The sequence below is a fragment of the Cyrtonyx montezumae genome, unplaced genomic scaffold (genome assembly GCF_038088225.1).
Source record: "Cyrtonyx montezumae isolate F1298 unplaced genomic scaffold, pur_monq_1.0 scaffold_10, whole genome shotgun sequence".
Taxonomy (NCBI): Eukaryota; Metazoa; Chordata; class Aves; order Galliformes; family Odontophoridae; genus Cyrtonyx; species Cyrtonyx montezumae.
In genome coordinates, this window is record NW_027071826.1 from 32,821,761 (window position 1) to 33,052,482 (window position 230,722).

The 230,722-nt window shown below is 38.0% G+C and overlaps 5 protein-coding genes and 1 long non-coding RNA gene across 6 annotated transcripts; 3 read left to right on the forward strand and 3 right to left on the reverse strand.

The window, feature by feature from the left end:
* Window positions 1–3,820: 3,820 nt before the first annotated feature.
* Window positions 3,821–9,259, reverse strand: LOC136060910 (photoreceptor outer segment membrane glycoprotein 2). Its single transcript, XM_065755712.1, has 3 exons — window positions 8,647–9,259; window positions 5,502–5,748; window positions 3,821–4,087 (listed from the first exon to the last, which is right to left on the reverse strand). Exons 1-3 carry the CDS (start codon window positions 9,225–9,227, stop codon window positions 3,821–3,823), a joined length of 1,095 nt encoding a protein of 364 aa, XP_065611784.1. The 5' UTR covers window positions 9,228–9,259.
* A 10,961-nt stretch (window positions 9,260–20,220) lies between these two features.
* TTBK2 (tau tubulin kinase 2) lies at window positions 20,221–94,401 on the forward strand. The gene is made up of 16 exons (XM_065754734.1): window positions 20,221–20,269; window positions 41,035–41,194; window positions 45,650–45,797; window positions 49,876–49,949; window positions 51,036–51,176; window positions 54,687–54,791; window positions 68,680–68,745; window positions 69,249–69,341; window positions 70,215–70,340; window positions 73,380–73,537; window positions 74,660–74,876; window positions 75,473–75,684; window positions 76,943–77,546; window positions 80,674–80,922; window positions 91,404–92,650; window positions 93,630–94,401. Exons 2-16 carry the CDS (start codon window positions 41,126–41,128, stop codon window positions 94,096–94,098), a joined length of 3,978 nt encoding a protein of 1,325 aa, XP_065610806.1. The 5' UTR covers window positions 20,221–20,269; window positions 41,035–41,125; the 3' UTR covers window positions 94,099–94,401.
* A 10,708-nt stretch (window positions 94,402–105,109) lies between these two features.
* LOC136060911 (myb-related transcription factor, partner of profilin-like) lies at window positions 105,110–107,346 on the reverse strand. The gene is made up of 2 exons (XM_065755713.1): window positions 106,730–107,346; window positions 105,110–106,095 (listed from the first exon to the last, which is right to left on the reverse strand). The coding sequence occupies exons 1-2, from the start codon at window positions 107,199–107,201 to the stop codon at window positions 105,437–105,439; spliced, it is 1,131 nt and encodes a 376-aa protein (XP_065611785.1). The 5' UTR covers window positions 107,202–107,346; the 3' UTR covers window positions 105,110–105,436.
* Window positions 107,347–107,494: 148 nt separating this feature from the next.
* On the forward strand, window positions 107,495–134,511 carry CDAN1 (codanin 1). Its single transcript, XM_065754762.1, has 28 exons — window positions 107,495–107,584; window positions 109,271–109,971; window positions 111,272–111,496; window positions 113,165–113,358; window positions 113,779–113,898; window positions 114,799–114,877; window positions 115,260–115,380; window positions 116,380–116,489; window positions 117,141–117,230; window positions 118,248–118,323; window positions 119,338–119,546; window positions 120,269–120,383; window positions 121,170–121,313; window positions 121,925–122,091; window positions 122,644–122,725; window positions 123,353–123,442; window positions 124,513–124,567; window positions 125,562–125,695; window positions 126,375–126,478; window positions 127,836–127,985; window positions 128,431–128,494; window positions 128,981–129,059; window positions 130,018–130,175; window positions 130,331–130,438; window positions 130,828–130,891; window positions 132,004–132,206; window positions 132,870–132,977; window positions 133,498–134,511. The coding sequence occupies exons 1-28, from the start codon at window positions 107,504–107,506 to the stop codon at window positions 133,621–133,623; spliced, it is 3,957 nt and encodes a 1,318-aa protein (XP_065610834.1). The 5' UTR covers window positions 107,495–107,503; the 3' UTR covers window positions 133,624–134,511.
* A 2,178-nt stretch (window positions 134,512–136,689) lies between these two features.
* LOC136060338 (uncharacterized) lies at window positions 136,690–139,619 on the forward strand. Its single transcript, XR_010623349.1, has 4 exons — window positions 136,690–136,778; window positions 137,371–137,435; window positions 138,419–138,570; window positions 139,534–139,619. It is a non-coding gene; the product is annotated as an uncharacterized LOC136060338 (long non-coding RNA).
* Window positions 138,460–230,387, reverse strand: STARD9 (StAR related lipid transfer domain containing 9). Its single transcript, XM_065754764.1, has 34 exons — window positions 230,304–230,387; window positions 219,243–219,312; window positions 216,978–217,094; window positions 190,087–190,203; window positions 188,597–188,629; window positions 188,434–188,495; window positions 187,761–187,873; window positions 182,554–182,623; window positions 180,554–180,626; window positions 179,607–179,674; window positions 178,922–179,019; window positions 178,528–178,728; window positions 178,016–178,113; window positions 177,472–177,549; window positions 176,546–176,620; window positions 175,745–175,924; window positions 172,176–172,227; window positions 171,504–171,641; window positions 170,511–170,593; window positions 169,430–169,533; window positions 167,163–167,210; window positions 161,152–161,342; window positions 157,633–158,116; window positions 146,036–156,889; window positions 145,021–145,218; window positions 144,134–144,317; window positions 142,801–142,947; window positions 142,100–142,205; window positions 141,390–141,532; window positions 140,790–140,854; window positions 140,497–140,702; window positions 140,012–140,091; window positions 139,484–139,642; window positions 138,460–138,561 (listed from the first exon to the last, which is right to left on the reverse strand). Exons 1-34 carry the CDS (start codon window positions 230,348–230,350, stop codon window positions 138,460–138,462), a joined length of 14,844 nt encoding a protein of 4,947 aa, XP_065610836.1. The 5' UTR covers window positions 230,351–230,387.
* Window positions 230,388–230,722: the final 335 nt, after the last annotated feature.

Consider the following 230,722-nt stretch of genomic DNA (forward strand, 5'->3'; position numbering starts at 1 on the left):
CAAACTACAGAACATCTCCTTTCTCTTTGCAGTACCTGAAATGTAATACTAACTTCTTTAGGTAAAGGTAGTTTAGGTGCATTCTAGGACTTGGAGAGAAGCCATTCTGATGCACCTTAGAGTTTCTGTTTGAAGGTCTTGCAAAACATAACTGTAGCAGCTTGAGAAATAATCTTCCCGAGATATAAAAATGCTCCAGGTTTCCTTCATCCATTTTTTCATTCTATGAGTTGTGTGGTAATTAGAAGTGGCAAAATCAATGTTGATTTTCCCAGTTCAGATATACACAGAAGTTCATTGAGCATTTTTGTTTACCCAGTCGGATTCTGCATAATGGTGTGACTCCAGGCAGTTTACGTAAAGGAATTTTCCAGCTTCGAAGGAAATACAAATGAAATCCTTTATGTGCAGTATTCATATATAATTCATTATATATATATCAATGTAAATCAAGTGTCTTTTGTGGTAGTCAGAGAGCATTAAAGGAAGAGCATCACAACGGCAGTTTCTGCAGGAGCTTTCACAGTGCCTTCAGCAGGAATTGAACATTAAAATGTCTCAGTTATTTCATGGAGAGCTCCATAAGAAGGCAGTTTTATATAGAGGTGAGTTCCTTACTCTGGAAGTTGCTGGAGTTTGTTACACAAATGTATTATTAATTCTGACTGGATTAAGCATTAATAACAAATAGGATAAGAAGTGTCCCACAAATCGTATTTATTTCTGTATCTGAGCAGATGCTACAGCTTATAGGCTTGGCTTGCTAATGCCATCTTTGTCTTTATAAGTTACAGAGAATTAAAGACAGTCTGTGCTGCTACCTGAGTTTGCTTTCTTGATACAGTGGCTGTAATATTTAATACTCCAGGAGTCTCAAGTGATGGTTACAGCTGCTATAAAGGAGGTTCAGTATTTGGAGTGTTCCTTCCCTGTCTAAGCAAAGTAATAAATGCAAAGCAAAGAGAACGCTTAATTTAAAAGAATCAGTAATCAGAGTATTGCTAGGGTTTTTAAACTGGTACATAACATTTGTCCTCAGTACTGTGAAATCTGTTGTTCTTTCACAATAAATCTGTACTGGTGGAGGCTAAATGCCTATGTGGGATGGAAATAAGCAATCAAATCAACAAAGTAATTACTGGTAGTAGTCAAGACAGCAACTGTTCCCTATGTATGATGATAACTCAGTTAATTTCACAAGTTTTCACATCCACAGCCATTTCTGCATCTTGTCAGCAGTCAAAAATATAGATTAAAACTGATTTTTAAAATATTCTGTTGAAAAATGTTTAATTTGCAGTTTATGACTGCCTTTCTCCTTAATACGTCTGAGTACCAAAATTTTCTATGTTCATTCTTTTCCAGTGTTATATTGTTTAATCTTATGCTTATAGTAAGGCTCAGGAAACTGTTGTGCCTGAGTGTTCTGTAGACAACGAGCTGCTTCCTTTGGGATTGTATTTCCCAGATTCACTGAAATTTGTTCTGTCTCGTAGCCTAAAAAATGGACATACTTCCTTTGAGTCCAGTGAGACATAAAAGCTGGAAATTTTTCAATCTAACAAATAAAGCTCTTTTAAATGTTGTCATTATCACACTGAAAGATAGAAAAGATAGGGAGCCAGGATTGTGCCCAAGGGCATTAGGTAGACAACAACACAATAAGCTGTAATTCAGAAATGTATTGTTAGCTCTCAGCGTGGTTTGAAGGAATGATACACCAGTTTATGCCTTGATATTTTTTTGGATAGCTTTGTGAAAATGTTACCTAAATGCTCAGACTGTCAAAAAAGCAAGCAAAGACAGGAGATCTTAGGAAAATGAGAGAGAGCCTGTTTAATTCTTAACATCCTCAGTGCTACACATAAAATGTCCTTCATTTAAAAATAACGAATAGAGAAGAGTAACAAACTGTCAAAGATGAGCAAAAATTTCCATAGGCAAAAATATTATAAATAGCAGCTTCTTCAACTTGGAAAGATGGGACAAAGATATTTTAACAGAGGATAGTAAAATCAGGAATGGCATGAAAAGAATAAATAAAGGATGCTATCACCTGCATCTCACAGCAAGAATTGAAAGATACATGGTGAGGTCAGGGAGTCAGAAAGCAAAGCACTTTTTCAAGAAATCCAGAACTGAATTGTGAGAAATTAAATTTGTAAGCATTTTGGATATGAAAAACACGTAAATGGTCTTTGAAAAAACAAAGAACAAAAAAAACAAAAACAAACAAAAAAACTACTATACAAATTCATAGGAAAAAGAAGTCCATAGAGAGTTATTTAAACATGTTGTTACATACACAATCTTCACAATCTGAAGTTTCCTGGAAGTTAGGAGGCTTTGACAGGGAAAAAGTATTTTCTAGTGGTCTTGCTTCTTCTGTACCTTTTGAAAAAATCTCAGCTATTGTTACCACTACAGACAGACCCTTCTATCAATTTTTATTTTTAACATATGTGGCCTAAAATTTTAAGTAGCAATGCAATCGTGTGGAATTAGAATCATACATTGGCCTACTTAACATATAGACTTTTCTATCACACAATTTAATGTATAATTCTTGCTTATGTTAGTGTTATAAATAACAAATTGGACAGGTAAAGTAATTTTGCTCTTTAATTTTGTACAATTTCAAAAGCAGAATAGTTCTGCTTTGAGTATCACAGTGATGGGACTGTTCCTTTTTGTTGACTATATACAAAGAATGCATGAATTGTCCAAAGGTATGTTCAAATAATGCATTATTCACAAGTTATCAAGTAACATATTTTGGTTTTTGTATCCTTTGTTCTGTAGATGTATGTTTCACTACTTAAAATCATTATTACCAATGAATTAATCTTAGGCATCCTGTAACTGCAAGTACAGAAAGGCTTTCATGCCATACGTTGACATACAAACTTCATGAGCACTGTACTAGGAATGTGATGGGGGACATGACAATCTTGGTCTTTGGTTGCAAACAGTCCCTTGTTTTCCAGGCTGTGGTTCTGTGTAACTACTTTTGAAACTGTGATCGTTTTTAACATCTTGAACCATCAATATTTGTTTTATGGGAAGTATTTATTTTTACACATGTGCTACCACATGCTACTTGGAATTTTAATATCCTGCATAAGCTATAAATTAGTGTTCTTGAGCAGAGAACTTCTTTTAATAGCACTCATTAACTTTCAGGGCAGCTGGCTTTCTCTAAGTAAGTCTTCATATTGTTAAAAAAGCAAGTCAAAGACACTATGCAAACCAACTTTTGTTGCCTTCAACTTGATTTCAATTTCACTTAGCTAATAAGGTATTTTAGAGGAGCAATAATATACTTTCATTTGGCTTAAAATTTCACCTGTCCTATCTTGGACTTTAGCACAGTTTTCTGTTTTTGTGGTCATTGTCTTTTTAATAACCTTTTTATCCAGAGTAGCTATTTATTCTGAAGTTTCTCTGCAGTTGGGATTTCTGAAGATGTGACAGAAATCACAGACTAGACTGATTCTACCTAGAACATACTGATTTCCAAGCTGTTAGCCCTGTTATGTATAATCATTCTCATATATTCTGACCACGACAGAAATGTGTAAGCAGGGGAGACAAAGTGGGAAAAATTCAAGAGACTGTTTTGTGCATGTATGAAAATCAAGAATTTTGAAAGAATGAGTAAATACATCCCACCAAAGAAGCATCAATATTGTGTTTCTGTGACCAGTCTATTTTTTGTTCTGTTATCATATTACTTTTTTTCCCCAACAGTGAAAATCCAGTATCTAAGATTGTTGTATGTCAGAATCACTCTTGAGCCATCATTTTGCTGAAGACTTGTCTAGTTAGCAGCAGGGATAGATTTTGCTGTAACATTGCTTTTGCCACAGTTTGTGTTTTGAACATTAATGTTGGGGTCATTCATGCCTGAGACAGTGGAGATCTGGTTGGCTTTGCCAAGGTTCTTGATAATGTTGATGTTATATTTGGCAGTTTCCACAAAACTGTTTTCTAATAACCAACCATCTGATTCACCCTGCAGATCTCCTCCCAGCAGAACGTTCTTCATTGCAGTTTGTAGGTACCGGACACCAATAAGTACAGAGAGCTGTAAGAAAAGGTTAGTGCTTAAATAGATCTTAGTTTACAGTCTAGATCGTACCACTAAATCAGCTTTCTGACTTGATTGTTTACCGACCTAATATTTAGTAAAATAAGTACATTCTTATCCCAGTGATGTATCTAAGCAATCTCCCAATTAATTGTCTTCAAATTAAAGATACCAAGGATAATTTTTTTTGCTATTTTTTTCTCCCACTCTTGAGGGTAGCATTTCTGCTTCATGTGACTAGTGTATAAATACCTGGAATTACCTCAGAATGTTGTAGCTTCAGACTACAGCTAATCAGTGTGAGATGGATGATCAATTAATGGAGGCATCAATTACTTGAAAAGAAAATAATCCTTGTCTGTTAACTTTTTGACAGTTTTTCTTCACTGACAGTCTTTAAATTGGTGCTTCATCAAAGTCGTTTAATTCATTATGGTAGGCCATACGTATCCTACATCCCAATGCACTAAAAATGAGAAATGGTGGTCTACAGTAGAGGATCAAGTGTGAGTTTAGGAAAAAACACTTTGATATTTACGCTGGAATCAGGATCAGTGTGCCTAGCTTGTGTGTCACCATTGGAGTGAGCAGCTTTTTCATGAGTTGACGAAGGTCTGCTGTTTCTGGCATCACCACACAGTCTAGCACTGCCTGAGGTCTGTTGTGTTGAATTATTTTAATAGTGTTCACATTTATGCAATACAGTAATAATCAGAAAAATCAAACTAGTATTAAAAAGTGAAGAAGCCCATGTCATTGTGATCTTTGGCATGAAGGCCACAATGTTCAGACAACTTTCTTTCGAGGCACTAATAGAAAGACTGCATCTTTGCAGATATATATACTTGCTGATGAAGTGCTTATTTTGACTGCATAATAAGCAGTCTAATATACACCTAAAATGTATTCCATGTTTATGCGGTAAAGCTATGCAATCTAGAAGGGAGGTTTCAAGATATTAATCTTTGCTGTAAATAGAATTCATATATTCACCATTGGTCTGCCTCACATTTTTGGTACTGTTTCTTAAAACTACCTTGAAACTACCTCATGTCTTCCACCTAATTTCCTTGTAATTGTGTTACTGCATGTTACCCTGCATCTAATCCTGTAAATGCTTCAGGGAAGTGAACGGGACCTGGTCTGTTAAAGAAGCTCTGTAAATATTTAAATATGAATTACATTCATTGTTTCTAGCAGTGCTTATTTTCAGAGTTTTGCTTCCATTCTGGGAACTTTGCAAAAGCTGTGTGCTAAAGTTCCACATTGTTATTGAAGTGCATGCTTATGGACTTGTTATAGATATTGAGGTGCTTCTTATGCTTCTCATACATATACAGCTTATTTATTCCCCATCCTAGAGAGCAGGAAGTCTGATATACCAGACACAGATCGTTTTTATGAGGCTTACCTCAAACAACCAGATAAGCAATGTTGCAATACCAATAGATCTCATAATAGCTGTGTAGTAGTCCAGCAAGGCCTCTCTGCACCCCTTCACCCAGATATTGAGCTCCTCTGTCAGGAAATCATAATTGTAGTGGGCACTGTTGTTTGTCAGCTGGTACTGGATACAAGGTCGTGGGGAACTTGGGTTGCAGCAGCTGAAGGGTACTCCATCCACTAAGAACTTCCCATCAACATTACTCTTGAAACGGCTGCAACAGGATAGAAAGTTTGCATCACAAATCTGGTATCAGCAGCAGGATGCATCCATAATTTCTCTAGAAGGCCATAATTTGTCTGTTGCAAGGTGGGAGTCTCTTCACTGTAACGAAAGGGAAATATGCTCTCATTTCCAGTTGGAAATGTTGCTCATTACAGGAAAACTGAATTTTTCATTTGCAGTACCTTTCAGGATGGTATCTGCATAGTTTCCAACATGGTTCTTGGTATTGTGTGTAAGACATACATGGATATGATAACTTTCTAGATCTTTGCACTGAGAATATTGAAGGTTATTTTAGAGTTTATCCTTATTTGTTTATAAACCCTACTTTCTGTTTCCACTATAGATTTTCTAAATGAAAGAGAAGGAAGGCATTGCAAGAAGCTGTTCAGGTGAACATAAGCATCAGAACATTATGGTTCAGCATTTTGAATCTAAGTGTATCTTTCAAAAGAAACATAAGCTGAAAGGTGGCTGTGTTTGTGGCTGTGCTGGCGTGGCAGAATAATTGTTTTTGTTTTATTGTTTTGGGCCTGCTGTCCCATTTTGTTTTTATTTTCTGTTAAAAACATTTTCCTCCAATGTATTTCCAAATATGTAAGGAAGATCGTTTGCTCTTTTCCACTGAGAAGAAAGTTTAGGCATAATTCTTCCTTTTTAAGATCTAGCTCTTCTCTTTGTGGACAGCGAGCTAAAGGTAACAATAGGAGGAAAACTAATGTGAAAGAACACAAACAGTCCACTGAAAACAGAGTTTAGCGTGCAAACAGTGCAACTGATATAGGCAAAATGACATAGAGAAATAAGGAGAGGAGCCACAGAGGCACAGAAAGGAAGGCCAAAATGTGGGAGGATAAAAGAAACAGTACAGAGGATGAAGAGAAGGGCAGATTGATTGTGAAATTGAGGCTTTTACCTGGACAAGCCTCATGCTCTGAATATTTCAGTGATGTAAACCAAAACAACAGGGCAGCATCTGAAATGGTTGAAATACAATCACTTAAACTAGCTCTTAAGCTTCTCTTTTGATCTCAAGCATCTTAGTTTTGCTTCCTGCCATATATGCAATAGGGAGGAAACTTGTTTCTGCTGCGGACAGTAACAGTTTCCAGACTTAGGTTATGTTCCCCTTGCCATTGTATTTTCTCTGCTTGTAGCAAACTGAAGGAAGTTCTATCTGGATATTGCTAGAAGGAATATTGCTCAGTAACAAAAGCTGAGGAAGTAAGATGTTAACTATTTATTGTTGCATTTCAAAATTGCTATGACGCTATGAAGCAAAACTTGCTTATGAGACTACATAATGATTATTTTTGCCTAACCAAAGCAATGATAGGATCGTACTGCTGTAACCTGCTTCATCCTTGTACTGTGCCTACAGATTGACTGTGTTTCTTGTGATGTTGTGGAGTTGGTAATGAAGTAATAAAAAGGATTATGATGGAAGGTGAAAAGTTCAGTTCTGTAGAGATTCTTAAGTATGTCAATTCTCAACTGCTTTGCCTCTTAATCTACCAAGTACTAATTGACATACACTACAAGATATAGCTAAGAAGAGTATTTGATTCCTTCTCTATCCTTTCTGAATTTCACAAGCTGGACTTCGGTCCTAGTTGATTTCTTACCAAATGTTTCACTACAAGGTTTTGAAAATCAAAATGTGATTTGCTTATACAGCACCAACTTTGATTCTAGCTATTGAGATGAGAGTTTCTAATTTATATGCAGTAGAAGTTCTGCACTGTATTTGTCTTCATGCATTGTCTTCTTTTTACAAGGTGTTAGAAATAATGGACCATATTTCCAAAATTTTAGCAGAGCACAGGCAACTTTGCAGATGAAAACTGAGTTTAGTTAAGCCAGAACAAATCATTAATCTTAGTACGTGGCTCACAGAAATGTAGTATGTTTTACCTTTATCCTTACAATAGGATACTACTCTTAAGTTCCTGCAGACCATCTTTGTTGTCTTATGACTTTTCAGAGTAGAACAAGGATTTAAAACATCTGGTGAATCAGTTTGCTTTATGTCACTAATGCTCTCCAACATCTTCCCGTAGAACATTTGTTCTAAAACTTGTTATTTCCTTAGCCAACTGTCTAATGCATGCTGATGCCCTTGTTTCAGAGGTCCTGTCTTTTCATATATTTGCACCTCTGTTTGTACGCTTTGTTATAAGGCCAACTTCAAGTTACAGCTTCTGTTGAAAGAAGGCCAGTGATCTTATTTTATCTGGCTATAATTTTGAGGAAGGTAATTTGCCACATTAAAAAAGGAAAGTGCATCACTGTGCATTGCTTAGTATCCCTAGAAAGTTATCAAAAATGAAATTATGCATACAGTTAACATATTTTAAGAATAAGATTGTCAGTCTACAGTTTTTTGATTGAGACAGTGATCCAGCAGAGGTTATCTACTTGGCCCTGTGAAGTGTGTGCTAGAAACTCAGAATGATCAAATATAAGCAGAAAAATCTTTTTGACCTGATCACTTTCATATTCATGTTTTTGGGGGAAATGTGGTCTTGAAGTGGTGTTGTTGCTATATTTACTGGATGTTATTACATTAAAGTACCAGAGTGTACTACAGAACTTTAATGTAATAATACACCAGAGTGTAAATATGCCTGTATTACATTATATCTTGTCATAGAACTATTAGTGATTATTCAGATGGATCTTTGAGACAAACAGTCTAGCCACAAGTTGTCATGTAAGGAGGAAAAACTGTGAGCATTTTGGGCAGAAAAAAAGTCTTACTGTGTTCTCCTTAATGTCAGTATGTCTCAAGATCTTTTGACACTATTGTTGCTGATCAATTCTAATACTTCTAGAAGGAGGAAGGAGTTTTTTCTCTAATTTTTCATTAGAACTAGTAAATACTTACTCCATAACTTCCTTAGAAGCCATGTTCAGGTAACGAGCAGATACCCACTGAACTTCAAACCAGTCTCTAAAGCCATTGTTTCCACAGCATTGGAATCCAATTTGTAACATATCCACTGTTTTTTTTAAGAAGCATCTTCCAGGTATGTCTGTGTCCTTATAGAACTTAATAGCATCCCTCAGTCCCAAATAGAGAGATTCTTCCAGCTCGTTCCTCATGGTATAGCACATGAGAGCACCCAACAGGATGCAGAAGGTGAAGCAGAATGTGCATATGATGTATGGGAGCATAATTAGTTTCCATCGTGAGAACTTGTTGGCATCTGAGCAGTCATAGCAGATTTTGCCACCCAGAAAGTTGACAACGCATGCTATGACTCCTACAGAGATCAGCATGTTGGGGACAGAGTTAATGTCCCCTTTTGCCATCACTTCATTGCGCTTCTTGATCTCTATTTTCAGAAAGAGGCCAAGACTGAAGAGGATGATCCCGCTCACTACAGAAACCCAGTTGAGGATCCACAGGATCTGAGCCAGTTTGTCCCTCTTAGTTTTGGTGAATTTTACTTTGAGGACAGCCATAGTCAGATCAGCGTTAGGAAAAGAAGCGTGGGTCAAGGAAAGCCTGTAAGCTGCTTAGAAGCATGTATCCAAGGCATGCAGTAGAAATCTGAAGGAGAGAGAAAGAGATTAATGTCTGTTTGACTGGCTATTTATAGAGCTTACCAAGATTTTCCTGTACTGCCTCACGCATTCTGAGACTTGCCAAGGGACTGCCCCAGGTCTTGTTTAAGTTTCATGCAATATGAATTTCTTAGAAAATTAGGCTAGAGCTATTAAAACCAGGTGAGCATTAGAACCAATGAATGCTGTGTTCTTATGGATGTTCATCTCGAACGGTTTTCTGTGCAGAATTTCTGATGTCGAGAAGTGAGCTGATCTGCTGTCTTTTCCTTCAGAAGCCTGATGGCACCTTCTGGTTCTACTCATTCCTGTTGTTTTCTTGATGATTCTAGGAATTTATAATTCTTAGATTAGTGTGTCGTGGCCATATATAGTTTTAAAAACTGATGAGCAGGAAAAGCAAGCATATATATATATATATATATATGACCATCTTCTGCACTTTATTTCCACTTGATCTGATGTGAAAGCATTACCATTTTTATGTGAAGTAATATTTATCACCTCATGAAAAAGAGCAAAGCATCTTTACAACTCCAAAAGAAATCAGCAATTTGAGATGCTCAAATTCTTTCTCAACCTAATTGTTAGTCCGTCCTTTTTGAATGTTCTTATTCAAAACCAAAAGTAATTAGCATAATATTATGGTTAGAAGAGGGCTATTCTGTCTCTAGGAAATCAGCATTTACTGCATTAGTAATGTAGATCTTTCCCTGTTTTGAGAGCTGTGACTATTGGGCCTTACTTCAACGCTCCCACCATCTGTAAATTTTGCTTTTTTAATCCTGTATGTTCCAGTCAAAATCCTGAAGTTTGTTAATGGTTGCACTTTCTGCAGCAACTGTGACTTCTTCACTTTCATTTGGAACAATTTCCATTCTCTTGTCTAAAGACTCCAGAGTCTGCGGATGTCAAAGGGAGTTTATCAGCTCATTTTTGATACACCTGCTATATTATTTGAGATATTGTCTTGATCACCCTTCCTTAACATGTGTGAGAACTTCTTTCCTCCTCACAAAACCTGCTCTCAGTGTGGTTATGTACTAATTCAGTAATTTTCATTAGTGATTTTATATTAGACAAAAATGTGTTTATAGGATTGTAGATTTAGTTCTGCTATTACAGTGGCATTTATGAACAGTAAAACATATCCTATAAATTGAGGAAAGAAGGAGGAAGTTATAAGCAGCTTTATTCATGCATGTTTGCTTTTAAGCTTTTAGGCTCTACTACTTAAATTAAAACAGCATGAAAACCACCTGCAAACAAATGTTCCAGAAGTAGTGCCTAACACTGCCCACCAATGGATCCACAGCTGCAATGAAGCTTAACATTGGGAAAGTAGATTGCTGCAGAGTGCAGTTAAGAGGTAACGATACCCTGGTGCCTTAATCTGTGTGTGTTGGAATGAATCAGTTCCGTTTGTACAGGTCAGGAATTCAGGTTCTTCCATTCATATTAGGATGTGATTTGAATATTGAAGCATCTGAATGGCTATATCTAAATTATTCATGTTGCATTTATTTTTGCTGCATTTGGAGAGGAAATTACTTTCCTTTAAAACTATTCTTTTGCACAATACACAGAATACTCTGCAAAATAGTATTTTTCCTTATTGGCCTTATTTCCAAAGAAGTTTATGCCATCAGCACTTCTTGACTTTAAAAACGGGCATCTAATTTAATGATTGTTAAGGCTTGATTATCAATTATTGTAATATGATCACAATCAATATTTGACAACAATTATTTTGATTATCATGGTGAAACACTGATTTTTTTTATAAGCATCTCTGTACAAAGAAGTCCAGAGTATTCATGAAATAATAATACCTTTTTCACCCTATTCTTCCATGGTATACTTCAGCCCTCTTTCAAAAGGATCATGCTCTGCTGGAACAGAATTAAGCCCCCACGGGAATTCAGCTGACAGCACGTCTGCTAAGCCTGCAGACAGTAGCTTTAACTGCTTCACCAGTTAAGCAGTTCACGACTTAAACTTAAATAGCTGTAAATGGCTGCTGCCAATAGTCTTTTCTTCTGATGCTCAGAGCTCTGAGCTTCAAGGTTCTTTGAAATTTTAATTGCAAGACCAGAATGCATAGAGTATTACTGTTCATCTAACAGAGGTACTTGCACCATAGTTCTCCAGCAGTAGAAAATGTCCCTAAAACAAGCTATTTCATGTGTGCCATACTGCCAGAGGGAAGCAGAGGAATGACTAGTCGGTGTAGTGAAGCGACCACTTGGTTGCTGTCACTGTTAGAGCTGGGACTGCACAAAGTATCTTCAGTGCTGTGCTTCTCAGGAAGCTCTGAATGAATTGAGTATGGGACAGAGTAATAACTTACCTCATTTGTCCCCAGCAAATTAGTCTTTGGGAGCACTGGGCTTAGAAGATCAGGTGTACCCAGCTTCTTGAGCTATTTTTTTTTAAGGACACTAATAATTTATTGCATTTATTTCAGGTAATATTGAAGACTCTCTTCCCATTATAACAAATTCTGTAAATATGCTGTAATGTCTTATATAAACGATATATATTCAGCACTGCCGCGTATTAGTTTTCCTGAGTGCTGTGAAGAAATTTCTTCCAGCTGGAAGAATAGAAGCACAGTTTTGAACTAAAAGTGTCACTGGCTTATCCTGCTTCACATGTATGTTCTTATCTGAGTTATATTTGCAAGTGTGACTACTGCAGAGCCATGCATGCTCCTAGTAGATCAGTGGAACTAACCAGCCTGTCCAAGTTTTTGGAAGCACACCTCAGTATTCTATATGAGCCACTCCAGATTTATAAAGTATGTATATACTTTATAACAGGGTTTATAACAGGGTTATTTTTCCCGCCTTGCAGTAGAAAAGAAGGCTGGACTTTATTCCGTAAAGGGAGAAACGTGTCTTTCAATGGCAGAAGATCAATAAATGTGAAGATCTTTCCCACATCACCAATACTGTTCTTCAGCTTTTCCAACTATGAACACAGAGGTTCCTTCAGCATAGCATAGCTGTTTGCCTTCCAGGTGTCACTTAACCTGTTCCTTTGATATCAAATTCCCTCAGCTACATACAACAAGACACATTACAGCTTTTAAGTAAATGTCATAAGCAATTTATTGGATGCAAATTGTCCCCAAGAATTTGGATTGTAATTTTGTCATTAAAAAAAACCTACATCTTAACTCGCTGCCTTCAATAAAATCAGCCCTTTTAGCCAGATGCATGTTGATATCTTATTGTAACTTATTGTAAAAGAAACATCTCACCTGCTTCAGAGGACTGAGTACGATCTCAAAACTGGCACCTTGCTGAGTTTAGGGGAGAAAATATCTGGATCAGGCATCCTGAGGAAGAGTGCAGTACTGATTTCCCGATGTCTGGGTAGTTCTTTCTTTATGCTGAGACATCAGCGGAGACGGTGAAATAGACTTCAACTCTCTTGCCCATGCTAATCTCCCTTGCATCTCTAATCGTATTTCAAGGTTCTTATGCCAGCAGGCTCAATCCTGCAAAACTTAACTGATTAACTGAGCTGGAACTGAGACTTCAGTGATTGGTTGAGTTTGTGATGTTTTTTATTCCTCATGGGTTTGGGCTAATAAGAAACAGATTTCTTCAGTATCTGCAGATGTCTTTGTTAGTTCTTAATTTGTTTCTAACAATAAATATGAATCTGAGAGAATAATAAAGCTGTGTGGTTCTGTGGAAATCTTAGGCGGTCACCATTTGCATTAATTATAATATGCCTTATCCATTATTCCGTATGTTGTTGCTTTGTATGGAATTTGTCACCTCTCACTGTATATTGGCTGATTGTGAAACAAATTCAAGTAACCAGGAACAGCTGGATCATTGTGTATGACTCATGGTAGATTCTGGTTTTGGAAACTTTGCAGATTTACAGAGCTATCCATCTGTTCAATGGACTTAGCTGAGTTGAACTGGCTGCAGAAGTAGCAACAAGCTGAGTTTGCAGCAATGTTTGATCAGGTTAGTGGTGATGTTAGTACCAAAATGGAGTCACTAAGCAGGTCCTGTTTTGTTCTATAGGGTTTATAATACCTCAGCACAGTGGTTCAGAGAGCACAAGTGACTACAAGGGACTGCACCAGGGACTGTAAGGAATATGAATGTTCTCAGAAGCATAAGCTGTTCTTTCTCAGCTAATGATGAGAAAATAAATGTGATTGTAACACTATTCTGGGAATGAGCCTGGGAATTCTGGGATTATACCTTGCTTACAATCTGTTGTTTTTCTAAGGTTAGATACCCCTCATGTGCTTCAATATTGTGCTTATTATCAGGGGAAGATGGAAGATGAGTTATCAGTGCAACTTGGTTTCTTTTTTAAATCTTGAGTAAAGCGGAGATTACTGTACCTAACTATGATGCTATAAGGAAAAGCCTTTTAGGTTGCTTGCTAGGAGCCATGATTTTATGTTACAGCATTGAACAGGAAGGATAACCGTTGCCAGTTCCTCCATGAGGTGAAAAATACAAGGACATGTCTCAATAGGATAAAGACAAACAGCAAGGTTGTCTTTTTTTATTTATCTTTCTGATACAATCAAACTCATAACTAATGTTTATGCTGAGTTTGTCCTATGCACGTGGATTGTTTATACTTAAGGTTTACTGTACTTCTGCAGACTGTAAGGATTATATTACATCTGTTCAACTGTGTACCTATGTGGGTCATATTCAAGACATTCCCTGTGGACATCACAAGTACACAAATGTATATATTTGCTTGGGATTTTTGAGCTACTGCTCTGATTGGGATATGGCATATTAGGAATAGCCCGAAGCTATTTTTTCTCTGCCCAGACAACATTTACCTGCTTTAGAAAAAGTCACATCCGTGGACTTGCAGACTTAAGTTATCCCTGAGTGTTAGAAATGGCATTATTGCCTAAGACACCTACTAGTAGAAAACTGAATCTGACCTCTTGCTTTGCAGTATGAGACCGGATTCTCACATGCATGGAAAAAAAAACGAACAGAAGGTGGCAGTGCTGCTGTATGTAGTTTTTTTTTTCCTACAATACAAAGCAAGTATCTCTCTAGCTCAAATGGAATTGAGATTAGAGGTCACTCAGCCAGCTAATGGAAGCTCTGGAGTGTATCATTTTAATAAATAACTTCAATCTGATCTTCATGAAATTAGACATCAATGCTAGCTGTACTTTTTGTTCTGTCTCACTGGAAATTGTTTCAGCTGCAAAGTTAGATTCAAAATTATTCAGAAATGAGTTGTTTTATACTCATCTATAACTAAGTGTGATGTGCTGCTTTATTACAGACCTACTGGAAGACCTGAACACCAAGACCGTAATGACTGAGCAGCATTTTCTAACCAACCACGAGTGTTTGTACCTGAGGGTCTGTCAATCGTCATCCTGTAGGAGGCATGTTTTCCTTCTGCACCACTAGCAGTGAAGATTGCTGTGCTGTGGCTTCAGATCTGGAAGAGGTGTAAATGTATTGTGTTTATCCAGTCTTTTTAGTATTATTCATGTGTAAGCCTGTAAGGGCAGCTATGTTATGAGTTAGACTGATTAAATATCTAGTAGTGGTGTTGCATGCTGCAGAATTATACTTTGTAACCTATTTTCTAAAATTAATGTTTGTATTTGGGTGACTTTAGTTCTTTAAATGGTATTTCATGATAAAGAGATTGTGGGATAATGGATTAAAACTACGTTTGACACAAACAGATATTATACAAGTTTTCCTCAACATGTCAGTGCTTCAGAGGGAGAACTCATGTTCAGGAGGTTCTCACCAACGTATGTTAATGTGAAGAGGACATGAAAAAAGAAATTTAGACTATCTGGGGTTTTTTAGGCTTTTGCAAAGTAAATGAATAGATACTGTTAGATACTGATAGATATAAGTTACTGGGCAAATAAAAACAATTGGATCCTTCCAGAATATTCATCTCTCAGTTACATTAATGAACTTTTAGGAAGTATCACAGTATTTAGATGCACCCATGACTGTAGCAGTTAGACAATGGGATCTAAATTACATAACAACAGTTGAAAATCTTATGGAATGGCAGAGATGTCAGAACTCATGGCAAGAGGGGATAAGGATAGATGGCAATTTGAAATAACCCAGTTTGTACACTGGAATGCCACAAAGCCTATTGCAAACACAGTCAAATTTTATCGTATTTTAACTCATTTCATTGCCTGGAAAGTTTCACAGATGAAATGAATCAGAAAAGAAATACTATAATTTTAATTTTCAGATGTTTGAAGTTCACACCAATATGGATGCAGAAGCCAATTTCAGGCAAATGGGAACTTATAGCAGGCTTGCATGAACTGCATTGCATTTTAATTGCTAGTCTTTGGTGCTCCTGCATATGTCAGGAAATGCCATATAGGTATCTCTGAAGCTGGCTCTGATTTCAGTCTATTGTAGCCGTGCTGACCATAACCTCTGAGTCATCCTCTTCAGACTCACTGTGAGTCATTACAAACGGAAAATTAAGACACTGAAGTAGTGTATTCAGCTTATGTCTATGGTAAAGCCAGAAAGTGAACCTGTATTTTAGGTTGGTAGCCTAAAACTTCTTCCGTGTCGGCTATAACTGTTTTTAAAGACCAGCATTTTTACTGCTTTATTCACAGTAAGGCCATACAGCAATTTTGTTTTTTACCTTCATTCCCTAGGTAGTGTAGCAAGCCTGCCCTCAGGAAGCTTTTTGCAAGATTAAATTATACGCACATTATGAGGACTCAAAATTCCCTTTACATACTGAGGTAAAATTTCCTTTTTCTATTCCATAATTCCACAGCATCAGTACTTTTGGTGAACTACAGTACCAATTACCCCCCTTTGTTTCCTAGCAAAATACTCAGATGTATAGTTTTAAGTTTTTCTTCAAATGGACCCTCCTGTACTAACCACAAAGCCTCCCTGTTCTCACTTTGTTATAAAACTGATGCTGATGTCATTTCTCACTCTCTAGACAGTATTTGAACTAAACAATATTACTCAGGACAAATGGTTGGGTGTTTGGTATTTTTTTAAAAAAGCTTTGGTGGAGAGATGTTTATAAAAAAAAGAATAAAGTTTCTGCAGCCGTCGAATAGGAAAAAAACAGGAACGGGACACTGCTGCTCTTTATTCTTCTGAAGAACAGCCAAGATCCCTCTGTCCCTTCAGTGGTGACTTAATGCTTTATTAACAGTCTGTGTATAGAAATCACACTCTATGGGAAAAAAAGACAGTAGGCACTCAGTTTTCCTACCAGCTAAAGAAAATTGCTCTATTTTTGTTTGCTTTGCATAGTGACTACTCAATTATAAAGAAATTTTGTCAGGTATGCCTTTGGAATCGGAAATAATTTGACAGTAATCCTCTTACCTTCTAACTTGAGTTCTGGTCTGCAGCACCTGGCTAGATCTCAAGGAGACAAAAAGATAGTTAGGTATTTTGGATTGATCTGAGAAAAAGCACAGTGTGTTTCACTGACTGACTTTGCTCTTCTGACCACCTGAGACATTTAAAGACCTTCAAAACAAATCCAGTGATATCCATTCACAGTGCTTTACAACAGTTAAATGAAGAAATCCTAACTACCTTCATTTTCCCTGTTTTGTAATTGACAGACTGTCTGCTGATATAATCATCTGGACATCTAAACCAGCAGACAGTTGTTTCTAGAACTTGTTCTTCTCCGTCCCAAAGTGAAATTCTCTCAGAAGTATCTGAAACTTTGTTGATGCAAATCATGATCTGCCCCTTCCTCTGGTTTTGACTGTTTATTATGTTGAAAATATCTCTTTTATAAATATATGATAAAAATGTTAATTTCAGCATGTTTCTTGGGAATAATGGAACTGATGTAATAGTTTTAAAGATAAGTACGTGAAGATACTCCTTACAGGCACAGACAGAGATAAAATGTATGTATGAGAATTCACCTTCCAATGAGTATGCGTAGTAGAAATAGACTCCAAGATCTGCAAGAGCTTGAAGATCCTCTTCTTTCCCCTTTTTCTTCTGTGTATGTACCAGCATACAAAAATGACTGGATGAATTCACAGCTACAATAAGAGCTAAATGTTCATCTCTGCTATGCTACTGCACTTGAGTATTTTTTGTATGAGCTTTCTTTTATATAAGGGTCTAGGACACTCATTTTTATTCTGTGCAGGCACAGAGATGGCTCTCCACTCACATCTGTTGATTCAAAGGCTGCATGACAAACTCACATACAAAAACACAATTACATCAGTACATGTGAGGTACACAGACCCTGTGGGGTCAGACTGGTGATGCACATGCCTCATCCTTTAGACTGTCTTAGAGGAAAAATAACAATCAATTCCTCTTTTTAGTCCCGCAGCATTCTAAGTTGTTGTTAAAGGGATGTTACAGAATATCAGATAGTTACCATTCAAAACCTGATACACCAAGATAATACAAGGGTGTGTTGGAAAGAATGTGGTTGGAGTTAAACTGCAAAAAGAGACACACCTTTACACTGAAATAGCCAATTAGAACTAACAATGTAAAACCTGAATAGAGGGCATAGTACACTTCTTTGCTCAAGACAGCTTTTTCTGGGTCCAATCAACACTATGCATCTAAGCTTAATTTACCAGATACCTTAATTAACCAGAGTAGCTTAATTCCATTCTAACATAGAGGGCTTATTTATTTATTACAGTGAAGATATTCTGTGAGTTTGTGCTGACAGAGGAGATGCTGCTATCCATTACATTTATCATCAACTTTGTACCAAAAATAGTAGAACTTCAAAAACCCCTTTGGTATATTTATGAAGCAGTAAATTCAATCCTTTCTGTAAAGGCCTCCTGCAATTAAGTGGAAATGGATTTTCCTTTTGAGCAGATTGTTTTAACTTATTTTTCCATGCTTGGGTTTTGTTTGAACCATGCAGGTTTTGTCTATTTAAGATTCCATGGAAAATTGAAAACAAGTGACAACAGGTTGCTAGAACTTGTAAACTAACTGATGACAAAGGGAAAAAAGGTTTTTGGTCATCTATGGCTTGCAGTGCATGTGCTGACTAATGGTATGTGAAGAAGTTGTGTGCTGATGGTATGATATTCATGACATTGTGCACGACTGTGGTTATAGTAGAACCTGTGAGTTAACTTGTGAAGTTACAAACTGATGAGGAAAATTATGCCCCTTGGATTAGCAGTGATAAACAGGTAAACAGACAAACCTGGTAGACAAATTTGTTAAAGCCTTTCCCTTCTGTTTAATTGAATTAAAAGATTTTGCTGAAGAATTGTACACTTTAGGCACCTCAGTTAACTAGGGAACAGTAAGGCATTCCTCACATATGGATGCACATTCATGAGCTCTCTCTATGATAATGTTTAGTTGCTGGGCGATGGATATGAACATGAGTACTTTCTAATGTTAATATTTCGGCTGTCAAAGCAGAGAATATATGTGCTGAACATTAACTCAATATCCAAAAAATCTGGAAACTTTTTTTTATTGAAAGTTTAGACCCAGACTTTTGCATGCAAAGAGCTGGGGCCTAGCCAAAGGCATCGGCCATGATACCATATTTGGCACACTTGTAGATGCTGTCTTGAGAATGGTAGAAAGAATATTGGGAACTGCAGTTATGTTTATTTTTATTTTTTTGCCTCTGGTGAGATATGCCCTGCAATGTAGTCATACAAAACCACACACGTATAGCCATCCCTTTACGTGTGGTATTGTTAGCTTTGAGTCTTCTGCCTGTTAGTCTTCAACTGCTGTAGCCCAGAACCAGCACCAAATGCAGTTATCATCTCAAGTGCTGGTAACATTTGCAAGGACACACATTGTGTACGTTATATGTGCATCTTAGGAATTAATTCTCATCACGGTATTCTATCCACGTGGCTACCACTGGTGGACTGCTGCTCAAGCTGGTTCTCTTTGAACGAGGCTGATTTAGCAATGGCAACAGTGGTCAGGCCTTGCTGTTAGGCTAGGGTCGCAGCCCCAGTGCAGAGGACTCACTGGCGTGCAGTAGGAGCACAAAAATCCCACTTTACTCATAAAGCAGCAGTAGCAGACGCTGCTTTCTAATCTTATTAATCTTATCTTGGCCGAACACTTCCAGTGGCCAAGCTGCACCAGAGCCTTCCCGCTATGTAGCCCGGGGTGCCAGCCCAACGGGGCGAGGCGGGCAGCTCCTGCTCGTGGGAGGGACGGGGACCTCAGCCTCGGGCACCGGCGGAGCTCGGTACTGCAGCCGGGCACGCCGCCCGAGTCCCCGTCATGCCGCTGCCCGCCGCTCCCTCAGCACAGCGGTGAGTAGCGGCGGCCCCGCCCGACGACTGCATTGCCCATAGGGCCCCGCGGCCCCGAGGCTGCGCGGGGGCGGCTAGCGGGACTCTCAACCAACCCGTGCCGCAGGTGTGCCCGCCTCAGCTGCCGTGACTGACTCTGCCGACAGACAATCGGCTTGCAGAAATCTCCGAAGCCCCCCAATCAACGCCCCGGAAGCATGGCGGTGGGCGGGTCCTGAAGCGCGGCGGACTCGGTGGCGCCGCGGCCAGGGAAGGGCGACCGCGGCGGCGCGGCGGCGCTCGGAGCGGGATTGCCGCAGGGATGGCCGCGGCGCGCGGGTTAAGGCCCGCGGGACGGGCTGCCGGTTGCCCGTAACCCCCTGAGCGGCCCTCAGCGCCGCGCGCAGCCGTTACCCCTCCCAACGGGCGGGCCGGCTCCCGCCCGGCTCCGCAGTCGCCATAGAGACCGCGCCGCACGCTATGGGGCGGAGGCTGGGCCGGGGGCCGCCGCTCTAGCCCTCCCTCCCTCCCTCCCCCCCGCCCCGCTCGGCTTCGCTGCCCGTAGGCCATCTTCACATCGGCGGGCGGCACCGGGCTCCGCGGGTACCTGCAGGGACGCTGTGCCCGAGGATCCGTCGCCGCCTCGGCCCCATTCCAGGTGAGGAGCCGCGGCGCTGCCTCGCGCCCCCCCGGGGCTGCGGAGCCGTTAGCGGCGCCGTCGGTACGTGAGTACGGCTCCGCCTGGCTAGGCCGCGGGTGTGCTCGCTAGGGTAATAGTAAACATACGGGCTGCGTAGGGGCGGCGTTGGGGGGGGGGGCAAAGTAAAGCTTTCGTGCTGCTTGTGGTCACAGTCTTTTGAGAAGCACCAGCAGTATTCATAATTAATACGGAATGGGTTGTAGAAAATGGGCTATAAAATAGCCTGTAGTAGCTCTCTTAGGTTGGGCGTGCAGAACCAGTTGAATTTCAGATGAATTATTCAGAGCTGGTATGGTGTATTGATGGGAAGGCTGAGAACCCCCAGTCGTGTTCGACTTTAAGTGCAGAATCGGTTTCCATGTTGTGGTTCTGGATGAAAAAAACACCCCCAATGAGAATTCTTAATAATTCTCCGTAGTCAGTGCCGTGCCTCAGTGTATGTCAGATGGTTTCAGCTGCTGTATCTAAGCAAACAAAAGGTGAAAGCCTGCTTTGCTGCTCGTTGAGTTTTGGAAATGTTTGGGGTGCCTCTTAAAGGTATAAACTCATGGCACAAATGTATCTACCGCTTCCATTCTGAGTTAATGTCGTAGAGTGCTTCCTTGTGATGATCCCTCTGCTTTACAGCGTGAGCTATGTTTAAACAGGATTACAACTTTCTTGTCTTTACAAATGAGAAGGGTGCTTATTGACGTTCATGTGGTCTGTAAGAAAATCTGACTGCAGCAATGCATTTCCTCATCTGTGAAAAGTTGTTTTGAAAATGAAGATACTGCAGTTATAAAAATGCAAAGGTGAAATAAATTCTCTGATGCTTTGCTCTTCTTTGATATATGTTGGATGTATTATTGTGCTCTTAAAATCCGGCGTCCTTTTATATGTTTTATTTTGGAAGTGTGAGGGGTTAAAATGAGAAGAGCAGTGTGGGAGGATGGAGCATCGAGATGCTGCTCAGGCTCGGCGTGGTCGTGGCACTACTTCTGCATGCGGCACTTTCTTTTACCTCTGACATCATAAATTCCAGAGTGTTTTTTCCCAGAGTAACTGATTGAATCAAGAAATATTTTGAGGGTGTAATAAAAAAAGTAAAGGATGAGTGATTTTTTTTCTCCAGTTAGAAACTGATTTCTAATTGACAAGCTTCTGCTGATTCTCCATGTATAGATACCTATGTAAAACACTTGGTTGGCAGGTGAATTTGTACTATATAGCATGTTAATATTACTCCTGTGCTTTCTGTTGCAGCTGAGACTCGTTTATCTGGTGAAAATGAATTGATGCTCTGTAACAGGAAACACAGTTTCTGTGTTTCTCAGTGTTTTGTGTTGCGCCTCTCTCCTGCTCTGTTAAACCCTGACACAAGCCTTTGTGTTTGGCTAGAGGGGAGGAGAAACAGCTGCCACCTTTGCGTAAGACACTGATTGTGGTCCTTCTCGGTCTCTCAGGGATGCATCAAACGCCATGCAGCCCCTGTCCTTCCTCCCTCTGCTTACCTCAAAAGGCACTCTGCTCGTGGCAGGGAAACCTGAGCTTCGGTGCATTGATCTCGTGGATCAATGTGTTGCGCCATGCACCTAAGAGAAAGGTCTGGCAGGCTAATTGCTCGGGTAGGGATGTGCACAAGTTTAAACATGCACAATTGACTAAATATGAGCTGTACGTTAAGGGGTCCAACAGATCGTGTTTTGTTTAAAAATTACTTACCATCCACTTGGTTTGTTGTCAGTGATGGGGATGAAAGAAGCTTTTTCAAATGTGTGAGCTGTTACGTTTTTCTTTAACAAGCTAACATTTAGGCTGCTTGAATGGGAATTAATACATTCATACATAACTTGAAATTATTTGGGACAGCTGTGAGAGTACAAGTAAATGAGGTAGTTCAACTTACTGCTTTTTCACACCAACAGACTGTTTTAATGGTTGTGTTATATTCTACCTGAAGTATTACTGGGATAAAAGTGGGTTTCCCTGCCTATTTTGGAAACACTGAATACTGTGTAACACTGCTGTTATCACCTATATCCTTCACAACTCCTTATTTGAAAACATCAGCCATTCTTTTACTTATCCTTCATAACTTTAGTATATTTATTGGTGTCTTTTTTTTTTTCCCAACAGTGATAGCTGTTATTTCTTATATTGACTTACACGTTGCTTATTTTGAAGCCTAAGAAAATAAGGAGAATATAATGTGACCTTGTGACCCTGTGTCTCTTTATTGTGTTGAATATCTTTTTCTCTGTTTTGAGAAGTCCTGCAGCCATGTCTTCAATCACTTACTCTTTGAATCTATTTTTCAGTTGATGGAGAAAAGTCTTTGAAAACTTTTAAGGAGTTTTTTAGAGAGAAGAGAATGATTGAATGTGGGAGGAAGGAGGGAAAGGATAGCAGAATGGGAGACTTAAGACATCTGTAGCATTTTTATCTGTTGTCGGGGCTTCGGTAAATTGGTTCATTAGTACACTGAGGCATGCTTTCTTTGTCTTGTACTTCGTGGTTGATTCTGTAATGAAAAGCATTGCTTAAATGCTTTTCAAAATGCTATTTTATGCTGTTGCTTTGTCTCTGAAGAGATTAATCAATTACTGAGAATTAAGTTATTTACACTTACGAAAAAAGTCCACGTGATAATTCTTGCTTTCAGAGAAATGTGTGTACATACATAAGTTGCTTTGCCTTGAGTATGACTGTAGCCAGAGGAGGAGGGGGCTTCCTGTTCTTCTATGGGTGAAGTTGAGGACAGAAGGCAGATTTTGCAATACACGGCCATCTTATTTATGAAGAAAGGGTAAAATACACTGAACCTGTTTTGAGAGCATTTAAAAGACGTGAAGTTGTTTTAATGTGAAGCCCCTTTCTTATTTCTGAATGTTCAAAGGAATTCATTAGCTGATGCAGAGACGAGTTATTATTGGAAGCTAAAATGGGCTTTCAAGCTGGTTTCAGTGGACTTGTCTACACTTGGAGAAGGTTTTGCCTTGTGTAGTTGGTGTGTTCATGGAGCTTGGGAACTGTCTCCAGTCAGCAGCTGCTTATTGACTCTGCTCTCTATCACATCCCAAAGAATTTTCAGACAGTGTTTGTTGCGTTTTTCATGCTGCCTCTCGGTATGTTCAAGTTGAACAACATTTCTAGCAAAAGTTATTTGATACAATGTTCTGCAGAGAAGTAGTCGAACTGGATTGCTTTGTTCGGTGTACCAGCAGGTTGTGTGTTTGTTGCAGCTGTTAAGTTTACTGCACCAGCAATGCTTCAGATGCTACTCTTGTTTAGCAGTATGGCTTCTGAGCAAATTAAGTGCATCTGTTTAGCTTCGGTGTTGACTAATTAAAAAAAAGAAACAAAAAATGAAACGAGGAGATGATCTGTAGATCTGTAAATAGAACATGCGTCTCTTCAGCATACAGTGTTCTTCTTAGAACACTGGTACCATTATTTGTTGTAAACAGCATTATGTCCAATTATTTACAATCTCAAAATGGTTTATTATTTCCCTGTTTTTCTGCTTGTCAGCATTCTACTGACAACATGCACTGCCAGACAGTTGAAGCTGTATTAAAAGAGGAATGTCTGTGCTATTCCTTGAATTTCATTGAACTCTCTGCCTTTATATGTGATGCTTTGACTTTCTGTTTCCAGTAGTCTGTAAAATCAAGGTATTATTCCTGAAAAAGAGTCGGCCTCAAAGAAACTGGCCTGTGGTACCCCCAGAGCTGAAGGAGTGGAATTGCTATTGGATCAGGATTCTGTTTCAGTATAACATTTATCTACTGTTGTGTAAAGCTCCAGGGATTATTGTGATGATCGTGATGATTTGGGTGAAATGATATTTCTACAGTTTTCAGTAAGATGGTATTTCCACTGGGGAATACTGTGGAACATTTCATCTGGATGGAGCAAACTCATGAAAGAATCATAAGACAGTTCCATGTGAAGAAAGTGTTTATTGGTCTTGTGGGAGAAATGCGCTAGCTAACCCAGACAGTTTTTGTCTTGACTAAGCAAGAACTAAGAAATTCCTAAACTAAGGAGCAAATTTGAGTCTCCCACAGTAAAGCAGATGCATATAGGATAGAAACTCCATCATTTACTGTTTGGTGCTTGACATTTATTTATAGACTTACATACATACGAACACAATTTTCATGTGTTAGCTTCTGCAGGTGAAATTGCAGATTATTGTTGAACCAAACAGTTGGCTGCTGTTTGAAAGGAGAAGAATACATCTTCTGCCTGTGCCCTTTCTAGAGCCCGTTGATCTGTGAGCTGTGCCTATACAACTCATAGACTTGACAGTGAATAATTCTAAGAAGAGAGCTGTTTATATTGCTTTTTTTTCCCTGAGATAAGTTTGTAACTTTTATTAGGTCAAACTGTTCAGTGCAGCTTCACTCTGAATAGCTAGCTGAGGGAAGCAGTCATAACCAGATCCTTTCTAGTGCAGCAGGCTAGCTGCTAGGTTGGTGGCTTCTGCCTATTGTTGACTCAGGGAGAAGGCAAGAATAGGAGGAACAGCATTTCATCTGGAAGTCTGTTATGTTCTACTTCCTTTCCTATTGATTAGGAACAGGAAACTTGGACTAGTTGTTTCATTTGGTCTGGACACTTCTTATTGTTCTTACATATTTCATTAGTTATGATCCTAGGATACTTTGTTTATTTGACTTTTCTTCCATAATAATCTTGAATGACTGCACTCTCCTTTCCTTGATGAATCAGTTTTCCCCTGACCTCCCTCTTCAAGACTTTTGGATCTGGATAGTTTTGCATGTTTGGCAGCTAGTTAAAGTCTGAGCTTGCACTTTAACTCTTCTGATGCGTAAAAAAATAATATCACGTTTCAGGTTCTCTTGGTTCATATGTTCACAATACATAAATGTACTAATTGTGCTTTTTTATTCTGTGATCTCTTGACTGTGAAAATATACTTTCCTGTCCTAGAGTTGTCTCAACATACTAAATTTACATAGGATAGTTATAATTCTCTAATGAAATATACTTAAGCTTCTGACTATTAGTATTTTCTGTGTCAGAAAGTGGGTCTGTTGTGATTGCTTACGTTTAAGCAACTTTTATTTGATAACCTAAAGGCATTGAATGTCATGGTTTTCCTACTCAATGCGTATTCTCCAATGCTTTAGTAGCTGTTTTCTGCCCTTTTTCTTGATGTGTGAACACCAAAACTGTGTGTAGTGCTCCAGCAGCAATTGTAACGCTAGCAAGTAGAGAGCTGCTATGATATCTCAAAGTATTTATTTGCCTACTCATCCGTGGTTGTCAGAGCCTTACTGCCACAGTAGATGCATCTAATTAGGAGTGACTGATTCTCTTTATCATGTCAGATGATGTTTCCATGTGTTCTTTGCTCCCTGATGTGTAATGTCCTCTTTTATCTGAGTTGGAGCACGTGCAGTTTGATTGCAGCACATTAAATGGCTGATGTAGTTTGCGCTATGCTGCTTCCTCTTCTCGGGTTCAGCTACAGACCTTGGAAATTGTTTTTCCTAAACATTTGATAAAAAAGGTGCGAAGTAAGTGATTGACTGATTCCCGCAGGGACTAATTAGAGCTGCATTAGTTCAGTTAACTTTGTTATATTGTGGGACCTGTTCTTTATCGTGGTCTACTCATTTTTCTGCTGTTTTAGTTTCTTAAAAGCAGACTTCTGTTTGGGACCCGGCTGTCGTAAAGAGGAGCCATTGCTGTATGGTCTTTAAAGGCCAAAGCTGTAACGTTATCATTCAAAATGTACTTTGGTAAGGACGTCAGTCGAATGGCAGTGTTGTCTTTCGCTTATTCCTTACGCTTCGATGATCGGCAGTACCTCGGTTTGTCCCGTAGCCGGAACCCCGCGGGTGGCGGCAGTTCCCCGCGTGGAGCTGTCCTTGGTGCTGAGCGCCGCCCCGGCCGGGCCCTGCGCCCGTCGCCCGCTCCTGGTGGTCCGAGGCCGCGCCGACCGACTCCTGCTTCCGCTCCGCGTTCTGCCCTTGGACCTCCGCAGCAAACTTTCATGCCTACGCCCTGCTGTAGGTGAGGTTTCCCCGGAAGCACTGCTTCTAGCTTTCTCACATTCATGGTCAGAAGCAGATTCCTTGCGGTTGAAATTACACTGTAGGTTTTTATGCCAACCTTGAGAAAGGGAGATAAACCCATGCAGTTCTATTAGTGCTGCTATAATGTGGAACTTGAGCAATCACAGTCCCTCAGAACGAATAGATAGTTGTATTATTTTTTGCCCTCTATACACTATAAGCAACTTTCAGCTTATTACAGACATTTTAAAATATATTTTCATCTTTTTTCCACTAACCACTGTATTTTCCCTTTCTCCCCACACCACTCTTTTCTTTTTCACCTACTTCAAACGTGATTACTAATGGCACCGTTTCCAGTGCTTACTATGCTACACATAACCTTTCCCTCCCCCAGCACTCAAATGAAACTTAGAAAAATGCACCTGAGACTTTCTTTCCTTGTGTTGCTCCCATCACCAGCTGCCTCTGCTTGACAAACTTTCAGTAGACAGATTGTCCTTTGGTCAGATTTGTCAGCTGACAACAGCTGACAAATGGATTAAATAAATGTACTTCTGCCCTGATCCCCTTCCCCTGCATATTAGCCTTGCAGGGTTTTTAATATTTAATAATGTGGTAAAAGCCTAGTTCTCCTAGCGCAAGAAGTTCTGTGTCAGCAGAAGCATCTGATTACTTACCTAGCAAATGCTGTAGAAATCTCTTCATCATTCTTCCTTGTTAATAGGCAGTGCCAGACCAAAATTAGATATATTCAGCACATATACATTCTGGGCAAAAAATGTTTTAATCCAGTGGTAAGAACGAATTAAAAACCAAACAAAAACAGCAGTCTGTCTTTATGTAGGTTTTGAATTTAATGCCTTTCCAGTGGAAATGTAGCAAAATTAAGATGACAATTTAGATTAAGTTCAGAGATTCATTATGAAATTATGTTGAGAAATAACCCACTGAAAGTGTTTAGAAAAGTGAAAATAATGTTAAGACACTTGACTATTATATCAATTCTGGCAAGAAAATTATCAACTTTACATTGTAGATTATTTGTAGATGGTGCCATATGGCTTCCACGTTTTATGGTAGTTGTTTCTGGCTGTTCATGAGAGGGTTTTTTTTATTATTATTATTTCTATTTGTTGTTGTTGTTGTTCTGTGGTGGTGTGTGGTTTCTTTGTTTTTGTTTTTTTTCTTTCTCCCCCTAAATTAAACACATTATTGGAAATGCCTTAAGTCAGCATCAAGTAGATACAAAAGTCACAGTTCTGGGGAAGCTTTTTTTTACCCTTGCTTCTCTTGATGGTCTTCAGCAGCCTAAAATTTTCTAGTAGTGTCACTTGTATAAAAATGATTGTTTATGTAACTGCTATGTGAGGTAACAAACTTTCATTCAGAAGTTGCTTTTTTTGAGTTCCAAGAGTGACTTAGTTGTACTTGGCCTTTGGTTTGTGCGAATGCATTGCATGAGTTTCATTGCTAAAAGTCTGGCCTTGACATTAAATGCATTAAATGAACTTGAGGTTAAGAGACATGTATTAATGTGTTGGTTCTCTGCATCCAACCAGCAAAATTAATCAGATGTAATGATGAGAAGCATTTCCTTATTGGAAAATCCCAGATACTGGGATGAAAAAATCCCTTGTCTAATCAATATCTTTCTTCAACCATCCATAGTCTTTTTTTTTTTTTTCACATTGAACTTTGTGTGTAACAAGTCATGTGCTAGCATAATAGGCAGAGACGATGGCCTTCTTAGGGTTGGTGTAAGATTCACTCAGTGTGAATTGTTTGGCTTCTGATGCAGAATAAAGGACTGGAAAATTTGCAAGTAATAATGAACTCATGGATAAGACAGATTTGCTGTCTTTAAGTAACTGATGTGTGGATGTCTTCTGTGATCCTCACAGCTATGGAAAAGTTCACCCATCCACGATCACCAGTATTGAATCACACTGTACTTAAAAACTCTATTGGCTCAGTTTTGTGCACGTGTAATTTTCTCAACTGACTGAGGAGCATTTATTTTCATTGGAAAGCACCATTAGGTGTGTGAGAAGTAGGCAAAACATTAGAGATAATAGTAATATCACAATTGTGTTGTTTATTTATTTAAAAGATTGCTATGCTTATATGTTTTAGCATGTTTTTTGTTTAAAAATAAATCCAATTGCAGATTCCATAAGTTTTTTGTTGCTTTAAAGATGATTCTAGATCTTCAAATTAATATATTGGGAAGAATATTAGAGTGAAGGAAAAATAAATGTACTACATAAAGCAAGGCTTTTAGGTGAGTTAGGGAGAAGGAAAGTAAATTGCTGGCAGCAGTGTTGTCCAACTAATTTAACACTGGCATTGCTTTTCTTTACTTGTAAACACAGGTCCTTTAAACTAGCACTGCCAGCTTGAAAGCACTTCCACCCAATCCTTGCCTATAGGAGGAGTTGTATAGCCACATTGTAGTTTGAATTAGGGAACTAAATCTATCTTGAAACTAATATCTTCTGTGAATCTCCAATTTTAAGAAAGTTTTAGACTATTGCTGCTGAAATTTGCAATTAGAACCTCTCTGTCACATGGTACAGCTTGCAAGAAAAACACACATTGGGAAAATTTCTAGGATGATTCTCTTTTTATTAATCTAAAAAGCTATTGTAATTCAAGTAGCAGTGCTTATCATTAGAGGATGATATCGTATGAATGATGTTAAGTGGTTTTGTTAGTGCTGCAGTTTGTAACATTTGAGTGTCTTTTACTGTAACTGCTTATTCTGTGTATAGGTAAGGATAATTTACAATTTTACTTCAAAGGATTTTAGCAAAAGCAGTATTGTAAGAGAATATCTGATTTAAAAAACAAACAAAAGAGAATATAAATGTGGTTATAGCCACATATCCTAAGGAACATTGATGAATGAATGTAACCAAAAGTGAGTTGTGTTCAATAGCCTGTGAGTGGTTTGATCTCTGCTATGTTTAAAAATGCTCCAAGCTATATTTCCTTTGATCTCTCTTTGTTCATTTTTTAATGAAAGTTAATATTTAGTAAAAGATGCATGGAAACTCACTTTTAAGAGTTATTACTCATTACTTTATAAAATACCTATTGTAATAGATTTTAGCGAATCGCAAACTTCCTCTTTGTTAAGGGTAACAAATTTTAAAAGGAGTATTGCTCTTCAGTCATAAGTGAAAAAACATGAGCAAATATGAAACGGGGCTGTTGTAGGTGCAAGTTAAGTCAACATAACTTCATTGCTGAAATTGCCCACAGCGTGATTTGATGCACCTTGATTAGAGGTAGAATTCAAGCTCATAATATTAGTTATTAGTATTTGGTTTTTAATGTGTGTGTAAGAAATCTGAATTTGAATGAGAAACGTGATGATGGAGGGCATGGGAAGTGTGTCAGCTGATGGGAGGAGTACTATAAATAGATATATTGAGATTATTATAGACTAAACTCAGTATAGAAGGGGAAGGTGAAATGATGGAACAAATTGTACTTGAAGATCCTGTATGTTTCTTGCATTACATGATTTTTTTTTTCTTTTGCTCCAAGTAATTGCCTTCTGGAAGAGCTAGAAATAAAGAGTTTACTTGAGTTGAAGCTGTTACCTTTCTGTCATGGTTCATATGGTGTCATAGCAGCTGGCATATAGTCAATAGGTTTAAGATTGGGACTTCTTTGAAGCAAAGTAACAATTTGTTATGGGCGAGTATTTAATTCAAATTGCAGCTCATCAATTCAGATAAATTGAATTTATGGAATTACAGGGAACAGAATTTCTCTGTCCTCTCCCCATCTTCCCAGACAATGTATGAATGTCTAGTTGTTTATTTTTTGATAGGAAGTACTTGTACCTTGAGTATTTTATACCATTCAAGTGAACCACAGATATGCAAAAAGCAGAGATGATCTTTGTGTTGTCCTGTTTAATCTGCATTGCTAACATTCAATTTTATTGCTTTTTGACTGTTATTTATCATTAAGTTGCCATCACTTGTAAGTGTGTATCAATATCTTATTTTTGGTTACTAATAATCATTGTATTTTTAATTAAAAGTTATGATTATTTTTTCTGGTGTACATAATTTTACGTTTATCTACACAGATCCTCAACTGCTTTTTCATTCCAAAGTTATTTGGTCACTCAACGTAATATAATATCAATATAAGATCACTCAACAGTTCTTCATAGTTGACTCTTTACTTTCTTACTTTTTTAAAAAACATAAAAAAATCAACCTCCCAGAAAACAAAACCAAAAGCCACTAAACAATGTATTGTCAGCCAACTTTTGTTATCTCAGTTTTAATTCTGCTTTCCAGGTTATCTGTGAAAATGTTGATTTGTGCTGATCGTATGCTGATCCTTGCAGAACTAGTGAGCTCTTTCCTTTGTCTGAGGTGACTAGTTAGTCCTGTTTCATGCCTTTTTAAGGTACTTGTCCTTTTATGCCATGTCTGTTTAGTTTCTAGAAGAAGACAGGTGCTTTTTAGGAATGCAAATGGACATTATTTGGATTGTGCTTACCTGTGTGATTGTTTAAAAAACTCCAAGATTTGGAATATAGCTCTTTGTTTCAACAAAACCTTGTTACCTTCTCAACTATATCCTTTTTATTCCAGTATTCAGTAGTTCTATTCGTCATTATAATATCTACTAATTTGCTGGACACAAATATTGGATTTGCAGGCCTGTGGTTTATTGGATGTCACATGTAACCCTTCTTAAAAATTGGCAATATATTTGCCATGCTGTAATCCTTGTATGCTTGTGCAGTTACAAGTGAAATCTTTTGTGTCATCATAAATAGGGAAGTGATATAACTTGAGTTTCTTTCAAACTTTGGTGCATATGATCTGACACCGGTGACGTTACTTTTCATTTTATGTATTCCCTATTCCTTTCAATTTTAGGCAAGTTTTCTGATGAGTTTCCTAAAGGGACATTTTTCTTGGGTAGTTTCTCATTTTCTTTCATTGTCAACCCTGATGCAAAGTCACTTAGTTTCTCTATTGCAGTCCTACTTTCCTACTTTCTTTGAACGTACATCTTCTACCCTGACTATTTATTGTTCCTACATATTTTCTGCTGAGCTTTACCATCTGGGGATTTTTTTAATTAGTTTTAATGTATTTTATTTATTCCTCAGTCTATTTTGCTTATACTCTTTTGCACCTCCTGCAACAATCCACTTTTTAAAATTACTTACTTTTTTTTTTCGCTTAAGAGTTCTCCTAATCTACTGCTTATGTGTGTAGGCTTGCTTTTGACTTCCTTCAAGTCTGTCCTAATTGATATTTTATGCTCTGCTCTGTGCTTCCTACTTGGTCCATGTTAGAGAGACTGCTTAGTTTGCAAGACTAAAATAAAACTAAAATGGGAGTTAAGTTCAGGCAGTCTTTGAAGTATGTGACTGTGAAGTATGTCACATGCTAAATAACAATCTTCTTGAAGGAAAATTGTGTTTAAATATCCAAGAAATCCATTCCAAAATATGAAAGCAGAGCTATTAGTGATCCAGATGGAAGATCATGAGTCAGGTTTTTATATATGATTAATTTGTGCAACAATATTTTTTTCAGTGGAACTTGAATTAAAAATGTAAATATTGATCTTAAGTGATGACTCATCAGCCTAAAAATAATAGTTCTTTGTGCTGTGCTGTACTGTGTATTCACAGATGATCTAGAAAAGGTGCAAGTAGTGAAGTGACAGTCTGATGATAAAAGGGCAGTGTGAATAGTAAAACTGTAGACAGGCATGGAAGAACTGCAGAAAGATGTTGCAACTTTGAGGTAATGATAGATGAAAATTATTGCAAAGGCATACATGGAAAAATAGTTCTGAAATGTACACAGTAATAGGCTGACGTCTCTGGAGTGAAGTCTTCCAGGCTTTCTGAAAATAGTGGATCAGTGCCTGAGAATGTCTCATAGGTCTCAAAGGCTGTGGTAGGTCTAGCAAAAGTACACAGGGAGGGGAGAAACAAATCAACGGGTAAAAGAATAAATAACTGAAGAGAGACACAAGGGGAATATTCCAGCAAGCTATTCCCTGATTAGGTCTAAAAATGGAACAGGGAACAATTGCAAACTCTACCTTCCAGTACAAAGGTTAGCAAACCTCAGACATAAGTAAGAGAAGATAAATTGAAAACAAATATGTTCTTGAAATAAACTGTAGGTTACTTGCAGTGGTGTTATGGATGCTAAAATCTTTCATGGATTCAGAAAATACACAATCAATTTAGAGCTGGAACATCGTAAGTATCATCTTTGGCTCAAAAAGAGGTTTTTTTATCCCAGCTTTTTATATCCTCTGAAAGTATCCTGGGAAAGTATGATTATATACTTTCTACATCCCTGTTTCTTCCCTCTGCATATGCTGTTGGCAGCAGTCACAGACAGGAGATTGGGACGAATGGATCTTTTATCTAACTCATCTGTCTGCTCTCATGATTAGCTGTCCATGCTATCTACTTTTCTGCTGTCTAAACTAATTTTAGGTTAAGTATCTACTACAAATTGCATTCATGTTTTTTGGATTTGTCCCAGCTTTGAGTACCTTTGCCAAAGGTCCATTTGGGTTTCTGTCTCCCATTACAAACCAGTCGTTGCTTGAAGACATGGTGAAAGCCTCCTTCAAGCCAAGTCATGTTGTTGACTCTAACACTTGTTCCGTAGAAGATCCTGGCCTGAATGATTTTCACAACCAGATTCGTGATTTTATCCTTGTTGCTACTCATCTCCTTTGTTTTCATGGACTGTCCTTTGTGATGCAGATAGTGCCTGAGCCCATGTGATCTTTGGGGACTATCCTGTGAATGAGGCACTACATGGCACTATAGAGAGTCTCCAAAGCCACTTTAGACTGAGAATATAGTGATACCATGTGCAGTTCTGCTGTCAATATGCCATTGTGTGTATATTTCAGTGACCTTAGTTCCACCTTCCTCTGGCATAGCCAAGCACCAAGCCATTTCCAACCTCTCGTGTCCTTCAGCAATGCATTTCCTCATTGAGTTCAAAGCCCTGAGATTTTGGTAGACCTGCACTGCATAGGCACACTCAGATGCCATCTTCCCAACAGCTAGGCACTTTTGGAGTAGTTTTGTGTGGTTTAGCAGTTACTGACTTGATTTCATGCATCCTTAAAAAGGAGAGCTACTCTCTTCAGGTATTTAAGGAGTTGACATTACTATGTATACACAGCCAGTACCCACTTTTTATCACAACGATGCTGCATGTTCAGAATTAAGCACTCCTAAAGTAAGGATACCAAGAAATTAGACGTGACAGATAAAAAGATAGAGATTCCTCTGTTTTCTTCTGTTCTCCTTCAATTAAACTTTACTTGATTGGATTAAATATTGAGAAATTAATGGCTTTTTGTTGCATATATCCCATTGCACCTTTCTTGAACAGTCCTTAGCAGCAGCTTTTTTTTTCCCTCTGTTAACTGTTACCTATCTGCTGCCACGAGTTGGTAAGCTATGAAAGAAGTTTTTCAGACCAGTGTTTTGTATGCCTTGCTGCCTTCTGTAGCTGTGCTTTGTTTGCCAACGCTGGGTACTTATATTTCCCAACTAAGAAAGTTGATTTAGCAGATAATAGAGGTAGATTGTATCAGTGAATAGGGCAATAGTTTTGAGCATCTTAAAAGATCAATTTCTGTAATTGCTTGGTACAAACATTAGTGCTATTGGTGGTAATGATCCCAAAAAGCTAACCAACTATTCCAACATTTCATAATGCTGGAAGCAAGAATTTTTATTTGCTGATATATTCAGACTATAAATAGGTTGATATTACATTACTATGTTGCTGTTTAAAATAATTGCTCGATTTCAAGCAGTCATTTTATCAGCATTCAAAACCACAGTGCACTATCGCTTAACTCTTTTAAAAACTTTCTAAAAATTTTACTGCCAAACTAATCACTATAATACTGTATAAAGTATTTGCAGAATTAACTTGCTTTCTGTGTGCTTAAAAACATTTTTACATCATGTCAGAGTTCAGGGAGACAGTTTCATTGAAGAAAGCTTCTATGACAAATAAAATAAATTCTTGTAGTAGAAAAAATACTGTTCCAGTTCTATTTTTGCTTTGCTGTAAGTACCGTAACACTTATAGTGAATCTAAGTCACAGGAATACAGCTTTATTTTTAACAAACGGTCCCTTTAATATTTTTAAATGAAATTTAAGGTAATAAATAATGCATGTCTTTTTTTTCCCTCAAACTCACTCTGATTTGTGAGAATACTGATAATATTGTGTCATTTGTTATGAAATTAACTTCTCCAAAGGATCAGGTTCCCACTTCTTCAATGTTAAAGGCTTTCCTTCATAGGTTGCAGTTCAGCAACTGGTTTGAGCTGAAAGCAGCACAGAAATAGTCCAGTCCCTGTGCCCCACATTTACCTTCTACTCTTTCCCTTTGTTTGACATAAGTCTTTGTGCAATTATGTGACAAAACAAATTAGTAAATTCAACTGAAAAATACCATGGCAAAAATAATCATGGCTGCATGACCTAAACTTTCTGTTTTTCTGTGTGGGAAATTGCATCCTTTATTCAGTAGAGGAGACAGGGCTTTATCGGCTTTCCCTGTCACACAGCTGTCCAGAACTTCCTGTCATTGTAAGGATCTTTTATTTTTGTTGGTCTAATCAAGCAACATAATGAAGCTTATTTCAGTGCAATTGCTTTAAAGTAAAATTTAATTTTGAAGTTGCTGCCCTTATTTTGGACTTAAAAATGGTTTGTGTGCCTAAAACTTGTATGTTTTTTTTTCTGCCTGTATCAGGCAGTTTAGTTAAAAGATAAAATGCTCACTCTTTCACTCTTTCGCCTTTTTGTTTTGGTTTTTGTTTTATAACATGTTTTGTGCTGGATTCTGTTGCATACTGGAAGTGGTGTGGGAACTTGAAATACTTATTTTTAAAAAAGTCTGTTATCTTGAAACGAAATGCTATATATGTAATTTGTCTTCAAAGTGAAGAAAATACTGCCAGTTTTGTAATAACAACATAGCTGAATACACAGAAGTTGCCAGAAGGAAATCTAGGCTATTTGGCAACAGATCACAAGACAGTTGGGAGCTTTTCACACCTGGAATCTGCAAATGGTAATGAGAGTTTTGATATCAAAAGCATGAGATAGGAAAACATAACATAGGATTGGTTGTGTATAGTTTTGTGGCTTGTTTTATTTAAAAGCACTTATTCACAACCAACACAGTTGGAAATTTAGGTCCAGGTCTTCAGTTTAGTTTTCTCATTGACCTACCTGCTGAATAATGATTTTCAGTTATGTTAAAGACCCCAACTTCTAATGAAGATATTTAGAAAATAGTTTGTAAGAGTAGAGTAGTTTTCACGTTTGAGTATTCAAATGCACACTTAAAGCATTTATATCTTGCATTCTGAACATGGTTTTAAGCCTTTCTGTGGAAATGGACTTTACTATAAATGCAATGGAATTAAGACCTTTCAAAATGTCCCTTGTTGATTCTTTGTTTTTACAGATTTGTTGAATGTTCCTTTGCTCCTTTAGGTTTTCCTCTGCTCAAAAGTAGAAAGTACAGAAGTGGAAAGCAACTTTGGAAGGCAGCCAGATAGAACTAATAACATAGAAAGTTCTTAATAGCAAAATGCTATTATTTCACAGAAGAGGCTACAGGATATATATATATATACATGTATATACACATATACATATATTCTGTGGAACAGAAGTGATCTTCTGGCTTTACTTGTTTTGTCCTGTGTCTACATTCGGCCAACATGGTACTACTTTCCCATCCTTAGGTTTAGACTTTAACATCTATAAAGGCTGGTCAGCTTAAAGGACTGATTGGCTTCAGGGCTTCAGTTTAGGGTAATCTCTGAAGAAATTCTAATATGCCCAAGCATACATGTATGTGCACATGAATTACATAACATGACAGTCTTTCTGTTCTGAGAGTCAGCTCTTAGAAATGTGACAGGTTTGGGGGGAAGTTTTGCTTTGTCCACCAGTGTGTAATATTTTACTATACTTGGTTGGGTTAAATTCAGTAATTCTTTGGATAGATGATAAGTAGCTAAAAGCAGTTTAAGTGGGTAGAAGAATTTTGAATACTGAGTGCTGTTTGTACAATATTTAATTTTGGTTATGAGCGTCAATTGTCTTTTAACTGTATTATGCTGTGGTCAGTTCCCAGAAAAAGGGAGGCTTATATTGTGGAATGAAGTCCGTGCTTATTATTCCATCTGAATTATTTCATGAACTGTTACCTGGAAATAAATCAGCCAAAGGGCTAATTTGCCTTTAATTGTGGTAATTCTGTTATCCTGCTTATTTACTCTCTTGACGTTGGCTGCCCAGGGAGGTGGCGGAGTCTCCTTCTCTGGAGACATTCAAGACCCACCTGGACGCCTACCTGTGTGACCTGGGCTAGGGAGCTGCTTTGGCAGGGGGTTGGACTCAATGATCTCTAGAGGTCCCTTCCATCCCCTACAGCTCTGTTATTTTGTGATTTTGTGACATAAACTGATCTGATAGTGAAACTGGCGGATACATAATTTCATGAGATGCACTGCCATTAAAGTGGTTGTTGCTGTTTAGGAGAGTAGTAAAGAAAAATTCATTTTGCAGAAAATGGCCTTACTAGCACTTATAGAAATGCACTGTTAAAGGATTCTTCCCTTGAATGAGTAAGGGAAAGCTTGTGCCTTCACTGTACGTCTTTAACTACTCATTTGCCTCAGTGTGACATGGAACATGCTGGAATGCTCTTAAATTGTTTACCAGCATTGTAAAGTCTTCAGCTGCTTTGCTGAAAGCGATAGCTGGCTGTATTTCAATAATATAAATGGAGCTATCTATGTTTTTATGCACTTCTTAGTCATCTCTGGCATTTAGAGTGTCTGAACAATCTGAATTTGAGTCCTCCAAAATTCAGAGACTTTTCAGTTTAAAAGAACACCACCTCCAAAGAATGCATTCATAATGTATCTGTCCAAAAAATCCTTTAAAGGTAGTCCTCTCCAAAAGCCTCTTTCCATATGAATTTTAAGAGGATTGTAGTGTAAGCTGCACATATGAGAGTGTGTCTTCTGTCAAAATATTTACCCAATGTGGTGTGTTAATAATTCTTACCAAATTTTTAGTTTCATTGAGTTAAGGTTACTAGGACACACAGCAAAGCAGTGAATATCAGTGTATAGCAGAATGTGAAGAAAAGCTTTAGAGAAACGCTGTTCTCTCAGCAGTGTCTGAGTGTAAGCATGCAGGTGTGTAGGCATCTGATACAGCTGTTACTTAGCAGAAATGTAGATTGACTTTGGACTTAAATTAGGGAAATAAGACTGTTTGCATAAGCAAACAGAAAATTCATCTTTTCTCCATATTAAGGTTTGGTATGATTGAGTGTAATTCAATGTGAGTATCTAACTGAGAGTTGCTGCCTATACCACAGGAAGAATGTGGAGCAAGGAGAGGCTCCCTCAAAGGAGGTCCAGAGAGAAGACCCGTGGGATAGGAAGGAAGGCTTAATTTAGAGGAGGTTAAAAATGATCTGATCCCTGTGTTTAGATGCTTAAATGAGGTAAAATTAGCGGGGCTGAAACTCAGTTTCCAAAAGTGTGACAAAGTCCTGTGGTAAGAAACTAAAATTAGACAGGTTAAACCTTGAAAGAAAACCAAGTCAGCTCACGGTGAGGGAAGGGACTTGACAGAACAAGTTCCCTGCCCTCCTCTATAACGCCGAGTCTGATGACCAAGTATGTGTACATATGCACCGTGGAGCACGAAGGGCTGCCTGAACAGGTAGAGGTGCTGACAAATTTCAAAATCCTGTGGTCTTGAAATCTAAGTACTTGAATACTCAGACTCCTACATTTGGGGTCTTGGAGAATACAGAAATTGCCCAAATTAACCTCCACAGGTTTGTGAAATTTGTCTTACATAAGTAAAACTGTGCTTGCTATTTTATGTGCACCAGAGTAGTGCTAGATTCTTAAGCTTCAGAAGGTGATTAGCACCTTGCCTTCAGATGCCAGGAGAGAACTTCTGCCTCCAATTCTTTAATGCGTCCTCAGTTTTTGGTGTTTTAAATAGTAGAGATGGTAATGTAGAATAAATTTTCTTGCTTTGCAGTGATATGTGATGGCAAGAGATTTGACAAGGAGTCAATATATTGGAATCAAGAAGAAGAGGCTAAGGGGAGGCCTCATGGTGACTGCTCCTCTCAAGGGGAGTGAATGGGGAGCGAAACAGCATGGAGCAGGCTGGGTATTAGGAAAAGGTTCTTCACCAGCTCCCCACAGCAGTGGGCATGGCCCCCGGTGCTGGAGTTCAAGGAGTGTTTGGACAGTGCCCTCAGACGTAGGGGTTGAACTTTGGGTGGTGATGTGTGGAGTCGGGAACTGGGCTTAGTGATCCTTGTGGGTTGCTTCCAACTCGGGATATTCTCATTCTTTATGAGTAAGATTGAGGAATTGTGAATAAACAAAGGACATTTTTGTCCTGGCTGTGCAGATGTTATATACAGTATTATGGTACTTCTAAAATAATTCTTAAAAATATGGTATGTTTCTGTTGATGTACATACGTATGGTAGCATTGCATTCTGGCTTACTTACTGATGCTGTCATAATGTGCTCAAGAATTCAGGAATCAAGAGCTCTCAGAAGCATTTATTGGAGCTGTGAGTATAAATTGGCATTTGAAATATATATTAAAAAAAGGTATCCAATCAAATACTAGATCAAGGCTCATAGCAGTACTGATACAAAACTAAAACCATTGTTGTCACATATTTAACAAAGCATTTACTTTTTCTACAGATGATGAATTTCACCTGTGCAAAAGCTTTAGCAAAATACTTGTCAAGTTTTGATCTCATTCCAGCCAGATGAATACTCTCCCCACTGCTTTTACTTTTTTTTTTCTTTTTAAATAAGTGCAAGGGGGGGAAATAAAGTAGGAAAGAAAAAGATATAGGAGTAAACACAGTACTTAGTGAAAAACACCACATAATTGAAAAGGGGTGGAAGAGTAAACAAAGATTGAAGCAAATGGAAAAATCACGGAGCATGCTATAAACATGTAATTTTAGAAGTGTTTAATATACTTTTGTCAACTAGTTACTGCTGTTTAATTTACTCTTTAGCTTACTTGGTTCTTGTCTGTGTTATGATAACTCTATCACAAAGGCCAGTAATTTTAGTCAGCGGTTCAGTAATGCAAGGAGTGTTAACTTAAATTACTACAACTTACTTTATAATTCTGACCGTATCTACAGGGGAGAATTTACCAGCAGCAGTAGAATGGAAATTGGTTTACTTCAACTTGATTAAATTCTAGGGTGGACACTTTGACTCAGAATACAAAATCTCAATTTGGTTTCCCTTCATTTGTTTGAATTAAAGCAATTCAAGCTATGTATTTGTAATAATTGTGCTTTCACAGGTATTTAATCCAATCTAACTAATTAGGTACAAATTTAAATCTTCAACTAATTCCGATTAATTTTCCTCCAGAGGTTTCTGTTTTGTTTGGTTCAAATGTAAAATTTACAATTGAAGAAAGAAAGGTGTAAATGAATTAGGAAAAATGAGTATGAAAGAGTATAAATATGGAACAAAAACACACAGCCAAATGTAATTACTGTTGTGTTAAACCCATCTTAGAGTGATTAAGTGGTAGGGGTTTTGTTAGTTTTATTTCTTGTGTTTGGTATTAAACTGAGCATTTCTACATATGAAATGACTTCCTGTGCATTTACATCAGAATGGTTGTACCAGTGTTGTTCAGTATTTGGGTGATGATCCTGGGGAAGGAGGATTTTTCAGTTTTAGCTTATGCTGTTTTGAAAATGATAGAAATAAAACTGAAACAAATAAGTTTTTAAAGAGTCTTATTGAATAAGAAAGCTTCTATCATTGTATCAGTGTAAAAAGCACAGTTCTAGAGAAGCTGGTAGCAAAGAGTTAAAGTAAGCTTTTAAATGATTAGGGTAGTTGATAGTGAAAACCATTGCATGTGGATTAATCTTCCTCCTCCCCCCCAGTATAACACATATATTGCTATACATACGTTTTTGCTTTAGAATTGATTACCAAAAGTAAATGAAAGAATTAAACTGAGATACTCAACAAAAGTTGTTTCAGGGTTTTGGTTTTTTTTTTTTTTGTTTTGTTTTGTTTTGTTTTTGGTGTTTTTATTTTCTTTTGTTATTTATTCCCTGGCATAAACCAGTGAAACTATACTTGCAGACATAATACATAGAGTGTGTGCACTGCATTATAAAACATGGGTAGTTGGTAGACTTTACAATAAATTAAAAATAAATTAAAATTCCAATCTAAGTATCTATTTTAAATTAATTTTTAGGTTAGTATCTTTTTTATATTGTTATTAAATATTACTGTTATTTAGGCCATTATCTACTGAAGTGTTAATTGTTTAGTTGATTAAAAGGTATTATTGGTAAAATAAGAGTGTTTACAATTTGCAGCAGTTTGAAACTTCCTACATGTTCTTATTAATAGATTTAAAAAAAATAAGGAACAATATACTTGGATTTCTTTGCTTGGCTGTAATTCTAACACGAGTCACTATAGGATCCAAAATCCTGGTTAACATACTATGGAGAAATGTGACTGTTTCTTTAATTCATGTTCTGCTCTTATTCTGCAGCCACTGGTTAAATGGAAGCCGCTCCTGGGATCTGGATGGTTTTTACTGACACAGACTTGGCATAGCAGCTCCGTCACATCAGGAGATTGCCATGAGTGGAGGTGGAGAGCAGCCTGACATCCTCACTGTGGGAATCTTAGTCAAAGAAAGATGGAAGGTGGTAAGTATGTCTTCCTGAAATTCTTTTTCATTTTTAAAAATACTCCTGTTGGCATATTGAATCCAGTTAGCTAGTGATTATGTCAGCCATTTTGGAAATCAATCAAGCATCCTATTGAAACTAATCAGATTATTACACTGGTTACTTCTTTTAGAATGTTCTTTCCAGACCTTGCTGCTCTTCCAATTAAAAAGAAATTTTGTTTGTTGTATTGCAGCAATGATATATCCATGTCTGATTTATGTCCCTTTGATTGTGTACCAATATTGGCTTTTTTGGTTAAATTGTTTGTTCCATTTTGGTGTTCATGTTCTTGATTTACATATGGAGAGATAAGGTGTCCATTCTAAACTATTTCTGTTGAGCAAAACAGGTTGAGTTCTTATAGTTGCTTCTCCACACACCTGATCATTTTTGGATGTTGTTACTTGTATATATATTTTTTGTGAAAAAACAAAAACAAAACCACCATCACAAAGAGAAACAAATAAAAAAATGAAAAAATGAACTGTGAACGGACACTGAGCCATTGTTTTTGCAGTATTATTGCTTTGTTTTACTCTCGTGTTTCAATATTTTGTTTTAAACTGTGAAGCTAAACACAGGAGTTGTAGATTCATCATGCATTGCAAATTCAATTAAAGAAAGTATTTTCAACTATCTTGTGCTCATACTTCATTTAAAAATGCAGGAATCTGGTGTTAACTTTGTAGTGTTGCATAAATAGAACCAGAACTACTATCCTTGGAGTATATGCATTTGTAGAATACTTTCTTTTATTGTATCTCAATGTTGCAGCGAAGTAAAAAGTGAAATTATAGTCTCTTGTCATCAGTACAAGGTAGCATTATAAATAAAAAACATAATACTCTCCACAAAACTGTCTTACTATATGCAATAGAAGATGTTTTCTTCCATTTCATGTTTTTTCCTAGCTTATTTTGTGTGATAATATATTTCAACTTGTAGCTTTTTCCAATAAAATAGATGAATGCCAGACATTGTCTGTGAGTAACTTCAATTTCTTAATTTCTGTAGCAAAACGTGAGGATTTCTTAATTACATTTAAGGTGATATTCTTTCTGAAAAAAGGGTTTCATAGTACAGGCTGCCAGTGAGAAAAACAGTATCATGCAAATTTCAGTGATTCTATAATTCTCAACACATATATTTAAATATATTTAATAATATGACATAAAATAATTATTGATGGTTTTTGCTAGTATATCAATTCCTTGTGTAGGAAGATGAGGCAGGGTAAGCCAGTGGACTTGAAGATTTTGTATGAAGGGGCCCTGACCTCTTTTAGTGCTCTCTCTGATTGTTCCTTGTGGAGTTCTCTGATATCCTGCTTTCTCTCTCCATGCTGAAGAATGGCAGCCCTGTGGCGTGGTAGCCGGAGAGTGTTTTATTGCAACCAGTTAGAACATTCTGGAAGTTATACATAGATTTGCAGCTGGTGTAGACTTGAGAATTTTTGCTTTTCGGGATCTTGGTCTTTGTAATAATAAACTCACACCTGGAGTTTTTGGACATGACTGTTTTTTAAAACCGTACTCAAATTTTATTTTGTGTAATATTCTTCATGGTGATTCTAGTTTGGGAAGAAAATATAGACAAGGTATTATAAAAGTTTTTTTCTTCTCAGTGTCACCCTAACTGTTTTAATCAGTGTTGACTCCTGCCTTTGGAGAAGAGGATGCAGAGAATCAGTTTGGGTCAAGAGATTCTGAATGTAAAGATGGGATGTGTGAAACTCATGTACGGAGTGAAAGATTGTGGGTGTGAAAGAGTGCAGCAGCATCCTTGTCAAGGTGGAAAACATTGAGCAGATGTAGCTGGATACCAATATGACTGAATTGGCAACTTCTGTCTTAACGCAAAAGCAAAACGGTTTAGAACAGAAGATGGAAAAGGTGCTGGGCTGCCCAAGAGGAAAATGGAATTTAAGAAAACCAGAGCACAGCCTGCAGTTGAAACTGGGGAGGTAAATGAGAATCAACCAGAAAGGCTTCTATGGGAATGTTGGCAGCAAAAAGAAGACCAAGAGAAGTGCAAACTCATTGCTGAATTTCGTGTGACCTAGTGACAAAGGAGGTGAAAAATTATTTTTCTGGCATCAAAGAGCAGTTCATTAGTGCCTGGAATTAATGTGTGCCATGATTATTGGGTGTATGTTAATGATTCTGGTGTACTTCATCCGAGGACAGAAATTGATTTGTTTATTAATGTGGTTGCTTGTTTGTTTATTTTAGCTCACAAGCATAAAAAAAGCCATTCCAAGGCAGTCTTGTTCAATCTGGCCATTTCTTAAAGCTGATAAATTGAAATAACATGATTAACTGCTCTAAGTCTGTAAAAGTGACAAGGGTGACTGTGTCATCTCTATCCTTTTTCACCTTTCCACCATGCATTTTCACTGCCCCCGCTGTACTTAGATGAGTGCTTGTGCTGAAAATGGAAATCTGTGTCTAGCTGTTTGAACCTAGTTCCTTAGCTCAGTGCTCAGGAAGATAGAGAGGCATTACCAGCCCAAGAAGTAGTGGCTTAATATGGCCAAATTAGTCAAGAACTACATCTCTCAGAGATACATGTACATACAGATGTACAACCCACCTGGACACCTACCTGTGGAACCTGGTCAAGGGAGCCTGCTTTGGCAGGGAGGTTGAACTAGATGATTGCTAGAGGTCCCTTCCAACCCCTACAGTTCTGTGATTCTGTGAAATGCCTTTATGTGTAGTCCCATTAAACATGCTATTGTTTCCAATGTTTATATGACATCTCTTTCCACTCTGCAGGGACTAACAGTCATTGCACAGTTATATCTAGATTCCTCGCTAATCAGTACCTTAAACAAATAATGCCTGAAGACATTGGCTTACTCAGAATTTGTGATACTCTGTACTTAAACTTGTTAATTTTTAAAAATAAGCAGGTTTAGGAGCAACAAGCTTAAGCCTATGTTGGTAGTGTGCTTGTTTTAGTGCATCAGAGAAAGTTTAGAGGCTGACCGAGAGGAGATTGAATTTGCCAATAGCTAGTGTGCTTAACAGAAAGAGGTGATCACCTCAGTTTGCAATCAGCAGATGTTGCAATAGAAGCAGATATGTAGGGGTGAGTTAGTTATGAAGTCTTAATGTAGAGTGCTGTCTATACAATACACCTTTTTATAGGTGACATTGAGAGACCAGAAGTGAAAATTGGTGGGTGGTATCTTGGTCCATGTTTTCTTGATATTAAAAATACTGAAATAAGACCTGCATATAATGGTTAAAAAACATTGAAATCATGAAATGCGTGATGAAAAACATTGAAATCATGAAATGCGTGATGAATTACGGAGTATTGTTATAATCATACAGAATAAAAATTCCATGTGATATGATTTGCAAGAAAATGAGTAGGCTATCTTTTAAGAAGCTTTTTCCTTCTGAGATACATGGCTGTCTGGATTAGGAGACATTGGATCAATTTTTAGAATTAGCAGGTTGCTGATCTCTTGATCTCTAGACTGTTTAGACAACATTTAATATACTGTAGTCATATAACCTTAGCAAATTTACATTTTCAAGTGATGTTTAGAAAGTCATTCATTTAAAGGTAAAATATATTAAAAAAAATAAATGAAAAGTAATTATATTGCTTAGGGTAAGTTCATATTCTCTCTTTTTCTCTTTTATCAGTTGAAGAATGGTAGCTACAGGGGAGATCACAACATGAAAACATTATATGAAATAGCATTCACATTTTGATACTGAAAGAAACGGGTCCTTGTCTGCTGTGAGCAGAGTGAAAACATTAATATTTGCTCTGAATGAGGCATATGCCAGGAGCATTCTTTTTACTTCCTCCTCAAACAGATGAATCTTGTAGTGGTGCCTGTTCCTTCAGTATGTCAGTTAATAAGAATGGTGTTAGTGAACTATGGGTAAATAAGTAATGTTGATATCCATATTCAAATTTTTTGTCATGTGTAAGTAATTGAACAGAATAGAAAATTCTGGCTTTTTGTAGTAACTCTGAAGTACTTTTATACCTTTAGCATTCGATGCTTGTATTTCTGAGGTGGGGGGGAGGAAAAGAAGACAGCTTATATTAAAATACCACTGTGCATTTCTTTTTTGAAGGTCTCTGGGTAGCATATGGCCATTCGAGGAAAGCATATATTCAGTCAGATTCATGCTGGGAGTTGTACTCTTACGTTGTATGAAATTGGGGAAGTTTAGTGCCGAAGGATATCAGCTGTATTAACTTGTTTTCCTAGAATCCTCTTCCAGATCTTCTGTAGTTAACCATAGATTTGTAGATATTGAATAACTCTTAACTAAAGGGTACAGTTATATAATCTAAAATCTACTACAACAGTGTTTGCAGTTTGGAAGACGGTGCAAAGAAGATGTTTTATTCTTCTCCTCCATTTGTATTCTATTTTTGTTTGTTTTTTCAATGTAGTTAAGGAAAATAGGAGGTGGAGGATTTGGAGAAATTTACGATGTGTTGGACTTGCTTACTCGGGAGAATGTGGCATTGAAGGTCGAGTCAGCTCAGCAGCCAAAGCAAGTGCTGAAAATGGAAGTAGCTGTGTTGAAGAAATTGCAAGGTATGAGTATACCCTGGATATACAGGAAGTAGCATGTCAGTTTATCTTTAAAAAAATAATACAATCACAATTTAGTTTAAGTGCTCTCCATATTCTCTCAGATTTTACTTGCCTACTGAAATTTTGCTACAATGAACTTTTTCTTTGTAACAGGATGAAAAATTAAATTGTTTGCAAAACCTGTGTTCATCTGTACCTTATTCTGGATCTGTTTGCTCTTTTGACTGTTTTTTTACTCTTATTTTTTTGTTGTTGTTCAGAAAAAGTAGTCTATTATAAAAGAGAAAACCTATCTAGTTAGTTGATAGTCTTTCATTTAGCACCAATGACAAGAATATTTCTAATTCTTTTTTTCTTGTCGATACTTGCAAAGAAATTTCTAAGCTCGAAATTGGAAGCATAATTAAGAAAAGCAGCAACAGCATACCTGAAATAGAACAGGTAACAACAACAATAAACAAAAACAAACACCCAAATCCCACAAATTTTGAATCCTTTAATTTGCAGAAAAAGTAATTAGTATCTAGAATACTTCTAGGGTTCAGTTCCTTCTCTCTTCAGGATCATGGCTTTGGATACTCACTTTTGATGTACCTTTTACTACTTTAATGTCTGAAGCTAGTAATAATAGTTAAGTATGCAGTGGTATCTCTTCACCGCTTTTCATGGTATGTGAATAAAGAGTGTTTTCTTTAAACACTTTAAAGAATTTTTTCTTTAAACAATTTATTCTGAATCTGAAAGATTACGACTAATCTATTGGTCTCTGTCAGCAGACAGATTTTTTCTGTGCTCTGAGTTCGAATAAAACAAAATCTGCATGACATATGGTGCTGCCTAATCAGCTGTAAAGGTCACATTGCTACAGAAATTGACAGCCTTTATAGATTTAAGAGGGCAAGTATGTCACGTGTGATAGTGTTGACAAACTGTTCCTGTGTTCATATCTTTTTAAAGAATTTCACCAAAGCATCTATTAATGCACAGCTGAGTAAGAAGATTCAAGGAGTCTGTATAAGCTTTTTTGAATATTAGCATTAGTCTAGAGATGCATGGAGTTCAAATTGGAGTTGTTAAATTGTTATAATACAACATTTTTAATACTCTTCTACTTCAAAGTGTGGTGAAGTTTGAGTTCAAAGGTTACAGAGGTTCTTTTTTTTTCTTAAAAACTTTTAACCTCTTTACCTTTTGGCTGAAATGGTCGTTTCCAAATATTGCTGTAGGACCTTACAGAAGTTAGAATTTTTGTATCAATCTTACTTTAAGAATTTAACTTCACAGTTTTCCTGTGGAGGACTTCAATTCTACTGAATCCTAGGAAATGCTGTCTAGATGCAAAGAACTGAGTAATGGCACACCAGAACAACAGATGCACAGAGGCAAATAATTCACATGTATAACACAAAGACCTCTTGGTTTTTGGTATTTATTTTCTCAGTAATTTTTTTTTCCAGAGAAAATAATAATTGGAAGTTTTTACATAACCGGAAAACTGATCCCGTGTGAGTGCTTTCGAAGACACTTTTTGACAAACTTTCCTCATGTGAAAGCAATCTAAATAATATTATTTATTTATTTTATTTATCTGTAATCATTGTCTTGCACAGTCTAAAAATGCAAGAAAAGAAAAAGAAAAGCCAACAAACAAGTAGAAAAGAAGCCTGTGCTTATATGATAGTAACACTGAAGGTGACCATTAGTTATTACTGTTCAGATTACACAGTACCGTGCAACTGCTGTGACTTTAGATGAGGAATGTTGATGGTAATCAGGAAAGTGGCTTTGGTAACTGATGTGACAAGAATGAACTTTATGGATATATTGAGATCTACAATTTGCAGAAAGATGTAGCTTGATATTTGTGTGTATGTATTTTTATCTGTACTTGACTGATTTTTTTTATCAAATAGGATGTTGGATTATGGTAGAGGAAAGTAATTTACATAAAATCTTGACACTTAGGAGCCATTTCCATTAACTTTTGTACCTTCACAAGTTCTCAGTGTGCAAGAGCTAAAAATCTTTTAAAGAAAGAAAAGCAAGAAAAATGGATAATGTGGAGAAGTAGAGAAAAACTTCTTTACTGCTTCCCAAAGAATATTTTTTATTAAATGCTTTGTTTCTTGTTCAGTATTTTTTCTTATTCTTATTTTTGACTTTTTTTCCTTCTGCAGATTATAGATTTAGATAAGGTAAAATTGTAGACAATTCTTTTAGGATACTTTTGTAACTACTTTCTAGTAGCAAATGTCCTGTGATATCAGCTTTTATTTAGCCAGAATTCTCTTGATGTGTGGGGCTGATTTATTTAAAAATACATATAATCTTATACGTATATTTTCTGGGGAAATTAGGAAGAAACAGGCTTTGGGAAGGAAATAGTGTAATGTGTCCCAATCCAGCCAAACACATCTTTCAGTCTTTACTGGAACTGTGCATGTTCTCATGGCTGTGATGATGCTTTAATGTGTTTCTGTACTAGAATATTATTTCACAGAAACTGTGAAACTGAAATGAGCATAGCTGTTGGCAGAAGTGCAGGGCTGTACTATTTTTTTAATTATTTTTGCTTTGAGAAATTTTAAAATTAAACAGTGTGGTCATTTGTTGCCGGAGTGAAATGAGTCATAACTTTGTAGGTATGCAGTTAAGTGAATAATGACAAACTTCAAAGAAGCTCTTTTAAGACCCTGGTCTTTCAAAACATGCTTAAGTATGTGAGTAGCTATATGACTTATCTCTTAATTGTGATGGAGGAGTATGTTGACTGATACAGCCATTTATTACAGTTCAATTACTGATACTTTCCTTGATTTATTTGGTTTTTCATGCCAGTGATACTGTCACCTAATTCTTGTTGGCAGAATACTGTTTAACTCTTTAAATACTTTTTTTTTTTAAGAAATCTGCTGTAACAGATGGTTGTTCTATTTAATCATGTTGTTAGGCCATCTGTTCACACAGTCAGATCAGAGAAGACAGATTTGTCGTATCTCACTCAGTGAGAGTGAGACTCCCTCAGTTGGTTTCTGTCTCACAACCTCACCGACTCTTATCTCACTCATTTACATCTCTGCAGCATAATTTGATGATGGGTTCCCTCTGGTGTGGTTTACAAAATTAGCCATAGTGATACAGTGCAGCTTGAGGAATGGCCGTTAGTCCTTGTACTCTGCCTAGAAATCTTTCAAAGGCCATAGCCATTTGCTGCAGCTCACTCATATTTTGTTTCTTCTCTAGTCACATGTTTACAGTTATGCATCTAGAGAAAAGGATCTCAAGGTATATCTGCAAAGATGTAATAGGTACATTAGAGGATTAGGTTATTTGAGTAATGTGTTTAGGCCCTACTTTTGCCCTTTGCCATCTCCTCAGTTTTTTAATGAAATATAGTTTCCAGAGAATTTACCACACAGTTGGAATTTAGGCTTGATTTACTTGGGCGAATCAAGTTTTGGACACATACTGGATTTTTTAGATGAGAATCTACCCATGATAAAGTGGACTAATGTGTTTCTCTGAGCATGTTCCTTCAGCATACCCACAGTAACTGTAAAGTGAGTCATAGATGTTTAAGATGTAGATTCATTAACTGGAAATGGCAGCAATGAATATACAAAACTTCATCTTAAGAAATTTGCTGTAGATCTTTCATAAAACTATGTTGTCTGTAGTACTTTCCTTTTCACTTAAATGCATGGAAAAAAGAAATAGAAGAAAAGCAATGTTATTTATAGTTTGGCACTTAACGTACTTGCAGAAATTGTAGAGAATTCTTTTCAAATCAGTTTAGAAATTATATTGATGAATCATGAGATTCTTTTTCTTTGTTTTTTTTTTCTTGTTTTTCAATAAATACATCTATCTGTTTAAATGGTGTTTGGTGGAGAGCTTCCTAAGGAGCTAGTAAGTAGGCGATTGTTCTGTCAACTGAAAAGGAAGTATTTAGAAGTTGTGACACTAAGTTCTAGGGTTTTGTCTGAGCTTTTCTTGTCACTTGCTAGAAATGTAAAGGAGAAAAAACACAGATTTTCATTATTATTGCATGATTTATTTCTTCTTATTATCCCTTCAGGAAAGGATCATGTCTGTAGATTCATTGGATGTGGAAGGAATGACAGATTTAACTATGTGGTCATGCAGCTGCAGGTAAGTGTGTCAAACAGAGTTCAAAAGTTTGCTTGTGTGTTTTGTTTTATTACCCAAACATGAAAATAGTATGAAAACAGTAAAATTTTAGAGAATGGCAAATGAAAAAAAAAGAATTTGAATTTAATAAGTAAGTAGTAGGGAGCTAACTTAAATGTAACCTCTCCTTATATCTGTACCTTTCATATACTCTTTTCAAAGAGAGAAAGTTTCCATCTTTAGAAAGGTCTGACTATTGAAAAGATGTTTTCTGTGATAATACACGTTCCTTTAAAGACTTCACTTGGAGGTTGACAAAAATATAATATATTGGTCCTTTCATTTTGTTGGCATTTTTGAATGAAAGTTAAAAAAACAAAAAACAAAAAACAGATTACTGATTAGACAACAACAGATCACTGAAAAGATAAACTCTTTGCAAGTTTATTAAAAAAAAGAAAATGAAATAGTTGATTAACATTTAAAATTGCAGTATTACTGTCCTTTGTCATCTTGGTAAATATGAATGCTGGATAAAGAAGTGAGTGGTCCTAAGTGGATGTGATGCTGGGGAAAGAATTGAGCTGTTAGTCACATTCTTGATCATTGGTTATTTTGATAGACCAATGGTTCTGTGATGTCATGGGAATATATTTACTGCATTATATTAATGTTTTTCATCTGTTTGGTTAAATCATCTAAGGTATACTCGCTAATTAAATAAATTACATACTTTTCCATTAAGAAATGAATTTAAAAAACTCTCCGTGAGTATTTTCTCTGACATTCTTTTTTCAAGTATCCTTGATGGAGAAATACATGATTTGCTTTTTAGATACTGTTTTGGTCCATGTTGTTTAGCTGTAGAAAGATACTAAAATTAATACTTTAAAAAATAAATTGTAAATTTAATATTGTAGAAATTTGGGTACATCTCATCTACTCATTAGCTGTGTTATTACTTGTTTTCATATTCAAGGATAAAGAGTACTGTATGGTCAACCCCTAGAGCTAAAGATGTGACAGGAAGACTTTGTGCTATCAGTGAATGTTGAAATTAGGTGATTGTTGGCATTTTTTTCTTTATATGTCTTTTGAATTTAACAGGGTCGAAATTTGGCAGACCTGCGTCGGAGCCAGTCTCGAGGAACATTCACAATTAGTACCACTCTGCGGCTTGGGAGGCAGATTTTGGAATCTATTGAAAGTATTCACTCTGTAGGATTCCTGCACAGGGACATAAAACCGGTGAGTCTAACCATTAAAACAAAACAGGCAAATATGTGAGCATTGGATGGCTGCAGAAATAAGAGTGTATTCTATTCTATGCGGGCTGCTCCAAAAATAATGTCATGGGCCAATATTATAAAATGGGAGTCATCAGAGGTGAACATTGGTGATACAGCAGTAGAAGTTGGACCTTCCCACCAATATTCTATTATATACGTTGCCAATATTCCATTATATACGTATTGTGTTACAGATAGCAATTGGGGACAGTCTCACAAAGTGGCATCTGACATGGAAGTGTGTGTGAAGCAAAGTGTGTAATTGAGTTCTTCCATGCAGAAAAAATTACACCCATTCATTGATGTTTGCTGAATGTTCGTGGAAACCAAACAGTGGATGTTATCACAGCGGTGCATTTCAGCAATGGTGGCAGTGACATGAAGGGCAAGTCATGTTCCGGATGGCCATGCATAGCTTTCACATCATGAAATAAAGAGAGTCTCAATCAGCTCGCTCACACAAATCACCAGATTATGACAAGAGAACTGTACAGAACTGACCATCAGCTTCAATGAATTGGAAACTGTGTTGGCAACATCGAAATATTGCAAAGTTTATGCCATATGGGTCCCATGAATGCTGACACAGGAACAGAAAGTACACTGTATTCAAGTTTGTCATGACCTATTAAACCAATATGAAGCTAAAGGTGACAATTTCTTGGATTGCATCAGTACTGATGATGCGAAGCAGCATCACCACTAGGAGCTGGAATCAAAACAGCAGGGCATGAAGTGGCAGCCTGAATTTTCTGTTGAAGAAAAAGTTGAAGTTGCAGCCCTCAGCAGATGGAATGATATGCACTGTATTTCTAGATAGGAAAGGGGTGATTCTTCTGCATTCCCTGGAGCCCAGACAAACCATCAATTCTGACCACTACATCGTGATGCTGAGTAAGCTGAAGGCTTGAACTTTCAGAGTCTGGCCAGAGAAGACAGTATTTCTCTTGAAATGTGATAATGCCAGGCTCCGTACCAGTTTGAAGATTGTGGAGCGTGTTTCCATTTCTTGCTGGACTGTCCTACCATACCCACTGCACAGTCATGATTTGGCACCTTCTGACTTGAACCTGTTCAGGCAGATGAACAGTGAACTCCAGGGGCAACCTTTTTGTAGCAACAATGATGTTATAGGAGCTGTGAAACAGTGGTTCAACTCCATTGGTGCAGATTTTTACAAGCATTGGATGTGGAGTCTAGTTCATTCATAGCTAGTGAAAAAATGTAGCTAGTGGCAATGACTGCATTGAAAAATAGCTCTTTGTAGTTAAGAATTTGCTTTATGAAGTGCTGTATCTGTTGTCATTTCCACTGACAGAAATGAGGCATTACTTTTGGAATGATCTAAAAAGGAAGAATGACAAAGAATCGAAAGCTGGATGCTTATTCATCAAAGTAGAATTTTCCTGTTAATTATTGTTGGTTTGCAGTGACAGTAACCTTGTCCTTTTTCATCACTGCCTTGAGTACTTAGCCCTCCTTGCAGTTTCCCATAGTTAACGCTTCTGACTCTTTATCTGTAGCATAATGCAAGTAAGAGTATTTAGTGTTGATCACACGTATGTCAATGCATGGTTTTGATTGATTTTTATCCTCTGTCTCTGACGTGAAGCAACTCTTATACGTAAATCTAAATACATAATTAGGTGGATTTGGGGGAGAAAAACCTGAACAGTTGATTTTACCATTGTGGCCTTGTGTTTTTCATCAAAGAGATTATCTGTGCTTGAAACTTTGCTTCAAAATTTGTATCTTGTAGTCAAGCTGTCTCCTAAAGCTTATGGTATACTTGCATACTTGCAATGCGAAGCAAGGAACAAGCATTTCACCTTTTTGGAATGTTGCAATGATGAGTCTTGCAGTGTGGATCTTATCTTCTATAACCTTTCAAGTTTGTCGAACTGAAGCTTAAACAATTTTATATGTAAAAATGATTAATCAGTCCTCTCTCCTAAGAAATAATTGTTGCATTGCTCAAAGGAGTTCCTAAATGTTCCTTTTATCTTGTTACAGTCCTTTCTGTGTATGTTTTGACTTCTGATATGTATTGGTGTCTGGTACTGTTGAGGTGGAATCAATGCATTCTTCTCCAACAAGGTTTTTCATCAATCAGCACTATTACTTTGTGCATTCCTGCAATTTCTCACTGCAAGCTCTTGGTGCTTATTGTTGATTTTTTTACTTGGTGCACATTTGTCATCTAGAACAGTTATATTTGTGAACATTAAATATTATCCAGATTGTTTGTTGTGTGTAGTGAGATATGGATCAGTAAGGGTTGTTCAGCATGTCTAGCTTGTCTCTGGCTTCCCTACCCCTTCTGTGATTTTCTATCTAGGTGAAAATTATAACGTTTTGAAAAGAACTCTTGTCCAAAGATAATTCAACTTTTCAGCTCTGACTGGTTATCCCAATAAGCAAATAATCACTTTCTGTCTTAGTTCCTTTTCTTTTCCTTGTAATGGTTACCGTTCACCCACAAAAAGTGGCCAGAAGAGTAGTACTCAGCTAGGAAGTTGCACTCTATGCTGTAGCAGTGGAATCTGATACTGAAGATTCCTGTAGAAGTATATATTGCCTATTTGCTACTTTCTGGAATCTCTGCTTAGTGTAGAAAAGCATACTTTTTCTTTTCTTTCTTTTTTTTTTTTCCTTTCAAAAAAGAATCAGATTAAGTTTTGAGTATTTGCTATTGCCTTGTGATGTTTTGCAGTATATTGTGAAAACTCAACTTGTAACAGTAACAGTGCAGTGTAACTACTCATACTTTCTTGTTTCTCTGGTCCAAACATAGATTTGAGACCTCTTTCAGGTATTATTCTTTTCAGATTTGCATGAGATGCAGTGTTCCCCAAGGCTCTGATTTTCCCAAAGTGAAATCCAGTACGAGTTCTAAAGGACTTTGGGGTACCATGAGCTCCCTTAGCACAAAAACAAAAATAGTTTTTCTAAAGTAATTTAGTGTAGCTTCCAACTCTCCAAGATGCGTGGTTTCAGTTTCGTGTTGCAGAACCATTTCACGTTTTATCTTTTAATGCATTTTGAGAGAATTTGGTGGGAGATAAGTTGTCTGAATTAGTTCAGGTCTGTTTAAAAATCATAGGCTTTATTTTATTTTTTTAATAGAGTTATTGTGGAATGCTAATCCACAGAGGCAAATAAAATTTTCGCTAAAAATGCGTGGACTCTTAAGTAATAAGGTTGGATAACCATCAATTTGGGTCATGTAATTTGCGGTTCAGATATAGCAAGCTTGAGTGTCTGATCTTCTTAAAATCCCAATGCGTTTGAAGAAAACATTAAAAGAACTGAAAATATGGAAGGAAAGATGGAGAAGAAAACATGGATTTTCTGCGTAACTGTGTTAGAACGTACATGTTTTAAAACATATATATGTGTATATAATGTGTATATGTATTTATGTATAAGATTAAAAAAAATGAATATCTGTGTTTGTTTTTCTTCCTAGTCTAACTTTGCTATGGGACGTTTTCCTAGCACCTGTAGGAAGTGTTATATGCTGGATTTTGGCTTGGCACGACAATTCACGAACTCATGTGGGGATGTTCGACCAGTAAGATTCTTTTCAAAATTATCAATTGTTGATGTGATTAAATGTAATATACCTTTTTTTTTTCTTTTCCTGAAGAAGCATATGAATTATATTGAACTGTTAACTTATATATGCTTGTCAAGTGTGATCCCGGATCAGAAATGCCAGCTGCAATTGGTTATATTAAAAGACTGACAGATAACAATGAATCATTTTTCTGATGTCTGGCTTGAAGGTTTGTGAAAACAAATCTGTATGAGAGTACTGTATCAGCAATGAATTTCACTTGGTAATGCACATTACCAGAAACAGATCTGAACAGGAAAAAAACCAAACAAACAACCAGAAGTAAACTGAATAGTCTTCTTAAACAGGACGTCTAAATAGTTGCAACAGTGATAGGGCACTATAGTTACAATATTAGCAGGACATAGCTGAGTGTAGTTGGTATTTGTCCATGTGATGCTGTCTGGAGAAAGTTGTCAAGAAGATAATTCTGATGAGGATATTATAATTTAAAGTACAGTAGAGCCTCCCTAATTCACTGGTGGGAGTCCCTTTCAAAATTTCCACATTTTAAATCAGTACCATGATATCTGGTGATGTTTAAATGAAAAGTATTGTCTTTATTGTATTAATTTCTTTTTATAGTAATGAATGCTGTACTGTTAAATGATTCATTGACTAATGAATAGTCAATATTGTGTATTGTATTTATTAACGTGAAATAGTATGAGTGATAGAATCTACTTGTACTGGATTTTCAATTTGATTTTTCCTAAGAAGTTGGGAAAGTGGCAAATTTTTTGTATGCAAATTATGAGGTGTGTGAATTCGTAAGGTAAATTAGCGAGGTTCTGCTGTACTCTATTCCTTCAGCCATAATGCTGGACATTGCAATGAAAGCAAAGAGCAGGGGAGACCAACAGAGTGGCTGCTGCTGTTGGAAAGGTGAGCTAAACAATTTAAGTAGCTTTAAATTTTTTTTCTTTTTATCAGTGTTCTTGTCTTCTGTATGTTTGTCTGCTTATGGTTTTTTTTTTAAACAGACGGTTAACTTTGAAAAGAAAGCAATTCCCAAGATTCTGTAATTTCAGTATGTGTACACAAACACACACAATGGTACTGTTTTCAGAAAACATGAGTAATAACAGAGAATGTAATACGTATGATGTTTTTTGTAACAGCACAACTCTTGCCTTTTGTTTTTCATTGCAGTGCCCTACAATGTAACTGAAGTAAGAATTTTTGGAAACTGTACTATCAGGTTTCAGTCTTTTTGGTAGCTTTGTATTTACTCAACATTTAGGAATTCTTAATGGTCATATGTCTGTTTAGCTAAAAATCATTTGCTGTAGCACTAAGACAGAATAGGATTTTAAGGTGGTTAACGTTCAAAGCAGGAAGTTTGGTAGGACTACGTTTCCCTGAAGAAATCATTGACCATCTGCACTGGCTAATGTTAGCATTTTGGTTGTTCAGTGTTTTTGGTGCTCACTATATTTTTCAGTACACTGAGGTGTCATGTAGACAATCTTTTTACAGAGTAAAGGAGCAAGCAGTTTACATCCTATTTCACTATTCTATTCTGTAGTGCTATTTGCAATAGCATGATTTTCACCTTTGATATAGATTACAAAAAATGACCTTCATTTGTTTTGCAGCAGGCAGATGACAGAGTGACAGGTTTTCAAAGGGATAAAAATAAGACTTGAAGGAGATGTATTGCACTGTTTGTACACCAAGAATATGATGGAATCTAAGAAATTAATTTTTTTAATTATTCACATCATTATTCACACATTTTTGTATCCATCTAAACCCCTTTTTCTGTAATAGTGCACAATGATCACAAAACTCAAGCTTCTGAAGTCAGTAGGCAGTGGATTTTATATGATCTGCTGCCACAGAATACACTGGTTTTTACATATCTGAAGGGTATGTAATGATTTGCATAAGGTGGCCGATTCTGTTCTTATTTATTAGCTAGATTACCTAGAGGTGCAAGCCAATGATACGTTGTTTGGGGCATTCATTCTTTCAGTCCCAAGGTTTCAATACAGCTGATGACATGGCAGAGGTTTTCCTCCAGTTTCTAAGTTTGGCAGTAAATTGCAGTAAACATAGCAGTGTCTGTTATATGAAGTGTCGCTTGTATAGTCTGTTCTAAGCTGTGAGAAACATGTATAAACAAATTGCACTTACATCAGGTTTTTTTTTTCTACAACTCTACAGTTCTTAGTATTTTGAATCCTGGCTCTTAGTCCATTTTATTTTTGTCTGCCTGGATTTTATTTTGACTGCAAATACTTTTGAGGTGGAGATGTAGGTGGGATTAGGATGAAGAGTACTAGAACTTGGGGAGTAGTCTGTGACTGTAGAGGCTTCTCAAACAAATTTTTCATGTTGAGGCAGTACTAAGGTGGAGGTATTTTGAGTAGATATAGAAAGAAATTCTAGAATGTAGGTTAATAAGGCAACATGGGATTGGTGCCAGGAACCTTTTTTGGTAACTGAAAAGATTCAGAGACTGAAAAAACACATATGGGAAGTAGAATAAGAATTGCTTGAGATGACATAGGCTGCTAAGGAAGGAGCAAACGGTGTGAAGAATAAATTACTAAAGAAATAGAAGAAATGAAAATCTGAATCAATGTAGATTAGAAATGATTAGATTAATTAGAATTTAATTGTGGGAGGCACTCTCTAATCATCAGGCAAATACATTTAACATGATGCAAATTCAGTATGTTTATGAAGGCTCATGGTCTACTTCTGTTTTAAAGTGAGGGCTAACTGCAAGTGTTCTTTGAGGTACTATTAAAATTACTATAAAGGAAACAATACAAAAGAAAAAAGAAACAGCTGTTCTTCACTCTCAAGCAGATTAAATGCTCGGTAAGAGAAAGATTAGAAATGAGTTGATGAGTTTTAATTCAAAATCTGTATATTCAACTATCAGGTACTGTCACAGATCTGAATTCTATCATCTCTCATTTATGTAGACTTTGTTTCAAATAACAGAATTATATTTGTTTTACAAAGAAGAGACTGCAACATGGAAATCTAGGATAAAAACACAATTTGAAAAATACTAATGAGAAGTAAGTATTTAGGATAAAACCTTTTCATCCCAAATATGTGTTTTTTCATCTCAGTATACACATCTTACTGACTGGCAGTGTAAAGAATTACTCAAATTAACAGGCAGTCCCTTGAGTCTGATGATTTAGACTTGTTGAAAGTGAATGAAGAAGGAAACTCCTTTTTGCCATCTGAAAGGGTGGTGAAGTATTGGAATGGGCTGCCCAGGGAAGTGGTGGAGTTGCCATCCCTGGAAGTGTACAAGAAGTGTGTATATGTGATGCTGAGGAATGTGGCTTAGTGGACAATACTGGTGATGGGTAGACAGTTGGACTAGATGATCTTAGAGGTCTTTAGCAACAATAATGATTACGTGGTTCTATTATTGTTTAGACTGTATGCTTTCTCTGAGAGTATCCGAACTAGCAGGTTAAAGGGGAGTCTGAAGAACTCTTTTACCTGCTTGTGGGTCTAAGGAAGAATTACACTGACTGCTTTCCCCAACTTCCTACTGTCCTCCCAGTGAATAGATTTTTGGTTGTTATTTAAACCAAACAAAAAGCTTCAACAGCATCCTCATTCTCATAGGTTTACTTAGCACGACCTTAATATCAAGTGTGTAAACTTTCCAGTAATTATTTAAAATACATATTAAAAAAATACATTTGTACACATTAGGGATACATTTTAGATCTGAATTTTTATTTGGAAGTTTGATTTTTAGAACTAGGAAATGTAGTACAGTTTCTCTCATAGGCTTTGCATTAAAGGACTCATAAAATTCTAATCTGAACGTTAACAGAAGCATTTAAATCCAAAGGAAATGAGTATCCTCCAGTATTTTCTGAGGAGTTACCCATGCTCTTTACTGCTACTGTGAAGCACTGAGTTAATTGACAGTAACAGAATTCTAAGATCTTTTAAAGCAGAAGATAGAGCAGTAGCTGTGCAGACTGACCCATAGAAAAAAAGCAGTGAAGGCAGCTGTGAATGCAGTTGCTTAAATCTTTTTATTTTCTAGGCAAATGGTTATGAAACTGATTACGTCAAACCATGAGCATGTTATTCTATTCAGGTGTTTATGAACAAAGCCAGTTAAATGCTGATTGCCTTTCTGTAGCACTCTCAGTTTCTGTGAATCTTCCAGCAAGTGAATTTTTATCTTGAAATTTCACTTTTGGACAACGACAGATGGTGTCCTGGAAATTACATGAAGAAACTGAATTCTAAACAAAGCGAAACAAAACCAAACAACTACAAGGAAAAAGACATACAAAAGCTCTCCGCATTCACTGCATTATTTTATAGTAAATAAGAGAATACACACGTGACCTTCTTCAAGAATAACTACTAAACTTTGCTTAGGTTGAAAGTTCAGATTGAGCTAAGACGCGCTCACCCACCTACCACCTGAAGGGTAGGCAGCACTGCAGTCAGCTGCGGGAACCTTAAAACTTATCAGGTTTCCATTTTATGTAAGGGGCAAAAAGATGCAGTGTACCTTCAGCAGACCTTGATACATTCTCTGCTTTCAGTGATACCAATTGAAGCAAGATTCAAGAACAACCAGGACATCTTTTAGAAGTACAGTATTAAATGGCAATGGGTTACGTGAAAAATACACCAAATAGTGTAAAAATGTTACTGAGAGCTGTAATTATTAAGTATATAGCAAATAATTGGCTAAAATATGTTAACTGGTTGAAAAGACCATTCTTTCAAAGCTGTCCAGGTCTACTGAATCCCAGATGCAGCAGGGTAATGGTCTGTATCATTTTGTTAAATATGCTGTTCACTGGTTGTTTCATCCTATCAAGAAGCACTTTGTTGCTGCCATTTACCTTATGCTGTCTTTTCCCACTGATGTTCTTTCAGTCTCTGACAGTACATTACACAGTGATGTGATTAGTTGAAGATGGAATGTTTTCATCTAAACAAGTAAAAATATATTTTTCTTCTTAAAATCTTCTCATAATCCTCAGTTCACTTGCCTGTCTTTAACATGTGTTGTGATTTATATTTGCTTTGAATTCCCCTTCTCCGTTTCAGTTTACCTTCAATCTGTCAGTAAAATATACTGTTTGAACATTGAAATTAGTGTAAACTTCTCTAAAATTCATCCACGTGCCTTCTCTATTCTGATAAAATTTTCAGCAATCCCTTGTTTATTTCTTAATAATTTAGTGCAGTTTCTTTTATTTTAATCTCCTCTTTTGGCTGTCATTATCGTGCAAGTAGATGTTATTGGATTTGTGTTTCGCTAACGATTGCACTACCGTTTCCTTAGGCTGCAAGTGATGAGGGTGGTAAAGAAGTGTGGTGGTAGTTGGAGGTGCTGAGCACCTGTTGAGCTTAGCAGGAGACATCCCTTGGCATGGAGCTGAAGATGTGCAGCTCCTTAGGCATGGCACCCTGGGGCTGTGCAGCACTCCTGCAGGGTTCATTTGCTTAGGCTCAACAAAGGTTCTGTTTGTTCTGTACCTGACTAATGATAGTGTTTCACAATCCTCCTTACTGTCATAGAAATATTGAGGTTGCAGGAAGGCTGATGAAAGAAATAAACCATGTTAATAAGTTCTTATCTGTGTAATACTCCTTTTCCAGCTTTTGTTATATTCTAGGGTACTCCCTTCATAAGTTGAGTGATCAACCATAATATAATGGTCTATATAATTATTTTTTTATATTATTTTTTGGAGAAGGTAGACAATAAAGGTTAGTTTTCTTCCTCTGCATCTGTGTAAAAGCTATGTATGTATGTATACTGGACACCCTTATGTTTACAATATGAGTGTCTACTGTGCATGTTTAAATTTGACATAAAAAGTTAAAGAAATTAATGTGAGGAAGGCATGAAAATAACAAAATAATTTCAGACATTGAAATGTTTGTATAACTCAAAGCAGTTCCTCTTTATCCAATTCTTTATACTCATCTGCCAAATATTTCTGTTCAATCCTCTTAATCTTGTATGCTTTTTCCTTATTTCTACTCAGATCCATGAATTAGATATCATGAAATAAGAGAGAGTAATGAAGCATATGAAGTTTCAGAAAGTACAAGGCAAAAATAGGAGAAGGGGGAAAAGGGTGGCTGAGAATGAATCCTATTTTCCTGCCTCATTCCCTCTCTGCTACAAAAGTGAAGGTAGCAGCTGCTGAAACACTGGGAGATAACCTGTGGTGTTGTGTCAGAGTTTAAAAGTTTCACCTAGGTGAGCTTTGAAGCTGGAAGTAGTTTGACTGTATTAATGTTATGCTTAGTTTGGGCTGGCTAACCTGGGAAGACTAGTGTGCTCTTCCTGGACCACAAGTTTTATCTCTCTCTGTATCATATCATACAGTGTAAGCTGCTTCCTGAAACAGTTTCTAGGAATAGCTGTTCTAATCTAAATGAATGAGGGAAGGAAGACTTGCAGAGGAGTGGGATGTAATGCGGGAAAGCTGAATTGCATCCAGTTTTAGCTTGTTATATATTTATAGAGGAGTTTAAAATCATAGAATAAGTTTGTTGGCAAGTTTCAGCTTTAGCTGGAGGAGTAGGATGGGGATTTTAACCCATGTTGGAGATCAGCTTCCTCACAGCTACTTCTCTTCGCTACTCTTCAGCACTTGTAGGGAAGGCTTAGAGCTGGGGCTACAAAACATTGGAAATAGGTAATACTTTCTTATCCATAATCAGTAACCCTTTTGCAAGGGAAATCTGTGTGCTTTTTGGACAGCATAGTGTGGTTATTTCATAATTTATTTCTTCAGTCTGTCCCTCCAGGGTACCAACATATGTTTTGAGTCCACTTGGAAATATACATACATAACTCCTAAAGCATATCTTGTCTGTTGATAGATCAGCAATATCCACGTGCTGTTGGTCATGTGACTCTGGCATCTTCATTTAGTTTTGATGTCCAATCCATGGAGACATTCAAGGGCATGTTGGATGGGATCCTAGGCAGCCTGATATAGTGGGAGGCAACCTTGCCCACGGCAGCAGGATTGGAAATAGGTGCCCTCTTAGCTTTAGATGTGGATGGGCAGCCGTGTGAAAACAAGGCTACATTTATTTATTTAAAAATAAATGTTTACTTTGATTAGTCTCTCCTAGGATTTTAAATGTGTTGTGTCTGGAGACAGGGTCTTTTGTTAAGCTCCAATAACACAAAACAATTTTTCTTTGTAAAATGTAAGAAGGATGAAAGGATTTTTAACTTGTAATTCATGTGCAGTATATATTTAGGCTGTTAGTGGGTAGATCATTTTGGGAAAAAGTGCATGGCAGAAAGATGTAAAATGAACAAGAAGTAATAAAGAAAATAAAGGAAAAATTAATATCTGTATGCTATAAGTCTTTGTTTATTGGAATAATCTTCTGAATGTGTGTTTCTACGGCAATTAGCAAAAACCAGTTAAGCTCTTGTGGCTCAAATAAAAACAAAAGAAAGAACAGTGGAGATGTGTGTGATGTAATTCAATTGCCAGATAGAACTCTGATAAGAGTGAAAAACTCTTTACTATATGTTCTTTGTTTCTAATGTAAATATTTTTATTAATAAGTAATGAAAAAGAGGCAGTGTTGGAAGAGAACACCAGTGTTATTTTCTGGAAATGTGATAGTCCCTTCCTGTTACAGTCCAGTTCTATAACGTTATGTTTTCCACATTTTGCTTTTGTAGAACAAAGAAAATGTTTAAAGAATAAGTGATATAAAAGTACAATTTTTTTCTTCACTAAATCTATATCACTTGGACTATATTACATTAATTTTTAGAAATTGATGAAGTTTGCGAGATTTCCTTCTAAGTTTTGGTCTAAGTATTTAATAGTTAAGAACTTGCTAAAAAAAATTAGCACTTTAACGAAAACTGGCTTTGTTTCAGTAAATGAAGTTCTAAGAATCTAAAATGAGATTTTTTTTTTCTTAAATCTCAGGAGAAAACTGAAGATTAGATTTTTATGTCACATTGTCCTAAATGGAAATATTGTCTAATGGTTATTTACTGGAGAGTCAAAGCAAACAGCCATTTGGATTTTTTATCATTGTTTTCTATAAGCAGGAATCTGCATGAATTGGAAGAATTGTGGCACTAGTCATTTGAAGACACGTGTCTGAATTAGAGTTTTGTGTAAGCACTGTTTACTTTTAGACTGATTGGTTTCAAAAGGAAGTCAAGCCTCATATATAACAGTGTCATACCTGCCAGTATAATGCTATTTATTCTGTTTCTCTGCTGTAACTTCCTTCAGAGACAAAGAGGAAGACTCTTACAGACACAGTCTTAAAATGTATATGTTGTATTTTTAGTATCCACTGAGCATGGTTCTTGAAAGTTTGATTGAATTAGTGTCAAAGAAGAAATGAAGGAGATCATTCAGCTGGTGTTGTGTGTGATAGTACACAGTGAAAAAGGCAGGCAGTGAGATAATGTCAAAGTTGAAAAAAATAGCACTGTGAATCAAGTTAAAGGGGGACACAAATAGAAGGAATAGATTAATTTCATGCAGTGTGATATTTTGTAACATCTATATGGAGTATTCTTGCAACAATGAAATGAAATGAGAAATATAAAAAAAACAAAACAAAACAAAAAAAAAAAAAAAACCCACCTGAACAACTAGGTATGGGAATTTCTTTGAGAGGAAGTCTTTGTGGTTTGGGTAAAAAATAAAGAGTTCACAATCTATTAACATTCTGCCTGAAGGAAAAGGTTGATGAATTGTTGAGACATGAAAAAGATTTAATTCTTATAGTGCAATGCTATACTAATACAGTACTAAGTAATTTTAGAAGCATATTGTTTTTTTCTTTCTTTTCAGTGGTGCATGGTACATGGATATCGTATCCTAGCAATCAGAACAATTTAATTTAAAAATTCAGATGTGTGGTATAACTATTCCCTATTCTAATATAGTAGTTCCTTTATTTTCCTCAGAATGGTTAAATGCTTCAGGGAAGAATAGTCTACAACTGTCAATTTCCTACTAGGATTTGGTATTATATTTGAAAAGTTATTCCTTAGATGGTGAAATCGACTATTTTCCTGTGGTTTTATGTACTACTTCCTTTATCCCCTCCAAATCTTTCTTTTTTCAGCTCTGTACTATACCCAGCCTTTCTGACCAGGATCCTTATAGTTGATGCTAGTGATTTTAGGGATAGGCACGTGCTTACTTGCCACCTAAAATACTGCTTGACCAACTAATTGTTGTCTGTTGAGATGGATGTGAGCCATTTCTATTGAATTTTAATTGCCTGTCTCTGTGTCACAATACTTACTTAGGTTTTCTAATCACCAATTTTCATTAAACTTGCAGGAACTGAAAGTCTTTGATAGCTGTCCTATTTGCTTGAAATTAAAAGCTATGTTAGTGGAAAGACATGGCTTGATCCAGTAGAATTCCTTTCCTGGTAAAAGGAGAAGCAAACCAAAATGAAAACAGTCTCTAATGTCTAATGTTTTCTGAGCTGTGAACTTCTCTGAATGATGGAAAAAAAGTTACGAATGGTTTAAAAAGAAAACAGATACTTTTTTTAAATCTACAGTAATTTCTCATCCTAAGTTTTGCAGACTTGACATAAGTCTGCTACTGGATTAAATCATCTTTATAATGTATGATATTATCATTGTAAGTACTAAACGTGATATTTACAGTTAAAAATTAGATGTATCCTGTGTGATTTTTCACTGGAATAAGTTCAGGATTGTAATAGACATATGGTAGGTTGTTACCACTTCCAGCTTCCAATTTGTCTGCTTATGAATCAGTTTTGAAAGCTTTGCTGTTTTCAGCTAGTGCATCTCAGTGCCAAAGTAAATACTCCAGATTGAAAATGCTCAGGAGCTGGTTTATGCACCATGTATTGCTGTCTTGGAGGCAGTGATGCTTTTTATACCACAGACGGTGCTAAATTTTGATTTGTCACCACATGCCTGTTAGAATACACAATAACAAAATTTAATTGTACTGCTAGATGTTAACTCAACTTGTTACCCAGCATTTACTGGAACTGGGTTGCAGTTTGGAAATCACAGCTTTTGCTTAGGTAGAGTAGAGACCAAAGAATATATTGTACTGACAGTTGGTAGGAGGTGGCTTGATAAGGAATTTTCAGTGTGTGTACTCTGCTATTAGTGGCTTATATGGTTTCTTTAGAGGGCTGGAAGTATGGCTTTGAAAAGCTGTACATAGATGGTAACTAATCATGACGTATAAGTTGTAAACGCAATTGTGTTTCAGCTATCTGATCTTTGCTTACCCAGATGATCCCTGAATGTTTCATTTTCTTTAAGCTGATGCTAATGCATGCATAGCAGTAAATTAAATTGCAAAGCTCGTATCCACGAAAAATGGGGTGATGGGAATGTGCCATTTCATATAAAGAAAGGTAAACCCTGAAATTGTATTTGCATTGGATGAACAGAAGATTCTTTACAAAAGGAAATAGAGTAGCTGCTTCTCTACCCATCTTCCTATTAGCTTTTACAGTTCAGCTTTAGAGGCAGTATTAAGAAGGTAATGTTCACTTCCTGAACTGGTTTCTCAATCTAAAAATTTAAAGGCACTTATCAGTCATTGCCTAACTGGTAAAAAGGAGACTTGTAGTGTGTCACATAAAATAAGAAGGAAGTCTTTATTGTTTCATTTTTTTTTCACGTTTATTACATAGTTTCTATGACTGTAGCATAAAACTAACTTTTACTCCATGTAATCTTTTCAACGTTATGCAAAACAATAAGCCCTGAGCATTTCTAGGGTTACCGAACTGCTTTTAGTGATTTGCTTCCTCTGTTGACCCACTGAAGAACCAGCAGATGTAGTTCTTATTGCATTTGTCCTGGGAAGGAACATGTGATACATTTGATCAAGGATGCTAGTGGAATTTACAGATGCACTGGAACATGAAATTCACCTGTCTTCACTGCAAATGCGTTTCTCGGCTACATTCTCCAAATGTTCAATGATGAAAAAAAAAAAAGAGGTCACTGGTGTTATTGTTTGTTTGTTTGTTTTCCCCTTCAACAAGGACATTTTCCTTTGCTTTGGGAGCAAGTTTCTTAAATATGGGATATGGAAGACATGACTATTAAAAGTGGTTCTACAAGAGTATCATTTTTCACATTTTGCAAATGAACTCTGGGGGAAAAGACAAATGAACATGAGTAGTAGAGGAGAGGCACTGTGTTTGAAAGATGTAGTGAATCATTCAGGAAGTTGCTGTTATTGCCTCTAATGAGTCTCTTTTTCTACATGATATGATAAGATGCATGAAGATCTCTGAAACAGTTTCAGAAGTTTTGCAGATGTTTAGAACTTTATAAATTCTCTCATGATTTGGGAGAATGTGCTTTGGGCTACCACATCCATAATTCGTGTTAATGACACAGTACACAATGGCATGCAACCATAAATTAATTAATACCACTTCTAAATGGTAGTCAACTGCCTTACTAAAAAGTATTTCAGTGTGTCTTAAAACTTAACAGTTAAATATCCTCTTAAATCAGGCTACACTTCAGGACAGTATCTCCCCAGATAGGGAAAGAGTTTAGATATTTTAGGTATCCTTGATGAAGTAAGAATTCAGAACTAATTTCACAATAAACTAATATATAGAAAGAGTGATTGTGCATTCTTTTCCTGGACAGGTGATCCTGAGGGAATAGAAAGCACTGGAATTCTCCCTCTTCCTAGGGCAAATAATTTCATAGGTATATTTAAGAATAGCAGTGAGTTCAACATTCCGAAGGAATAGAATTAGTGCACTTTCATTCAACTTTTCTCTTCAAGACAGTGCTGGAATAGGTCAGGCTCTTAATTATGGAGTCATTTAGATTCTGTACTCCTTTTCTTACTCTCCTTTTTTTTTTTTCCATAACAAACAACTATTTTTTTTTCTACTCATTAATAACATTTTATCTATTTGTATTCTAAGCATAAGAAACCTTGCTCATCCTGGTTTTAAGGAATTCCTTTAATATTTTTCATTATTCTTAGAAGAATGATAGAATTAGCTTGGTAAAAGTGAATATATTCCTGTCTTTCTAACATTCATGCCAGAGGTTGAAAACAGTATGTGCGTGGTTTAATCTTCTGAAATTTGAATTTACTTGTGGTTAACTGAATTTATAGGTGTTCTAAAGTTATATTCTCAATGCCCTTCTGAAGAAGTGCTGTTGATCAGATATTTTGGAAGTGTATTCTGATGGGCTTGGCAGTGATGCTGTATTGTTCTCATTTGGATAATTTCTGGTCCTCAAACCTATTGGGAAGGGGAGTTTTTTTTTTTTTTATAGAGGACATTATTATTATTATTATTTAATTTGTCAGTGCTACAAAACATTTAGAGCTATGCTGTTTATTACTATATGGTGTTATGAATTTCCTGCAGCTAGTGCTTTCTTTCTGGGTAATGTTCAGGGTGGATGTGGTGACTGAAGACCAATATCTCAATTGTCTATCGTTCCTGAACAGAAAGTGTATTCTAAGCATTATTGAAACTTCGTGAGAATGTGCAAAATCTAAGATAATCTAAATGTAGAGTATTGTCTGAGATTCTGGTTATATTAAAAACATCCTAGAAAATACTTTCTGCCTTAACTATCGCTAATTCAGTTCTTGTTGTATCACTATAAAAGACATTGATTATATGAACTGTTTAATCATTTTAAAACACCTTGCTGTGTAATTCTGCTGGAATTAATTGATAGGTTTACTGACAATAATGGCAGCTCTTGATATGCATGAATAATAGCTCTCAGTATTGTCTTTCATTATTAGGACAATGATTTTGTATTGTGATTATTTTTGCGTATATGTCAAGATTTTTCAACATATTGTGCAGAATTCTGTAATATTTTGAGATCCATGGCAGTTCTTAACTTTCTCACGTTCAGTGTTAGAGGAGACAAAAAGAATTACTGATTGGGAAGCAAAGAATACAAAGGAAAGCAAACTTTGCAGGTCTAGCAGTTCTCTGTAGTGTATGCAGGATGATTGATCAAGAGTGGTAGAATGGATTGCATATCTGGCTTAAACAAAGTAATAATACTATTTTTAAATTTTTTAATTGTTTTAAATATACTTTATCATTTATATAGTTCTTTCGGTAGTGTTTTACATGAAGGAGAGAAGGCTGGCAAAATAGATTCTGTGGTTATAAAACAGCAGTTGACTTAGTTGTGTCCATACAATATCTACAGTGTGAGAGAAGAAAAGCTGATATTTGGAATAATAAAAATAAGTATTTTTATTTGGTGCCAATTGTGAAACTCTTACTGTTTATTGTTCATCCTCAGCTTTCTGTGCCGTGACTGGGAGATGCACCTGTGGCTGTCTTATCTCTTGGATTTTCTCAATATTTATTGGCTTGCTGATTCAGCAAATGATTTGTAATAAGTAGCTACTTGTGCCATGTATATATTGGTGCACTTGAACAAACTGGAAGCAATTATGTTTTAGATCCTGTAAAAATTTTGGGACTTAGACGTCTACTATTTAATACCTTGAGATATTTCATTATTGGAGAACAAAAAGAGAAATATTGCTGTCATAAAGATATATATATTTTTTAAATACATGAATTAAAGAGGACATGGTGCTTCTGGAGAACAAAAACTGACATCACTGTATGATTTAAGATACTATGATGTGTTGCTTTCTGATGCCTGTGTAGATTTCCGCTGATAACTTGCAGATAACACAGCAAATTGAAATAAAACAGTCTTAAACTGATATTTGTTGTGGCTCCATATCCATTTCATAGATGTGTATTTAAGTATTCAGAGGGCTTCTTTCTGACAGAATCTTTTTAAATTGTTATTCTTTAATAGCCACGAGCTGTTGCTGGTTTTCGGGGAACGGTACGATATGCCTCAATCAATGCTCATAGAAACAGAGTGAGTATCTGAAATTGTATCATATCCATCTGGTGTAGCTGAAAGCAGAAATGCATTTGCTATTGATTTTGTTTTGTATCCTTATATAGGTACATTTATCTTGTAGAACTATATACATCTAAATTTGGGGAAATGATGATGTAATGTACAGTAATTGCGAGTAAAAAGGTTTCTGTAGAAATGGTAGTATATTAATCATTATCTTTGCTCAGTTGTATTACAAATTTTATAGATCTGAGTTCTGTAAAATAGATAACCTCTAGTTTGTTTTCTTACTATTAAACAGCTCTTCTACTGTAGAGACTTACAATATAATATTAACACACTTGTATCTGTTTCTTCTCTGGAAATGTATTTGTCTGTTTCTACTTAAAATTAAATCAATCTACTACTTCAACGACTTATTTTACAGTGTTGATTATATGAATTTTATGTGTAATAATGTAAATTCAACATTCCTTCCTATTTATAAGATGCATTAGAGTAATATTTCTTTTTTGAAGGAAATGGGTCGGCATGATGATCTTTGGTCCCTGTTTTACATGTTGGTGGAGTTTGTGGTTGGGCAACTACCTTGGAGAAAAATAAAAGATAAGGTAAACCTGGAAGGGAAAGCAAAGAGCACAAGTAAAATTTACTTCTGCATTGCAAGCAAATGCCATGATACAGATTCCACAAAGAATCACTTCTTTGTTATTTTAAGCATTAGACTTTTTCGTGTTTTCTTGTTTTACTTCTCATTCTTAATGTCGTGGTATAAAGTACTACCATGTCTTATGAACTGATTTAGTGGGAAAGTGTATTGTACTTTTAGTTTGAAAATATTTCAAAAGGCAGAAGTGTATACTTTTGGCATTTCTTATTTGCTGATGAACAAAAATTAATCCATTGATATGCAGCACTCTTTTGGCATTTATCTTAGGTGAGATATTCCAAGAAACAGTAGTATTTAATTAGCCTATTACTATTACTTCTTTCAATTTCTCCTGAAACTATTAAAACTAGTTTACTCCTGTAGTTCACATGTTAGTAGATGACAGTTTCCTGTATTGGTAGCTTCTTTTGGTTTTGATTTACTCATTTTACGCTAAGCAAGATTTACTAATCTTCTACAGTGTTCTGCAATGACCAAATAATCACCAGAAATTGGTGGGCTTCAAACAGTACAAGATATTTTAATCTTTAAAGCAGGCTCTTTAGAAGGGTTGAAATGTCTAATAATATCAGGCAGCATTCAAGCACACAGCTTTTCATATTCAATTTGAAGTTGGTGTGTTATTTTTGCGTATGTACTGGTGGCAATCTCTTATCTTGCTATCTGATTAAGAACTGCCTTCCTCAGTACTTACCAGTGTAACACACCTATCTTTCTGATTAGTATTGTTCTGAATGGCTGTAAGATGGCAGTGTGGGTGTGTTGTAGTGGAGAACAACAGTGTGCTAATGTTTTCTGTGTTATTTGCTCCTAGGAGCAAGTGGGATCCATTAAAGAGAGATATGAGCACAGACTTATGCTGAAACATCTTCCTCAAGAATTCAACATCTTTCTGGATCACATTTCTAATTTAGATTACTTTACAAAACCTGATTACCAGGTAAACATTTTTATTGTTTTGAATCCCTGGTTTTAAATGGCAGAATTTTATGCACATGCATCTTCAATTTCCTTTTGTTTCATTGTCCAGTCTTGACTGTGGCAGTCTCACTTCAGTGCCTGTCAAAATTATGGAGAAGATTATTCGGGGAGTTACTGAAAAACACCTGAAATACCATGCAGTCATTGGTTACAGCCCACATGAGCTCATGAGGGAAAAGTCCTGTTTAACCAACTTAATACTTTATGACAAGGTTACCAACCTAGGTTACCTAAGGAAGCCAGTTGATGTTATCTTTGTGGATTTCAGCAAACTTTTCTGTTTCTGACAATATTCTTCCAGTCAAACTATCCAGAGTATATCTAGAGAAGACATAATGCAGTAGGTGTACAATTGGCTGATTGGTCAAGTTCAGAGAATTGGAGTAAATGCAGTTACATCAGGTTGTTGATCAGGCACTAGTGGGCTTTGGAAAGGCTCTATATTAGGCCTATTCTCTTTAATGTTTTCATCAGTGGCTTGGATACAGGACTCGAAGGTATGCTAAGTTTGTGAACAGCACTAAACTGAGAGGAGCTATAGACTCCCTCGAGGACAGAGAGGGCCTGCAGAGCAATCTTGAAAAATTAGAGGGTTGAGCAATAACCAGCCATATTAAGTTTAAAAAGTGCAAGTGCTGGATTCTGCACCCCACCCTGGGAACTGGGCAACCCTGGGTGTATGTATAAACTTGGGGATGAGAGGCTGAAGAGCAACCCTTTTGAAAGAGATCTGGGTGTTCTGGCTGATGGAAAATTGATTGGGAGTCAACAGTGTGGCACGGCTGCAAAAAGGGCCAACTGTACCCTGGGATGCATGTGACCTAGCACTGTTCTGTTCTGCACTGGTGTGGCCTCACCTTGACCTCTGTGTGCACTTTTGGGTGCCACAATGTATGATCATAAAACTATTAGAGTGCATCCAAAGGAATCATAGAATCATAGGGGTTGTAAGGGACCTCAAGAGATCATCAAGTCCAACCCCTTGCCAAAGCAGGTTCCCTACACCAGGTCACACAGGTAGGCGTCCAGGTGGGTCTTGAATATCTCCAGAGAAGGAGATTCCACAACCCCCCTGGGCAGCCTGTGCCACTGCTCAAAGGAAGGTTACAAAGATGGTGAAGAGTTGAGAAGGAAAGGCATAAGAGGAATGGCTGAGGTCCCTTGCTTTGTGCAGCCCAGAGGAAGCTGAGGGGAGGCCTTGTGGTGGTTTACAGCTCCCCACAAAGAGTGCAGGGGTAGCACTGAGCTCTGCTCTCTGGTGACAGTAGCAGAACCTGAGGGAATGACATGGGAGCTGTGTCAGAGCAGGGTCAGGTTGGGTGTTAGGAGAAAGTTCTTCACCAGAGGGTGGTCAGGCCCTGGCACAGGCTTCCCAGGGCAGTGGTTTTAGCACTAGGCCAGCTGGAAATCCAGAAGTACATGGTTTGAATTCTAGGAGTCCTGTGTGGAGACAGGAGTTGTAATCAGTGCTCAATGTGGGTTCCCTCCACCTCAGACTTTTTTTATCTTTCTAGTGACTATGGATAATACAGTTCAGAGACTTTTTTTCCCCACCCATTTTGGAACTGTAAGGTGGTTAGGTTTCTAAAAATAATTGTCAGTTGCTTTGCTGTCAGTAATCTGTTAGGTTTGGATGCTATGCTCATATTCTAGGCTTCACTGAGTGCTCTTCAAGTTAAATTGATGAGACTGTTTTATAGTGATAAGTTTTCATAAATCTTGAGTTTAGCAGCCTTGATACATACAGATGGATCATGACATGAATCCATTCTTTCTTCCCCACGCCCCACTGAAGTGTTGCCTGAAAGATCACTAGAAAAGTCATTTTTCTTGGTTGAAGAGGGTTGCTTGCTGATATGGGCAGCCTCATATTGGTGATAAAGTGGTATGCTTTTAGTCACTCACTGTTGGCCCATGTTTTAACAAAAAAGTAAAACTCAAAAATATAACTGTTTTGTGCTACCATGTTGAAAATAGCATTTGTTTTTTCATTATATTAGAAATTATAGAAAAGATTTAAAGGAGAATGATATCTAAAATTGAGAGAGAGTGCTGAGGATACAGGAAGGAAGAATAAAGGAGACTGAATGGGACAGAGTAAATTATGGCTTTGTGCAGTTCAGTGGGATTTGGAATTGACAGAGATGGATAGCATTTTAGGAGTCCATAAGAGTAAGGATAAAATGAACACATTTTGTGCAAGAAAAATGATCCAAACATCCGATCCATTTAAAGTTAGAAAAAATAAGCGTTTTTGAATGAGGCTGAGAATTTTCAGCAGCCTTGATCAGAATAAAGAATGAAAATCAGAGGTTTAGTTTTTAGTAAGAAATAAAATATATTTTTTGTCAAAATGCTTTGAAGCAAGAGATGATGTGATACACGCACAGCCTTCCCACTAGTTGCTGGAATGAGACAAAAGTTTTCCCAAGTAGGATTGGAAGGACACCAATTGGCCTAGATGAATTTTCATAGCATAAAATCCAAGTGGAAAGATTCCCAGTGTGGCTTTTCTGTGGTTTGGATGTCAGCATTGGATAATATAAAAGATGCATGTTATTAAATGAAGGAAGTATATACATCATTATTCTTCATATATATTCTTCATTCTTCATATATACTATTGATGAATTTCGTAGCATTTAATGGTCTTGCCAAATATATTCTTTCATCCTTCTCTCTTGGAAAGCTGTGGCTCCTATTCTGCAGCAACTTAGTCATGCCTATGTGCATATTTCTGCCTTTTTTCCCTCTCTTTTCTGCTACAAACACTGGGAGGATTTGGTTGTTTTTTCTTGCTTGTTTGTTTTTAATGTAAAACATAAGTTTGCATATCTTACATTTGAAACATTGGAAAAATGATAATTATACGTTCTTGAAAAATTGTCACTCAAAGTCATGAAGGTGAAGTATGTTAAATTATTATTGGAAGATATTTCTAAATTTTTTTATTTCTATGACAAAAATGAAGCTAATTAACTTTTTCCTTCATTTTTAGCTCCTCATGTCTGTGTTTGATAACAGCATGAAAACCTTGGGGGTTATTGAAAGTGATCCTTTTGACTGGGAGAAAAGTGGAACTGATGGCTCTCTGACAACAACAACAACTTCAACCACACCTCAGTTACACACTCGTCTTACTCCAGCTGCAATTGGGTAAATATACACATTATATATGGTCACTGAAATTAATACCGATGGAATGGAAACTGTTGCTGAGTCTTAGAAGAGACAAAACTTATATCTGTATGTTTTTAGTAAATAGCTGAAATTGTCTTTATGCTGTTTTAAATAATGCTATTCTAGCTAAATAAACACCTGTATTTGTATTAGGTGTGGTTTTTAAACACACAGTAAAAAAAAAAAAAAACCCACAAAAAGCCCACAACACTGGAATGGAATTACTAGAACCTATAGAGTAACTGTTGACTGGATTATGGTTAAAACAATAGTAGTTTGAGAGGGAATTTATTACTTTCATACACATTAATTATGTGCATAGGTAAGATATTTTCAAACTTTACTGTTATCTTCATTATTCTTTGAACAGTCAAATTTGTCAAACTGTTTTTGAGCTATCAGTCCAAACATAGCTCTCCTATTATTTAAAATAGACACTGGAAGAAATAAGTAAAAAGATTAGAATATTGTAAATGGCACTTGTTAGCATTTGTCTTCCATCAGGTCATCATAGTCATTGAAGTCAGGTACTATACTTCAATTCTAGTTTGCCACATTTTACATACTACCATTTGTTAAGTGTATTTCTGTACAGTATAAAAATTAAGAAATTACTATTCTGTCAAAAATCCTGGTTTATTTATCTATCAAAGATCTTTGTTGATTTCAGGAGTACGACCAATATGAAGGACATTATAGTCTGTTCCTATCCCAGAGAGTACCAAGAGGAGAAAATTATTCTAGTTACTAAGAATTGTTATATGTAGATACTAATCAAGTGTTGAATGCCATTAAAAAATAATAAAAAAAAACCCCAAACACACACACACACACACATACACACACACACACACACACACATATATATATATATATATATATATATATATATATATATATATATAGACATTCACCAACAGAACAGTATTTATAGAGTATTTTCATCTGGTGATGGAAGTTTTATCCAGTGCTCTGTAATAGATAAGATCTCTAACTGTTTTTCTTCAGAAATTACTTTGGAAATATTCAAGAAACAGCTTTTAAATATTTTTTCACATAATTTTTCTCACTTTGCCAATATTTTTTCTGCTTTTGTAGAATTGCCAATGCCACTCCTATCCCAGGAGATTTGCTGCGAGAAAACACAGATGAAGTATTTCCTGATGAGCAGCTCAGTGATGGAGACAATGGTATTCCAGTTGGTGTCTCACCAGAGAAGCTGCCTGGGTCTCCTGGGCATCAGCGTTCTCAGGAAAAAGATGTTTGGGAAGAAATGGATGCAAACAAAAACAAAATAAAGCTAGGGATCTGTAAGGTATTTACAAATCTGTATTGTGAAAATTTACAAACAGCTTCCCGTCCTGATGGTGCACATAAAATATCATTAATAATAAAGTCATGCTAGTATGAATTACTCAGAGTGGTCTAAGAAAACAAGATTCATGATAGAGTTTACACATTTTATTAGACCAATCTGTATAATAGAAAAAGTAGACAAGCATTTAGGCTTTTTTGGTCTTCCTGGTGAATAATTTGCTGATAATTTTAAACTTGAGACTCCTTCTAGCTTATTCTGAGAAGGTAGTATTCTGAGAAGGTAGTTTACTATGAGAGCGAATAATGGCTTTGGTAACATTTCTTACTACTTCTTCGTGTTTGTGTTCTTCCAACATGATTTCACTTCTTGCTCAATGAGTGAAACCGAAGCAGATTTTCTGTATTTTGCTTTAGTAGAGTTTAGATACAGAAAATACAAAAAATGTTTTAGTATTTTTTATTATTTTTGAAGTGACAAATAAAGATTAAGCAGGATTGGTGGCATCCTTTGTATGGTATTCACCATATAGTTCTGTGCCTTCCTTTGTTTTGCTATTCCTGGTGTATTATGTTTTTACTTTACTTTTGGCCCAGGCTGCCACAGAGGAGGAGAACAGCCATGGACCTGTGAATGGAATGCTTAATGCACCAAGTCTAGGTTCTCCAGTTCGTGTCCGCTCAGAGACTACCCAGCTGGACAGAGATGTCCCACTGGTTCGAAAGCTACGTTCAATTCACAGCTTTGAACTTGAGAAGCGTCTGACATTGGAGTCAAAGCCAAACGCTGATAAATTTCTTGAAAATTGGTAAATAAATAATTTTATATTTTATATTTTATTTTTATGCCTGTCGATTTACAGCACTTTCTGAAAATCCAAAATGTATTTGCTGAGTTGTGCTTATGCAAGCTATAGCAAACAAGATTAAATATGTTCATAACATTACACGATTACTTGATGTTGCTGCTTTACTTAAAACAACAACGAAAAAATTAATGCTAGTATGGAGTTAATGTCGCTTTTTGGAAAAAATCTTTTGCTTCAGGTTGATGTTTATTAACTTTGCTTCACTGGAATGGTCCTGACATTTGACAGTCATTACTACTCATCCTAAATAAGAATGATGACGTCAATTTCACAGTGGAGCTAACATGGGACTGGTTGCTAGGCAATGAGAAGGACAGCTTACAAGAAGCTGAGATTTTGGTGATTTTGTTTTTTTTTAACGAAGTCAAGTTAGAAGTCTACTTGCATTGCAGCAGATTTTGTTATACTCAAAAATGTTGAACCAACATTAAAAAAAAAAAAAAACAACAACCCACGAAGCTGTTAAAATGGAATTTGGAGGTAGAGAAAGGAAGGCTGTATCACAGCTAATTAAATCAATTTGCCCTTATGTAGGAAAAATAAAGGAAAATAAAGGTGCACTGCAGTCTGTCTGTGAGGCTGTGGCTGAGGTGAGATACACACACTTAGAAGACAGATGAGAAGTTGACAAAATCCTTCTAATACACTATAGAGGATTAAGAATTTGAATTTGTTTGTAATTTTTATGTTAAAGCATGTAGGGAATCAATCAAAAAACAGAAACATCGCTTTTGAAAGTGTCTTCTAACTGCTGTTGGAAAATTCTGTTTATTCTTTTCTACTCAGTTTCTTTGCTGTATAGCTTAAATACAGATGGAAACCAGAATACTGAGTTGTCAATTACTCGTGACTCTTGTTTTCATTCTCTCAAGCTAGTTGCATTGATATTATGTGTGCAAATTTCTAAGACCATCCAACCATTTTTACTTTCCATCAGAATAACTTATTTAAGAAGTGGATAATAAACATCACAGTGAAATAATTGCTTTTTTTTCCCCTCTATATTTGTTTCTCTTTTCTTTGGCTTAAGTTATGGAATGGCCTCAAGTTGTGGCTCTTTCATTATAGATTTTTTTTTAAATATGACAACAATTTTTTACACCTAGTTTTCATCTACTGGAAAAATATCATATGTAGCTGATATTAATGTAGATGTCATCATTTGTAACTAATTCAGATATTAATTTTTTTTCTTCAGTTTGGAGAAGAGGCAGAAAGACTTGAATGCTGCAGCAGAGACTGCAGGTGCTGCTGTTCCACCTCTTCCTCAGAAATCGCTCATTCCTGCTCCTGTGGCTTCCCGTGTGGACCATGTTTGGCACTATGATGAAGAATATCTTCCAGACGCTTCAAAACCTGTGTCAGCTGGTTCTCCAGATCAAGTTGATGGTGTTGTTGGCAATGGCTTTGTAGCTGTCAACTTAAGCTCCTGCAGGCAGGAAGTTGATTCTAAGGAGTGGGTAATAATAGATAAGGAACAGGACTTGCAGGATTTCAGGACAAATGAAGTTTTAGGGCACAAAACGACTGGAAGTCCCTCAGATGAAGAGCCAGAGGTACTACACGTTCTAGAGGAGTCCCCTCCAGAAGAGCAGCCTAGACAAGGAGGTTGGGCAGGAAACAATGTCCATGCCAAGAATCAAACCTCAGGGGTGGAGTTTCTTCTAGCCATGGAGTGTCATCCTGCTTCTTCTGATCAGCTTTCAGATAAATTGGAACTTCTGACTGGAGCTGCTGGACAGCTCCTTGCAGCCACCCCTACAAGTCCTATGGAAGCTCAAGCAGAAGGTGCACTCACTCCGGTAAGAGAAACACTTGGTGTTTTATTAAACTTCTCTTTATTCAGAATTATGTGAGGAGATAATAAGTGAAAAAGTAGTAAATCAAATACAGTACTGTAGCATAACTCCTAGTTTTATTAGAAATGGGACAAATATTGAGGTAAGAGAGTCTCCTTTGAACTGATAACTGTGACAAATACCACAACCCCCTTGTTATGGCCTCAAAAATTTATGTATCTCACACTGTATGATTTGGCTTAGCAGATGCTTCCTAATGTATGTTGGACCATAAAACCAAACTGGGAAGCAGTACAATTACATGACTCCAATGTGAAATGCTCGAGATAATGATTCCAACAATAAAAATGCTTTGAAAGACTGCATAATTATAATAGTGAAGTTGATGCTGTGTTTATAAAACTATAACAACCTTAATTAGAATCAAATTATTTTGCTTAGTAGTTTTATCTAGATAGTTCCTTCCTGAAAATCAGTAAAAATAATCAGTACAAATAATGGGATAAAGGGTCATATTTTCCTCTTCTGCTAATTTTTTAATTACATTAAGTCTGTTACTAAGAGGTTGGATCCAAGAATGTAAGTTTGGGACCATATAACAAATGACTTAAAAGAAATGTTAGTAAAAGGGCTTAGAAATAGATGTTGAAATTTCAGTAGTGTAGTATCTTAGCATAATTTCTAAGCAAATTACTTATTTCATATGGCTTGAAACCACAGAACGTGTCAGTTGTCATAATCATCACGCTTATTAGTATATGTCCCATATGGATTTCTGCTGACCATATCACATTATCACTTAGAAGAAGGTATGGTGAATTATGTTCTTGGAGCTTATTCTGAGAGTTTGAGAATTCTAATTGTTTTGCTTTTTTTTAACCAATATGCAAATACTTACATTAATGAAAAGTTAATGAAAAGATTATTAATGAAAAGATGTTTCCGTATAGGAAGCTGAAGTTTCCTTCTCCCACCCCAATTTTATTTTCTCCTGAGGGAAAGAAAAACCTGATCTGTAGACCTTCCATTTGCAGATAAATGCTTTTGAGCTATGTGGATTTTCTGTAATTGGTGATAATATAATTAGTTATTTCACACAGCATTAACACTCCTAATAAGAATGTGAGATTGCAGCAGTTCAGGAGGGAAATCTGAGCTCAAAAAATAAGAGAAAAAAATATGTAAGTTATTGGTTTTGCGATTAGCAAGTTTTAGGATTAAAAAAAAAAAGCTACAGTGAATTATGCTGTCGTCTGTGGAAAAGCACGTATGTAAAGGTAATTTTCTTGTTATCGGTCTTGGTTTTGCAGTCATAATACAGAACAGATTACCCAGTAAATACCAGTTTGATTTGGCTCAGTCATGATCAGACAGTCACAGTGTTGGTTGAATTACTCGTAGCATGCTGGTATTTATGTGCTGACTGTATGATTTCATGTTGGCTTTATGTAGACATCGGCTTCAGCAGGATAGGCAGTACCTGATTTACAGTAACATGTGCTGGTGTTAATTTGTCAAAAGAATTTAAGTGATCTAGTCTATTGAGGAATTTATATTGGAGCAGCACTTTCTGTCCTATTGCTTTTTTCTTCTTCTTTATCTGGTTCTAAGAGTTTAATTCTGAACTTGCTGTGTTACTAAACCATGGCCTCATTAATTTGCTCTCTTTGTATTGAATTGCAACAACCTCCATATGGTGTGTGTACAAAACTGTTTGCAGCACAGGATATTCGTCAAGCAGTTATTTCAGGGAAAAAAAAAAAACCCAAAAAACCCCCAAAATAATCCAGTATTTATCAGCTAATGCCTGTTTCAACTTCAGTTCAGGTTAGACAACAGTTTACTCTGACCACATTTTCTTGGCAACCTAGTGCCAAATGTATATATGCATGGTTATAGAAGTTTTACTGTGTGAATCTGCTCATTTTTATTACTTAGAAATATTGCTGAAATTAGCATTTTATACATGCAGTTATTTTGTATCAATAAAACTGCTCTTAAACTTTCATTTATTTCAGGGCTCTTAGTTCTCTAGTATTCATACACTTTATATTGTCAGTTTCTGTTTTTATGAGACATTGGAAATAATTTCTTTTCCTTCAGCTGAAAGATAGATATTCAGAAAGGGAACTGAAGCTTGAAGATTGATACAAGTGGAAATACCTTTTCCTTGGAAACAAAAATGCTTGACGGATGCGTTCTCTTTCCAAGGAATACACGTTAGAATTACAAATATCGCAACAGGAAATGGAAAATCATGTTTGTATAACTCGGGGAAAAAAAAGTATTTTCCATATCTCCATACCATTCATGTCCAAATATAATCGGAACAAAACTTTGTAAGCCATGAACACTAATCTCATTTACAGTTACTTTGATGTGTTGCCACTTATTCAGCACAGGTAATGGCCGTGGAAGGGATCAGTTGGCTTCAGAGTTGTGCATCAAAGCTATAGATTTATTAAAATCGTCAATAATCAATTTGAAAATGTACTTTCTTTAAAATTATTACTTTTAAACACTTTGACTTCACCATTCCTGTTGTTTTCTCTCTTTTCTAAATGCTTGACTGATGTTATACAAGATGAAGGAGATGTTGATGGATTCTTCAGGCCAGCATATCCTGCAAATTCGAATCCATGTAGGGGAAATTTCATCAGAATTGCTCAGAGCTAATCTTACTGATTAATCCCATCAGCTATGGTTCTTAATATACACTGCTTTAGCCATAGTTATACAGTCATGTTTGTTAAGCATGCAGTGAATGCATATGCTATAATTATAGTTATTCTAGAAAGCAACCCTGTTGAATGGATATGCTGAGCATTTGTGAGGACCAGCCACAATCAGCTAGCTTCTCTACATGGCGTCCTTGGAGTAGACTGCATTAGTTTATTAATCTGCCCTAGGTTCTGACCGTCTGAATGACAGGAGCCAGCGGGAGAAAGGATGTTTGCTTCGGACTTGGACGTTAGATTTTCTTTAAAACTGATGCAAAGTATGATGATTAGACCCTCTGAGGGAGTTTGCAATGTGCTCTTCTAAGAAAATGCATGTATGCAGGACAGAAACAAGAATTACTACAGTATTGATTTCTGAACCTTATTTTTTCCCTACCATGTTCTCACAGCTCAACTCATCTCATATGCTGCATTCCTCCACTCCAAGAATTTCAAGTCCCATCCTCCGCACCATGAGCCCTATAGCCTATCTGTCCATCCACCTGGACCCTCTGAAAGAGGCTGGTTTACCAAGGAGTCAGTCAGCTGAGAGCCACTCCTCTTCCTCCCGCTCAACTGGTCGTAGGCAGCTTCCTGTCATTCCCTGTGGCAACAAGTTTCCCCCTGTCATTCGCATCTCAAAAGCACAACTTCAGCAGGTGAATAAGTCTTGTCTTCATAGAAGTGACTGCGTTATAGCAGTCACCTGCAAAGTTTTTTAGTTGCTCTGCTGAGTTTGGTACTCGGTGCATGTGCTAGTCATACTGCTATGCACAACATCTTAGAAAATGCTTTGGAAGTTAAGATGAAATAAGGGAATGAGAATCAATCTTATTAAGGAATTGAGTCAGAAATTCTCTTTCAAAAAAAACCATAATCCCATTTAGAAGAGTTAAAACTAGGGAGAGGAGTATTTTATTCAGTTTACTGTGATTAATAAATCTAAGAAACATTTTTTTTTTCTTTCAAAACTAAATTTAAAATCTCAGTATTTCTGCATAATAAAATTTGGACTGCTGTAAATTATTTTAATGTGAGGGAATTGGATATAGTCTAATTTCTTCTTATGGCATCAGGAATTCAGGAATTGTTCTACTGCTTAAAATATATAAAGCAAAGGTGAGATCTGATGAGTTAATACCTAATGGAAATGTCACTAGAGAAAGCAGAATCTTCAAAATGTTTTATTCCTAGTTTATTTATATTATAAAAATGAAGGCGACTTGAAATGAAATTAAAAGTTTACCATAATTTATGTATTAACAAATTTGTTAAAATTTGTTAAGTAGCATCAGCTTGCATTGACTGGTAAAGCAGTATGACATAGCATTAATGCATAAGGCTGCAACATATCATCATCATTTTACCATTAATATTTCATTTGAATTATCTTTTATGTTGTCATTTATTTCCAACTTATTTTTCAGTATAACTATATCTTTGTTGAAAGACTTATTTTTCTTCATGAAGTGTGCACAAAAGTATTGATTTTAAAAGTTAACCATCATCATTAGGTTCTTTCAAACTTCAGTAGGATCAGTGGTGAATGATAACAGAGGTGAGTGAGTATTGACTAGGGGAAAAATTTCTCCAAAGTCCAATTCATTAAAAATTAAGCTTTGGTGTTAGTTTGTATCCCAGGATATGAAATAGATAGGGATTTTTTTTTGCCTGTACTTCTTCAATTTAAATTTTTCAGTTAGAATACATTGCAATTGTAAGTATCGAGCTCCTCACAATACTCAAAGTAGGTTTTTGTACATAATCTTCTCTGGCTTCCTTAGTACCTAACAGCTGCATTATTAAAAGTGGCTCTGAGGTGGTATACTCTTGTCATGTGAAAAAGAATGGTATTGTGCCAGGTGCTGCTTACTGAGCAGTGTGAAAAAGGGAAAGAGTGAAGATTATATGCAGGATTCTCAGCCTCCTCTTTCTTTTTTACCTGGTAAGTCCATTACTGCTTTGTTCCTTTTCCTTGATTTTTGACACTCCTGGCTTTACTAAGAGCATCATTTCCAGAGTATTGTTTACTGTGGAAGCTATGAGCATGTGAATCTTTGATTTATTTCAGCAATGAAAGCCTCATGTACCTTATGGCTGACTCAAGAACTGAAATTATTTTACAGGTCCTTCACTTTTTTTTACATCGCAGTAACGTTAGTTACTTAGCAAGTTGGAAACTCCAGCAGCATGAAAGATGAATATGCATGTTAGTAAACTGAAGCTTTTATCCAATTAAATACTAAAAACTATTTCAATACTGTATTGAATATAAATGTATTTATAAATATTTGGCACTGGATGTATTTTCATGTATTTACTGCTGCTTGTCGTTTAGTTCAGCATTCATACCTAGTGAAGTGCGCAGTTTGGGGATCTTCACTGTTAAATTTAATTTCATGTACTTAAAAATAAATAGTGATGCATTTGTTCCTGAAATCAGGCAAGGAGGTTTTCTTTCCAATTTGTGGATGAATAAGGGTTCAGGAACTTTATGGCATAGTTGAGAATCATGACATTCGTGTATATTCCTCATTCACTAGTGAAGTGAGGGTTATAGGATGTAGGTCTACCTTTATTTCTTTGATAAATATAACTCTTCTCTTGCCATACATATAAGATGGAAGAGAATTTGAGTATTTTTCTTCCCCTCTCCTTAGTTACTCAACTTGAAGCATTAGAGCTGAGAAAAGACAGAATGAATTCTTTGACAGTACTGGAATCTGAAGAGTGAGGTCACAGTGCTGTTAAGCATCCTTTTCTTATATAGTGTATAAAATTGTACAGCAAATCCCTGTGAAATGTGTTATTTTTTGTAATTTTCTCAGCCAGGTAACTTCTGAACATTGCTCATTATAAGAATGCATACAGTGCTGAGCGAAAGCCATGGAATAGGAGATGGGAGCATAGTAATGATTGGCCTGAGCTGCGTATGAAAAGATGCTTAGACATTCTGCTAAAAGTAAAACTATGACTTAAGAAACGATTAAAATTGGTGGCCTTGGATTATTATTATTTTTTATCTCTATGGTTTCTCAGTTCTAATTCTTCAGTAAGAGCATGAAGACATTTTCTAGCTGTGGCAGTCTTCTATTGTATGAAATCAGACTTATTCTAGAATTCAGCCTTTAATGATTTTAGATTCCATATTTGTATGTCATTCTGGTGTTTCTTTATTTCTTTAAGTGCTTAATGAGACATGTACAAACAGGGCTAATTCTAAGTTCATGATTTTATGGTTCTTCATTTTGCTAGGGAATGGTAATTGTGTCTCTTGTGTGTAAAGCAGTTGGAATTGGTTATCACTTTCACATTTATTTTCTTGTAGGTCTTATTTTTCCCAGAAAGCTACCTTACTGCAATGTTTTAAAAACTGTTTTAGGTATTTGTTTGTATTAGCTACAAAGTGCTTTGAAATCTTCCCACAAAAAATGTTGTGGAAATGTAAGCCATCATGTAGATATTCATATCCAATTTGAGGAATAATACAGTGATCTGAGTTGGAAAATTTACTTTAATTTTTAAGCATCTCACTGGAATTCAGGGGAAGAATGATGTAAGACTTGATGACACATTCAAGGGATATTTAGAGAAAATATGTATGTCCCTTATATAGTTGTCATTTTATTTTGGATGTTGTAGCTGTATCAGCCAGGGATGCACATAAATGTAAAATATTACTGTTTTTCATGAAATAATGTTGGCAGATTTCAGAAGTCTACAATAGCAAGAGATGAATGTTTACACTGATGTCTACATTTAATAATACCTACTCACAAAGAAGCAAACAAAAAACCCAGTCTTCTCCTCTCTTGTTATCCCGTTCTTGAAAATGATTTTTAATGTGGTCATGTAGTTACCATGCACTTCAGAACTGAATTAGAGCTCAGCTAGCAAAAGTGTTACTTTTCTGTTTTACCTGTCCACTAGAAATACGATAGTAGACACACTGAAGAATTTGTTTCAAGACATACTATGTTATCAAATAGATGTGTCCTAGAATGAAAAGGAGGGAAAGGCAATTTGTTGCTCAATGAGTCTGCTTTTCAGCTTAACCGCCATTAAAGTTGTATGTAGCAAACTACAGAACTGTCATACTCTATCCTATCCTGAGATCAAATATATCAGTTCTGCATGAAGTTTAAGTAATTTCCCAAAGGTTTACCATTTGCTCTGATGTTACAGCTGTCACTGATCCTCAGTGAAAGCGCTTATGATTGGATTCAAAGGCAAGCCCAGATCCAGAATTCTGTTTTCAGTTTTTACTGTTAAGTGCTTTGAAGGCAATCAACATACGATTAATAAGGATATTGTCATTGTTTGCTTTGTCAGTCAGTTTCTTGGAGTATGTGAAATTTACATACAAAAGCACGTATTCAGAATATGAGGGAATATTAGGAAGTATTATTTCAGACAGAAAAAATGATGCCCCAAAGATGCACTCAAAACCCACAAATTACTGCTGTTCTTTTAAGCAGTTGGATTTCAAATGCATCATGATTTTCTTTGAACAGTTTTCATCTATAGACTTTCCTTCTAATGCAAATATATAAAAGTTTTGTGCTTGTTTCTGGTGTCCATGCCCATCTCTGCCATGCCTCCTGGCAGAGGCAGTTGCTTGACATGTGGAACTATAAATGCTGCCTACTGAGCTTAGTGGAACCTTCTGTCTGAAAGAGGAAAATTCTTTAGGCATCCTTTCTTTTTCTTTTTGCACCAACCTTTGATGTAAGGAAGAATGAAGAATAAGTACTTATTTGCTGAGCTGTTCTTTCAAATGAAGCTTCCCAAGCTGCAAATTAAGAAATGATCAGTGGAATAAAACAAGCAATCAGTATGAACCTGTTAATTTTTTTTTTTTCAGTGTGCTGCCTACAGAGGGCAAATCAATTTTTATTTACAGGATTCTCTTGTCCATTTCCCTTCTGCAGGTTCTCTAGCAGCAGTAGCATAAAAGTGAAGGAGAACGCAGTAAATTAGCCTTAGTAAAAACATCCACATGCACTGATATTTGCATTGGGGTATGGACAACAAAATAAGAGGAGAAGAAGAAAATAGATTAAAAAGCCTGTAACAAGTTACTTTTTTTTTTTAAACATGTATGTGTAGTGGAATCCACAGTACTTTTCAAAATTCATAACCACGTGGTTAATCTATCTGTCCTTGAAATGATCGCTTTTTGTTATATTTTTTTTAAATGCCCAGCTAATCTTACTAAAGAACGTATGTTTGGAATGAATTTTTTCCAGCATTAAAATTTCATTAGCATGGGATAGTAAAAGATAGTAAAAGTTGCTTCAGGTTGGCACTCTGCAATTTCCCAGCGTGAGCTGATCAACTCTGGTGTCTTAAGTATCAACTGTTTTTGTTAAAATCTAGTCCAAATAAAATTACAGAGGAACAAAAATCCTTTTTTAAAGTTTGTGGATTTACTAGTGGCTTAGCATTTTCTTCTAACTGGATAGGTTTTTCACATGGAAAAAGGAAAGATCTTTTTGGAAAAGGGTAATGTATAAACTGCTAAAGTCAGGACAGGTAGAAAGACATCTCTAGTATTTTAAATTACTCCTACATAATTTTTGAGAAGTGATTCAACTTCAAATAATTTGTAAAAATTCTAGTACAAGTAGATGTGTTTACTTATTTAAAGCTATAGCAGCTATAAGTAGTTTATAAGCACAGAATATATGTACTTAAAGAATTCTCAGCTTGGTAAAGGTGATGCTGCCAAATTGCCCTATCTCATTTTCTCATTTCTCATTCATGATTTTTAAAGAGAAGAAATCAGCAATGATGTAATAACAATGTAAAATGTCACTTTGAAAAGGAGCTTTCATAGTTGGTTTTTTTTTCTGAGGAAGTATTAGCCTCTGGTTTTGCTTCTGAAAATTGCAGGTATTTTCTCTATAGGGACAGGCATTAATATAGAGCTTAGCTTCAGAAAGATTCAAAAGTAGTAAAAATTTATTCTAAAGTTAGAAAAGAATACATTGTAATGTATTTCTGATAGCTTGATGCTGAAACTACGCTAGATTTGGTTAAAGGTTCTTGTATCATTATTATTAATTTGGGCCTAGTAGCTCTAAAAATATTTTAACTGCATTTTATATATCAAATATCTGCACCAGTAATTGAAAATAAATACCACATTGTATTTACAGTACTCCATTAGTAGGAGGAACCTTTCTAACTTGTAGTCTTCTACTCTTGTTTCTTAACTGAAAAAGCACAATATCCAAGTCTGCTTGGGCGTGACTTGTCTTGGTGATCTAATTAACATCCTACTGAAGATAGATATGTAGTAAAATCTCAGTTTAGAAATGCTTATTGAATTGTGTTCCTTAGTGATACATATTCACTGGCTTTGATACAGGAGTCACAGTCCTCATGAAATCTATGGTTTTGAACTTTCCACAGGAAAATACCATGAAGAAGCTGTGCTTCGTCAGTGGTTTTTAATCTCTAGATGTTTTTCACTGTGAGAAGATAACCATGATAAAGTAGGAATTTGGTTTCTGTGAAGACAAATGAAAGCATGAGGTAGAAGTGTGATATCAGTTGCCGTGTTTTTACATCTCTGAACTGAATCATAGTTAATGCAGACTGATGCTTTGTTAGAAAAAGCTTTCTCTGCAAAACTGAAAAACACTGTTATGATACTTGCTCATTTTTAATTGTAGTGTATTTAACAGGAGTATTGTATGAGAGCTATAAAATATTTATCTGGGATTGCAGCTGCTTACCAGTTCTCCAGCAATTCCAGCAGTTCTTTAAGTGAGTGAGTTTGAAGAATATTCTTTAATTGATGTAGACATTGTATAGAAGTTTGAAATTAAGTACTTGCTTTGGTCACATTATTACTAAACAAATTGACCCCGTATTACAATGACAATCGTTGTCTGAAAATAATTAAAGATAGTTCTTTCAGCGCACTCAGTGTTAGCCCTGTGGATATTTGAGTATATGGGTTTTTATTAGAATAAAAAACATCTTCCTTTACCTTAAATGGTATAGGAATAACAGAAAAGGGGACATATTTAAAGAATATTGAAATTAGGCCATGAATAATAGATTCACTTAAATAAAGACTGTACACATTGTGTACTCTCTATCCTCAAAAGATACCTATCACCTTAGCAGATATGAAAACATAGTTGTCATGTACCTTTCTAATTCTGCATCTGTGTTTCTTTCTCTTCCCTTTTCTTGCATCCTGTATGTAAGATTGGTGCAAAAGACAGCATTATAGGACAGTAGAACTAATATAAATTAAGAGCTGTGGAGAGCAGATTCATGTGTTCTTTTTCTCCAGTTTATGACCAGGGTGTGCTGTGTGTGAATTTTACCAATGGTGTAATATCTTGGGGACTGCTAGTTCATTGAAATGAATGCAGTGTTTGCAGTACTGTATATATGTCAGAAGGGATTCAGTATCAAGACTTACAGTCACCTTTGGGCTTATGCTCCATAACACCGTGAACTAGTTGTAAACTTGTCCCATCTATCTGCATGTTAGCCTGTGCGTAGGAACAGGCAATGTTGCTTAGTAAGTATGTAACTAATTTTGTTCAGCTTCTTCAATATTCAGCATTGCATCTGAGAAGAAAACTGGCTAGAACAGATTTAAAATGCTGACTCCCAGCATACTGGGATTAATCAGTTTATAACATTTTCTACCTGATTGGCACAATTACAGGTCTTTAAAAGAAGGTATGTGATACTGCAGATTACTGATAAGGACTGAGACCATATGCAAAACATGTTTTTTCTTAGGTGCAGTGCTCACACCGCATTATAATCTTTGTTCTTCAGGTTCAGTGTTGTGCAAAATTGATATGATTGGCTTCAGAAATCTTACAGGGAAAGAATGTAGTTTGTGGCAGAAGAAAATAAAGTACAACAATTACTTATGCTGGTATCATAGTTTGCTTTGCATACTAGGCCATGCATTATTTGTTTTGTAACTAGATATGTATCAGACAATCTTTAGATTTCTGTCTCCCTGAATTAAACAAAATAACCACCATTTAAATTGGTGTATGTTGCACATCTGAGGATCAGCCCTTCTCACTCTTCTTGATTTTGACTTTTGTCTTGCAAGGTTTCACGGGGAAGATGACTAGGGGATAATTAGGGTTACAGAACTATATGTTGTTGTTGTTTAAAGCTGCTTTGAGAGTTTTTATGTACAATTCTTTAAAGTCTGAGGAATAGTTGAGGCATGAAGGAGGTCTTCCATGGCTCATAATTAAATTCAGGAGTTAGAATGGAATCTCCTTATCCTGTCGTGATTGCTAAAAGATAAGGAACTTTCTGTTGCCATGGCTTACATCTCATCCCTATGTCCCCATCTCAGTGAACAAGCATCTACCCTGTCTCTGTTCTTTCTATGGATATTCTTACAACCCTACAATGTGAAAACACTAGCATTTGGTAATGCGTAACATCTATCCCTTCATATTTTCATCCAGTGAGACCTCAAATTAAATGTCAGACTTATGTAATAATCAGTGTCTTTTAAAATCCTTTGTGTTCCTTTTTGGCATTGTTCTTTTGTTTCTCTCTTGAAGCTGTACCTGAAGTTGCAAGAATGCTTGTGTGAGAGAAAAGGATTGGCACATAAGAGGGATGTCATAAGGAAAAAAGTTTCTGTGTAAATGTATTTAAGCAAAGGATAGTTTAAATGCAATTGCAGCCCTTCTGGAAAAATACCAAGAAGAGAAAGTACCTTGGAAAAGCAGATAACTAAGGCTGTTTTACTTGAAAAATTGAGAGTTCACCAGAAATCATTTTATTCTAAGGGAAACTATCCTTTTTCAGAAGACAACCCCAGTTTTTTTTATTAATACCCAATGGATATGAATCAACTACCAGTGTAGCTCATCAAGTAAAGACTTTGAAAAAGAAGCATTTAACAAGATTTCCTTGTTTTGGAAATTCCACCTGCAGCCTTGTGGAATGGCTTATTGAAACAAGATGTAGATAGAACTGAGTCTGACTTGCCTGTTTCTCTAGTTTTCTCTCTTTTCCTTTCTATTCAGAGGTCCTACTAAACCACTCCTACAGTACCTAAATTCAAATGAAAATTTAGCAGTTAGGCAACTTAATCATGGAAAACGTGTTTGTTTGTTTGTTTGTTTGTTTCAAATATGTCCTTCCTCTTTCTTTTTGTGGCCAGACAGCTTTGCATGGGTTCTCTCACAAGAAAGAATTTGCTAACTCAAAAGAGAAGTAATATATCTTTCAGAAGAGCTGGACTTGGGAATAAGAGTAGCTGAAGAGGACTGTTTTGCTGAATGAAACTTAGTAACTTCCATTTGTTTGTCAAGGTAGATCTTCGATTCAGCAAACATACAGGGACTGTATTAGATCAAATTTAAAAATTAACCAACTGGGAGACAAAAGCTAGTCTCTTGCCGCAGGTCTCAGTGTTTTTTTCATTGTGTATTTAATATATAACTTATTTCCACCCCAGTTTCAGTAAATCTCAGCTCAGTGAAGATGCTAGAGACAGATACACTTTGGAAAACAGGAGTTCAGTTATTTTTATTTCTGCTCCTTTTCTCCACATTTCCTTAAAAAAAAAAAAAAAAAAAAGCATGCTTTTTAGGTTAAGTTCCAAAACTGTATTAGGTAAATTAAAGTATATTAAGAAAACATACTACAATACAGGAATCATTTCTTTAACATAAACCATTATCTTCTCTTTGATTCATCTCTATGCCAAACTGTGATTTATTTTTTGTATTCTGTTCTTGTGAGCTGTTTATACTATAAACTGTTGTTTCACAGAGGTGAAGGTGTGTGCATACTAACAGAAAAGTTATACAGAATTATCAGGAAAATGCAAAAAAAAAAAAATCACCAATAATTTCAGTGAAGACAGTCATCCTTCTCAGATTCCCATGAGAGTGTATATCCTTCACTGTTTGTTGGCATTTCTTATTTTGGAGAGTTCTGCATTTGTGAAGTTGGAGTACACAGTATGAATTGTTGCAGGTTCTGATGGATTAGCTCAGCTTCTACTATTCAGAAGTATCAATACCCTAGCTCTTGCAAAAAATGTGTTAAGCTCAGCAGCATGTCTAGATAATTTCTACAAGAAGTTCAAGTGAAATCTGTCTTCTGTACCATAGTCTACTGGAAATAGGCTATCAGTAGTTGTCTCTTCTGCTGTCACTGAATCAGTAGTTTCAGGAGCTCCTGTCACTTCTGCGTTTCTTATTGTTGTGCAGTGACCTATCTTCAATGGAAAAGCAAAGGAGCAGATCCATCATGGTTCTGCCCATACTTGATGGGAAAGAGGGATTATGTCCCTCAGGGCGTGAAGAGACATGAACACAAGCTTCCTATTTCCTGGCCATCTGCTCCAACAATTGAGCAATATACTCACTTAATCAATTGTTTTTCATGCTGACTGAGTCAATACTATGTATAGGTTTTAGGCACACTCAGGATCAGATTAGACCCATCAGGAGATTTAGGTGTGTGAATATTTAGTTTGTGAATCTCTTAATGACCTTAGGTAAGAAGTCCTGACCTTTCTCAGTTTAAAATAATAATTTAAAAGGATGTAAGCTGATGTAAGCTTATATAGGGAAGGAAGTAGCTAAAATTTGTGCACTCAGGAATATTTATGAATTGTAGGTGTTAGAGGTACTGATGTATTTAATTAGGATAAATAGGTTTTTTTATTATTTATTTTTTGAACGAAGTGTCTGAATTCTGCCTAAATTGAAATTTAATTCAGTTCCTGTATCTGGACCTCAGTGTGTTCTTTGTCTTCTGTACTTGTCTAGAAAATATTATGGTATACTTCTTAAAGTTTCATGTTTACATACAAATTGCACTGAAAGTATTCAAACTAATGATAAACTGCTTACCTCTTAGTCTGGATCTCTTTTCCAGGATATTACTTGGTAACTGCAACATTTTCTACTGTGATTGTTTTTGTTACGTGTTTCTGTCTTGGGATGATTTATGAGTATTTAATTTTCCTAATTACCTAAATGTAATTTGTGAAGTTCAGTGATCATTTGATCATTGTGATTCATAGGAATCAACATGGAATCACAAATGTAATATAAAGAATGCTTTCTATGGTATTCCTGAATTTTTCACTTTTGCTCAAATTTTTCAGGTAACAATACCCAGGCCTTCAGTGGCATCCACACAGTCTGCATCAGAGAGCTTTCATTATGGCCACCAGCTAGAGAAAAGAGAGCGGGATGCACAGTCTATGGAACAAACAGTGGAACTTTTGTCTCCAAGGGAAATGGAAGATGCACTTCCAGTTAGTGGCAGCAGAGCAGATATGGTACTTCATATCAGCCAAGAAGCACTTGAAAGGGAAGGGCGTGTGAAAGAATGTGCCAGCGTCCTGGGCAGTGGCCAAACGGACCTACCTGAAAAACACTGTGGGAGGCAGGAAGAGAAGGAGCTTGATAAGCTTCCTGTAGAGATTGAGGAAGAACTGCTTCCAGTAGTTTCTGAGGATGCTGTTGTAATGCTGAGCAAAGAACAGAATTCTTTGCCAGGAAACTCAAAATCTGCAGATGAAGAACCTCTAACTAATACCGATGCTGCTGAAGAATCAAAGCCAAGGCCTGTTTGCTGGGTGCCAAATCAAGATGAGGTTCTGAAGTCAGCAGCACCTAAAGCACCAGAATTTTCTCCATCAAGACGTATCAACCCACGTGTTAATAGACAAGCAAGCAAAATAACACCAGTTCAGGAAAATGGTTTTCATTCTAATAAGGAAGAAGTCCACGTCCAAGACTTGAAATGCCACCAAGTGGCCCTTACTACTTTTTTGCACCAGGAGGACAAGAAGGAGAAAAATGCTCCCAGAAACGGAGAGTTATTCCACTGCATTTCAGCAAATGAGAATTCTCATCGATCTAAGAAGGACTTAGTTAAATCTCCTTTTGTATTCAGGCAGAGCCGAATCCCGGTTTTAGCACAAGAGATAGACTCTACATCAGAATCCTTTTCTCCTGTTTCAGCAAAAGAAAAGCTTCTTTTAAAAAAGGCCCATCAGACAGACTTGGTCAGACTACTTGTGGAAAAGAGACAGCTCAAATCTTTTCTTGGTGACCTCTCAAGTGCCTCTGATAAGTCACTGGAGGAAAAAATGTCTGCTGCTCCAGTACCGTTTTCTGAGGATGATGTATTATCCTCATTTTCTAAATTGACACTGGACTCTCATTTCAGCAAACAGACAGAAGATAATTCTTTATCTCCAAGCAGCCCTCAGTCCAGAAAAAGCAAGATACCCAGACCAGTGTCCTGGGCTACCGCTGATCAAGTCAATGGTTCAAGTTCAGCTCGGTTCTTTCCTCGGCCACCACCAGGAAAACCACCTACTAGGCCTGGGGTAGAAGCTAGGTAATACAGTGGGAATAGAAATTGGTTTTCAGGTTGAAAATGGACTTGAGCTAGGCTGCGGTTACTGTGCAGCATGTAATTGTTGAGAAGTTCTATCCTTATTATTGTGGGCCTTTAATTCTCTGAAAAGTCTTCCAGTATTGGAAAATGAAAGAGGAAAGGCTGCTAGTCTGCTTCACCAGTAAATCTTATACATCAACAGATGTCATCAACATTTTGACATCTGTCAATCTATAACTAAATCCTTGCACTTTTTTTTCTTCAAATGCGATAACTTACTCAGAACTGTCAATTATTCACAAACTTACAGAAATCAGTAGGACTTGTCATATGCAGCCCTTTGAACACTGGACTGTCCTTATTGTAGAAGCTTTAATTATTCCTGTTTGGAGAGTCCAGCCATCGGTATGAAGTTAATTAACTATGCTCTGATCATGGCTAAGTAAAAACAACTAGCTAACGGATGACAGAGTGAACTGTAGAAAATCTACTTTGCAGGTTCTGAATGTAGATAACCATGATCTAGTTCCTTCAGTGCCTAAATTACCAGGCTAAGGAGAATTACGGTAAGATCAGTAGTGTGAAATACTCTGAAGGAAGTTGTGGTGTGCTTTTTCATCCTTTAATTGTGTATAGGAGTGTACTGATGGTGGACAGGAATGGATACATCGCATAAAAACAGAGAGATTGTAAGCATTGCTTTTCTGTGCACATCTGCATCACTAGGAAATTTCAGTTTTCTTGTAAACTCTTAGACTGCTCTTCTAGGTGAGTTTATACAACTGTGATTATTGTGTTGATTAGAATAACATGGAGACCAAAATCTAGATCTGAACATCTCTAACTCACAAGAAAGTTCACATTTAGATGACTGTTCTGCAATGTAAACTCATCCTTAATTTCCAGTGATACTGTGTGTCTATTTGAATTTTAGTGAGTAGATTGAAATGGAAATATTTTTTCTTCATTTCTTCTTAAGGTTACGCAGATACAGAGTCCTGGGGAGTAGCAGCTCAGACTCGGATCTTATTTCTCGTCTGGCCCAAATTCTACAGAATGGATCTCAAAGACCAAGGAGTTCTACACAGTGTAAGAGTCCAGGATCTCCACATAGTCCAAAAACACCACCCAAAAGCCCTGTCAACCCCCGACGCAGTCCCAGTGCCTCCCCTAGGAGCTCTTCCTTACCGCGTACTGCTAGTTCTTCCCCATCGCGGGCTGGGAGAACCCACCATGATCAGAGGAGTTCTTCCCCACATCTTGGGAGGAGTAAATCACCTCCTAGCCATTCAGGCTCCTCATCTTCTAGAAGATCCTGCCAGCAAGAGCACTGCTACAACAAACCAAGCAAGAATGGTCTGAAAGGATCTGGTAATTCCTTATACCATTCCCCAAACACTAAGACTCCCACAGGAAAGAGCAAATCAGCCACTAAGCTTAGCAGATAGGAGCTGGGCCTTGATAGATATAAATCTGCCTCTTAAGTCTGATGCATGTTGTGTCTGTGTACTGTGTATTTAAGAAAATAATCAAAAAAAGTATATTTAAAAAAAAGTGTTGAATCTGCGCTTTTTAAGAACGTAAGCTTCATAAACTATTCATTAGAAAGCATACTTTGTAAATGAGTGGCCAGGCATTGCCTAGGAGCAGGCAGCAAGCAGATCTGGGGGGAGGAGGAGGGAGAGGCCAAGAAAAGAATGCTTAGGTAATCAAAGAAGTGCAATGTGTTTAAAGTCAAAAATATCTCCAAGGTGAGTGTTTTAAAAGAATATTTATGTTTTCATTTTACCTTACTAGAAGATTTGGCCTAATTATTTAAGGTTTGTCTCAAGAATTAATTAAGAAAACCAAAAGCATTATTCCCAAAACATCACCACCACTTGAGAGAAAAGTACTGCTCAAGCATGTCTCTGCAGTTTTAAAAAAGCACAGTTTATAAGTCAATGGTATTTCTATCTTATGAGTCTCTTCCATTTTGAGTTTCACACATTTTGAGTTGCGTAGTGCTCATCTTGTCCCCTGTCTACAACAGCACATAAGATTTGCTTATGTGAAGTATCATATCTTGCCCCTTCTTTACTCTGGTGACATCTTAAATATGAATATTAAGTGTTTCTAAGACATTTTTCTAGTGATATTCTGTAGAAATTTGTTTAGTACTGATTTGGACCTAGTAAGGTAATTCTTTTTTCCATTATCATGTACTACTTTGGGAATCATAAGGGGCTCTACCTCATTAGGTAGAGTTTGGAAGAGCATCCTCATCTAGGAGATGAGAGAAGGAAGTCTGTAGCTCACTGAATGTTGCAGATTTGCAATGAATTGCTGTGAATGTTCGAAAAGGAGTGCCTATTTTTTTCCCTAACCAAAATGCAAAATGATTCCTTGTTACTGCTGGCTTTTGTTTTGTTTGTTTTTGTTTTTCCATTAGTTATGGATCACTGAAATAACTGATCTTACAGTGAAGAATCGATTATAACCAAGACTATTTATCTATTTATTTATTTATTTATTTTTATGGAAACGTGAAAGATAAACTCCCTGAGAGGATTCAGGTGACGGAAGTACAACCAGTACCTTACAGAATCTGAATAAGAATCATTAGAGCAAAATACATATAAAGCAGTCTGAGATATTTTTGATGTTGGGTTTTTGTTATTGTTTCCAAATCATTCTTTGACAGCCAAACTTTATCTGCCAGTGAAGTCTGTAGTGTCTAATTCTGTCTTTTCTTAGTAGTTACTTAACAATATCTCGTGCTCTACAGGTTATCTGTAGAGAGCATTGTGGTACAGCACTTTTTGCTACATTCAGAAGAGAATACTGGCTGAGAATAGCCACAAGCATGAATTGGATCCTAAAAAAAGGTGCAGCCAGCTCTCCTTGGTTTTAACTGTTGTAGAGATACTGGATGTGTAGGAGACTTGTCAGTTGCTGATCTGCTTGCTGTACTCATATGCCTCTCCAGCCAGCATCTGTGCTTTTTTATTTAACCTCTGCCAAATGAATACCTTTGGATTAAAAGGGAATATTTTGTCTCTGAGCTAACACATTCTAATGCTGCATTAAAGTTTCCCTGGAGCTGCACTGAATTTCACTTGCTCTGTCAGACTATGTTGATTTTTCTTTTTCTTACTGTTTATATGTATATTGTTTCTCATACGCAATGTAGCACAGTGTGGAACCTTAATTTCATTCAGGTTTCAATCACTACAGATGAATGCAATAGGTAGGGTATACCTGCTTTTTCTGAAAAAACATTGGAAAGTCTTATTCCTTTGTATTATATTGTATAGTAGGTGCTATACCAATAATTGCATGTCCTCATGGTAAATTATATAATATAAATATTTATATATACATATATGTATATGCTTATATAAATTCACTTTCTCATTTTTTCGCTTGTAATTTATGAACCACACATAATGCAGTTCCCTCTGTTAGTTCCTGAATATTCTTGGCACTGCATCTCCTGTTTCCTGGAAAAAAAAATAATTCTAGAATGCACAATGTCTGATAATCTTTATACCTTGGAACAAGATTGAAGGACTACTGATTTCTCAACCAGCTAACGTTTTGTCTTGCAGCTTTCTGTCTTTCTTTAGAATTGTGTGTGCATTTGCATATGAAAAGGAGCAGAAACTGAAAGGTATTTTTATTTGTTACTACAAATAGGGTGTATTGATTATTCGTTTTTATTTTTTAATGTCTGCTCTTAATTGTTATTAATACTAATTATATAGGTACAGTGGCAGTCAATGAATACCTGATAGATGAATGTGACAACAACAATTCAATTCCATCTTTCCTAACTGCTTTCCTCATGGCACTAAAAAGAAAAGAAGAGAGAGGGAATATTGGTTCCTTTCTGTGATATTTCTACTCTGGATGGTATGGCAGCCTAAGGTTATTTTCCCTCCACTCTCCCTTATTTCCCATTTTGTTAAGATCCTTTGAGTTAATTCCTACATGAATCGGGTCAGTTTTAATAGGTACCAACTTTATGCACGCTCTGCTGAAATGCTGAAGTTGAGGTGTTTATATTTTCTCCCAAGTACAGCAGAATCCAGAAACAGGTAATTGCTTTACAGATGAGAAAGTATATTAACACCTAAGGACTTTTTGTGCTCTTTCCAAAAATACAGACTTGTCCATTACTGCACTTTACTGTATATGGCAAGGGGGTTAGACTAGTTGATCTTTGAAGATCCTTCAAAGGATACCTTCCAACCCTAACCATTTTATGATTCTATATAAAATAAGCCAGTGTTGTAGCCATTTACCTGTGCTTGAACTAGTTGCCAATGAAACAGTAGTAAACTATGCCAAAATAGGATAAGAGAATTAATTGATTGTGATTGATGATCCAGACTTCTTTCAGTGCCATACGAGGTAATAGGCCTCTATATCACTGAATGCTTCTTGCTGTGGATTCCACAGGAACTAGTGAGAAAATCATAAAAATACAAATGGAGGAGTGGTTATGAATAATATGACTTGAATTACCTGCTCTTCTAGAAATTTTTATTGCTTGTTGCCTTCTGCCAAAAACGTACAGACTTGCATACTAGAGAATAATGTAGCAACTGGTTAACATAGTTATGTAGTGGTCAGCTGATCAACTCATCTGTATATTTGTTACTGTAATATTTCTAGGGGATCTGTTTAATCATCATGAGCTCTGTAAGCTTCAACACGTGCATATGCAACTGACTACGTAAAGTCATCAGTGTATGTGTGTGACTCTTGTGCAGTGAGGGAATGAAGGATCTATGGACAGTATATGCGACAAATTTTCAGGAATGGGAAGATTTTTCTCCATTGTATACAACAGTTATAGTCATTTGTCTTAAGCATTCAGCAGCTTGTGCAGTAACTTTTAGCTGAAAAACAGTGTAATGCAAGGATCTGTTGCTTTGCTCTTCAGATGTCCATTTGCAGATGGCAGTGGAGCCATGGCATGTTCTGGATGTAGATGCTGCATGTGCGTTTCCTCTTCACAGTGTTTCCTGTGCTGTTTCCTGCAGCACTTTGGAGCATTTTTAGAGAAATTGAGGCAGGAAGCCTGTAAAATAGAAGAGAACTTGAAAAGATTGAACATGTCACAAAAACTTTTGTCCTGCAATTTTGCATGATACAATGAATTTGAGTGACGGCCTCAAAAATCAATATCAACAAAATTTGTTACTAATTGAAAATCCTAATTGCTAAGTAAAAAACTGTTAAAAGTAATAGGTGATGTCATGCAGTATAACAACGCTGGCAAGTCATACAATGCTAGGCACCTGCCTATTTGAGTAGGATCAGTAAGTGTAAACAATTTCATTGCTCAAAGGCAGGAGCAATATGAGGTTTTAACTGCTAGTATGCACACTTATTCAAGAGGTGCAGACCTCTGGGGAGTTGTAGCCACTGGCTTTAACTTTATAAATCTGGACATATTCTTGCCTTGAAGTTTGCGTGCTTGAGATCAAGCTTTCTATCATACCTCACTAAATAGTCTTGGTATAGAATAAAGGGTCTGGTGCTGCATATTTCAGAGATTTTTTTCATCTGAAAAAGACTTGCAAGAGCTGTACCACTTAGAATTTATAATTATTATGGCATTGATTATCTCTGGTGAAATACAGAATTTTGATTTTTCTTTTTTAATATATATAAATATACATTTGTACATGCGTGAATATACACCTTTACCTAGATACAGTATACTATGTAGAAACATATATGTTATTTGCATAATACATAAACAGTCTCAGCTATTGCATCCTGTTTACTGAAGTTCATTTACCAGAGTGAGCTGAGGTCTGTGGTGCTTTGACTTGGTCTGATCTCTGCTTTATCTGCTATAATTTTGCTATGCCCTAATGCTGGTTCTCTTCCATGTTACAAGGCCTGATCCTGCAGTCCTCTTTTGGCAAAACTCCCCTAAGTCTTTCTTATCTCAGTAACACTTACGCAATGGTTGATTGCAGTATTCAATATGTATCCTAAAATGTATTGTTTTTCCCTTTGATGCGAGTGTAGACAATGCCAGTTGTACAGTGTGGACTTCCTTGTAAACTGATTTTTTCCATAGTGAAGTAGACATTTCTGTAGAATGCTGCGAGGCAGAAATTCCACTAAGAAGGTGATTATTTCAGTGTTTTAAAAGGTCAAGTTGCAAGCCAGGAATACTTGCCTCCAATTTTTGTAAGCTTGTTAAAAACAAGAGAGGAATTGAATCTTCCAGAAAGAAACAAGAGAATACAAGGGAGCTCACTCACTAATGAATTCAATAACTAACTCATAGAATATACTGATAGTAGATTTTTTTAATTCAGGAACGATCCTGTGAGGTGGTGAGAGCCATGCCTGTCTGTTCAGTGCCAGTGAGCAAGAGGGTTGTCGGATGTCTAGGTTAACACTGTGATCCCATACAGCTCATTTTCCATATGCTTTTCTACTCTAAAGAGTTGTTAGAGAACCATCAGCTGTATAATAAATAAAAGCCTTGACAATTAACCATGATTCCATCTTTAACTGTTGAAATCTTTGGCTGCCCATTCATTTCTGCAAGTGACAGAATAGCACAGAATTATTTTCATTCAACTTTTTTAGCGAACCAAGTAGGCAGCAAACTGAAGTTTGCTGTTTTGATTTGGCTGAAATGTCCTGTTCGCAATTTGCAGTAACTGGTAACTTTGTTAAAAGGAAGCAAGGTTCAGTGTTTTGGCTGCAAGCAGTCTGTAGGCTTAGGTCCTGCTGTTCTTAGCTAATATGTGCAACCACATGGACACACACACCTCACACAAGGATACCTCAGCTATCCACTTGGAGCCAGTCTTCCTCTCCCCTACATGTAACATTTGTAAAAGAGAAATGTTATAAAATTCAGTATAGATTCTATATTGACTACCTGGATTTATCTTAAGATATTGCAAAATGCTGAAGAGTTTATTTAATCAGAGTAGCAACAAGCCTCATTTGACGGTGGTTTAAATAATCGGATTTTTAATGTTGAACTCTGAGTGTTTGTTTTTAAGGAAGAATTGAAGAGGAATTTATTACTTTAAAGTCTAATGTATTAACTTGGCAGTTGTTCCAGCCATGCAGGATGGAGCATATAGGCTGATTTTACTCTCCATTGCTGGTAACATATCTTCTCTTAACAGGAGCAGTGTGAACTTTATACTTCTGTGGGGTAATAGACATTGCTTCTCCCTAATTTCTAACTTTCTACAATGGCTGGCATTTATGTGGGCTGTCAACAGGAGTTATGTATTTTCCTTTTGGGAGATTTCTTCATTGTTGTACTCAGAAAAAAACATGTGGCTGACACAACAAATTTAGCACAGAGCGAATTGTGACCTGCAGAGCCCAGCAGGGAAGCTGAACCTGGGCTGCAGGGGATACCCACAGCTTCCAGGGGCTGACTGGTTTTCTGTATTGCTGCGATAGCGGAATTGTCTTTCAGAGAACAGGAATTTGATTGCAGTGCTCTGCAACGAGGCCTGTGTATCCTGCTCCTTCCTTACCACAGGAGAGGTCCAGCTGACTGGTTAATTAAGGTGTCAAAATCTTGGGTGAAATTCTCTGTGGTTTTGTTTCAAGTATGTCAGGATTCCCACTAATGCAATGCAAAATTTAAACGCACAAAATTGTATGTACAAATAATGAATGTGCATTTGAAGTTTCTGCTCTAAGTGTTGAGCAATGCCTTGTTTTGTAGTGAAAATGTTAGTCTGTGTTTTGCTCCTGTTTCTCCCCAGTCCACATAAATAGCTTGGATCCTTTCTGTTTTTGTGCAAGTGAAACATTAAAATAGAGCCTTGTTTTGTTTAGCTTTCTTTTCCTGCTTAGGAAATGAAGGAATATGTTGGTCTTTAAATCTTGCATTTGCAGTTACTGTATTTTAAATTGAAAAAATGCGTATTTTTAGTTAAGACTGTGACATGACTTGGTTTTTGATCCCTCCTTTTCTATAAGAATTACTGCTGTTAGTCGGCTTAGGCCAAGAGTACTGAGTCCACTGTTTCTTCTAAAAACAATGCTGCAGATGGGCCACTCATGCAGGGTTCTGATGGACCCTAACTGGCTGTGGGAATTCAGCTAGTATTGATCAATTGCAGGTGTTTGTTTCGAGATCACTTGATCTCTGTGACCTAACTTTTACATAAGGGAGATATAGTAGCAGCGGGCCAGCTTGCTCCCAAAGGTACATAGTGTTGACCAGCTTGGCCTGCATGGCTTCAGATACTTTCAAGTCCTTATCTGCATTGTGGCGGGCAGGGTCATAAAGGTTTGACACAAGGTGCAGTAAGGGATTTTGGGCCATTTCGCAGGTTTTTTTCCTTCTCTCTGGTATGACTGTACATCTGGAATGAACGTGTCTTCTGCTTTCTTAGGTTGGGGTACAGCACTTGAAATTATTCTTGAACTTCTAATTGATTTTCTGTAGAATCAAGCCAGAGCTGAGTTGCAGTGTGTATTAGAGAGGGAGAACAGGTGTCAATTTTCAAATGCTTTCCTTTGAATATCCAAACTGCTAAATTAAGGAAATCACCAGCAATGCCTTCAGACAAGTACTGACTTTTTGAAGCTGCAAACCAATGGCTGCTAACTGAAAATCTTTGGGCAATACCACAAAGCATGAAACTGGTGTGTTAGCTAAAAATACGATGTTGTCACTCCATAAGGAATTAAGTACTCAGTCTGCATCATGATTAAATTAAGTGCAAAGTGGTTCTGAGGTTGTTTGTTACCATTGGAAAAGACAAATATTGAGCCCTTCAAAATTCCCTTGCTCATTAATTGCAGTTCTCTTTCCCCTCCTTGGAAATCTTCTAAGCCATTCTTTTTCTTTTTTTTTTTGCTCAGGCACCCAAGAACATAAGAGTTGATGTGCTTATAATGGTCATTTGTACATAAAGGTGTAATTATTTATTTTCTCATTTGTACCATATCAAGGCTTTGTACAATGTTTTAAGTTTTGTTTTCAAATTATTTTGTATTTTATTTTTATAAACTGGTTATAAATAAAATATTCATTCAGCATGCAAAACTTAAATGCTTGACTGTGTTTGTATGGTGGTTTTACTGTTTAAAGCATAAAGTTGATTTTTTTCATTTTTTTCATTGCTGTACATTAGATGGAGAAAAGGTTTGACTGTTATGATAAAGCAAAAAGCAAGTGTCAGTTGGTGCTACCACAAAAGAAGTGGGATGCTCGTACTGCAAAAGTGATTAGGTCAATGCTTTTTTTATTTTATTTATTTATTTATTTGAGTTTTACTGATTTAGTACATTGTGTAACTCAAGCCTCCTCCTGAAAGACCTCCCTCTCTATTTGCTCTTGTTCTTTATCTATCCTCTCTGCATTCACCATAACAATAAATGACTGCTATGGCAGATCAGATCAATTCAGTAGTGATATGGTGGATCCCAGCCTTGTTCATGTAGCAAGCCAGCTACACTCATTTATTGATTCTTAAACAGACCAAATTGTAATTTCTTATTTAGTCAGAGGCCATCATAATAATTTTATTTGTCCAGCTGTCTGGACATAGTCACTGCAGGCTTTCACAGCCTCTTGTAAAGTCTCATTCTCTGTGCAATACAATTTAGCTGCAGATAGCAAAAACATTACTGAAGTTGTTATTGAATCTGGATGGTTTGTCTCCGTGGAGATGCAGTGCTAACCAATTGCTCTAGTTCCCTTCAAGATCCTTTCTAGTGAAACTAGATAAAAGTACAGTGTCATCACAATTAATATTTGTGGTCTACGTGCATGCTTGTTTTAGGCCTTGTATGCTGTGGAAAGTAGTACTTGCTCTTTGCACAGCAGAACAAGGTTGCTACAGAAGTCTAGAGGAACTGGAGAAAATTCCCTAGTCCTCTTTCTTGGCATTGCCACTGTTCTTCCATATATGTGAAGCAAATTAAAGGCCAGCTTTGCCATTGTTCTGTTAAGAGCAGCCAGAAATGTAGCGGTGTGCTTCTGGAGGGCGTGTGCTCATGGTGTTCCCAGTAAAGCTGCCACTTGGTAACAGAAAAGACACATAAAGAAACAAAGTCAGCTGTACTAATTGGAAGTTGAGAATAAAAAATGTACACGCTGTACTGGAGGTGAGATAGATATCTCAGTATCTTAAGTTATTAAGAATATTGCATAAATTGTTATCGTAACCAAAATGAGAGAGTGGTCTCAACCTGCCTCCACTGTATCTAGACTGTACAACTGATGGATTGAGAAAGATCCAAGGCTGGAACAAAAACACCACGGGAGATAAGTGCTGAGGTCTGCTCATCTGATTTCTGAAGCACCTTTTTTTGCTATCTTGACGACCACAGGAGACACAGTCCACTATCCCAGCTCTTGAATTCAAATCTTACCACACTTGGCTGCACCTGGACCATAGCCTTCTCTCGTTTAAACATGAAACAGCTGTGTAGTACACACAAGCTAGCTTTCCCTAGAAAGGCTGGAGTAAATGAAATTCAAGAATCAGCAATTGAATAAAGAACTGAAATACTGAAAGAATGTCGGGCAGGAAAGAACCGGCTAAGCTCAAGCAGTGTCCACAAAGACCAGGTAAACTTTATTTTCTAACAGTTTTCTAACTCAACCCGGGATATCACAACAATTTTAAGTGGCTGCTTTGTGTATGAGAACCAAACACAAATGAAGGGCGCCTGTGTCAGTTAGAGAAAACACTGCTTGACAGAGCCCATCTGTCAAGAGGAGGGGAAATACGAACACTTCTAAGAGGTTAACTCTATTCTGGTTTTGGTGCCAGCGATTTATGAGTAAGGTAGTGATGGCAGTCACCCATGCCATCTCCTTTTATAAGGGAAACCTGGGACTAAGAACCTCTCCAAGGGCGTAAGCCCTTGCATTATTCCCATGTGGTGGTTGCAATTGAATTGCACCTGGCTGAGCTTCAGGATACGATATCCTCTTTAACTGTTTCTTTTTTAGATAGTTCTCTTGCATCTCTTGAAGAATTTTGTTTCTGCTCTTCCCTCAGCAGTGCCTTGGGAGAGACTTAAAATCCAGCTGTCCTGAGTGAGATCAGACAGTCCTACACAGGTGTGAGTTGAGATCCCTTACTTTGAGGTAACTACTCAAATGGTGTGTAACTGGTGATGGGGACATTCTTTGCATTATCCCCTTATGCTTGAAGCTACTGTTAGCTCCCAGATTTATCACATTTCAATGCAAATGGCCTAATTTCCCCTAAAGAAATCAGTACTGTATTTTTGTATATTATAGTGCTTTGTCAAAGTTGACCATAAAAATGATAGACACATTGCCCAATATTTACATGTTCTTTTGCTGCTAAAAAGGGTAGTTGGGTTGCCACTCCATCTACTACTTTTGTTTGCTAAGTTCTCATGGCAGAAACACCTGTGCAGTGTCACTGAAAGACCAGTGACCATTACCCTAGGCCAGTTTATCTGTGGAATTTTACACTGGTGATAAACATGTAAGAGGAAGACCTGAATGATTTCTTAGGAGATAGGATAAAAGTGCAGGTGAGAGAGGGTTGCTGTTTTTCTTTCAGTGAGTACACAGAACAGAGCACCTCTGTTAATCTGGAATTTTGCAAAGTAAAGTGACCGTAACGTACAAGCTCTAAACACGAGTTTTCCACATACCTTAAGGATAGCTTCAGTGACAATATTTTTCTCCTGTTTAGAATTGGCAACTAACAGGTTACTTTTTGCTCAGATTCTTCTTTCTTCTTCCTTGGATGTACAGCTAAAAGAATGGCAGATTTTACTAATCTCTCTGATAGGTGAAGATGAAAGCATCTCTTTATAAAAATGCAAGAGCATTTTTCTATTCAGTCAGCCCCAATTTGTTTAACAGCAAGTCTAGATTCTGTTTCATGTAAAACAATGCAGAAACTTTTTTTTGTTGTTCTCTGTATTTCAAGTGATGTGATGCTGATTTTGGAAGGCTTGTAAAATCAGAAGGTAAAGCCTGCTTATGAGCCATGCTATGAAAAGTTATTCCTTATCAAAAGTAGGCATCACTCATCAGTTACTGTTTTTGCTCTGTGGCTCTATTTTAGTAACATGACAAGAAATAGCCTGCCCTGCTAGACCAGTAAAACAGAGTGCCTCTCAGAAAGGTGTATTTGGCAGGCTGGGAATGAACAGCAGCCAAATGGAGCAATGCTATATGAATTTGGAGCACATTCATAATCAACAGCCCAATCCTAGAACTCCTAAAATCCCTCAGGGAAGCAGGTGTGTGCGGGGCCCTTCCGGCCATACCTTCCTTGCACAGCTGAGGCTTAGAAAAACAAAACCCCAAACCAAAAGCCAACAAGCAAACAGCCTCAATGTTATAAGTATTAGAAAAAGCAACTGCTTAAAAACTCCAGCTCATTTTACCATTTGTTTAATTAAAAAAAAAAAGCAACTTGTGTTAAGACAGCTCCTGCTGGTCAGTAACCATAACGTTACTTTTTCACCCAAATCTCATGCCTTTTATTTCCCAAAAGGTCACATTAAACAAAGGATAATACAGACAAGAGTCTTAGTCAAAATAATTCTGTTTGTTTTTAAGAGAGTAAGACGAAAAAGGGAACAGCAGAAAAGCAGTAGCCAACTGCAACTGAGTTAACAAACAGAACTGGTATTTAGTGTTTAATGCCACCTCCTATAGAGAAATGTTTTCCCACTGGGAAAAATGTAAGGGGCAAGTCCACTTTGCTCCTTCAAGTCACAGGCTGGAGCAGAACAAACAACAGCACCTAACACAGTCACAGTCACTGTACATATATTCAAGTTTTACATGTCTGCAAAGCAGAAGTAGTAGCAGCCATTTGGATGTTCTTTCTTAATGGTTCTCAGGGGGGGCCTGGGGAACTCTGAAGGACCTGGTTCCTGGGATGTGGAGCTGGAACTGCAGCTGCTGCTCCTGCTGCTGCTCCCGGCCATCTGTACCTGGCCTCTGTCCTCAGCAGGGGAAACCTGGGGAGAGCCCGGGCTCAGGTACCCAGCTGTGGTCTGTGTTGAGGTGGTGGTGTATGTGGTCGGGCCAGTGTTGTTTTTCACGTAGACGTTTTTGATAGCAACAAGTGTGTGTGCCATGATGCTGAGGCTGTTACTCAGATCCTGCATGCCTTGCTGCAGGAGCCGAAGATTGTGGTTGACACTGTCAAAGCCGGACTGGATCACCTGCATCTGTGCCTGCTGAATCTGCATTAGGTCCGCTTCAGTTATTCTGATTTGGTCTGCCTGGGGCCGGCCTTTTGATTTGGCTTTTACCTTCCCTGAAGAAGCGCCACCTGATGTCCCCAGATAAGGCAGCTGCTCCTGGCTAGGTGGGACCACTGCCATGTCCTCAGAGCTTTCCTCTGGTTCTACCACTTTCACCACTATCTCTTCTTTTAGGTTCATCTTCTCAAGACCCGGTTGATGAGATGGGCCAGGATCATCGTTAAATCCTAGAGACAAGGGAAGAGGAAAAGCAGAGGAGAGTCAGTGAGGTGTGGTTTTACCCCTCAGCACACTCAGCACACTCATCAGACCTTGAACCAAGCCCCCACCACCGCAAACTTGCATTGTGCTCTCTCTGATGCTTTTAGAATGCACGTCACCTCGTTATGTGGGGAAGACAACCCTAAAAATCCATTCACTGAATAACTGTGAGTTGTTTCCCCTTACTGTCCCCACCGCCGGGGTTAAGTTGTAGGTTCCAAAAGACAAATCTCACTGCAAACTTGTTCTGTGTGCGCGGTAACCCATCACGGTGTGTCAGTAGCTTAGAGAATCGTAGTCAATAACAGTGACTGCAGGGAATCCCTGGGTATTGCAGCTGCTGGTTCAGCGCCTTAATGCCCTACCTCTCTAGAACACGAGAACGCACGCGCTCACGGCTCTTGGGGCAGCCTAGGTTTGCACGCTGACGTTTTATTTTTGCAGCTGCAAGAACAGACTCTACAAGGGCCTGTTAAAGGTAAGAAGCTTAGCTTAGCGCCTCCGCGGCGGGCGCTCCTCTCCCACGTGTTGTACTGTCGCGGGCCGCCGGCTGCAAGCAGCACCGCGCGTCAAGGCGCGAAGGCGGCGCCCCGCACTCACCCATCTCCCCCACGGCGGCACCGGGCAGCTCCAGCGTGTCGATGCCGCCCACGATGGGCACGGCCTCGGCGTGCAGCAGGGAGCCGTAGGCGCGGGGGTGCAGGGGGTGGTGGTGGCGGCGGGCGGGCGCTGCGCCGGGCGGCAGCTCGTCGGGGGCCAGCAGGAGGCCGAGGCCGAGCGCGGCGGGGCCAGGCGGCCCTCCGCCCTGCGACAGGCGACACAGTTTGCTGCGGTCGCGGCGCTTCAGGTCCCGCCAGCGCTTCTTCAGGTCCTCCACGTCGCGGGGGCAGGCGGCCACCGGGTTCACCTTGTGCCGGATCAGCTCCCACACCTTCCGCTTCTGGCCCGGGGAGGCGCGGCCCGGCCCCGCCGCGAACAGCAGCCGCTCGTGCTTCAGCACCTGCTCGATCAGCACCTCCGTCTCCGCCTCGTTGAAATTGGCCTTGCGCCGTTTGGGCGAGTCCTCGGCCATCCTCGGCCGCCGGGGCCCGGGCCGACCCGCGGGGGGCGCCGCCGCCCCTTCCCCCGGCCCGGCCCGGGGGCGCCGCCGCCGCCGTTAGGCTGGGCCCCGAGCCCCGCCGGGGAACGGAACACCGCGCATGAGAGGAAAGGACGCGCGCGGCCGGCGCAGGCGCCCCGTGCCCCGCGTGTTGACATGGGGAGGGGGGCCCGGGACCGCGCCCGCTCCGCCCCCACCCGTCGGGAATTCCCGCCGCCCCGCCCGGCCCCGCCGCGGGTTGTGCGCCTGCTCGGCGGCGGCGGCGGAGCCCGGGAATGGCGGCTGTTTTGGAGCTGCTGCTGCGCGAGGAGGTGGCGGTCGGCGCCGTGCTGCGGTGGCTGCGGCGCCCGGCTGAGGTAACGCGCGGCCGGGGCGGGTAACGCGTCCCACCGCGGGCTGAGCGGGAAAGTTAGTGCCCGCCGGCGGGCGGGGGGAGCCGAGCTCCGCCGAGCGGACCGCAGGGAGGCGGGGCCGGGGCTGAGGGACCGCTAACCGTCCGCCGGGCCCCGGGGCGAGGCGGCGGCGGAATGGCGGCGAGCGCGGCCCGGAGCTCCGTGCCCCACAACCGCGTGCCGGCTGGGGAAGTCCGGCGACGCGGGGCCGCCGGGCTTCGTAACGCACCCCGGGCCGAGCGTTGGCGTGCCTGTGGTTGTAGCAGCCTTGGTAAAACGTGGGTGCACCAGGAACGCTTATACTGAAGTGATAGCACGGAAAAGAAGATGTAAATATGAAGCGTTTTAAGCCCGAGCTCCTTAGGATATCTTTAATTATTATCAGGGCTTACTGCTGTCACCCCAAACTTGTGTGGGAAAGTGGGAGCAGCATTTCAGGTGTCCTGCACTTAACCTGTGGTTGGAGGCACCGACTGCAGTGAAGGCTATAAGCAAACAAGGAATGGTAGAGTACTTTTTGCCCTGGCTTTCGTGGGGCTGCTCCACACTGAAGCTGATAAGAAGCCGAATCTGCTGGCACCCAGATGGTTTTGTGTGTTGACCCTGAAATGCATAGAGTGTCAGCATGCCGAGTCCGCCCCATACTGAGGCTGTGCCTGTTAGGGAGCTGCTGAGCTGTCACACTTTCAAGGAAGAATTTCAGCACTGGTGTCAAGGATGGCAGGAGTCAGACTGCTCTCACTGCCTTCGTTTGGGGAGACTACTTCCAAAATAGTGTTTACTCTTCTTTCTTAAGGTGGAAATGTGAACAGTAATGAAGCAGAATATGCGTGCAGTTATTCTAAGGAGTAAGTTGTTGCCTGTTAACACTGCTTCTGCTGTTGTTGAAGTGGCGCAGGGTACCATTGAGAGGAAACTGGAATGTGTATCATGGTAGGAACAAAACACACTTTTCCTAGTGCATAAGCTATGCATGGAGCATAAAATCTTTTTGTCTAATGTTACCCTGGTAAGATCGCTTCCTGTTTAGGTTTGTAACGTGTTGTATGAGAGATTTTGTTTGTTTGTTTGTTTTGTTTGGTCTATTACTGATAAATGCCATGCGTGTTGAAGTTGTGCAGCCTCTGTTAGCTCTCTGGGGGGCCTCAAGCAAGCGGGAATATTTAATTGCAGTGATCTGATTTTTTGCGCCACAGGACTCAAAATACTTAAACACTTGTTCTCACAGCACCCCTCTGTGGATGCAGGTGGCATTTGTGGATAAGCAGGGAATGGAAAAGTTGTAGGCTTTAGTTTTTTGTGTTAGAATTAGCCCTACTTTGAAACACTGGATGTGGAGGTGCCGGTTGCTCCAAGCTCTCTCTGACCACAGCTCCAGTAAGTGTCATTGCTATTTCCAGGGGACAGCTCTGCTGGTTCCCAGCTGGAGGCCAAAGTGAGTAACTCCATTGGGAGTCTCCTGCCAAAATGAATATGTGGAAACTAGCTTTCAGTCTTGTAACTTGTGCAAAGTCACTCAAATTCCAATGGCCTGCTTTGACAAATCATGTTTTTTTTATTGTGTATTGCAATACTAAACGAGCCTAGACAAGTGAAAAGAAGGAACGAGGGAGCATCTTTACACTAATGCTTTGTTCTCTTTTCTCAAAGGAGAACCACGTCCATGACAAGCTGTTATCTCTCAGTTCACTTCAGAAAGACTTTGTGCCTTTTCTGCTGAATTTTTTAAGGGAGCAAACCAGCCAGATTCTGACTAATGGACCCTCCACTCCTGCTAAAACTCCCAATTCCAAAGCCCACAGGAACCAAAGGACAGGAGCAGAAAGGAGAGCAGGCCACGCGACTAGCAGCCGAGTGCAGCTCTTTTCCCAAAGGACTTCGGTGACCTCCTGCACCACAGACACCAGCTTTTCTCCTGCTGCTGCATCCACTGGCTCCTCTTCCTTTTCTGGGTCGAACCTCTCCAGCCCTTGCAGTGACTTCCCCAGCGTGGTGTCCGGCAGCAGCCCGAGCTTTGGGTACAGCCCCGTGCTCACCCACAGTGAGAAGCGCTCAGCTCAGAAGGCCAACCTGGGGAGCTTCCTCACTCCTGCACCAGAGGCCCTGCCAGCAAGGCGGGGCAGGAGGAAGGGCAGCAGCTCTGTCAGTGCCTCTGGCCGGCAGGTCGCTCGGGACCTGGGGCGTTCCCTGGCCGAAGAGGAAGATGGAAAGAATGAAAACACATCGTGGAGCGGAGGGAGAAGGAAGCGGAGTGAAGTGCCTCTTGTTACGGCTAGATCCCCTCCTGGCCAGCTAAATCTTAACAACCTAGAGGAGTTTCCACCCATGGGTGCTGCGTCTGGCTGGACAAAGTAAGAGCGAGTCTACCTTGCTGTCCCATGTGGATTGTGCTGCAGGTTGCTGTTCCATGGCTAGCTCGTTCTGTTGTGCATGTCCGGACGCAAAAGATGCTGTAACAAACAACATCTGGGGGCTGGCTTCTTGTTCTCCTTGGCCAGGACAGCCTTGTGACCGTTGCCATGAAGGGGAATATTGCTGTCACAGGCAGTCAGTTTCCCACCCTGTGTGCTCATCTTGGTTCCCCTTCAGCCTCGCACTTGTGTTGTACCTTCAGCTTGCTGGTGTGCAGGGTAGCTGCTGTAAAGCTGGACACGTCTTTGTCCTTCCATGTTCTAACAAGTCAGCATTATCTCAGCTCTTCGTGTTTCTTGTTTAACACAATAGCAATTACCAATCAAGTGCTGCCCTGGAAGGCTCTTCAGCTTAATTGATGAAAGGAAAAAAAGTTTTAGGATCGATGTTCTTTGAATTCTGGTAACAGGCATTAGTGTCCAGCTTCATTTGTGTCATGTGGTTATGGACAAATTAGCTAGCTAATTCTCATATTCACTTTTGTCTTCAGGAGGCTCTACTGTCCCTGGTGACACTGCCTTTGCTTTCGGGCAACTGTTTGTCTTGTGGTTGCCTCACTACTTTCTTTGATTTTTTCACTCTTCACAACTTTTATTACCAAGTGTAATGCTTTCATGTCAGCCTGTTTGCACTGTAAGCCAGGCATGGGCATCTGAAAGTGACAGTAGTTGGACAAGCAAAATTCCAGCTGAAATTTGATAGTCTCTGTGTATGGGAGATGCCTCTTCCTGAAGGTCCAGTCTAGGTAGCTTATGCAGGAAGAATGGATTCCCCTAAACTTTGAGGAGGAATGGATTCCCCTAAACTTTAACATTACTGAGGATAACATTACTGCTATACAGTGGTAGCTTGTTCATTTGTGTTTGTGTTAGAAACTATGAATTGTTTTCATGCTAAAATAATTCATCTCCTGTCTTTTTAAACCAGAATTGTTTGGAGGAGCTGCTGGGCAGCCTGTGTCACTGTTCTGTGCCATGATGGTTGATAATTACACATGTTGGCAGCAAGGGGCAGCGGGCTGTATTTTGCTATCCGTAGCTCCTTGCGTACTAACAGTACCTGCAGATAAAGTTTAGAAATTCACAGTTCTGACTTGATACCTGTTTTATTTTAGCATCAGGTTCTTCAGGATGAGTTTACTGCATATCAGTCTTGAGACTTAATTTCTTCTGTTGTTTTGGTGATTTATTTCTTCTGTTGTTCTGGTGATTTCAGCGAAATCCCTTCTTGCTCTTTCAGCAAAAGCAAGCCGTCAAGGCGAATCAACCCAACTCCTGTGAGTGCTGAACGTCCTCTTTCAAAGCCAAAGATGTGCTTCACTTCGACGCCTGTCAGCCAGTCTCCAGCTGCTCGATTTCCAGCTGGGTCAAACCTTGAGGCCTTTACCACTGCACAGGAGGGGAACCTGACTTCTGTGATAAGCAGCAGCCTTCAAGAGGAGAGGGAGATGCTGAAGAAAGAACGGTACAGTCTGAACAGGGTGTTGAAGGGCTTGTATTGATTTTTAATTCCTTTGTCTGAAGATGGTATTGATAGGAGAGTGGAAATGACCGGAAGAGCATCCAGAATAGATGCTGTTGAGGTACTGAGTGACTTTCCACTGTCTGTAAGATGATATTACTGTTAGTCTGTGATGGTAGGAGCTCTAGAAAAAAAAAGCAAAACGTGGTAATATGTAATTGCTGACATGACTGCTAGTAGCTTTTTTTTCTTGGGGAACTTCTTGGAATGTGAGTGGAATTCTTTCCCTGGCAGGCCTTGCAGTTCCCTCCAGTGGGACCAGGATAGGCTGGAGCAGAGCCACCAGGTTCTCCTGAATTACCATTTGTACAGGGCCTGTACCAGAACTGGTCAGGATTCAAACCTACCTTTGTGCACTTCTGTGAAGTGTGTATTCCCATCTGAATTCCACTTGTAGTGTTCCTGTAATTCATATAAACTAAAGTAGGTGAAATAGCAGTACGTGGGCTGGATCGGACCCACGAGGTGATCTCATCTGAGCCATCATGCTTTCAACAAAGGTTAGTGCTTGGGGCTAGGAGCTGCTGCTGTGTCCTCAGTAGCAGTGGGAAGTGAACTGCAAAGCTGAGACAGTCTCCAGCCAACTGAGTTTCTCTGAGCAATGGCAAAGGCAGAAATTTGTATTGAGGTAGATGAGAACACTGAGACAGAAATGAAACTGAGCCTGTTTTCAGAGGCTTACTGTGGCACGTTTAGGAAGTGCTTAACATGAAATAGTTTTCTTCAGCTGTAATTGATCAAGTGCTTGTGTTCATTGCAAGGCAGATGTTAGTAAATAACCCTTCTGCTTCCATTTTGGCACTCATTTGATTTTCATTGCTGCAGTTCAAGGTTAGGGCAGCAAAAAAAAGTTGTTGGTTATGGTGAAAAATGTTTGTGTCTTCCCCTTAGCCTTTTGAGTGACTTTTAAAGATTTTACTTTTGAGACAGTTTGGACATAAGTGGATGTGATGTTCATGTTATGGATATCTTGTTGGGATGTTAAGTGGCCGTGTGATATTGCTGTTAATGGCTTTTCTCTTGCTTCTCATGTGTCTTACATATGCCCTTGCATTTTGTGTGACCTTGGGCTTTTTTTAAGCAATGCCTATGTATTTAACTGAGTAATCGTTATTGATTTAGTATCTAGCAATTTAAATAAGTAGTTTGACCCTTCTATTGCTCAGTTTGCCAATACAGGATTTCATCAGTTGTTGCATTGCCTTTCCACGTTCTTACACTGGTTCTTCTCAGACATCATTAACTTGTAATATAGCTGGGAGTCTAGAGCTAAACTTTATTTTCACAGACATTGCAGTGTTAAGCTGTCAGAAATTACACATACATTAACTTTTTTTAGACAGGTTCAGTATTTTTAGTAAATTACCAGTTTAGATGAGAAAAAACAGTAATGTAAGCTGTCTGATGCCAGGCTGCATCATCAGAGTAGGAATTTGAATGCCATTCTTTAGCACTGTCATGCTAGAAGCTGGTTTAGACATTGTAAATGATGTGGTTAGTTATTGTAGGACTTCCTTCACACTGTGATGGCAGAGAAAAGGCTCTTTTCTGGTCACATGGTTGCTGCGCATCACTTAAGACATGAAGTATGTTGCTGCTCTTGAATTTCAGATGCAAGTTGCTGCACCAGGCATCTTCTCCTGCAGGGATATCTCCTGATCCTGGGACTCCTACTAAGCCCACTTACACTCGCAGTGCTAGCCTTCCTGCTGAAAGCCATCTGGTGACCTGCGCAGATCCTGCTAAGGTTTCCTGCAAGAAACAGTTGGAGTGTCTGGCACAACTCTACTCATCATGTATAGCAGGTGAAGACTGAGATGTGAGACTGACCCTTCTGTGAGCTTTGAGCTTGTACATACACTGCTAGGGGAAGGCAGATAACAAATCAAAGTTGCTGTGTATAAATAACACCTAAAAGAATAAGCTATGTCAACCCAGTTATTAAAATAGATATTACATAAAAGTTCAGGGAAGTATATGAATGTGATGTAATACTCTGACCTGTAGGAGGCTGCAGTTGCCTGGTCCTATCTGATGAGGTGAATGTGAGCAACCAGGCCCTTCCCTAGCACATCATCCCATGTTGATGTATGCTGTGACTGTGAGTGGAAAGGGAGTTCTTTACACACTTTACCATACAACAGTTATCTGTCTTTTTACCTTCATTCATTAAAACAGGTTAAAACACAATATTTATCTTTAGTATCACATTTCTTCTCTTCCAGAAAACCTGGTACCAAACATTTTCCTGGAGCTTTTTTTTGTTCTACAACTCTTAACATCTAAAGGAACTTCTGCTTCAGAGGAAGAAGAGAGTGACCTTGAAGTCAATGAAGGAAGTAAAGGTAAGCTGTAGAACTGATGAAAAGAATAACAGTCTGAAAAGAATGTTCTTCCATGAATGATAACGTCATGTAGATAAGTTGCCCTTCACCTGAACAGTTAGTATTTGGTGCCATAAAACACAGTGGGACTCATCTGAGTTGCTGACAAAGGTCATGTGTGTATGGGAAGTATTTCTTCAACGTGATAGATCCAAGTTGCTAGATCATGTTTGAATCTACTTTTCTGCTGTTGTGTGTGAGTACCTACAGCATCTTGCTAAAACAGACCTTCAGAGGGAAGGACTATCATGTTAGTATCTGTTGGTTCTTGCAACTCAAAAGTGTTAGCGACTTGCTGTGTGTTTCTTAAATTAAAGGTTGGGTCAAGATGTGGGCATGTAAGGGCAGTTAGTATAGATAAAGAATTGTTGAGTTTGATTATTTTGCAAATTCATACTTACTCTTCATACAGTCCGTAGTTTGATATAGGTATGAAAAGCAGAGAGTGGCTTTAAGATTAAACTTACCTTCAGAAAATTGTATTTGTGTAACCTTTGTTTTGCTTCTCACTGTTTCTTGGAGCTGAATTTAGGAGCACAAAACAATCAGCAACAGCAGCTGATCACTGCTTGCAGTTGGTTTACTTGTTTTATGACTCTGCCTACTGTTGGCCAGAAAGCCAAGAAGGAATCCATTTTTTTGCATGCAGCATCAAACAATTTAGTTGCTGTTAGTATTAGAAGGAAGGGGACTTAGCTGTTCAGGTGCCAAGGAATAGGAACTTCTGGAAGTTGGAATCTGGTTTAGAAGATGACTTAATTCTTTGTTCCTACTTTCCTCCAGAGCTAATTGTTGATTAGCTAATTTAGCTTATAAATTGTGGTAGGTGCTGTTGTCACGTGTTTCTTTTTTCCCCATTAGATGCATCAGAGAGACAGCACTTCCGAAGTGTGCATAATTGTGTCTATTTTGCTGTTCAAGTCTTGGATTATCAATACGAGTGAGTTGAGGTGTTTCTCTTTTCCTATGCTTGTATATGAGATGAAGCAAGTGTGCTTGGATCTTAGAGCTTTACTGACTCCAGGTATGGAGATATTAACTTTCCCTCAAAACACATTTAAATGTGGCTTAATTTTGGATGACTGTGAGTTTTCCTTGTGCTGGCCTTCAGTGTGATTTTGCAGAAAATGGGGCAGTCATGAGATGAATGCAGTAACAGTAACAGGCCCTACGGATGTCAGTGAGATTTGATCCTGGGTAACTGGGGCTTAGAACTCTTTACTTGGTGGCTTCTTAAGAAAGGCATAAACATTTCTTTGGGCCTGATCATGTTGTCATTTGTGTCTGTATGTCTGTGGGCTTTATGGATGTTGTCTTGGCAGAGTTATTTCCCATTTAGAAAAGGGGACGTTGAAGTTCTTGGCTGAAAATGAGCGGGTTGCGTCTTTTTCTCCCACCCTGCATGAGAGGCTCAAGCAGGCATATGAAAGCAGCACAGCCAAGGTAAATATGGGCAGACCTCAACTGGTCTTCATACCTTTGTGGTGATGATGTTTTATTTATGTTGGCTTTAATGCTAACTCTCATTCCTTCTACCGTGAGTCTCTTTGTCATGTCTTCTTTGGGAAGTGTCTGAAAGTTTTTCTTTTGTGTGTGTGTGTGTGTGTGTTTTCTTTCTCCTCGAGTGAGTGAATTGCATTCTCCCATGACTGTTAGCTGTGAGTCACTGCTGGCTGCCCTGATGCTGTTGACCTTAGCTGCTTACTTCAACAGAGCCAAGTTTTGCTTTTGAGAGTTGTAGCTAATCAACCTTAATCCCAGAAAAATGGCCAGCTAGTTGCAATATCATAATGTAGTTGGAGAGAAGTTAATTTGTTTCATAGCTACAGACTTGTTTGAGGCAAACAAAGCTTGTATTCTGAAAAAAATGGGTTTCTTGATCGGATCATTTGAGTCAGGGAACTGAAGCTTGATGCTTCAGGAATGCATTTATTTTCTGTTTAGTTTCATCCATCCAGTTGCATCTGCCAAAGGATGCACTTTCTGAGACTTTCTGAAACTGATCAGTTTAGCTAAAGTTATAGATAAGGATTTTTGTTACTTGAGGGTGTGTAGTTTTTGAATAGGAGAGAGAATACAGGAATTGCCAGCTCCTGTCCTCCTGCACTCTCAGGAGCTCTGTGTTGAAGATATACCTTGGCTGTTTGCAGTTCATTCTTTCCACACTGTATGAATACTAATTGCAGTCTGTTGATTACAATAAAAAATAAGTTAATGAGAAGCTTGCATTCAGAATGAGTGATTCTGCCTCTGCGGTGTAATGTCAGATTTGCAGCCGTTGCTGTTTACCAGCACTTAGCAACTGGGAAATGACTGGAGTCTGAACAACTCAACTAGTGATACATGTTTTCCCCATCATCTCTCCACTGCTTATTTTGGATGTCAGGTTGTTGGATAAATTCACTTGCATTAGCCTAATTGTTGCTCTTATGTTTTCAACAGGTGTCTCTGCTGCTGCCGTGCTCTGTGCAATCTGTTTCTTTCCAGCCAGAAACTGACAATCGCTCTAACTTTCCCAGTGACAGAGCATTTCACATATTTAAGAAACAAAGGTAAAATTCTTCTGCTGTTACCGTATGGCTCACAAGATATTAACTGCTCATAGCTGTGAACAAAAGATGTCAAGAATGTCTCATTTATGCTGCATACTGTAGATTTTCACTCTGATTAAAAAAGTCCACACTGACTAAATGTTTAATGTCTTTAGAGAAGAACAGTTTAATTCTTCAGCAGTTATTGAGGCTTCTGGTAAAAGCCAGTACAGTATGGCACTCTGTGGATTGCTTCTGTATGTGTATCTGGTATGCTTGTATTCTTCCTGCCACCTCCCTCCATGCTTGCAGCAATGGAATGAGGGGAGAATTGTCTTGGTCCCTTTTTTCTCCTTATGGGTATTATTTCATGTGACTTATTCTTTCCTGCTTCTCATTCTTTACTATGTCTGGTAAATGGCTGTTTTGATCATTCTGTCTGAGCTTGGGCATAACAAGCTTAAGTGCTTCCTGTTAAAGACATGGAAAATGGAACTATGCTGAAGTACTGCTAACATTTCTGAGTTCTGCATAAGAATCATAGTGTGTAGAGGCTCGAATTATTTAAGCTAGAGTCTCACTGGGTAGCTGAGGAGCAATTGAATGCTTAGTTGTTGCTACTTCAAATTTTGAAGAGTAGGAATTCACATCTGTAAATATCTTGGTGTACAGGGATATCTTTTATGAACTGCTGCGTGAATGGGAGGATAATCATGAAAAACCTGGCTGGGACTTTGAAAGAGTTCTGGGCAACAAGATCAGGTAGGAATCTTCTGTAACTCCATCTAGAATTGAAATGTCTAGTGCTTTAGTGTAGCTAAATTACTGGTGCAGTATACCAGACTCAGCATCCTAACTGGTCTGAGCTATGGGGGTCTGTGGTTCTTGGCAGATAGTGTCTGTACAAAGTTGCTTCTGTATTTAAAATTTTCCAACTGTCCTCTTAAAGAAACAAGGCATAAGTGTCAGTGGCCTAATGTGATTAGTCTTGATGTAACTCTTGCCCTGTTCCCAGTCACAGAAGGAGTTACTCTCACAACCAGTGTGTTGTGGTCTGAATGCATTTTTGTTCATAGTTTGTGTTTCCAAAACCCCACTGATTTTAAGCATATATGTGTTATATGTACAGAAACTTTTATCTCTTCTAATTGTCGCCGTGGGTTCTGGTGCCTTGGCTCTGAAAACGAGACTAGTTTGTCTTTTCATATAGATGGCAAATGGTTTTGTGATTTACTGTTTAAACAAAGTACAATAGAAATAGAAACCATTACGTTTTTGAAAGCAGTTGCCTTGCAAGTTTCTGTGTTAATCTTAACCTCCACCCTGCTGAAGTTACACAGAGCAGAGCAGTGCTGAGATTTAACTGAGGGGTGTTCATCTCCTTTGGGCATCAGAACTGCTGCTTTTTGCCATTTTCTTATTACATCTCTGTGAGCTCTCAGCTTACTGCACAGAGGGAAATAGGAGATGAACAAGTACTTTTTCTTCCTAAATAAAAGTATTATTGCAGGAATAAAAGAGAGTCCTTTTGTCTCTATAGCTGTATTTGCTCTGCAGACACTAAGGGAGAATCCAGGGAGAATTTTTGTTTCCATGATCAGCAGGTGGGGCTTGTGCAGCCTGCTTACCGAGAGGCTCCTTTTTTCAGTGTCCTTTGAAAACTAAAGATCACTTTCTTAAAAGCTGCTAGTTTGTGATTTTGATATAATTTGACATTAAAACACTTTTTTTTTGTACCACAAAGATCTAGTCAGCATTTTGTGAGGTCTTTCTTTGCAGGGCCATGATGGCTCACCTGTCTGCAACCTGCAACCACAGCCATTTTGCCAGGCTCTTTCAAAAGCAGCTCATCCAGGTAAGTCGCTCAGTTGTTCATTTTTTATTTTTTTTTTTCATGAAGATATGCTTCAAAAGCAATTTGATCTTTCCTCAGCCTGAAAAAGCAAGCTGTCTTGCAAATTTGGGACTTTCTTTTTGAAACTTTTTCTTTTTTGGGAGAGTCCAGTCTTCAGGAAGAGAATTTCCTGCATTTTCTGGAAATACAGATCAGTGATGAGTTACTGATCCTTACCCAGTTGTAAGGCACACCAAGCACATCAGGAGTTGTAAGAATTTATTCTTCATGGTTATTTAACCTTGACATTCTAATTTTAGAACAAGGAATTTTTAGAAACGTTAACAGTACATTTTGATGTGTATGAAATGCAGAATGCCATTCCTTAGCAGCGTTGCTGTGCTGCCTGCAGAGTCTCAGGTTCTTCTTTGTAGCAGCCCAGCAGGATCTTTTGGGTGTAGTACTGCTGTTGTAGTTTACAGATGTTCTTTCGATTAGTTTCAAGCATCGTTTGATTTCACTGTAGCTGAAGGAATGAAAAAGGAAAGGTTTCTCCTGTCTGGAGTGTAAATTTTCACTGTATTCTCTCTAAGTGGCTGGCTTATTGGTAGGTTCCTTTTGGACAGCAGAATAGGCACAGAAGAACCCACTCACATTACATGAGAGATGTGAGCTATTGGAATATTGAAAGTTCCTCATGTCCAGTCTGAATTTGAAGTGTGTGCTGTCAGGTGTCGTTCATAAAGACTGCGCAAGTGATGGGTGTTCCTCCATACATGCAGATGTTGGCTGCTAGGTGTGCCTGAGTTAGCTGTATGTAATCCATCTCTCAGAATCTATAGGCTATTTATGGCCAAGGTGGGTAGTGTGTTTTGACATGAGTTAGGGTTTTTTCTCAGGACCATGTTTGAATTATTTTTAAAACAAAATCTCACGAGGAAGGAAGAATGCATAGGGTAAGAGATGAAATGAAACAGTGTTTAGTTATGAGCTTTGTACTTCTTGTTTTTTTTTTTTTTTCTTTTTTTCTTGAAGATGTGTAAAGGTCCTATTGGTGGTGGTGTGAGCTGGGGAGACACCCCTGACCAGGATGTCCTTAATATGCTGGGTCCTGATAATCTGAGCCGTCTGAAGAGGTTGCAGGAAAGATTTGTTGTTCCTCAGAGCATCAGGGGACCTTGCCCACCCCCTTCATTCCCAGGATGCCAGCAGTTCTTCAGGGACTTCATCCTCAGTGCAGGAAGGTTGGCTGGTTACTTTTTCCATGGCATAGCTTGGGGGGTGTGGGTAACAGTGTCCCTGTCATAGCAGGGGGTGTTCAGGGGCCTTGGGGCATAGTGTAACCTAGGTAGAGCACATCAGGAGTATTTTAAGGCTGCATAACAACACGCTTAATGTCCTTAACATTAATAGATAGGTTGTGTTTGGGTCATGAACTGCATTTCTGTGCTACATTAGGCTGGATGGTAATCACTGAAGGATAGCATCTTGTCACAAGCCACCTGCATTTCCCAGTGCCAAGAAGTGCAGAGGTGTATAGCAGGGGCGCCAGGCTGTCCAAACATTTGTTGTGCAGTAGCATATGCAGCCAAGGAGTTAGAGTCTGAAGCCAGTTTCATGGTTTTCTTGAATGAGTTTTTCCCAGTCCAGAGGACAGGTGAGTTGCCACATATAGCAGATTTGAATTTAAGTTCATTTACTTCGCAGCTTCCTGCTTGGACAGATCCACATTATTATCCCTTTGCTTGGTCTTGCTAAGCAGTGCTTTGAAAGGCTCAAGATAAGAGTGGAAAAGGGGGTCAGCCAGCGTTAGTTTTATCACTTGGTTTGTTTTCTGTCAATTGCTTTGGTTGTTGTCTCATGCTTGATACAACTTGAGAGACCAGCTTGAAATGTTGTGGTGTGTTAGTTGAGGTTTTACTGCTATTTGCAGCCCAATCTGACTCATCACCATCTTTTGCTGAAGTTACCAGTTCAATCAGCACCTGGTGGATAGCCTGTGCCTGAAGATACTTGAGCTTGACGGCCTTACTCTGGTGGAGCATGAGCACAGTGATGGGGAAGCAGATATGGATGAACAGGTAAGACTGTACCTTGCAGATACATCTGGCTGGAATTTCCCTGAACTAACCCTGCACCGAAAGAACTGTTTTGATTGCGAGTTGTTCTAAGTTTCTGCTAGTGAATTTATGGGATAAGGGTTTCTTTCTTTGGTTTTGTCATAACTCCTTAATTCGTATGATGTCCAAGCACCTGCCCATTTACTCACGTGCCTCATAGAACTGCCGTAAGAGATAAGATGTGCTAGTTTGAAAAGTGATCTCCTCTTTTTAGATTATTAGTACCTTGTGTTCGATCTGTTTCATCATTGAAGCTGAGTTTGGTTGTTGCATTCAGTTCCAATGTCTCCTCTCTTGTTGCTATTCCACGTAGAATGACTCAGAATGAATTTGTGGTCCAGCCTGTTCAGATGTCCCTTTACTCACCCATACTTATCACAGGTGTCATAGCTTTTAGACTCTTAGCAAAGTAGCAGCCAAAGATTCACGAAAACCTACAGAGCAGAAGTGGTGCAAAGGAGGCAACATAAGGTCAGTTCTTGTTGTCTCCAAAGTTGTTCATATGAATGTATGACTGAGCAGCTTCTTGTTCTGGTCATCTCTCAAATTAATTTCTTCTCACTGGAAGAGAGGCAGTAGAGGCAGAGCCAATTTAGAACGTGCCTGACAAGTATTTTGGAAAGGTTTATGGAAAGCATTAATGAAGCTATGTGGCCCTTTCTACATGAAGGGAGTAGAAGTTTAGTGTGGGTAGTGGCTTTGCCAGCTCAGGGTGACGTTTCCCCAGCTTGCTTTTATTCATTTCAGGATGAAAAGAAGCGTTTCAGTGTGGTGCTGTTAAGCTTGAGACTCCTTGCCAAGTTCCTGGGGTTTCTTGTTTTCTTGCCATATCGCACTGTGGAGCAGCCAACGAGAGACCTGCAAGACACTGCAGTAGCACTAAGGAACCAAGTAAGAAACCAAACACTTGAATCTAATGTGGTCTGTTGCTTGACAGGCAGAATCCCTAATCCAAGAAGGGTATTACAAATATTTATGCCTGTTCAAAACAAGGAAATGATTGCTGAGAAGCAGTACTCTATTTTGTGCCCCATCACATATTCTGAAGCTGGAAACAGAGGAAAAGGAAAGTTTATATAACAGAGAGAAAGGGAGTCATGCACTAGTGGTGAGGTACCAGGCACTGCGTTATTTCTGCTAGTCTGGAGCTGCTGTATCAGAACTCTGACAAGTCTAGGTAAAGCTTGTCTGTATAGTATAAAATCCACCTACCAGAAATGATTTGGGTGTTTCTCACCCACCTCCTAACAGTGTGATGTAATGAATGCAAGAGGGCAGGGGTTAAACCTTGGCTCCGCCTGCACACAGTCACGCTTTTAGTGTTACAGCCTTGTATTTGAAAGTCCCAGCGAGGCCTGTTGCTTGCTGTCATTGCACGGTTTCTATCTCTGCTGGTGTGCAGAAGATTAAGTCTTAGAAAGAAATGTCGTGATGTAGAGAAGGATTTTTCTTTATCAAAGGTTAACTTCAAGCTGCTGCTTTAACTTTTCTTGTTCGTTAAGACTTTGCCTGTACTGGACATATTGAAGCTTCTGAGACAATCTGTTCAGAATCAACGTTCTGTCCTCACTATTCCTTGGATTGTGGAGTTTCTTTCTCTCGTGGATCATATTGCTCCTTTCCTTGATTACTACAGGAAGGTATTTTGTCTTTTGCTTCAGATATACAGGTAAGAGCCTGGGAAAATAAATCAGTTCAAAAAAACTCTTCTGTGAATGGTTTTGTTTGAGAATACATGCTGGTGCTAGAGTTTTTTATAAAGGTACTTTTTTATGTTCAAATCATGAGCTGCAAAAGGAAGACATCCTAAATGTGCAATATTTGTGTGTTCATTATGTAAACAACATTCTTTAAATCCTCACTCACCCATTCTACACCTGCAGCTGCAAATTTATACCTTGAATTTAAAACTCAGATCTGCAGGGTTTCCAGTGCCTAAATAATGCTCTCGTTTTCTTTGTAATGTACATGAGGAGAATTTGAAGCACATTCTACAGGCTTGCTTAACACTGGCTTCTCCAGTGTTAAACAGCATATTATTCAAATGTGTATGAACAAAAGAGTAGGATTGGTTCTCCATTCTGTAGGCAAACGAGTAGGGAATGTGTATGTGATTACAGATAGTATAATCAGAAACTTAGTGGCTTGGAACATTTTTCCTTAAAGAGAATTACAGTAATAAAATGTAACGCTGCCTCTTGTTGCTTTTTGTGCATGGCAGGCTAATGGTCCTTTCTGAAGATAAAGAGATGAGCTTCCTGAACAAGCTGCTGATCCTTGCAGTTCTGGGTTGGCTTTTTCAGGTAGTCTTTTGTGTGCACACAGATTTTCCCTGAAGAAAAGGCAGAACACAGGACCCAATAGAAACTTGAAATGAATCAAAACGCTTGAAATTACTAGGTTCTTTTTATGCTACTTTGAGATTCAGTCAATCCTCTGTATTCCAACAGAGAGTTGTTGTCCTGTAGTCAAACTGTGTAAAGTAACTTTTTTTCCCAATGTGAATTCTAATTGCTGATGAAGCAGGCTTGGTCCTTAAATCTATATCCTTGTGAGCATGTTGGCAGTCCTGTTAGAACTTGGGGCACAAACGTGGGGTGCTAGCTGGCATCCTTGAATTAATGAGGACTTTTTTGTTGGATCAAAGGATGGCATTAACTTTTAAAATTCTTTTGTACATTCAGTTGTAGGTAGATGATTTGTTAGCAGGAACTTGCAGGAAGGGTTAAAGATACATTAGGGGAGGGTAAGAAAGGTGGCATGCATACAGTGGCTAAATTAAATCTTTATTTTTATGGGGAAAAGTCTCCTTATGGCAGAGAGAATCCTTATCTTTTTTCTTTTTTATGGCTATAAGACTACTGTCTTCTCTCAGAACTGGTGTAAGTTGACTGCTATTTGGGCTGCTCCAACTGGGGTTTCTGTTTCAGGTTCCATCGGTTCCTGAAGAATTGTTTTTTGCCACGGATGTCAGGCAGGAGGGATTGGTGATGGATACTGTGACATCTGCTCAGGCTTTGGTGAGTTAGTGTAGTAGCAGGCCGTGTGAGTCTATGGATGAGGATGGACCTACTCTGGCTTCAGGAGTTTAAGATTTCATTGAGAACTTGGTTCCAGTGCAGCTGCATTGAGTGAGAATATTTATGCCAGTGTCGATCTCTAATTTGTCCCAGTTGCCAGTTTGCATTGCATTCTGGATTGTCGACTGTATGTGTTCAGAACTGTGGGGCTTTGTCATGCAGCGGTCATCTCAGCTGCAGTAATGACTCGCAGAATAGATGCCAAGTTACATGGGAGGATCATATGCACTTTTCTAGTTATCCCAGTGCAAGGTTAGCTAATGAAATTGCAGCTCTTACCATGGGTAACCACTGCTAACGGTGAACTCAACAGAAATAGTACAATAGGTCTGTCAAGGCAAGATTACTATCTTTGGTGTCACCTCTTTACCAGTTGCATGATAAAGGATGAGTAAACTGAAAATAATTTGAGCAAGCAGGGAAGTGGGTGAGCATGAGTGATGTTTTAGGTGACTGCCAAACATGCAGAACAGATGGTGTTCTGTGAAAAATCAGCAGTGTGTTTCTGAAGACATTTGGACACCTTGTTCAAATTAGAAACCTCTGTTTTGTATCATCTCTTTAGTGGCAGAGATAGCTGATGATTTTGCAGATGCACGCTGCCCGTGCTGATGGGATTGGAAGTTGCTTTTCCTCCAGTGCCTCTGTCAGAACTGTGTGATACTGGGGTGGCATTACTCCACAGTGTGGTGTTCAAGCAAGTCTGGGTGAAGACACCTGTGCAGGCTTAATGTGTAGCAGATGTTACTCTGTGATTAGGTTTCTCTTTTACAAGCAGCAGCTGTGGCAACAGTCCTTGTTTTCTAACCATCAAGATCTAGCTGGGTCAGTGATCAGAAGAAATGATTGAGATACACTTGGACTGCAAAGTCCGTAATTTTACTTTGGATTTGGACTCTAGTTTTTCTGTTGTTTTCATGGAATGGCAGTTTTGAAACCTACGTGTGACCATGTGCATAGGATTTCTTTCTTGCTGTGTTGCTTCAGTTTTCCATCCATTCTCTCACCAGGACTCTGTGCCCTTGGTGGATCAACAGTTACTTTATACCTGCTGCCCCTTTCTTGGTGAGTATTTTATTTATTTTATTTGTCCTAGCATTCTTTAGTCCTGCGAGTCCTTGGATTGTCTTTCTTACCCTCCTCACAGCTTTAGATCTCAGCTGTGTGTAAGTGAACCTTGATTAAAAATCTGTATTGGAAACACCTGCGTCTGAAAATAGTTATTTGATGACTCTAGGGGAGGGAGGCTACACAGTCAGGTCAGTTGTACAGAGCTTGAACGCAGAGGAGAAGTGGAGCTTGTCCTTCACAAACTGAAGAGAAACACAATGAGGAGTAAGTATACAACTTTTGCATCCTAGGTGTAGGCATTTGTGCTGTGAGAAGTATATTGGACTTTGAGTGTGTTTCTGTTGTTAGGTAGAGGGGAAGAATCATTTTGAGCCCTGCTGCTTTATCAGGTTGTTGTCTGAGACATCTTTTTCCTGCAATTTGATTTCTATTGATGAAATATGATGCGTAGAGAACAGAATGCCAGATGGTGGGATGGCCCTTTGCTTCTTGGGACTTGGCTGCAAGGAAAATTGTGTGATAACCCTGGTGTTCCTGCATTGTGAAAGCTTCTAGAGGTTGAAGAGCTCTTTGAGCTTTTCCCCTGTGGTTTTCTCCCAACCCCATTGGATTTCTGTTGTAATCTTGCTTGTCTTGGTTTTTTTCTTCTTTTTTGTTGTGGTGACCATGTGATTTTTGTTACAGTTTCTACTTACTGTGCTAAAAGGGTTTCATAAAAATGGCTTCTTCTGTTCCTTCTGAACATGCCTTTACATGCCAGGGAACTTTCTGGCATCCTGTTTTACCTTTGAAGTCTGCTTTACTTTGCCCTGCCAGTTAGATAGATGGAATGCCTCCCTGCTTCTGCTATTCTGAAACTCTGACTTTCATGGAAGCTGAAAGAATCTGAAAGAACCAAGTCTGATAGTGTGAATTTCTCTCTCTGAGTTTTTGATTTGTCCCCTTGCTTATGGAGATGATGACTGCTTTTGCATGTCTCTCTGCACAGGAGAGCTGCGGAAACTGCTTGCCTCTTTTGTGGCTGGTAGTGGAGTGAAAAATGGTGGCTTTATAAGGAAAATCACTCCGACAGCTGCAGAGTCCTTGGCGCCCAAGACTGCCATTACACAGCGGAAACTGCAGGTAATGAAATCTTAGGAGTCACAAATGGAAGCAGAGTAGGAGGAGTGCCCTGCATGACTGGAAAACAGTGGTATCCCAATATTAAGGAAAGAGAAGTATGGACCTAGGCAGCAAGGAATGCTGTGTTTCACAGTCAGGTATCTTTACTCTTTGTTATTCTGGTTAAATCATGTGGCTGGGAAACCACGTGGATGTTGAAACCTAGCGAATATTAAGTATTCTTAAAGTATTCTTGGAATAACTTGATGCCACACAAAATGTTGGCATCAGCTGCTTTTAGTTAGGTTGTAGCCACGCTTTCTGTAGAGTGTGAGTGCATACAGAACTAATTACCAGACATTAAAAGAGGATTCTTTGTTTCCAAAAGCAAGCCATTTGTGGTGCCTTAACCATTAGCAGGTGCTGTCAGAGCTTTCCCATTCTTTTTACTGATCATCTGCTTTTATAGCATAACCAGTGATAATGAACTTTGAGTTAAGTGGTTAGGAATAATAGGAGGAAATAAGGAATGGGTATTTTATAGAGGCACCAAATATTGCTGGAGCAGAACGCTCAAGTGCAGGCCAGTGGTGTGCCTTTTAGCACTATTAGGTGTGGTAGTTCTGTCCGCTCCTGTTATGAGGAGCGAAGGAGCTGAGTGGAGTGCTCTAATCAATCATAGTGCTTTTGTTTTGAACAGATGGAGCTGGAACAGGCTTTCTTCCACAACCAGCCTCCCTCCCTGCGGAGAACAGTTGAGTTTGTGGCAGAGAGAGTGGGATCCAACTGTGTTAAGCACATCAAGTAAGTGCTGGCGTTCTGTTCCATGACATAAGAAATAACGTAGTACTGATGAGGCAAATAGATGATCCTTTAAAGTGGTGTGTACGGAGGAGGAGAAATGGGGGAAAGAAAACTTCCCTCAGAGTATGCTGCAAAGCAGAACACCAAGTATTAGGCTATGATGTTATGTCCAGTGACATCAGATTTTCTTCCTGGGGGGGATTTGTGAAGGAATGTGAAGAGAAGGATTACATGACTGTGGGGCACTTGGGATGTGAACATGGAGTAGCATTTTGAGATTGTCTGTTTCAGAGCATTCTTGCCAATTATAGAAAAATGTAGGCTGGGAAGAGCTGGAGGATGGGGTCATCGGGTCCAGCTTTGCACTCAAAGCAGGGCCACTTATAGGATTAGGTTGGGTTGCTCGGCACCTTGTCCAGTTGAATTGTGAAAGCCTCCAGAGTGGACATTCAGCAGCCTCGTAGCACCCCGTTTCAATGCATAATTTTATGAATCTTTCTGAAAAATGTTTCCTTATTTTCGATCAGAATTTCCCTTGTTGCAGCTTATTCATCTTGCCTGTAATTCTTTTACTGTATGCTTCCTGGAAGTCTTGTTCTGCATTCTCCATGACCCTTTCCTCCCACTTCACCTTCTGTAGGCTAAATGAGCCTGGCTCCCCCAGTCTTTCTTTGTACATCATGTGCTCCAGCATCCCAGCTGTGTTAGCAGTCTCAGGTGCAGCCTCACAGTGATGAGGGGAGCTGTAATTTCCCCTTGACTTGCTGGCTACCCTGAGGCCAGTGAGAGGCCACTCTTCTTTGGTACAGTGCTGGTTTGTTCAGCCTGTCTGCTGGGAATGCTAGATCCTTTTCTGCAGAGCTGTTCCCTAGCTGATAAACCTCAGCCCTTACACCCAGTACAGATCACTACCCACTATCAGACCATTTCTTCACCTTGTCAGGGTCCTTGTGAGGGGCAGCCCTGGCTCCTAGATTGCCCTTCATAAACTCGCTGAGGATTTACTCTCTCCAGCTGTCCAACTTGAAGACATTAAGCAGTATCAATCCACGAGGAGCGCTGTTTGTACTGTGCTGCTATTGACATCTTTGCATTCCTGACCGCAACCGTTGGGAGTGTAGAAGTATTGGTGCCAGAAAAATTACCTTGTAACCATTTATTGCTATTAAAACTCAAAAGCTTTTGACTCTGGAGTCTTACTACTATTCTTTTGGGTGAGGAAGAAAGCAGCAAGTAGAGATGTCAGGACAGAGAAATGGTGTGATTAATACTGTTTATCAGAGCAGCTAGTTGTGTTTCTGCCTGAGAGAGAGGGCTGTCCTGAAATGAGGGAAATTCTTGTTTTGTATTTTTACAGAGCAACACTGGTAGCAGAGCTGGTTCAAAGGGCTGAAGTCATGTTGCAAGACAAAGTGAAGGAGGAGGATGCCAATCATGACAAGCTGCTTGAAGAGGTGTGCGCTCATCTGTATGAAGAAGGAACCCAGGCACTTACCAAAGGCAGAGAGTAAGGAGGGAAAGTTACTTAAACCTGTGCCTTCCCATCTTATTGTGGAATCTGTAATTCTAATCTGACTTGGCCTGTCTTGCTCAGGTTCTGGTAATGATATAGGCCCTGACCTCTGCTCCTCTTAGGGTGACTGTGTGCTGTGCCTCCAGCCAGTTAACACCATGTTTGTAGGGAAGAAGAAAGGAGCTGTTTGTCCCCCTGCATCCAGTTCCAAACTGGCATTTACTGCCATGGTTGTATTTCCCTTCTTTGGAAAACTGAGTGTTGCAGCTTTGGAGCTTGTAATTCTTTCTTTATCTAGTCCTTTTGGCTTGGCTTATTTCTCTGCAGACTTCCAGCTAATTTTGACTGTAGGAGGGTGTGTGAAAGTTCCTACATTAATGAACATCTGCCTGTTGTCCAGGAACTTTTTCTAATACAGAGACATGTTGTTTTCTTGCAGATTTTGCAAAAAGAAAGGTCCTGAGGCAGTAAGGGTATTATTGCCAGAAGAGACATCTGCAGCAGTATGTATTTTCACTGGGAGTCAAGGCCTATAACAAGTCTGAGTCTGGATTGTACCTTTTTTTTTTTTTCTGTTGCTGCCTCACTTACCCAGGAATTGTTTAGGACAATGGCATCTACTTATGCACTGATGTAGAGCCTGATAGCTAAGGAGAGTCACCCCTTTCTGGCTGTCCCTGGATACCTCACTAAAGTGATCTCTAGCCAATAGCTAACTGCTGTGACTAGAGTGGCGGGTAAATGACGTGTACCTTGCAAGGATAACGCTTCTGATCTTTAAAATCAACTTCACAAATAGTTGATAATCTTTATATGGGGTCGATGGGGTTTGTTTTGTTGTTCAGTGTTAACATCTTGTCTAGAGGTGGTGATGCTCTATTTAAATGCTGCATGCCCAAATTAAGCCATATCCCTCGAGTTTTTTTCTGATTTTTTGCTGACTGTTACTGTTGTGGTAGTAAGCCTCCTATCCCCTCCTCCATGTGAAGGTTTTGAGTAGTGCAGAAGACATTGCAGTGGAGCTGGCTACCGAGAAGGCCTGCGGCTGGCTTTCTGCCAACATTGCAGGTGAGCTTCCTCACTCTGAACTTCTAACCTGTACTTATACTCTTCTTCTGGGATCAAAGGGGTGGAAGCTTATTCTGGTGTCACGAAGTACTTAGGTGTAAGGGTGGAGCAGAGCAGGCAGGCAGTGTGCTCCCTTTTCCTTTTGTGGGAAGCATGCAGTTGCTCTGTCCCCAACTTGTTAAGGAGTAAGAGGAGTGATTTCTAGCTCCATGAATCTTCAGAGACTTTTCAGTCTTGGCCCTTGTATGGCTTTCAGGGTGGTAAGAGTGAATGTTACTGAAAACATCGTCCAGGCTGAGATTGTCATAGCACTTCATATGTGGGATACAGGAAGCTGCTGTCAAGCCACGTTACGCACCACACATGAAGAGAGCTTCTGAAACGCACCCTTGACTCTGTCTGTTTTCAGCAGGCTAAAGGAAACTGTGTAGCCTTTTTAATCTGTAATAGTGCTCTAGCAGCTCTTCAAAATCTCTCAAAATCCACTGTTTGAGGAGATGGTGCCAGGAATTTGGGGAAGACTATCCAGCACCATTTGCAGTAGCAGGAGATTAGTGTTTTGGATGCTGGTCAAAATTTATTTTGGTACAAAACATATGTCTTTGTTGGGCACGGTGGTTGAACTGGGATGGTCATGCTGATTCAGCTTTCTCCTTTGGCAGTGCTTCCTGGCTTAGCTGCTTTGTTCATTACAGCTACTGAAATGCTTTTGATGGAAAATGAGATGGGTTCCCAGGGGTTCCTGGTAGTAACGGGCAGCTCCTCACTTGTGTCTCTGGCCATTAATATAGTGGGAGCTCAGGGTCAGGAGGGTTTGAGAGCGTGAAGTCCTTTCCTCACTTGCAATGGCTCTCAGAATGGGAGGCAAATATGGGTAGCATTTGGAAACAGGTTTTCTACCTCTCTGGAGAGAAAAGCTGAAGTAGGTGGGGTTATATTTCCTTTTCTTCCTTTGTAGCACTGATTAAAAGAGAAGTGAAGGCAACCTTCAACAGAATGCTGAAAGTCCCAGGACTTCCCTTGCCCAATGAGGATGCTCTGGAGTTGAGAAGGGACTGCTCTCCGGGCTGTCCGCACCGTGCGCCATTTCCCTCTCAAATAATCAATGAGATAAAGGTACATGCTTCTTGGCTTGCTGTCTTTCCCTCATTCCCTTGTTATTCTTCACCTCTGTGTTTGAAAAGCACTACTCCTCTGTCATAGGGCCAAAGGTCTGTTCATGGGAAGTGCAGAATATTAGCAGCTGAATCACTGTTGTCTTTTTCATCAAGGATGTGCTCTGCATTGCTGTGGGCCCACGGGATGAAGGTGAAGTGATTGACCCTGGCTGGCTGGAGTGCTTGCTGGGAAGACTGAGTCAGACACTTAGGTGCAGAAAGGTAAAAGCTACAAAGCACCAAAAGCAGTAACAATGAAAGCGCTGGACTACTTTGAGCCATCCTCATGTCTGTTTGCCTTGTCACACAGTTGAGCTCAGACAGAGAACATTAAACTAAGTTCAAATTTGGAAAGTTGACACAGCTGCATTGCATTTGTTAGACTCTAGATGTGTGTGTTACTTACAAGTTGTCTTTGTGGACCTCTTTATCCTTTCAGGATCTTGTCTTCCGCTTTTCAGTGGTCTCCTGATTACAGCTCTGTGCTTCTTGCTGTAAACTCCGTGCTATTCTCTGATGGTTTTCTCCTCTGATATTTTTATCCCTTGTGAAGTCCTGTCTAGTCCAGTTTGCAGTATGGGGACAAAGATGCAACTCTCTGTGTTTTCCAGTTCATGTGTCCCACATCAGAACAGCAGCTGGCAAAGTGCACGGTTGAGTTGGCTTCTTTGCTGGGTAAGTCAGTCATGAAAAGCTGCTTAAGGCTCAAATGTGTGATTAACGTTCTCTTGAATCCTTGGCATCTCAGATTTTGCTATTTAGAGATCATTAATCTTTGGTTCTCTTGGTGCCATTGAGTCTGTAGGCTTTTTTTCTGTCAAATGTAGATGGTTCTTTTTTTCTTATACTTTCTGTGAAGGTTCCTAACTGTCCTTCGTATCTGGTGCCTTTATTCACATCTTCAGTAATTCTCCTGTATTTACACCTTTATTTAAATATGCTATATTTTTCAGTGTTTCTCCTCCTGAAAATTGCCTTTTTTTCCTCCTAGAAGTGAAAGTCATTCCCTTAATTAGTATTTTCATGGCTCTTTTTTGAAAGAATGAGAGTAACATGTTTGCCATGTATTGTGAGTCCTGTAAGCGTTTTCAGTCTTATTTTTTCCCCCCATTGCTCTCACCTGTTAAGGGCTGTGTTTTTCTCAGCGTGAGCTTGTTGTCCACGTGCAGATGTTTTCTTCTTGGGCACCCCATTTTTAGAAGCTTCTCAAGGAGTTTTTACACACGTCACTTTTCAATCCATGTCTGACTATTGTGAAATGTCATTCTGGAGGACAGCAATGCAGATCTGCCCCTTTCCATTAGACAGGACCAAGGAAGACCTGGTACTGTCCCTTCTGTGTATGCTTAGCTGCAGTTAAATACTGTAGGTCTTTACTTTCACTTGTGTAAACTCTGCCTACAGTCAAAGCTGCATACGGCTGTTTAATCCTTTCTAGATTTAAATGGTGTTTTGCTCTGTTACTCTCTTTTCTTTGGAGTAACACCTAGTTCCCCATCTGTTAAATGTTAGGCTGTTTCAATTTCTGTTCAGTCACCACAGACTGTATGCCAACTAACTCCTTTATCTCAGAGAAGTATAAATATATTCCCATGTAACACTCTCAGTATATTTTCAGAGCTCGCATTTTTGCATGTTTCAGACTCTACTCCCCTTAGGTTCAGTGGCTTGCCCTCAAGTGTTTTTTCTTCAGTGATTGCTTAGTTATCAGCCATGCAGGATGTGCTGATGGCTGTAGAAAGAAAATGTGCAGGTGCAGAAGTTCATCTTTCTTCCTTTTCTTACAGTTTCAGGTCGTGTTCCTCTCAGGCTTGGGATCAAACCCCCAGAGAAGAGCTCCGAGAGGCTCCGAGCGAAGAATAATCCCACTTATGACCTTCTGAAACTGCTGCTTTCTGTCTGGAAGGAGGACTTTGGGGCACCTGTTCCTGTGCAGCTGATGTTCAGCAGGAAGAACATCGGTTATCTTGCAGAAGTGAAGCAGCAAGAGGTAGGGTTTATTCACCTCTGAGGAGCTGCCAGTGACCTGCTCTATTCTGATATATTCGTGTAGGAGCTCTTTAACTTGCAGTGTGAACTGATTGCTCGTGGGTTCAAGGCTGGCAGCATCAGGCTTCATTCACAGAGGCAGAGGGAAAGAGGGCTGCATAAATGTCAGTGTCCAGTGTTTGCCTTGGGGCTGTTGGGAAGCACGGCTTAATTTGGGAAGAAGTGGTGAAACGGCCACTCGGGTCTGGGAGATAATTAGGACTGAACACTCATGACTCCACAATTGGTCACCTCTGTGTCGTCTTTCAGCTTTCATTTTTGCATACACGTGGGTGTTACCTTGCAAGATCCCCAACTAGCAAGCTGAAAATTGCCCTGCTTAGTTGGAGGCTTAAACCAGCTTATTTGGGAAGGAAGTGAATGTTTTTCAAACTGTTTGGGACACACAGGAATTAAATACTCAGAGCATTTTAGAACTGAGCGCTAGAAATTTTTAGTTTACTTTAGTTCATACATTGTATTCTACCGTAACCTTATTCAGAGCTAACTTTGTTTATTCAGTTCTGATCCAAGAAGGCAAATCTTGAACTGCATTGGGATAAGGAAGCAAACACAAAATGCACTTATTTTTGAGTTGTTGATAATCTTTTTTTCTTCTCTGCAGTGGGATTTGTTTCATTTCGTCCTTCATGGGCTTGTGGAATGTAATCTAATGCAAACCAGAGAAATAGAGAGTTGCTTGCGTAGCCTTGAAGAACTCCCTTGGCCCTCAGTAAGTAATTAGGTGTGTGTGAGCAGTGAGTGGAGCAAAAAGTAAAGCTACGGAGTAGGAAATCCCTTAGTTCGGTTTCCTGTAGAGGTGGACCTTAGCAGTGCCCTGTCTGTATTTCCTGCTTAATACAGCAAGGGGAATGTTTATCAATAACTTGTTACTGTGACTAGTGCTCAGATCTGCACCTGAGTGAATCCCAGATTATCCCATGCAGCAGAATCATTGCCAAGAACCTGAGTTGGAGACAGCTCAGTTACAATCTTCTACACTGTTTTGTGTGCGTTTGCAGTGCCCTGGCTGAGAGTGAGCAGCTGGGAAAGGGCCCAGCTGACAGCTCACCTTCAGACCTCTGCCTCCCACATCCAGGATGGGAGAGGAGGCAGAGTGTTCCAGAAGGGCAAAATGCAGGGAAGGGCCTGAGGCTGTGCTGCGAAGTAGCTCCTATTTCAGGGATGATGATGCATGCATGTTGGAGACGGATATTTGTTAATAAATGTTCTCTGGTTTGTGTCTGTTGTAGGATTTTTTAAAAGCTCTGGGCAGCGTTTCCAGTTCATTTCTATTGGAACATCGTGTAGAAGAGCCCAGGAGTAACCCCTGTGACCTGACCAGACAATCTCTAGGTACTGTGACAGCACAAAGTTAGTGGAGATGGACTCTTAAAGGATAGAAGTTGCTCATGAATCGAATTTTTACAGTTTCTGAGTGCATTGTGAGGTCCGTGCTGGGACAGTGCTGCATATGGGAGGTCTCTGTGCACTGGTGCAGCACTGGTCTTTGTTCATGGATGTGTTGCACTGGTGACTGCTGAAGGATTCACATCAGCAAATAGATCTCCAAGTCAGAAGTTCTTTAAGCACCTTGATCATGGCTCAGAGCAGCTGTTCTTTAGACTCGTTAACACTTTTGTATTTGTACAGCAGCAGACTGTGGTCAAACCAGGAGCCAAGGCGAGTGGCCAGCTTGCTCTGTGAGCAGGGGGATTGCTTCCTGGGGCCTGGCTCATCTCTGAACTTACTGTGATTTCTTGCCAGGGGAGGGAAGGGGTAAACCTGTACTGCGTGGAGATGAGCCTGTATTTATTTTTCACTGTGAGCTCAATTTCAAAGATTTGATTTTAATGTTTTTAAGACTCATTTTAGAAGTGAAAACATATTAAATATATATACACCGGAACGTGCGTAACATTATTCTTAAAGGATGTAGATGACAAAGTTTTCTTCCACCTCTTGATGGAAACAGAACTTTTTATTTCTTGGGGTTTTTAATAGAAATAAGGAAGAAAATATCTGAATATATTTTTTACTGAGGGCAGATGGCAGTATTTTTGACTTTTTTTATAGTATGTGAACACAAATGGTATGTAGCTGCTATTCTTTGTTTTTTATAATCTTTCTTGCCTTGAGTTTGAGTTTTATCAGACAGGAAATACTCCAGCAAGTAAACTACAGATGGAAGAACAGACAAGAAATGTAGTGAAGAAAAGCAGTGCCACCCTCTGGAGAGCTGGTATGAAAGGAATCATTTTTGTGGAGGGCAGCTCACGTGGATAGATCATATTCCCTTTCGCTCAGCAGGCAGCTCCTTCAGCTGGAGTTTGCGCTCAGGACTGCTGGGGGTCAGCAGAAAATTGCCTGCTCGTTAGATGTCTCAGGGCAATTTCTCTTTTCCTTTAACAGAGGAATTTTTTTCCCTTTTGTCTAGGAGTGCACCATTAGTACAGGTTTGTCAGAAAGCAAGTGTTGTGTTAAGACCACCAGCGTTTGGACAAAATGAAGCTGGTTATCTTGCTGATTAACTTAACTTACCTCTTCCTTGTAGAAGGTGGGGAAAAAACACAACCAGGACTAACCAGGTACAACTGTGTGTCATGTATTTCAGCAGAAGCCAGAGAGAAGCCACAGAGAGGAAGGTCAGACTCTAAACTCCACTGAGATTTTTCTTGATTTGATAAGGGTGCACACCATCTGTGTGTGTGTGTGTTTGTGCTTGTCTTTTAAGGAGTTTTAAGAGATGAATAAGTCAGAGGTTCCCTGAAAGTAGGTGTGCAGTGTGTCTGGTAAAAGCCAGGTAATGTAAACTGAAACAGGGAGTACAGTGTATCGTCCTGTACCTGCTCTCTGAGGCTGAGCATTATGTGATGTTTTGCTGCAGAGCTCACTTGCAGTTGCCATTTGTTATAATAAACATCATTAAATGTCCTGGTTTGTGTCCAAGCTGGTGATATAGAACCTCTTTGTACTGGGATGGAGTACAAGAAGGTGCCTTTCCACAAAGCATAGTGCAGAGTAATTTCTGTCCTGCATGCTGCTGTTCTGCCTGTACTGCAGTACCACTTCTATTTTGTTCTGTGACTGGGGGAGATAGAGGGAGGATCTGGAGTGATGAAAAAGCGCTCAATCTCTGGAACTGAATTTATTTGGGTATTCTAAAACTATTTGCATACATACTGTGGCCATAGATGTTTTCATGAACTTAACCTATCTCAGTTATCCTTCTGTAATACAACATGCTTGGAGGTGATTATTTAAAAGGTATTCAAGCCCGAGGACCAGTTTACTACTGCCACAGAGTTGGGCAGAAGTCAGTCTGTTCTTCAGTGCTGTCAGCAGGTAAGAAACAGCTCTGCTTCTGTTTTCTCATGTTGTCATGCCATTAATCTGCGTAGTTCCCGGGTGTCCCACGTTACTTACCCTTGGTGGCTTTGGGAAGCCAGGCACCTGACTGCAGCCAAACCTTGCAAAGAAGTATACAGCACTCCTAGGCGAGTAGGAGAAGTACGCCTCCTGTCCCAGGCTAACCTGTTTTGGCTTCATCCAGGTAAGCGTTCACGGAGTAGAAAAAACACCTCTTCCCATGGAAGTACAGTTCCAGACAGCGATCTTAACTGGAGCAAATACCACAGGGCATTTTTTTTTCTTGTGTAGAAAATACATTTTATTGTGGATATGAAAATAGCAATCTTGATTAAGAGCAGAGATGCAGCAGCAGGTGGTACATATGCTTGGTCTGATCATCTACTGCTCAGCAGTAGCTGACAGGAAGTTGGGTTTTTCCCAGTGTAGTTTAACAAAGTCGATGATGTCTGCTAGGTTTTATTTCTTCCTTCCCAACAAACCATTGCCATACATTAACGGGTACCAGAAAATGTTATATTTGCAAAAGAAAACATCCATATAAATAGGCTTTTTAGTATCAATTGACCATTGTATTAAAAAAAAAAGTTACATTAATACCGATAAAAATAAAAATTAGCTTTGATAGCATATAAAAATGCTTCAAAACAAGCATATATAAATAACTTAATTTGTAAACATAGAAAAAACAATCTTATGTATATATAAAAATAAACATCTGATGCACTGTACAATAAGACGTTATCCTTCATAGGCACTGGTATCATTGACACAGGAGTCCCCCTAGATGTTTTTCCTACACAAACTGCTTTAACTCTAGTGCCGTGTCCAAAACAAAAGGGGAAAAAAAGTGAAGCACTGAGCAAATCTTTAGTGGACTGCCTGAAGGCCGCTCATCTCCTGCAATCCCTGCTGCAAGCAGCACTGGTGACAGCTAGTAAATGCTGTGGTTCCTGCTCACTTTTTCTGGGGCTTTAATGTATCACCTCATTCAAGCTTTTTTGTTTTGCCTCCCCCAAAAAGGTACGCTGGGCTGCAGATCTGAACATCTGCCTTTTGGTGCAGTTGCTGAGGCTGTGGAAGATGTACAGTGCTGCAGGTGAAGCATCCCCTGAGGCAGCTTGGCAGGCTGCTAAGAAAGGCTGAGCCTCACCCCAGGAGAACGGTAATGCACCAGGGGGAACATAACCACGGCCACCTTGATATTAAGCAAAGCAAATTCATAAGAAGTGAAGCCTTTCATTACTCTTCCAGCTATAGCTGGGCAGGGAGGAGCCTTGGGCTGATATGCCTGAAAGAACTGCTATTTTCTTACATATCAATTAATTTAAAATAGCTACTGTCACTTTTTTTAAACCTTAATATATTAATGACAAGAAGTAATGTAGAAGCTGTGAGCCAAAATTACGTCTGTGCAAACATAGAGTTAAAAGTACATTTTGGCTCTTGAAACTGTGGTGGGAGGTGGCGTGAGCTTGTAGTGTGCTGGGAAAACATCTCTGACCCAAAGTGTGTATGCATGTTCCAGTAGCAGAGGCAGCTCTGGTAAGGTGGGTGCTTGAATACACGTTCCTCACTTGGCAAACGTAGTGTGCAGCAGCCCTGTGAACAACGTGGGCTTCTGTGAGCTAAGGAAAAAGTATTATAGCAGCCTTTATTGCTTAGAGAAGCTATCTAGGTGATTCTGTATATTGTGCTGCAGACTTACACGAAGTTACTCAGATATTTGAATTGGTTGTATTTGTGTTTAATTTTAGGAACCTGTGACCAAACACTTGAAGCTTGACAACACGAGGGTTGGACAAAGCTCAACAGCAGCAAGGTAACTGAGTGGGGAGATGCTCACCACTGTGAAGGCAGCTGTTTGTGTTGTGAACAGAGTGACAGTGAGAACGGAGACCAGATTGCATTTTGAGGTAAAAGCAGAGATAGGCTGATGGAAAAAGCCATTATGGAGAAGTGCTGGAGCTTATGAGCGGGATTCAAATCCTAGAAACAAGCTGACTACTCTGAACTACTTCCTATTAATAAGTTATTTAAAACTGTCAGTTTGGTTTCTCTATTTCAAAGCACCTAATTCTGCAGTGCAGTAAAACTGTGACCTGAGGTGTGGTGGTTTCCACTGTTGCTGCATAGTGTAGTGGTAATTGGAAATCCCTTATACCGTACAGACTGTAAGCAGTCAGCCAACTGGGAGAAAAATCTATCAGGTGGGATGACTTATGGATGCCACGCTGCTTTCACTTCCCTCTGAGGGGAGGTAAGTAATTTGCCATGGCAAGCTGACTTTATCTATGCTGCTAGAGGAATTCTGCGTTTGGTGTTTATCTCAAGGTGAGCAAGTGGCCTTGCATTTCTGCTCAAGAGTCTGTAGGAGGTCTCAAGCCCTGTGAGTACTGTTTCCAGACTCTGAAGCACTGAAATGCAATCACTGCCTTTTTTCTCACCACTGCTCAAACTTTCCTGAAAGGAGAAGGTCAATCTTTATAGTTTCTTGGAAATTGAAACAAAATACTACAGTTCTGGCTACTGTAAAGAGAATTCTCTTCTGTTGATAGAGACAGCGCCCACTCCTTCTGTTTGTAGAGGTTTTTTCACAGCTGTTTCCAGAAGAATAGGCTCCTCATAAAACCTGCAGGATCTCTTCTAAGCAGCATTAGCTAAAATGAATGTGGTTTTTTTTCCAAGCTATACCTTTGAACAGTTCGAAGTTAGCAGTTAGGCTCCTCAGGTGAGGTTTGATTGTGCCTGATGTAAGAGCAAACATTTTACATTACCCTTATGGATGCTTGTGTCTCCTTGCAGCCTTTCAGATGCTGCTGAACAGTCTGGTTTCTTGATGAACATTAAGTGGCAAGGAAGTGTGCAAGTCGAGCAATGAGCAGAGGCTGCCGCTTGGCGATGGAGCTCAGGAGCCGCGCTGGGATAGCTGGGGCACCCAGATCCACCTGCACGACGTAGAAGAAAGGCACGTGTTGCATGCACTGTACCCATTTTAGGGCAGACACTTTCTCCAACCTCAACTAGCTGCGTGCTGCACGTAATATAAGTAGTTTACAGCCAAATGCTGTCATGTCTGTGGTGGGTTGGATCTTTTTCTTCCCAATACTCCATGGACTTTGAAAGCTTTGCATATTTGATAGTACTTTCAGCAAGTATAACACATGCTGGTTTTGAGTTTGAGCTTAAGTATTGCTAGTCCAAAGCACAGGTGTGTAATGTGACTGAAAACACATATTGCACTTCCACTAATACATGCATGAAATGTATAGAAAATTTTAAAATGCGTTATAAAGGTATATGCTAATCATTACTATTTTAAAGTAAAGTTAGTATTTTTAAGATATATATAAGTGTGTTTTTAGGATAAGTTTAAATGACTAATTCTGTTTTTCTAGCTACCTTTTAAAGCACCTTAAACATCATGGGACTTTTTTCTGGATGTATTTAGGTACTTGGCACCACCATCCTAAAGGCCTCCTGCTTTTCAAATGACTCTGTACAGTCAATGGAGGGTCAGATTTTCTCATTCTTAACTCTAACGTCATCTTCTCTTTTGTATCTACTAAATGCCAAGAATTAATGATTTCTGTTGAAGGAAGTTAACAGTATACATTTCCATACATGTCAAAAATACAATTACTGGAGGTGGACAAGATGGAAATGCAAGTAAGATTCTCCAGTCCCTGTCACTGGAACCATGTACTGGTTCACTGTGCAAGAATGGAATGTACAAAAATTGTGAATGAACATTTACAGAAGTCTTGGTGTCCAAGGGAGCAGATTCAGGTGGTGTAAAAACTTGGGATCGTGTACAGAATCCTAATTAGACTGTTATAGAACACGATGTGCAGTAAGGAAAGGTCTTACCTGTGCCATGTAAATAACTCTGGTGATATCTCTTCCATTTACCACATCAGGTTCCAGGATCCAAGCGCTGGGCAGAATTTCCCCTCTCACCACATCTTTACAAGGGTGAGGCATGGATGCATCATACACAGACTGAATAGCCAAGACAGACAAGTTCTTCTGCATGAAAGAAAGTGCAAAGACAACAGTTTTTTGGTTTTTTTTTTATGCAAGCAGTAATGTTTTGTTTACCATGAGACATATTTCTCACTAAATAAGCTCTTGGTTGTTTTCTGATCAGAATCATGCTTGTTTGTAAGCAGAATATGCTGTAACAGTTGTTACTGCCTAATGGTGCTTGGTTCACAGCTGTCAGATGCTGTAATGGATTTAATACATAATTCATTTCTGTCAGATGAACATAGCTTTTCTTCCTATTACAGTCTTCTCTGGAGCTGTGAGCATAACCTTCCTTTCCTTCTGCTCCTGACCAGTGAGTTCAGACACGTTAGTTAAGTCCCCTCTGCTGTAGAGAAAACATGCACTTACCTCTTTGGCTTCTACAGTAATGCAGCAGAAGTCCCGGGGCTGCTGTAGGTAACACAGGGAGGTATCGGTCACTAAGTACACTGTGGAAAAAGCATCCAAAACCAACAGCAAACAAAGGGGGAATTAATTAATTAGGCTTTAACAACTTCAACTTGTCACAATTCCCCCCAGCCTTCAGATGCACAGTGAAATTTTATTTGAACTTGTTGCAGCTAAGAGCAGAGTTCTAGCTAATATAACGATGTTAATATTAAGATGATGCTGTTTTGAGATACCTCTATCTTACATTTGTGCAGCATATGGTTAATAATAGATATACTTCGAAAAAGTCTTGCAAAGTGGAAGTTCCTACACTGAATAATGAAACTGGTTATTCAGAGCTGAAGAAACAAGATGAGATGACCGTACATTTTTTCTCTGGCTGATTATCTGAGCTGAAAAGTCCATACTGCTAGTTCTGGTCAGTCATTTATGTTGGTACTCACCCAGCTGAATGTGGCTGGTTACTTTCTTGTGTATTCGAGCTGTGTTGATGGATCTGTCATACAGGTGTCTTTTGCCTGGATCTCTCACTAGTCCCCACACGTAGGCGAGAGGTCTTTCTATCACTCCTGCTCCCAAAAATCCATGCTTTGTTGCTGAAGGGAAGACTTTGTAGTAAACCAGCACCTCTTTTTCTGTACATTGGTATCTGTCAAAGACAAATGAAAGGTATTGGCACAAAAGAGGGTCAATTTCATTAAAGATCTCCCATTATAAAGACCTGCCATAAACTTACTTCCAGCCAGCTGCAGCTTGGCAGGTGTAGAGATTCCTCAGGTTATGGGAGCATGCTGCCATTACCTTGGAAAACAGTGACAAGTGTACATGTCAGTATCAGTTGTCTAAATTGTAAATTATGTTCAGCTCCTGCATGCTGTTATGCTATCTCTCTTCCACCCAGTAGGCTCTACAACAAATATTTAGTTTTATTGTGCTAATAATCCTTGGAGAGTGCTGGGAGAAAATGGCAGCAGGGGAAGCATGCATCTCCAAGTGATGTGATTCCATCTGATCTGAAATTTTGAAGTCTGCATGCTTTCCTTCTGGCCACACAGGCATACAGATGTATAAAGCCTGCACTGTACAAACCTTTAGAAGCTAGAAGCATTCAGCATTAGCACCAACTTCACTCAGACGATTTGGCTCACACTCAGCAGTCTCTCCTGTGCTCCACTGCAACAGCTCGCCTCCTGCTATTTCAAATTGCTCAGTATATCCTGCTATACCCAGCACTAAATAGCTGCTAGGAGTGCAGAAGAATAAGGCTTGTCCCACTAACAGTACAGTGTCTGAAAGAAGGTACAGGAATAAGCAAAAACTGTGCTTATTTACTCACCTCAGTGGTAGCATTGGCCAAAATGTGTTTGGATAAATCTTGGTATCCTTGTGTTGATGAGGAGCTTACTGAAATAGTTAGTCCATGAGTGAACCTACAGCTGATGCTGTCTGAAGGAATTGGTGGCTCAATTCTGCTGTCTTCTGCGTGAGAAAAAATAGTCATAGAACAGTAACAAAAAGGAAAATGATCACTGAGGTGATGCAGGAGAGTGGTTAGAGAGACTTCAACTCTCCTAATGAAGGATGGTTAGCATCCTTTGTCTAGGCGGTCCACATAGCAGTTACTTTTTGCATTACTCAAGTTTAAATGTTATTAACCACACATACATAAGCTAACAACCTAAAGAAGAATACGAAACATGAATCTGGGAATGCAAGTAACAACTTGCATGTACAGTGCTTTAGTCCTTGCAGCTTTAGCCCTGTGCTTCTTTGGTTCATTTAAAGCATTCTCCATACAGCCTCTCCAGAGATGGTACAACAATGCTACAACATCAAAAGACCAACTTAAGAGGAACTAAATCCCCAATTAATTTTTCAAGCTTTAGCTACTGGTTGACACTATTTTTTTCTGAATTCATGTAATGTAATGTCAGACAGCCTTAAATATTTATTTATGCAAATTCAAATCTGATACAATTCTAAGAAACCTCATTTGGTTTTGGGATACAACACAGAAATAAGCAGATGAACGTATGCTTAACTTACCCAGTGTAGAATCCTTCTGTAGTTGCTCTATCATAAAAACCTGACTGTTTCTAACAGCTGAACGACCTCGTGTGTCTCTTGAAAGCAGTGCACTTCCTGAAGAAACCTGGTTTAGGAAAGAGCAGAAGTGGGGACTTTTGGCTTGAATGAAGAGAAATAAATTGTTATGTTATCAAGAGGAATATCCATAACTTCTTACAAAACTGGAAGCCCGACTTTATGATAAGTTAATTTCTTTGCCTTTCAGATGGTTTTGAAACTATAGCTCAACTGGGGAAGTTGATCAGACCAAACATGACAAGCTAGCATAGGTGTACACTCCAAAAAGCAATTTAAAGTAAGTTTGTGTTTACATACACAGACTTTCAAGTCCATGTGCGCATCTCTCCTCACTGAGGAAGGCACATTGAAAATAGCAGATTCTGTCATCACAAAACCAACATCCCTTATTTCTAAAATGGGACAGTGGTATTGCTGTCAGCAGTAACACACTGGCTTTTATGTATGAATTAAAAACAAAAAAATCAGAAAAATGAAATTGTCCTTTGCAGTTACATGTCAAAGCTCCCTTCTCTCCCACGTAACCCATCTGTGTGTTAGTGACACAAACTTGTCTTGCTTGATAGCTACAACAAAATAAACACCTAAAATGAGGATTCTGTCTCTGTTACTGTTTAAGTGTTAGGGGACGTTGGTCTCACCCGTCCTTCCCAGCTGCTGAGTTTACTTGCAGTGTATGCAGCAGTATTGCTGCTGTTGTAACCCGATGTTGGACCAGAGGACAGGCTGAGGCTGGATTCTGTACATAAGGTGCTCGTACTTGCAAGAGTCTTCAGCCTTGCTTCCTCCTGTAACATCAGAGCATCACGAATTCACACAGCATATAGTCAAATCTGTAACAGCACTGACAGATGACAAAAAAAATGTGAAATCCAGTTTCTTTGAAGGAGTGCTGACAAAAGCAGCGCCTTTTTGCTTCACGCAGAAGGTATTAAATAAGCAGGCTCATTTGAAACTGTAAGATCATAGGAGCAAATCACTCTGTAAAATGCAGCAGTCTAGGAAAATCTGGATAATTGCAGCTTCTTGACACTGTTCCTTTGCTACAGGAGCCCAGGCTTTCAAATCAATTCTAGGATGTCTTAATGGGGAAAAGAAATTTTTATTAAAAATACCTCAGTATCACTTGTTGCTTTTTTACCTAATTCTTGAGCTTAACCTATTGGTCAAATTTAGTTACTAACACTGAAGATTTTACTGCCACTCAGCACCAGCCCAAAAGACAAATTACGTAAGAAAATACTGAGAAGATGATTTGTGCTTCCAAGGGTAGTTTTAATATTTGGTTTTCAACTCAGCTGAAGTTTCACAAGACAAATATGGAAGCAGGTACGGTTAAGAACCAATCACCTGGTGGAGATGCCTGAATTCTAGGTGCCTTGCCAGAGTGCAATGAAGTGACAGTTTGAGGAGTGCGAGAGAAAAGCTGCAGCTCTAACTAAACCTGCATTGTCAGGCTGTGACAAAGGTTAGTGCATGAAGGTGAGTCAGAGATCAGGCAGTACTTCCCAACAAGGTATTGTCCTTCAATACCAGACAAGCCACAACAAAGTGCAGAAATAAAAGCAAAACACAGACAGACAGGACAGTCTAACAACAGGAAAAATCAAGAAAGAAAGAAAGTCGTTTCTGTTCAAGTACATACTGAAATAAATTCATTCACTTTAACAAAACTTCCCCAAAGATTGGGTATGTTCCAAGCAGGATGGCTCTGTAAGCTTGATCCAATGTGAAAAGAGAATTTTCTTGTTCAAGAAGTGGCTCGAGGAAGATGCAGTTCAGCAGCATGAACAATCTTTCAATTATGAATCTCAGTAATACTGATCACTGAGTATTTTTTTAAACCCAAATTTGCATTTCATTATTTGTTCTTCTGTGCATTATGTCAAACAGGAAAATTACTGAGCTATGGAAATTTATTTTAAAAACGCATTGATGTGAATAATGGAAAACAATTTCCTCTGTAATGCTCACCTTCTGTAACTGAGCAAATATTTGCTCCCTTATACGTCTTTTCTCTTGCTCAGCTCTCTCCCGAAGTTTGTCCCTCGCTCGCGCAATTTCAGTTTTGGTTTCCTCTCGTGCCTTCTGATAGTCTCTGAGCATCAGTTCAATCTCGGAAGGATGCTGAATGCTTCTTCTTTTTGGTTCTTGAACTCTATAAGGATAGGTAAAGGGGGTAAAACATGCATACCTGAAATCAGGTCACCTCATGAAATGTTGTGAGAAAGTCCACTGTCAACACGGAACCAGACAATTTGCCAGAACAGCAATAAAAGGAAACCAAGTCTCCCTTTGCTCACTAAAAGCACTGTACAAGCATTACTCTTGGAAAATGATTCAGACTGAAAATGCAGTTGACCACTGAACTGAGATTACTCTAGCAATTGGTCTGGTTTCTAGGCTTTGTAAGACCTAAGGCGATGGCTTTGGCATAGCACCCCCAAAGTGTTGGGAAAATGCTGCCTCCTGCCCGAGTGCAAAGGCAGCTGAAATCATTCAGAGGATATGGTGGGAGATGAGAAAACAAAATTTTAAATGATAGAGAGTTCTGCAGAACTTCATTGATATTTAATGTGAAAAACTATTTGCCATGACTTTTAAGTTACATATGGAGCAAGAAAACAGATGGGTCTATGAGTCAAGACTGAATCTTTGGCATACATGCATAAAGCAGGTGCTGGTTATGAACTGAAATAAACTAGATGGAAGATTTTAATGAACGCTTCCTAAAGTCAGGCACACGTTTACCCCGTGACAATTAAGGATCCTGCCGTGAGTCTCAGATGTCAGTGGGAACCATTCATACACATCCATTGTGAGCACTTCATCAAGTCAAGAGTGAGGATTTGAACCCCTACCTGGTATTTTCCACTACATCTCTTCTCAGCTGTTGTAGATACTCTCGGCGCCTGCTGGGGAGATCCAGATCACGGTGACATGTATCCAGGGTCTGCAACAGACTCAAATGCTTCTGAGGACTCAAACTTCGGCTCCTTTGATATCTTTGCAGCCTTTTTTCTCTTTCCTTCCTCAGGGTCTCAATAGTCCTCATGTGTCTGTCAGGGGAGCACAAGTAGGGTGACAAAATGCACCCTGCAAAGTTTCAATTTCTGTGGCTTTTTTTTAACCTTTAAAATTTAAAGTCTTAAGTACAAGGTAGCATTGTAGTATTACAATTCTAAGAATACAGCATACACTTCCCACACAAATATCCCTTTCAGTCACACGCTGACAGATAAAGACATTGTAAAACTTTGCTTTTATACCAGTAGAAAATGCATACAAAAGTCTTGGTTAGAGCTTGTAATGGCTGAAGGGAAAAAACTGATGAAGGAGATGAACATAGCTCCTCCTAACCATTTTAGTTACAACAACTTCCCCAACAGCTCTATAATCCAATCACTAGCATTCAGAGTATAGATTTTTTTCCACAATTCATTTGGCATATCTATAGGCTGTTTTTTTAATTTTTTTTAATATTCCTATGGGAATGTTTATTCAGAGAAGCATGGGATGCATAATCAAGATGCATGGATTACTTTTACGCCACAGCAGATCTATGAAATACACTGTCACAGTTGCCAGGCAACACACATCACTCTCACAGTGACTAGAAATTGTAAGAATGAGGTGAAGCTAGATTTGAATTACACCAAATCTTACACGTGCTCCTATTTCCTTCAGGAATCCCCAAATTTTCTCTTGAATCAGTAGTTAACTATATATAAGCGTAACACTGTACCTCTTCATGTACTGTTCATTCTGTGAGACTAAGTGATTAAGTGCTCTTTAATTACGTCATATGAAGCTGTATGGGAAGTCTATTCAAAATAATACAGAATGTTTAATGCAGAACAGCTTCAAGCAATTTACCTTTCATAGAGCTGCTGCTTTACTGGAACTGCCATCAGGTCGTCTGCAGTTCCACTCTGCAGGACCCTGAGCAGCGCGTCTGTTTCACCAATGCCGTAGTTCAGCTTTGCCTCAGTCAGTTCCACAGTGAGGGGATGCTGGTGCAGATCCAGGTGCATGCCAGACATGATCTGAGCGCGCTCTCTCTGAAGTCTCTCAATCTCTCTGCTCCTGCTGCCCCAAAGCTGGGATTTCCCTTCCATTTCCACTGCTTGCTGGCTTCCAGGCTTACTTTCTGCCTGGCTGTGCAGGTCAGTTGTGCTGCCACTCAAGCTGAGGCACGAAGGCGGAGGACTGCCCTTAACACCACACCAGTTGCTAAACTTGTTGTGTATGGGTAAGTCACGAAGACTGTAGCTCCGAGGCCTGTAAGGTTTCGCTAAAGTAGTACCTTTCTTCAGAGGAATTTCAGTGTCACATTCGGTTTCAGTGACAGAATTTGCATCATCATTTTGTAAGGAAATTTGTGCGTCACTCACATCAGAGAGAAGAGAGCAACTGTTCTCATTTTTCCAGAAATCGTGAAACTGTAGAGAAGCTGCTCCTGCCAGAGGTTCTGAGGACTCATTAACATTTGCCTGACTTGAACAAGTAGCAACACGTTTAGGATTAAAAAGTAAGTCGGAATCTGGAGGGGAGTGGTTGTTAATCAGAGCAGTATCAGAATTCTCAACATAATTCTCATGTCTGATTCCCCCGAGCACAGATCTTCCTCCCCTTGTGACATACATACAACGAAGCGAACGCGCCAGCGGGCTGGGGTCTCCAACATCATCTGTTAAAAACTCCGTATGGCCAGAGACCTCTAATGTGCTGCTGGAGTGGTACAGCCGTTTTGCACAAATTGTAGTGTGTGTGCCAACAGTGAGTCTCTGCTGTTGTTCCATGGCTTTTGAACCATCTTTTCCCAAAAGCTTCTTGGCTGCTTTTTTATCTGAGAAACTTCCAGATGTATTCCTTACGCCCGTGCTGTCTCTAGAAATGCTGCACTCACTGTCTGTTTCAGTCTGTGAAAAACTGTCCACGTGAGGTTCCGTGCCGGAGTGTGGACCTGACCTTTGCTTTCTCTGACCGTGAAGGGGGCTTGAAGCATCATTGGAAGATCCCAAACGTTCCTCAATAGGGCAGAAAGTTTTACTAAAAGCATTCTGGCTTTTGGGACTAGCACTAAGAGTAAGAATAGGGGAAGAGGCCCTGTCGACCAACAGAGTATTTTTGTAGTGAAGTTTTCTTTCTGCTGGAATCTCTAGCTCACTGACACTTCTTTTATCCTGAGCATACGATGATGGAGACTGAAAGGTGCTACTAGCAGGGCTGCTAACTACAGTGCATGAAGAATTGTCTTGCCCTGAACTCACTGAAGAGGATGTGACGGATGAAACTGTGGCACTAGCAGGAGCAGTATTCTGCATGTTTAATGATGGCTTTTGAAAATCTAAGGTGGAGATGGAGGTTCTGTGTAAGAGAGGCAGGCGCATAAAGGAATCTTCCAAAATGCTGTCAAGGCTGTCATGAAAGTCAGCATTGCCCGGATTTCTCACCTCTGCTCCTTCTAGTGCTCTTTCTTCCACAGAGAATGCTTCCTGCTTCCTTTTGGGAACCTCATCTACTGTATCTGCAACAATTCCACTGAAATCACAGTTTACTGCTTTAGCTGCCCTCAATTCATTTCCTAATTTTGTCTGCACTCGTTTTTCTTCATGTTTGCTTTGAGATTCTTCTAAAGTCTCAGTTTGGGTGCCTACGTCTGCTGTAGTCTGAGTGCAACTGTCTGATCTAGTACTAGCAGCTTTTACACCCTCTTCAGTTCTTCTCTGATAGATTTTGATATTCTGTTCATTATCTATAATATTTTGTTGGGAGAGGTTTCCCAACAGCTCCGAAGTGTTCTGAATAAGCTGTGACAGATGCATGGACAGGTTCTGCATACTTGTCCAAGAACAATGTTGCTGAAATAAATCCCTGTTTGTTTCCTGCCTTCTTGCAGAAACATCTGTGTAGCTCCTCTGGTGTCTTCTCTGCCTTTTATACCTTGTGGTAGCCACTGTCTGTGTTCCCTGCTCGCAGGTAATCCCCGGTGTTTTCTTGGAAGACCTTTCTGACTCAGAAGGATACAACAGTACAATTTCATCAACCTGCACTGAAGAGCTACCAGGTTGTGCAGAAGGATTCTTACGTTCAGCAGTGTCGTTTTCTGGATTAGTTTCCAGTGTTTCAATGGACACACTGCTATACTGCTTGTTACTGTCACTTGAGTATGTGGATTCAAAGCCTGGTCTGGCATTGTCCCATCCTTGAAGACCTTCAATGCTGCTTAAAGTGCTTGATAAAACTTTTGCTGTAGCATATGAGCTGAGATGAGAATGAAAAGGAGAATTTTGAGAATTCAATCCATTGTCCACACTAGAACATCTCATAACTTTACGATTATCCAGGTTTATAGGCATTTGATGGCAAGACACATCACTTGCACTTCCAAAAACATACTGCTTCCAGCCAATCTTGTACGATTCGTCTTGTTGCCATGGATGAATATATGGGTTGATATCACTTGAATTAAAATGCATTGCATCTTTATTGTCTTGCAAAAATAAATCTGTTTCTGGCTGGTACCCAACTGCTTCAACTCTCCCTTCACTACACTGAGCTACAGAACTGCTCTTTGAATGGATATTTTCTTTTGGACCCACAGAACTGTGAGCTGTGGGCAGTAAAGATGATGGAGAATGAACAGTACTGTCTTTTAAGGACTGGCTGCCTTGGGTTCTTGCTGCATAATTTTGTAAGTTTTTTGGATCACAGCTTGCAATCTTCTTAGTTAGTGACATTCTTTGCTGAAATCTGGGTTTGGATTTAACCTGCAGAATGTTCTTTGTTTCCTGCTTTGAAAATCTTTCAATTACATGAAGATCATCTTCAGTTGGTGATGGCGGCTCCACACTCATATTTAAATCTTGTAACGATCTAGATGCAGAATATAACAAGGAATCTGCCTTAGATGAAGCTTTTGAAGTATCATTTAAATCAGAGGACACAGCTATGGCTGGGGCTGATAGTCTATGACTTTGTAAATGAGGTCTCTGTTCAGTTTTACAGCTCTTCGTACTATGTGTCGTAGTACATGCCCTTCTGCTCCTGAACTGGACCAGTGTCGATTCTTGGGAAAGCAAAGCATGGTTTTTTGGTAAAAATTTTAAAGGGCTACTTTCATTATTCATTAAAGAAAACTTCAGTCTTTCTGATTTCATTGTATCATCTCCTGTTGTTGTAAAACTGTCAGCATGAACACTTGAACCTGTATTATTTTTGCCAAGTACAATCTCTTTTCTGTCATCTGTATTTGTTCCACCTGTGTTATCACCATCTGTAGGTATATACTGACAATTGGCTTGCAGATCAAAACCTACAGCACTGTGATATGGTTGTCGGGGATCAGTACTTCTGCAGTTTGTGGGATATGCTGGACCAAGCAAATCATAGATGTGTTCAGGATCCACATTAACATTTCCTGGATACAGATGTTCCAACACTGTAATCTCTGAGACTGTTAATTCATTTGCAGAATTTGAAGACACCTTAGTTTGCTTTCCAAAAGGTTCTTTATCTACTGTTTTTCCTTGCTTTTTCTTTATTGCAAAAGGTTCAGTCTCAGTACTTGAATGCAGTTCTTCTTCATTTCTGTTAAGTATTTTTCTCATCTGTCCCTCCTTGACCAGAACTGACTTTCCAGTATCCCAAAGAGGTATTGATGACAATAGCAGAGGTTCGTGGTCATCTGGCACTTTCTCTGCATGTTCTGTGCAAGTTTTCTGAGCTGGAACTTTACTCCAGTGATGCTGATCAACTTCAATATCATTGTCAAGTTGCTGACAATTACTTCCATAAACAGGTCCCTCATCTACAGCAGAATTCTCATGTGAAGCAGAGTTTGTGTCTGATACTGGGTAATGCTTGTTTGCTTTAGCAAGAGAAAGTAAAATAATTCCTGAAGCATGTATTGGCTCATCAAATACCACAGACTTATCAGACTGAGTGTCCTGCATTTGTAAAACAGCAAGTGGAGAATGTTTTAATACACTTGTGTGTGAACCATTGTTCGTGCCAGTTTCACCATGGTCTATATCTGAAATTAGAGAAGATTCTGAAAATGGTGTCACAGATGTGTGATTAACTTCTGCAAATGCTTGAGGAAAACCTTCTTTTACCGAGTGCAGATCAGCAGAACTTGAGGATACCTGCTTAGTCAAAAAGGCGTCTTGATGTGAGTCTTCAAGCTGACTAACTGTTAGAGATTTTGAGTCATCAAGTAAACAAGTATTGAAAACATTCACGTCTTCAGAGTTTTGAAGTAGAATATCCCTTAGGGTATTTTCTGAAAAGTAGGATGGAGCACACTTTGATTCTTTACTGCCAATCTTTCCCAGGCTTTGAAAAATGGGCGCTCCTGATTCTGGTATAGTCATACTAGAAGCGTTACTGTAGTGTTCTAAGTATTCAGGCACTTTATTTTCTTTAGCTTCACTGCAATTCTGGAAAGAATCTTGAATTATTTTCCCCTCTCCATCAGTTCCCACAACTTCTTCAGGGAGTTTATTACTCTGAGCATCTGTAGCCTCTTTTACTGCAGAACTATTGTCCCTTTCATCTCCTTTTTGTAAAACATCAGAAAAAGTTATACACGGACTTAAAACAGTTGATTCACTTTCAAAGTATTTTGATTCTTCAGAGAGAACAGCATCGTTTTTACGTTTCTCTCCACTACTGTCAATCAAACAATTTTCAAATGATCTTGGGCTATTCAGGAGATCAGCAGAACGTTCAGAAGTACAAGAGTTCCTCTCATAATTTAGAAGCCCTTCTGAAAGGGTCAAAGTATTCTCAGGAACAGTGATCTCTGGATGGCCTACACAGCTATCTTTGGAAGTCTCACATCCCTGATCACATCTTGGCTCACTCTGACACATCTTGATATCAGGTAACCTTGCATTATCACTATGACTGCTTGTTAGAGTATAATCTGTGTTTAAGCATTTCTCTTTGTTATCACATTGCGATGAACTTCCTGAGTGAAGTTCTGCTTGAGCTGTATTAATGTTAATTATGTTTTGAGAAGAGATTTCCAGTAAAGAATGATTTGTTTTCTCCTCCATATCTTTCCTTGCTTCTTTCTCTGAAGAAGAAAGCAGGCTTGAATTATTCAAGAGCAGCTCATCAGGCATTATGGTACCCTTTTCCTCTTGATCCATGGAATTAAAGCAGTCTTTGGACATTTTGTTAGCTGTTAAATCCACACTGCGTTCTTCATGGGAGTTAAACTCCTGAATGATATCTTCAGAAGAGTCTAATTCTTCTGAGGAAAATAAATTTCTTTCTGCCCCTTGCTTAAGCACAACCATTTCAGATTCATGACTGCCCATTCCATAAGGCATGACAGGTTGCTCAGATGCAGAATAATCATTTCTCAGTGCAACAAATTGTTCCTCCTGTCTGTCCTGTGTGGTTCTGTTTTGCAGGAAAGCTTTATTTTTACTTCGAACTTTGTCAGAATGAGCTTTGTTGTCTCCCTCTTTGTTGTCTATTTTAAGAGGTGTACCAACAGAGGCCTCTTTCTCCATTAATGTTTCATAGTACAGAAGAGCAGCTTCAGTTCCATCATTGCCATTAGATGGTTTCATATGACCTTTCAGTGCAGTGGGAACATCTTGAACAAGATGGGAATTATCACTTACTTCAAGACAAAAAAGGTGATTTACAGATGGGCACAAGGAGTCTTCAACTGAACTTTCTTCAATGTTTTCAGTAGACTTCAGTGTTGTTGGTGAGTTTTGTTGTTTGCTGTTATCACCATTATTTGTAGAAAAGCTAGTAGACACCCACTGGCTTTCTCTTAAGATTTCATTTAATCTGTTGTCATCATGACAGCTGCCTTTACTACCAGGGAATAATACATTCAGGTCTTGCAGAACGATCAGTTCTACCTCCTCTCTGTTTTCTAAAAACATCTGCTTGTCTGTTTTGTCCACTTCTTTCAAATGTGCTTTCTCGTCAATAACTCTGGAGCCTATAGTATCCAGTCCACGAATTTCAGGTCTTCTAACAACACTTATGCTCAAGTTTTCTGAAGTGCCATGCTCAGGATATTGTTTTGAAGAACTCATATACACATGGCTGTTCTCTTTTATGCAGAGACTTTCAGATTCTTCTTCAAGTCTATATTGGTCATTATTAATATTATCATCAACTGAATATTTGTACACATCAATATCTTCCATAGCTGTATTTCTTGTATCTGTAATAGAGTCCTCTGAGCCACTGTCTTCATTCATTTCAAGAGGACTGTGGTACTGTGAATCATCTACTGACAGTACATTCTCTCCTAGACCTGAAGGTGTAAGGTATCTTTCAGGGATAGCGAACTGATTTAAAATTTCCTCTTTTTCATCTCTGTTACAGTACAATTGACGCAGAGCTGGGGACTCTTCAGTAGTTAGAACGTTTTCATCTGTGTGTATGTCTTCTTGATTTGTAATAACCATTCCCTCTGTGTTTGTCATGATGACTTTTTCTTCACTCCCAGTCACTTCACACACGTTAACCTTGTTTTCCTGGTCAGTGTCTCCATGGCGCAAGCAGTGTGGCATATAATGTTCAGTTAAATTGCTAGAATCTATTTTTTCTTCATTTTCAGTTTTTTCTAAAGTATTTCCTTGCCTATCTGTGATCAGTACCTTTGTATCTGTGTCCTCTGTATTAAACACACTTTCTCTTTTTCTTTTTATCTGCAAAAACCCTTCACAAGCATCAGGTAAGCCTTGAGCATTCTGAGTAAAATCTATTCTGTGGGAGCACATAGCTGAAGGTGAGCTCGGGGGAGAAACCATTTTCTGCTCTGGTGAATAAATACTGATTATTTTCTCACTTTCTTCTTTTTGGAAAAAGCTATCAGAATGCATGAGCACTTTTGACTCCTGATTGTCACTTTGGACTTTGACTATTGGGTAGTCAGGTACACTTTCTATCTGTCTTGATTTGATTTCCAGTGCATTTTTTTCTAGGTTGTTTGCACTATTGTTTTGTTTTGTTATTTCTTCCTCAGTGTTTGCTTTTGTATTCTGATAAAAAGCCACAGTTTCTTCTGGATCAGCTTGTGGGTTTCTTAAAAACTTAGATTCTTTATCTATACTCAGACTCTCCTCTTGGGAAACAGTACCTAGTGTATTTGTATTGTATTCAAATACTCTTCCCAATTCTGAGTTGAAATGATCTTCAACTAGCAAAATGTCTTCTGGGCAATCGCTTTCGAAAAAGGGTTCTTTCTCTTCTCTTGATTCAAGTAAGGATTTATTCTTTGTTTTTGTTTCCAAGCAAACGGTTGCATCAGATTCCACAGAACTGTCAGTCATCTTACATATATTGTTCTTCTCCCCTGTTGATGCTGAAGAGCATGTCGTACACAGACAGCTGGAATGTACGTCAGAACAACTTTTGGTGACACTGACTTCCATAGCACGATTAGATGTAGCATCACAATCTCCTTTCACTACTGTAACATGCTCTAGTAGCGTATCATAATTTTCAGTCTCAGATGCACTTTGGAAAAGATTAGCTTTTGGTGAAGCTTTGTAAAATATGCTTGAATTGGATTCTGGGAGCAAATCACCTGTGTTTTCACAAATAGCAGCAGGGAAGGACTCAGTGTCCTTCCCATTTACATTCACTGTGAGATAACTTACTTCATTTACCAGTAGGTTCTTGTATTTGAATGAAAACTCCTTCTGATCTACAACCTGAGAATTCAGCATACTGGGTTCTTTGCTTTCACTGCTTTCTTCTCTCATATTGTCAATGCACAATGTAGAATTTTCTGAAATGTGCTGGTTCAGGCAACTTACAGGACTGTCTGCTAGTGAACACTCATAGAAGTAATTTTTTGAAACAGGTTTGCTTTTGAATTCACAATGATTTAATGAAGACAAGTCTTCATCCTTTGGTTCATATTCTTCTTCCTTCTCTCTGAGTGAAGGCACCTCTGACACAATTTCTGACAGGCTATCTGTGCTTGTTTCCATACAAATTTTCTCTTTTTCACACATCTCTATTGGTGTTGCACTGTAGGCAAGGACTAAAGGGTTACATTTATATGTTATCTCCTGTGAGGAAAACTCTACAGCGGCTGCTTCTGCAGGTATTTGTTCATAATCTGTATCTTGCATTGCTTCCAAGTTACTCTCCCTAGATCTGAGGAGACCTAGCACAACAGCTGATTCTGCTCCTTGTCCAGCCAATTCCTGATGCTCATGAGTGCTTCCCAGGGAGCACTTCTTATTTGTTAAGTCACTGAGAAAAAAACTTTCATCACAACGCACTGGTATTTCCCTTCTTGGAAAAAGCTGCACACAGTTTCCAAAATGCACTTGTTTTACCGCAGAAGCCTGTGCTGAGACTACATTATAAGCAAGTCCTGTAGAAGACCCAGCAGCAGATGTACTGCCAGTGTTTGAATCTGTTATCTTTGATTCTGTCAAGTTATTGCAGCCATCATCTAGGTCATCTTTTTCAATAGTTCTGAGGAAATTGTCTTCTAAATCTGCTTCTACACAGCTGTTTGTCTGTTCCAAAATATGAGCAGGCAGCTCAGAAACTAAAGGTGGCTTTTCCAGTTTGTTGTCTGTCAGCAGTTCTGGATGAGTTCTAAGGAGGGGACCCTCTTCTTTTCTAGGTATTGGTGACAAGCAGTCTGCAGTGGAAAAGCTTTCCGAACAGCTGAATGCTTGTGTGCACTCAGTGGTAGACCTATAAGCAGATAATTCATTTATTTGTTCTTGTTCAGGATGATTTGTCCTTGAATGTTCATAATAATCAGGTTTTACAGAAATATGAACAAAAGAAGAGCTCGGTCCTACTGAACTTACGAATGAAGATGTCATGTCTTGAGATTCCAAGGAAGAATTTTCATCTGTGTTTGTACATTCCTCACTCTCAAAACCTCTGCTTGCAGCCACTGTTGTTTCAGGTAAAGGTTCTTCTGACAGATCAGAGGAGAAATCTGTGTGTATTTCTTTTATACCATGTGATAGAAGAGTAATGCTGTGTACCTGTTTAGAGCCAGAAACAAAAGAAACTTCAGCAGCTGACTGTTTTAGATCATCTTTCTTCAGCCAACCCTCTGGTTTGCTCAAAGAGTAGAAATGAGCATCTTGAAATTCTAGATGCTCATGAGAAGAAGGTGTTGTTATTCTGGGGGTGCTCATTTCAACCTTTGAGTTATAGGATGACCAAGCATCAGTTGTAAACAAAGGATTTCCACTTGCATAATAATGTCTTCTATCAAGTGACCTTTCTTGCTCTGCAAAAGAGACCTCTGCATCCTTCAGAAACTGCTTGCAAGCATTACTGGAAGCAGGCTCTTGTTTAGCATCCAAATAGAAGGAACTACTCAGCTTCAGATTGTAATCCATCCCTTCTGTATCTCTGCTGCAGATCTTGGACTCGTGGTCCTCCTCTGTCTGTACAGTTGGTGGTCTTGGAGTTTGTAACTTCCAAAAAATCTCTGCTGGAACTTCATCAGATGAATCAGATTTGGATTCTTCTACTGGATCTTCTGTTGGCACCTCTTCTCCATCACCCAAGCTGTCCAGAGAAAAGCTTCTTTCAGCCTCTCCCAGTCTCCTACGTGATGCATACGATGTCACTAAAGATGAAACACGGTGTTCAGATCTGCTTTTGTAAAGCTTAGCTGGTTGGTGGTGGGCCTTTAATTTCTGAAACTGGCTTTTATTTTGCCTTTTGGCTTTATTTTCCTTTTCTACCAGAGAGTCTTGTGACATTTGACTGTCATCACTCTCAGAATCTTCTGGGTTGGCAAGACGTTTATTTCTGTTGAAATCATCTTGCTTCAGCTTCTCCGTGAAAGCTTTTGCATAAGCGCAGGAGAGTGAATCTACAGAGAAGGAGCTGTCAGTATCAGAAATCTCATTTTCCTCATCCTCTTGCCAGTTCCCTAGCACATCTGTGGCTGTTCTAGACATTCCAGCACTTAACAGCTCAGCACTATGCCATTTTTTTTCAACGTAAGAGAGTGGTGCCTGTGTGTTCATCTTGGTGAGATTTCCAACTGATGTTGCCACCATCAGAAATTCTTGATGTTCCACTGATGAGTTCTCATGACTTTGTAAGGCTGAGGTTGGCTCACTCTTCAAATTCTTGGCTGCTTGGTTTGGATGTGTAGATTGTAGGTTTCCATACACTACTGCTTTCTTCATTTTGTTAACAAAATTTTCAGGGGAAGAACTATGGCCTTTTGCATTGATATCCATTCTAGTCTTTTTATTGGATACCTGGGCTCCGTTTTGTTCTAGACAGCAATTTGCAGGCTGACTTAAATTTCCTAGCACCTTTGCTTTTGTCATTCTTGTCCCTGTAATAAAGGTTTCAGGCTCATTTTTCTCCCTAAAACGATCAGGAGAGGAGCCTTTAGAGGTCTGTTTTTGACATCCAGCCTGCCCTGGGCTGTCATCCAACTTTTCCATTTTTTGATCATTTTTATTGATATGAGCCATGGCAGCTGAATCATTAGAGTCCCTTTCTGTTCCTTTTTTATTTCCAAATGAAGATCCTTTTTGTTTTTCAGTTAGCTGCATCTGTAGTAAAAAGGAGATACCTTTTTCATCATTAAGGTCACTCCTGGAAAAGTCTTTAAGTTTTCTGTAACAGCGTTCCACAGATGAAGACTTCCCTGGTATATTGCCTTCAGAGCATTGATCAATATTTGGCGAGGTAGATAACTTGGAGATTGTCTCCCCATTCAACAAACAGCTGTGGAAATAAAGAAGAAATAAAGCCCAGTACTTGCTTAAATAACATGCTTAATATTTCCATATTAGTAACATCTTGCAGTTAAGAGTGATTACACGTGAAGCAACAAACTTAAAAACAAATTAATATCTTGATGCTAAGTTGTACAGCTTGGGATTTAATCTTCACAGTGTCAAGTAGCTGCAAGTGTTAGTTAAAAATAGATTATGTTCTTAAGTCACAGAAATTCACTTAGCCTCCAGAGCCATGCCTTGATAGACATGTTATCACCCTGTCATTTTAGTGCTGTATAGTGCTACATTAGGCTTGAGAGAGGTTAGTTAACACCCAAGCCCAATCCAGAATCACTCTAGTATGTGTTCTGAAGGAACAGTTTGACCCTAATTACAATAAAATAACGAAGAAACAAATATTTACCAGCAGTGTGAAGAAGGTAAGAACAAAGTTGAGCAAACTCTGGAAAGCAATCACAAAGAGGTAAAAAGTGCAGAAAGGACTGATGGAGGAAAGAAAAAAAATTAGCAAGAAAGACCACATCAAAATGCTAAGTAGGGAATGCACTGTATGAATCGAAGGAAAAAAGCAAACAGCTCCAGTGTGACATACAATATACCGAGTTATATCACAAATTTTAGGACTGTTTCAATAAGTTAAAAGGCATTCTGGATTATAGGTGGACAGTGAAAATACATGGAATTTAAATTGTACTGACAGTTTAGAGGAAATGATTGATGTTGACTCACCTGGGTACCTGGGGCACATGGAGGTTACAGAACGAATGATGACTGTGCAGTAAGTAACCTGAACCCAGTGATCTCCTCCTCTTTTGTAACTGCGGATCCACAGAGGCCTGTACTGCGATATTTTTATTAGGGACTTGGGAGTGTTTCACATGAACTTCACTGAGCCAGCAGTTAGCTTCCAGCTGCTCTAGGTTTTGCTTAGCTTCCAATAACTTCTGCTTCTTGACTATCCTTTCCAGCTGGAATTTGACCTTTTTCCGTCTTATGTTTCTTTCTGCCTTTTTTAAGGAGTATCTTCGCAAGAGCTCCAGCTGCACCAGTCTCTTCTTGATCTGCTGTAGCAAGGAAGGACAGATCTCCAGACCAAGGCTACTCTGTACCTCGGCTTCTGCATACAGTGTAGATTCTGTTTGCACTGCAAATTCCCTCTGCTGTTGCTGAAGGACAGCCAGTCGGTTGCTCTCATTTATAAGCCACTGTTGGTCTGTAAACAAAATGATTGAAAGTAAAAATCATAGAAAAAAACATTATCCATTAATTTAATTACCCTTGAGAACTCATTTAAGGACAGAATTCCTACGTAGACAGAGCAGAGACTTTTAACCTTTATGTTAATAAAGAAAATGGAATTTAATGCACATACCAATGAGCCCATTAGTTACAGGATAAATGCACCCCCAAAAGACAAACTCATATCACCCATCAGTGCATATTTTTCATAAAATTGGGAGTCTGCTCCCAAAGAGTTAGATTCTTCCATTTTATGAACATTCCCTGAATTTCACATATACTAAATATACTTTTCTAAAAAACCAATCGATTAGCCTTATTTGATAAGAGTATGTTATGTCTGTTCATACTCTTAATCTTTTCTTAATATTCAGAGAATATGATCTTCACGGTTAATAGGGAAGCAGAAGAGGACAAAGTGGAGGGCCTGCTCTCTTAAAGACTTTGTTCACTTTTATGCCACTATTAAAGTATACATATTCAGGTGCACAGAGAAAAAAATATCATCAGCTGAAAAAGCAATATAATAATCACAAAGTTCCTTCATACGTGGAATATTTCTCAAAGGATGGATGCTTTTCAAGGCACTTTCATCTTCCTAGCAACATTATTTTGGCTTGGCTTAGCTTCAGTCTGCTTTCAGTCCCTCACTGAGGAACTACCTTTAGTTACTTATTCATGGAGTTAGGAAAACAGAGTTTGACATAGTGAATGAGACCTGTGCATGACAGATGAGCTCATGAAAGGAATTTGGGGCTGTTGAAGCTTCCCTAATGGAAGAAATATAAGCATCTTTAGTGGATAAGTATTGCCAGCATCCCTTGTTTGGTGACTACAAATCTCATTAAACATACTTCACTAGTGATTCCCACCTCAGGAAGTCTCCTGTTTAGTTTATGCCTGCAGCTAAGCACACTGAAGTAGCAATACTTCAAAGATAAGCATGTTTAATCTATGGACAAAATGAAAGCATTTTAGTCATTATCTGACGTGCAGAAGAGTTTTCTTAATCCTTTTTCCCAGACCTGTCCTCTTCAGCATGTTTCTAGCAAGCGGAATATTTAGCAGATGAGAATGTCCCTGTAACAGACCTGAAAGTTCTAAGATGCTAATTAATGTCTACTCACAAACTTGCCTCTGTCAGGAGCTGAGAAAAAGAGGGTGCAAATAAGGCAAAAGAACTCTGGTGGATTGCCAAGCAAAGAATTATATTTGGCTGCAAAAACTGCCTGTCTGGCTAAGCTTCATATGAGCACAGCTAAACCATGGAACTAGACAGGAGCAGAGAACGTCTTGTTTCAAGAAAGATGTTTCAGAGAAGTTCTGTACTGCCTATGTATGCTAAACATCCATCTGATACTCTCCATCTCTACAATTTTAATTTCTTCCTTGTGCTTGGCATAATTTAAATATTGTAAACTGTAAAGTTTGGCTTTGGGAATCCTCCAAACATTCAGAAATTATTCCAGGAACCAGTACCAGGCCTTGCCAAATGGAAATGGTGCCTTTGCAGTAGGCATACTCTTCTTATCAAGAAACTTGGATCAAACCATTCATTAGAAGACAACCAGAAGAACACTATAACTACTTTATTTCAGTGCTCAAAAGTTCAAATTCAGTTTGGTCCTGTGTCATGAGGCTTCAGTAAAAGCACATGAATAAAACCTGCACTGTGTTAGAGGTGACATACTTGATGAATGCACAGGCAGAGGACCTCAATCAACACATGTTTCAGTTCCAGGTAACAACTGGCGTCCTGAAGGGATCAATCTTGGGCCTGGTGCTCTTCAATATTTTTATCAGTGACCAGCTGACACTAAGCTGAGTGGTTTGGTTGATAAGCTTTCTATGCTATCCAAAGGGGCCTGGACAAGCTTGACAGAAAGGACTCATGAGAGCCTCATGAGGTTCAACAAAGCTAAGTGCAAAGTATCACAGTTGGGCTGGGGCAATCCTCCGACAGTCTAGAGAAGAGCTCCTTGAGAGCAGCCCTGTGGAGAAGGACTTGTGGGTTCCAGTGTCTGAAAATCTGTGCTTGCAGCCCAGAAGCCCTACTGTATCATGGACTACCCCAAAAGAGGGGTGGCCATCCTCCATCTTAAGTAATGCTTCCAGGCCTGTGGAAGCATCTCCCAGATGTGAATCTCTTGGAGCAGGTTCAGAGAAGGCCTGATGAAGATGATCAGAGGGCTGGAGCACCTATCCTATGAAAACAAGCTGAGTAAGCTGGGCTTGTTCAGCCTGGAAAAGAGAAGGCTCCAGGGATACCTCGTTGCTGCTTTCTAGTACTTGAAGGGAGTTTATAAACAGGAGGGAGGCTGACTTTTTACATAGTCTGATAGTGACAGGACAAGGGAGAATGGTTTAAAATTAAGAGGAGAGATTCAGATTATGTATTAGGAACAATTTTTTTACTCATAGGGTGGTGAGGCTCTAGAACAAGTTACCCATAGAACTGTGGGTGCCCCATCCATGGAGGTATTTGAGGCCAGGTTGGATGGGGCCCTGGCACCTGATTGGTGGATGGCAACTCTGCCCAGGACAAGGTGGTTGAAACGAGGTGATCTTTAAGGTCTCTTTCAAATCAAGCCATTCTATGATTCTATGAAGCACAGAAATACTCAAAGAATAATGTAAAATACAACAGCAGATTCTGACTACATTACCACAGGGGAGAATTGCACTTCAGATATGAGCACAGCAAAACTAGAGAGAAGCAGGATGGGGAGTAACTAAGGAAATGAGAGGCTTGGTGCCACAGGAGGAGCAGTGTGCTGGTGCTGTCTATCCCAGTAGGGACCTGTACAGCTAATTAAACAGTGCTGCTGGTGCTCCACAAAGTTAATCAAAGCTTGATAATTGTTCTCAAAGGGGAGATAAAACACAAAAGCAACAGTAACAATAAAAAAAACCTTCCACCACAACACAAAGCCTAACTAGGACAAAAAACATCAAGAGGATAAAAGAATGCAATTATGGAAAGAGAGAGAGGAAGAGGCAGGTACCTACTTTCTAGGATCTGCTGGTTGATGAGGGCTTGGTCGTTTTCCAGTTCTCTCTCTGCTTTGGCCTGTCCTCTGAGGATCTGCTGCTTTAAATCCTCAACATAGAGCTGCTGCTGTTGGATTTGATTTCTGTGGAAAGCTTCCTGCTCTTTCAGTTTCTTCTTGTACTCTTCATGCACAGCATCTACGTCTCTGCTGTTAGAAATGTTGACATTGAATTTAAACAAGAAAATAGTACTAAACATTTGTAAAGGAACATGTCATCTTACTAAAGAAAGACAGCACACTAAAGAAAGACAACATTCAGGATATTGCTTTGTTCAGTAAGGGTGCATTACACAAAGAACTCATGATGTCATTTTGCTTCCAACAAGGAAAATGAGGGAAGAATGGGGTTGTGAGGGTGGTGATTATGTTTCACTGTTTAACAATCACAATATGGGATGATTTTAACCCAATTACTTAAAAAAAAAAAAAAAAAAAGCTTTACAGAAATGAAGTTCTGATTTGTATTGTTTCCCTAACAAATCAAAAATCTTAACTCTGAAATTACAGGAATTACAGGAATTACTGAGATTACATTGCACGTCTCTGGCAACACCAATAAAAGAGCAATACCCAACTCTCCCCTGTATGCAGCTACAACGTTACTGCGTCTATATCTGGAGTAGAAGAGGTGATCAGAAAAGTTACTATCCTATAAACAGCTCCATACAGTTCCTCCAAGTGGCCTGTTTCCTGACTGTGCATGAGATGTCCTGTTGTCTGTAAAATCATTATAAATCCAAGGTCAATGAACATCTGACCTTTGCTACATCAGAATTTGTTTGTAGTCTCTACAACCACAAGGATTTGTTTGAAGCAGCTGTTTCTACAGCAACAACTTCATATACCAGACTAGCAGACGAAACAGATAAAGTAATTAAGTAGCTAAAGCCTATACATCTTACGGAGTCCCTTCAGATCAAACATTCATTTTCACTTTCCTAGAAAGCAGCAGGAAAATGTGACTACATAAAAGACTTAACATTCTCAATAATTTAAAATATCACTGACCCTCTTTTATTCACCTTAGGAAAATCTAATTCAGTTTGTTTTTAATGTTTAAGTAAATGTAATGCTGATGAAAGTAACAGAAGAGGAGCATATTCTGCTCAGTTATCCAGCACGGTGCAAACAATCCGAGTACAAATTTTGTTCCTTCAATTTTCTAATTTTTTTTTAGTCTATTTGAGAACTGCAGAAACAAATTACAACAGGGAGCTTCAAGACGCATTTGTATTTGACTTGACTGCTAGGAATTCAACCATTTGTGATGTGTACTTGTTTCTATTTAACAAATGATGATTGAATCCTAAGAAATAGGACTGGATCCCCTCCCCCCCCCTTTTTTTTTTTTTTAATTCACTTAAAGTAGGTTTAAATAGAGACCTCATTATTGAATGGCTCCTATGGCCATTTCATACCCAAGTTGTTCAATTGTTTTTAGTCACATCGGTTTCTGAGAGACAAACTCAGAGGTTAAAGGTAGGCTGGTTAACTAAAGAAGCACTTTTTTGAGTATAAAACAAAATCTGAACGGTCTCATTACAGAAAAACTTCCACAGTTTTAATTGCAACTTTGAGGGAAGCTTTCCACAAATGAAGCTTCCAGGTTACATTACATATTTTTCAATTGAAAAGTAATGGAGCAGCAATATAGTCTGGAGGTTATATGCTACTACTGCTCTGAGACAGACAATCTCAATGATTCTGGAGCAGTTATATCACCTCTGTGCTTTCATGCACTTACGCTGCAAGGTCTTCAGGGCAAGGAGTACTTATGCACTTAGCTCAAGAGAGCTTTTATGTCATCTGAAGCCTCCTCTTGCAGATGCATTAGAAGTAATAAACATTAATAGCAATTGTAAAGGTAAGGCGTCTGCAAAATACTGATGGTGGTATAGACTTCAGTCTATTTTGCTGACATATAAATACTCTGATTCCTGTGGTGGTAGCACATCTGAAAAATCTGAGACTACGTGAGCATGACCTTGGGAAAGTCACTTGGTTTGTGACACATGCAAAAGAAACAAAGTACATTCATCCAAGAAGAGTGAGGAGGATCCATTAACCACAGAAACTCTCAGTATTAGAAGGGATGAATTCTGTTTAACATTATCAGCAGTATTCTGTACGAGACTGAAGAAATACAATAAATTATGGCCAATAAACAAGAACTGAGAAGCATTGTTTGTTAACAAAACCGTGAACAAAGAATTCTTGTTCTGTATCTACTTACTTAAACTAGATGAAATTCCTTTTAGAAAAATATGTTCTAAGACCTCAAAAAATGCTTGCAGAGGCAGTTAAGAAACATCTGTTTACTGCTGGGAGTGGGTAGCAAGCTCATACTTTCGAACAACACTGAAACCAGCCCTCAGCCATATATTATCATGAGCTGGAGAATATGCAATGCAAACAGTGGACAGAGACGTGTGGTGTTTGCTGTTCTCAGCAGCACTAGTGTATTCCCTCATGGATAAGTTAATAGCTTTTTGCTGATCTAACATGAAACTGTAAGATCTTTTCCAAAAGGCATTCGTGTTTGCACATAAAGTAGAACACACTGCAGGCCAAACGAACATTCCTGCTGACAGCTCCAGACTATGACTACACTCCATAAGGTCAAAGAGTACACAGGCATAGCCATACTTCACTTTAAATCTTTGAAAAGAAACACATAACAGCAACTATCACAGTATTATTGCTGCCTTGTTTTGGTGAGGTAGCTGAATGGGTACAATTCAATATAAGGTTAAAGTTTCTGTAATAAAAGGAAGGTTGATTGTCTCACCGCTGCTGAGAGTATATATACAAACTGCAGTTGTGCTGCTATTTCAGTGCCTCTTTGCCTCATCCCCTATCCCCTGATTTTTAACAGTTGGAAACAAAAGCCAGGCAGGGCAGTAAGGACAGTTCCAAATACAGAGACTGAACATCAAAAGGCTTTTCATGATGTTGTTTTTTAAAAATAGCTTTCTCAAGCAAGTGAAAAAGATAATGAAAATTCATGCACAGCCACTTACATAACATAGGTATTATGGCAGAAGAGAGAATGCTTTTCTTCTGCTTGTGAGATACAAGAGAAAATGACTGGTTGGTTTGGGCTGGAAATACAGGTCTATCTCTCAGAAACTGCTGATACCAAGACCATGAATGCTCCCTTTCTGTCATTGAATATGCTATGTCACGTCAACACATCCTTGCTAGTTTGTAGAAATATCACCATAAATTAAGCTAAAAAATGAAATGACAATGTCCCCACGAGAAAATAATAGATTCACACCCACTTAGGGGCTAAATCGACTAGTGGGAAATTTTAAAAAGAGTTTTTGTAACAGGTATTTGAGTGGCTAAAAGAACAACAAATACCAATTAAATTAACATAAGAATATAACATACTGAAATAGCCAAAATTAGTCATTTATTTAATCTAAAATATCTTAACTAATATATATTATTAAATGTTGACTTGAAATACAGGAATCCTATGGAACGGCAATTACGTACAGATCAATTTCTGCTACTGCTTTTATTCCTTCTTTCCCACAGCAACCTTCCCTCAGTATAGCTCTAGCAGAAAATAATATAACGCCAGGATAAACATAAGACAAACAGTATTATTTTTGTTGATACCAAGACATACATAACATAAAATCCTCATTTCATAGGACTCATATACTCTAGCATACAGCATTAGAAACAAATGCAACTCTGCATAATATTTCATAAAAGCATGCAGATTTCTAGGTATATCAAATGCATCAGGAAGTGTCAACAGTTACCCCTCCCCCCCAGTAAATCTTTAAAAACAGGAATTAAAATCACATCAGAAAGACAACAATCTTAAAATTAGGATAATAAATTACTGTGAAAATCTTCATAGTATATCCATATTGCTGGATTGTTTCTCCATCTCATTTTTCCCCTTCACAAAGTTTGCATGACGCAAGCTAAATGAACCATCTGTAAATCCACATTTTTTCCAGCCTGTTTTGTCGTCAGCTCTCTGGGATCCTATTCTGCAATTCTCCTCCCCTCTTCCCCAAACACTTCTACTGCTGTTGCAGAGTCTGGCGGCTCCTACAGCATAATGCAGCTTTCAGTAACTATGGCAGCAACAGCTCTCTGCTGAGGCAGAATGCTTTCTGCAACAAAATCTTAAGGCTCAGCTAGAGAAACTCAAGTGAAAAATAAAATAAAATAAAAAGAATATTTGCTAAAAACTGAGATTTGCCATTTTCCTAAAGAAAACATCAGGTTAGCATATCCATCCTTCTGTCTGCCTAATGTTTAAGTCTTTTTTCCTTCTACTGATGATTTTTTTCAGAGGAAGAAGAGTTAACAATAAAGCAGAAAAAAAAGATGCTGGCAAGGCATTTTGCACATTTGCAAATCCCAGCGCTGTGAGCAATCACAAGTCAGGGTTACACAGCTTATCCTCTGATACACATTTCTCCCTTGCTCTGTCCTCCTCCCTCTACACGTGTCTAATCCAGAGCCTTCCTGCAGGGTCTCAGCATCACACAGAAGCAAGCATCACACAGCACAGGACCAGCAAATACAGCGTACATTTTCTTCTGTCTAGCACTCTCCCTCCTCCTCCCTAAATCAAAGGGAAGAATGATGAAGGAGCTCTGAGCAATGCTGCTCACACAATCGAAAGCAAAAGTTGAGGGGTGAGGGGCAGGAGATGGAAATGAGAAATCATTAACAATGACCAACAGAGTCAGAAATCTTTGGAAATATGTACAGAGGAATTCCCTTTAAGGAAAGTCACCACCAGATGAAATATCACTCAGATTTTGGATAGTCAGGTTTGTTTACAGTTTTTTTGTTCTGTTTAAGTTTTGTTTTGTATAAGGAAATAAAAAAAACTTCTTTTTTCTTCACTTAATCCCCAAAGCAACAGAAAATGACTTAGTTAAGGCAATCATTTAAATATGCTTCTAAAACAGCCCTGTCTTTGTCAAGGAGTCACAGGCACAAGACACACTCCATTAAAGGTCACTGTTGCATTGCCAGATTACAATTCAGCTAACTACATTCTATCGCAGATTTTCCCTGCATGATTTCTGTTATATATAGAATCAGTTCCTCTGCTAAACCACTATTTTGCTGCAAGTTGTGGAGCTGCTTTAAATGTCACAATGAACTTCTTTGTGAAATATTTGAGTAAGGGTTGCTAAAAGACTTCTTTAACTTGCATTTGTAGAGCACTTGACAATTCTGAAGAGTAAGCTGTTTGCAAGAACAGACATTATTTTTACAAATACTAAGATGACATCTTAGGTGTATCACAGATAGCATGAAAATTCTGTTGTGTTCCCCAGTATCAGATGCCTTATTTAGAGATACTCTTTCCTGTCTTGTTTAGTAAAATTTTCTACATTCTTATGTTTTGTTTTTGTCTTGCATCTTTGGGAAAATATGGGATAATACTGCCAGTGTAAGAGATGAGTTTGTAAGTAATGATTATAATAAAATACACATCCATATATTCTGACATAAAAATTCCAGAAGAAAGCAAAATATCATCAGTTGCTGCTGAAATATTTCTAAATGCATGGCAGCCCAACAATTTTGAATGATTTTTTGTGCACAACTGTTGTGTTGCTTTGTATGAATTGACCATGTCCTATGCTATGAATTCTTGTTTGGACTCCTCCATAAAGCCATTTTCTTCTCACCAGTAGAAAACTCTATTTGCCTAACTGATTTTTGATATACTAATGAGGATTTACAGTACCTAATATTGACATCAAATTTATTGTAAATCCCACTGTAGTTGTAGTTTTAAAATACAGGCTACATAGTAATAATTAAGCCACAAGTAAAGATTCTTGCTTCAATGTGATAACCTCAATTTAAAGTTTAGTCTAGTTTAGTTCTTCTGGAGGAACTCAGTGTAGAATAAGAGAAAGGGAAAGCTAGAGGGTTCAAAACATTCAGCATGATTTAGACTTATCTTACCTTATTTCAGGAGAATATTTGTTTTCTTTACAGTTTGTACATTTTTTACTGTAAACATAAAAATAGGAAATTACAAAGATGTTCAAACAGAAGGCAAGAAAACTTCACTAAATACTATTAAACACAGAGATGATGTTATAATTTTGAGTAGAAGAATGCTCTAAGATGCAGACTGGTAGCAGCTGGGAAAGCATATATGAACTAGTAAGAGTGTATGCGTGTTTGTGTAATACACATATAGCTTACCCCATGCTTTTATTTTATTTCTAAGTATTTTATTTCTCTCAGAGTGAGATAAGGCATTGGGCTAGGTGGAGGTTCTTTTTGTTTGTTTCTTTTTTTTTTTTTAACTGCTTCAGTAAATAAGCACTTTGTGTAGTCCATTCAGTGCTCTATTACTGTTTATGAAATGCCTCACGTTTTTTAGTACTTGACATTGACTTTGCAGAGGCTAGACATTTTTAACGACCTTTTGTCTCACTTTACTCTCACATTGTAATCCTAGGCTGTATTTCTTGATCATAATTCCCTTCATGAGCACAACTACTTGTCTGAACGGAATGACAGGCTTACTGGCTATTTTAAGGGAAGATCAAGTGCATCAATTCAGCTTGCATTTGCCAAAATAAATAAATAAATAAATAAAACCCAAGAGAAAAGAAGGTCATTACGTCAAGTGAAAGAAAACTAACGTAAACATAGTCTATCACATATTTCTCTAAAAGATAGGCATTCATAAAAGTCACGTGAAAGCAATACAGAAATATTTCTCTTTTTTAGTGAAGTAATCATATGGAACAGTCGGGGTAAATCTCAGGTAATGTTATGTTATATAGTAATGTAGCCCTGTGCAAATAGTTGAAAATCTGATCACCACAAAGGAGCCTGTTACTTGAACATGGTCTGAAAAAAAAATCAGAAATATTCTTCAGCCTTGTCAGGTTAAAAAGGGTAAAATCTAGTACAATACCATGCTCAACTGTTTACAGCACTTTTAGATTTCTGCATGTTTTTCTAGGAACTAGTTCTATAACAAATGCTCCACTGTAATGATCACCGTGGTATCTACTTCTAACATAATTAGAAAAGTGCTACTATTCTTAAATTGTGTTTAAATTTTAATTAAATAAAGAAATAAATATAAAATACCATTTTGTATGGTATTTGTTGTATTTTGTAAGTATAAGTGCAGAGATTAGGTAAGTTAAGGAGAGCACATAGAAACACACTACCCAAGGTGGAAAGCAAGCCACTTGAATAGAAGGATGAAGAGATGTTCAAAACAGGGAAAATATTTTATGCTCATAAAAACAAGATGAGATACTTCCCCGGAAAAAGATAAGATTCCCAGTATGTAACCACACAAAAACATTCTAACAAGAAGCAGAACTATCAACAGATATGAATGAGAAGATGGCTGTTTCTTGCCTTTGACAGGTCAATTGAATGTGCCAGGCTGAGAGGAATTAAAAAAGAAAAAAGAACCCAATTACATTTAATTCTCCTATACTCTGTTAAAATTATACACCAAAACACAGGAGATATCTTAACTCACTTCCCTGACATACCCAACATATATTAACCATTGTCTTAATCAAATGAATACTTTCCTCTTTCAGAAAGCCTCTCATGAAAAGCATACGCAAGATGTTGTGGACATGAAGAACTCTTTAACACTTCGGAAGCAGTCTATGCCTTATTTACTGCTCAGTTAAAAAAAAAAAATAATCTCAGTTGCCCTCTGAGATGAAGGGATTGATAAGAACTTGATCTACAGGGAATTTATGATCAAACAAATCTTATTTCCAAAAACAAATTAGCAGGGAAACTGAATTGATAATTACATTGACTAAATCCTGATTTGTACTCAGAAAAGTCCATTCTGTGCACTGAAGTAAGAATATTGCAAAAATTGTAGATTAGGTAGCAAATTAAAAAACAAAAACAAAAAACCACATGTGCAAGTGAACTGAATTAAGACTGCCTGACAGCCTCAACCTACGCATTTTCTTGATTGCACATTAATCATTGCATATCAAGAAATAATTCTTGAAGTTTATTGGTTGAATATTCTAATACTTTTAAATTGTTAAGTTAGCTAATGCATTTTACTGGACAATTTTATTTGGTTCTGACCAGCTAAAAACATGATATGACTTACTCTATATACAACTCAGTTATATCTGAACAAAGTCCCTGTTTCTGATGTTGTCCCACAGGAGAAATAGGTTTGTTTGTTTTTTTATATATATTTTTTTTAAACTTACTTTTCAAGAGAAGAAAGGATATAATGAGGAGAATGACTGTGATTTCCATCCAAGTTGAGCCAGTCCAAAGCTCCACAGCTCAAAATAGGTGAGACATCATTAATCTAAACACACAAGAACAGGAAAAAAAAAATCACAGTAGTCCAGGAAGTTCTGATGTATCAGTAATACTGTTGCTGCTAACTGCTGCGTGTCATGCTGTATAACATGCAGGATATGCGTAATAATATCTCCCAAGTGAGCTTACAAGCACATTTACAGTTCTGCTTAGTCTTCAGTAATCTGTAAAATTAAGAATTTGTTAGAATACACCCATTCTTGCAGCTCTACTTAATTGTAGTGCATGTTGCATTAATCAAAAGATAAAGGGCAAAAGCAAATTGAAGTTAAGCCCTTTATCTCAGCCATAGAAATGTGTACAAGAGGACAGCTGATGTTAGTATGTAAAATACTATTTTGAAAGGAAGTTTATTGCCAGTATCATTTATATGATTATGTCCTAAATCAGAAATTTTTTGTTTGTTTGTTTTGAGGGAGATACTTAAATAGTTGAACAAATAGTATCCTGCAGCAGTTAGTTCTTGTGATTACTTTATCAATAAATATTTTATCTATTTCCAATGAATGCAATAATTAAAAGTCTCCAGGCCTCACAACATTCAAGCACTTAATCCTGAAATTTTTCTGCTATCCTTATTAAGGATATTGGAAAGACAGCATATAGAGAGTAATTCAGAAAATTACAAAAAATGGGAAGACTCTTAATTGGCCTCTTCACAGCAATCTTCTGCCTTTAGGATTCAATCTCACTGTAGTCATGACTAGAAATAGGAAGCACTAAATTATTCAAGGGATTTGCGTTTTCATTTGCTAAGTACATCTGAAAGAAGAAATAGCGTCCTCCAACAAAAGGTTTATTGTCACTACAGGCACAGGAAATTAAGTCAGTAAGCATGATGATTTTAAGAAATATTACCTTTATCAGGCACCATTTTTACACAGAAAACAATAAGGAAAATCAGTAAGAATCAGGAAATCAGTGAAGAATTAGAAAAGAAAAATGAAGATCCTTAGAACTTACTGATCTTCTTTGCCTTAGGATAGCAGCTTCTGCAGGGTGATTGAATCTAAATTTATGAGACTTGCCCAGAATAACAAGGGCCCCTGTAAACAAAAGTAAATTAGAAACCTACACAGACATAATGCAACAAACGGCAAGAGAACCTTGAATATACGAGATTCTAGACTGCTGTGTAAAGACTATTGCTTGTTCAAGTACTGTAAAATATTTTGTTTAAAAAAAAAAAGAAAAAAAAGATGCTCTGACAAACAACTTTCTGACATTCACAGAACAGAGAACTATTTTAAATTTGTGACTATGGAACAGCACAGATACCATTCTGTAATGAAAGCATCCAAACTAATCATAGGGTCCTCTGCAAATCCAGCGTAGCATTAAATTCCCTGTTCCCAAACTAAACACCAGCATGACGTAATATAAAAAAAAACCTAAGAAATGCATTATAAGAAACTTATTTTTATACAATCCAAGTTCCCAGTAACTGGGTGATTTTGGTTGTTGTTGCTGTTAAACACAGCCTTAAAACATGGTAGCCCAATACATTCCAGCTAAGCTTATTCATCACAGCCTATAACTCAATGACTAGTATCCTTTACCCAAACACACCACGAATAAACTGAAGGTCATTTCAACCATATTACATATTACATACATAATATTACATAATCACCTGGTCTGCTGGTTTGAAGCCAGTCTCTGCTACTTTCTACAACACTGACTCTGACTACAGGTCTTCACTTCTCAGAAGGCTACAAACAACTGCAGCCAAAGGTTGTCTTAATATTGCCACCAGAGTCTTTGCTTTATTTTCTGTAGTTTAGTTCATTTACTTGTCCCAGTTTGGAAGCTCTCGCCACCAAACCTCACAGTGCTAGACATGAGTAAACTGAATGATATATTTTTTAGATCTGCATGAGATAGGTAAATTCTTGTTTCTAAATTCATGACATAGGTTGGTTGTAATGTATGACTCACAGGAAAAATAAGCCTTACCTTGTGATAGACGGCACGATCCAGTGACTTCACATCCATTCACAGTGCAGTATGCACCCTGAACTGGTCGTAATGTCACAATCCCACAGTTGTTGTCTATCATACAGTGGTCCTTTTCAATCCACTGACCCTGCAAAACTAGATTGTATACCTGACATTATTTAATCTGTTTAAGGGGCCAGGTATCCTGTATTTTCCTCAAAATTGAAGTACCATACAGTTCTACCCTATGACTGCATACTTCAGACTCCAAAGGACTGTCTCACTTGCAGAACAAGGACAGCAAATTGTAATTGTTGATTGTTAGACAGTACCAAATCATTAAAAAAAATACTGGACTGAAAACAGTGAGAATTCCCTTTCAGTATATTTCCTGTTCTGGAAAATGATAAGCTGCTTTCTGATTTGTAAGCTGGTGTGCAAATTTATTGGTTATAATCTTACTAATCCATTAGAACAAAATTTTGAAACAAACAAAGCTGAAGTTCCAGGAAGTATCATTGTCACCTGTGCTAGTAATTTATGACAGAACATACCAAGATGTATTGTTTTCTGCTTATCTTCTATAAGGAGAACTGACAAACAGAAACATAAACTATTACAAGGACAAATTTAGGACTCTTGCTTCAACCTGAAGATATGATAAAATAATCTATAATATGATTCTCTTACCAATGTCTTGATCTTGCTCTGAATCACTCCTTCCAATTTTGGTTGTTCCTTCCTAAAATGAGAAAACTACTAATATAATAAGTCAGTTACCAAGGATGAATTCTATATAAGGATTAAAAAAGCTACAGTACAGAACCTTAGCAAATATTTGAAAATAATAACCTCTCAATTCTGGATTATTTTGAACAACCTGTATGTAACACTTTGTCTGCTATAGAGATGCATCTTCTTATCCTGCAGCTATGTCAGCTTCTATTATGACTCCAGTAGATGGAGTAACTAAGTATATGATTTTTGGAACATGCTGAAGACAAATATTTTGAATATGAACACATGTTCTGATGCTTTAAACTTTTATAATGAGTTGTTTTTTTACAGAAATTAGATGATTTTATTACAATTAAATACTCATATATGAAGAAAGAAGTCACAGTGTGATTATTCAGTTAACTGCATCTTTTTAGATTTAAAAATAAAAATCAAAATACGACAGTAACCGATTTTCAGTTTTATAAAGGAATTATATGTCAGAGACTATGAATTCTTCAAAGTAACCACTAATAGAGAACTTCTTCCAAAACATAAATGACATCTATAAAGAAGTCTTGTTTATTAAGATATATGGATATGTCCTCAAACTTAAACATTAAATAACTTCATAGGAAAGAGCTGCCCAAGAATAAAAATCTCAAGAACCAGCAGATCAAAAACATATTGTCAGCTAGTGATGAAAGACAGTATTTTTATGTTTCAGTTCAAATACCAATAAAGCCATGTAATTAAATTGCTACTATGAGAACAAATGACCAGTAAAACCAACAAATTTAATACCTGCCTAGTATCTTCCATTACTGATTTCTTTTTTTTTTTTTCCTTAGGAAAACAAAGCAAGGCCATGGACCATACCTGAAGAGACACTCTTCTTGATGATTATAAATTGACTGTTGTACACATTCTGAAACAACTCTGTAAGTCATTTTTAAATTAATCATGGTCATTAAGCTACTTGATTTCCATATTCTCATGAGAATAAATTGAATATGGTTCCTGCTCCAAGCACATTATAGCCTAGATTTAAAGTTGAAGTGAGAAGTAATAATTAGAAGCTTTGGGACAGGAAAAAGGAGGTTGCGCATTACTGTAAGATGATACAGTTATGGATAATTACAGGAAAATCATACTGATTTCTTGTATTTGAACTCAAGAGAACAATTACCCTTCAGTTCCTCATATAGCTTGAATCTCTGAACAGTGGGGAACTAAACAAACAAATCTCTCTGCTACAAACCTTGCTGAGACCTCTATCCTTGTTGGAGAGGCAAACAGCTGGACGACAAACAGTTTCCCAGCTTTGGAGTAACTGCATGTCAGCTTAACATTCACTAGACTTAACCACAAAATAGCCACCTGCAGAAAACTTTATAATCCACTTGTGTTTTGACTTACCTCACAAAACCAGGTGAACTAGCACCACATGATTTATACAAAGAGAAGTAAGTCACTGCTTCATCAATTATCTTATTGTCTAAGCAAGGAGACTGTTATTATCATATCAATTGAAACTTTTTTTTTTACAATATTCGGAAGTAACTTGTAATGCAGTTTAATTCAGAAAAGTATACTATGGTTGTATTGGATTGTGAAATTCACAACAGCTAAATGCATCCCAATTATTAGGGGTGAATCTGGATTTTATGTAAACTGAAAACTGCAGCTGAGAGCATGGATGCATATAACACTAATTTAATATTTGTTTACCTAAAAATAAATAAATTGAGATACAAATGATTACATAACTTCATCTACACATACCACAATACATCTTCATACAAATAAAAAAATGTTTTGTTGTTTTTTTCTTTCTGGCAGTGTTTCCTGACTAAGGGTAGAATTCTCATTGCAAATTAGAGAAGCAAAATGAGGGAGATCACTTTCTCCCTTCAGTTTTGGGAGTACTCCAACTTCCAAAAGTTTATGGAAAATCTTCTAAAACAGTAAAAATAAGACCCACATTTTAAGGATCATTTAATCTATAGAAAAAGTACTTATTTCTGTTAATGAAAGACAGAAAAAGGGAATGGAACCTAAGAAAGAGGTTCATTAAGCACCAGTATAGTGGATTAGTGGAATGAACACAATAGAACAATAAGAAAATAAAAGAGTAACACAATATCTGTTCCACATGATCTGAAGACTGATGCCATGATTTCTATCAAGAGGTACGAAGTAAAGATCTGTAATACATTTAAGTCCTTATAGGTAAGGAGCCACTAGTGTTTTACCTTCTTGCTGTTCGGATGAAGGTAATATACACCTGAGTCTAAAAGATGCAAAGCACAAAGAAAAGAAAAGGCAGCATCTAGGAGCAAAGAAAGAGGGAACAAAGATGTTAGTCTGACAGACACTCTGGCTAGCAACTTCAGATGACCCTTCAAACTAGGCTTATCTATCAAAAATAAATACCTTTAAATTACTTTAGATATTGTTAAAATTACTACGTGAAAATATCTACAAGTTTCCAAACCATGCACAATGGAAAAGCATTTAAGAGATGGCAGTTACTTTGAATGAACATTTAATGTTAATATAGGATGGAGTAATAGAACTTAAGAATGCTGATCAGCACTGGATGTTACTGCTTGTTCTTTTGTTATTATCTGTTACTATTCCTTTGTGCTGGCATGAGAAAAATCAATAAGGTTTCTTTTTTTCAACATAATAAAGAGTAGTATGATTTCTGTTCCAAACGTTTATTGCTGTTTTTTAAGAGGAAAAAAGTACTGTTTGGGTAGCTTCTGTGCATTGGAACAACTTCAGAAAACAAAAGCCCTGCTTAACATTTAGCTCCAACTAAAAAAAAAACAAAGCCGCTCACATCTTATGCCATAACATAGAGGAATATATATGTAATGCTATGAAATATTATTGGTAAAAAGAAAAAAAAAGAATCTCTTAAAAGAGTAGCTGCACAGAAAAGCGGATTCTATGAACACAGGATTTCCACCTGACCCTGGAAAATAATCAGTCAAATAGAATCATGATTAATTTGCACTCAAGCCACACATGTGGAATCTATTTCATGAAAACAGCAACAGCAGTAAACAGCAGTCATTGCCAAACTGATCCTGTCAAAGCTTACTTTTATGCTTGATCTACAATTACACAAGTATTCCAGTCTTGAGTATCTACCAGTAATTCTGGTATACTTTAAGCACTTTTAGCTTTACAGTCATGTACACCTTTCTTCACGCTTTACAGACAAACCGCTAATGCCTAATTCAGGTACTTTACTTCACTTAACACACATAATCACATGCACATTATCATTTGTATATGCATTCATAAAAGGTAAGTTTACTATTCCATGTATGAATTCTCCTCCACTTCTATTTTCATATGTCCTTTTCTGCTGCTGTTTTCCTTTTATCTGAGTATTTGTACTTTTTGTGGATTGTAGCCTTTATTTTTTGCTAACTTTGGTTATAATGTCACCTTAGCCACGCTCCTTTTTCCAAGTAAAACATGTTTTCAGATTCAAAGGAAAAACAAAACAAGGGACAATATCTCACCCTGAGATGATACAGCACCACTCCTGTACTGAGGATATCATCATCCATTGCCATTAGATGAGGTAAATTGGAATCTATTATTACTCCAGCTTTTTCTTTGCTAATGTCCACACTGTATTCTTCCATGATTGCCTTTCTGTCCATCCACTTACTTGTCCAGTCTTTGGTCAGTTGCTCAATCTTTGAGAAGAGGAGAGGAAATAATTTCATTTACTAAGTAGCTGAATTTTTCTCATTCATAAATGTTACAATTGTAGAACACTTCTGTGGCTACAAAAATTGTGTAGGAAATACTACCAACTACTGAAGCAGGTTAACCCATTGAAAACTCAGTCCCAAAACATTAGAAGGGTATATGATCATGACAGCTACTTAACTTGCCTGTCCTGACAAGCTTGAACAAATCTTAAAGCCAGAGTCTCCAAAACATCCCCACACACCTCTAGTGAATAAATATGTATAGAAATTTGGTGATTGCACAATAATTTTCTTTAAATAAATTGGATGAGTTTAATCTTAATTTTGGAACACAAAAGATTTGTACAGTGAATTACTGTGATATATTTAAAAAGTTTTCAAATAAGAAATAGACTATGCAGACCTGGTAATATGCAGTGGACAGTATCCCATTAAGGACACAAGAAGCTTTCACCATAGATTGGTTGAGAACATGCAACATACGTTAAGGATGACAAGAAAGAATTAATTCACAAACATCTTCATTTTTGCCTCAAAACAATGGCAGTGCTATCCCTCCCAGCCCTCTGGAATGGGGGAAGTTTACAGGTAGATTATACACACCTTCATCTCATTCTGAAGAACCAGCTCAGTCAGATTTCCATCCCTGTCATCACTCCAAGAAGGACTGGAATTCCTCTGTACAAACAACAGCCACAGAGATCTAAGGGTTGGTTTCCTTATTCACCCCTGGCAAGCATGTTCTTTCAATCTCCAAGATTTCAAGATCAATTCAGGAAAAAGGACAAAATATACAGACATTCAACAATGCCTACTCCTCTCTAACTATTGCATGCAAGTTTTAGGGGTGTGACAGGTGAAAGAGCATTAACAGAGGGACTTCTGTATAAATAACTCCTGTGGTTCCAGTGTTTCAGGAAAGTAGGCTCCTTATAACATGGAAAGCCAAGATTCTATTATTATTCCAAAGATAAAACCAAGAATTCCAGCTGTATCACTATGGCTCTGAGACTCACACCCTCTTCTGGGGGACAGAGTACACAGGCGGGCTGAAGCCTTCAAAATGCTGTTGAGGTTTACTAGTTCACTTTTTTGGAAAAGAGGGTTATAATTAATTTTGCAAGGAATTTACACTGATGATTAATACTGTATATTGTCTTCATGCTTCTATATACTTCTTTACTATGAACAAAATGCTTCAATTTCAGGGTATTTCTAGATAACAAAGCCAGCCAACTCCATGAAATGCAACAAGAAATTTTTTTCAAATCATTATGCAGCTGCTTATACTATATTAGAAGATATGTATATAAAGATAATATATTTTTATATTTATATAAAATATATTTTATATATATATATAAAGATAATATATATAAAGATAAATATATTTTCTTATATATATAAGGAAAAGGAGAAATAACAAAAATGCAGTTAGTCTTATAATTATCATGAAATGATGAAAATTAGATGAAACTAAGGTATCAAAAGCACCATTAAAGCTACAGTTGGGAAGTACTCCTACGTACCAGTTCAAAGCTCATCAGCATAGTTTTCAATCTATCAATTTCTTCTCGCAGTTCTCTAATCAGTTTTACATTTGCATCCTGAAACATTGAGACAAAGATCATGGGAAAACCATTCTTAAAAATTCTAGTTAAAGAAAGTGATGCAGAGCTTTTACAAGAGCCAAAAAGAGATGAAAACAGGCAAAATTACAAAAATATTACTCTGCTACAGGCTGAGGTTGGTGGATACCATCCCTATAACTCCTCCAATATTAAGGATGAAGACATAGGGTAAACATGCAGGTCATGGTCATTCAGAGAGAAGAAAGATGGAAATGAAAGGTACAGATTTGAAGAATACATAATAGGAGTGAAAATCTATATTATTTAAGCTGCAGGGAATCAAATAAATCATTTCTGTAATATCCAGTCACCTATTTAGCTCCAATTAGCACAGGAATAAAGAGGTATGAATTTTATTCAGAGAGTAGATATACTGTACAAAACTGAACAAATACAAATAACCAAACTGAACAAGAATGAATTGCAGAACTCAAGGCCTCACCTCATTCACTCTAGGCTTGTTAATAATATTTTTTGCATTTGAGGCATATCTCAAGGTACTCATGGTTTCATTGTAGCTGGAGCTTGCAGGAGAAATAGCTACAAGTTGAAAGCAAACAGTGATTTTGTTTAAAAGAAGTAATCAGTTTAACCAAACACTTTTTCAATAAGTTTTTTGTTGTTGTTTTTGTTTTTAAATCACGCTTCTATAGAAAGCAAATCCAAAAATATCCTTAAGGATTCGTCAAGCTCACGGAGAATGACTTTGCAAGATTGTATTTACAAATGACTATTTAATCAAAGCTGTGATATTCAAGAGACTTTTAATCTTTACTTCACACACAATTCAAATACAAATACACCTTTTCATTTCCTTATGTATCCTATGAAATATTTAAGAAAATCTTTATGAGGTCAGATTCTACGTGATACGGCTGACTAACCTCATCAGAGATGTATTTTAGGGGTGTAAGGTAATGCAAAATTATAACAATTAACAGAAATCAAACTCACTGGCAATCATAATGGTCTTGGAGTTGCCCCCCAGACTGTCCTTCAGAAGCCAGGTGAGGATGGAGTCACGATATGGAATGTATGCTGGTCGTCTGCTCCCAGTGACACTGCTTGTGGAGGGGCTGTCTGCATGGCTGCTCTCCCCTTCACTTGTCAGGGTGTTTATACTCTGGCAGCTGCTGAATATCTGTGAATTTTGTGCTGAAGGAGAAATGCAAAGTGTTCAGGAAATGTCTTATCTTCTTCTGTTGTGACTATTTAATTTTTTTTAAATGTCATTACATTTTATGAAGCCCCACAGCTGTTCTGCTCAGATTTTATTGTAAAGATATACACTGCATCTGTGTCCCATTCTTTTATCACTACTGTTAAATGAAAGAATCACTGTGCTTACCTAAAGTGGAGATGACAATTCCAAGTGTAACCAATGACTTGTTAATATTGGCACCTTCTGTAATTCGATCTTTACAGTAGCTGGGATCAGCTCTTTCACTGAAATGCAAAAGCATGATAAAGACAATGCAAACAAAAATGTTTAGTTATTAACATACTATCCATACAAAAGCATCATGCATTTTCCTTATGCTCAAGGAAACAGAAATAGACAAACCTGCAATTAAAAAACCCACATTCTTCATGTGAAAAAATCACTCTCTGGTTCAGAAAGTCCATACAAGTAGCAGCATAAGTTGCTGTTAAAGACCTACCAGAATATGTCAGATATGACAATTTTCCCACGCTAGGTAGCCATTAAGAATATATTCTGTTTCCCTCTCCCCTCTCTTTTCAAGCTCAGATTTTTAATTTCACTAATAGATACCGAAAAACTCACTCAATAAAGATAAAAGCTTGAACAGAACTCAAGGTGAAGTGCTTTCAACAGCAGAGTACTGCTCAGGCAATTTCTTCCCAATGAAATCCAGTGTCCAATCCAGAAGAATAGGCAACAGAGATTATTAGCTCCATACTCCTTGTGACTGCACGCAGACTTGGATTTACTGTAATTTCACTGATTTTTAGGCCAGTACTGTTGCTCTCTTCAGATAAAATTATCTTTTTACAATCTGGTGTATTATTACCTGCCTGCGAGGTCCACTAAGTTGATCTTGCTTGCAATTTCAGAGGGCAGATTGTTCTCCAGTATAGCCTGAAAAGGATAAAACAGATACGTAACTAACTCACTAATGAAAATAAAATAGGTGCATTTTCTTGTTTGAAATTAATTCACACTTTTAACTCTCAATGTCACTCTTTGTGACTTTGACTCACTTTGTCCAAACCATTAAACTCAACATCTTTCTCAGCTGACAAACTGCCCTCATGTGGATTTCCTCTTGAAAAAACTTTACTGCCTAGCGACTGTGAAAGTGTTTTTTGTAGATCTTGCACAGTTACTTTCCACCAACGTATTCCAAAGGTCTTTTGTGAAACTAATGAAAAATATCCCCAAACATTCTGTGATTACAGGATGTTAGGCATGTGAGATAGAAAAGGTCTATTGGATCACTGAAAAGCTTCCCTGCCAGGAAAGGATATAATTCCTCCAGAGAAGGGGTGCATTGTCTCTGAGAGGAATGGATGCCAAGTGCTAAGGAGATGAGCACATCTGAAATGCTGAGCAGATACAAAATTTTGGTGTTAAACTAATGATATACTTCAATTAATGATCTTAAATGAGTGTGACATAAGAAAACAATTTTCACAGCATCTTACAGGGAATATTGCATTTCAAAGGGCTGGTTAAATATTTAAACTGTTCTTTTTACAGCATGTTTACAGCATTACTGCTAACTACAAGCTTGTATAAAAGAACAAGAATACTTCAGGAAGCACCCAGCACAGAGTATCAGGTGGAGAAGGAAGTGTAACACATCTGCAAAGTGATCCACAGGAAATAAGTAACAGTTTCCAATGAGATCATTAAAAACATCACAAAACAGTGACAGAAAAAAAAAAACAACAATGCTCAACACATCAAACAATGCTTTTTGAGAGTGAAAAGGATGTTGGATTATTTTTAGCTAACCTGTGTATAGTGGATGGTGAAGATTGCATGGGATCTGCTGCTGGCATTGTGAATATGTGTTGCTGCTGTAATTCTAGAAAGAAGTACAAACCATTCAATTACAGAAGTCTTATTTCCTTGTATTCAGAAGAAGTACAAATAAATGAAGTAAAAACAACGCAGTAGAAGGAACATGATTTTTTGAGAATGTGGCTTGCTGCATTCTTTTATCTGATCACAAAGTTTGGCAGAGAATATAGCTGGATCTAAACATGGTTTTGCCCGCAACAGAGCTCTGAAGAAATATCCCAAAACAGTCCTACAATACAGGCTTAAAAGTCTGCACCAAAGCCACAGCAAAGGAATACAGGGGAGCAGTTCTGAAGTTTATTAAGCACAAGTGAAACAGAAAGCGCCCCAGGATTTGGAGGAGAAAACATTAGTGATAGCTTCTCACCTCCTACAATGTATACAGTAATTGTAGGGAAAATGCACACCTCAGTTATTCAAAATCATATCAGCATTTTCATGGGAGAATGTACATAATTTTTTCCGCATATTCTATTTCATCATGGCATTCTACAAATTTTATCTGAAACTAAGTTTGGCAAAGTGTCAAGAGAAAAAAAATAAGCAATGAGAATTACAACAAAAATAACTACAGCATGTTGAAAAAGTCACATTGTTTATTTTTAGAATTGATGTGTATAACCAGATTTTGGCTGGCAATGGTCTCATAAAACCAGCAGGTATAAAACCCGCATTCAATAAACTTTCTTTGTTGTTAGCTCAGCCCTCTATCCCAGGGAAGGCAACACCCATGTTCAAGGTCAGCTTCCACCCTGATCTTTCCTTTATGTATGGACAGGCCATCATGCTTCATTTACTTCTCTCCTGCCTCTAGCCAGGAGGCTATTGTAATGTTCTCAACTTCTGTCTCCCTAAGATCTTGCAGATGTGGTAGCATATCCCACACTGCAGATATTTCACTTGATTGCAATGATTACTTGATTGCAATTTTAATGTGCTAGTAAATATTTCAAAGAATATTTCATAAAAATAGAGACTATAGGTAAATAGGATAAATTCAAAAACGTTTTTGAAAAGTTACACCAAAAGAGAAGTTGCCTAGTTTCATGCAAAGAAGTTTAAAATTCATTATCACATTAAATATACACAAAATTTTGAGCTTGTGTTTTTGTTTTTTTGGTTTTTTTCCCTGCATTTATTTTTTCCTATTTACACAATCCTAGTTAGTACAAAAACTGGAATTCTGTTGTTATTCTGAAAAACTCTCAACTTATCATAGGGTTACACTGATTGATTACTACAACAGAATCCAGATTTATATTCCACGTTGTTGTCCTAATGCAGATTGGTTTTTAGATGCACCATAGCACCACTGAGATTCTAGTATTTCTCTTATGATAAGAGGTAATATCACTTTGGAGTATCCATTCCAATTATACCCTTTTCCATCAATTTAACAGCAAGACTGCCTGTAGAAAAATAAAAAAAAAAGAAAATAAAAAATCTCTTGACTAGTGACGGCCAATCTTTACTGTTATACAAATTGCCATAGTTCTTTCATAGCAAATATGCATGATTTGAAGAAAAAAAGTATTCATAAAAATTACAATGGATAATTTTAAAACAAATACAAAAATACACTACCTTTTCAGCAGTTATAAATCATGAAGTTATACTGACAAAAGAGTTCAAAGCTATGCTGTTTAAAGTATCATGAGCAAATAGAGAAGAAACAAAGCCTGTTTACAACAAAACATTTTCCTGGCATACACTTTTCATTCCAGACAGCTGGTGCAATTTTGTGGGTAAGTTTTGAAGAAGTATGTTTAGCAACATCTTCATGAGTCCTTGTAACAGTTTCTGTGCATATCCAGCATCAAAAAATCTGACATCCTATCACAGAACAATTGTGTAAAGCAAATATCAGTGAAACCAACACATAATGAAAGAAGAATTAAACAAAGATGGAGCTGGTTTGTTTTAGAAAATACCTTTTAGCTATTCCCTCTTCTAGAAGTTCGACAACTTGCTTGTAGTCTGTAACTAAATGCTGAGATAATCCTGTCACAGATTTAAGAAGAGTTAAATGTGTATTTTTCTCAGAAGTTCAAGTCAGTTCACTTTATTACTTACTCAGGACTTGTAACAACAATTTACCCAGCATCAGGAGCATAAGGATAAGGATTTCAATAAGGATTTCTGCAGGGAAACCAGTCACTTGTATACAAGTAGTCTCTCAACTACAGTAACTTTCTCATTAAAAAATGTTGCAAATTTCATATACAGTAACATCAGTATAAAAAATACCTTGTACAGAAAAAGTTCAAAGTTCAGATCTTTTCCAACTTATCTGCAGAATAATTACAATTTAAAAATGGTATAACTGCATCTCCATGAGGAATTTTCAGCTATGTCATTGCTACTAATTGGGTACACACCTTGTAAAGGAGATTTTGTCCATTACCTCTGAATAATGGGTCTGCTCATGTGACTAACAGATTGGGAACCAACCACTGTGAATATTTACAATTTATTTAACTAGGTTAGAACCTGCAACACTGAGCAGTTTTCACACTATTTCCCTCTAGAGGGAATGCAAATATGAAATATTTGGTCTTTTTATACTTTTTACTTTCAATATCTTCTTTATTTGATTTTAATTTTAAGGGGAAAATACCACATAGAAAATGAAAGAAATACTGCATTGCAGAGCCTACTGTATCAGAGCAGTCATTGTGACTAACATGGTCCCAGTGGAGGGCAGCACATTGCTATGCTGTAGTGGCATTGCCAGCACCATACAGTATGCAAATTCTAGCAGATGCACAAAATCAATTTCAACAGGCTTGCATTTCACATAAATCCTGTTTAATATGCCTCATCTGCATTTTATGGTGATGATTAGTTATGATTTGTACTGCAGTGGCTTCTAAAGAGATCACCTAATTTTCTAAGAAAGTCGTTCCTCATCATGCAGTTCAGGACATTTTTTCCACCCCCCAGTACTAATACGCTTAGTCAGCTTTGTTTTGCTTTAGTTCAGGGTTAGAAGCATGGATTGAAGGCAGAGTACTTAAAAATGTTGTCTATTTGGATCAAATAGTTTATGTACTGCTACATTTTAATTGGAATAAACACATAATTAAACAAGACTGAAATGGGAACTCTCTCACATTATTAAAAAGAGTCGATCCTTGTACTGTAACATCTTACTTAGATTTAAATGAAAGAAAAATCTAAGCCAAATATAGGAAATTATTTTAATTCCTTAATGACATACAAAGGAGAAAAAACCTTGAAGAAGAACTCCTTTCATACTTGCACACATAAGGTATAGGATAGTTTTCACAGAATAAAGCTTTTCTCCTGCTCTAGTGTTGTTTTGCAACACAATAATTCCCAGAGTCATCACAATTTCCATTTGAGAGACAAGTTTGTTATTTCTCTAATAGTAATGGGATCGAAATTCAGAATAAGGAAACTATAATTCATTGTTTTCCCATACCATTTTTCAGGGTACTTAACTGAATAGAACACAATATACTGGAGGTTACATAAAAGGAGGCATGCAGGAAATTGTTGCCTACCTACATTTCCATAAGTAGTGGAATACTAAATTTAGCACAGAGTAGAATTTTATTTTCAGAAACGTAAACTAAATATTGTAAATGTTCCTTGAGAAGAAATGACAAAGTGCTCTCTTGGCTGGTAGAAGAAGAAGAGGGCACTTTAAAGTCCAATAGAAAGATCAAAAACTCTTGGTTATCTAGAAATCTGCCTTAGGATAAGACAGAATCACCCCCAGAAATCTGTCTCAGAGTAACAAAATAGATTGCATCATTTCCTGATTCAAGAGAGGCCAACTCCTTAACAGTGCAACCATCTGTGAGGGAGAAATTTGAAACGATTCCAATAGAAAGCACTGAAACACTTCTAGCATTTTAAAGGCTACAATCTCACAGCCCTTACGTGGAAAAATGATGGGCTGGAAACAATTCAAAATACTTAGTGTTCAGACTTGGGACTTCCTGACTGGTCTTGAAATGGATTTTTTTTTTTCCCAGAGCAATGCAAGTATCAGAGCAACTAGGCATCCTTAAAGAGGTTAAATTCTGATTTTACTCTGTCTATGCTTCATACAAGTGCTCGCTGTATTCTGCATATCGATATCAGCCACACAACTGACATCCTTGCAAAATACTGGAGAGCACCTGCAAGCTGTAGAATTACTGTTAACTTGGAAGAGGTCTAATGCAAATACAGATGCTAGTCCGTAATATATGTAATCTATAGGAAATAACTGGAAGTCTGCTTATAATTCTGATCTCAACCATCTAGCTCCTGAATACAATATTCTTGCACTCTTATTCTGCACTGAGAAGCTACAAATAAAACTGCAATAGGCTTCAGCATGTAGATGCCCCCCATTACAGAGATCAATGATTGTTGATTGCAACAATATATTACCGCAGTTGAAAAGGTCATTTTGTATTAACATTGTTAACCACTACATTTTCTTGATTTTTCTGTTATTAAAATCAAGCTGACTGTACTCTTCGCCTCCATGCAAAATACATTTGGATTTGCTAATCAATTCTTAATTGCAATGTGAGCTAATGAGTGCAGTTCCAAAATGAGTGACATAACCAAGTCTCTATTAGTCCTTCTCCTCAAAACATGTAGGGGTTGTCTCAAGTAAAGCAAACTGTTACAGCCCTTAATTGTGTAAACCGTATATAAGCATTATTTACTTGTTAACATATATACACACACATACACAAGTACATATGAAAAATAAAGAACGTCCTATGATTCATTCACCTGAAACTATTTCTGTTCACATGTTCTCACAGGGGCATGTAAAAGCACAACGATGCTTTCAATAGAGAAATTGTTTCATTTTTCATGCGCATGAAAAACTAAAGTTTTTGGAGGCTGTCACAGAATACAGATAATTGGGAGATAATCTCCTAAAATAAAGCATTCATGTTGGATTTATTAATGGGGCCAAAACTTGCAAATATTACCTAAGTTAACCTTTTTCCATTACACTTTTCTCTTACACTATAAAATTACAAAATCTAATCAAAAGAAAATTCTGGGATATTTCAGAACTCTAACAAAAACCATCTTACTTTAAGAATTTTAGCAGTGTCTAAGTAGTAAATACTTTTTTAAAAGGGGTGAATTTAAATTAAAAATCAGAACGGGAATAGAAGCAACAGACTTGGCCTGCAAAGTTCCAGATGAAGACAGAATAGTGACAAAAGGCAAGCCAGCTCATTGGCAGAAGCTATAACTTCATTTACTTTTGAAACAAGGAAACTCCATTATATGGAGCCAAGGAATCACTGGAGATATAGTCCTGAGAAAAGGGATGGAAATTGCCAAGGAAGGAAGTAGTTTAAAGACCTTTTCTCGTGTGGTGAAAGAGCAGCTGCTAAAAGAAAATAATTAGTATCTGTTCTCCATCAACAATAAAGTTCTCCAATAACAAGCAGGTAGAAAGAGAACTTTGGAAAGAACTCAAAACAGGCCAAATGTCTATGAATCTGCTTTTCAAAGAATGATAAGCTGGCCATACTAATGAGAGCATCAATTCATCTACTTCCCAACCCTTCTTAAACAGGATGCTGATGTGCTGGGAAAGCACAGCTGAAATGATCACAATGTCAGATAGTCCCTTTTGTATAGGACCAAGCAAGTTAAATGCTTCCCAAGTGTTTATTTCAAATTTTGAGAGAAGGAATCAGAAACAGCTAACAGTTGTTAGATGTACTATTATTGATACTGCAGGTGGCCAGGGTATCAAAACTGGGAAATTGAAGCTTCATTCAATCAATGACTAACTTAGACAAGTCAACTTATCTGTTGCCCCATCTCAGCTTAATCTCTGAACTGAGAATAAAAATCTGACAAGTAATCTTGTGATAATGAAAAACAAAGAGAGAAAACTGAACCTGCAAGAAGAAATTTACAAAAGAAATAGAAACAAGAACTCAATATTTAAAAGACAGAACATATAAGTATTTGATCTCAGGTGATAAAGCCAATAAAGTTCTGTGTGCTATGCATTTGGAATATGAAAGGCATACCTGTAAGGTAGCCTGTCAAGCACTTGCAGAGTCAGTAATACCATTGGAATGGTTTGTAATTCTGCATGCTGGAGAAGCAAGACACATGGAAAAGAAAATGTGTATATTTACTTTCTAAAAAAACTTGCCAATTTCTTAAAACTTGCACCAGTTCAGAAAAGGCGATTCCTTCTAATCTCTATTGTAAAGTTACTCTGTGTGATTTTGCACTGGATTTTATGGGGCAGGCTTTTAATCAGTCATTGGCCAGATAAACTGCAATGTAGCAGGCAAATTTTACAGCAGGTGCTAATCTACTTACAAGGCAACAATGACCAAATTCCTATTGAAAGCTATGCAAGACCCTGAAGTGAGGAAAGCAATCAAAAGTGGAAATTAATCAAAAATACAGAAATGATGAGAGAAGAATAGAACTAAAAATACAACAGACATCTGAAATAGAAAAAAATTAATCATTTCTTTTATCCATCTTCTGTAACCTGAATTGAAAGCTATAACTCACAAGGAAACACAAAACTGAGGGACTATTATTTATTTAAGTGTCAATTAAGAAGTGTGTGATGTAGATGCAGTTATACAATTAACATTACCTGTCCTGTGCCTTTTGAATTTAAAGAAGGGCAATAAGTATATTGCATTCTCATTTGGATAATACAGATTTTTAATTGCTTCTCAAGGTGCAATATGGAATATTAAACAGCTAAGTTTATCTACTTTATTATTATTTTACAAACATACTGATGCCACGGCCCAAAATACAAAAGACCTTAGGCTAGTCTGTAGAATATATTTGGCGCTCATGTTGGTGGATTAAATTAGATTTGAAACAAAAGAAAGCAAGAAAGCAAAATACAATGGCTCGATACATAATCAGCACCTGGAAAGGCAAACAGAACTGTGCAGAAAATGCAGACACTGAGATAACAGAGGCAAAGCCTTCAGTAATAGCATATATGTTCATATTAGCAAGCAAAATATTTGAAGAGAGTAATTGTAGAAGAGTGAAGCAATTAGGATCAGGCCAAGAACATATGTAAAGATACTTGAAGACCTGATACACATTTACTTGAAATTCTGATTGAGAATCAGAAGCCCCCTCTCACCTTGTACATACGGTCCTGTTTCAGGGTGTTCTCTGACTCTGAGAGTGTAAGGCCTCTTGTGGTCTGACTGTTTTAACAAATCGCGGACGCGCTCATTATAAATTTCTAGAAAACTGCAAAAAAAGTAATGTTCAGTGCACACAATTGGAAAAAACAAAAACAAAAAAACAAGAGAAAGTATTTATTTAGGCAATGTAAATACCTGAATGTTGCACTGATCATTTGTGACAAAGTTAATTAATTCATTATCTCTATTACTGTGCCTTCTTACACAATACATTTAAAAATTCATAAAATCTGCATTCTTAAACCAGTATGTTCAAATCCCCAGGCTGCCAAATGTAGTGCATCATTAAGTGAATGAGACCTCAGAATAAGAAAGGAATGGAGAATTATGGCTTAGATTTAAGTTAAACAAGCAGTAAGTAAATTCTTCATGCAATTCAACTTCAACTATCTATACTGAACGGATAGTATGCAGAGATCTATACTGAGAAGGGAAACCAACACCAGCACTTTCTCATCCTTTCTCTATATTTTCTCTCTTGGCACAAATGATTATTATCTGAGAAAATATCTATAAAAACAATAAAGCAGTCTTTCCTTTGTTTGACTACAGCAATATCTTTTTTGAAAGTATCCATGCGATTGCCCAGGGGAGTGACACACTTACCTGACTTTTACTCTGCAAGATGCTGTCTGGTCTGAGTAATCATCTTTCCTTGAAAAGAGGCCCTGCACAAACCAGTTTATGTAAACTTTTAATACATCAAGAAGGTCTATCAGCTTAATCAAATGCAAGTTAAATTAAAAAAATAAATAAATAAAATCAGTACCTCACATATTCGAGGTGTCAGCCCAATGGATGCCTTCAAATAATAACAAAAACATATTAAACAATATACTTGTCATTTCTCATTCAAACTCATATTTAAATAAGAGTTATAAGAAAAAGACAGAATTATGGCACAGCATTGAAGTTATGACTGTATGGCAGATTATAGCATAAACTACTCTGGACTGAAATTCATAACAGTATGGCAGTGCTCTACAATTCCAGATGAAGCACCTTGAACATGAAACACTGCAGGAACTAGTATGCTGTGCAACGTCAACTGTCTCAGCTTCAGTGAAAAACCTACTCTTAGCAAAAGTCCTTCTAGAGGAACTTAGACAGCACCAGTTTGAAATTTTGAGACTTCCTGGGTTAAATCCAAGAGTTGTTCAATGTAAAGACACTGGGCATGCTTTTGTCAGAGATGTTGCAGCATAAAAGCAGGATAACATAGGCTATTTTGACTGATTAATTATATTTTATTTTTCCTTATTTTAATTTTATTTATTTGCTCTACAGAATCACATAACTTTATTTGCATAATAACATAATGCAAATGGCCTAGCTTGTCTCCCATTACTCTAATTCTAAGAACAACTCTTCAGGCTTTCATAGAGTTAAGTTTGATTTAAATAAACAAACAAATTGAGAATCAAGTTACAATTTGACAAAATCCAATTGCTGATGTTTGTGGCTTCAAAGAAGAAAAATATAAAATCCAGACTCTTATCAAAAGCACAAACCATGGCAGAACTAACTCAAAGAATCATGGAACTTTTTCTTACTGTTGAGTTTCGAACAAATTTTATTCTTATTTCACAATATAAACTGAATTAGCATGGGGATAGTAAACAATGTCCCATTCAGCAAACAGTCAAACTGTTGTTAACAGGCAACACACATTTCACCAACAACCAAGAACATTTACAGATAGGAAAGAAATTTGCCTTGTGTTACAGGCAGAGGAATTCCTCAACTGAATGCACTGTACTGAGGACAAAGACTAAAATGCAGAGTGGCTCCTTATTTCCAAGTATCTTAAAAAGCAACAGTTTCTACAGACACCATTAAAATTCATTTTAAAACTTGAAACAAAGAAAATGTTAGTTTCCTCTTGTCAAAGTACAGCTTCTGCTGAATACACGTGTCTTAAGTAGCAAATTAATCTTGTTATAAAAGTATTCCCATAAATTTTATCCAGATTATGGATTTTTTGTCTGCTAATTTGGCAACAGGTTTCACACATGTTAAGATAAAGGACATCTAATCAAAATATTTCAACTACATCACATCATCAAGTTTTTTTTTTTTAACTTTCACTATGTTATTTGCCTAATTCTAAAGACTTGCATCTCATTTTATATGTAATAATATCAAGAAAATCATACATCCTGCACTACCAGAACACATCACAGTTTAAAAAAATAAAACAATATTTCTGACAGGCATTCCATCCTCAACCCCAAGTGTAAAATGTATGCTATAACTCACAGGTGTTCCCATCATTGTGTAAGTTTTTCCTGAACCTGTTTGTCCGTATGCAAAGAGGCAGATGTTATATCCTCTAAATGCACCTGACAACACAGAAGTGCCAAGGTCCTGGAACACCTGGAAAGATCAATAGAGACAGAACAATCATGAATAATATGCATCCCAAGAAATATTCTGCATTACTTATAGATGTTCCAGTTTTAACAATTTCATGTGAACAATGAGTTTCATAGCACTTGTTTTTGTAACCTATCACACACAAGGCTAAGTATCCAGCTTTTGCCTATTAGATCATCCAGACATTGGCACAGTAAGCATAGTGCTGACACCAAGCAGTGTTTAGTTGCACTTCCCTGCCTGTCATCTCTTATTTTATGCTTGGAATGTACACATTCTTGGAGATCCCCATCTACCCCCAACCATTTACAGTTCTCTGCATAAATCTGACAGAATACCATGATCAAAGCTCTTTGAAGCAGTAAAATCAGTAGGAGCAATAGAAAAGATAATTACCAGTCAAAAATGAAGCAAAGTCTACCCAATATCCTGCAAGCCATACCTTATCCAAGCAACACTTCTATCTGACCCATGTGGTCAGTAAGTGATGCCACAAGTTTCTAAAATGCTTTCTATTCTGTGCATGCTATATGCACAGTGATGTGTGTTCTGCTTATAACAAAGACCCTGGAAGAGTTACCACCAAATCAGCATCAGCAACTTCTAAATTTTGCATTGCTCTCCTTGGGGTTGCAGAATTTGGGCCATCACAGCTGGTCTGCTCACACAGCCAGCTCTGAATAATAGCTCCTTCTGCTTTCCCTTTCCTTTTTCAGAGACATAGCTGCCCCAGATTGTGGCCATATTCTCAGGACATCAAAGCCTCCACAGACCAGTTGAAAGGATACCTGGCAAGGTTTTCTAGGAAGTGCACAATGGATCAAAAAGTTCCTGTAGGCACACTGCCAATTCCTTAGCACAGCATTAGCCTTCCAAAAGAAATGTTGTAAGTGTTAATACTTCTGCCTTTCACATAAGAAAACTAGCTAAGAAATTCAAAGAGATGCATAGGATTTCCACTATATTCCTGTTATCAATTGCCAGGTCATTTCTTTCTCTCCTGGACAGATAAATGTATTAATTAGATAAGAAATTCAATAGTAAAGCATATTTCAAAGATATATTTCCATCTAAACTGCCTAGAAGAGAAAAAAGTTATCCCCTGAAACTTTTATTTTCAAAACATATTTCAACTCAAGGTGAGACAAAGAGCTAATTTCCAACTGAAGAATCAATAATAAATCAATTCAGAGGAATTTGGCCACCCATATTCATATGGGTATGTAGAACGTGAGAACATCTGCTTCATTAGAATTATCAGACCAAGGACTTTTTCAGCTCATGGAGAGACATAAATAACAGTTAAAGTCATAAACAAAACAAACAGACAGACTGCTGAGCAGGAGGTCCACAGTCCATCCAGGAATATTAAATGGGTAGAAACTCCATGCTGGTTGTTCAGGTTTAGAATCTCTATAAAAGAACCCAGAAATGCAAATGGTATAGAAGAAAGCTACTGAGAAGAACATGACAAAATCAGTTTTACTAAGCCACTATGGGAAGAAAGGGAATAGTTTAAGAGAAGAGCTGTAGTACTAGGGAGTCTAATAGCCTGAGTGTTAGCATCAAAGTGCTAGGCAAAAAACTGAAAGATAGCTATGAAAGCGGTGCACTCAAAACTTCAGGAAAAAGAATGGTGAAAAAAGTTGTACAAACACGAAGTGGGTTCTGAGTCTTGTAGGTAAGGAAGAAAAGACGTATTTGATGTGGTAAGGGAAAAAGTAAGCTTCTTCATTCCAGCAGCAGAATGGAATTACTGCTAAAAATCCTCTCAGAGCTTTTACAAAAGCAGTTATTCTGTTGACCACTTCAGATATAATCGTTTCCTTATGCCACTACCAGAACAGAGAGAAAATTATTCCATATAAATCATGTACGTACTGGAAAGTATAAAATAAGATCACAGGCAGCGCTTCGCCCATGAGGTTTCTTGCCTTCTGAGTTGTGGGAAAATGCAAAAGCAGGGATTAGGCTGGGGGCTGGGTTTTCTCAGAGGTTGGTTGTAGCGATGTTTCAACATCTGTTTTTACTTACATCTCCTCTTCTATATGGGAGCTCCACTTAAAAATAGTAATTGAATAAATATATCAAAATGTGCAACAAGCCCTGTTGCTTTTTTACTTTACTTGATCTCTGGGATTCAGAGGGACAGACTACAGTGGGATTTCTTGCATGAATAAGGTCAACAGAAATCGACCCTGTATTCGTTACAGAGTTCTCTTTCGTGACATGCTCTGAGCATTTTGCTGCTACTAGTTTACCGTTTTGAGAGGTTTATACCTTGATTACATATGGCCATATGTGGACAGTATACAATGTATCCCTATTTTATCTGAGACCCAGTTTATGCTTTCTCAAGTGAGAGTTTGTTCCAGTGATCGTGACATACTGCTAACAGGCAACTACAGTTAATAGCTGGAGTTGAAAAGCACACAACACTTGGCCATAATCATGCCACTTCTCTAGGGCACAGAGATAAACATCAAGCTATGTCATATCCACTCGTGAACATTTTTTTCAGAAACACCAATGAAACCCTCCCATTCTCAGTGAAGCTGTATCGAAGAAAGTTATGTCGTAAATATGGGGCTGACATCTATAGCAGATCAATCTGTTTTTCTTCAATAAAGCTGTTTGGAAAAGCACATGAGCATTAATGACAGCAATACAAATCACCGTAATAGATTCTTGGCACAATTCATCAATGCAGGCTATAAAACAAGTTTCTTTATGTTGTATAGCCTACAGAGGACCACAGAAATTATCCAAGGGGTGGAACACCTCCCTTACAAGGACAGCCTGAGACTGCTGGGGCTGTTCAGCCTGGAAAAGAGAAGGCTCCAGGGAGACCTGATAGCAGCTTTTCAATTTCTAAAAGGGGGCTATGAGAAGGAAAGAGACACAATCTTTAGCAGGATCTGTTGTAATAGGATAAGGGAAAATGGTATCTAACTAAAATAAGGGAGATTTAGATTGGATACAAAGAAGTTTTTTACAACAGGGGGTGGTGAAGCACTAGAATGGGTTGGTGGACTGGGTTGAGAGGTGGTGGATGCCTTGTCCTGTAAGACATTCAAGGTCAGATCGACAGAACCCTGAGAAACTTGATCTAGCTGTACATGTCCCTGTTCATTGAGGGGAGTTGGACTTGATGACCCTTTAGAGTTCCTTCCAATTTGAACAATGCTGAGATGCTATGATCGTTGTTTAAAATGCTGAAGAAGACAAAAGGTTATCTGAAGGTTACCTAAGATTCTAGACTGAACTGCCATGGGCCAGGACATCTCCAAGACAAGACGTTTAAATCTAGAGTAGGGTAAAGAGAAATTTCCTCTTGAAAGAGTGGCTCATAGACTATCAGTGGCTGGATATCTGATCCAAGTACAAGATAATAAGAGCCAGATCTGAGTATTAAGATGAGGTTGGGGAACTCCGAGGCAAAATGACAACTACTGAGGACCAGTAACAGAGAAAAGAGGGAGCAAAAAGAAATTGGGACTGAATAAGAGGTTAAGGAAGAAAAGATGGGACTAGTATCCACTGGGATCAAGAAATCAGTAGGAGAGGCAGAAGGCAGAGTTTGGGAGTCAAAGCGCAGAAAGTAGACTGTGTTGATACTCAGTATCAGTGGATACATAGATACTCAGGAATAACAGTGTAAAAGGCTGAAGTTTCATAGATACAGAGCCTAGATTAGAAGACTTTTGGGACTGGAATCAAGCAGTAGAAAAGAAAGGAATAAGAAAATGCAGGAAGCATCATCTCAAAGTTGAAGTGGCCTAAAAGTAGTCTGTGTACTCCATTCTAGTTTAGAAACCTGTATTTCAAATGGTAGAACCTCTTACAACAGAAATAAAAGTAGCTCAGGAAAGGGATCTTATTTCTGCAGTACTTTTTCCTCAATAAGAGCTGCCTTTCTTTCTGCAGATTCATAAAGGATTTTTGGGAGTTATTAATTGATCCAGTTGTAACACAATCTTTACAAACTTGCATACTCTTCTGATAGCAACATGAGCAATAACATCTGCATAGAGCTAGAATCTTGGAAGAACTGCATTTTATTTCTAGTTCCGTTGCTCAAACTCCTGTATGACACTGTCAAATCCTTTTAAGTTTTTTATGGTCCAATATTCCTACCAGTAAAGTGTCAGTAGAAAATTGTGGGGTGTTCTCACTAGTGTTCATAAAACTTCTTGTGATCTTGTCCTGAAATGCTATTAAAGTTATAAGTGTTCAAATTATGCTGCTCTGTGTCTCTCAATCTACAGTGAACCTTTTGAAAGAAGAGCACAGAATTAAAAAGTCCCAGCTAAGCACAGCTCTGTTATGCTTATTCTTCATTTATTACACAGGGCTACTCATGCTTCAGTTCAAACGTTTCAAATCAGTTATTGAATTAGGTCTCAAGAGAATTCATAACATAGTTGAAAATAAGAAAAGTAATTGAAATTAAAGCTTTTTCTCTGCTAATATCAGAGGCTTTAGTCCAAATTCTAACAGCACCAACAGCTGTACACTGTACAAAATGCATGATGATTAATCTCTTTGGATATGTGTACTAATGCATTTCATTATATGATGAACAAAACTGTGTTTTCTGTTGTTCATTAAAAAAATTCTTCTGAGATTCTCAAATCTTTCTTCTAAAATAAAACTACAAGAATATAAGCTTTGTCAAGAAACATGAGCTCCACTTAGCTTCCTGCAGACTACACACCATTTGGACAAAAAAACTGAGTCTTCCATGCGTGGCTGCTCTACGTGATTGGCAGTGTTTAGTTTGTTCCACACAAGAATGTTTCTTTCAGTAAAGCTTTCACTGGCTGTGATATGCCTCATTTCTGCAGTTGACCAGCTGCATCTGGTACATATACCATGGTGATTTATGAAACAAACTTATTACCATCCAACTGTGCTAACAGTGGGAAAAAAAAATCTTTCTGAAGAAGTTATGAGAGGTTATTAAGACAACTGTTGTTGTCCAAGGTATTTTGCTGGCATGCTTACTCTAAAGTGGCCAGTTTCCAGTTCAAATCTAGTAAATCCCAAAACATGTGAGTTAGTCCTTACAATGGAACATTTAGTACAAATGGGAGAAAGGGGAAGGCTTGGTCTAAAACTTAGCTGTGTTTTAATCAGGAATACCAAAATGCTGTCCAAGTTGTTTCAATATGAACATATTTGGGATTGAATCTGCTTTACAATACATAAGAATCATTTACTTCAAGCATAGGAACAAATGACTGAAGTATTTAAAAGTCTATTTCAATACTCCGTTAGAAAAGATAGTACATTTTTCAGAGACAAAATATTTTTGTACTTGCAGAGCCAAGTATACTTATTGTGGAATCTGACATTAGCAGCTTTACTGTAAGACAGAAGCACAGACAGATTGCAGTAGGACTCTTGCCCCTAAGAAACCACAGAGGATCATATAAAACCAAGACCTGAATATCTACTAAGGTAAAACACCTACAACTCTTAGGAACCAATTAGAGCATTACAAGTTCCTCCTAACTCAAAGAATCATGGAACTTGATTTCTGAAAAATCAGTGTTAGTAATAGCTCATTCATACTAGAAAAGAGACCATTTAAATTTAAACTTCCTTTAAAAAAAAAAAAAAAAAAGTTTATGTTTACAGGTTTATGCCAGTGAGGGAAGCTCTTCTTTCATTCAGTTAAAAATATAACTACACTCATTTTCATCCCACCCAGGGTTTTTTTTGATGATGATTTTTAGAGACATTATTTACCGTGTAGCCCCCTTAAACAAATATAACATTTTAAATATTCTTTATATATAAATTTATATATAAATTCCTCTTGGGCACACCAGGTATGTAATTGCTGCTACTCAGGTGAAGCTCAAAGCCTTGGGCAGGCCAAGTGTGCACTGCAACAGTTGATGCAGGAGCTCCAGATTCTGAGCCCAGCATTGCAGAACAACCTTGCAATCACAATTCCTCTAAAGCACAGACGCTATTTCTAGACGCAGAGTCAGTGCACTGAATACAGGTAACTTAATATCTTTCTCCTTCTTCAGGCTCTCATCCTCCCTCCATCTACTTGCTCATCTCTCTTTAGATAAGTTGTTTCAACAATCCTATGTGCAAGGTCTTCACAAATATCAGTTCTGCTAGATTCAAAGTAAAAATTTATTGTAAAAAATAAAATTTAGTAAAAAATAGCTTTTCTACTTCTTTCATAAATAGTTTTCAAGATACTGAAAAAACATACCCTTTTTATTAGCCTGAGTATATTGAATTTTATCATGAGACTTGCACACATGTAAGCATAAATAGGCATACCAGACACATGATGGTAATTTCATCTGGAATGGACAGACATAGTTTTTGTGCTAATGCCAAGAAGAGATAAAATATGGCACAAAGCACCTCCAAACAGATGACAAAAGTGTGAGACATTTATTATTAACAATGATGGTTTGGGACTTTGTTACTTTACACTGAAATCTCTGCTTCGATGTTAAAAGCATGAAAGCTTTCAGTTATAGGTCACTTTTTTTCAAAACAGTATGTTTAACCTCATAACAAAATGTTTACCACATTCCATTTATGCCAACTGCTAGGCATATTATAGAGCCTTTATATACTAATTCTTTTTTCTTTGACCTTTAAATTACAATCAAACAAATACTGGATAATGCCAGTAATCTTCAACCTTTCTATGTGTCACATACAAACTAAGACATAAGTGTGCTGGCTCTCAAATTTTCTTCTGATCCTAACAAACAGTTGGAGATTATTAAGCTCTCCTTTAATGCACATGATTCAAAGTAATCCTAGTGAATACTTAGTATGAGCCACAGTTAATGAGTGTCTTTGACTTTCATTGAATTTATACTATACAGCTAGGACAGTTGATTAAAGCAAATATGTTTATTACACTATAACTAACATAGCATCTCTACTGTGTGATAACGTCCCTTTTGCAGTAATAGACACTTTAATTTCAAAAATAATGAGGGCATTCTAACAGAAATAAAGTTCTGTTAATATATGAATTCCAGGGGTACAAAACTGTCTTTTCTTAGCTCAATCTAAAAGAAACTGAATCTCAGAAGGAAACAAAAAAAGAGTTGTTTAAAACTACAATAAATTGTCTGTTACGTTTGAGAGTTGAATACTTTGGAAAATGAAATGCATGCCAAGTCTCAGAGAGAGAAGGAAAAAAATCCAGTAGACCTTCAGGGATAGCACGCGATGTTGAGCTTGCAAATCTGAGAAAAAATAAAAATAAAAAAGAAAGAACTGATATGTTAATTTTGCGTATTTTTAACTCTAAGTACTTTCTGGTAAACAATGGTTGGGACAAACTGACCAGAACAGAAGTAAAAAGAGGTGAAAGTGGGAGCATGGGAGGTGTGAGCTGCACCTTTTGGGACCAGCAGGATAACAGAATTGTTTTCATATCTTACTAGAATAGTAACTGTTTCCTGATTTGCATGTATTTGAAATGGTCAATATTTTCTATCAATATCAGGAATCTGAACCTATCTTGGAAATTTCAGAAATTTCAAGGCAATATTTTCATTTTCAAGGAAAAGAAACAGGCAAACAAAAAACATACTTTTTAAAAAGGGTTTTTGAATAAATAAAATCATCACTTACTACAAGTCATAATCCACAAACATCAATGTGAACAAAAAACTCACTAAAGAATATTGCTTGTACTGTAAAACATTAGCTGAAACATAGAATACTAACATAAATTCTCATCAGCTAATTATTGAGTTCAAAACCAGAAGAAAATTATCTTCTTGCACAGCATAGTTTAAAAATAGCCTTTTAAAATACCAATGCTTTAATGTAAGCGAAAGAGACTGAACTTATACAAGATCATTATGGCTAACAGCTGCTTCTCACTATAGAATAGTTGACTTTATAAATGCTGAAGAAACTCAACCACTCCATTTCCATTAAAGATTTTACATCTTTAAAAACCAGCAATCAAATAGAGACCTCATGAGTAGGTAGAAAGCTTCGGAACATCATCATGACAAATGCATCAGATCCAGGCACAAAACAGATTTACTTAAAATAAAATGTGTTATTTACTATATAAAAAAAAAAAATTGCTCCCAACCAGTAAGTGAGGATAGTTTAGGCAATGAACAATATAAAACAAATTTTTTATACTGCTCAGTCCTGCAGTATTAATTTGCCACCACTTCCACAATGAACAGCAGATATGCAGTATCTCATGTAGCACAATTCCCTACAGAATATTGCCAACTTACAGCAGTTACTGCCCAAAATATGACCAAAATCTGTTTTAATTAAATTGTTACATCTGATATGTAGCATCCAAGGCTTATAGTTAAGATAAAAAAATTACAACACAATTGCTCAGAAGTAGACATTTCCTGCCAAAATAACAAGAGTGTTTGTTCTAAAATATTCACAAAAACCCAAAGATTAATTTAAGTAAGAAAGGCAGAAAGAAGATTCAAGGATGGAATATCTGAAAACAAATCTAGTCTTTTACTCCAATAATACAAGGCTTTTCTGCACATTTTCTCTTAAAGAATATTAAACAAATGTCAACTGAGGGGCTTTCTGTACACAGACAGAAAACACAAGCAAAGGGAAGCACATTATGCACAGAACCCTCTACTGTGACATTAGGATTACTTCAGCAACATTATCCCATTCAAATCAAATAGAAGAGGGAAATAAAAAACAACAAAAACCAAACACTGGTCCGTTAGTTTGGGAACATTTCTTCTCTCTTGTTAAGAGGCCACAGTTCCACAGCTAGGACTACTTATCTCCCTTCCCTCTATCCAGCCTTTTCAGTTTCTTTTCCCAGTCGAACAGGAAATGTAGTGAAAGAGCAGGCTTCCCTCCAACTCGGCCTACTTGGCCTGTGGCAGGAGCATTTGCACCACAACTCGAGGGAGATTGGTTGTGGGCTCTGCCAACAGGCTTCTTGCGTGCTCTTAAATCCCTTTGTGCTTTAATTCCCCCTGGGAAGGACAACAATCATGTCTTTGTTCATCTACCAGCTGTCACTTTTTCCAATGCATAAGCTATTTATTGTGTGCATCATAATGTACACACATTAATGCTGTTAAGTATAGTGTAAGTCAAGCTTGGTTAAAGTACATGGGTGGAACTGTTATCTGTGACTTTTTCCTAGCATTTTACATGATAAATAAACATGCTATCCTTCTGGGTAGAGGGTGGAAGAATAAGAAACACCAACCAGGCTGAACAGCCACTTTGTATTTCTGCTATTTTATCACCGAAATGCACAATCATGAAAATATATCTGTTTATCAAAAATTGATTTCGTTTTGAGAGAAAGCTCCTATGTTTGCCATATCCACGTAATTTATAGATGCTCTGACAAATTCTAAATTTTTAAAAGTGCTCCATCACTAGGGGCACAACTCCATCTGCTTTAAAAAAATTAAACAAGAAAAAACAAAACAAAAATTGCTGGTGTTTTTTTGTAAAAATCAACCTGAAAGATGAGATATCTTTCACAAAAACACCACCTACTATTTTCATCTACCTGTACAGAACCACGTTCATCACAGAACCCTCCCTTTCCTGCCCAGTGGAGATTCTTACAATTCTATCACTAGATAAGAGAAGAGCAGTCTCCATCTGAACACAAGAGCAACACAATGCAAAAACCAGTGTGTTACACTCACTAATATCTGACTGAGCTTAGTTCAGATACAGTTGCATTGATAAAAGTCTCTACATAGAAAAGAACTTAAATACTCATTAGTGAAGCCAGAAATCAAGATTAACACATTATATTTTGTGCTATATGCAAATTGAATTCTGCTATTACATCTACCCTTTGAATCATCATAGGAGAATTCTACCAATTAAGGACTGAATGAATCCCTTTCCTTTTAACTTACTGCAATGCAAAGCAGATGCTAGGCTTGGTGACAACAGATATTTGTTAGAAAGACACATAGCAAATATCTTCCATTTTTCCCCCTACCACCCAGAAAATAATGGCAATGGAGTATCACTACTTAAAGGTAACTACAGGAAAAGCACTGCTTATCTTGTAGGGGTGCTTTCTTTTTGTGATCTCAAGCTAGAAATCAACTGACAGAAACCTAACTTCAGACTTGAATCCTTTCTCTGAGGTCACTGTAGAACAGAATTGTTACAGGTGGTCTGTTCTTTCAAGAGCCTAGTTTCCATTTATTCAATATGGTCCTTAAAGATACAGTTACCTGGGAATATTCAAGTTCTCATGCAAATCAAAGGAAAAGTCAAAAAAGTTGAGTAATTCTGGATCTCCTGTCTAGACTTCAGGAATATATCCTGCCTACAACCCAACTACAGGAAGCTCCTTGTTTGATGAAAGGATGAAGGGCAAGAAATTAAATCCTCCTGGATACTTTTACAAAAAATGACAATAGTGATGTTAAAATAAATAAATAAATAAACATTTTGAAAGGTCACACTGAGGCATTAGAAAAAATTACATATCGTAAGATGAGACATGCGGAAAAAAATCACAAAGGATTTTTTATTAAGCCCACCTTGGGCAAAGGAGTGGCTACTCTATAGCTTCATTCTTTTGCTTAGTTCTTAAAAATTTCTGTCAGTTGTAGAGGAGGAAAGAGAATATTACAAATAGATGGATAGGTATATGCAAGATGCAACACCGTGGCTACAAGCAGTCTAGTGAGCAAATGTGCAACTGCTTTTGCTGCACTGTGAGAGCAATGGGTGATTTGGAGGTCTGAGTGCTGTTGTAGGCACATGTGTGCCTTTGGTGAGTTAAAGACCAGGTTTTGCCTCTGCTCTGTGCTTTATCACTGAAACACAGTGAAAGATATTTTCTGAGTGAACTTTCTGGGCCAGAAAGTACAAGAAAAGAATCACAGGGAAAACTTCAGCTCTTCTGAGGGATAACGTTACAGCAGGAAGAGCAGAGAGCTCTTAACAATTATTTTGCTTTACTCCACCGAGACCAGTAAACATTTTAGCTATTCCACTCCCATAGCCTAGGTGCGACTTCATGTCCTCTACTGCCTCAAAAGCAGAAAATTCACGTGAGTTGACAATTAAAGTGTTGTGATACCAATAAAAAATAAAAATAAAAAAATGAAAAAGCAGAGAGCTGTTCAGATTTGGTATTTAAAAAAAAAGAAGAAAAAACCCAACTCTTTCACAATGGAAAGAGTAAGGAACAAGTAACAGATAATGAAGTTATAAATATCCCACATTTCTCCCACCACAGCTAGGTCTTGGCTAGGATCCCAGGTCATTAGCGGATGTCTGCAATTCCATGCAAAGGAAAGTAAGGCAAAACAACAAAAATTACTAAGCTTTATTGTTTAAGGCAGCAGGGATAAGTATCAATTCTCAGCTGTCTCTAACAATAACAGCCCATTATTTTTTTTAAGAGAGATGGAGAATGGAAAGAAGACTGTTCTTTGATTTTATTACAAGGAGGGGAAAGAAGTGCAGCGATCCAAATTTTTCAGTAATTCAGTAAGGGCTGACCATATTCTGAAATACTTGAACAACAACACAGTGACGTTATCGAGATAACATTTCTGCCTTCCCCCTCACCCCCTTCAGCTGGAAATGGGCATTCTCTTTTCGTGTATCAGTTAATTCAAGTTGACGCTTTTGTTATTTGATCATCAGCTCTTAAAATCACTGCACTGGAAAAATAATCTTAGAACAACTATAAAATACAGTTACTTAGAAATAAGCTAATTTCCTCAGTTTCATACAACATCAGATATCATTGCTAAAATAAACTGCTGCATGGGTGAACCTTGCAAGTGTTCATGGGGCTCACCAGGGCTTGGCCTCAACTGCATCTCAAATGCCAGCTTTTTATAAGTACAAGAACTGTTGGTGGAAGAAGACACAGGAATTGTTTTAATACAGTGTGTCCTGTTTTTTTTTTTTTACAAGTAAATAATATAAGTTAATAAAACCCTAAAACTTATAAAAGTGAAAAGACAGAATTACCATTTTTTAAATGTTACACTGAAACTTGACTCAAAGAAGTATTCCCCAAAGACTTTTAAAAGTACAAAAAAAAAAAAAAGCTGCAATGAAAGTTACTTGAATGCAGTTTCATTTTTAAACCCGGTTGTTGTTTTTTTTTTTCACTTTGCATGATCAGAACATAAAAAATAAATTGCAGCTATTACAAATTCTCCACTTTTTAGTGGACTGCATTTGTAGCTGCATATGTATACATGAGCTTCAGATTTCTTTCAATAAGCTTGTTCCCTTTAAATTATGGCTAACTATAGGAGAGATAAGAAGGTTCAGAAGACACTGACACATCTAGTTTTGTCTTTCACTTAAAGAAAAGTTGTAGACTACTGCATTCCTGATAGTTGTAGGCATTCAACTTGAGACTAAATCTGTTTTAATCATTAGAGGTTTTTTTTTTTTTTTTTCCTCTGTTGCTTGCTTCCTGGGAATAAAGGATTTCTAAATATATGAGATGGCAGACCTAAAATTACATGCTTTCTGACAGGAAAGCTTGGCCAGTTTTTAGAATACGTGCAGGGCATATTGCCAAACGAACAGGTTGAGGAATGCATATCCCATCATCATCCCTACTTGCTTCAGTCCAGACACAAAGAAGAACCAACTATCTTCATGAAACACAGTTCACAGTGGGGGGAACTGCTCCGCTGTTCTCACAGGTACTGGGACAAGCAGCCATATTTTCTCCATGGAGTAAAAACCTGTACACCCATCTGACAGCTCAGAGGACTCCAGGTTCAACTGACTCCTACAAAAAGGATGTGATGGAAAAGTACACACTTCTATGAGAATAAATCACTTCAATGTTTATTGAAAAGATTCAGAAGTAGAAGTTAAATCCCTAGGCAAATTCCCTGACTTTGGTTTAGCTCTTCAAAAATTGTTGCATTTTTGTTACATTTTCACTTTTTTTTCTTTAAAAAACATGATTTAAAAGAAAATGTAGAAAGAAAGAAAGAATGTTGGCACACAGTCTTCAATACTCACCACAACTATTTTAAAAAGTATTTTCAAGTCATACAAGATACTTTCTAAATTTAAATTGGTTCTAGTAGTTTCCGGGACAATCCAAACAACAGGAGGCAATGTAAGGACACTCGTGAGTTCAGGGAAAGGGCTCCTGGCATTTCATTCTCAGCAATACATGAACAAAAAAGTTTGCCAGGACTCGTGGTTGAGGAAATTGTTAATTCCACTATTCTGCCAGCTCAGCTTCCCCTGTGCATTTCCAGCTTGCAAGCACTGAGAGACTGTACGTTAACAACCAAAGGTGCAAAGAGCACTCAGAGCTCATCTTATTAGAAACATTCAAAACACTGCAAGGACTATCAGTTCCTTCTATATTTGCTCCATTGCTGACAGAAATTACTGGATGTTTCTACTACTTTGTGCAGTCCTTCTCTTACCCACTCACTTCCTATTTCAATGACCTCAAAATGGGTGTGACATACCATGCTAATGCTTCCTACTATGCATCATTAAATAGACAGAAAGCAAAAAACAAGCTGGTTCACAGCTCCTGTACAAGATCTAAAAAGCATTAGGAAAACATCTACAAAATCAATTTCTTCCCAATATTTTCACAAAGCAAGAGCACTGCCACATATTTTCAAATAGAAAACCATGAGGATCTGGTAAAGATTAGAGCACAAACAGGCATCAAAATCAGCAAATGCTTAAGTCCCAATTATGGACGCATATTTCTGTGTTGTTGCAAGCTCAGTAATAAACCAAATTTTAGTATTATCAAGACAAAGACCCTTCGCCAGAATGTAAAAAAAATAATTCTTCATAATATTATGACAAGCCACTTCCTTTGAAGATAATACTAGAGTTTCTCTGTAATACATAATACTTACTGGGAATAAAAGGAAAAAAAAACTCCATAAAACTATTCATGGTGGCATTCAATTGTCTAAGTGGAACATAATTTTTTTATCCATGATGAACGAACTACATTAAGACACGGTTGTTTGTTTGTTTTGTTTTAAATGAGATAGAAGGTAGAAATTTCATCAGAAATCTCATTAGAAATTTCATTAGGGATTTCCCAAGTTGAAGTTCCATTAGATTTTATTTCCTTACAAGTTAAAACCCTGTGCTAAGCCCTGCATAAAAAATGCATGAAATGGGCAAATAGCAGAATGTTCAAAATAATGATTTAAAAAGGATGGAACAGCAAGGCTTTCATGCATTCACATGAGGGTAAGTAAGCATCCATCATTCAGTATTTACTTTCCAACATGTTGTTGCAATGTTTTCTATGATGACATACAAATTCTGACACTTGTAGTTTGCAAGTTACAGCGATTATAGTGACTGTGAGCTGAAGTTTGTGGATTATTTTCATACAACTGGGCTAGTTCAGATGACAATCACATGACAATTTCAGGCTTCTCTCTTTTCAGTACAATGACTTAAAGCAGATACATAGTGTTCCTTGCATTCAACATCCACATTACATGCTCTCCTCTAAAACAACCCTAGCATCTACAAATTCTGTCTCTTTTGCAGAAGTTAGCTGCAAGCTTTGACCAATAGGTAGTACTCTGTACAAAACAGAGTATTTCACTTGTAACACTTCATTTTTATTAGTCCCTCAACTGCCTAATCAGTAAAAGCCTAACTAGAAAAGGATTTTTAAAAGTATACCTTTTTTCATACTATTCAGTGCATATTGTTTATTCCAAATTTCCTTCATCAAATAATTTCCCCTTCTGACTCCTTCTGTGTGTTTTTAAAAATGCCCTTTAGTGAAGATAATTCAGTTCTCAAGTATGTAACAACAGAATAGAGAAATTATAAAATACTTCTAATTGTCATTAATATGATTCTCATTATTCTAAGTAACATTAACCATTTCATTATTTCAACATTAATTACTCCCAAATTGCCGTCTCCATTTCAAGTGTATATTGCATATATATATTTGCAATCCAGTAAATCAATAATAAATGTATACATGCTATTATAACAACAACAACAAAAGTGTTTTGGAGGAAAACAATATACATGGACTACAAAGTTATAAAATTGTTGTATAGGAAGTGTAGCATAGATAACTGACGAGTCTATATCATTTTGAAATTAAATAGAATACACTTCAGCTCTTATATAGATTATTTCTCCATGTGTATATCTCATGCTGCCTCATTAATAACATTACACAGTAGATAATCTGTAGATACCTGCACTGCAAGCTTAAAAAAAATTTAATTGATATTCTGCAATGAGTAAAATGAATCTGTGAAGTATAAAAAACTTCTGGGTGGATAGTAACTCTTACATCAGAAGGAACTTAAAATTCGTGTCTGCTTCTGGAAGGAAAGTGAGAAGAAGGGGGCTCAATTCTGCACCAAACCATGTCAGCATCTTTTCTGCTCTCAGAAAAATTATGCACATTATTTGCAAGCTGCACCCATCAGGAAAATAGTTGCAAGGACTTATAGAGTCTGAAGTTAGTAATGTTTTCTTATGGCTAGAATTAAAAAGGAGCATTCTCTTTCCTTCAGGTGACAAGTTGCCTGTGCCTTGCCTATCCTTGTAGGTCTTATTAATGTTCCTTTAAACTTTTAAAAATGTATTTTAAATAGCAGCAGTTACTACCTCAAATCTGTTAATTAGGTCCTATTTAGGTCTCTCTTCTCTGCCTCCTATCCCCACTTCCCTCTAGGCAAGGAGGAATGAGAAGTACTTTTCTATCTGTACAGCAGAAAAAACAGTCAAGTAGAAGGATAGAACAATGCAGAAGGAAGATATAAAATGTTACAAAAAAATTCAGGGATCTCTAACACAATATAGATGTGGTGAAGAACATGTTCCCACTTTCTGTGATGTGACAGAAAATCCATCGTCTCAAGTGTCTGAATCAGTGAATACACATATAAAAGAAATTACAGAATATAGCAGAAGGTGAAAGAAATAGCTTCAACACTGTGCTATTCAGAACTAGTTCTAAGGTTTTTAGAGCCCCAGGAAAATGTCACAGTGCACACACTGTGAGACATAACGGACAGCATATTAAAAAAAAAGCTCTTGGTTCTTTGTATGCACCATTAAGCAGAGGTATTAAATAGCATGTAAAAAATGGCAGCCCCCATAACTGAATTTCAAGATCTAATTCCTCTGCTGGGAGCAGAATTCTACACTTCCTACCACAGCTTCACACATGCTGTTGACTATTTTCTACCTTGCAAGGAGTGGTCAGTTACAGTGCCAATCTAAATGGCCACAAAGTTCTAGTTGGGAATGGACATGGCCCTGCCAGATCCTCAGCTGTGCACAGAAGCTGTAACAAGAAGCACTGACTATCCCAGCCCCAAAATGGGCAGGGACCGCTCAAACGATACAGTAGTGTAGATGATCAAGCTGTTGGTGATCAAGTTTGTCTGTCTGAACTGGTTAGTTTACTTGTAGAAGTGCTATGAATAAAAATGTATCAACTCTAAATTAATAAATTGAGGAGTTAAACATGACCTTCTGATCTCTTTTGCTCTCCATCATGACAATTACATTCAGTTGTAGAAAGCCACTCAAAGGAAAAGATAATGTTCCACAAATGGTAGTGAACAATAAAATTATGCAAATTACATGAAGTAGGATGAGAGACAATAGAAGTGTTATGCTGTACCAGACAATAGAAATGATATAAAGGAGAACAACATGTGGAGCTGGAAGCAAGTTTCTATAACTCTTTAAACTTTCTGAGATTTCAGATCCAAAGTATCTTTAAGGCATTGACAGGTTTCTGCTGAATCGGAGTTTAAGTTAAAAATAAGAAGAGCTGCTTAAGCAGAGGGTGCTTAAGAACAAGAGCTTCACAATATAAGCAAAACATCAACACTTCAATGATAAATTCATATCAACTATACCTCTAGGCTCTAAACATGATATCATTATTTATTTTCTTCTCTATTTCAAAGCAGCTATTAAATATACTCTTGGTTGTAAAACCACGCACACACCAAAAAAAAAAAAAAAAAAAAAAGGATAAAAGCAAGTACGTTCTACGTTCTGTTTAGCTAGTGAAAAAGCCAGAAACACAGAATGAAAGTTCTACTTCAAAACATATCAGCAAAGAGGTTGTAAAATGCAGCAATAAGGAAAAAAATATCAGCCACTCATAAATAACTATAGCCATTATCTTCAATCATTGAGAAAGAGAAATACAACTAAGAGCATCAAATCTAGATAGATAGACAAGGAAAATGGTCTTACAGCAGTGTCACTGAGGGACAGCATGAGGACATCACACCTGACATGCCTGATGCAGGATAATTCCACTGTCACCTTTGGCAATGACACTGCCTACATACAGAAGGGTCCTGGAGAAGCTCCATATGAGAGACTACAGAAGACCAAGGCCCACAGGGGGCAAGAAAAATCACATGGGGCACAACACGCACAGCTGAAGGAGTGCTTTCTTGAACTTCAGAGAGAAACTGTACGGACATAAGTTTCCAGGGCACTGTATAAAGAATGCCTCTTGATCATACTTCACAGAGCTCAGGTTAGATTTACTGGTCACACAGCAAAGCAGTTCCAGCAGTCTAAGTCAAAGATAGCTTTGATGTGATGTGGCTTGCTCCACAAGACTGGAAATCACTGCTCAGCTGAGTAGAGATTCTTTTTCCCTGGTCTTCAGCATTTCAAGTCCATTAGGATACTTAATTTCTTCACAATGAGGCTAACATAGAATTATCTATGAAGCTTTCAACATTTTGGTTCTCCCTCCCTCATTGTTAGATTCTGTTTCTAAGTATATCAGCAGCTACTCAAATCCATTTGCTGCTACCAGAATAAAACACTTAAACTAACTAAGATGTCTCTTCTTGTTCCATTCTTCAAAGCAAATGCTGTTAGCTCTATACAGAGAGTATCCCTTGCAACAGGCAAGCAGTATAATTCACTAAACAATAACGAAAAGATCTGTAAGAACACACAAACTCAGAAGAGAATAATGAGTTCTTGGCACTGCCAGTTGTCACGCATCTTGCAGTGAACACGGATGTTATCAGTTCTATAATCACTGTGATTTTCACATGTCTTGCAAGTGAAAGCAAAAAACTTTGAATTCACTTACCAGCACATTGTTATTTGCAAGGATATATAGTTTCTTTTCTAAACACAAACACCACACCATTCTGATTTTTTGTAATTATTATTTAATCTGTTACGCAGATAAGCTGTTGGTTGCTCTTCCTTACTTGGAGATGAACAATCACAATTTCAATTCCCTTGTGTTTAAGTGCCTGCCACAGTTTTTCCTCACGTGCATGAAAGAACGACATTTTTGCTGTTCCCGTTCTAAAATGAAGGCCATTGTTTTTTCTCCAATCTATTAGTAATGTTGCATGAATGACTTCACAGTTAGATTATTCCTCTGGCAACTGAAACTATGGAAAAATTAGCTGAGCTTTAACTAAATCTCTGAGAACATACTGGTCTGAGAATTGCATAAGCACTGGATGGAAGGGCTGATAGACTTCTGGTGGGAAACCAGGACAGGTTTGGTAGCTTTTTATTTTTAACAGGGAGCTAGCTTATGGAAGATTTTAATGGATAAGGTTAAGCTAGCACTGAATAGTGAGATACATGTATTGCAGCAGCTGTGATCATGATCAACACAGTCATTTTGTTTATTTCTGAAAATGTGCCACATTTCTGACATGCTGCAGCCATGAGATTGGACTTGCATGCATAAATAGCTAACACTTGAAAAATTAAATGATGTGCTGTATATAAACAGTCATACAGGACTGTTTATTAGTTGAGTGTGAATAGCAACTGTTCCATGATTTTATAACAAAAAACAGCCAATTCCTTTTTTTTTTTAATTTTTAAATTTGTGTTGCTCTATTTTTCTTTTATACATCCCTGTTAATTAAGATATGCCTCAGAGAGATAAGCATGTCTCCTTGTAGACAAACCAAATGAATCATCCTTTTGACTGGATCTGAGCACCTGCATGTTGACTCCCCAGTTTTGTTTCTATTCAACAGAAACGATGCCCTTGAGAGATAAGTTGGGAAAAGCAAATTAACTTCACTGTTCAGTTATGCTTTTTCTGGTAAAACATATTTTGTTAGCAGTGTACCTAAATCGCATTAGACTGAAAATGAATAAAAGTAATTCAGTATAGAAATATTTACTGTAGCCTCAAAAAGTAAAAGTCAAAATTCTGAATGCTGGTTTAGATTTCCTTCTCCACAGATTCACATACTATCATGGATATATTCATACTGTTTAACAGCATAATCACTGTGTTTTAAAGTCAGGAGATTCTTAGTAAAAGCACAGATTATGATGTTTCAGTATCTTAGGCTCAGGAATATATTTTGAAGTACATCTTTCTAGGTCATCTTACTAGACAGTGATATTATTCTGAAGCTATTTCACATGACAGTGTATAAGTTTTGGAATGGACCATTTGAACCGGGCCTTGCTGAATAGATTGTTTTCCCATGAGGCTGAATCACAACTGAAATTAAAGCTATTAAGTTTAACATTAACATCTGCTCTAATGTTATTCCAAGTGTTTTCCGTTCTGGACATTGAGACATGCCTCTCTTTCACACGCACATCTTTGTATTCTTGGGCTGTATCACCGATACTTAGTGCGTTACAGTGTTGCGGATTTTCTTATGGAGAGAAGAAGCAGTCTAGTCTAAGAAGTAAGTGTTTCACCCTTTGTGATAGATCTACACAAAAACTCTTCAAGTCTGAAAAATACATCTCAGAGACTGCAAAGAGAAACATCACATGTATATAAAAATTAAGAAGAAAAAAACAAAATCCTTTCAAATAACCATATGCTGACAAGGCAACTTCAGATAGCTTGCAAGTCACCAGTGCAAAGTTTTTGTTTTCATTTGCAAGACGTGGAAACCACAGTGGTAATAAAACAACTGTTAACTATGCCAGTGCTGGCTCACTACAAGATGCACAGCACCTGGTAATGCCAAGAATTTACTATTCTTTTATGCTGCTGAATGTAATTGCAGTTCGATCTGACATTGCTTGGCTAATTATATAGCTTGCCTATTGCAAACGAAGTGTGCTGTCTACCCTGTGTCTTTCAGGAAAAATGTGTGAGTGGGTTTAATACTAGCATACTTAACATTTAGGAAAAGTTAAATTTCATGGTGTGAAGCAGTTCGTTTTATTTTTATTTTTGTGGGTGGGTAGTGTTTTGTTTTTCTTAACATTAAGTATTTCCCTCACCTTGTTACAAACACACAGCTTAATTCTTTCTTGTGTACTTAGGCTTCATATTTTAAATAGAGTTGCATTAAATTATAGTTACATATGCATGAATATACAACATAATTACTTCTTGCAGTTAACTTAATGCCTTACTTATTTAAAACTAAATAGGTAATGTATTTGAAAGACAAAAAAAAAAAAAAAAAAAAAAAAGAAAAAGGTTATTTGTGGTAAATTGAAAATCCATTTGATTTTTGTCTTCTAGTAAAGCCTGCTTTGAAGTTTGCAAATATTAGCTAGAAGTCCTGCATCAGTTTTCTTCAGAGGAAAGAAATCCTGGTGTAGCCAGAAAGAATGACTTGATCTGATTGTGAAATGAACACAGCAGCTGTGCTGCTGGTTGAAGATGCATAACAACCTGCACTCACAGTGATTTTCCTGCCTTCATCACTATCACAAAAAGCCATTTTCTTACAGTACATTCTTCTTTCAACTTCTATCTCATTCTGGGTTGGAGAAAAAAAAAAAAGTGTTGCAGATGGAATGTTTGCTGCTTTCCAAATAATTGGTGAGAAAATGCCACTTACACCCACAGCCTCCTCCACTTCACTCCAGCATTATAAGGAGGAAGGGTGAAAGGGGAAAGGATGAAGAGAAAATGTATTCCTATAATCCTTCAATCTAAGTTAGCATTTAATTCCAATATACTGTAATGTAATAAAGTGCATATACCAGGTAACAGACTTGCAGTTAACAACTTGAACCTCAACACATGGAGACACAGAAGCGTCACAGAGTGATCTGAAAATGGAAAGGCTCCTTAATCTGAGTTCTTGCATTAAACAAACTGCTGAACTGCAAGTACAGTGAGTGTATTTTATGAAGATCTGGGAAGTATGTTGTAACGTTTTGGTTCCAAACAATGCCCTTATATAACCTTTTAAAGCTTTTTCAACTAACAGGAAAAAAACAAACACTCCTGCTTCCTCCCAACCATAACAAACTGAAAAATTGAATGCTGCACTGAGGACATTGCTTATTAAAACAAACATATCAGTTTCATCTTCTGGTTGCTTTTCAGTTACACTCTGACAAAGATGTAAGAAAAATTTGCCCTTCCCCCCCTTTCCACAGATGTATTTCTTAGCTCAAACCAGTATTAAGAAAAAAAAAAAAAAAGAAACACCACACAAATTCAATGGGAAACCAAATGTGATGAAAACAATTATGATACTTTAAAAACAAGTTAGAAATGGAAAAATCTGTTTTCACACATTATGTATGTATGTTAAGTTAGAGGAGGTGCCCTCAGTAGCCTTTATTTCTGCACCTACAGCACAGATTAAAACCCAATCTTCCTAATGAAAATATTTGTAAATAGAGGTAGAAATCATTGCACAGTCAAACTAAAGATGTGTTTGATTGGAAGGGAGCTCTTCCTAGCAGACACGTGCATTGGACAGGCAAGCAGAAAGATTCCATATCACTTGATACATCAAGTTTAGAAACAAATAACCCAAAAGTGAATGAATTATTCTTTCAGCTCACGGTATATCTCTAATTCACAGTTATAACCATAAGCCACTGCTTATGAGATGTGAGGGAAGAAAACAGAAGGCCAAGAAACTAGGAGCAGTTACTGACATTTGCAATAGGACTTGCTTTTCCTCTGTAACTATACAAAGGTTGCTCCAAAAGTCATGCCTCCTATTTTATTACATCGGCCCACAATGTCAAAGGCAGATGGTGGTGGTATGATAGTAAGGGTTGAACCTTCCTGTCATAATACTCCAACACATTTTGTTGCCATGCAACAGATGGCAGCAGAGAGGCAGTCTCATAAAATGGCATCTGACATGGAAGTGTGTACGAAGCAAAGGTGTGCCATTTAATTCCTTATGCTATAAATCTCTACTTAGCAGGTAACTAAGGCCCACAACTTAAACTTTAGATCTATGAAAAGTGTTCCAAAGAAACCCAGAGATTTGGATCCCACTGAAGTCTGAGCAAGGCAGGCATTTAAACACTTGCCCAGATTTGATCATTACTACCAGTCATACTCCATTAGTCATGGGATGTATTCCTCTTATCAAAGGGAACAGATTACTACACATGTGTTATCTATGGCAACTGCTGTGTGTAAATACCTGCTTTTACATCCTGTGGGTTTGTCTGCCCACTACAATTACTGTGGATACACAATAACCGGATGGGTAGGAAGGCTGGAGGGAAGCCGAGGACTGGAATTACAACCAACTACAAAAATATTCAGTGCTTGTGTTTCTATAGTTGTGCAGGAATGTTCTCAAGATTTTGTTTAATAATGTTTGCATCAAGCTGAAGTTTTGGGTTTTTTCTGATTTGGAAGTAGTACTTAGATGGTCACTTATTTAAGTTCTGCAGCTGTTTTAAACAATTATCTTCACTTGGTGCAACTGATACAAACTTAACATCCATTGAAGGCTATTTGAAGTACTACATAGGAAATTAAAAAGATTGAAACAGATTGTTTAAAGCCAGATAAGGGTACTACTAAGTTTAAATAATTGTACACTTTGTTGTTTGTTTGTGGGATAACAATAAAGGATTCAGAACACCTACATTCTGTGATAGTCAGCCACCACAATGAATCAGCAAGCCTAAACCTGCCTATTAGACTGAAAATTATATATATAAATTATACAATATCAAATATAACTACAATACCATTGTCAAACAATATTTCTACTTTACAAGCTTGCAGTCCTTTTTATTGCATGTCATGAATCTCTACTTAAGGGTAATCCCACAATTACACAATTGCCTGAGAAATGAATTTCCTCTGGAAAATAATCTTAAACTAAACACAGTTTCCTGAAGACAACCATGGAAGAAGTGGAAAGGGAGAAAATTACTCTTGCAGAAATCTTCTCCATTAAAGTGGACTTCGCAGTGTTCCAAATTCACCTTCCAAAAAAGCTTAGTAGAGGAATGCAAGGAGATATGGTGAAACAACACTTCATTGGATGCAAATGGGGAAGCCCAGGTGCAGACATCCAGCACCCTTCCACCATGAAACCAAACTAGTTCTGTGCCATAAAGACAAAGAGGAACAGTTCATCTCAAAAAAAGCAGGAGAGGGAACACAGACAGAAATACTACAGTTTCTTGAGTCTTTTTCTTATGTTTGCCAGTGACAGTTTGGAATAACCATTCCATGGTTAATATCCACAGAAAATGAACAAAATAAGTTGCAGAAGTAAGATCAGAAAAAAAATGCACGACCTTTTGCACTCCGATGCTTAAAATATTTCAGTTTCCTTTTGTTTCTTACGTAGTCCTTTCAACATTCTATTCCTGTGCTCTATTTATTCTTATATGTTACCTGCCCTTTCTCTGTTCCCACACAACTTCATGACATTGTTTCTCTCTGCCACCTAGCCCAAGAGTCAGGTTTATCCCTATGTACATTGAAGGATTTAACACATCATTAGAAACATTGTACACTCATGTTTCACCATAATTAGGAGAGAAACAAGGAGAACAGAACTCTGACTCAGGTCTGGTTTCTCAAATGTTTGGAATGATAGTACAAACAATTATCAAAGACAGCCACTTGCACTTGAAATCACCTTCTGATACCAACTACTGTCTAATAGCTTGTCTCCAAGACATCACTGTTGATGTTTGAGAAATAGAAAGGATATCCTTTCAGTGGTCAAAAAACTAGGTTTCTTTATTTTAAAACAAACCTTTCCTCTTTTCAGAGATATGAGAAGGCTTATTATCTTTATGCAATGCTAATCAGGAAAACGTGCATATTGTTAAAGTAAGAATTACTTCTAAAATTCTCTGAAAGAAATACATAGACAATAACTTTTCTTAAGAATCATTTGTATTTTTGACTGGTTTAATTTACTGGAGCGAAAAGGACTTACAGTTGTAGAGTCACTTAAAAAGATTAAAAACAAAGGCATATAGTCTGTCACATGGGCATTACTAATACGGTTCAGTTCCTGTTCATTCCACTGTATTAGCAGGCCTGCTGTCCCCAAACTAAAGTGAAAAAATATCCGTATTTTTTACTCCCCTCAAGTAAAAATAGCAATAAGTAAACATTAATAGGAATGTTTTAGAAGAAATAAAATGGGCAACATGCATTTATATTTTGGCAAATGTAAGTGGAATGCAGGTAGTAAACAAATCTTTTCTTAAAAAGAAATATATGTATATATATATGAATTTTAACTTCTCATCTCAGCGTTTGAAAGCTCTTACAGATGTGCGACTGAAATCTGGCTTACGTGTATAAAGTATACAATCAAAATATATAGGGAATAAAATAGTTTGTGTGGTCATCTTCAGAAAAAGAAGGAACCAGAGTCTGAAATAAACTATGTTAATATCCAGATAAAACTAGCAGATTTGTACCTTTAAAAAAAAATCATGTTTTCACCTAAGCACTATGATTTGCCACCCTTCCACTGCAGTTTTTATAGACTCTGTGACAATAAAACAAAAGAATTGCCACAACTTCATTTTTATATGGCAGTCCAGAGGACAAGAACAGGACAATTCACTACCAGACAGTTCTCTACTAAAATGAACCCGAAGGCTGATACTTCAATCTGTTTTCATCAACCAATACACCAACCACATATGATAACAGTTGGCAAAATATCTTCAAGGAAAAAACTAATCCAAGGTCAGCTCATGAAAGAAAGCTTTTATTGGATGAAAACACTACTGAATTTCCTTCAGCTACCATTGCTGTAAGGAAGCTTAGAAACTTGAACTCAGCACTGAAGCACTGCTGTAAAATATGGAATTGATACAATAAGCTTCATTCATACTGTGTAAGATGGCAGATAAATGCAGAAAAGCATGGTAAAATCGCAGCAGTCCATCAGTCCTTCTCTAAATAACATTATGGCATCTCACAGACACCAAGACAACTCTAGATAAACACCCAAGAAACTCATGACTCTAGGCCTTTCTCAAAGCACCAGTCCACCTTCAAACACTTCCTAATATACAAAATGGGTCTCTACAAGACTCAGTAACTCAACAGTTACATGAAGCAGCACTGGATATCTTTTTTTTGCTGGCATCAAGTGCATTCAACAATCATGCCACAAGTAAGAAAACTATTGTTCATTTGCTTAATTTTCTACGGCCACTGAATTTGTATCTCCCCTTCAGCATTTTTACTGGATAAAACTGCATCGTGTGATAACACAGTTCTTTAAACACCTACTTATTCTATTTTACATTCTTTTTCAGTTGCACTTGTATTTTAAAACAACCAAAATTACACTTTCTGTTTATGTTTCCCACATGACAGTTCTAACCTCTTTTCATACTGAGTGAATCTGACTTGAGAGATCGTATTTATCAGCATTTAACTTGCTAAACCATTCTAGCTAGAAAGTTAACTGTATTGTCAAGAGCTTTAAGTGGCACACTTCTAATTATATCATGAGGAAAACTTGTAATGAAGACAATATCTAAATATGCAAGTAAGAAAACACTGGAGGGAGATACAGAAACAACAACAAAAAACAGTTAAACACTTAAAGATTTGTAATTTGTGATCCCTAAAGTGGAAGTTTATCTTCCACTGTGTACTTCAGAGAGAAGATTGTTTTTTTAAACACTACATGCACACTTCCTGAATTCCTAAAATCTCTTCCACACTACAGTGCCAAGCAGGAAACCTGGCACAATTAGGAAATTGACCAATCATTCTAAAAACTGCCAAATCTGATTGTTCTTCAAATACTGTATTTGAACAGTCCTGTGTTTGTTGTCAGAAGAAAAAAAGAATCTCACAGGACTAGTTCAGTCTTTAATGACAATTTCTGTGAAAAGCTAAAGGAAAAGCAACAAATTTACAAAGTTGAGAACATTTGGAACAACTGTACTGACAAGAAAAGGAAAGAAAATAGGATTCTGAAGACTGAAGAGCCACAAAACCCCATTTAAATGCTGACAGATATTTCCCTGTGTGTGCATACATTTATCTTTGAATAGCTTTACCATGCACGATATTTACAGTAGATCTAGTAACATAACAATTTTTTTAATTAAGTAAATCTTAACACATCTCAAAACTGAATCTATCAGGCCCCAGTCAGTTATTAAATTTCTGACTGAGCAAGGAGGTACACAAAACAACATACTATAAATAAAATTTATTACCCTTATTTAAGTATGCAATTACTTAGTTCCTGATCCTTTCAGTAGAATCACTTCGACACTTTTCCTTTAGTTTTACAGCTTTCTTTCTGAACCCTTTATCACTAAGCTAGCTAGCATCCTAATTATCATCATAATTAAGGATTTTTACCAAAGTTGGCAGATCTGTAAAAAAAAAAACAAAACAAAAAAAACCTTACAAACAAGGGTGTTGAAAACTGTGTACTATAGCATTACTAAAAATATTAAAAAAATGAGGGCAGATGGACAAGATTTTCTTATGTAACTTCACAATCTCTTCCTGTAGATACGATTATAAAGAACAAAAAAAGAGTGGGAACACAAATATGAAGAACAGCAACGCTTACCATTTCCTGAGACGCATACTTTGGATCTTCAGGATCAACTGACCAGTAGCAGTAGTCAAAGCTGAAGGTTGCAGTCTTTTCTCTTGAGTCCCAAGTGCCATCAAATCTACTGTCAACCTGACAACAGAAGGAAAAAGTCAGACTTCAATCCAAAGCTGAATAAAAAGCAAGCATTTTAAAACTAACAGGAAATTTATCTAAGACCTGTATTTGCAGAAAAGGAACAACAGAAAGTTAACTCTCTTAATTCATTTTCCTTTAATTCACAGAGAGAGGAGGCAGGGATGTCCATGACAAACCTACTGAGGAATTTTTGCTGAAGGGTACATTTTCTGTAAATAATACTTCAGCCTAAATACAATCAACAATTGTGAATCTCCACAACATCTGTATTAAGAGAAAAGCCGACACCTTAACATGAGAAAAGACTTCACACCTTAACGAGCCTACTGACCATCTTTATAGTGCTTCGATTCAGAGATCATTTTATTAAGTTACCTTTTATTTCCTTAAATTTTCTACAGCAAAAGAAAGACAAGAAGTCAATACTGCAAGCTATCATAACTTCTATAAATGAAAAGCAAAAGAACCAAACAAAAAAACCCACATACTTTCATCTCAGGGAGATGTGCTCTTGCCTGACAGAAAAAAAACCTGTTCCTTGTAAACCTTAGCATTGTTTCCAAAACAAAAGAAAACCTTGTGAATTTACTACAAAGCAAATGCGCCTCACATGCAATGCAAATATTAGTATATATATATATAATGAGTTTATGCACCATAGTAAGCAGTCTAAATTAATTTATGCATTAAAAAACTCACCTGTTATGAAATATCATGAGAGAAAACATTCACAAATTGGCTCTTACACCTCCAAACAATCCTGCCCAGACTGTGGAGCCTGTTTTGACTTCCCAGTGCCCCAAGGCAGCCCACAGAACCTCTTTAAGAAATAAAATTGGAAGTTGACTATGTCACATGGCTCAGCTGGGCCCACTTACTCAGCTGTGGACCTCCACCTGCCTGCAGGGCCCCTCCCAGCTTGGGCGGGAGGGGGGAGGGCTGCAGCATCACCATGGCAACCAAAGTCTTCCCCAAGAAAATTGGGAACAACTTGCAGCTGGAAACCAACTGCCTCTTGGAGAGCTTTATTCCACATGCAAAGAATTGGGGAAAATTGATTAAAGGAATAATGAATCTTGGACTCTGTAAATATAGCCTTGCAAAGCCATTCACATCTGGAAGGAGATCAATGCAAGCTACTTTTAGTCCTAATTTCAGGATAAGTGCTGTCTTACCAACGATAACTCAGTCAGAACAATGGAACTTCTGCCGACTGAACTAAGGAAACCCTAGAAGCATCAGCAACACAACACAAGCCCCAGTAAAGAAACCAAATATGAAGGTATTTAGCAACATTAACATCCATGAGACCTTCCATACAGCTAACGTTTTTCCCCTCTTCTTTCTTTAAAAAAGAACACCGACAGTTATTAGGAAAAAGTCATAATAGAAAAAGTAAAAAGCTCAAAGACCATTCTATCTGTGCCCAGCCTTCTCTTCAAAACCTCATGAAACATTTCTCTTCCAACCAGCTAGAATAAAAGCTCCTCGCAGCTATAAAGAAACACAGAACACATCCATCTCTTAGAATCCCCGCCTTCACCTCGGTAAATCTGTAGTTCAATTATTTTCTTTTCAAGCAGACAGAAGTTTGACAACAAAAAATTACTTGGTTTCCACACCATTATTTTAGCAGAGGTACATGGCAGTTTTAAGTAGTTTAAGAGTCTAAAACACATGGGTTGATTCCTATGTATGTAGGCTCCAAAGGTCTCAGAGGAAGAGAGCCACATTCATTATACTCTAATAGCTCTTGGTCTTTTACAAAGGCCTGAAGTATAGCTGAACACATTTTGTTCCATTTCATGTTAGCCAGTCACATTTCAAGTATAAATAGGAGAGGAGGAGAGAAAGACGGAAAGAAATCTTCCAGATGTTAGTAACAGTAAGATAAGCGCAAAATCATAAATAAATTACCGACAGCTTTGAATAATGGCATGCAGCCAAAGCACAGAAGCTTTGATGAGAATGAGAAAGTTAGATTGCACATTCCCAACAACATAAAAAAAAACTTTCTAGAGCTCTGCTAGTTTAAATGTCTCCCTCAGTATTTCTCTCAAAATGATCCAGTAGCCAAAGAAATGCAGCAAAGCATCACATCAGGATCCTTAGAGGAGAAACAGAAGAAAACAAAAAGCATACCTTTATATTTCTGACTGTTGCCACTTTGTCATCAACTTCTACAATCACTCTTCCTCCTTCTGCACTCTCTCTGGAATCAAAACACGTTCAAAAAATTCATTTGAAATACAATGATGCATTTCAAATTCACACTCTTGAAATTTGCATTCCCTTTCAAGAGTTTTAAGACAGATATAAAACACTTTATAAAACACAGTGACAGAAAACAGCATTTGCAGACAGGAATCATAACAGTAAGAGGTAAAATACAAAGCCCAACAGCTCTGTGGTCATCAAGCAGTTTCAAAGTACTTACATTTTGATAGGATTTTCTTTAACATTAAGAACTGCTTTTTTAACTTGTATTTAGGAGGAAGAACAATGTCTTCCTAAAGGGAATATAACTTCACTTCAAAAACATGCACTGGCACTATTACTTTGAAGCAGAGTGGAGCCTTCATAGACCGGCAATGTTTTGTGGAGTATGGATCCAGCTCACAGGCCAACAAGACAAAAGTGTTGTCAGGTATCATTGTCCAGTTTTTAACACATAATCTAAAGATTTTATCATAGTCTACAAGAAAGTTCTTTTTAGCAAAACAAGCCTGCCCTGAAATGTAAACAGACTGATTGCTCCACAGCTGCAAATTATCACACACTCACATACATAATGAGAGTTAGAAAACTCAAATTCAATTGACCACCATTCATTTGTGACTCCAAATCTCTGTACCTCTGTTTTAACCAATTTTCATACATTTGCACAGGATGTAATTGCTTTCTAAGTTAATTTCTCCTTTCATTGACAGCTAACTTTCAGACAGAACACAGTATAGTGCAGCCTGCCTTTTGGTCAGTTGGGTAACATTGTTCAGATCTCAACTGAAAAAATACACACCAGATTTCTGATTCTAAATAAACAGAAAATTTAAACAAAAGGTCATCTTAAGTTACTTTTAAATATTTAACCTCACCTTCTATAGCTGCTGAACTGTTCCAGATGAAGTTTACAATAATTAGAAACACCTGCCTGAAACAGGTGTTCACAGATCAGTGCCTTCAGTCCCACCAGTACTAATTAGAAGAAACTTGCTGCCTTTAGCCCACACCGACTGTATAAACCCTAGAAACACATGTATTAACAATAGAGGGTTCTAATCACCAAAGTATTCATAGACTAAAATCATTACTTGAAGATTAAAGATTAAGAAATTCCAAACACAAGACCTTAAAGGTATAGAAATTACTCTCACATATAAAGTTAAAATGCTTGTATTTAACTATTATAATATAATGACAGTGCAATAGAAACAAGAGAAAATCAAATTACCACACCCCACTCTAGCTCAGGGTAATGATGATTTGTCACTATGCAGCAGTTGAGTAGCTTTGTTCAAGACTCACACATGAAAGCCAGCAGCAAACAGAAATAAAACTAATGTCTTCCCCTGCTCTGGATGTCGACTCTCAGTCTATGTTACTTACAATCTGTCTTCTCACCAATGCCTCACATGTGCTCGGTGTTTTTTTTTGTTTTTTTTTTTTCCTGTGTCTGTGTGTATGTATGTGTGTCTGCCTGATATAGCAATCACCCCCATATAATGACTCAGATCAGCTGTGATCAGAAAACAAACACACAACTGCTGAAGTCAAAGCAAGAAAAAGGGCATGAGTATGCAGTGGTGGAACAGAGAATGCTTTTGCAGCAACTTACAGCTGAGAGAAAGAGCTCTGAGCACAGAATCATTAGGTGTGGCAAAGATTGGCAAAGGCCCGTGAGATCATCTAGTCCACCAGACCATCTACTACCAATATTGCCCCATTAAACCATATCCTCAAGTACTTCACCTACACATTCCTTAAATGCCTATAGGGATGGTGACTCTCCCACAACCTGAGCAGCTAGTTCCAGTGCACAACCACTCTTTTGGAGAAGAAATTCTTCCTAATATCCAACATACAACAGAGCTGGACCTGTAGCTGTCTCCAGTCTGACAAACCATTTGTTCAGCCTCCCTGTAAGTACGTGTTTATTTCATACTTCACTTAGGTACAAACCAGAGAACGTTAAGGAAGGAAGCCCATTTTAATATCTGAAGTCCAACAGACAAAGGACATTTACAGATGTTGCAGATGTTCTGCCTTAATTCTAAGTTACAAACACTACAAGAAGCTCTTGCAGCAAAAATCGTGCTGGTCCACACAGGTTATATACATGCATTACAGTTTGCATTTGACTAATAAACAATATTTCATTATTATTGAATAGGTGCTCTGCTCCACTGGTATGAAAGCTGTGTTACTTGTACCAAAACAAATCACCCCCAAAGTGCATTTTTCTTGTGATACATTTGATTCCCACAGTTCAGAAGTCACAGTGATTTAAACATTCAGCTTTCCTATCATCCCTCCTCTTGCTTTTTTGAAAAATTCATGCTGTGTTTGGGAAATGCTTCTATTCTAAATTACTCTGTACAACTTTTTTTTCATGCAGAGCTGCAAAAAGACCATTTTGTGGTACATGGGTCAAGAAAAGTCCCAGATCCTCCCACAGTTCTAGCAAAATGCAAACCCAGTGACAGAATAGTAACAAAATGCAAAATACAGGAGCAGGGCTGCAATAGGGAGCTACAAGAGAGACCAAATGGAAGCAAAGCTGCTGTGGCAGTCTAGCCAAAACCAGGGGGGGAGCTCAATGGAAAATCTTCTCTAACAGTTTCTGGTCCTCTGACAAATCATTTCTGCAGCCCATCAAAGCAAAGAATCCCAGAGAGACAGCAGATGCTGAAAGACCTGGAAGAAGGAGCCAGCAGAACAGAATCATGGGAGGATCAGGACTCCCAGAGAGCAACATTTCCACATCTTGCTGGATTGCACTGAAACTAGGTCAGATGCAGAGTGCAGAAGTGCAAATAGGTACACAGAGCTGAAGGAAGCAGAGGGTGGGAAGAAAGGCAGTTGTTTATTTTAGGCATTATAAAATTTACACCACTTCTCCTCCACCCTCTAAAATAACAGTCATGTACTTCGAGAACAAAGGAGTTGGCTTTTCAAAGTTGTGTTTATTTCACAAACATGTACATGCAGTAAAACAAAAATACTGGAGTCATTAGCACTAGACATAATACAGCAGAACTGCTTCTGCAAACACTGACCACCTAATACCTGAGGGAATTAAACATAATAAAGCCAAAATACACCACTCAACTATGTGAGATATCCTAAATAGTTGTTGAAAGGATGCAGTGCACACCTCATATAATTTTAAAATAATCCTGCAATGCAATTCTTGCATGCATCCTACGCTTTTCCTCCCAATGCCCATCACTCAAGCAAATTCCAAAACCAATTTCAGCTTTGAGAGTTCAGTAGTGAGAGTTGATAGTGCCTTCAGCCATGAGAACTTCCACACTCTACTGACAAGCTAAGGTACCCACAACCACAACCCAGCTCATCATCTCTGCCTGACAGCAGCAGCAGCATCTGTATCCTAAGCCTTGCTGCTGGGAAACTCACAAACAGTATGAACACACTTTTTCTGGATAATGCAGGATATATTTTTAAAAAGTATCAGCAACTAAAATAAAAATAAAATTTTAGAAAAGCCTATACTTGCTTCTGGTGTTTTTCATTATGCAGAACAACCAACACCATTTGGGATATTTCTCATTAAGTTGGTATGTTACTGGGACTTGCAAAAGAGGAGTACACACTCAGTCAGCAACTTTCCTACCAAATTCAGAACAGATGTTGATAAATAATTTAATAATCCATATTGAAGCCAAGTACAAAAAGTTCAGCAAGACAACACACTGCTGTCATGGACGTGCAGCTCCAGTTATCTGTACAGAGCTTTCACTGGCTCTAATAATAGCTGACATGATCTGATAGGCAAAAGTCACTATCACTGTGGCTTCCCTTTAGTGTTCTTTGCAAATATAATACAGCAACAAAAATAGGAATATCTGGTGCAGAGAAACTTGAACCATTGCTCCTTCAAGATAAAGGCCTACTCAAATAGTCAAAATTTTCTTGATCATATTCAGACTTTTTATATGCATCTTGAAGAGCTGGATAGCCTCCTCTGGTGGCCCTGTTTGCACAGTATTTTAAGCCTTGTACTACAATAACAAGAACATTGAGCATCTTTCTAGAGCATTCCAAGTCAGAAATGCTGCTCATGATTCACCAGCACTTTGAACAGCCTTGAAACGACACTGCTTTCTCTGTTAGAGCATTTGGGGGAGGAGGGAAGAGGAGAAATAAAACTCACCTATACTACAGCACCCAAGGAAGCTTGAAAGGAGGGGGATTGAAAACAGTGTTGCAGTTCAGTCAGTCCAGTTTCAATCAAAGCCAATACTCTTCCACCCTTAATTCCTCAGCATGTTACTGAGTAACAAGACACAAACTTTAGCAAAAAACATGTGCCATGTGATTTCCTTGGAAATCAGAATCCAGATACACTAGTCAGTTTCATTGTCAAGAGGGCAGAACCACAATCTGCGATCACGGTTAAACAAATGACTGTTTCACTGAATGCTGTGGTGCACTCTCATCTCCCTTGCCTAATATTTATCTCATTACACCACAATCAGCTCTTAAACTGAACACTGGAATTCTAAAAAGCAGACATGCAGTTTTTTTCTTTTCTTTTCTTTTTTCTTTTTTGTTTAAGCTATGATACAGATAGAAAGATAGCAAGAGAACTTAAAAGAGTAGGATTAAAGAAAAGAAAATTTGGGAAACACTACCCAAATTGCCTGCGCGCAGTGTTCATATCTCACAATGAACTGCACAAAAGTCCCACAAGACCAGCTTCCAACCTCTACAGCACACTCAGAACAGAATGGCAGAGACTTCTATGCATACAGTCACATCATCTTGCATTAATATGGTTTTTCATCAGAATGAAGGTGTGGTCTTAGAAATCAAAACTGCCCAGCATGGCTCTTAGTCAGGTTATTTAATTACATTGTGTCCTACTTTTCACTGCTGCATATAAAAAAATTCTGATCCCTGCTCCAAAACATTCTGATGTCTGTAAAGTACTTACAGGACTTAGTGCTCTATGAAAATGCAAAATTACAGTTAAAAGAGTTTCAAAAGGTTGTGGTGATGTTGTTTTAGGATATTGTTGAGGATGCTTTTGTAGACAAGAGAAGTGAAAAAAGCCAGTCTCTTATTTCAGAAAGCAGGCCCACCAGCAGCTAAGCAAGCACCTTGTGCTGCTCCCAGCTTGCATCAGGGCAGGCATGGGGCTGCCACATAACATCGTCAGAAGCATTGTTGTCTCTGTTTGCAGTAGACTTGCAGCATTTGGACACTCAGACATGTAGAGTCCTGCCCTTTTAAGAAGCCAGAAAGCTTGTCCCATGAAAAAGTCAGAAAACGCGCCCTGTGTGACTGCAAGAATACATCTGGGAAAGGTTGCTGATGCAGTGCCCTTATAAAAACACAGATGTTGCTTATGCAAATGACTTGCAAAGGCCAAGTACAGTTACTAAGAGAAAAGAGCAGCCATCTCAGTGATAGTTTACACAAAACTTTAAATAATAGACTAGGCAAAGGAAAAATAGCTAATTTGATTGAAAGAAGGGAAAAGATGTAAGACAACCTTAACAATAGGCTAGGTTACAAAACAGGTCATGTGAATGTTAAAATACATTTCTTTTTGGTAGAGAACTACTTTGTAAACCCAAAATAAGTTTCCTTAAAAAAAAAACCAAAAAAAAAAAACCAACAACAAAACCAACAACCCAAGAACAACAACAACAACAAAACACCCCCAGCTCTTCTGTGGAAAAACAATACAAAATGAAAAGCTTGAAATCATGAACAATGCAGAACCAATGCAGTTTGTGCAGAACTTCAGACACAACTCTTGGAGGTCTGAGGCAGCTTTCTCACCATTAGATACCACCTTTGAACTCAACCACAGCTTTTGGGACAGTCCAGCTACCATCATCTGGGAAGAGGAACTGTCAGTTAAGAAAAGGATGCAGAAGAACAGCACCCATGTAACTGCCATAGCAGACCAAAGCAGCCTGCCATTGACAGGCACTGGGAGTGAGTCACCAAGGTGGTGAGGAACATCTACAATATGTAATTGAGAAAAGTAAGGAAATACAGCCAGTGTAGAAGACAGACACTTCACTGGCACAACTGTATTCAATGGCCTACGTTAGTTTAAACTTTGTTATAACATGAGAGGTATCCTAATAATCCTAAATAAGTTAAAGGGTGTTCTCTATTATTGCCTCTGTCACCTATTCTTTCCTGTATTTAGACCTTTTCCTTTCACAGAGACATTCCAATCTCTTGAAAATCAAGAGCAATTTTGCCATTTTTCTCAAGAAAAGAATAAGAGAGAAAAGAAAAAAATGCTCACATCTACGACTCTAAAGGAAAACATGCATTGTCCTTGAAAACCCTGTTTTCTTTTTCTTTTTCCAAGAAAAATATAAATGCAACCTTTAAAAAAACTCTCTAAAAATACAGAAAAGCTAATTTAATCACAAACTGAAATCATAAACAAAAATAGAAATGTATTAATGTCAATATCTCATGTCATTACGCTTCAGTTGTATGTGATGCAAGTATATATTAAGTTGAAAATACTACAGAAATTGTGGGTTATTTATTTATTTATTTTCCCCCTCCTCAATATAACCTGAAAATGCTTTTGAAATATTAACCTCAACTCATCCAGCTATGCTTGCTCAGAATACTTTCTTCTTAACAACAGATTATGAAGTTTTAAAAGTTAGATGCTACAATAACCAGAACAGGTTGCTTCAAAAAGTGCTTGAAAAAGGCAACAGTGAGTGATCAGTGAAGAATAAAAGTTTTAAAAGGAGTATGCTTGAATCACCAGAACAATCGCATTCATTTTGATGGAGATAAGAGGGAGAACAACAGTAGGCTTCAGCCTGCTGGGGTTTTATTTTGCCCTAACTTTTAACATTGTGTAAGATTCAAGAAGTGTACTCTACAGGAGTTGCTACAAGTTACCACTCATGTCAGTAGTGGCAAGATCACTCTAAGAGCTTGAGGTTTGCAGTAGCATGTAACAGCACAATCTACACAACAGTGACAAGTCCTGCTTACAAAAGAATCTTTCCTTTTACTCACCAGCACGTGTTAAGAAAGAATAGAGGAAGTAGACCACAACACAGTATCCAGTTAATGAAGCTGACCTTGCGGAACATTAGTAAATTCAGGCACAGCACAAGTCAATAGTAATTTACTTAACATCATTTCAGAAAGATTTTTAAAGCAATTCTTATTTTCATGACAGCTTTCATTTTTAATAGAAATGAATATTAAATATTAATATGACATTGCACTGATCAGCTGAACTCCTTTCTTACCTGTTCACTACAGCTCAACTCAACATACTGTCAATTTAGCCCAACACAACAGGTACTTCTCTGGAAATCATAACAGAGAAAGTTTCCCTACTACTACTCCCAAGATCACAGCTATCACTTGTGGTCTAAAGACCTCAAACAGATCTCCTCCTTCCTTATGCTGCCCAAAAGCATCATTACCTCCTGCACCTTGGGAAGGCTGTTATAAGTCTACACCATAGACAGCAGCAGTAATGACAAAAACCACTGCTTCAGCTCAGACTGACAGTGAACACCCGCACAGCTGGAAGCACAGTTCAGCTTTGCCACTTGAGACTACACAGACATTTCTTCAATGCTCTCATCTGCCAGCAGTACGGGCTTAAGGATTCTTCCAGGGAATGGGAAATAAACAGCAGGCTGGAGGCCTTCAAGTCACAGTTTGGAAACAGGCAAAGCATAAAAAGTTGAAGGCAGCTTTCCGGTTAATTCACCAATTTAGCAACCCTTTCAACGACATGAGGCTCAGGGAGGACAGAGAGTTCACTTGTGAGTTAATAAAGATACCAAGAGTACCTTTCCATTAAGCTCCTTGCCTGTCAGTTCCACAGGCAACTGAAAAGAGTTTTCCAACAGTAGAATGTACTTTCTGCTTTGCTGGGTGCTACATGAGTAGCTCCCAAACCTCAGGACCCAATTTCAAAACTCTCTGTGACATTCTCAAAAAGCATCCCAGGGAAATTTGCACACCCTAATGTCAAGCATTTTTTTACAACTCTATTAAATGAACATGCTGTGAATTATTTTACCCATGCCCCATCCACAATCCATGAAAAAAATGTAACATCTAGTTACTGAAGTATCCTAAAAAGTGAATTCTATGGGAAGGAATGAGGCTTTTCAGTATGGTTCAGAGGACTGTTTTTTAAAATAAAAAGACTATATGTAGCAGCTCTCAAAAGGCACTGTGAAAAGGGAACACATCCCGGGCATGGATCATGGAGGAAAACTGACAGTATCATACCACCATGCTGCAGCTTGTTCCACAGCAGCATTGGAGAAATAGGAAAGAGAGCCTGTATTCCCACTTTACATCACTGCATGTTAGCATTGCAAGTGTTTCTATCAATAGCTTTTAGCCCACTGCCAAAAACATTACAGTTTCACAACAGTAGTTTGATAACTAACAGAACAAGCAATAATACGCCTGGAAATAAACCACAAAGGGATTTCACCAGTGCCTAGCTCCTATTTAATACCTGAAAATTATTGCTATAGTCAATTTACTGCACCCATTCACATTTCCATATTTAATTCTGTGGAGTGAAATTGTCAAGTCCAACAAGTATCAGTGTATCCATATGTGACAAGCTTACTTCATTTTGTGGTACTTAGAATGGTAAGTGTGCAGTAAAGATTTTTCAGAAGCAATGCTACTCCAGGGAACATACTGTATGGATTTTACTCTCAGGACAATGCTTTGATGACAAAATAAAATAAAATAAAATAAAAATAATAAAATAAAAATAAAAATAAAAATAAAATAAAATAAAAATAAAAATAAAAATAAAAATAAAAATAAAAATAAAAATAAAAATAAAAATAAAAATAAAAATAAAATAAAAATAAAATAAAAATAAAATAAAAATAAAATAAAAATAAAATAAAAATAAAATAAAATTGCATTGTCTATTACAGTATAACTGATGGTACTATGAAAAATGTTGACTACAACCTCTTTAAAGCTTAAGGAAAGGAAAAACTTCTGCATGCTGTATAACTGTGTGCTTTTTAGCTACTGGGGATTATTTGTGCGTGGGAGTTCTCTGTTGAAGAATGTATTGTGATGGCACTGTACAGGCACAGAACAAAAAGACCTCTCTTTGCTTGGCCTTATGCTAAGTAACAAACAGCAGATGTGAACAATATGAATTATAATAAATGGATACTTTAAACAGAAAGTAGGATTTTATGATCTCCCATATAAGATCTTTTAACTTCTGAATATTCCATCAATCTAAGATGCAAACCAAAGTTCACCCACTCACATAAACTGAATGAAGGAATGAGCAAGTTTGGATATTCTAAAAATGACCACTAACACTTTGGTGCTAGCATTTCCTCACAGCTTTTTAGAACTCTTGGAAATGAAAACTTTAATCACTGGAAATGCAGCTGCACACACCACAGTACTTCAACCCAGCTTATATCAAAGAGTTTTTGTAGGAAGCTTTTCCTTTCAAAGTACCTAGGAGGTCCCTGGAACTGGAACAATCTATTAATCACAGAATTGTAGGGGTTGAAAAGGACCTCTAGTGACTGAGTCCAACATCCCTGCCAAAGCAGCTCCCTAGCCCAGGTTGCACAGGTAGGCATCCAGACGGGTCTGAAACATCTCCAGAGAAGGAGACTCCACCACCTCTATGTGAGCCTGTGCCAGTGCTCCGTCACTGCACTGTGAAGTTCCCACACACATTTGTGTGGAACTTCCTATGCTTCAGTTTGTGGCCATTTCCCCTTTTTCTATCGTCACACACTGCTGAAGAGTCCAGCCTCATCCCTTTGTCTCCTGCTGCTTAGCTATTTATAGATCTGGATCAGATCCCCTCTGAGCCCTCTTTTTTCAAGGCTGAACAGACCCAGGTCTCTCAGCTGTGTGTGCAGTGAGTGCAAGAGGTGCATGTGACCAAAACACAGAGGTGGCTTAAGAAACTAGAATGGAAAGTGTAAGTTTCTATCCCCACTGATCTCCATCAGGGTGACATTAAATATTCAAGTATTTGCTATTTGCCTTGAATCCGTCATGTTTGGGCAATTTTGGTCAAGGCCAGAAAGCAAGTTCTCCTACCAGAGCCTTCACAAACAGCATTCAATCATTTCCCCTTCCCTTTTATAAAATATAGAAAGCCATCTGGAACATTTTTGCTGACCTCAGTTGTGGCAACACAGTACAGGGTATAAATAGCTTATGACCACAAGCTCCCACCCCATCAGTGAGGCTGCCAGACGTAGAGCAGTGGAGTTATTCAACAATGTCTGCCCATTACCCTCCGGGCTTCCCCCTCCACTTTATTGCATCTCCATGTCAGTGCCAGATGAAATGCATTTCACTATGCCCTTGAGCAGGAGTCTGTCCATCCAGGATCCCACCCACCCCTCCAAACTATGCTCCTGTCACACCACTGACCCTCCCAACAATACCAAAGGTTTCCCTGCTTGTCACCCCTCACCCCGAAGAGCTGTAGGCACAGTTTAATGCTACAATGACATATGCACAGTTACATACTACTCACTGGGGAATAAACGTTAAAGCAGATGTGATATAAAGGCAAATGCTATTGTGGGAGAAATGTCACTGACCGCACAATGAAATACACCATCAAGTCAAACTTTGAAGCTCCTTCGAAGTCTGATTAACCCTGCAAGACTGCAAAACGGTCTATGAATAGATTGGTCTTATTACCAAGTTTTCGTTTCAGTGTCAGTACTTCCATGCTAGGAATGACAAAGAGAATAAAACCAAGGACTCGCGCTAGCCAGGCGGGCTGCCTCGCATCACTGCTGTGCCCTCGGAGCTCGGACCCGTTCTCAGATCACTTCCGCCTGAAGCGCAATAGCATTTCTCTAACAGCAGAAGCAAATTACCGGCCGCTAAAGTTTGCTTTTCCTTTCTTTTCCTCCCCAAACTTCCCAGCTCCATCCGCGCTCCCCTCACAGAGCCCCACCGCACCTTTTGCTCAGAGGTCGGACCCGCACGGCCACCTTGACGTTTGCCATGGTTCGCCTTACGCCCTGCCGCCCCGATCCCGCATCACGCCCCCGGCACGGCCGCCCAGCGCCCAGGGCGGAGCCGCCCCGTCCCATGCGGCTTCGCCTCGCCCCGAGGGCGGGAACACAGCGAGGACCGCCCCGACCCTCCTCGCGTCGACGGGAGAGAAACCTCAGGGTGGGAGTCGGGGAAAGCCGTGCCCTAAGCAGCTGTGTGGGTCGGGCTGAAGATTTGCAGCCCCTCCAGCGGCGAAACTGGGAGTTTTTGGTGCTTACTTAAAAGCCAGCCGGCGTGTCGCTGCGCCTAACGTAGGGTCTGGCCGGATGAGGCGCCAGGAGCCGCTGCTCGCGCGTTGCCGCGCTGCGCGTGCACCACTCGGG

Coding starts and splice junctions, on each gene's coding strand:
- LOC136060910 (XM_065755712.1), bottom strand. CDS start 9,227: ATGGCTGTCCTCAAAGTAAAATTCACCAAAACTAAGAGGGACAAACTG. Junction 5,749..8,646: donor GCTTCTAAGGAAGTTATGGA/GTAAGTATTTAC, acceptor ATCCTGTTGCAG/CCGTTTCAAGAGTAATGTTG. Junction 4,088..5,501: donor TGCTTATCTGGTTGTTTGAG/GTAAGCCTCATA, acceptor CTTTTCTTACAG/CTCTCTGTACTTATTGGTGT.
- TTBK2 (XM_065754734.1), top strand. CDS start 41,126: ATGAGTGGAGGTGGAGAGCAGCCTGACATCCTCACTGTGGGAATCTTA. Junction 51,177..54,686: donor TGCACAGGGACATAAAACCG/GTGAGTCTAACC, acceptor TTTTCTTCCTAG/TCTAACTTTGCTATGGGACG. Junction 75,685..76,942: donor GATAAATTTCTTGAAAATTG/GTAAATAAATAA, acceptor TTTTTTCTTCAG/TTTGGAGAAGAGGCAGAAAG.
- LOC136060911 (XM_065755713.1), bottom strand. CDS start 107,201: ATGGCCGAGGACTCGCCCAAACGGCGCAAGGCCAATTTCAACGAGGCG. Junction 106,096..106,729: donor TGCCGCCGTGGGGGAGATGG/GTGAGTGCGGGG, acceptor CCTTGTCTCTAG/GATTTAACGATGATCCTGGC.
- CDAN1 (XM_065754762.1), top strand. CDS start 107,504: ATGGCGGCTGTTTTGGAGCTGCTGCTGCGCGAGGAGGTGGCGGTCGGC. Junction 113,899..114,798: donor AGTCAATGAAGGAAGTAAAG/GTAAGCTGTAGA, acceptor TTTCCCCATTAG/ATGCATCAGAGAGACAGCAC. Junction 116,490..117,140: donor CACATATTTAAGAAACAAAG/GTAAAATTCTTC, acceptor CTTGGTGTACAG/GGATATCTTTTATGAACTGC.
- STARD9 (XM_065754764.1), bottom strand. CDS start 230,350: ATGGCAAACGTCAAGGTGGCCGTGCGGGTCCGACCTCTGAGCAAAAG. Junction 188,630..190,086: donor ACACAATGATGGGAACACCT/GTGAGTTATAGC, acceptor TATTATTTGAAG/GCATCCATTGGGCTGACACC. Junction 170,594..171,503: donor ATCGTGCCGTCTATCACAAG/GTAAGGCTTATT, acceptor TTTTGTTTACAG/GGGCCCTTGTTATTCTGGGC.